We start from the raw sequence: 248544 nt of genomic DNA on the forward strand, positions 1-248544 counted from the left end.
ATACTCTTGAAAACAATACTGGTCATAAAATGGGAATGACATTGCACCAAGAGGAATAAGGTCAATAGGTTGCTATCAATAGACGTCACTTCCGGTAATAGCTCTTTTTTGAAGGCTTGTAGAATCCTGGAGGTTGTTTTGATCTCTTATTTTCTGGTTTGATGTCGTGAAAATAGTCAAATACAATAGTTTGAGGACTTATTTTGATATGTTTTGACTTAGCATCCGCTAGTTACCCCCCAGCAACCGCTTGTTTGCCCCCCAGTCAACTCCAAAAAGCAATCAGGTTCGAAGTCCACACGGCGCCATATCTCATGTGGATGAATTTTGATATTTTGGGATTAAGATCAAATTTCTGTCGGCAAACGTGGGTTCAAATCCCACCATATCGCAATAGAATTATCTACTCTTTGTCACATCATTTTGTTCTCAAAATTTTCATTAGATATTTAAAACTCTTAACATTGGTTGTCTTTTGATTTTTATCGTTTGTGTTATTTGCCATGAAATTAATATTTTAACGATGTGTTAATTAGAACTTAAATTTTATTTGATATTGCTTTAAGCATTTTGTTTGTGCAGTGATAAGACACCAGATGGAGTTAGGCAAATACATAAATCACGAGTCCTTGTGATTGGTGCACGGTTTGAAAACTGTAAAATTCAGCCAAATAAAGCTGTGACAATAAAAAAGTCGTAAAACTTTTATCTTCAAGCAAAAAAAAAAAAAAAAAAAAAAAAAAAAAATCCGAACATACTATTAACTGTTTTGAACGCAATCCATGATCAAATATCAAATTTTCTAGCTTGGGTTCTACATTGGACTTCCTGTGTCTTTACAGGAAGGAACCATAGGGTGCCCAATAATATTGTTTTAAAGAACTTCATGGGACGCCATATTTGAATTCTATAGGAAAACGAAGGCGTGCAAAAAAAAATATTTTACTGATTTTTGCTTGATTTTTTCATTTGCTTGTATTGTTTGGTACACTTCCTTGGTCTCGAAAAGAAAAGATTCGATGGATGAGATTTTTTCCAAATATTATTATTCTCTTTCGCTGTATCTCAATTGGGCTACCTGTGGAGAAAACTATACTCGTTTCAAAGCGTGGAAATCAAGAGTTTCTCCAGTCATGGATGCAGAAATGGGTTCATTTTATTTTCATCTATATTCTACTTCATGACATCTTGATTTTAACGCAGAGAGCCAACATATCAAGAATAGAAATCGCGCTACATTTTTTGCTTATTAGCATTTGATTTTATTTAAAAATACATTGTGTTTTAAGTTAACGTATTATTATATCATTCGCGGTGGATGGAAATAAAATTTACAATTTTAGCTTGTTCGGAATCTTGCCTCGTCTTCTTTGTTTTCGTACCATGGAAGGTTAAATTCGTCTTTCTAGAACACAAAACACATTAGAAAATGTTTAGCAAGCTATCAATTATCCAAGATAAAAGATGATAATGATAATGATGATGGTGATGATGATGATGATGATGACGATTCTTTGATGATAATGATGATTGTGGTGGTGAAAGATATGTAAGTCCTGTTGATATAAAAGGTTAAACCATGACAAGAAATATAATGGAAATCCTCAACCAGGCGACAAAACTGAAAAAAAAAAACATTCAAATCGCTCTGTCACTCGCTCTTATTACAGAAGAGCAAGTGACAACAGAGCTCGCTGAATTTCGAGTTGACCCTTGTAGTAAAGTAAAACACTCGTTTTTTCACACGAAAGTACGATTAATAGGAGTTGAACTGGCATTTTATTTACAATCACTGTCATTTCAAAATCATCTACCTGTCATAGTCAAAATTTCCCTTAATTTCGACATATAGCTATCGTGCTGGGCCTTGTAAAGAAAATAGATTCCCATCCATACGTCAATGACGCGGCATTGAATGTGACGAAAATAGACTAGGATTACGATGTAGACCGTTTTGATATTGCCGTACGATACACTGAGCTGGCCTATTTTAAACAGATATCATCGGCTTTTTCCAATTCATGTTAGCATTGACGTGTAATGAACTTTAATATCAAGAAAAACAACATCACTATCAAAGGCACACGATATAGTTCTTCGATTTTATCACGAAGCGGATTTCTAGCGCAACACAATCCAGTCTGATTCATCCAGACATTTGAATGCATTTTTACAAAAAACAAAACCAACATTTTATGAGATTAGTTACAAAAGGCTTTTCCGATAGTGGTGAACGGATATTAAAGACATGTTTAATTAATGCAGTACAATTCATCATATTTCCTTTAGAAAGTAAGTCAATATTGTCTGTATGGTCGCAGTACTAAATATTCATTGTCGTGAACGAATTGTGCAGAAAACCTACGTTAATAGTGCTACAAAGATAAATATTCTTTGAAAAAAAATGTCATTCACCATTCAGATTTTAATCAATCGAGGTTAGTTACTTTGAAGTTGCTTTAAACCGCACTAATTCTGAATGTCTCAGTATACTAAATGGCTGTAAATGATTTTGCTCGGAAAATCTTTCCCTTCACTGAAATAATTTAATACATTGAATTGTATGTATATTTGTAGTTTGTTGTTGAAAATTTAGGCGTCAAATCTCAGCGCACAACAAAGTTAAACATTCCTCGATATATGTAATCAAATTTACATCGAACTTACAGATTATTTAGAGTAGCAACGTATTCTGCATCATTTTAATCCTCTATGAATCCTAAAACAGTCAAATAAGAATTTGCAAGTAGAAATAGATTTTTCCCAATCAATTGAATGTATTTCCTGAATTTTATGGCGTGAGATTTACGCACTGTGTTCTCTAACTGAAAACTTGCCATCAAGTAATGAACGTTTTTTGAGCTGCTTTCCCCTTAGCATTTTCAGTGATGTACTGTAGTCCATGTGTCGACGGAGGTAGAACCTGATTTATTTAAGTTTGGTGATTTTACTATGAATACTTCTAAGCATTTTTTATTTATAGTTCTTATTCATCATGATTTTGGATTATCAAGACAGAAGGTCATGATTCGGCTTAAACTTCCAACACAAAGAATCATTTTTTCTTTCCATTTCGAAGCCGTTGTTAATTCATTACTTCCTGATTCTCGCGATGATTGCGCGCTTCTTCTACCAACAAATCAAACTAATAGAAAGCCTTGGTTCAAATATATATCAATGATTCTAGTCACTAAACCGCTTCTTTGATTAACGTAATATGTACAGTAATGATTTAAAAGACCACAATCGTACCTTCATTTGAAGTAATAAGCTTAAATCGATAAGGCGCGAACATTAAAACACATTTTGATAACGAGTCATTTTATTGGAATTTTTATATTTTTTCGTTTCAATTTATATTTTTACACCAATTGTTGATTATTGTTAATAGTAATATGATTTATTCCTGTTGTAAAGCACTGTCAGCATATGTAAATAGCGATTTAGAAGTCATTAAATTATTATTATTAACATTATTAAGAGAATTAATAGACTTTATACTGACGATACGTCCAGCAAATAAGAGAGTATTCATTATCGTTACTGATAGTGGTCGCCTAATCAGGCGGATTAGCACCTGATGGATTTGGAAAGCTCAGCTAGCATTTGATGTCAGCTAGACCGCCGACTTGACAATGCAAGAGATTAATCCTCCATCAAGATAGCAAAAATGGAAGACATTTACAGAGCTATTTAAGTAGTCACGAAGAACATTACCGGGGACGTGATAGCAGTAATGGTTGTCGGATGTAACTTCGTTGGCATGTGTGCCGTGTGGGGATATGTGGGAGCTTATCACCAGCTGTCCAGTGGCGGATCCAGGATTTTTCCAAGGGGGGTTCCGTTTCTTAAACTGTGTATAATTCTCTTTTGTTTAGTCGATGTTTGACAAAAAAATTGGCTCTAATCACCTAATTTACTATCTAGTAACGGACCAAGCTATAATAACACGACCCAACGCAAACCTACTAATATTTTTTTATTAAAATTTATATAAGACATATTCCTATTACCTAAAAGATCAAACCTTCAAGGGGGTTCCGTGGACCCCTTCGACCCCCACTGGATCCGCCACTGCTGTCTGATGTTAAACATAATTTTACGGAATTATAAAATCTCGTATCTTTATCAATAGATTCTACCATATCCTTTTACACGTGTTTTCGTGATATTCCTGGCTAATCCCTCACTGATCGCGTCACTGATCCACGATTACATTATTTCTCCATCTTATCATGAAAGGAAATTCAAGTGCGATTTTTTTAAGTAAGTCGTTAGAGGTTACCTGTCTCAGTACAGGAGCTGATTTTTTCGATTCATTTGAACAATTACATTGATCTAACTTAAATCATGGTTTAGAAAACTTTTAAAAAAAATTTTTATCCTAAAATATCATGTTCTTAGTCCGAGTTGTGACGAAACAACGGATCTAGATTTTTCGGTGGGTTTTTTTCTTCTTCTACTGTAAATTTAATTAATAAATGTTATTCAGTAAACCTTCGAACTTCTTGAAATTTGACAATCAGCTGCATGATTCATAAGTCAGTTTTGTCAATAAAAAATTGAGTGCCTTTCAGAAGCACTTTTCCTGTCGTTTGAACTGGTAAATCTTGTTCAATGTTCGTCGAAGACTCACTGAACAACAAGACGACGAAAGACTTATCCTTATGTAAATAATAACGGTTTTTCCTAAGTTTGCTGATCGGGTTCTTTTTTATTTATACTTTGATAATTTCTTTGTTTTACTTTCTATAGATAATGTAAATTTTAAATTTTTTTTCTAATTTCGTATTCAATCTTTTTTACAAGTTTTACTCAAATTTACACTCGGTAGTTTTTCCCTCTTCAAAATTAATTATGCCTTCTGTTTCTGTTATTTCCAGGCGAAGAACTTTCCCAGAGGTAGAAAAAAATACTGTTCTTTTGTTTTTACTTTCAAAAATTTATTTATTTTGATTAACAGAACACACTTATAATTTAGTACTTACGTCATTATTCCTAAACATTTCTGCGCTACTCTTCCAAGAAACATCCTGATTCTTTCCATCTAGTAACTAAAGAGACGCTGTCGTTTTCAAAAAGCATTGCGACTTATCATAGTGACTCTGTTCTTGATCATTTCGTATTTTATAACGGTAATGGAAGCTTTAAAATTGTCTATTGCGCGGTCGATTAAAAGCTGTACTTACAGTGTCTTCATCCGTTCTTTTTAAAGACGGTTTTTGAAGGAGAAAACAATCGAATGTATTTAAAATTCATTCAAAAATCATTTCTTTTAATCTAAAACTTAGAATTACTCTATTTCTTAGCCAAAAGGACGCGTGTTTTGTGTTAATCATCAAGATTATAGATATAATCGAAAACTATACTGATTCACGCGTGTGACACGAACAATGCTTGACAACGGTATTTTCGCACAGTGTGGTTCTACTTTTCGGGGTTTCCCAGGAAATTCCTTCTGTGAAGAACACTAAAGAAAGCTTTATTTCCTCTGTATCTTTACAGATCTTGGATATATTAAAAATGTAACGCTTGGAAACGCTTTCTTATGAATTTACTAATAATTTATTTGAAGGCTTTTTTCCTTTTATGGAAGTTTCTAAAAGATAACTTTCGCTTGTTTTTTTAATTGTATATTTATTTATTCATTTAATTGTTTTATTAAGAAAACGTCACTATTATCTGCATCCACATTCTGTAATTTAAGATTAGCTTTAAGAAAAAACTGATAAAAATAACAAAAAAAAATATGATGATATGAATAAATAAATGAATATACGAATGCAAAAAACCTAGTGACTAACGAAGTCCTACCTCTTAATCATTAATTCATATTTCTACGCAAGTTTCCTTTCTACTTTTATTAAATATACAAAACTCAAAGTAGTACATTGCATTTGTTTTTGTTTTGAGACCCAATATGCCCCCATATTGTCGTCAGACCATGGTTCTTTTCTTCACCAAACATTCATTTCCTGCACACCTGTTTTCAACTCGCCAAAAAGTGTTTTGAAAACATTTACCTCAAAAAATCCTTTCCAAAATTATACAAGTTTTCTTAATGCCATAAATATTTAACTATGTTTTGTACAATCTAATACGGTCAGGCTTTACCGTTATATTGATTTTTTTTGTGTGTGTCGATAGGTTTATTTAAAAAAAAGTTGTTTTGACTTCCTTGCTGAATATTTTTACGGTAAATAACGTTTGTGTCGGTCTTTCCTTTCTTTACATAAAGTAGAATGACAGCTTTCAAGAGTTCGAATAATTTAAGAATTTTACTTAGGTATTTTGCTTCGGGGTGAATGTGGTAAATAATAGAGTAGTATATTGAATTAGAAGATGTTATCTTCATTTTTATCCTTCCTAATGATTTCCTAAATTAAAATCTACAAAAGAACAATGAAATTAAGGTCTAACAAGCGAAACGTTTTTGTTATTTGTGTTGAAAATTGAGATTAACGAAAGAGTAAACAAAGAATAACGAAAATTGATGAAGACGTTGAAAATTTCTGTACCTTTAAATTTGTGTCGGAGTCTTTGTGAAATTCCCTACGCCCTGAAAACCATTGACGCCACGCTGAAACGCCGGGCGTTTCATCCGGAGTTGGTGGTCGACGCTTCATTCTCAGTGCTCCACCATGAACGCCTGCAAAGCACCAGTTCATCCCAACAACTAATGTTAGAAAAAGCCCCATATAATGGCAGTAAGTTTGAAGTTTCATTTCTGTGGAATTTGGTTCGTTGTGTTGTTGAGGAACGAGGTATTCGAATGACTGGACGCGCCGATGATTCTGTCTGAAGTTACGAGAGGTTTCAGCTACTTATATTGAACAAGGCGACCAACCGATGGGGTTGAAATTAACGGAAATCCGGCCTCTGATAGGTTTGTAATCGTTTCTTGGCCTTATCAAAGCTGATAGCTGATTGGTGGACCTGGCTTTATTATCATAGCTAATCGACTGAAAACTGCCTTAGTGCGTTATTTATTATTCCAATTCTGTTTTCTTTATTCCCTTTTTTTTATTCCTTTCATGTATACATCCAAAGCTGTAGCAATAATATATACACCACAGTTTATGCATATTTGGCTAACCAGAACAAATATCAGTAAAGGAAGTAGATCATATATTGGTGAAGTTTTTTTACAATAAAACTCTACAGAAATTTCGAGTAGTTTTTGAAATCTTTAAAAACCAAATATATCCTTTATACTTTACTCGTGTGACTTTTCAAAGATTTAGATAAAATTTTTCATTTAAACTCATTTCCGTAAAACTTGAATAGTCAGTAAGTTTGAAGTTCAAAATCGCCCAAAATGTTCTACCAGAAGTTTACTTTAATCCACAACTTGGGTGCAAAAGATTTTTCTTACATCATTGAATTAAAAATACATTTTGCTCACGGTGTTTTGCTTGTGAGCTTGTCTTTTCATTTATATATCTTTACTGAGTTATCTTCTAGTTAAACCACTTTAAAACTCGTAAATATGCCCTAAGCATCTTCCATAAAACGGAAACATCCGCGCTATAAGCAATTATTCATGGTCAAAAGCGATAAACTTTGACATATTGTCGACTTTCAAGTTTCCAAAAAATTGGTTTTCATAGCCGGGTGATTCTCACAGATCACAACAATTTCATTTTCTGATATTTTATGTCAAACCCATTCTTAAATCAAGCCGTAGTGACTACATGTTAATGGTTTTGTACCAGCAAATTATGGATGATTTTTACAGAATTACTGATAGCGTGTTTGTATTTTCTGGTTTGACCAACTCGCGATCGACACCAACTTGATGCCAGAACGAAAATGGGAAAGGTATTTTTGATTGGTACCCTTGCCTGATGTTTCTTTACGAAAAACGCTTTATAACTTCGTCCTCTTAAGATAATTATTATAATTTACCGCCCTTTTGTTCAATGAATTACGTTCTAATTTGGTGTTATTTTCATAGATTATAGAATGTTACATTATAATAAGAGGATGTCCCATGCACGTGTTTGTAAGTTTCATGAACCAAAACAATTTTATAAACCAAAATTAAAACGCCGTGGAATAAACTGGAAAAAAAAAAAAAACAATTAAAAAAAACCCAAGGTATTTTATAAAAAAGTTAATAAGTTTCTTGGCAACAAAACAATTTGTTTTTTCAGTGTGACACAAATGAACATAATGAACATTGTCTCACTAAAGAAACGCTAAAAAAGTGACTTCGTAATTAGCCATTCCTTTATCTGTTTTTATCTAAGTTGACGACGTGTTTCGCTGCAGGTGAAGGAATAGATAGCCTTTTTCTGTCTCCAGTCATATTTCTGTTCATATCTGATATTTTTATCTTATGTTATATTGTGCTTTAACATGAGTTAAATAGATTTATGTGACCTATAACTACTGGCTTAATAAATCATCACAGTCGAATTGCTCTTTATGTGTTCTTCCATTTCGGCAACAACACAAGATGGTATAATTGAGATAAGAGTGTTTTAATAAATGGTGCACAGCTGTATTAGTGAGTAGGGCAATTACCACGCTGAAATAGTACAGTGTTATTAATTCTGTACCACTGGTTGATCACAAGAAGGAGGAGTAGAAGAAGAAGGAGGAGAAGAAGAAGAAGAAGAAGAAGAAGAAGAAGAAGATGCGAAACAAGAACAAGTAGTGAATTCTTAGCTTGTACAATAAAGAAAATATAACCGTTAAAAAAGTAGATCAAGAACAAGAACCGGAAATTAAGAAGAATGAGAAGTCGAAGGTGAATTCGAAGACGACTGAAGACGAAGAAGAACAAAGGAAATGATGGGGAAGAATGAGAAAGAAGAGGAAGAAGACTAGAAAAAAGAAGAGAAGAAAAGAAGAAAAAGAAGAGAAGGACCCAAAAAGGAGGCGAAAAGAGAAAAAATAAATTAAGAAGAGAAAAGAGCCGGAAAAGAAAACAAAAACTCTTTTAATAATGCAAAACTGAAAAAACAAAACGCATAAGTTTCCCTTTTGTCCTTTTTATTTCATTCTGAAGTGAAATAAATCATCAGTCAAGCACTTATTTATAAAATACGATCTCCTTTCATAAACACTTTCAATTGATCTGTATATGTGGTGGGCTGTTGCCTTTGCCCGATAACCCTATACAAACGTATACCACGCGCGATCCTTGGTGAGACTCTTTCTCTTGAGAGTAAAAATAAATAAATATTGAAATATTGGCCCACGACACGACGAGATAGCCAAAAGTTATATTTAGAATCAACTGTACTTCAGCATTATTCAAATCAAGCTATTTTGGGGCTAGAATTCACTCCTCGACGCAATGCATTTTTGAGATGCTTTTCTACTGTTTAGCTGAACATAATTTCAACCGGGTTTAATTTAATTAATCGAAAAATAAGGAAGCTGAGGGATGAGTTTGTCTCCTCATTTTGACAAGTTTAGCCTATCACTAAAAATTCTTCAAAATTCTGTCTTCTGAAAAAAAAACTTTTGCGTAATTAGAAATGTGAAGTATTCAATATTTTTCCTGTAGACAAGGGTTTCTTTTTTCAATAAAATACAGCTGTTGTTTGGTACTATCTAATCCTATAAGAATGCTCATAAATGAATATCACCTCTCACAATGTCTATAGGAAAACACAGCAGGGGAGTAGAAAACCTATGTAATGTAAAGAGAACAAGGGCGCCGACATGTGGATAAGAAGGAGGATTTCCAAATGGGTGTCCAATATCTTGCCAATTAGACTATACGATAAATGAATCTTATGAACAAGGTACTAACTATAATATTGAGATAATATAGTTGTATTTGACAAAACATCGATCGGTTTTCAGACTGATCACTCAGATACGATTGATAACTTAAATAATTAAATAATTTGTTTATATATAAGGGGGAAAAGACTATTCGTGGACATTAAGAAAAATATTAAACAGCTTCGCTTTGAAGATAGCTAGCAAAAAACCGAAGTGGCTGGTCTTTAGGCACTTCAAAACTGACCTCTTGGCTTCTAATTGGGCAGCCAGTCACGTACCTAAAAAATTAGGAAATTAAGATAAGGGTATTGAAATGGGAAGTCAAGGACTAAATTTTGCGATTACATGAAAATAAAACCCTTAAAAATAAAAAAATTGAGTCCAATTCAAAATTGAATTAGTTGCATGAATTTCTTAAAATTAAATTGGGCGTTTCACTTTGTCTTCGTGGTTCAAAGTTAAAAGCAATGTAAAATATTTCTTTAGTTTTTTCTATTCTTCATTGTTTATAAAATGGTCCCGAAGCTTGAGAATATTTTTCAAGTTGTTAAACACGGATGCTATCAACGGGTTTGTTATACTTCAACAAGCTAAGAATCAGGTGAATCACGTCCTTGGTGAAAGATCCCGACTCTTTTTCTCATGTCAGTCATTAAGGATTTGCCCTTTGTTATATTGAGAATAAAAGTGACCTTTCTTTTGGATAATTTAATGTTTGTCTTAAAGAAAAGGCAATTTTCAAGGCGCCATATTTATTTTAACTCCAAACTGTTTTGCTTGTTTTAGTCGCTATGATCACGGGGTCATAATTCAAACATGGCGAACTCCATAACAGCTGCTTTCTTAATAATTCTCATACTCTTGCAATGGGAGCCGTTATACGGAAGGACAGAGTATCTAAGAGATAATTTTAAAAGCTCCAAGGCTTATGGAAAAAACGGGAAAATTACAAAACGTTGGGAAAAGGATCCTAGCCATAAATTAAACACAGAAAGCTGTCGCACCTGCCAAGATAGCGTCGAAAAGGTTTGGTTTTGAAAGCAATATGTTTTAGCTTGTTCAGTGTTGATTTGTGAAAAACAAATACGCAAAAACCATCTTTTCTGGGACATGAAGTGTATTTATGTCCGTTTGAATTCACGGATCAGTAATCGATAGGACCATTACGCTTAAGTTTTGGCAAATAATTGCAAAGTACTGAAGCTGAATTCAGTAAATATTGAAAGACAGTCGCTCGACCGTATTAGCTCAGCTCTACTTAAAACAAAACAAGGAAAGATGCCCGCTTCAACTCGACTGAAAACGTACTTCCGTTACCTGATCTTAGGGCCCATTTAAAGCGTCTTTAAAAATCTTATTTATCTCAACTTTTAAGAGCCTAGATAGACAACCCAAGATTCTATTAAGAGTCATAGTCCTCAAAATGGCTTATATTGAAGAATTTTTTTCTCTTTGAAAACAGGTGTTTATATAATGTTAATTCATAAGAAGACTGAACTTAAATTAAAAGAAGTAATTTCCGGGAGCATTTAGAAGTCTCATCTTTAATATAAATATGAAATGCTGAAGATTTCTTCAGTTAAATCTGATTTTTATTTATTTTTTATGTTCTAAGTTATATATATATAATTCACTGCCCCAAAGTTTTGTAATAATTACTTAAATTTAGTCATAATAGCTTGCTGAAGGAACGAATGTTGTTGTAGGAATACCACCATCTTATTCAAATGATAACCCACTGAAATGCAATTCGAACACAGACCGAAAAGCATCACTGAAAAACGTTGAAAAACTCAGCTTTTCAAAACTAGAAATCCCCATCTCGGCCATCGTGATGTAGTAGTTGATATTTCTTTCTAGCTCCATCTTGTCTCTCTCGAGCTCCCGTGACCGCGTGCCTTTAGGATTCTGAAGTGCTAGACATAGCATTCAATGAGTAATTGAAATCATACACAACTTTTCTGCTCTTACCAATTAAACGGCAAGATAACGATAGCTTCTGGCAATAGAAATTGTTTAATATACTATGCTAGCATCAGCTTTAACTAAGCCTGCGCATGCGTACAGCCAAACCTTTCTTTCGTATCGTCCGTGGGAGAAAAGTCGGTCCGGTTGCACGCAGACTACCTTTTATTAACTCTGCAAAATTTAAAGCTCCCATAAAATAAAGCTTTTTGAATCCCACCAAAGCCTTTTATCTGTCTAGCTAATTGTGAGCTAATATCAAATTCAATCTCGTACCCAGAGCCTTTATTTCTTACTGCGCATGCTCGACGAAATAAATAGGCTCTGAAAAACTCCAGTATTTCCGACCTCGTGATTGGTTCTCAAGAAAACAAAGGATGACTCCGGAAGTAAAAATTACTTCGATGCAAAATGGCGATTCCGAGCACAAAAACTTGTATGAAGAAATATCATGACAGCAGCTAGTATTTGGCGATTCAATGTTATTCATTTTGAGTAAAATAAATTGCATTATAGTTTAATTTGAATGTAAATATATTTAAGTCAAAACTCAAGAAGTTAAAGGAATACAATTCGAAAAACACCCAGATTTGTGCAAAATGTCCGTATCGTGTATGTATGCGAAACAAATTGTGCTAAAGTTATCTTTAATACTATGTAGTATATCATTGCCATTTCCCCTGTTTGTCACTAATTAGTCATTACACATTAGTGCTTATTAAAGCTGTTTAAGTTTGAAAGAAGAAGAGCGCTATTCACGTTATCTTAGATCTTAAGGCCGTCCTTAATCGGCCTATAGCACGAACATTCGACCATTAATCCATTAACTTTGGGATTTTATTAGTTCTTCCTGTCGTTATCGTTTATTATGTTGCTGCTTATTTATGAACCGACTGATGTTTGGGCATACATATATATATAATGATAAATTATCTACTTCGAGTAAATTCAGATCGATATTAACACCTTAATAGTACGTCGGGCGCACATAATCATTTGTAGTTATCAATAAAAAGTGCTGAAGATTTGATATCGCTTTTTCAGGTTGATAAATGAAGATCTCGATGACTGATACGAAGTTTTAAGGCTCATTTACACGGGCGATTCGCAGCGATTTGAAATGCGTTTTTTGCTTTAATTTCTGGTCATATCGTCAAGATTGCTAAAGGATTAACTGGTAAAGTTATCCCAACACCAAGATTACCTGGACAACAAGAAGAAACACAAGACAAAAGCTTAAATTTTCGAAAATCGCACCTCAAAACGTCGCAACAATCGCTCGTGTAAACGAGCCTTAAGGAATTGCATAACCATTATATTGGAAAATTAATTGGGGTGGGATCACTGATTAAAAAATCGTGGGAGAGGAATATTAAAGGACCTGTCAGTAGATAAAGTGCGATGAAGAACCTATAAGTACCCAACTAATTAGGCCCCGTCCTCACTATGACGGATAAGTTTGAATCCGAATTTTTATTTATTCGGTTAGGCCTACCGTCCACACTAGTCCGTGCGAATCCGGAACAATTCTTCACCGAAAACGATTTTTTTCGAATACGGTCTCCAGAGTGGAACAATTTGAAAACGCCGGCTAGCCGTATTATTGTGGACGGAAAACATTTCGTATCCGAATTTTTTCGAATACGATGGCGTCATGATTGTCATGGGAACATGGCGGGAAGGCCAAAAATTCGCTGCGGGCACAATCAGTCAGCTTTGATGCACATGCTCAGATGTGCAATGAAGCGTTTTTGCCGCCTCTGATCGGACAAGTGTGGACGCGAAACATTTTATACGTTTTCATGCAGTGTGGACGGAAATTTTTTTTTCGGTTTCGGTTTGTGAAAGTTGCGGATTCAAATTTATCCGGCATAGTGTGGACGGGTCCTTAGTGTTAAAAATGTACTAATTAGAAAACACAGCATTTTGCATTATTCAATGCTAATTAGATCTTATACTTTTTCATCCTGGGTAAACCAGGAGTGAACTGATTCTAATGCCTTATTTCACTGGTTCGATGTTTGCGCACGCAACGTGCAAAAGGATCGGAACATCTTTCGTGCACCTGTTCATAAGACTATTCTCACGACTTGATAAGATCTAGAGTTCCTCATTCCTAATTAATCACATAATCTTGCTAATGGTCCATCGTACGCGACAAGAGGAAGATCGTGAGGGGATCGTGAGCTCTAGTAAAACGTTGTCTGGATAAAGTTGGCCATATGGTAGCCAGATAATTTAGATGGCTATAGTTAGATGTCTTTATAATTAGACACTTGGGGTACGAAGAAACGGAAATCTTAGCTGAAATAGTATGTCAATGACACGTATGGCATAATTAATCGATCAATTATGAGTCAAGTTACCCCTATTTATAATTGCTATAGTTGATTGCTTAGTAATGTTAGACACATGGTCAACTTGTGAAACATTAGTCGCATATAGATGACGATGTAGATGTATGATAAAGAGCCTTGTGTATAGGATAGGGTGCTGATGGTGAGGGAATCAAGGTGACAGATGGTATATAGACTATGACGATGTAGATGTTTGATAAAGAACCTTGTGTATAGGATAGGGTGCTGATGGTGAGGGAATCAAGGTGACAGATGGTGTATAGACTATGACGATGTAGATGTATGATAAAGAACCTTGTGTATAGGATAGGGTGCTGATGGTGAGGGAATCAAGGGGTGGACTAGCGATACCTCTGAGGACTCATGTTCCATTCCTTTTCCATCCTTCCTTCGATGATTTTTCTCCAGTTTCTCCTGTCTTCGTTCCTCCGCAAAACCACTCAAAAATCCGCATTTCATCTGCCCTATGTGAGTTAGCCGTATACGCTGACTTACATCATCCCAGAGGTTGTTTTAGGGTTAAATCTGTGAATTAGCCGTACTCTGACTTAAATCAGACCAGAGGTTGTTTCTGGGTTAAATCTGTGAATTAGCCGTACTCTGACTTAAATCAGACCAGAGGTTGTTTTAGGGCTCAGGTTTCAGGGGAGTAATTTTAGCCATGCCCTGACTTAGATCAGCTCAGAAGTAAAAGTTGTTTCAAGTCATCGTTATCGATAAATTTGAAATACTGCCGAATTCCCCCCCACCAGATGCCCCCCCCCCCTTTTACCAGCATCCTTTCCTTTACTCTTAACATAAATAAATAAATTTTGACCTCCTATTTTTCATGATAGTTCCAGGAGGAAGAATGGACAAAGTTGGTGGAAAAGATCAGAAGAAAACGAGGGCTGAAAATTCAATCAACTTTGCTGTGACTGACAACTGAAACATGCAAGTCAAGTAGTTTTGAGACTCGTCCTGCTGAAGAGAGAAAAACTGAAAAATGACTCATATAGGAAAGATGTATAGTAAAAGCAAAAGCAGGGGGGCAGAAAAAAGAAAGGAAAGAAGGAAGGTAGAACACAGGTAGCCCAAGCTTGGTTTCTGTGGTGTCATGTCGGTTATAAGAAAATGTATGGGGATTCTTCAAAAATTTCAATAAAATCATTGAAACGTGAAATAAAGCCTCGAAATTTTACCCGATCATTGAGAAATAGCACTTCTTTCGCTCTGCGTTTTTGGAAAACATCCTTAAAACGGACTAAATTCGAAAAATAACCACACAAAGCAAAAGAGGTGCTATTTCTCAATGATCGGATAAAATTTCGAGGCTTTATTTCACGTTTCAATGATTTTATTGAAATTTTTGATGAATCCCCTTACATTTCCTTATAACACTACACCACAGAAACCAAGCTTGGGCTACCTGTGGGTAGGAAAGGGATTGCCTGTGGCTGCTCTGTCTACGGTCACAGTAATGCATGCAGATATCCAGTCAGTCTCACTATTCAACACTATAGTTGCATTGAAGCTAGAAAGCCCAAGCTATATTTTGCGTTTACTACAGTTTCGAGTTCTCTTTTGTTCGGCCTTAGCCTCGGTTGTGTGTTACTAATATTCAGTCATTCAATCAAATGAACCCGTGCCGGGAATATTTGACTCAACTTGAACTTTTTCATATTAATCACCTTAATAAAGTGAGAGTATTACTTATAATAAATGTGTATGTTCGCTACTTTAAATATCGTTAATTACTCATAAATGGCAATTTCTGATTTTGACTCATTTCGCACCCTGATCAAAATCCTTTAACCGTCTTCTTTCTTTCTTTCTTTCTTTCTTTCTTTCTTTCTTTCTTTCTTGTTTCACAATTTGACATGGAGGTCTGGCTCTAGCTCAGAAACCCCACCAAAGCGAGGCTATCTTCCCTTCCAAGATGGCCGCCGTGTTGGTTCAGCGAAACTACCAGACTCACCAACAAAAACCTAACAAAAACACAGAAATGACTCATTACAGACCCCAATAATAATACAGCAAAAACTACAAAATGTCCAGGCATAGAAATGTTAGAAATTATGCCTACGAAGATGGTAAGGAAGGGTACATTTTAACGAAATAATGTAGTTAGGTCTAAAACTTGTACACCTTGTGAATAGCGCTTCTCGTACAAATTTTAGTTATTTTAAGGCTCTTATCCAAATCTTTAAATCGTTTTTGATGTTTATTTATTTTCCTGGCTATTGATTTTTATGGTATTTTGGTATTTTAAGCTTTAAACTAGAATTTTTAGCTGTAATGCAAGAGTTTTTGTTTTTCTCTTTTAGCTTCATTTTCAGATTTCTCAGAGCTTTTTTCATTCAAACTTACTCGTATTTTGTATTCCTTGTTCATAGTAAACAGTTAACTGTTATCATTAGTCTGATTAAATTTTATTCATAAACGTTTTGTCATAATTTTATTTGATACATTTCTTCTGCGAAAAAGCATGTTGTGTATTTATTTTTGGACGTTATTAATTATGAATAAGATAATAACAAAGATTCGATGAATATCGTTTAGGAATAGTATTTTTCCTTGTTGTTGGTGAGAAACATTTTGTTTTACAAAAGATGATAGCAAATACATGGAAACCTTAGCAGTGACAAACAATGCATTGAACACCTAGATTCCAAGTCACGTAGTTGTCATGCTTACCCTTTAGTATCATTTTACTCTTTTTATTTCCCCCCAGAAATGTCAGAGGATGTATATGGGCATTCTGTGGAAGAGCATGATATGTGTGTGTCACCTTCTACTGGTAAGAAGAAAATGAACATGGGGGACATAAAAGAACCTGTTGAATTATTGGAATTATTTATATGGGAAGCGCTCGCCTCTCAACAATGCGACCCAGGTTCAAGACCTGCTGTGCTTGGTGTCGTATGTGAGTAGGGTTGCTTGTTGGTTCTCTCCTGTGCTTTGAAAATTTTCCGGGTTCTCTGGTTTTCCTCCCTCCACGAAAATCAGCTTCTAAATTCCAATTGAAAACACCAAACTTTTCAACAGCACATGCATGTGAAATGTCACGGAAATGCCTTGATTGACCAAATCCATTGTTTTCCCTTTTCAGACCACATGTCATTCCCTATAGTATCATTTCTTTGTTTAACAGTTATGTATGCGAAGAGACATGAATATGAATACCACTCAAAAAAAGAAATCTATTTTCAAGAGAATGACACGTTGTCTGAAATGGGCAAAATATTGTGCCCAAGTGGATTAGGTCCATTGACATCCACCAAAACCTACTTGATTCTTACCATAATTCCATACTTGCTATTGAGAACTACTACTGTAGTAATAATAAATATAAATTAAATGGATGGTATTTCCCAATTCAATTTCAGCCCAGCAGTTCATGTATAACCGTGGTAATGATAACGAACAGTCCAACCTATTCAGTAACTACATGAGTGGTAGGTTTGGAAGTGTTGAGGAAGAAGAAGAGGAAGAGCAGTTGGAGGAAGAAGATCATCTTAGTAACTCCCAAGATTATAGACGACCACAGTTAGATCCTATAAGTGAAGGTATGATGTTCTTTATTTTTTATTTTATTAATGAGGCCCCGTCCACACTATGCCGGATAAATTTGAACCTGCAACTTTCACACCGAAAAAAAAGTTTTCCGTCCACACATGAAAATGGAGAAAATTTTTCCCGTCCACACTAGTCTGATCAGAGGCGGCAAAAACGCTTCATTGCACATCTGAGCATGTGCATCGAAGCTGAAATTGAGCCTGCGGTGAATTTTTAGCCTCTCTGCCATGTTCCCATGACAATCATGATGTCATTGTATTTGAAAATTTTGGATATTTTCAAATTGTTCCACTCTGGGGACTGTATTCGAAAAAATTCATTTTCGGTGAAGAATTTTTCTGGATTCTCCCGGACTAGTGTGGACGTAGGCCAAACCAACTGAATAAAAATTTGGATTCAAATTTATCTGGCATAGTGTGGCCGGGCCTGAGATAATTTTGATTTTCATATTGAGATTTTCCAGACCAAATTATTTGTATTTTTTCCCACAGCCAAACTGTCGTCATGTCTGGATCAACTACAATCTATCTTGGGTGATGACTGCCATGAGCCAACGGCTGTAGATGCCATACTCAAATTTAACTTTGATGCCGAGAGGGCTTTGGATTATATATTTTCTAAAGGTATCACTGACAATACATACTTGACGTATATTAGCCCACCTTGATAATGTGGTTCCATACAGTATATGGATGCAATATATATACAAAACAATGACACCCTAGTCATCTTATCATAACTGTATTATACTGATCTGAGTTGGTGTCTATAATGATGCCTTTGTGAGACTCTTTTGTATTGTTTCACTGGTCTGCTATTATTGCAGGGTATGATGGAAGGTAATAATCAATATGTCATATCCATTTACTCATTTTTTATTATTACATTAATTTAATAAGTTCATTTTATTATTCGTTTGTTCATTCATTTTTTATTTCTGGCAATTGGTGATATGTGATTTTTACCAATTCTTATTATTTCATTCCCTTTTATTCATTTATTAACATTGTCATAATATTATGCTTTTGTTTATTATGATGGGATGATATTTAATCATTTCTATTATTTCATTCTTATTTGTTCATTATTTCGTTCATTCATTTGTTCCTTTGTTCGTTCATTCATGCATTTATTCACATCATCCTTATTTATTATATTTCAATTAGTATATGTAATAGGACTCCATGCTGTCCAATTAAAAAATAATTGGAAGATGAAAATTCCAAGGACTGACAAAATTGGATGAGGCCGTAGTCCGAGTCCAATTTGGCAGTCGGAGGAATTTTTCAAGTCTAATTATTTCTTGATTGGGGAGCATGAAATCCCATTACCTATTAATTATATAGCTGCCTAATTAATCCCATATCAACAAGACCTGTCCAATTAAGAAAATAATTGGACAGTTACCTATATGGGATTAATGAGAAGCTGTATAATTAAATGACATACTACCTAATGGAAGTTATTAAGTTCTTAATGGAAGTTATGCATGAAGCCCTAGGGCAATAAAGACTGAAAGAAAGTATTCCTTTTTCTTTTATTTTGAAGAAAACAAGAAAGAGAGCAGCCAGAAGAAGACACCCAAAAAACAAGGTCAGTATAATAAAGAAATCAGGTGTGTTGTTTACTGGTTTGAGACAACATGTCATTTCCTTGAGCAGGGCTTAAAATAAAGGCCAGGCATTGGACAAGGTCTGCCTAGAATTGTAACTCGTGCAGTCAAATATTTGCCTTGCTGGTCATTTTGACCAGTAACGTTGACCCAGAAATGAGGTATGACTGAGCTAAAACTAGTTCGGCCAGTCATCATGACCAGCGAAATTTGTCCAGCGACATGAGCGGCAGTTTCATTGGCAGTTTTATTGCAAGCAGAAATCGCACATGTAAAAAGTCTGAGATTTTCGGTGTAATAAAATCACTGCGAAGTTGCACTACATTTCAAGCATGTTCAAAATTGCAGCAATAAAATTGCAAGTGACTCATGTCATGCGACAAAATTGCTAGTGTAATCTAGCCTATAGAAAAGTTTTTCCTTTGGGAAGTGAAATCTCTTGTCATTCACAAAAATCACATCCATCTCCTTAAACATGGCTGCCATGAAAAATTGCAAAAGGAAAAAAAAAAAAAACCAGTTGCTCTTTTAAATGAAATACTGAAACAAAATATTAAGACCAAATATTGAACTAACAACAAAAGTCTAATTTAATGCCTTTGTTATCCTTCCTTTTCATGTTCTCTTCTCGTCATTTATTTTCTATGGCAACAATAAGGTAAGATGCTAATTTGTATAAAAAATTGTTAAAGAAAAATATAGCAACAAAGTCTGTAAACAACCAGAGAGAAGCAAAAATAGGTGGCTTGCAGCATGCTAAAACAAATTGTCAGAGTAATGAATATAACAATTGTATATCTGATGGAAGCTCTCTGCTCTCTATGCCTCTAAGTAGTATCATGATAGAGGGTAGAGAGAACTCTATTAATGAGGTAAAGGCTGCTAATACATCAAAGAATCAGTTGCCTTTTATGCCTCTTGGAAGTGTTCTGGCTGGAAGCCACCAGGCAGAAGAACAAACAGCAAAAGAAAAGCTTTTTCAGGAGTCTTGCTTTACTCTGAGCAGCCTGTGTGACAAAATTGGTTCTGGAGGTATGTCGTCCTCTACATCTTTGTCTGGCCTAGCCAAGCATCATGACGAATCTACCAGACCAAAACCTGTTGGTTTACGTGGGATTTCCCTCCAAGAATTAGCAAATCAGACGTCATCTCCTCTTACGAATAAGAGTCATTCATCTAATGAACCTGTAGATATGTTGACCTCTACATCTTTGTCTGGCCTAGCTGAGCAACATGATGAATCTGTCAGACCAAAATCTGTTGGTTTACCTGGGATTTCTCTCCAAGAATTAGCAAATCAGATGCCATTATCTACCACAAAGATGAGTCATTCATCTAATGAACCTGTAGATATGTTGACCTCTACATCTTTGTCTGGCCTAGCCAAGCAACATAATGCATCTACCAGATCAAAACCTGTTGGTTTACATGGGATTTCTCTCCAAGAATTAGCAAATCAGATGCCATTATCTACCACAAAGATGAGTCATTCATCTAATGAATCTGTAGATATGTTGACCTCTACATCTTTGTCTGGCCTAGCCAAGCTACATGACGAATCTACCAGACCAAAACCTGTTGGTTTACATGGGATTTCTCTCCAAGAATTAGCAAATCAGATGACATTATCTACCACAAAGATGAGTCATTCATCTAATGAACCTGTAGATATGTTGACCTCTACATCTTTGTCTGGCCTAGCCAAGCTACATGACAAATCTACCAGACCAAAACCTGTTGGTTTACCTGGGATTTCTCTCCAGGAATTAGCAAACCAGATGTCATCTCCTCTTACGAATATGAGTCAGTCATCGAATGAACCTAAAGACATGTTGGCTTTGACATCATTATCTAGTTTGGCCAAGCGGCATGATGAATCTACCAAAGAAAAACCAAAGGTTCAACCTGGAATTTCTCTCCAGGAATTAGCCAAGCAAAAGCCCCCTGACTACCCAAATCAAGACAGACAGTTCCCAACAACTAGTCATAACGCAATGGATGTAGATATGTCTAGTCTTGTTGGTAGGGAACCTCAGGGGAACACCAATAGAGCGCTCACATTTGATCAAAATACTCAAGGATCGACCAAAGACAGGCTCTTTACAACATCATTGTCTGGTCTTGCATCTTTGTCATTAGATTCAAACACCTCTAAGAAGAGTCTGAAAACCTCAGGAATGAACCATGGGCCATCAGGGAAGAATATCTCTGCAGCATCTGTGTCAAGTATTCTTTCAGATGGTCGCAATTCAAGGCATGGGATTGATTCCTTGGAGCAATCACTTTTGTACACAAAACAAGATAAGAAACAAGTACAAGGCTCTAGATGTGAAGAAAAGTTTAAGAAAGTTATTCCCAAGTCTATGAAGAAGAAGAGGACCCACAAAATATCCAAGAGTTCTTTGATGTTAATGCACCCAAGCTTGTTTGCTCAGACTCTATGCTATGAAACCAAAAGAAAGCACTCTATTCCAGATCATTTGAAGTCCAAGAAATTATGCACTTCAGGATACCATATTAACAGCGAAGTAACAGCTTTTCACTTTTCGTCGCCTTCACCAGATGACATCATCAAGATGAAACAACAGCAAAGATTTGGAGTTGAACAGAAAGCATAAAACATGTTTGAAATTTTTTAAATAAATTTTTCTTCCTAACATAAGGATAGCATCCAGGGGGGTGGATAAGGTGGCTGGCCATGGCCACACCCTTTGGAATTTTGTATTAACCACTGTCTGGTTTAAGAAAATAATTTTGAAGACTTTATTTTATTAAGATATTTAGAAAGTAAATGATTTGTAGAAAGTCAGAGCATTTAAGTGATGTCAGCAGTTCCTTCAGTTCAATCATTGGGAACATTATTCACTTTATTTTAGCGATTTTTGTAAGCAGTTGGACCCGGAAATACGTCATGATTTAAAATCTCTATTGTGATTGGATATTACATAATTGGATATCGGATCATTCAAAGGCAAGAGATTTTTTGTACAGCCCGAGTGTCGATCCATCCTTTTTATATTTCTATTAGTACTATTAATTGTAAGTACCATTTCATGATATAAGATGTACATATTATATGTACATGTTATAGTATGTAAATTCACAAACCAAGGCAATAAAATTGTATCTATATATGGCATAGTGTATATATAAACTTTGTGGACCATTTTGGCTTGGTCGTAGACCATTTACCATAGCCGTGCCATATTTTACAGTAGCCTTAAACTACGATTGGATTAATTGCTGGACGACAATAGGAAGCAATTTTACGGCATTCCGTACTGTGTACTTGTTGTAAGCGCCGGTACGGTGGATATGGAGGTAGAGTTGGTGTAGCGTACGGCGGAGATGGAGATAGGGATTTGGAGGGGATGGGAGGGATGGGATAGGAGAGATAGGGAGATGGGATGAGATTGGATGATTTTGAGTCACAAACCAAGGCAATAAAATTGTATCTACTTATAGCGTAGTGTATGTATAAACTTTGTGGACCATTTTGGCTTGGTCGTAGACCAATTACCATAGCCGTGCCATATTTTACTGTAACCTTAAACTACGATTGGATCAACTACTGGACAACAATAGGAAGCAATTTTACGGCATTAAGTACTGTGTACTTGTCGTAAACCCCGGTACGGCGGAGATGGAGTTAGAGATGAGAGGGGATGGGATAGAAGAGATAGGGAGATGGGATGAGATGGATGGGAAAATATTAAGATAAAATAGTGACTGATGAGTGGGATGACAGCCAAAGGTGACTCGTATCTAAATCTTATGAAAATCAGACACAGCTAGTTATGTACCGCCCGACAGCACCACAGCTCGACCACGAGTACCTGAGCAGCCAGTCACGGTAGCAGCGGCAGCCGCCAGTAATTTACCAGACTTTTTCAGCAAGAATGTAGTCTCCAGACTAAATCACAGCAGTAGTGCCAGTAGTACGAAACGTAGCCAGTCGTCTAATGTGGTGATTGGATTTTCTACTCCCGTATCACCAAAGAGTAGATCCTCTTCAAGGTATGTTGATGATGGTGATGGTGAAGGTGGTGATGGTGGTAGTGATGGCGATGGCGATGGCGATGGCGATGGCGATGGCGATGGCGATGGCGATGGCGATGGCGATGGCGATGGCGATGGCGATGGCGATGGTGATGGTGATGATAATGGTGATGATGATGGTGATGATAATATTGATGATAATGTTGATGATGATGGTGATGATAATAATGATGATGATGATGAAAATGATGATGATGATAATGATGATAATGGTGATGATGATGAGGATAATGATGATGTTGATGATAATGGTGATGATGATGATGAAAATGATGATAATGGTGATAATGATAATGATGGTGATGATAATGGTGATGATGATGATGATGATATGATGTTGATAAAACTAATTCAAATACAAAACCCAAACAAGTTGTCCAACGGAAAAGTGCTATCCATTAGATAAAGTAATATGATAAAATCCGGTGGATAGTGCTTATCCAGGCTTCGTACGAATGCGCTGTTACCAACGTTAAATGCTTTTTATTTACTGTAGTTCGCCAGATAATACGCAGACTGCATCTGAAGTTGATGCGTTTAAGTCACCCGAGCAACAAAAAGCCAAACCAGCAAAACAGGTTGGTGTCCCCAGTCCTAATCCATTTATTCAGCATTCCAATTTGAGGAAAAAACTGACTAGGTCGAGTTGGATTGCTTTAGGGACATATTTCGAAGATATCGTATTTCGACCCAGTTTTTAGTCCTCCTAATGCCTATGACCTCAGAATAGCTAATAGAGACCTTATAAGGAGATCATGACATCCTCCAGTGTCGGCACCTTGCTCCCCTCGGGACTCTTATAATCACTAATAACACCCAGGGATTAGTGAAAGTAAAAGGTTGTTTGTATTAGCAGGGCCGTGTCATAATGGTGGGGTGTCCATATTAGCAGGGCCCTGTTATAATAGCGGGGTGTCCGTATTGGGGGCAATATCCTCCATATCAGACTTGCAACTAACCCCTGCTTTTGGCCAAATTCACGTCAACTTTAAACAGTAACCAAGGGTAATAGAGAGACTCATTTATTCCTAGCTCTACCCTACCATGTACTATTCTTTTAGCAATAGTCCCGTTCACAGTTCCCTGCGCCATCTTGCAATGATAGAGACCTTTTTTTAACACCTTGAACAATTATTCACACGTGTCTATTATTGCGAGCTCACTGTTCATCTCACTTCAATGCAAAGGCACGGCTACCTTTCGAGATGGCGTAGGGAACTGTGAACGGGACTATTGTTTCGCTAACACTTCTTATTGTTTCCCAGATCGACGCACAAGCAGAATATGAAAAACGCCAGCAGGGCAAAGACTTATTAAACCTCGTAGTAATCGGTGAGTGTAGTCGTGAGTGTATCAGTTACTTTATATCAGCAGTTTTGGCAGAGTTTTACCACAGGCAGCCCAATCTCTTGTTCATCTAATCCATTGTACTCTTTATATCTTGCAGGTCATGTTGATGCTGGTAAAAGTACACTAATGGGTCATATGTTGTTCTTACTGGGTGATGTTTCTAAGAAAGCTATGCATAAGTATCCTAACCTCCAGAAAAACCTTCTTATTATCCATTCTAAATATAAAAACGCTTAATTCAAATCCAATCCAATATTGGCTTGTAAACAACTAAAATTATAATATGTCAAGGTTTCTCATCACTGCACATTTATGTTACTACTGTTTTCATTGCTATTAGCTGAACAATCTCGACCGTTAAAAGTAGGTTCCCATATACCTTTACGCACATTGTATTTGATCAATACTCACTCGCTCACCACCTAGAACGTAATGACCGACAAAATGGAGGACAATAAACACTTCTTGGTGTTTTAGTAGTAGAATATTGTAATATGATTCTTAATCAAGCCAAGATATGAAACTGAATCCAAGAAGGCTGGTAAAGCATCATTTGCATATGCCTGGGTGTTGGATGAAACAGGAGAAGAAAGGGAAAGGTAGGTTTGAACCAGTACATCATGCTTACCATGGTGATGGCTGATCATGAATGATGATAGTTGATAAAGATTCTGATGCTGATGCTGCTGATTGTGATGATGATGCTGCTGATGATGATGGTGATGATGTTGTTGCTGCTGCTGCTTATGTTGCAGATGTTACTGATGATGATGGGGATGATGATGATGTTGCTGCTGCTGATGTTGAAGATGTTACTGATGATGATGATGCTGATGATGATGATGTTTCTGTTGTACATGTTCATGATGCAGCTCCAGAAACAGCTGATGATTATGATATTTTATTCATTACTTTATGATAATGAGTCGATAATCATGTTGGTTATTCTGTTACTGCTCTTGATGGCAATAATGATGATGACTAAAAATGATAAGAATGCTTCTTTTTGCAATCAGGATGGTTGATAAAGCCATCAAAATCAGCTAAAAGAAAGTGTTTATTTGTCGTTTTTAAGGGGCATCACGATGGACGTCGGCCTAACACGGTTCGCCACCAAGTCTAAAGTCATTACTCTGATGGATGCTCCTGGACATAAGGATTTTATACCCAATATGATTACAGGCGCAGCACAGGTACTCACAATACATCCATGCCTTAACACCTGAATGGGTTTTTGGTATGAATAGAGGGAACCCATGGTGCTGACTTGCAGCAATTACAGTATATGCATGCCCTAATATTTAAATGGCTATCCATATGAATGGTTTTTAATGGAGCAACTTACGGTACTGACTTTGCAGTATGTACAAGCTACGCAGTATGCCGTAGCATTCAAATGGCTTCCTGTACGAATGCTTATTGGTATAAATGGAGAAACCTTGACCCGAGTTGCAATATGCACATTGTGTATGCCACAACAATGAAATGGCTTCCTATACGAATGCTTATTGGTATGAATGAAGAAACCTTGAACTGAATTGCAACATGCACATTGTGTATGCCACAACATTGAAATGGCTTCCCATAAGAATGTTTTTTTTTTTTTGTAGGGTGCCATACAATTTCAAAATTCCTTACATTTCCAGGGATTTGTTAAAAAGGTGTTGGTTTCCCCTTCAATATTAATCTTTTCTTTTCTGTTTCAGGCTGATGTTGCAATCCTGGTAGTAGATTCTAGTACAGGAGAGTTTGAGGCAGGTTTCGAGGCTGGGGGTCAGACCAGAGAACACGCGCTATTGGTCAGGTCTCTAGGCGTCACACAGATCGTAGTCGCTGTCAACAAACTCGACAACGTAAGATAAAACTTCAGTAATTCATTGAATCTTAAGACCTTTAAATTTTATCGCTACCTGAAACAACCTCTGGGCTGATATAAGTCAGGGCACATCTAACTCACAGATCAAATTGGAATTAAGCTTGTTAGGTTTCGTGGAGGTAAGAAAACCAGAAAACCTGGAGTAAAACTCTGGAAGCAAGGGAAAGTTTAGAACCTAGCGGTGAGAGGTGAACGCACTACCGCTACGCCTTCTCGCGAGGAAATTGAGGGTATTACTCACACCTCTCACCTCAGGAGTCTTGAGTTCGATTCCTGGACTAAGTATCTCATGTGAGTAGATGTGAGTAGAGTTTGAATGCAACTTGCACCTTGACTCCTCCACAGGCTACTCTCGGTCTTGAACAACACAGGACTCCCAAAAAGGGTAAAGTGATCCATTGATACAAAGACACCATTTGGTCTTACCGTGATTAATGTTTTGCTGTTTCAGGTGGATTGGAGCGAAGAACGATATTTATACATTGTGGGAAAGCTAAGACTGTTTCTTAAACAAGTTGGATTTAAGGTACGACCAAGTAGAGAACACTAAGATAATCTTTAAGCTTGGGCGTAATGTTTTTCCATTTCAGTCAACGTGTCATTCCCTTGAGTATTAATTCTTTGTTTAACGGTTGTGAAGAAGGGAAGGCACGTATGGATACAACTCAAACAAAGAGTCTTATTCTCAAGAGGGTGACACGTCGTCTGAAGTCGGAAAACATTATGCCTTAGCTTAAAAGATCTATTTAGATCGAATCCCCCTATTCCTCTTGGCCAATGTTTGAGGTTGGCTTTTGTTAATTTGATCAAGAGAGAAATACTAGTGACTCTAACCCCGTGGGAGAGGCTAGGGGGTGGAGGACCTCACCCCTCATCCCTCGGGGTTCTATATTCATTTCCAGTGAGCTTGAATCGCTTACCTCCCATCGCTCCCTCTCCTCTCCTCTCCTCTCTCCATTCCCCCTCGTCTCCCCCTCCACAGGAACCCACACCTCCCCCTCCCCCCAATTTCCCAATTTGGGCCGCTACGCAGGCTAGCATCCTTCGACCCAAACAACCTTCTATGAAATAGGTGTATAAATAGAAGCTTGAGGATTGGATCTAACAATGTTTTCACTTGAAGGATTCTGATGTAGGGTACGTGCCGTGCAGTGGTCTATCGGGTGAGAATCTCGTCAAGCAATGTACAGAAGACAAGCTGAAAAAATGGTACAAGGGGCCTTGTCTCTTAGACAGGATAGGTACGTGATCAAAAAAGACGTGCCAAGGGGAAAAAATTATTATTATTATTCCTAAAGGACGATTCACACGCAACATGCTTGCGCCAAGTTTTATCTGTCATTTAAGGTCGTTATTGTTCGATTTATTGTTCGACAGGTGTGAGAAAAAATGTACTGTGTAAATCATATAGTTTAAGGAAGTCTATCAGAAAAAGGGATTTTAAAATGGCTGAAAGACAGGTTTTCGTGGTTCAACTGAAAGCAAAAGAGTCAGTCACCGTGACTTCTCAGAACGCATGAGCAGGACCCGAAATACGAAAAACTTATTTTTTTGTTATGTTTTTATTGACAGACGATTTCAAACCTCCTAAACGAGACATGGATAAGCCATGGCGATTCTGTGTATCAGATGTCTATAAAGGTAAGTCACTTGTTCACAGGAAGCCCAAACTATGGGCCGCCTCTCGGCAATGCGACTCGGGTTCAATTCCCTTGTTTAGTGTCGAATCGGAGAAGAGTTACTCCTTGTTTTCTTGTGCTTCGAGGGTTTTTCTCTGAATTCTCTGGTTTTTCCTCATTCCCCCAAAAAACTTTAAAATTGCAATTCGATTTGGTGTTGCAAACATAAAATACAAGAAGACTGAGCAATTACTCAAGGAAATTAAGTCCCTCTAAACACAACTGTGCATAGGCTAATCAGTCTCATTGAAGTTTATTTGACCCCTCATATTATGTTGTTTCTAAGATCTGGAGCAGGGATAATCCAGAATCGGGCTCCCTGTGTATAGGGTAATAAGTATTCAACGCTAAAGCCTTTATTTTACGCCTTATGTTGTATTCTCTAGGACTGGGAGCAGGGATTAACCTAGCCGGGAAGATGGTAGCTGGCAGTGTTCAGAATGGCAATAGGGCGCTAGTTATGCCAGTAGGAGTAAAGGGAATGGTTAAAGGTTAGTACATTTGCAATTCACATAAATGATCATTATTATTAGAGCGCTTTCCATATTTCTGCGCCGCCAGAAATTCCAGACGCGGCGCAGAAGTATGAAAGCAAGGAATAGAAGCTCGAAAAGCGCTCACTTAATCTTCGGAAGACTACCTTTTTCATTTTATTGGGGGTGGGGGCTGAGAGATTCGTTCTAATATCTTTTTAAATGGTTGTAGTCTTCCCCTTTTCACTCATAAGTTATTTTGTCAAAAAAAGGTAGACCCCCAAAAATAGTTTTATAGTTTTTCATAGTTTTTTACCGATTACCCTCCCTTCCGAAGACCCAGCGCCCCCTCACTCTAATGAAAAAAGGACCCTCCCTTAGTCTTTACGGCTAGCAGGGAAAGTATACCCTCTAGATGAATCAATGAATACATCCCCTGTATCTCTAATAGACCTTCCCTTCTTATTCTCTTGTCCAAACACCTCGTTCCTAGACGTCAAATCAGTAACAGTCTTGTAGAACGACTTGGTATTCGTCCATTCAGACGACAACTCCATTTCGCTGAGAGTCCCACACGAGTAGGATTTTTTGAGCCCTACTCCTTCTATTTCTAGCCAGTCGTTTGAGTTTTTGTTCTCGTTGTCTTGTAGATATGAGATCCTTTTTATCGGTTGTTTTGCCGGTTTGCGATAGCTTGTTGCTATTTGATCTTTATATTTTTCGAAGAGAGCTGGTAATGTTTGCTTTATTGATAGTCCTGTTAAGATAGAAAGTCAGATGAAATGTTTATTTTGAGGTATACATTTCTGCTTGATTCTAAGGGTTTTGACGGGAAAATAACGCGGCGCTCTTATTTTTCCCTTTCGCGCCAAAAACTGCAAACTTGTCAAAAATGGATTTAACGAAATTCAAGTCTGTTCATATTTAGGTTTCTGTGCTCATAAAAAAGGTATGAGCCTGAGAAAACAGACGTACTTTCGTATAGAAGAAATGAAAGGAGAGAGGAAGCAAGAAAAGAAGGATTGAAGGAAGGAAAGGAGGGAGAAAGGGACGGAGGGGGAAAGGAAAAATCCAATAAGAAATGTTTTCTTGTTACCTGTTGTACTGGCAATGCTGCTATTCGAGGATAACGAAGTTTTGCTGTCTTTTTTCTTTGGTTTCGCCACCTTCAGTGGAACATTGACAAGGTTCTTGCATAACTCTGGAAACTTCAATCTGAAATTCAATATGTTAACTAAGCATGATCATTTCACAATTCATTTCTCTACTCAGAATAACTAATGATAAGAAAATATTCTCATCATTCTCTTTATTTTGATATTTTGTCATTGCATTTTTCATCATCATCAGCAGCAGCAGCAGCAGCATCATCAGTCATCAATCCGCATATCATCCATCTTCATCATGTATCGTAATTATAATCCTTAGCATCAAATCAGCAACATCATCAACGGCATTGCTAACAACATTTTCATTATCTCCATACCAGTCATTATCATCACCACAATTCATTATGAACGCCATTAACATCTTTATCCTCATCACTACCACCAACGTTATAATCATCACCACCACAGGAACGAATTAGGATCTTAAGCAAGACAGGAAGAGGGGATGCGTACGTCTCACATGGAGTGAATCTTGCCTAGATCTACCGTAACATTATCGTTACCACGCATCATAATGAAAGGCATACCTAAATTGTGCTGATACATCGATTCCCCTCGTTTCCACATCCGCATTTCTCCACTCGTTTACCGTCCTGAACTCTCTCCTATCTCTTATCGTGTCACTAGCCTTCCCGCTCTCGCGAAGAATTCTCTCACACCTGTCATGTCCATATTTGACAGCTAACATCATGGCTGTCTCACCGTGATCATTTACCCTGTCGACTCCAATCCCATACTTTCGCATCTCTTTGACTAGTCTAGTTACCAGTGACGTATTTCCGGCGGAAGCTGCGTAATGCAATGGTGTGTTTCCTTCACAATCAGCTTCAAAGTAATCCACTTCGCGTTCCTTTAGAATCAGCCTAACCAGCGGTAATCGCTGTTTGACGCATGCGTAATAGAATACTGTAAAGCCTTGGTCGTTTTTACACTGAACATGCGCACCAAAGTCTAGAAGGATTTGTGCATATCGAGTCGCTAGTGATTGGTTCTCAATATCACAGACTAAGTGCAGTGGAGTGCGCATGCGTGAGTCTCTTTGATTGACATTAACTCCATTGGTCGTCAATAGCTTGATCTGGCGCGTGTGTTGCTGTTGAATGGCTTGGTGAAGTAACGACATTCTTGTCTTCCCCTAGAAATCACCTTCTGAGGTCTTTCCTGCAACAAACCGAAAAAACCACAATAACAAAAGCTCTAAAATAACGCGTGGTCTGGTCGGTGGATATGAGAAATGTTGACAGTCTGTTCATTAGGTCTTGATTATTAATTTTTTCACTTATAAACGAAGGAGGAAAACGGACGCCGTTTAGTCAATGTCATTAAAGTACTTTTCGATAATTTGCTGGGGAAAAAAATACACTGTACCCCTTCTCTTGAATTTCATATCCATTTGTCTAACCATTTGTCTCAAGACAAAATTTTTTGTTTTTATATTTATTTCAATTTATTATTTACATTTTATGGCCTTCTGTTTTAAATAGTACATGTAAGACGCTTTCAAGGAACTAGTTTCTATAAGTTACTATAAGTTTCTAAAAGTTACAGTAATATTGGGAATCCTCGCTTCAAAATTTTACATTTATTTTGAATTTTTGGACTTTCCTTTCGTCTTATTTTTCCATTGTTATACTCTTGCTATCGACTGAAGATAAGATTGAACCCTCTACTCACTTTACTCGATTGGTATCGCGGTTTTTTCTCTGATTCGTGTGAGAAATAAAAAATACAATATCCTAATATATAAACTTAACTTTACTGAATTTCTAATAAAAATCCAAAATATAATAGCGTACTTAATATAACTTCTGTAATAATTATATTTATTAGATATCTGTGGGAATAGTAAGTTGATTTTTTCTTAAAGCGGTTATTAGTTTTTCACTACCAAGATATCCTCGCAAATAAATATAACTTTTTTAATCGTAGCCCAAAATTTGTCCTATAAAAATACATTATGTTTGTGATACAAGATATTATTTTTACGTCAGTTAAATAATTTTGATTTTCCTTAACATTTCTACTGTAAACAGGACTTACCTTTTCGTCTCAGGAGAGAAAAAGATGTCGTTCAGTACAAACAAACAGAATTTTACTCTCGCTTCAGTGTACCTATTTGTGGTTGTTTTCTAAAGAGAGACATAGTTTATGTACTTCATTGACACATTTTCTCGGTCATTAACTGGTCAGTCATTACAGTAGAACATAATGGTAATTAGGACAAAGCGGTTAGATGTAACACAAATAGTGAATGCGTTTTGGAGGCGCCTGACTAACAATTAAAAATTATATTTTTATAATGTTGAAAATTGAAAAAAAAAAATTATTTCTTGTTGATACTCATGTCTGTCTGTCCGTCTAGAAGGAGAGGGAAGGAGAAGAGTACTGGGGATTACAAGGGGATGTTCAAAGTAGAATTCCTGAAAGGTATCTTCTAGTTCAATTCAATAACTTTTTTTCATTTTGATTCTTTCAGCTTTGACGCTTCATGATGAGCCCAAAACCTGGGCATGCGCGGGGGATCACGTGACCTTATCTTTAGCTGGTGTGGACGCTATTCATGTTGGGTGAGAGTACTGATTTTTTTCAATCAAGCAGTCCAGAAGTCTTTGTCATGACTAAGAATGACTGGTAAATTTTGAGAGACGTGTAGAAGACACTGGAGCTTTTTTTGTGAAGGGAGTTTAAAAGAAATTTATGAATCCTAGGAAAATGTTCAAAACTGACTATTGTCGATTCAAGTGGAAATCCTGGGGGAAGGGAGTGGAGAGAAAAAAAGGATATCCTCGAACGTTGCAGGTCAAACGAATTGAGATACGGTGGTTCATTCCTTCCTTTCTCTTCCTTCCTCTTTTCATTGCTTTTTTCCTTCCTTCCTTCCTTCCTTCCTTCCTTCCTTCCTTCCTTCCGTCCTTCCTTCCTTCCGTCCTTCCTTCCTTCCTTCCGTACTTCCTTCCTTCCGTCTTTCCTTTCTTAATTCAATCTTATTATTGTTCATAGGGTAGGGAGTATCCTTTGTGATCCCTCATTCCCAGTCAAGAGTACAACCAAAATCAAAGCCCGTATCATAGTATTTAATATTGACATTCCCATAACCAGAGGGTTTATGGTAAGTAATGAAATCAATATGGTACTTTAAATTCAAATTTTATCAAATGCTGAACAACCTCTGGGCTGATCAAATTCAGGGCACAGCTAACTCACAGATTGAACCCTGAAACAACCTCTGGACTGATCTAAGTCAGGGCACAGCTAACTCACAGATTGAACCCTGAAACAACCTCTGGGCTGATCTAAGTCATGGCATGGCTAACTCACAGATTGAACCCTAAAACAACCTCTGGGCTGATCAAATTCAGGGCACAGCTAACTCACAGATTGAACCCTGAAACAACCTCTGGACTGATCTAAGTCAGGGCACAGCTAACTCACAGATTGAACCCTGAAACAACCTCTGGACTGATCTAAGTCATGGCATGGCTAACTCACAGATTGAACCCTGAAACAACCTCTGGGCTGATCTAAGTCATGGCATGGCTAACTCACAGATAGAACCCTGAAACAACCTCTGGACTGATCTAAGTCAGGGCATGGCTAACTCACAAATCGAACCTTGAAATAACCTCTGGGCTGATCTAAGTCATGGCATGGCTAACTCACAGATTGAACCCTGAAACAACCTCTGGGCTGATCTAAGTCATGGCATGGCTAACTCACAGATAGAACCCTGAAACAACCTCTGGACTGATCTAAGTCAGGGCATGGCTAACTCACAAATCGAACCTTGAAATAACCTCTGGGCTGATCTAAGTCATGGCATGGCTAACTCACAGACCAAACCCTGAAACAACCTCTGGACTGATCTAAGTCAGGGCATGGCTAACTCACAAATCGAACCTTGAAATAACCTCTGGGCTGATCTAAGTCATGGCATGGCTAACTCACAGATCAAACCCTGAAACAACCTCTGGGTTGATCTAAGTCATGGCATGGCTAACTCACAGATTGAACCCTGAAACAACCTCTGGGCTGATCTAAGTCATGGCATGGCTAACTCACAGATTGAACCCTGAAACAACCTCTGGACTGATCTAAGTCAGGGCACAGCTAACTCACAGATTGAACCCTGAAACAACCTCTGGACTGATCTAAGTCAGGGCATGGCTAACTCACAGATTGAACCCTGAAACAACCTCTGGGCTGATCTAAGTCAGGGCATGGCTAACTCACAGATAGAACCCTGAAACAACCTCTGGACTGATCTAAGTCAGGGCATGGCTAACTCACAAATCGAACCTTGAAATAACCTCTGGGCTGATCTAAGTCATGGCATGGCTAACTCACAGACCAAACCCTGAAACAACCTCTGGACTGATCTAAGTCAGGGCATGGCTAACTCACAAATCGAACCTTGAAATAACCTCTGGGCTGATCTAAGTCATGGCATGGCTAACTCACAGATCAAACCCTGAAACAACCTCTGGGTTGATCTAAGTCATGGCATGGCTAACTCACAGATCAAACCCTGAAACAACCTCTGGGCTGATCTAAGTCAGGGCATGGCTAACTCACAGATTGAACCCTGAAACAACCTCTGGGCTGATCTAAGTCATGGCATGGCTAACTCACAGATAGAACCCTGAAACAACCTCTGGGCTGATCTAAGTCAGGGCATGGCTAACTCACAAATCGAACCTTGAAATAACCTGACGAAAAGGAATTTCTTTTTAGGTATTATTCCATTACCAAACCATGAGTGAACCGGCTAGCGTCAAGAAACTTCTTGCTCTACTAAATAAGAGCACCGGAGAAGTAGTCAAACGAAAACCAAGGTATAAAACACTGTTTTATTCTCAAGAAGTTGCTTCCACAATTGATGCAACAGATTCTATATCAATGAGAAACAGCACTGTCAGATACGGATTTGACGGCATCCATTCAACCAATGATACTGCGCGATCACCGCACAGCACGTTCCGTGAGTTTTTTCACAGTCAAAACAATTGTTTTAATGAGCGGTTTCCGTGTGTAAGCGAAAAAAATCGACGTGAACCGTGACCGCTCTAAAAGACGAATTTGTATTGGATGAATTGGCTCAGCGGATGTCGTCAATTCCGTGCCGCATTCCGAAACTTACGATGCTATGATGGTGTCGCGTGACGAAACTCCCGGCGAGTTAGCGAGTTCCACTTGGCCCCTAAAAGTCCTAGCTTCGTTCCAAGCTTCTTCATTTTAAACTTGGGCAACGACAGCCTCTCACGCAGACGTCATAGGCTTGTCACACAACGCTTCTTTCGCCACGAACGATGCGTGACAACCCTAAGGATGTCTGCATAGTAGACTAGTAACTAGCACAATATACTGTCATTTAGGATTTTTTTTGTATAGATCTTAAGATGTTGTATTAATATTTCAGGTGCTTGACCAAGAATTCCAACGCGGAGGTTGAAATCCACACCAGTAGGCCTGTGTGTGTTGAATTATACAAGGATTATAAAGACCTTGGTCGATTTATGTTACGATATGGCAACGAGACGATAGCTGCTGGGGTTATTACTGCGGTGAGTATTCCCCATGTACCCTAGTACCTTGCAACGGAAATCGTGGTGCAGCCCCCCACCTTTTTCCATCTGAAACAATATACTAACTACATGTAAATAGTTAATTGCTGTACATTTACTTTTTATTTCAAATTAACGAGACCCACAATGCCCTTTGGTCTTGGAATGCACTATTCAGTATGCAATATTCAGTATTCAACCTTTTTTGAAATAGCTGTATAATAGAGGTTCGCTTTACTTTAAATATATGGGACGAGCATATTTTGATATTCATGCAGCTAAAGGGTGTCCTCTGAATAGAGGGTCCTCTTAGGTTATCCCTACACTGAAACACCTAAAGAAAACGTTTGTGGAATCATGTATGAATATTTTTTTCCTATTTTTGTATTTCCAGGTCTTGTGAATCCATCTTATACATCTGACAGCACAGTATATTGCTCTAATGGAAAACAACACACTATCAAGCAGCTGCTAAAACCAAGCTGATTTTAACATCATAAATTTGCCAACAAATTTAATAGAATAAACAGTATTAAGTCCATTATCTGTGTCAGCAGTTTATCTATTCAATATAGACCCGAAATAATCTTTATCCGAAACTAATAGCACTGAAACACTTTTTCTGGGGACCATAAAGACGTAGGAGCTGAAGTGGGTCATCTCAAGTCTCCGCCCTTCCCCTCCCCCTCCCGCTTCCTAAATCAGATAAATGGATACTCTTAAATCAGGTGAATGAAATTATTGATTTTTTCTTGACCTTTACAGCTTTGCAGAGCTTTTCTTATCATAGGAAAAGCTTCACTGATCGATCTGTGAGTAAGTCGTACCCTGACTTTAATTAGCCCTGAGGTTGTTTTAGGCAAAAAACATTGTAAAGGTCAACACCAAATTAATAATTCAAAATAAATGAAAATATATTAATATACGCTATTTCATGGGTTTCCTGTGTCGTCGCCCAGTCCTCTCTCGTCTGTGTGTTTTCATGGCGGCCATGATGCCTGTGCCAGGTGAGTCCTTTACGAATTTAACCCAAAAATTCTACCGAATTACTTTCCTTTCTAGACTAAATTTTTACCAATATTGCATAAAACGTTCATATCCTTACTGTTCATACCAAAACATTATCTACTTCTTTAACAAAACTGCGTAAGATTACTACTCAATTGTTCCGTCATGAAATTTTGCTTGAGCCAAACATTTGTCATTTGCTCGAAAAAATATTAAACCAATTTACGATTTATAAATTTGAAGGCAATAGGTGATACTTTTTTGATGCGTAGTGATTAAGTAAGTGCTATTAATTTCAGCTTTAAATCTCCAGAAATATTTAACTTAATTAATCTTAGATCAATTGTCGTGTTTAGTCTTTCAAAATATTCGTCTGAGCTTTCCCTGTAAGCAGAGCCAATTTTTATTTTGAGTCAATTTGATACGACGATAGTATATTAGGAAAAACATGTTATATTTGGAGTTGAGTGGATTACTGGAATATGAAGAGTGTTCTAATGATCACTATCTAATGATGTAGATATAATAGTCCATTTTACAGTTCTGTTCAGTGGCCACGAATAATAGTTCCAAGTCGAGGGTTGGAGTTTCCGCGCTTAGCAAAACTATACTTTTTATTGTGTGCGGCAACTCCAACCTCGGCTTGGAACTATTATTATTTCGTGGTCATTGAACCGAACTGTAAAATGACAAATTAACAGGTTACTGATAAGATTAACTAAACCTTTCTTTCTACAGAGAGTAACAATCATCTTGATGAAGGCCAAGATAATAGAAAGAAATATAAAACACTCAAGAGAAAATTAAAGTTTTTGCTTTATGTAAGTATGTGATTTATATAAAGTGTATCAAAAAAGCAACAATAAGGACTGCAGTAGCAGCAGCGACAATGATAATGACAGAACAAAAATGGGGGCAACGAAATAAGGATTAGTACGAGTGCTAGGAGTTATGGGATTAGTGTTAAAAAAATGCATAGTATCATAGTATCAAAAATCATCTTAAAAATAACAGCAGCAGCAATGACAACAGCAGCAGCAACGACAACTGCAGTATTGATGACAACATCAGCGGAATCAAAAAACAGCACTAAAATATTATTAGGTATACTATTATACCGTACTTAACTGCCTTTTGCAATCATTCAACATCCACCTCTGAAAACAAACATAAATAAGTTTGTATATGTGGGTCTAGGTAGAATTATTGGTGTGTTAATATTTAATATCATAATTTTATCTTTAGGAGCAAGAATACTTTCAAGAAAATTTACAAAGAGTTCAGAAAAAACTGTTAAGAGTTTCAAGAGACAAAAGGTGAGAAATAAGCCAATGTTAATCAAACAGTTATTGAATTCATTTTTCACATGATATTGGAAATTATCAAGACCTCAGGTATTTTATCCATCTCAGCTGTAATGGCATCTAATATTTGTTTATAATCTTTTCCAGTTTTCTTCTTGATCGACTTCTTCAATATGAGCAAGTGGACCCATCTTCTTCAGGCATGTGACAGTTGTCATCTATTTACAGTCATTCTAAATCACACAACCCTCTAGGGATTGTTTCTGTCACAACGAAGAAGGTTTTGGTGTTTTGGACGTCAATCACTAGGCATTTCCATAACTTTGTCGGAAAACAAAAAGCTATAAGGGCACGTGCCTATATGTAGAATGTCATGGAAACAGCTTGATTGACGTCCACCAAAAGCTTCTTCGTCGCAACAGAAACAATTGCTAGAGCGGCACTTGTAATTGAGAATGGCTGTAATGCACTTTGAGGCTGAGAAAGCTCTGAGAAAGTTCGTTGTTTCTTTGACCCACTGAATGTAGCTCAACTTCCTTATCATTTTATTTTAGATGAGGATGGTACAGCCTCTTCATCAGAAGCAAGTGATGAAGGATCTAAGGTATGAGACATAACAGTTCAAAGTCTTTTCCATTTAAACTGTGGTCTCCATTCAGTCACTATTTTCCACTCATGACAATCATTTCATGGCTTTTTTCTTCAGATTATGATAACCAATTCACCCAGCCAAAGTAACAAGTAGGTATTCATCACTGGACCAGCTTTTTTCATGCTTAATATCTTAGAGTCCAGCCTAGAAACTAAAAACTTTTGATCACTATATCTACGAACTTGATTAATGAAGGGAAACAGGGGTGGTGTTGTGGTAAGAACGCTCACCTTTTACCAAGGTAACCTGGGGTTGAGTTTCATCAACTCTGTGTCATATGAGAGTTGAGATATTTGTTGCTTCTCTACTGTGCTTTGCTGGATTTTTCTCTGGGTTTTCCTTTTTTTCCTCCCTCCACGAAAATCATTTTCCAAATTTTAATTATTCGATCTAACCATTGCCTTAAAAAGGCAATAATTATGGCATTGCATAATTATGAATCCAGGTATTGACTTAGTTTTGAATTTTGGGAAGCACGAGAAATTGTTTGCCTCTCGGCAAGGTGACCAGGGTTCGAGCCTCGCTGAGATAGGTGTTGTATATTGTGAGCTGATTAATGTTCGTTGATTCTCTCCTGTGCTTCAAGGTTTTTTCTCTGGGTACTCCAGTTTTCCTCCCTCCTCAAAAATCAACTACTAAATTCTAATATCATCCTAGGAGATATTCACGATAGGGCTAACCTCAATATCTCTTTTCACCCTCACTGATAAATGAGTGTTTTATTTATTTGCAGAATCAAGAAAAGTCAGTTACCCAATCATGGCATGACAGCAGATAACCTAAACCAATATTTATTTGCTGGCACCAATGTTAAAAAGGAAGGAGCTAATAAAGTGGTAAGAGAAAAAGGGCTTGATTATATTCATCATAAATATTAAGATACTTCCCACGGAAAGGATTTGTGTTCATCAATGTGACCCTGGAAATTCCATTATCCCTTTCCATGGGGGAGGTATGGGTATTTTCTGTACCTACACAATATACTGTACCCTCCTCATACCATCTCCACCCCTTCCAGCTGAGCAGTGAACGCAGCGCTGGTCCTTTTTTTGAGCTTGAAAAAACAAAGCAAACATGGCAGTAAGGACAGTGAATTTGTTTTTATCCTTGCTTTCTATATTTCTGCTTCTTGTAGGCACATATATTATATTTTAGTCAACAAAAAAAAAGAAACAGAAAGATATGCAAAAGTTGGGTTACAGTAGCCTGGTAATGAGGGTCGGCGGCAAAACAGCTAAACACGCTGTGATTGGCTGAAACAAAATTCACCACTCAGCTGGTTGGAGATACCATTAATCCCTCTCCATGGGTACTTTTTTTCTTCTGTATCTACTGGCTTAGACCTGGAAGTTTTCTGCAATAATGAACTCAAATGGTTTCTTCCATCTTTCGTTGCAGTCAACAGGAGGTCATGTATCTTCAAAGCTAGTTCCTTGTAAATTTATGAGTAATGTGAGTATTTGGTGGCTGTTATATTTATAATACCTGCAGTCTTAAAAGGCAGTACATTCTCCTTTCAACCCATCACACACTCTCAGAAATTAAATCTCTCTTGTTGGCTTTTAACTAAAATCCTCCACGGCAAGCAAAAATTTGGAAGCTTTTTGTTCCTTTCACAATTTTCTTCTTGGCAACTCTTAACCCCTATCCCCCCACCTTTTGCATCACTACCACGCCCTAATAAATACCCCCTCCCTTAAAGATGGCTATTAAAACATGTCATATTATATTGACAGGGTAAACAGTGCCAGGAATTGGTCAGTAAGAGATCCAAATCTGGTTATTGTGGTGCTCATAGGACAGTGGTCAGGTTAACTAAACGAGGTAAGATCTGATACACCATTATTGATGGTCGTTAAAAATCTGAATTATGATGTTTACCTTATGTTTAACTCAGGACATTTTGATTTCAGGATTTTAAAAAAAATCCTGAAATCAAAGTGACACAAAAATGAGTATAATGACGTGAAAATTAAGTGACCCCCATATAATAATGCATATTTGAATAAAAATTGAAAATATTTTATTTATTAATTTGATATGAAAACGTTTACACAAACTATTTCTTCTTCAATGGCGTTTTTTTTCACAATTGCAAGATTTAAGTGTCGCAAAATATGCGACCTCCAAAATCGTCCCGAAAATTTCATGTAATAAGGTTTTTATATACATTGTATTGGTTTTAGGAATGACAGGAACGGTGAAGAGGAGTAGAACAGCTTCTGGTGATTCCAGCAAAGGTGATACTTCCGTTGACAAGGTAAAGTAGCTGTAGTATAACATTACATGTATATTAAGTAGAAAAGTCCTGCTTATTAACCTCTTCCTGTAGTCATTAGGATCAAGATGTTAGGAAAGGCAACATAAGGAAAATAATATTTGCCCAACTACCCTTTCCCCCTTCTCTCTTTCTCCCCTTCCCCTCAGACCCTACCTATACACATTGGGTGCTATTTTATAAGAAGCTACTCATTTATTGTTAATTCGGATCATTAGGAAATCGCACGACCCCAAGCACAAATCAGCATCGATAGGTACGAGTGATGTTTTGAAAGTTTTCAAAATTGGACGAGCAAGCCTTTAGGCGAGTCCAATTTGTACTAACTTTCAAAACATCACAAGTATCTATCAAATCCAATCAGAATCAAGTAATTTTGTTGGGTGTATTATGAGAAACAAAAATATATTGGCTTATTATTGGATTATTGTTCTTATATTTTCTTAACTAGGCTGAACACCTTGAAAGTCTTCATCGCTTGTCAGAATCTAGTACAGCAAGCCAAGTACCACAAGCTACAGAACAATTACCACATGATGTATTCAATATGGAAGATGATGAACCAGAAAGGTACAGAAGGAAAAAAGAACTCTCTTATCCTTAATTTTCTTGGCACATGACGTTATGGCTGCCATGTTAGTTGACTAGCACAAAAGATTTGGTATTGTTTAATATATCTGTTGCTAAATTTGGCACATTCCCATTACAGGGAACCCCCAAATGTCTTAGACTAGGCTACATCTTTTTGACTTGCATCAGAAGTGTAACAATACAATTTGGATATCTCAAAGCCCCATTACTTTGAACTTCTTCTCTGGTCTCTAGGAGGTTTGACATGAACCTTTGACGTAGCGTTACTCTAATCTATATCAATAAGCATTATTGTTATTCTCCTGACCATGTCTTCTGTCCTTTTTATTCCCATGGGATGGAATACATACCAAGAATAGGAGGCTCAGGACAGTAATGAGCGAGTGTCCGTGTCACAGATAATAGTATATATTTTTATTTATATTTATTCAATCTAATGTGCGTCCTCAAGGGAAGTACCTAGCATTCACTTTTCGCATTCATTTTTCTAATATCCTACTTTTCTAATTTATACATGTACTTTATAGCTTAGATTACCCAATAGAGTCGTAAAAACAATAAATTGGGCAAGCAAAATAGTAGTGATATGTACCATTAACTATTTTTATCCAACTTCATTTCTAATGCAAAAATTTTCTCTCACACGCGCAATGCCAGTAAATACCATTTCTTACCACATTTCTTAGTCTGTTTTTTTTTCGTTTTCGAACAGTGAAAATGAAGACTCCACAGGCTCAGCCAGTTTTCAAGGCAATATTTATGAAGGAGACGATGATTTAGTTATTGATATACCAGAATAAATGAAATCCAACTGTTGAAGTGTCTCAACTTGTACATACACCAATTTTAATCTAAACAAGAATCTTTTCCTGTGTCACTAAAGAAAGAACTGAAAGCATTGTAAAGTTAAGAATTCAATGTAAAGATGCTGAAAATGCTGACTTTAAAAGCACAATTCAGAATAAAGATATTATGAATATGTTACAACAGTGCAAACACTTGTCTTGCGTGTTCTTGTTAATAAAAAAAATTGAAGATTTTTTATGATTATAAAATAGTCACTAGATGGACATGCTAGACTGTAGACCAGGTGCTTGCTCTTTTGACTGCTCCCCATGTGTTGGGCTGCCTGTGCTCACAGGAAGGAAGATAGCACAGGAAGCCCAACAAAAGCAGGGCAATGAAAGGAAGGGTCGCGTCTGGATAAGCCGCACTGTGCTGTCATGGCAATGGTCTGCTCCTAAGGGTGGGAAGTATAAGTGTTCTGTTAATCTCCCACAGCCACCATAAGCGTTGTCATGCAACATCGCTTGATGACACAAATAGCAGCTGCATAGGGGACTAGTGTTCTGTGATTGGATAAAATGTTTTTACTAGGGATCAGAGCATTCATAATTTATGGTTTGGGTGGCTGTGGGGATTTGGAGGAACAATCACTGGGGTCAATAAAAATTTTAAAATTTTATGACCATATATTTTATGATATTTAGTGCTTACTAAAAGTCATTAGTATTTAATTTAAGAGGATGGCTAACTAAAAATTAATATGTTATGTTTGAGTATGGAGCTTAGATTTTATTAGAATTCTTTTCACTTGAGAAATTGTCAAAAATTAAAAACTGCCAGGAATTGAATTCGGCAGTCTGTAAATGAGAAAAAAATTTTTTTGTAAGCCAAGAAAAGCCAAGCATCTGAAATTGAAATCTGTTAAGCAGGGAGAATTACTTGATTAGCATTTGTTTTGTTTAAGAAATTCATGAAAAATTACTCTAAAGAGGGGCATTAGTTTTTTGTGAAAATTTTGATTTCTATGGTCGTGAATAATTCCCCCCCCCCCCCCCCCCCATTGGTTCAAACTGTATTTTGATTCTCTGGAGAGACTGGGGACTAGCAAGTTGGCAGGGCAGCCGAGGCAGCCATCTTTGCTAATACGAAAGTGTGAAGACATCTTGCAAAGAATCTTATTCCATCGACGTACAGAAGTAAGTTATTCAAATAATCTTTGATTATCAGGACGTATTATTTATTTATCTGTCAGTGCTGTTACGCTGGGACGATGAAGGTAGTGGCTTTTAGCCATTTTTTGAGGCCTGATTTCAACCATCCTTTACCGGAAGTGCTTACTACAACCGGTAGGCGGGTGCCTTGTACCGATTCTTCTTCTTCTTCATACAAAATGCTTTGAATTGCGTTTTTATAATTTTTTACTTTTACTCTAGAAAATAGCAAGACCCGAGATAAATCACTTTTTTGCTAAAATTTAAGCATTTTAAAAGATGTTTTAGTCCTATTGTCAACCGATTATACCGAACTTATCAAGCTTATGCTAAACACTATATCAAAAGAAATCTTTTTCTAAGCAAGCATTTCTACTAACGCTAATTTGTCTATTTGTTGGAGAAGATGATAAGATTCAAATTCATTGGGTGAAGAGTCACTTTGTGGGAATCACTGCCAATCAAGGCATTTCCATGACAATCCATAGCAACATGCTCATGAAAACTTCGCATTTCCTAACCACGTCATCAAGAATCCCCTTGATTGACTTCCATAAAAGCCTTCTTTGCTGTAATGATAACCCCACATGTGTAATCATTCTTGGAGAAAAGAGCAAAATACCAAATTTAGTTTAAAAGATCCATTTCCCCCAAACTCCTAATGAGGCTAGAGTTTGCATTGTTTTAGTATTAGTATGTCTGACTTTGTAGCTAAACTAGTATGATAACCTTATTCCTTCATAGGTAGGACATCATGACTGACTCCAAGTACTTCACCACCACCAAGAAAGGTACATATAAGATTAAAAACATGATACAGGTTTGATGCTACTTTATTCTCTGTGGCAACCTGTCAGACCTGTTGAGCACAATATGAGGAAGAAGTGAAGGATATCAAACAAAACAACTACTGAGTATTCATTTTATTGTACACGTTAATTTGCACTAGATGAATAATTCTTAAAAAATTGGAAATGCATTTAAGGAATTGCACATGAAACTTAATACAACATGTGTATGGATAATGATGTATTTAATTCAGGGTTGTAGTTTTTTTTTTATTTTGGAAAGAAGTCTTATAAATTCGTTAAATACACAACCAATTTTAAATTCATCAGGTGAAATTTTTGAGCTCAAAGCTGAGTTGAACAGCGACAAAAAGGACAGAAAGAAGGAAGCAGTGAAGAAGGTGATTGCCAGCATGACCGTTGGGAAGGATGTCAGGTAAATCTACAGCGCAAACTTCAATGTTATATTGTTATTAACTTCTCCTTTTCAAAAGAATGAAGGTTACACACCTGACAGTAAACTGGGCAATAAACAAGGCTAGTAACTAGCAAGAGGTGACCATGGCAACCTCGCCAGTGGTGAATTATTTATAGAATTGTTTATACTTGCCATAACTAACTGCCAGAGAAGGGAGGTTGGGGTCAAAGCAAGAAACACAAGCTATTGATTGCTATAGCTATTGAGCAAACAAGTTGTTATACCACTATTATACCACTGATCAGATTTCACTCCAAGTTAACTTTGCTTATAAATAACCACATAAAATATTTTTTCTAATATCTAAAACATATTTTCATGAAATATTTATTGATTTAGCTCATTGTTCCCTGACGTTGTGAACTGCATGCAGACTGATAATCTGGAGTTAAAGAAGCTTGTGTATTTGTACTTGATGAATTATGCCAAGTCCCAGCCTGACATGGCTATTATGGCTGTCAATACGTTTGTCAAGGTAAGCCATACTTTCCCTTCAAAGTACTATTAATTAGCAATTTAGTCCTTGAGCTTGAATGGGCTATTGACTCGTAAGCCATGAAGGCAAGAGGACTGATTCCAACTAGTCGGCCAAGTATATAGATGTATACAAGTTTATAATAAAGTTGCATTCAATGTTTTGTTTTTCAAAGCCATCACTTTTTGCTATTATTAGGCTATAACTGATATCCTAGTAGTAGCTCATCCAATCAGAATGCAGCATTGATGTAGACCACTAGTTGGATTTGACTAATATTTCTTAACTTATAGGGCAAATTTTGTATGACAATGATACATGGAAAAACTCATGGTTATAAATGCTGTGCCATTATCGTGTTTCCTAACAATTTCATCTATGTTATTAATATTATTGCTTCATTAGGATTGTGAAGATCCCAATCCTCTGATCCGTGCACTAGCAGTGAGGACCATGGGATGCATCAGGGTGGACAAAATCACTGAATACCTCTGTGAACCCTTGAGAAAATGCCTGAAGGATGAAGACCCCTATGTCAGGAAGACTGCCGCAGTGTGTGTCGCTAAGCTACATGATATCAACTCACAGCTGGTAGAAGATCAGGGCTTCCTGGACTCGCTCAAGGAATTGTTGTCTGATGCCAACCCTATGGTGAGCTTGAATTTAAAATTTGAAATTTATACAAAATTTACAGAACTTTAGTACTCTGAGGTGGATGGAAAGCCTTACAGGTCTAGGACCCAATTACAGGGCTTGATAGATCAAAATATAATTTTGAAGTTGATTTTTGAGGAGGGAGGAAAACCAGAGAACTTGGAGGAAAACCCTCAAAGCACAGGAGAGAACCAACAGACAACTCTACTCACATACAACACGGAGCCTGACAGGGCTTGAAACCAGGTTGCACTGGTGAGAGGCAAGCAAACTTACCGCTATACCAATGGTGCTTCCCTGTAATTGTTTTACAGTGTAGACACTAGACAATGTAGAGTGTAGAGGTTGCACTTAACATAATATTAAACAACTTAGAGAGTCTGGAACATTTTGTGATTTGCAGGTTGTTGCCAATGCAGTGGCTGCCTTGTCAGAGATCAACGACTCTTCTCCCACTGCAGCAGCAATGATGGAAATGAACTCTCAGACTATCAACAAATTGCTGACGGCATTGAATGAATGCACAGAGTGAGTGCTTATGCATTTTGTCATGAGAATGACAGTTTGTCACATTCTTGATTATTGAAATACATGTCCACGGATGACAGGATTGAAAATCAGTACATGTATGTTATCCAAATTCAATGTTGTTATTGAGCTAGGCAGTCTGTAAGCTATCATAGAAGGCATTGGTCGGTCAGGTAGTTTTTTTATCATACTGTCGGTCACTTTTCAGTCATTCAGGGCAGACAGACAGTCAGCCACTTAGTCATCTTTAGTTAATAGGTCTGAGAGCTGTTGCATCTATCACTCAAGTCCATCATTGATTCATTCAAGCATTGATTCTTTTCGTTATTTCCATTACTTCCCTTGCAGGTGGGGTCAGATCTTTATTCTGGATTCTCTTGCCCAATACACTCCCAAAGATGAAAGAGAAGCACAAAGGTGAGTAGCCTGTTCTTGTTTCATGGTTCAGAAACCTGCTAATACAAGAACAGTACTAACTCAAGACTTAGGAATTATTATTTAGATATATGAACTCATTCTTGTATTGGTTGATCATATTTTTGTTGTCAGGAGAAGCTTCCTTTTCAGGTTTTTCATTTTGATACTTACCTGAGGTTTTAAATGTTAGTTGTTTAATTTGACAAAGTACTAATGTCCATTTCCCTTTTTATCACAAAGTGTTCAACTAAGTTATATTACTCCCATCCATTTATGCTTCATAAACCATCTCATCTCAAACTATTTCTTTTTGCTCAATTTCCTTTTTTACCAACAGCATCTGTGAGCGAGTCACTCCAAGGCTGTCCCACGCAAATGCTGCAGTTGTGCTCTCTGCTATCAAGGTAATAGGACTTGCTTTCATTATTTTATTCTAAAGTTTTGGAAACCTAAGGGGTAGGATGCACTATTACTATATTAAAATTCAGGGGTTGCCCATTAAGGAGTATGGAGCTGAGAGTTGCATAATACTTTAAAGGAATATGTATCAATACAGACTGGATTATGTTTTTTTTAGGTTTTGATGAAGTACATGGAAATGATGACACCAACTTCTGGTTTTGTGCAGAATGTGTTAAAGAAACTAGCCCCTCCCCTAGGTAAGCATGTTCAGCAGTATGTGCTTGAAAGGCTTCAGTTTTTAACTATTATTACATGTACACTGTACCCTGAGTTTGGACAGATATTAACTAAGGATAAAACTACAGTGTAGTTCTGTCTGCTTTGGTGTGTTATATAAGTCAAAATGAAACTTAAACACCATTGAAGAAATGAAAAAATGTGCCTGTGTGATGTGTGCTTCATACAGTTATAAAGCATAGGGGATCAGCAGATTTTCAATAACAAAATACTGTATCTGTTATAGTTACTCTGCTGTCCAGTGAGGCGGAAGTGCAGTATGTCGCCCTGAGGAACATCAACTTGATTGTACAGAAGAGGTGAGGGAGTGTCACTTTTAAGGGGAACTTGTGTAATTACAATACAGAAATATCACTGGCCTTCAGTAATTGGCAAAAGCTATTGTAGTGTCCCTGCAAGTTATTTTGTGCAGGAATTTTTTTTTACGCCTCATGGCTGTACAGGTTTTTTTTTGGACATAATTTGGAATTATTTCTGGCACTTTTCTTATACACGATGTTTTTCACTCTTTAAAGCTGTGCTCAATTTTTTTGGGGGTTTTACAAACATTGTAATGGTCTGTCCCTTAATCTACTACATGTACCTCAGTTACATTCCTAGAGCACCATCAGACAGAAAGACTACCTCGGGGAGGGGGGGGGGGGGGGGGGGGAGACCTTTCATGGAAAGTGAGAGAAAATTACATCAAACAGACTCTATTCACATGTGGCTTCCACAGTAAACCTGCTACCCAACACCTAAGGCTCACGGTGGTCAAAGTCAAATATTTTTTTACATTTATTTAATCATGGTTGTGCTTTACAATGTGTAGGCCTGAGATCCTGAAGAATGAGATGAAAGTGTTCTTTGTCAAGTACAATGATCCTATCTACGTCAAACTTGAGAAACTAGACATCATGATCAGGCTGGCAAGTGAAACAAATATTGCACAAGTACTTGCTGAACTGAAGGAGTGAGTATGCAACCCCATCCTTCAAATTCATTGTACAAACAATTATGGTTGATATAGCAACATTTCTATGTGTATACTCAAAGGTTCTTACAATCACGAGAGGTGGTTAGTATGAGAGAGGTGGTCACTGCTAGTGCTTCCTTATGTCCTCAGTGGTCCTTTTACGTCCCTCCAATAGTGATGATGAAGTGTGGAAAGACAGGACCACCATTCTGAACCTTTACTCAGTTACATATTAATACCCTGAATGTTGGTCCTGTTTGTGATTGAGCCCACAAGCTCCTTATAGTCTATGGGCCAGGACAAATTTTGGTACCGAATTGAGGGACAAAACCTTAATGCCTTCATGTGATAGACCTTCACAAGAGGTTTTCAAAAATATATGATAACCTTGCTGAGTGAGTTATTAACAGTCCAACCCTCTACTGTGAATGGCTCAAATATCTCTACAATAAATAAACAGAAATTTTATACTGTGTCCTGTAATGATCTGAATGATCTAAAAAGTCTAGAGTTTTCTTTCTTGCTCAACATGAGTGGAATTTCTTTCCTGTTAACAGGTATGCCACAGAAGTAGATGTGGATTTTGTGAGGAAATCTGTGCGTGCTATTGGTCGCTGTGCTATCAAAGTTGAGGTAAAAAATGTAGAAATTTCATCATTTTATATGTCATGTGTAATTGAATCTTTTTATATAAATTTAGCCTTTACCAAATTATTTTATTATAAATTGTAAATTTTACTTAATATCTCATATTATTTCTTTGTTTCACAGCCATCTGCCGAGAGATGTGTTAGCACTCTTCTAGATCTCATCCAGACTAAAGTCAACTATGTCGTCCAAGAAGCTATTGTGGTCATCAAGGTAATCCCAACAAACTCAAATCAGGATTTAGAACTCATATTTTATACCATAAATAACACTAAGATTGGTGGTGGTTTCTAGTGGTATACTATTGTGGTATATACTTTTATTTACCTTGACAATCAGCCAATCAGAAGGTAGGGTTCTTATTTTGAATGAATGTTATTTTGACAGGATATCTTCAGGAAGTATCCAAATAAATATGAGAGTATCATCTCTACTTTGTGCGAAAATCTGGACTCACTTGATGAACCTGAAGCAAGGTAAGACTTTGAAAAAAACTGGACAAATGTGGATTAACTGTTTTTATTTATTTATTTATTTTAACAATATTTATACAGGGATGTCTCATTTAATAGAACTAGTTTAAAGAGAGCTACTGTAATAGTTTTCTTAAATCCAATGACCTAAAGCCAATCTACTTGGACGCAACGTTTCCCATTTCAAATCACATGTCATTACCTTGAAAACAGAAATGTTTTGTTTGAGATTCATTCCTCTCAAGCATTACTACTGGTGAAGAAAAAATAATACTCAATGGATGGCACATGATCTGAAATAGAAAAAAAACAGTAACTAAGGTCTAGTAAACAATCAGGGCCCGGTCTTACCACAGGTGAATAGCGCTATACAACGAATGAATCCTTATCCAGTGGATAAAGTGATGCTGTTATACAATAAAGTAATCCACTGGATAAGATTTATCCATCGGATAGCGCTACCCAGGCTTCATACAACCAGGCCCAGGTTACTGACTGTATATTATAAGACCATCTTAAAGATTTACTATTTTTTCTTCTTATTCCAGGGCATCCATGATCTGGATCATTGGAGAATATGCAGAACGTATTGACAATGCTGCTGAACTACTTGAATCATTCTTGGAAGGATTCCAAGATGAAAATACCCAAGTAAGTCCCAAGGTTTTCTATGCTCAATTATTTTCTGGCTTTGCCTACAAACACCACTCCACACATACCCTCAGGACAATACTGAACACCCACCATCCTCTGTATGGAATGCTGGTGTCCATCTTGGGGCACTTCTCAGCCAGCATGTAACCCAAACAGTTTGCTGGTAAGGCCAAACAAAAAATAATTGGGGTTGGTAGGTCAGATATTTTTTGCTGATACAACATTGGGAATGAGCGTACTGGGAAGCCTTTGGTGCATTTGGGAATGAAAAAATATTAGGGTTGGCAAAAATCGGTAAGAAAATTAGGGTCGGTCGTGCAACAGGAAACACACTTATTTTTTTGTTTGGCCTAATCATGTATTTACCTGGGTGGAAAGAAACTGAAAGTAAAGTGTTTTCTAAGAACCTAAATATAAAGAAGGGTGCATTACTGCAGAAAAGTGTTGTTGCTTCTGTCAATTAAAAGCTTGTTAACTCAGACCTGTATACATTTCAAGGATTGATTGGAGTCAAATTGTGAGACGGCATGCCATGGTGGCTGGGACATCAAAGCACTCTAACACTTTTAATTCTTTTGTTCATTTCAGGTTCAACTTCAGCTGCTGACAGCCATCGTCAAACTGTTCTTGAAGAGACCCACAGACACCCAAGAACTAGTCCAACAGGTTTTGAGTCTTGCTACCCAAGATTCTGATAACCCTGATTTAAGAGACAGAGGATACATCTACTGGAGACTGCTGTCTACTGACCCTGTCGCTGCTAAGGTGAGTAGAACTGTTATTTATACACTAGTCAGAGTATCATCATCATCATCATGAGTAAAGAATCAGGGAGAAAAAATAATTCCTCCTTCATATTTAGCATTTAGGTATTAGGTATTTTCACAGTGTTTTAAGCATCCTTTTTATACATAGTATATAGTATCAATATTAGTTTTAGATCATTAGCTTCTTATTTAGATATTAGTAATTTAGAATTGTAAATATATATAGTTGTTAAATAGAATTTTTTTTTTTATTTTTTTATTTTTTTATTATGAATATATTGTAAATCCCATGAGTGTAAATCCCATGAGAAGCGCATTTGGGCATATTGGAAAATGCGCTATATAAATAAAATTGTTATTATTATTATTCCCAAATTGTGTCAGACAATAATCTAGAATCCTTTCCCAATATATCTCTTCATATTCTTTTAGGAAGTTGTGCTGGCAGAGAAACCATTGATCTCAGAAGAGACTGACCTTCTTGAGCCAACATTACTTGATGAACTGATATGCAACATCTCAACCTTGGCATCAGTCTACCACAAGCCTCCCAGTTCATTCGTAGAAGGACGCACAGCTGCTAGGAGGTTTACCCTCCCACCCCGTGCTGAACCATCTCCTGGTAAAATTCATTAATATACCTTTAGTATCCACAGGTTCAGTAAAACTTTTGTGAGGTGTTCACATGTATCTACCCCCCTCCCTCTTGCTACATCTACATCACTGTTGGGCGTTAACCACCACTGGTAGAGCTTAAAACATTTTACATTACTCTTGTATATTACCATACCATATCCTTTTACTCCGACGGAGGACTAGTGTCCAAAACGTCAGTATTTTCATCTTTTCACGGTGTATAATTTACCTTTTTATCATTACTGTTTCATTAGAAACATCGACACAGCTCACACTAGTTTTAAGCTAGTTATCTCTTTTTTTTACCATACCATATAACTATTATACATAGCTAAATATGATTGATTTTTTCTTTTATCTTCAGGTGCTGAGACAGCAGAAGCTGCTCCTGTTGCCCAAGAAGCAGCACAAGTAGCACAGCCTGCTCCTGCCCCAGCGGCAGATAGCCTGATAGGTGACTTGTTGATGGATATTGGACCTACTGCACCTGCCGTAGCACCAGTTGCTCCTGCTCCTGCTTCTGCCCCTGCAGGTTAGAAACAAACTAATACACCCTGGAGAATTGGGTCTTCCTTGCAATTCACTCCACATCACACTATCAAACAATTTGCCATCGCAATAAAATAAGGTTTTGGTGGATGTCAATCAAAGTGTTTCTCTCATTGACATTGCTAGAAAAAACTAAGTTTTCAAGAGCACATGTCTATGGACTATGTCATTGAAATGTCTAGATCAGTGTTCACCAAAACCTACTTTGTCAATTCCATGCGCAATATATGCTGAGAATGACTGTAATGAATGATAAAGATTTAAGAGTTAGCCCTTCTAGCAGTAGGGTCTGCAACCCTATTTCCATTAAAACAGACCCTTAGTATTTGTCTTATGTATGTTTGTTTATTGTTTGTAGCTGGTGGAGGAGTGATGGATTTACTGGGAGAAGATCTAAGCGGTCTTCAGGTAAGCTTTTAACACCCTTTTTTGTAATGATCACAACATGAGCAGCCTACACTGGAGAAGTGTCAGCAGACGCACAATGTTTAGCCTTTGATCGGTACCCTGAAACAACCTCTGGGATTAGCAAAGTCAGGGTACAGCTAACTCGTTGTATGTCTTTTTTTTTTTGCACAGCTTGGTGGTCCTCAACAGCAGATGGCGCAGCCACCCGCTGCTGGGGGTCTGGGTGATTTGTTCAGCTTGGCTAGTGGCCCAGGATTGGCTGGCTCCATGTACAGTGCACCTAAAGGCGTAAGCATTCAAAATGTGTAGTTCCAGAAATTATCCATACCCCCCACAGAAATGTTTTCAGGACCCCCTCCCCCCCCCCCCCCCCCCCCCCCTTCCCTAAAATTTCAATTTTCTCCTATACAAACTCTGTAACTTTGTTCTTTCTCTAACCCCCATCCCTTGGAAATTCAAAATTCTCTGAAGGGCCGGGGTATAGATAATTTCTGGAACTATGCAACATATAGAAATTTTCCAGAAAAATATCTGTGATAAGGATAATATTAAGAGTTATCAGACATTATTTCTCACTCTTATGAAAGCTGCTCTATCTTCAAAGATATTTGGATTTTAGTTTAGTAAGGACCTTTTCTAAAATTAGTTTTATAAGAGCCTCCCTTAAACATAAATAATGCCACCCTTATAATCCATCCATCCATTATAATTTAATAACTTAGTGAAATTGTATTTTGTTTTGCCGCAGGTCTGGCTTCCTGCTGCGAGAGGGAAAGGACTTGAAGTAGCAGGTACACATTGTACAAGTGCCCCTTTTCATATTCTAAATAAATAATTCTTAATGTCATGATAAAGGGAGTTGTTTCTAAGTCTCTCTAGCCAGAGGTTATATAACACACTCCACATATTGGGCCAGGAAGCTGGTTTGAGCCCTGCAGATGCCATATGTGAATTAGGTTTGTTTGATGTGTGGTTCTCTCTCTTGCCACAAGGGTTTTTCTCTGGGTTCTCCAGTTTCTTCTCTCCATAAAAAACAACATATGAGTCTAGCATTGTGTGCATATGATAGTAAATGTACTGGTAGTGAGTGTGAGTGAAAGCTGGCCCACATCAGCGTAAGCTGCCAAAATAATAAGCCTGCTCTAGCAAATAAAATATTATTATTACACTCACTACTACATTTAAATTTTTAAGCACACAACTCTAAACTCATATGTTAGTTTTTGTGGAAGGAGATAAATCAGAAAACCCATAGAAAAATCCGTATTTCTCCCTCCGTAAAAATCAGCAATAATGGTGAATAAATGGTAAATAATGGTAAACGTAGTGGTAGTATGTGTGGAGTGAACTTTAAAGAAAAGCCTCTTATGTCGAGCGATGGTTGTAAAATATATGCTAATGTTTTTTGAGAAAAATCTTCTAAGATTTGGTTCAAATGAAAATGCTAAAGGTGCAGACACACGATGCAACATTGCTGGTTTTTTTGGGTGTCACACGGTACAATGTCACATGCAACATCGCATGCACACATTGCACCATATGTCTACACCTTAAGTTTTGTTATTTAGATAGTGGTAAGAGAGTGGGTCGTATCCATCACAGTTATCTGAAACAGGTGTAATTGTCATCTAGGTACCTTCTCACGTCGCCAAGGTCAAATATACATGGATTTGGCCATTATTAATAAAGCAATGCAGGCAATGGAAGGTCTTGCCATCCAGCTAAACAAAAACAGGTTAGACAAGTTTGTGAGAATTATTCGTGTGCTTGAGGGTTTGTGCAACTCACAAGTACTTGTTTATTTTTCCATGTAGTTTTGGTCTTGCACCTGCAGCACCCCTCAACGTACCGTCACCTCTTCCACCCAACCAGGTGGCCAATACCTCGCTCCCTCTCAACACAAGTGAGTTAAGAAATGATTTGGTTATTTACAGTATTTAGCAGTACCAAGCAATCTTGGTCTTATTATTTAACTAATTTTCAATTACTGTAGTTATTTTTTTTTATTTCCCGTCCGTCCATTCATCAACCAACCATCCATCTATCCATTCACCCATCCACCCCATCAATGTATCTACTTACCTATCCATCCATCTAACGATCCAGCCATCAACCCATCAATCTAGCCATTCACCCATCCACCTCATCAATGTATCTACTTACCCATCCATCCATCCAACGATCCAGCCATCAACCCATCAATCTAGCCATTCACCCATCCAACCATCCATTTTCTCATCTAAGCATCCATTCATTTATCAACCCAGCCATCCATCCATCCATTCATTCAACCACCCATCCTCTCATCTATCCACCCACCCATCCATCCATTTTATGATTCACACTTCCAGTTTCTTCTATTGTTTTGATTGTTTTGTTTGTTTGATATTTCCTAAGCCCTCCCTTGGTTATAACATTCTTACATTTTCTTACTGCCTACTTACTTCCAGAATGATAGTAATGATAACTGTTTTGATTGGTTACTTGCAGTGGGTGGTGTTCAGCGCATGGATCCACTGACCAACATCCAGATTGCGTTAAAGAACAATATTGATGTGTTCTACTTTAGTACCATGGTGCCAGTCAATGTACTATTCATGGAGGACGGCAATATGGGTAAGACACACAGACAGTCAGTCAGTCAGTCAGTTATACAGTCACACGGACAGAATGACAAACAGTAAGTCTCACAGTAAAGACAGACAAACGGACACATGGATAGACAGACAGACAGTCAATCAGTCACACTGACAGAATAACAAACGGTCAAGAACATGAAAAGACCGACAAATAGACACATGGACAGATAGACAGACAGACGGTCAATGAGTCAAATGGACAGAATGACAAACGTAAGTCACACAGTAAAGACAGACAAACAGAGACATGGACAGATAGACAGACACGGACAGACAACCAGTTACATGGACGTTTTTCTATGGAAGTAATTGTTCTCTTATCTCACTGTTTGTCTTTGGTAGACCGTAAAGTGTTCTTGGCTACGTGGAAGGACATCCCACAAGCAAATGAGGTGCAAAACCAAATGCAGATTCCTAATCTTACATCTGGTAAATTTTTTCAAAGTTTATTTTATGTTTAAATGTTTAGATTATCGGGAAAAAACAGCTCATATTTAGTTAAGATTTATTTGTAGTTTAACTACGATTCGTGATTTGGGCGGCAGCAAAGATATGAAAGAAATGGAATGGTAAAAGAGTTGAAAAGAGAAGGGAATGGAAGAGAAAAGAGAAAGGGAAAAGAAGGGAAGATATAAAGAAATGAAAAGTAAGAGATGGAAACAGAAGACAAGTGAAAAGAAGAGAAAGGGAAAAGAAAGGAAAGGGATGTGAAGGAAAGGGAAGAAAACTATATTGAAGGAAAATGGAAAATTAAAGTAAAGACAAGGAAAGAATGAAAGAGTAGGGAAGAGGAAAAAGAAAAGACACAAGGACATCATCACTTTTTCATTGCTATAGCAGTCTCTGTACACACTGTTTACGAATAATTTACTTTACATGGAAATGGACCAAATTTGCTAGTGGCTAAGATTTACAGTAAACTCACGTTACCGCGGACACCCTCGGGACCGTCACTTCATGTCCGTAATAGCGAGCGTCCGCAATAGCGAAAATTATTTACGGTCATTTCTTTGTCAGTATGCTTTGTCAGGGATTTTTCTCCTGTACGTAATACTGTAGCAAGGTGTCCGTAATACCGAGGTGTATAAGCAAGGCGGGAGTTGACTGTATTTGATTATTTACTTTATTGACGGTAGTCTATTCCGATTAATCTGTCGCTACTCTGTCGTCTTCATCAGCGCATATGAATGAAACTAATAGTATTTTGTTGTTGTGATTGCAGACAATGCGCAGCTGAAGTTAGAATCCAACAACATCTTCACCATCGCTAAGAGGACTGTAGAAGGCCAGGACATGCTTTACCAATCACTGAAGTTTACTAACGGTATCTGGGTCATGGGGGAACTGAAGATGATTCCTGGGAACCCATTGGTTCAGGTAAGACAGGATACAACCCTGGTATTCCTTGAACGATTACATTCAAACCTGTCTTTTCAGTAACTTTACCGTACCGTTACCGTATACAGCCAAAGTCTGGATCTCCGATATGTGCTACCAGTGTTTTTTGTGTGTGTGTGTGTGTCTTTGACACAGTTTAAGATTGTTGCAGCCGGAACTTGCGGCAGGGTTAATGTCAACCCTGAAAGTCCTTGGAAAAAAGAATCATTTGTTATAAATCCTTGATTACTCCTTGGAAACCGTTTCCAATGGAAATGTAATTGCGAATTCGTTTGCAGTCCAGAAAGAAAATGTCAGTTCGATTAGCCACTACTAAGAAAAACGAACAAAATATCGGCAACATATAACTGCCTCAAATATTTGTGATACTCCTTGAAATGGGGATTTTACTCCTTAAAATCTTTTTACTTCTTATAAACATCACTGAGTATCAAATTCTGGACTCCTTGCTTTAATGGCAGCGTATTTACTTACCATTTTATCTACACTTGTTACTTGAAAAATATAAAAGACGCGTCCTCCATTCAGTGTTCCCGCAGATTTCTAGAGTGCGGTCATGTTTTTGCCTTCGCTTTTAACTACGTACTCCTTGCATTTACTGACAGCGCACTTACTTATCATCTTAGCCAAATATCAACTGAAGACGCGTCGTCCATTTTCCCGCCAATTTCGAGTATGGCCGTTTTTTTCTCGCGTCTAAAACTAGTGCCTTTTACGTGAATGCTATTATTTATGTTACATCTACCATTTTTTACCAGTTGTCGCTCAAAACCCGTGCTAAGGATGTGGTACCATGTGTCCAGGAAATGTACGAAACCATCCTGCGCAACTAGACCAAACCAACCACAAGTAAAATACTCCATACTCAGTGGGCCATATTAATAGACGTAATAGAACTAATAAGGAATAATTTTGGAAGACAATTGATTGCAGTGTAGTGATGCAATGAGTAAAAGTATAAATAAACTGATATACTAAAAGTCATTTTCTTATTCTTTTTGGTTGATTCTTTTTGTCTTTTTTGTTTGTTTGTTTGTTTTCGTTTCTGTTTTTGAGTGTGTCAATCACCGCACCAAAACTTTTGTCAAAAATCGTAAATTTTAATTTTTCCATTATATTTTGTTGGGGGGCACCTGTAGATTTGGCGGGAATTTTCGCGCCAAAACGCGTGTGCTCCCCGGTGGAGGGGGGTTGGGATGAAAAGTTCAAAAAAATTTGCAGTGGCTAAAACATGAAGTGAGCAGTTTGTCCCAAGATGTCAAAATATAATATGCAAAATGCGAAAAAAAAGAGAGATATTAATAGTAACTTGGTCAGCTTCGCTGATAACACATAAATAATCAACAACATTCACACATCCGAGCACTTAAACATTCCTTCAAAAAATAACGTAAAACGACAATAACTCAAAAATTTAGGAGTTATATTTAAGCTAAAATAATTTAAATTAAAAATAAAATAAAAATTATCTCTCGTTTCTACGCAACAGGCTGAACACAGAACTATTTTGAATATTTTTAAATATTTTGTACGGATATAATCAGTCATGTGACTTTGTTAACTCATCTGGGAAGAGCTGTGTTTTATGCGTACATCAAGTTTGAGCACATTTACTGGCATTTGTTTTAGGTAAGTACGATTAATAGAGATAGCACTAGTTATTATTGCCAGATTTACTTTCAAAATGTCTTTTCAAGCTTTTGGAGCCGTATTTTCAGCACATGCAATCAAATTTAAAACTAAGATATTAATTCATTGCTTGGTAAATAAGTTATCCTCGGATAGCGTTCATTTTCTTATATTATGTTTCAAATAAACCGCGAAGAAAAGTCATTTCCTACAGATTCAAAACGCTTTAAAAACTGCCTTAAAAGTTCCAGCATTGTTGGTAAAAAGTGTAAGGTAAAAACTTAGAAAATACACAGTTTAAATTATTCATAATGTTGAATGTCTTTTTTTTTTTTTGCCTTCTCGGATATTTCTTGTACTTATAATACCTTGCCTTGTTTTAATTCATTATTACAGTCGTTTCACTTCCTTTCTGTTTTGCTTCATTTTCACAGTAAAATTCGCTCTTTATATTGCCTCTCATTTTATTTTTCAAATTAAAAAAATAATTCACAAATTATATTTAGCAAACAAACGCGCTAATTCTATGCAAATTGAATGATTTTTCGCTATCTTGTTACAAAAGCTCACATAAATTAGAATTTCTATTGTATTTTTCACTTGCTACATGACTAATCATGTAGAAAAATAGTGTTTACTAGAAGCTTTTTAGTTTTCCAATTTACGTTTGTTATTGCACTTGTTATTATACTTGAGCGACATATTCTTATTTCTAATTTGTTTTTCTATCTAGAAACATCTACCGAGATAGTTGGAAAAACCACATAAGATTTGAACTACACAAGCTTATTATAAACTCATTCTAAACTCTTACATAATTTCATGTGTAAGCGATATCTACAGATGCCTCGATAAACATGGGGACATTAGTGTTACGAGATGCAAAAATATGGCTGACAAACTTCTGTTCGTTGCCAGACGACATCAGAGAAAAAATCGAACGAAAGCTTGGCCACGCTCCACATGAAACCAAGATTCATTGGAATAAACGGAGTTATTCAGACATTGATCTAGAAGACCCGGCAATAAGAAAACGAGAAGAAGAACTAGAAAATCCTAAATCAGATGTAAAGAAACTTCACGCCTTACAAGATAAAATTCTCGTAGTTTTGAAGTCAGTGAAGGCATTTCCCGGTGATGTAAAGGAAAAGTTTGAGACGAGATTCTCGAGTAGAGTTGATGAGCGTGAAGACCTTGAGTTCAGTAACAGCTCCGATGCTGAAGACTATGAACAAGGTTACGATATTGTCGAAGTTCACAACTTTGTCTTCGTTATCGGTGGATCCGACGAGGGTAATGGAGATCCACTTGCCACTGTCCAAGCTTACGATTGTTTTGAGAAAAAGTGGCTGAAAATTGCACCACTACCGGTGCAAACGACGGCTTGTAGTGCCGCTACGGTGACCGGTATACCTGCTATCGTAGTAGTCGGAGGCTACGGGGGATGGAAGGCTCTAAATACCGTACAGATATACGACTTTGTAACCAAGAAATGGAATGTGATACAGCATATGAGGAAAAGACGCTGGGGTAGTCTTGTCTTGGGGACGGATCACGGGGTATTTGTCGCTGGAGGATGCGACCAGGGCAGTGTGTTACGAAGCACAGAGCTGTTCAGCATCAAGCGACGAGAATGGTACCGTCTGTCTTCGATGTTAACACCCCGGTGTAATTTTGCTGGTGCCTTGTTGGGTCACAAGGTGATCGTGGCGGGTGGCGGCACGGGATTTTATTTCAACAGCGCGATAAACTCCGTTGAAATGTTCGACGGGGACGAAGGCAAATGGTCTAAATTACCTCCGATGAAACACAAGCGTTACGGCTGCTCAGCTGTGCAGAAAGATGGTTTCTTCATTGTCGTTGGAGGTTGCAATGAAATTGGAGAGGATGTCAAAGAAGTCGAGGTGTTTGATGAAAAGACAAGACAGTGGTCCAAAATGGCACCCCTCCCTAAATCAAGTTCGCTTTGTCGATCCTTGATTATTGATTCTAAGTTGGTTGTCTTTGGAGCTGATGGACTCAATGAAAATGCGTATGAATATGACTTTGAGGACAAAAGATGGCAGCCCTTTACAACGATTCCTGGAGGGAGGAATGCCTTTGCTGTAGCGAATATCGGCATCTGAGTTCAGTGCAGGCACACAGGCAGCCCAGTTGCTCAAAGCCTGATCGGGATGATCCGAGTGCAATGAATTTTTGTTATATATATGTTATATATATCTACACTCAATTGAAGAATCGTTGTCGGGTTCAGAAACATAGAACATAAAAGCTGAGACTAAAATGGCACATGGAAAATGACATAATTATATTATAATTTATTCATTTGCTTTATCCATGAAGTCGGTTTAGAATGTCAAACGCGTATTCAGAAGACCTGCGTTTGAGAGTGGATGATGCCACGGGCTGCCCGTCAAAGCATTTCATCTAATTAACGTACTTCCCATGTGCCATTTCGGTCTCAGCTTCTATGTTCTATGTTTCTGAACCCGACAACCATTCTTCAATTGAGTGTATATATATAATATACATAAAGCCAGAATATATATTATAATATATTCTGGCTTTATACAACCCAAAACTTCACCAACCAACTTGTAGATATATTATAGTGCTTTTGGTTTAGCTCTTTAGCTAGCTAACTAAATTGTTTTATATAGCTTTGCTTTTTGGCAGGTATATTTTTTAAATCATAGAAGGAAATGACAACGAAATTCGTTGAATCCAGTGTAAATGAATTCGTTTATCGAAGCAAGGTATTTAGTTTTGTAAGATGAACAAGGAACTTTCTAGAGCTGCTTGTGCGCAAGGGTGCGATGAGGTGCGGGGAATCTGGCAATGAAAGATTTTTTCCCAAGTAGAACTTTGAACGCAATCAAATTTAAGAAAAAGATCTTGATTGAACATCTTCTTTTATTATTAGGGTGTTGGGGTATTATTATCATCCATTGATCAATTTTAGCCTTGGTTAACGTAGTCGTACTGTAAAAATCAAGTTGTGAAGCGGCGTCGTATGGTAGCGCGAACCTTTTACTGCTATTTCGGAGATTTTGATTTTGAACAAGGGCTCTAGCTCTACGCAGACGTTCTTAGGGTCTGTCCTCAACAGAAACTTAGGACGTCTTCATAGGAGCCTAAGCGGCTGCTACAGCGCATCGTCAACCTTGTTATTGATGACGTCAATTGTATCATTGATGACGTCAATCGTGTCACTGATGACTAAGCAAGCATGTTCAGCTATAACAACACGACGTAACGTTAGCGAAATATTAACTGATACATACAGGAAGATTTTCCTGTCATCCTTAGGGACCGGTCATTAGTTAAGGAGGAGGGGGGAGGGGTGGGGGGTGCTGGTGGAAATCTGAAATGTGATGCTCAATTTATTTCCGTCTCCCCTTCATATTTTAGTGATCCCTCTACCTTCCCAATAAAAAAATTAATTGACAAGTGTCTAACAAAAAAGGTTGCAAGTATCTATTACACAATATTTTTATCCCCCCTTTCTTAGTGCACAAAAATGTTTGGACCCCCCCCCCCCCCCCCCCCCCTCCCTCCACATTTCCACCAGCCCCTACCTGTAAATAATGACCTGTCCCTTATGTTGGGGTTTTATACTGTATCATAGAAATTTTAAGAGATTGTTAGTGGAGAAGGTCACTAAAAATTCGTTTTTTTCTGGTAACTCACGGTATTGGTTGTGTGGTTGAAGGTATAACACTCATTTTCAAATTCCCCATAACACATCGAGGGTAAACCAGCGGAAAAACCGCGCGTTGCAAATTCATCTTAATTATAATATGTTACCAGTAAAGATTTATAAGAAAGTCAATACATTTTCTGTAACACAAAACGTCGCGATGTTCAGAACGTGGGAAATAAACTTGCAAATGAATGTGAAAATGACGACCCCAGTCCTCCACAGTGTCTTACGTGTAAGGGTCAAAGCAATGCATGCGGAAGTTAGTGGGACTTCATGGATGGAACTGGGCGGGTCAATTGAGTACATGAACATCAGAATCGGCGGACGTACACTATTTTCGAGTATTTTCAATACACTGGAGTTATAAAGACTACAGCTGGCTTATGATCAGTCGATAAGAAGCCACGAAGTGACAGTTCTGTTACCCTATAACTCAAGAATACGCTGAAACGAACAGAGGTTTCTATTGAGTTTCGTTCCTCCACTCTTGGGACGTCTACAGAGTATGTACAGTAGGACAATGAGAATACAGGATAATATGCCAGAATACAAAGCAAAACATATCAAAAATATGACATGTAGGCCTATTTCAACTAGTGGCATCTAGAATGAGTAAGTTTAAAAGTTATATTTATCAAAAAAAGCGTATGGAAAATTTATTGTAGCGGAAGACATTTTTTTTGTGCAACGTAAGCTTTATGGTTTCTTGGAAAACAGAATATAGGAAATCAATCGAACATGAATATTTGTATACTAAGAAGTTTTACATTTTTTAAAAATTCGTGTCTTGGCAAGACTTGAATTGATTTATAAATTTATAGTCAATATGACAATAATGAGTAAATACGAGTGAAATTTCACCCCATTGTCGAGTCAAAGAATACGCAATTTCTCGAGGCAAGGAAGATTTTTCAAATGTAAAATCATAGTTTCTTGTTAACTTTTATTCCTTGAAAAAGTTTTGACAAATAATAGACCTTCTTTCCCGAATACAAAATGGTTTCAAGTTGAGGTTGTATGAAATATAAAAGAATCAAGTTCAATCTCATTGAAAGCAAAACCATTGTTTTGTAGTCATATAGGAATCACCTGATATATGAATCTTGGAATTTCATTATCCATATTGCATGATACACTGATTCAGCTGATGAACACTACATAATAGGAAATAACATAAAGAAATCAAGAAAATCTACAGCAGTGTATAAACTGACTCTTTGTTTATTAGGTAAAAGTTTTGGCCTAGTTCAACCATCTCTTATCCAACAGATCAAAAAAATTCTTGACCAATACCCTGATGATGGTCAAATACTCAAGGTAATCTTCCTTCGATTTTGTCTTGTCAATGTATTTTACAAAATTATTCGAAATAATTATTGGCTGAAGGCAAAGTAAATATCGGGGAATATTTACGGAGCCGCTAGTCTTCATGCAAGTAGCAAGGTGAATATCACCCATATTCATATTTAAATATACATATATCCCAAACATTGAAAGCACAGCCAATCAGAGTGCAGGAAAGTCATTATACATTTTTTTTGCAGTATTCTCCTCAGATAAAATCATTATATATATAGTTTCATGGGATATTTTTCATGATATGCCACTCAAATTTATTGTACAACACTATATAGTAGCATTTCTTACAAATATAAAGCAAGCCCATGTCTTTATACTCTGATATAAACATGCTGGGAACAGACTGAAGAGCAAGAGAGAAATTGTACAGAAACATGGGGCTTAGCTCCATAGAATGTATTTTTCTAAACAATTGAAATGAAACCTCGAAATAGTATTTCAAAAACTAAAAATGTCCCATATTTTTAACTTGTTTGATAGGAACTGATTCAAAATGCTGAGGACGCTAGAGCAAAAAAAGTGAAATTTTTATATGACCATCATTCACATCGGACCAAATACCTTTGGCACCGTAAACTGGATAAGTTCCAGGTAAGCTGTATTTACAATTATAGTCAGGGCCTGGCTAGGTTTTGCTTATGGGGGGGGGGGGGGGGGGGGCATGTCCCATTTTACTGCCAAATCTAAAGGAATCTTGCATGAATGAATTAAACTTTGGTGCAGAAAGCAAATATTTGTGGGGGGGTTGGGGGGCATGCTCCCCTTACCTCCTCCCTACGCTAGTGGCATTGACATCATCCATCAAACAAAAGGCTCAAGATGAAAATTTTAGGAGGGTGATGACCCCCCCCCCCCCCCCCCCCCCCCCCTTGCTAGCCACTGACTACAGTCAAGTTGAATTTTTGAGAGACCCCATGCTTATTTATGGGCTAGCTATGGGGAATTTGGGTTTGCTTTTGCATCCATGATGGTGTATGTTAGAGTTTATTTGTTTGTTTGTTTGCTTGTTTTCTTGTTTGTTTGTTTTCATGCATGCATGCTTGCTTGCTTTCTTGCATGCATGCTTGCTTTCTTGCATGCATGCTTGCTTGCTTGCTAGTTAGTTTTTTTTTTTTTGATTATTCATTTATTGGTTTGTTTGTTTTTTTTAATAATTATATTATGTCCATTTAATGCAGGGTCCAGCATTATATGCCTATAACAATGCCAAGTTTACTGATAAAGACTGGGACGGCATTGGTATGTTGTGTGACAGCATCAAGGAAAAGGACCCAACGAAAGTTGGACGGTTTGGTCTTGGGTTTAAATCTGTATTCCACATGACAGGTTTGTATTCCACATTCACCAATTGATAGTTTTGACATTTTTTAATGAGGCAAGTTTAAAACTGAGACAATGCTGGCCGGCGGTCTCCCACATGGTAGCTGGTTGGGGGGCATCTGAGTGGTCTCAGGGGCTTGAAATGTGATTGCCGCTTGATTAATTTCCCCTCTTTGCTGATCATTGCGGATCAATTGCACACTAGCTAGCAAATTATTGCTGATCAAATGTGTTAAATCAGTAAAGATGTACATAATTATACATTCCTGAGATGGATTTATTGAGATTAAAACTCATCACCAATAGATAAGCTTGGGATTGGAGCCAACAAAAAGGACTGACCTCGCTAGCCCGAATCCCTCATGAAGGTAACCATGGCAACCATGCCAGAGTCTACCCCCTGGCACCCGTCACACTGACCACAGTGGAAAATACTTACATATACTATATTTATTTGTTTGAGTTATATCCATAATATACTCAAAGGAATGACGCATAGCCTCAAATGGGAAGTCATTAAGCCTATACTAAAAGTCCGTTCACTTTAACTGTTTCATTTCAGACCTTCCAAGTGTTATCAGTGGTGATAGTGTAGGAATAATTGATCCCGAGGAGAAATACTTCAGAGATAGCGATGGTAAAAGAAGATCAGGTCGAAAATGGCACTTGAGAAAAGACCGAGGAACTATGCAGAACACCTCCGATCAGTTTGCTCCTTACAAGGGAGTTCTTGGCTGCACTGATGACTCCTTTAAGCGAGGTAGCTATGAAGGGACACTCTTTCGTTTGCCTTTAAGACAAAAAGCTTCCAAGTTGTCAGATACCATTTATTCACGAGAAAGGATGACAGGATTGTTCGAGTGCTTTGAAAAAGATGCTCATTTGATTCTACTTTTCTTGATGAATCTTGAACAGATCGAAATTTATGAGAGAGAAGCACACTCTTCACAACCTAGAAAACTATTCCACGTTGGAATCTCAAACGATTGCTTGGCAGAAGTCAGGAAAGCGAGAAAAGAATTCAGTACCAAAGTACAAGAAAATGTCTCGGCTCTTTCAGGTGGTTATTTTCCTGAAGTGAAAAAGACCTACACTCTTACCATTGAAACAGTGCGCTACAACAATGGAGAAAGCAATAAGGCAGAGCACTCCTTTGTCGTTACAATGTTTTTTAGTGGATCTGGTGTGACTCAAGAGATAAAAGCTTTGATGACAGATGAATCGCTCAGCTACTTGCCATTGGTTGGTGTCGCTTTACCTCTCCAGCAGAAAATGAAGCAGGAAGACTGTAGAGAGGAAGATGTTGATGATGATGACGATGAGTATGAAATGGTAAAGAGTAGAGGAAGCAGAAAGAAGAGAAGGGAAAAAAATGGCGGGAATAAAAGGAAGAGGATGAAAACAAGTGCAAATGAGCCACAGGGCCATCTTTTCTGCTTCTTACCTTTGCCGCTAGAAAGCAAAAGCCTGACAGGTCTGCCTGTTCATGTTAATGGTTTCTTTGCCTTGAGTCAGAACCGTCGTCATCTGAAATGGCCAAGTGCTGATCAAGATGAAACAATCCAACCCTTGACAGACAAGTCATTGCTGTGGAACAAAGGGTTGTTGCAGGAGGTGCTGCCCAAGGCCTACGTTGAGCTTATTCTCCATGTCATTTCATGTTTGTCAGAAAAAAAACCACGACAAAGGTTGGCCACAAGTGATGCGTACAGTGCATGGCCAGACGTAAACAAAGTTGATGTAAAATGGAAGAGCATTCTGCAGCCATTATTTGATAAACTGTTGCAATCTAAAGTACTGCACACGGATGCTAATGGCGGAGGCTGGTGCAAAGTGGAAGAGGTTCTCCTTGACAGTCTAGAGAAAAGTGATCAGTCCATGAGGCGAATAGTGATTGACCTGCTTAACAGAACGGGCCAAAAGGTTGTCACAGCTCCAGCACATGTGAAAAAAGCCTTGCAGGAATTCCGCACTATAAATCATGTCACCCCAAAGATATTGAGAGAGAGTTTAAAGGCATATCCATCTTGCTACTCCTGTTTGAGCCACCAGGACAAGATCCTACTTTTGAAGTTTGTTCTCAGTGATTCTAACTTCACAGAACTTGAAGGTCTCGAATTGCTACCCTTATCTAACAAGACATTCGCTACATTCAGAGGACGAGGGGATTTTCCCATTTACATTGATTCCGCTGAACACCCAAAGTCACTGTTGCCAGGGTTACAGGGAAGGTTCTTGGATACAGACTTGGATGACACTGTAATAGACCAATTGAAAAACGCAGTCGATCAAGGTAATTAATGAAATTGTGAAATTATATATAATGATTATCAAAGTCATTGTACATGTATCAATTCCTATTTATAAGGTAGAGTGAAGTCACTAAACCCGTGCAATAGATGTTAGACTAATACAAGACTAATACTTGAGTTTACACCATCGCCTGTTGAAGACTAGCAGTAGCAGTCGAAACGTCGTTTTTATATATCCACGATGAATAATCTTTCCATTTTAAGACTAATACACATCGGTAGACCCTAATTTTTATTGTTTTCTTTTGTGTCTATTTGACTATTGCTTCAGTGTTGACTAGTATTTTTTATTTCACGGGGTTAAATGCCTTCAATCCATTAGTTTCAATAGTTTTTTCCTAACATTAAGAGGACTCTTAATATATTTTTCTTTGCAGGCCATACACAGTTACGTCACTTCAACAAAGAAGCTGTTAAACAACATCTCCGCCAAACACTGCCTCCTGAAAGATCCAACCAACCAACAATTGAATGGTTGAAGACCTTGTGGGAGTATTTTGGTAGACATTTTGCGCACTCGACGTCTGATTTAGAGCCATTTATCGGGCTTCCTCTTGTTCCTGTGACCCCGTTGTCAAATCAGAGCGAGGTACATCTTGCTAGAATTCAGCGACCATCCAGTCTTGTTCTTGCTTCATTCAACGATGAAAGTATTGACGAGTCAGTATGTCACGTCTTGGAGGATCTTGGCTTAACAATCTTGAAATATCTTCCAGAGTACATACGGTACTATCCTGGATTAGTTCCTACCTTCGCTAAGCCGGCAAGTCCAAGGGGGGTTCTAAGTGCTATGTGTGTTTTCATCAAAAAGCCTAAGAACAAGGAAAAGCTAATAGAAAAGTCGAAGAAGCTTCACTGTAAGCATATTAGGAGTTTTCGAAAATTCCTGTCAAACATATCACACGTGGACGCCGACATGAAGGATCTTCTTCGAGAACTACCATTGTTTGAAACATGGGTCGGCTGTAGCGAAAATCAATCTCGTTTTGTTTCACTGGAAGAGGTAAAGAACGCTGCTCCGACTGATGATGAACTGCCTCGTGTGAAGGTGTTCAATGACTTAATTGACTTGAGGAAGCCCCACAGTAGTCGTCTTTCAAGTTTACTCGGTACTTTACCCATGCAGAAAAGGGATCTCTTGGATATGATGCTAGACGATGCACTTAATGATAAGTACTCTTATGAAGAGCTCGATGAAATAGTGCAATTCATCTTCAAACGCATTGGCATGTTTAGTGAGCAAGACGCAGCGTGTCTCATAAAGAAGCTGAAACGACTACCATTTGTGGCGTGTGAAAACCAAACGAGAAAGAGACCTGAAGAACTCTTCGATCCAAATGTCAAAATCCTGAGCAAGGTCTTTTTAGATGAACGGGTATTTCCAGAGAAGGGATACTACGCTCGACCAGATGTTCTGATACATTTGAGGAAGTTGGGCCTGAAAGGAAAAGAAGGTGTAACTGCTTCTGATATTTGCAAGTGTGCTAAACTTGTAAACCAGAAGAAAAACATTGACGAAGCGAAAATAAAATCCACTGCCATCCTTAAACTCTTGGAACAGTATCCTTCCCTGCTAGAAGAAAAGGTGGAACTTGTTCCATTGAAGAATTGCTTAGATGACATTCCTTGGATTCCCGTTTTAATGAAGAGGCCAGAAGCCTATCCCTTCAATTTCCCCTTGAAAAATAACAAAAATATATATTTTGCCTGCCCGAAAGAGGTGACATCGCACGATTTTATCAACCTTGTTGGAAGCATCAAATTCCTGGTTGACACACGAGAGTTTTCAGGAGTTTCTGCTCGATTTGGATGGGATAAGCAACCAAGTCTTCAGGACGTGAAAATCCATCTTGAAAACATCATTGACGTTTTCCAGAAAAACAAAAACATGGATAATCTTGAAACTAAAAAAGCTTTCGAGAAAGTGTATTCTTACTTTCAGGGAAGACTAAGAGATGAAAGAGAGGAGATCAAACAGATGCTCTCGCCATCATTGAAGTTCATTGTTGTACAGAATAGTCTTCTTTCTACCAACCAATTGGCCTTTTCGTCCCAAGTCAGCTACCCGCCATACTTGTGTCAACTTCCGGGTTACTACAGCCAAAAGTTTTGCCAGTTAGTTAAGGCTCTTGGTGTTCGAGAATCCTTTGGGGTGCGTGATTATATCAACACGCTAAGTGAAATAAAGCGCAAGTATGGAAAGAACCCAATTACAAAGGAATTTAAACAAGTGACAGATATATTAAATTTGCTTGCAGACGCCATGGAAGAGGAGAAGGTCACAGTAGTCGAAGCGGTAAAGAAGTATGGAACTATTTTCCTCCCTGATTCGAAGGGGTTGATGAAACCATCAACAGATGTGTGTGTGAAGGACTGCTCTTGGATGCCCGATGAGAAAGGAGTCGTCTATGCAAATAAAGGTATACCCTTTAATATCTGCATCACACTTGGAGCGAAGACGAGAAGACAGGAAACACTCAGTAAGCACACATTTGGCATTCCATTTGGACAGAAAGAGAAGCTTACCAATAGGCTTAAGCGGATACTTAAGGGATATCCATGCGACGAATCAATCTTGAAGGAACTTATCCAAAACGCAGACGATGCAAAAGCAACAAAAGTCTGTTTCATTAAGGATCCTCGTAAACATCGAGATAAGAGAGTCTTTGAAGAGTGCTGGAAGCCCCTCCAAGGGCCTGCGTTGTGCGTTTACAACAACGCACCATTCACAAAGAGTGACATCGAGGGAATACAAAACCTTGGCGAAGGGAATAAAGGAGATGATCCAAACAAAACTGGTCAGTATGGTGTGGGGTTCAATGCAGTGTATCATCTGACCGACGCGCCAACATTTATTTCCCAAGGAGACGAGATTGGGGAAGTAATGTGCGTGTTTGACCCCAATCTGAAGTTCGCCCCTGGTGCAAATGAGTCAAACCCGGGAGTCATGTATAAAAAACTTCATTCACTGAGAAAAACCTTTCCTGATGTATTTCCATGCTACGATCTTGACCAATACCATCCACTAACTAATGCCACAATGTTTCGGTTCCCGCTCCGAAATGAAGACATGGCTACCACGTCCAAGATAAGTAGCAAGGCGATGACAGTCCAAAAGTTGGACTATCTGTTGAATGATTTCAAGGAAGAGCTTCTTCAGGTTCTCCTATTTGTTAACAACGTCAAGGAGATTTCCATTTGTAAAATTGACAAGAAAACTGGAAAGCTGAATGAGTCCTACCGTGTCCAGTCGTCGTTGACTTCAGGCGATGAAAAGAAGCGAAAAGATTTTGCTGCTCGTGTCAGTGAAATTGGAAAACGTTTACAGAGTGGAGAAATGTCTGTTGCAGAGATTCCTGTGCATCAAGTATCCTATGTTGTTAAGCTGGAAGACAGCAAAGGTTTAAGACAGAAATGGTTTGTTGTTCAGAAGATTGGCTTTGAACACGAAGATAAAATCCCAGGCAACATTCAAGAAGCATTTGAAAGAGGAGATCTTGGTCTGTTACCACGTGGTGGAGTGGCATCGTTGATCAGTTCTTCGGGGGGTCACCAAGATACTCAGGGAAAAGCCTTTTGTTTTCTTCCCCTTCCTTTCAAAACCGGTCTTCCAGTTCATATTAATGGACATTTTGCTCTAAACCACGAGGATCGTAGAAGCCTGTGGCGAGATGATAAAGGAGACTACAGGAGTAACTGGAATGATGCATTAATACGACAAGTGGTTGCGCCATGCTATGTAACCTTACTAGATGAGGTGAGGCAGTATATTTCTTTGTCGAGAGAAGATGATGGAAAGACATACATAAAAGGTGACAAAGACAGAGGAGAAAGTGTTCTTTCTAACTATTTAGACCTGTTTCCTATAAACGTGAGAGCTCAGGAAAGTTACTGGACAGTGCTCTGTAAGGAAGTCTACCGCCATATGAATGTAAAAGCCCTACCTCTACTACCAGCTCTTCGTCAAGAAAACAAAGGGAAAAAACCAAAAAGATACGTGGTCGAGTGGCTGCCCCCAACAGGAAAAGGCCGTACTAAAGCCTTTTTCGATAATTTTGCAGAAGCCTCACAAGACGCAAGCGAAGACATTGGGAGCAAAAGAAAAGCCGAAGAACTGCGGAAGGAAGAAGATTTGAGGGACACTCTTCTTGCTGTGGGCCTCAACCTTCTTTGTGTGCCAATGAGAGTATACAAGTGTTTCAAGAATTCCAATGTGGATGTAAATCTTGTCTCACCTTTTGAGGTTATTAGTTTCTTTCAAACTTATAGAACCTCAAACCAGTTGTATAACGTCGGAAGTCTGCCTTTGCATATTAAAGATACCCAGTTCAAGAGCAACAGTGACTTGCTTTCAGTTCTCAAGTATTGTAAACAAGACAAAACCTTTTTACAAAGACTAGAAGGTCTGCCATTGTTACTTACCGAAGACAACGTCCTTCGGGTCTACAGCCAATCAGAAAAAGTCTTCCTGAGTAAATACTACAAAGTACTTCCCCATTGCCAATCGATGTTTGTAAATCACAAGCTCTTAAATTCTGTCTTTCACTTTAATGATGAAGCTGAACATCTTCCTTCTCCGGTTTTTAAACGATTTGATGTAGCTTCCTTGGCAAGTCAACTACCAAACGAAGTGGAAAAAAGCCGGTACACAACCAAAGAGAGCTATGCTACCTGGGTTCCAGAGGACAAGATAATTCCAAACAGAAAATGGGTCAATCATACCTGGAAGTTCTTTTCAGCCCATATCGAGAAAAAAATCAAAGATAATGAAAATAACAAAAGGGGCGTTTTTCGTAACACTCTGCAGGAAGCAAGAATGGAATGGAATCAACGCCAAGATCATGTACCAGACGCAAAGAAACGTCTCGCGCAAGAAGTCTTAGAACCAGTCAAGGATTGGTGCCTTTTACCAGCAGTTTTGCCTGTTCCACATAAAGAATCCTTTCATTTTCGACACGTTTTGGCGCCTTTGAAATTGGCTGAAACTGTGATTTATCTCGAAGGTTCAGGGTATCCGTCGCTTAAAGAATCCCTCAGGAAGGTCTCTATACCAGAATTACACCATGAGGTAATCGAGGAAGAAAGCATCATGACAGCAATAAGAATTGTGGCAGACCTAGACGACCCAAAGTCAGTTTTATCAGCTCTTTTACACAAGTTTAAAACTGATTCTCAGGCATTTAAAAATTTGCAGGATAATGATTGCAGCAAAGTTTTGAGTTACTTTAGTGATCAACTATCCCTATCCCCATCCCTATCCCCAATGGACTCGATGTGTGTCGAAAGTCTAAGAAAGTTGCCACTATACGTAACCATTCATGATGACATCACCAATATCAGTGGGAAAAAGGCTTTCGTCCTCTCGCCAAGAATTCCAAAAGACGACATGGATATCTGGGAAGAAAAAGCAGGGATTGTTTTCCTCAAAGAAAATGAGACTCTAGACAAGGTATATGAATTCATTCAGTGCCACTCAAAAGAAAACGTTGACGTCTACTGCGAGGTGATCTTCGAGAAATTTGAGGAAATGAGCAAAGAAGCAAGAGTAAACCACCTGACGTTTGTCGAGGAATTACTGAGAGAGTTAGAATCCGAAAATGATGGTCATCATATAATATTTGAAATGATGAAAAAGAAAGAAAAGCTACGGAAGCTATTTAAAGCTCTCTGTAATTTGAAGTTTATTGCGGAAGAAGATGGGGCCACTTTAAAACCAGCATCTTCCTTTTATGATCCATCCAACAAAGTTTTTGCTGCAATGTTTAAAAACAACCAAGAGATGTTTCCACCAGAACCGTTTTGTGACGACAAATGGCTACCCTTTCTACGTCGGATAGGACTCATCCATAAAGTCACTGACGAGAAGTTCGTGCAGTTTGCCAAGCAAATCGAATCAGAAGCTAAAACAAGGCAAGACGATGGAACGAGAAAGAAATCGGAAGCTTTGGTAACTTACCTATTCGAATCTGAGAACATCGCAACCAGCAAACTACTGGATGATGTTAAGGAAATATGTTTCATCTTTCCTTATGTCGTCGATCTTAGTCTGCAAGGCATCCACGAGCAGTATGGCACGAGTGAAACTGGTTCACGGTGCATTTGCTTTCAAGGCTCTGTAGCCTCCAAGAACCACTCTATTACCTGGACAACTGCTAACCTCTTATCAGATTGTGCCAATCCGTTTCGTTGTGATGACTTTGATCTAACAAAGCAAAACGAAATTGCTCGACGACTGGGCATTCTTCGAAAACCATCCGTTGATATGGTTGTCAATCATTGCAAGAACATGTGCCAAATGAATCCCAGCAAAAAGTCTGACAGAAAACGAAGCGAAAAAGGTCCTCAAAAAGTTGTTGCAATAATGGAAAGTATTTACAAGTATCTGAAAAAGAACTACTCTGGCAATAAAGAAGTCATTGATTTTCTGAAGAACATCCGCTGCATCGTAGTTGAAGATGGCAATCGCTTTGTTCTTCCAAACCAAGTGGCCGTGGATATCACCTCTGAACAAGAAATCCAGCCATATCTGTACAAGATTCCTCGTGATTTGGCACCTTACGCAGAATTGTTTGAAAATCTTGGCACAACAAACTGTATCACTGCAGCACAGTATTCGATGGTACTGAAGAATATACACGATGAATGTGGCGACAAGAAGCTTCACCCTAACGAGATACGCAATGCTTTTAAAGCCACAAAAGGTTTTTTTGAAACATTTAGTAAAGTTGAAGACACTGAGATTAAACCTCTCTACCTACCAGGAGTGAAACATCATCCGTCTGACCATTCCATCAATAATATGGTATTTTTGAGACCGTCTGCAGTCATTTTGTACAATGATGCTCCACACCTCAAAGAAAGAATAAGGCAATTCAAGGAATTGATTCTTGTTAAACTCGCTGACTGTGAACTGGAAGTAAATAATGAAGACCTGCTGGTGAAGAAGCTTCCTGAATCCATTCGTCCTCTCATGCTTACGTCCGTGGTTCGTGAGGCCTTAGTGGAAGAAAACCAGGCCCTTTCTTGTTCCAGCACAGCACAAGAACTCCGGCAGGTTTTGACATCACGTGAGTTTTGTCATGGAATGATACGCCTGATCAAACATGCTGACTACAACAGTGATGTAGAGACCAAAACAGATATCCCTGCCTTGGTACAAGAAAGATTGAGATGCATTCGTGTGTGCAGCGTTCCTAACCTTCGGACGAAGCTTGTATACAATGGTAGAGCAATACCTGGGAGTGAAGCAGACGTTTCTTGCTTCGAGGAAGAAACGGTAGAAGAGGGAGAAACAGTGTGGGAGATATACATCGAAAAGGAAGCTGAACTTTCCACGTACGTTTCAGTGGTGGCTGAAATCATAGATAGAATAACAGGACATCTTCTGAAAACAATGCTGGTTCATCTTCCAATGTTGCTGTCCTCAAAACCCTACGAAATAAAGAGACTCTTGGATGGACTTAAGATTCGCGAGGACAATTCAGCGTTGAAAATTGAAGAAACGTGTCTTCCAACGCCTGGCAACTTTATTCATATTACAGACCATCACTTGCTGGTGGATGACTTCACAGTGTTCAGTCCTGGTGAGTACGTTGGTTATGAGCTTGATGATCCAAGTCTTCGAGGAGAAGATGGCACCCCAACCTACATCTATGCAATTGTCATCGAAGAAGTCATCGAGCACGGACAACCCTCAAACACAGAACCAAGCTTAAGAAAATACAGAATTGATATCGGAAAAGACAAAGAACCAATTGTTGTAGACGCAGCAGATTTGTACAAGTTCTACCGCCCGAGCCGCCAGGCAGGGGAACAGGGCAACAGTGAGTGTTTAGACATGGAACCCTTCACTGGTTCTCGAGATGAAAAGTCTGCCAATCTTGATGAAATTCGAAACGAGATCAGAAGAATTCTCCAAGAGGCTTGGAAGCAGCCTGAAGAGAAACGAAGGAAGATCATTAAGCGTTTGTACCTTAAGTGGCACCCAGATAAGAATCCTGGAAATGAAACGTTTTGCACAAGCATTTTTAAATTTATTCAAACAGAAATCGAAGTGTTAGAAAAAGGCAAAAGCAACAAAGATTTCACCAGTTCATTTTATAAGACTTGGAAGAACCGAGCTCGGAGTCATAAAAAGCAAAGGTCCTCTTTCAATACAGATGGTGAATTTCCTTGGAGGTCATACAGACGTAACCCCCAACCTGGTGAAGCAAGAAGGTGGTACAAACAAGCGGAAGCAGATCTGGAAGCAGCAAGTAATGATGTTAAATATCAAAGAACCTCGTACGAATGGGCTTGCTTTAAGTGCCATCAGGTATGAAGGGGCCTTGAATCCAGGGATTGGTTGTTTTGTATTCTAATTTCTGATTTTGTTTTTTTATTTCAAAAGCGAGGGTAAACCCGCACATTTTAGAAATTACGGTATTTTTTGAGTAGTGAATGGCCACAGATTTGTCATTGAAAACTGTTGGGTAGCATGGGTGGCGTTCGCGGCTAACGCGTCGTCTTTCACCGCTGTGAGTCCAACGGGTCGGGTCGCTGGTTCGAGCCCTGCGGTCGCCACATGTGAATTGAGTTTGTTTGATGTGTTGTTCTCTCCTATGCTACGAGGGTTTTCTCCGGGTTCTCCGGTTTCCTCCCTCCGTAAAAATCAACATGTGAGTTGAGCGTTGTGTGCAAAGAACATTTAATGTAGTGGTAGTGCGTGTGAGTGAAAAGTGTCCCCAGTTAGTGCGAAAGCGCTAGAACGACTAGACACTTACATTTAAAAAAAGTGATTCATTCAACAGTAGTACGTGTCACCCTGCTTAAATAAAGTTGATTGATTGATTGATTAGTGTCGTCTATCCATTCAGTCCGCAGAGAAAGCCTTGAAAGCAGCACAGTATTTCATAGATGCCGATAAAACCAACGTCCACGATCTGAGGAAGATAGCTCATGACCTAGACAATGATAACTTGAGCAGGTTGGCCTCAAAGCTTGAAAGTCTTGTTGGAGATTCAACACGCATGCGTTATCCAGACCGAGTACGGTATCCCAACATACCCCATGATGTATACACTAGTTCAATGGTATCAAAGGCAATAGATCTTGCATCTTCCATCGTCCTGGAGGTGGAATCAAAGTTCAACATAGCCACTGGACAGGCGAGTGACTTTTTCTACGTATTAACACTGAGCTGAAGATAGCCAATATACGGTTCAGTTGTGATAGTTAATTAACTTTATATATTTTATATTTCAGGATAACCACAAATAAAAGACTCTCACTTTCGGTGACCGTGAACGCTGGAAAAATATAATAGTTCGAAGCTGTTGTATCCTTAAAGTAGATTAGATAGTCCACTAACTTTTATTAGATTTAGTTTTTGATATATCTTTCCTTAAACAAATTTTAACCAAGTTTAAGCCTCTCAATTTGAATGACAGTCGGAAAGCTGAAAAAGTAGTTCGAAGCTGTTGTATCCTTAAAGTAGATTAGACATGTCGGTTAACTTTTAATAGATTTATTTTGTCATTTATCTTTAAAAAACACAAAGCCTTTCGGACTAACAATCGAAACGTCAATGTACTTACAAACTTTTTTACGAGCTTTAAATAAGTTTCCTTCATATTCACTTGTTATCCAGTTGAGTTATCAAAGGAATTATCAATAAGGAAAATTGTTCGCGTCCACCAATCAGAATTCAGTAAAAAATTGTTGCGTTATCAATCTCGAGCCCACGTTTTTTCTGGTCAGTATCGTGTAACAAGAGGCTATCGGTGTTGAATCTTATTGTCCGCTATTGTTCTGGTGCAACCAACAAGAGTGCAGTAAAGATTCGTTTGAGCCTGAACCTCTCCTTTCTTGAATGTAAAAACGAGCATGTGCAAATCTGACTGATACATTAACATAAGCTTTAATCAGTTTGATTTTCTCTGTCGAACTTAGAATGTCAGAAAATGTAACAGAAGAAAATTATATTTAACGATTTACTAAAAATTTTAACTAGATTTTTGAAAACAAAATATTGTATTTTCATCTTTCCAAGTAAATTACAGGTTTTATTGAAGTATACCAGTATTGTGCTCTGTCATAGACCACGTCATGACCATAGGATCAGCGGGAGTTGGCGCTTAATATTTGGACCCAAAGCGGTACGTAAGCCACCCTCCCGCCCTTATCACCCTGGGTCCTCCCAGACTACTAGTTACATTAATTCATTTCAATTATCGTACATTTCATAAGGCTGTCATTGAGCACGTGACATGTGACGTAATACTCCTTCACGTAAACATTCGTTCCACTCATTTCGATCGTTGTGCCGTTTTTAAATTAAAATTGACCACGTGATACAATACTCCTTCACGTGACCACTCTCTCTATGTCACATGTTTAAATATCTAGATCCAAAGTAATTTGCCACCCACCCGCCCTTATCGCTCTGGGTCCTCACAGACAATCAGTCCATATATAGTTTCTAATATTGTACATTTTTGTTTAAAGGTTCATTTCAGTTATTGTAAATTTGCATTAAGGAAGTCATTGACCACATGACAGGTGACGTAATCCTCCACGTGATCATTCACTTTACGTAACTCATCGTTGATTGGTCCCAGAGCGCGTCGCCACCCGCCCGCCCTTGTCACTCTGGGTCCTCAGTATTTGCTATTTTTCTGTTTGAAGTTTTTTCTCCTCTGCTTGTTTTTCCTCTGTTTGTTTTCCTGATTAGCAAAGCAGAGCAAATCAAATGTCAGTATGTTTCAGATTCTCAACCGCCCGGTCCAGTCCCACACGCAATTGATGAAGGAGTGGATCACACTGTTAAGAGAGACGTCATTCCGTTCACTGTGTTCCCGAGGATGGATTTTGGACTTACTTTCATGATTTCATTAGCCATCTTTTCAGCACACTCTATTTGCTCTTTTGTTAATGATGTCATGTCAAGTTTCGTACTAAATTAAGAAAAAAAAGATTATTAATATCTATTAGAACTAATAATGTTATGATAATCATAATCTAAATATTATCCAGAATACTTACGTATATTGGCTTAGGTCTTCTAGGAAGGTCGATTGTACATTAGGGTTTAACTTGTACATTTCTTCTGCAGACAGGATGGTTTGTTCCTAACAGAAAATTCTCAGTTATAAACTTGTTTGCACATTCAGTTCACCCATCACCACTCAAATGTTGCTGTGATACTGACAACACACCTTCAATAAGTCGTCTTCATCGTCCTTCACGAGACATTGTAGTTCGTAGGCTTTGTCATCATCCTCATTGGCTTCCCACTTCTACAAAAAAAAAACCGAATACTTGTAATCATATTTTATTTTTGCATAATTTATCTCAGAACCAGAGTTTGGCTTAAAATCGTCAATGTTTTTTTTTCTTATTTCGTTGGGCTACCTGTGGATTTGGCGGGAATGTTCGCGCCAAATCGCGTGTGCTCGCCTTTCAAACTCGCTATTCCACTGCTCAGTCCAGTCTTCCTCACCTTCAACTCTCTGCACGAAGGAATCTTGTTCGTACAGCCAGTTATGTCGCAATCCGTTTTGAAAACGTTGACTCGTGATTCTTCAACAAAAACGTACCAACATCATTAATGAATTTTCTTACAATTTCTGTGAACTCCATATAATCACCCTTAATGATCACAGTGTAATTCTCACCTTTCTCTTGTTTTTCGCTTTCCTCTTTTCGTTCTTCCATTTCTTTCTCAATGTTGGAATTTTCTTCCTGGTTTGACACGCTGTAGAGAAACAGAAATTTTATAAGTTATAAATTGAAAAGCAACTAAATTATCCTTTGGTATTGAATATGATCTTCTTATCACATGGAAATATGCCATTTATTCTATTCCCATTCCCATTGCTATTCTATTTACTCACGTTTCTGATGGTTTTGTATCTTCTAATATGGTTTCGGTTTCTTCCAATGAAAAATTACCAAACTGAAAAAAAAATACAGTCGTTGTTTTAGTCAATCAAGAAGCTTTCTTTTCTTCGCCTGACCTCAGAGCCACGCTCGTAATCATCTTGATGGGTTATGCACTAAGAATATATATTTTTGTATTATTTCTGAGCTCAGTATCGCCATCTTAAAACACATTGTACCCTGCCTGGGTAGGGAAAGTATTATTTGGTTTCCCTCCTTTTCCTAGTCTCCAGTCCCCTTGCGCCACCAAGCAGACCAGGTTACACAGATGTCGTCTATCACCGAAGATACTCACCAGTACCGTCTCGTCATTTGTGTCGTCCATGTCAAATGTGAATACCAAGCCAGGCTCTGTTAACAAAAACATGTGAGTACTCAATTGTTAGTGTACGTTTACTAATAATAATTAATTTATCAAAATAAATCCATACAAATGCCGTTAATGAATTATTATTGCATTATCAATATAAATTTATCAGTTCCTTATCAAATATTTCTTAATGATTTTATTCCTCATTATATTCGTACCTTTAGCTAGTTGTTTCTTCTCTTTGTTTCTTCTCTTTGTTTCTTGTTTGCTCGGCTGATTTCCGTTGTTCTTCTCAGGCAAGCTGGGGGGGAAAATCGCATTTTGTTCCTCATCCATTCATCATACAAACTTCCCAGTCCTAAGCAACCTCTTTTCTTATAACGCATTCTAGTGGCATCCCACATGGGTAGCTTATGATACAGCACAAAGTGTAAAACACATGTTCGCATGCGTAAACGATATGATTACTTTAGCGATATACTAAATGGTTTGATTAGAGGACTTCAATAAGCACGAGCTACTTACGTCAAAACGAATCCTGTATTTTCCATTAACTCTTTCGTTTGCTCCAAACTGAAGTCGGCAAACTGTAAGAAAAAATCTGGTTTCGAAATTCTATACAAGTAAATAAGATATAGCTTTGATAATGATGTTGAGGAAAATTTGATTTTAGTTTACCGCAATAAGTACGTCCTCACTTTCATCTTCGCTGGAAATGTCATCAGAAACCTGGGGAAAATGAAAAATAATGAAATAAGGTAAAGCCATCAAGACCTCGAGTAGAGAAAGAAATAGATAAAAGAGAATGAAGAATCAAAGAGCGAGAAAACGGCCTTAGCATACCACAAACAAACCCGTCTCATCTACATTCGCATTACGTGACTTCTCTATTTCTTCGACACAGTCCTGGAGAAATGAAATAGAAAAATAAACGAAAAACATAAAAACAATTAAAAAGAAAAAGACCCAACTGTGAAAGGAAATAATAGCGAAAAAAGTTGATCGTCTTTGACCTACCTCGAACACTTCTTCCTCACGGTCAACATCTCTATGCTCGTCACATGCATCAAACCATTCCTGGAAAATGCAATTGCAAGGGAATATAAAAAGAAGAGCCGAGAAAAAAAAAAAAAATTTCGAGAAAAAGTTCAGAATAGCGAAAAACAAGTTGATCAATTTTAATGTACCTCAAATACGTCATCCTCAAGGCTCTTATCCGATCTAAACTCGTCACATGCATCAAACCATTCCTGGAAAATGTAATGGAATAAAAACCATGTATCAAGAGACTCTTGAAAAGAAAGGAAAGCGAAGCGAACAAAATTGATTCTGAGGTACCTCAAATACGTCTTCCTCAAGGCTCACATCTACATCAAACCATTCCTGGAAAAAGTCCGAAATATAATTATCTAATGAAACTAAAAAGATATACTTCACTGGGTATAAATTTGAAAAGAAACGACTAGAGAAAAGCAAAATACTGTAGTGGAGAAAAACTCAATTTAGCTTAAGATCAACCTCACTCACGTCATTGGATTCTGCGTTTCCTTTAAAGCATACGTGTTTCTTCTCATTTTTCGCAAACCTAAAATAAGCAAATAATATGTGTGAGTTGAGTTTTGCATATTGTATGTTGTATATTGCATGCTGCATGTTGAATGTTGCGTGTTGCATGCTGCATGTAGCAGCAGGTAGGGGGACTCGCGATCGATGCCAAAGATATACGGGTTTAACTCGCGGATTTACGAAGACGGGTACAGCAGATTTATCGCAAACGGAGGTTAAAATATCTTATAAATATACGATGCACGAATGTAAGAAGTTCGTTAACGACTTTTGCATAATTTGTCTAAGACCTAAAGTTATCGTACCTAAGCCAGAACCCTTTTGGTGTTGTGGTAAAAAAATGCAAATAGAAGATGACACGTCAGCACAGTGTTACGAGTGTGGTAAGAATATTCGTAATGCCGTACCAAATGCTACCAAAGAGCAATATTACGCCAATGGAGGTCGTAAGAAAACGCCATATAAGAGAATAAAATACTTCAGGGACTGGATGAGTCATATCCAAGGTTTACATCCGATATATTTAAGCGACGAAGTAAAGAAGAAAATCATAGACCATTTAGAAGAGCCAACCCCACAAAGTCTACGGAAAACGTTGAAAAAATTAAAGCTAGGGAAATATTACAAAGCTATTCCCTATCTTTTGTCTGAAATTACCGGTAAGTCTATTCCTGAGGTTTCTGATATGACAAAAGCCGAGTGGATGTTTTGTCGGCTGAATAAGGATATTCCTTATTACCCTGACGTAATTTACGAAATATTTTACAAAATAGACCCCAACCACCCCCTGTTAGGATGGATTCCGAGGCGACAATAACATATTACGCGTAATTTATACGATGAATTTATATTACGCGTAATAATTTGCCAAATAAGGTTATGCAAATAATTCATATTGCGCGTAATAATTCGCCAAATAATTCATATTACGCGTAATAATTCACTGAATTTATATTACGCGTAATAATTCACTGAATTTATATTACGCGTAATTTCTAGACTGACGTTCGATATGTAAATAGAATCCCGTCACGATATTTACTGAGCAAGCTTTCTTTGAAGCTCTTCTTTCGCTTCTTGATAGATCTTTTTGCGAGATTCCTCGGAAAGATCTTTTACGACTGTTTTTTTATTCCTTATGTCCGTCTTTAATTTCTCGTATTTGTCTTCTTCGGCCAGAATAAGCGAGAATTCTACGTCGTCTATCTTTCTGTCACGCAAAGCCTTTGAGACAAGATCGGTAATAGTATTTACTTTAGCCCTAGATAGAGCTATTGTCGTGTCATGCTTGGATATTTTCGTGGATAGCTTTTTCATAATGCCCGTAGCAACAGCCGAAATGATACCACAAGCTGCCCCAACGCCGGCCAAAGGAACTCCAACAATTATTCCCGGTCCAGTAAGCGAAGTAGCAACGCCGGAGCCCGTTAACACAACAGATATGGATCCTGAAGTTATCGCAATCTTATGTAGCGTACTCCGGGCTCTAACGTATTTCTTCCTAACTTTTTCGTAGTGTTTTGCCTGCCCTTCCAAGTAAGCCAAGATTAAGTTCGCTTTATTCAGACGAAAGTTTTCGGCGTTTAGTTCGTTAGGTGTAGTATAGGGAACATCTGGGTACAACTTAGGTGCTGATGGTATAACATCCATTATATATACTAATGTACGACGCTTTTGGGAATGATATTGAGGAGCAGCCACATCACGACAACCGGGATTACTGGAACTGGAGGGCCTTTAGGAAGATGTTTCCGCATGCAGACCCTAGTAAGTTTGAAAGGAGACCCGATGGGATTTACTATAACGGCTCTAGGATGTACAGCAACGAGGATTTGAAACCTACGCTGGTCGATCAGATAGACAATCAACTGAAGAATTCTGGTTATATCGAACATAAGCCCGTGCAAGGTTGGTCAAAGGAATTATTGCTTGGTACCGGTACTTATCCGATACCCGCGGTTTCATTTGATAAACATCCAAGTTTGGATTTGACATTGAACATGCGGATCTCTAACAACCATTCCTTTTCGTTAAAGGTGCGAGATATCTTCAAAGACGTACCCATTAATCATACCACCGCTAAGGAATCTCATGAATGGTTAAGTGGTCCTAACATGCGTTATTGGCCGCAGCAACTAAACTTTGCGGTTTGGTGTGCCACCAGCGGCTGCGGTGTAAGTGCGAAGTTGATGAAGAATTCGATATTTATGTTTCACTTCCACTTTACCGTCCGAAGAATACTGCATGAGATGGGTGTTATTGCGCTGCCGGGAGATGCCGCGTTTTATCCAAGAGATAATAAATACAACGTTCCTGCTTACGACCGACTTTGTAAGGAGTTTGGTGTTGTAGGGAAGGATTTTAGATGCACTGTCGGTGCTAACAATGGCTTGGGGCATATTTGGGCTTATTGGGGGATTGGTGGGCACGAGCTAAGCAACAGGGAAGTTCATGCATTGAATCTACGATGGAACACTGGGTATCATAAGGAAACTCACGACAGTAGCACCTTCTTTGAACCAAATGCCAAAACCACTAAGGAAGTCAGAGACGGACCTCTGTTCAAAGACGAGGGCGGTAAGTATGCAGGGGCTAACCCGCTGATTATCAAGATTACCAACGACGAGCAAACGAAGCAATACTTTAATTTCATACCCCCAGAAGGTAAAGGACTAACCAAAGCCGGCCTTGCCCGTTTGAACCGCAGCATAGAAGCTTACGTGTATTCTATCCTTGGGGCTCAGGTAAACACCCGATCTAGCATAGTGGGGAATACGGGCGCCGCAGAAGAGACGCGAGCCGAAGCCTTGATCTTATTCGAAAGTTCGATCTTGGAGGGCGACATTAGCAAGGGCGTACAGCGTTACCAACTAGCTATACAAAATTCTAAGGCAAGGTTGGACTATGCAGTAGCCCCGGGTTGTTGGTTAATGCCTAGTAATTTATCTATAAATACTGGTTCTGTAGTAGGATACAACAACAAACTTCAACGAGCTACTAAGGATATGAAGTTTGGGGTGAACGACGTGAACTCTGACACTCTTAGGAACATTCCCCATTTCGTGGAGAAGTCAAAAAAGTCGCATGAAACGAAGCTACCCGTAGTTAAGAAACCATCAAAGAAGGCCCTGCCTGCGATACCTGAGGAATATGACCATAACTTACTAAAGGCCGGCTTAGCAGCTGCAAGCATTGGTCTGAGCTATTATATATGGCGATGAACAACCCCTACGTAGCTGGAGTAGATTGTGTCTATACGACTTACGCAGGCGAGAAAAAATACACCCAGGCATCTTGGGTTGATGTCACGGGCATGTCCGTGAATTTGAACTACTCAGGAAAGAAGTTAATCCTTTGTAGTATTTGCATTGACACGAGCAGCCATGCCAACGTGGGCTTCAGGTTCCTGGATAACAATGGCATACTGCAGCCTATGAGAAATAAGACAAACAACAGGGAGCCTGCGCATTTCTCCGTAGAGCCGCCAACGAATAGCGCCGAAAATCATTCCGTTTGGACTTTTCACCTAGTTGCCAACTGCCATGGGAAGGTAAAGCTGCAAATGCGCGTAGATGACACCGGGAGCGTTTGCATAAATAGTATAGAAAATCAGAGAGATACGGTTTATAATCACAAGACCATTAGCACTCTTACGGTAATGAGTCTATAGAAGGGAATTTATTCCCTGAAATATATGAACCCACACGCGAAGGAAGATTGGTTTCTACATTTTTTGGAGGAGAAGGACTACTTAGAACAGCATTGGCTTGACACCGGGCTGTGGGTAAAGGTTGGGGGCCTGGGATTAATAATATGTACCATTAGCATTTCGACGGGGTATTCGTGTAATGTCGGGTTTAGGATCGTTGATGAGAATGACCATCCATTACTACCCTACAGAAAAAAAGATGATAATAGGAACCCAGCCCATTTCTCGTCGGAGCCCCCTCCAAGAAGCGGAGAAGACTTAACGCCGGTAACTTTTCACATGATAGCCAATTGCCAATATGCGAAGTTACAAGTTCTCCCCAACGACGTTGCCTACCTTCGGATAAATGCCGCCCCGTCAAGAGATTCCCCAACGGATGCCACTTGGAATCACAAGCCCATTAGCACCATGAGCGTGCTGCCGCTAGTTCCGCATTATCAAGGCGGCGCGAATACTATCTTTACTTATCCCCAGTCGAGGATGCCTCGGGCGCCCGACGACGATAAGCCACCAGTAATACACAAGGATAAGATTAAGCCTTCATCTTCTTCAGAAGTACCACCCCAATAGCTACGACTAATATCCAAATGTTATTCCCCACGAACTTCAACAGTTCACCGCCGGCCCTAAGTGCCAAGGAAACAACCGAACCCAGCAGCCCAGGAAGACCGGCTGCCATCTTTTTTCCCAAGTCCGTCAGCCCATTACCTAATTTCTTCACGCCCGCGCCCGTAGCCTTAAGCGCGGACAAGATCACGCCTACTACGCTCGAAATAGCGACCGCGAATGCCAGCGGAACGCCATACTTCAAAAGGGCTCTTTTTATTTTTTCCTTGGTGGTAAGCCCCAGCTCCTTTTCCAAGTTTTCCTTTTGTGCCTGTAATTCCGCGACTCTTTCCTGGAGGGCTTCTAATTCCCTTTGTGCTGCCTCCCTTTCCTCTTCGGGACGAGTTTGGTCCGCAATTACTTCTTGCTGCCGCTCTATTTGTCCCTCCAGGTCTTCGATGGCTTGATCTCTTTGCCGGATTTGCTCCTCCTTAGTATTGATTTCAGCCATTGACCGTCGCCGTTCCACTAAAGAGCCGGCTATGGTGGTTTGTAGGTTATCGGTATCGTCTTTAATTAGATCTAACTCTTGCAGGGCGAGGTTAAGAGCCCTTTGAGTTTGATTTCTTTCGCGTCGAATTCGGGTTCTTTGGTCTACCAGCTCCCTTATTTCTTGATTTTTAAATTCGACCTCCCTCCTATGCGCGTCGGCAAGCCGTTGGTTTTGCTTCATGTATTCCTCCTCCCTTTCTTCCAACGTTTCCCGCAGCGCTTCCGTTGAGGCGCCTGAGCTTTTGGCCTCCTCCAGGTTCCTTTGTACTTTATCTCTTTCACGCAGGGCTTTATCCAACTGGTTTCTCATTTCTACCATTCTTTCGTTGCCGAACTTCTTTTCAGCATCGACAATTAGCTGAGTTTGCTTTGCGTATTCTTCCTCCCTTTCTTTTAACGTTTCTTGTAGTTCCTCGACGCGTTTTTCTAGCGCAACCTTTTCATTCAGGGTTTGCAACCTTTCTAACATGCTCCTAGTAGCCTGCTGAAAGCCTTTTAATCTTGAGACGTCGCCCCTAACGTCACCATTCTCATCAAAGAGGGGTTGTGGTTTCGTCCAGCGGTCTTTGTCAGGAAATCTTAAGTCTTGGACGCTTATGAGGACTTTGTTTCCCTTTTCCGTGAGCTTTACGTCGTCAGCATCAAAGTTGTCGTAGCGCAGCTCTAGCTCCCGCGCTGCCCACTCTACGGTTTCCCGCGCGGCTGCTTCCGGCTCGCCCATGTTTTGAAGCTCTATGTGCTCACGCGGAAACGTGTACTCGCGTGCTTTGGGATGTCTTAGGGCCTTTGCAATCCTATCCCTTAGGGAATCGTCGACTTGTTGGGTGGGAAGTAGCGGTTCTTCATCACCGTCGTTAATGTCAGCCTGACCTTCCTCAGTGGTGGGATCAAAGTCGGGGTCTGTTCCTTCTACTTCCATTATATATGATAAGCTCAAAGTTAAATCCCAACGTATTACCTAAGCAGGTTGGCGGGCTGAAAGCAGAACGCACCTTTCACCGGGTTACATTCACACCTTCTAGCGCAAAGCCAGGAGAAACCCTGTACGTGGGCGTGCCCCGCCTAACGGATAACCTAGTCTTAGTTCCTGGCACCTTGGCTTTAAGGTTTGACCTAGCGGTACAGTCAAGCCCCACAGATGAAAGGATTATCGTTAACAACGTGGGTCGCAACATTGTTTCTAAGATGCGCGTAAAGTTCGCCGGGGAATCCCTTTTGGACTTAAATAGGTACGATCTGTATACCACCTATAAGGATCTATGGTTGACAGCCTTTGACCGCGCGCAAAGGATAGAACAAGGAATTGGTAGTGTTATCCTGCGTAAGGTCCGCACACCTACGAAAACGCAACCTACTGACGGCAGCGGAGAAACCGCAGTGGCAGACGCAAAGCGAATAAAGACCGCCTATGGTAGCAAGTATGTCATACCATTAGACTTTGAAGTGATTACGAATCACGGTGTCTATTACCCAAGACAGTTATCCGAGCTACAGTTTGAAGTAACTTTAGCAGATGCTAATAACATCATTGGTGGGCTAAGCACTGCACTTACCACAACAACCCCATACTCTATTACCAACTTAGAGCTACAGTACGAAACGGTGTACAGCGAAGAGCTGGCCCGTAGCGCCGGTATGGAATATAGTGCCGGAAAGGCATTCCTTTACGACCACGTAGTGATGTATAAGACATTTAGCTTCTTGGATAAGACGGATGAGGTTATTAACCAAAGTATTAACCTCCCCCGAAGAAGTCTCACGGGGTTGATGCTGGTGTTTGCCAAACCCTACGAAGCCGGTAAGCGCGACTCCGAAGCCTTTCATAACCCCAACATTACCAACGTTGGCGTGAATATCAACGGCGTTCCAAACAAGGTTTACTCCCAGGGAATAAAGCCCGCAGACGTGTACAGGGAGGCAATGCGCAAGTTTGGCGACCAAATTAGCCCCGCAGAATTCTTTAATGATAAATATGCGCTGTGGATTGACATGCGCACCATTAACGACGAAGACCTACATGGTCAGGGTTTACGTCTAGTAAATACGCAGGACGGCATAACATTGGAGATCAAACGCACCAAGAATGCCTCCGCGGGCGACGGTGATAAAATAAACTGCTACGTCTTCGTCGTGTCTGACGCGCAACTGAGCGTAGAAATGAATCAATTGAAAAGCGTTGCCTATTGATCCATCCTAAAAAAATTAAAATATTTCTTAGATATACCATGTTACGCGTCTTCGAAAACAGCAACACCAAACTGCAATGCATAGTGCAAGGCGAAACTTTGTACTTCAAAGCAAAGGAGGTGGCTTTGGCGTTGGGCTATGAGCGCCCCAGAGATGCAATTAGAGCACACGTATCTGAGAAATACCAGAAAAAATGGGTTGATCTACAAGGGGCTGCGAATCACCGCTCCTTTACTACGCAACCAAATGCCGTGTTTATATCCGAACCTGGTTTGTACGAACTGATATTTAGCTCCAAACTACCCAAAGCTGTGGAGTTTCGTGATTGGGTCTTTGAGGAAGTCCTACCCGCGCTAAGGAAAACGGGTAAGTATGCAATAGAAAGGCGGTTTGGCGGCCCAAACAAGTTAGTATTCAAGATCGAAAATGAAGCCGACCTACACGCGAAGGTCGTCGACTACACACGTAGGTTTTACCCCGATTTCATCATAGCGCCGGGTCTTGGCGAACTTCAAGATTCAGACAGCAAGCGAATAACCTGCTGGCGAAAAGGCTACCAAGCCGGTCAACCCGACCTTTTAATCCTAAATGCGCATAAGAAATACCGCGGGTTGTGTATTGAGTTGAAAACCCCAAAAGGAAACGGCGTCTTATCCGCGAAGCAATCTAAGAAAATCTCACAGCTTGACGTAAATGGTTACCTAACGATGGTTAGCAACGATTACGACATTATCTGCCGTGCCCTGATGGATTACGCGGATGGCATTCGTATTCCCTGTAAGGGCTGTGTAAAGCGGTTTAAGTCCTACGCCACTTTGAAAACGCACCTAAAGATATTCCATAGGTATAATGAAGCTCAGCTTGACTCACTGGCGTGATCTTGTCCACGGTAAAGCATACGAAATAAAAAATTACGTCGTCTTCGAAGACATCGACCGTTTACGGTTAGTCCTCAAAGACTTAGAAGGCAAGGAATATTCCCTTTGGGCGCCGGATTGCGTGCGGTACGTAATTCAGGGTGAGGAATTCACCCACTTACGCAGCTATGGTAAGGTAAATGGCCGATGGAAGTTTGACATTGAAAGAAGAGTCACTCCATCTCCTCTTTGTAGTTAAGCGCGTCTGCTAAAGTCCGCTGCGCTTTAGGATCCGCGGAGCACCAATGCCCCACAAAGGATCCTTCGGAGAATACCCTGTCGCAATGAAGGCAGGTGTATTTTTTACGCGGTTTGGGTATCGGTGGCGTAATGCAGTCGGCAGGTAGTTCGCAAGTAATACAGTCCATATATTGAAAGGGCGATTAGGAATCCTCCTAAGAAGGCGGCTGCGTAGGCTAGCATATACCTTTAAAAGGGGTCCTTATATTTATTAATGTTTCTTCTTTTCTTATTGAGTTCTGCATACCTTCTACAAAAGGGGTCCTTATATTTATTAATGTTTCTTCTTTTCTTCTTAATAAACAATCAAAGAATATTAATAAATATAAGAGTGTGTTTTGAGACTCTTTGCGCAAACTAAGGACGCCTTTTCCTTACCTCCATGTTTTGAGCATGCCAATCATCAAAGCGATCCAAGTACTCCTTAAAACCGCGGGGATGATGCTGCGGGCACAAGCACTGCCAGATATGATCATCTCCTTTCCTTAAGCCGCCACACGCGTCACAGGGCGCACTCCAATACTCTGCGTTCTCCCAGCGCGTACCTTCGGCGCGGTCGAACTCCGTAAAGCGTTGGTCTATTTCTTTCTTACGAAGAGTTAACTTCCTTATGGTTTCCGCTGGGCAACATCTCGCAGCGATATCACCATGCTCCTCGCATACGACATCCAAATCATAATTACCACGACATCTATGTTGATGCCATGCGTCAGTTAAGAGCTCCCCGCAGCGCGCACACACATCCTTTAAACACACCCTATTTTCTTGGTGGTATTGCAACATTTGGGGCGTGCTAAAGAGCCGATTACAATCAGCACAGCGTCTTTCCTTAGACTTCAAACACACCCTTCCTTCCACGTGATATCGCAGCGCCTGTTTACTGCTAAACTGCCGGCTGCAAGTGCCACAGGTGGTGACGTTATCCACCTCTTTAAAACATACCTTTTTTTGGTGATACTGCAAAGCCTGTTTGCTACTGAACTCCCTGTCGCAATCCTTACACTTCATTATATAATAAGAATTTATTAACCCTTATAAGGGATACTTAATAAAGTCCTGCACGCTTTCCTTCGCCCAACCGGCCATCGTCAAAAGCGCACCAAACCTTTCCGCACGCTTCAGACCGCACATTTCATCGTACAATTCCTGCACGCGCTCTTTCAGCCGATCGATCTCCTCCCTTTGCATTTCTATGGTGTCTCTTTTATCTTTTGCGTCGGTGGCAATCCTTCTTACTGCGTCCACTGGGTCCATCGTATATATAATGGATCCGAACCATATTCCCTGCAATGCTCTGATAGTAGGACCCACCGGCTGCGGCAAAACGCAGTTCGTCGTGGAGCAGCTATTAGGACCCTTTAGATACCGCTTCGACTATATCGTGCTACTTTGTCCCACCTACGTGAATAACCGCACCTGGACGGGCATAGGAGTGAAAGATGACGACTTCTTCGTAGATATCTTAGACCCTAACGAGTTATCCAGCCATCTTAAGTTCTGGCATAAGCAATTCCCTAAAGATACACAGACTTTACTCATATTGGATGACATCGCCTGCGGGGACGACGTAAAAAGACGCACCTCCGAGCTCGTTAAGCTCGCTTTCAGCGGCAGACACGACAATATCAGCGTTTGGTTGCTCTCGCAGCAGCTTACCAGCGTCTCTAAGCCCTTCAGGGAAAACATAGGCTCTCTCGTAGTATTTTATACTCCAAGTAAGTCTGACCTGGAAACCATCCTTTCTGACTACGGCGGTGAGATATCCAAGGAACAGTTACACGAATACATGCGGCATTTAAAAACGCACCAACATTCCAAGATGATCTTCTCTTTGAGGTTTCCCTACACGGTTGGAATCTATGATTCCTAATGTATATGGACATTGAGCAGCTCTTAGATGAAGTCCCCACACAGTTAGATGAAAGTAACCTTAAGGAACAACTCAACATCCTTGTGTCTTCTGGGAAGTGCAAAGAAATGATAGGCAAGGAACTTACCCATGAGCAAGTTAATAAGCTGTCGGAAGAGGAAGTTAAAAAGTTCCATAAGAGATACGAGGCCGCCCTTGCAAGTAAGACCACGGACGCCGTAGCAGACTCAGCTATTCGACTTGCGACTAAATTGCTTGGACTTGCGCTGCCCATAGACGACGTGGAGCAACTGCGGAAGGACATAAGCGAGGACTATGTCATCGCCCAAGAACTTAAGATAACCTGCGGCTGGTTGTCTTTGAAGTGCGGTAAGTTAATGGCAGTCGCCTCTGCGGCTTTGCACGTGGCTCAGCACGTTGACTTGAAGGAACTTGCGGGCACCTTTGGTGCCTCTTGGAAGGACTTCAAGAAGGACAGAGAAGTCGAAAAGGTCTTCCAGGCAGCACTTGCTGAGGTACCTGATCAAGTCGCCTCAAGTACTTAGTTAAGTCATCCCTAAGTACTTGGTCAGGTCGCGCCCAGGTTATTTCCAAGTCGTCCTTAAGTACTTAGTCAAGTACTTATCAAGTCCTTCAAGTCCTTAGATATAAATGAGTGAACCAGAGTCGAAGGTAGAGCAGCCCCAAGAGGAGCAACGAATCACCAAGGCTAAATCCCCAGGCAGAGTTGCCGCGGGAAAGAAGCTCGCGGAGATGAATAGGAAGAACAAAGCCAAAAAAGAAGAAAAGGTGGAGGAAAGAGAAGAGGAATCCTTCATTAATCCTGGGTACGTCATCGGCGCGTTAGGAGTTGCTATAGCAGCAGGTAGCCTCTACTTACAATGGCGGGCAGCAAAGCCAGGGGCGAAATTGGAGCCAGCGCATTACACGCCTACGGAGCCGCCCGTGAGAAGGAGCAAAATCCCTGAAATGGAGTAATAACCTTCTCGCTTTGTAATATAATGTCAACCGCGTTATTGAAAACTGTTGAAGAAGCAGCTATTATTACTTCCATCGTTGCGGGTATTGGTTGGGTAGGTAAGAAAGTGCTCAAAGAAGACTTTACTGAAGACCCAAGCAAGAGCTTCGCTAATTTTGCTAAGATGACCGCTGCCGTAGGCGGGGCTATCATGGTAAAGGATTACCTACGGAAGGAAAAGTACCTGCCGACGACGTAAGCTTTGCTTGCGTCTAATATAAATGGCTAGTTTAATCGCAGGCGGAGTTATTGCAGCTTTAGCATTCACTGGAGCTAATTATGGTGGGCAGTATTTGGATAGATTAGTCAGAGGCGACAAAAGCGGAGATTTAGCCGCCGAAAGGAAGAGGCATGATTTAGCGCTGGAGAAATATCAAAGGGACGTGGCAGCTTGGAATGAAAAAAGACAAGCTTACAGGGATTGGTTGGATAAGAACTACCAAGACAAGATGCAGGCGGATAAGAACTTTGAAAACACAGACTACGCCTTTAAACTTTATGCGCAAGCACACCCCGCGGCATTGACGGGGTTGAGAAAGCCCCAGTTCAAGAATTACTACCAGCCTTCTAAGAAACAAAAAGATAGTGAGCTGGTCTTCGTAGGAATCGCAGGGCTGGCAGGAGGCGTAGCTTTGGCGTATCTGCTCTAACGAAGGAAACTGTGTTTCCTGAAATATATGATCGTCTTTTTGGAAAGCGACAAGAATGACTTTACCACTTATCTGAATCCCCCCATCAAAGCCCATAAGGTTAGGCTCATAAGTTGCTCTTTGTACAATTCTTGGTATAACCTGATTAGGGGCATAGTCACTGAGCATACAGGAGGATCTAACTATCAAGCCGTATTGCTGCCCGATGGACATTACACACCAATCACACTGGCCAAGGAATTAGCAAAACACGGTTATACTCTCACCACAGGATTGCCGCACGAAATGACCCTCAAACATAATATGTCAAATTATTCAATGACTTTTGGAAAGTCTGACCCATTGGGATCTTTATTATGTGCTTCAGGCAAGACGATTACCAACACAGCCATACCTGTGAAATGGAAAGTCGCATCCTCTTACGAAGTCTATTGCGATTTAGTCCATAGTTACAACAATGGAGAAAAGTCTTCTCTTATGTCCAAGTTTCTGCCCAAAGGTAATCCATTTGACTCAGAAGAATACACTCCCATTTCTTTGAGTTATGACTTGTCTAATTTGGTAGAAAGCATAAACATCACCATTAAAGTGGACGGAGAGACGGTGGATTTCAATGGACGTCAAATCAATCTCGTCCTGGAATTCATATAATGGGCCGCGTAGAGGATAAACTCAAAAGGATTTACTATGGACCCGAAGGCTATTGGAAAGGAGCGTCGGCCATCAAGAAACTCGCGACCGCGGCCAGGGTATCAGAAGAAACGGCTAAGAACTGGTTGAAAAAACAAACCCTCTGGCAGGTTTATCTTCCCGTGCCTAAGTACATTCCCAGGCCCAGCTTCACCGTAAATACCCCCAATGAAGTTCATCAGGCGGATTTGCTTTTCTTACCGCACGACAAGGTGAGAAAAAAGACCTATAGGTACGCTTTGACCGTAGTTGATGTCGCAAGCAGATATAAGGACGCCGAACCCATAACCAGCAAGGATTCTGGGGAAGTCGCAGAAGCCCTAGGTAGGATTTATAAGCGCGTCTTGAAATGGCCTAAGCTGCTGCAAGTGGATGCGGGGACAGAGTTCATGGGCGTGGTTACCAAAACCCTGAAAGACCACGACACCAAGATTAGGAGAGCCGAAGCTGAGTACCACAGGGGTCAGAGCATCGTCGAAAGATTCAATAAGACCTTGGCCGAGCGTCTCTTTGGATACCAGTATTGGAAAGAGCTGGAAGATCCCTCCAAACGCAACAGGGAATGGACTCAGAGGCTCCCCCAGGTCATCGTGGCTTTGAACAACGAGGTGGCCAGGGCTACGGGAATGAAACCCAAGGATGCCATAAAAAAGAAACACGTGGAACACAAGTCCTACGTCAGAAGTTCAAGGGCGGTCGGACTGAAGGAAAAAAAGCTACCCCGCGACATAGTGGTCAGATACCTCTATCAGCCGGGGGAACTCGAAGGTGGCAGTAAGAGAGCCACGGATCCTAACTGGTCTTTGGAAACATATGAGATTTCGAAGTCCGTCACCAAGGAAGGGCAACCCGTGTTGTATTACCTAAATGGCCCAAGTCGTGGATTTGTCATGGAAGAGCTGCTCATAGTTCCCAAAGACTCAGAGTAGCGCAGCACCGCGCGCCCGATTACACTCTAGGCATGTCAGTCTTACATTGCCTCTACAATGGCCGCGTTTATTATTTATGCGATCCACGGAGAACTGCTGATCGTCATTTGGGTCAAACCTCCATAGTAGAGGTATGTTGCATTTGGCACACCGTGCCCCTTTCTTATAGACGTCGTCCACGCATAGGTCAAACTTTATCCCCGCATAGCGGGGATCTTTGCTCTTTTCTTCGTCGTGGCGCTTGTAGCGAAGGAGCTTCTTAGCAATGTTCTCTTTGGCTACTTCTTCGGGGGTGCGGTCGTAACGCAATTGCGGACCCCAGGCTCTTTTTAACTGTTTGGCATACTCCACACGGCTTACGGCGGTGTAGATAAGGTTGCTCCAACACAGCCGCTGGTCTATGATCCATAAGGTTTCTTTTATGGTAAGCCCTTGCGCGCTGTGGACTGTCATGCAATAGCCCAAGCGCCAGTCTGGATGGGAGGTTATTTTTTCCACCTTTTCTATGGGTACCCAGGCTTTATCATGCGTTACTGCGTTCTGCAGTTGGATGTCGGTACCAGGTACCCAGACGTCTCTTTTTTGCATGCGGGTGTCGTGGGGTTTGTAAGAAACGGGCACCAAATGCGTAGGGAAGCGCTCTCGGTGTATATTTAGCAAGTCTTTCTGTATGCGAGACTGTGATGCGCGTTTGCTGCTTAGCACCAAATCCTTTGGATGCCATGTGTGAAGGAAGTCCTCGTATTTCTTCGCTCGTACCCTCTTGCGTAGTATCTTGTTTTGTTCCGCGTCACTAAGGCCCCGAAGTTCTGCTTTCAGGTTTCTTATTTGATCCTTACTGCGGTAGTCGGTGTTAATTTCTTCGGAGTGGTCTACCATTTCTTTTAACCATTTATGGGGCATCTCTCCGGTTATTGGAGGAGGCTGGCAAGGATCTCCGGCGAATATCACTTGACACTTTCCACGGAGGAATTCTACAAATTCCTGCAGGATTTCTAAAGGAACGGTGCAAATCTCATCCCAAAGTATCACCGGGGGTATGTCATGGATGGCTTCTGGTACCCACTTTTGACCATTCCAGCGGAAGAAGCTGTGGTAGGTCTGCGCGTCGTAACCCATCTCCGTTAATTCTCTTTCCAGACGGTGCGTTGGCGTTAACACCTTTATCTTTGGAAAGAGTTCCAAAACCCTGGTAGTTTTACCACTGCCTCCCGTTCCGTAAAGGTAAGAGAAGCGTTGGTAAGAGATTGGGTCCGCAACCGACGGTAGAGGCTCCCCGGTTGGTTCCACGCTACCGTAAAGATGTTCTCCATGATATTCTACACGGCCTCTCCATGCTTTTATCTCCTCATCTTTGACGCGCCATTGGCCACTTTCTGCGAGTTCATCGGCAGTGTAGAATTCCTTCATCTTCTCTAACACTTCTGGCTTTACATACAAGGAATCCGTGGCTACGCGTGGGATGTCCTCTTTGTCAAACCGTAGCAGCATTGCTAAGAGATTGATGTGCGCATATGCTAGCATGCTGGCACGCAGATGGTAATACTGTGGTCGATGGTCTTGGTAATAACACAGCGCATTCCATTTCTGTTCTTTTTGACCTTCTATGAAGTAGTCCCATTTCTCTACGGATACCATTGTTCCTTGGTCATGTGCACGTTTTATGAGGAAGCTTAGCTCACCGGCGTCTGTTATTAAGCGTCGCTGCATGTGTTTTTCGCCTTCTTTTGCGCCCTGTGTGAATTTACCTATGACCACACGCGCTGTGGGGTTGTGCTCTGGAAGCCATTGTGTAAAGGCGCTATGGCAGAGTATGGCTTCATGCGCTGTGTATTTTAAAAGCTTGCGCTCTTCGAGGAACTTCAGTAGGGGTATGGGTATCCATTCTTTCTCCTGCAGGTGCTTCCCATACCACGCGTAAATTATGGGATGTAAGTCTTTTGCTAACTCCCAGGTGGTCAGTCTGATGAACCCCGTTGCTGGGGCGTCGTAGTAACCCGGTAGTGACACCCTAAAGAATTGGGAGTCTGGATGTCCGTAACGGTCATAATACTCCTTACAATCCCCAAGGCCTTTGAAACTGGAGGGGTAACAGTGTTTCATATCCAACGACACGTACTCGTCTTCGTTGTACTCCATATTCCAAAGACCGCCGTGACCGTGTTCTACGCAAGCTTTGGAGATATCTTTGAACTCTTTTGGGGTAGGTTTCCAGCCGTTCCTTTTCTTCGCGGCTAAGAAGTCCAAGCTGCGAGAGCTGAGCACTTCGTCTGAAAAGTCCTCACCAAGGGTTTCGCAGGCGCTTTTAATGCGTTGATGTTCCACTTCTGGTCGGTATAAAGTACCATCTTGCGTCATGAATTGACATCCTTCTGAATCCATTAACCAAATAGAATTCTCATGAACTAATTCTGTCAATGGGGAATTCTTATAGACCTTTGTCTCCTTCTTTCTTGGGAACCTCAACTCCCTCCACGCGTGCGCGTTGTGTTGGTAAATGACTATGGGAGCACCTTTGCCTTCGTATTTATGCGTTCCTGGGTAAATAAAGCCGTCGGTGATATCTTTCACATGGATTCGCCTTCCTAACGTGGTTTCCAACTTCTTGATGTTTTCGATGGTTCCTCCAGTTTTACGAGTAGAATGCTCCCATTTCCTGATGGCTTCTCTTCTTTTTGGCGTAAGCTTACCACCCCGAGAGGAATCCTCGAAAAACTCCCTAACCAGCTTCCCAACGCAGTTACCAGGATGTCGCATTGGTTTAAGCTTCTTAACGTCCGGCTTCTTAATTTCGTATGCACCGTAGATGACCACGGTAACCGGGTAAGCGACCTCGTAGAAGAGCATGTCTATTCCCTCAAGTGCTCCCGGTCGTGTGTGCTTATTCAAAACGAACAGGTTCTGCTTACCAGACGCTCTGATAGGATTACGACCCTTTTCTATTATCCACTCACCGTCTAAGTACTTTACGAATGTCAACTCCAAACGGTAGTCACCGGCCGGCATTCTGTTGATTATCTTTTCAGCCATTTTGTGATTCATAGTTTTGTCTGTCTTTCCCTCCATAAATGTAGCGAAGACAAAGTCAGCGTCTGAGTTATCCATCACCTGATTTCCGAGCCTGCGCACAGTTTTGTTTTGAACGTCGTTGATGGTGGCCATGTATATCTAAGGAATATTTTAACCTCCGTTTGCGGTAAATCTGCTGTACCCGTCTTCGTAAATCCGCGAGTTAAACCCGTATATCTTTGGCATCGATCGCGAGTCCCCCTACCTGCTGCTCATGTTGCTTGTTGCATGTTGTGTGTTGCATGCTCCTGTTGCATGTTGCGTATTGCATGTTGCATGCTGCATGCTGTATGTTATATAATATGTATGTTGTTATATGCATGTATGTAGTGGTGGGGCATGTAGAGGGAACCCCTCGGAAGAGCCCCGTACGGGGAGTGATTGTTCTAAAAATATATTTGTTGAATTGTAGAGAGAAAAAAAAAGACATGATGACTTACCATTTGTAAATCAAAAACACTAGAACAAAAACCGCAGCGAAAAACCCGAGATATGCCAAGGGTAGGAAAGACGTTGCCTCAACTGAGGAGTTGTAGACCACTAACGATGTGTTGTGTACAACTGAATGAAGAAATGGAATGATTGAAAAAATGTTTCGTCATTTCTTGTCTAATATTTCCCTACCCCACCCATCATTTCTTGTTCAATACTTCCTTACCCCACCCATCATTTCTTGTTCAATAGTCCCCTACCCCACCCATCATTTCTTGTTCAATACATCCCTACCCCACCCATTTCTTGTTCAATAGTCCCCTACCCCACCCATCATTTCTTGTTCAATACTCCTCTACCCCACCCATCATTTCTTGTTCAATAATTCTCTACCACACCCGTCATTTCTTGTTCAATAGTCCCCTACCCCACCCATCATTTCTTGTTCAATACTCCCCTACCCCACCCATCATTTCTTGTTCAATACTTCCCTACCCCACCCATCATTTCTTGTCCAATACTTCCCTACCCCACCCATCATTTCTTGTTCAATATTCCCTACCCCACCCATCATTTCTTGTTCAATACTTCCCTACCCCACCCATCATTTCTTGTTCAATAGTCTCCTACCCCACCCATCATTTCTTGTTCAATACTCCTCTACCCCACCCATCATTTCTTGTTCAATAGTCCCCTACCCCACCCATCATTTCTTGTTCAATACTTCCTTACCCCACCCATCATTTCTTGTTAAATAGTCCCCTACCCCACCCATCATTTCTTGTTCAATACTTCCCTACCCCACCCATCATTTCTTGTTAAATAGTCTCCTACCCTACCCATCATTTCTTGTTCAATACTTCCCTACCCCACCCATCATTTCTTGTTTAATACTTCCCTACCCCACCCATCATTTCTTGTTCAATACTTCCCTACCCCACCCATCATTTCTTGTTCAATAGTCCCCTACCCCACCCGTCATTTCTTGTTTCATTTTGTTATACTTATACCGACCTGTGTGGTATACTTCCTCCTGTTTGAATTCGCTTATTGTAGTTTGATTGTAATGCTGTTGTATCGGTGGAGAAACTGTCAAACAAAATCTGGATTTAGTTTTTTTTTTTTTTCTTTTTTCTTTCTTTCTTTTTTTCTTTTTTCTTCGCTTATTTACTAATTTGTAGTATAAACCCTTGGTTTAATTTTATTTTCGGCTGATAAACTTCCTTCAATTCCTTCTCGCTTGTTCCTGATTCATTTTTCCATAGGCTGTGCATGCATTGCGCAGTACGTAGCAAGGATGTTTTTTATCAGTAATTTTTTTCAAAACTTCAAAAACATTACCTGCTTCTAATGCCACTTCCCTTGGAATTGCACGAGTCTCCAGCAGCTTCCGTTGCTCTGCAAAAAATTAAACCGAGTACATGTTTGCAAAGTTGCTTGTTCAGGCGTAATTAACCATATGTGAAAACGGAAATCAAAAACGCGCGAAAATCAAGTCGCGAGATTTATCGCTAGAACCACGAGACGCCCACAAGTTTTACCTGCTTGAATAAAGCTCCCATTTCTTCCTTTTGCACTACCAAAGATAAAATATTCAATACAAAATTCTATAGCGTAATAAAAAAATATTACGCCGCTAAATATCACGAGTTCGATCATTGTAATGTTATCGGTTGTGCTACCAACCTTAAACTGAAGCCATTAGTCTAATAATGCGTTTATGACGTCATATTTAGAACGCGCGCGAAAATGACGTCATGTTCGAAAATGACCAAATTTGGCTTATGCCCTTGACGTCATTACAGGGATCGAGCCAAGTTTTCAGAAGGATAGATTATTGATTTTAATCTTAAAATTAAAATCGAAATTAAAATTAAAATGAAATTAAATTTCTTAATTCTGAAATATCGATATTTTGTTTCATCAAATAAATTTTCGGAAAAAAGCGATTTGTTGGCAACCCTTCGTCTCGAGGCAGACGTTCATATCTAAATTAAATGCTATCTATCGAAAACGAGGGATCATGATTTCATCTTTATGATGATCGCTGCACACACCTACCCCCACAGGCGATAAATAGTTAGACTTGTCTCCAATAAAAACATATTCAAATGCAATCTCTATGCACTTGAACAACACAGATGAATCACAGCACAACATTTATCAGATTTTATTGGCAGTTTATATCAGTACATCATGGTAATTTTTCGATTGCACGTCATCGCTACCAAGCAACCATATTTAATCCTACAATGATGGCCGCTCTGTTTTTTATCATGGTTTTCTTGGGAACTTGCAACCCATATAACCGCCATGTTGGCTTCTACTGAACTAAAATATAACAAAAAGCGTGGATTTTCTTATAATGAGGCGTGGTATCATCTTCTCTGCCGTAACCACATGAGATGTCTATATTATACTTCTGATGCCAAGAGCCCCAGGGTCCAAAACCAAGATAGGTTAGGAAGCTTCCGAAACGATAGACAACTCCCAGTTTAACTCTGACCCTTCCAGTTCTATCATAAAAAGTAGCATTAACGCCTTCACGAGGATTGTTAAATCTGTATCTAATCCTTGGCATAAAAGTATCTTTCCATTTTTCTACACCAAGAAGAGTGTATGGCTGTGTTGGGTTCCCTGTGGTCATGACGTCGTAAAGGGAGTCAGCGCGCTGTTTTAATTCTAATTTCAACCATTTGATGTCACTGTTTGTCTTCATCTTCATGCCGAGACAGATCTTGGTCAGCGGTGTTGACCAGTATGTTGGTAGCTTTGATTCTTTGTCTTCTAGTCCCAGTCCATTTTCGGCCTTCAATGCTTGTCTGTTTGTCCAATAGAAGGAGTTGTAGTCAAACGTGTTCTGGAGTAATTAGAAAGGAAGGAAGGAAGGAAGGAAGGAAGGAAGGAAGGAAGGAAGGAAGGAAGCTTCTTTATTTTGCCACGGTAAAAACATCAGTCGATTGCCTAAAAATATTTAAAAGTAAAGATTTACGAATAAAAAGCTAGTTACTGTTTTACATGTTTGCCGTGGAGCCCTTAGTTACAACTTTTCTTACTGTACAAACTATCAATTTCCGTTTTAAATTTTCGTACTGACTTGACCTCTTTTATACTTAACGGTAGGTCATTCCACAATTTTGCCCCACTATAGCTGAATGATCGTTTTAGATATTCAGTGTGTGGCTTAGGTATTGACAGTTTATGATCATGATTTCGAAGGTTGTATTTAGTATGGTAGTCGGAGAAAAGGTTTTGTAAGTAAACTGGTGTACGTTCCTGCATCGTCTTAAACATTAGTAGGGCTTTTTGTTTTTTACGACGAACTGCAAGTGTATCCCAGTTTAATTGGTCAAGGAGATGGCTAGATCTTATGTCATAGTTAGATCTTGTGATAACTCTAGCCGCTCGATTTTGACGCTTTTGTAGTTGAACACATAGTTTATCACTTAATCCATCCCAAACTGCACTACAATAGTCCAGTTTGGGTAGAATTAAGGCTTCGTAGATTTGGATGGCACTATCGGTCGAAATAAATGGGCGAACACGTTTTAGAGCCCCTATACTTGAAGAGATTTTCTTCGAAATGTTGTTAACATGTTCTGACCAATTAAGGTTTTTATCGATAGTGACACCCAAAGATTTGGTGTGATCAACTTGTTTAACGCTAGCTCCATTAATCGCAATATTAATAGTGGAATCGCATTGCGCTGTGAACTTTTGGCGGGACCCAATAATCATAAATTCCGTTTTCGCTACATTCAAGCTTAGCTTATTTGCTAACAACCACTGATGTATATTAGTGAGTTCAGTGTTGATGCTTGGTTCCAAGTCTCCTACATTTTTACCATGAACGCTGATGCTGGTATCATCAGCAAACATTCTTGTTATGGCTTGCGCCAAACAATTTGGTAAGTCATTAATATACAGGAGAAATAAAAGTGGGCCTAAATTACTGCCTTGTGGTACACCGCAGCTCACAGTACAAGGCTCAGACAGACTTCCGTTAACACTGCACAGCTGAGAAAGCTGCAAAGCTGTATGTCACGCTGTTGTTGTCATGACTATCCAATCAGTTAATGTCTTACCTTAGATCCATTGATCTTCATGGTCAGCGTCCATCCCCCACCACCGCAGTTGGGTAACTCGTCCATGTGACAATACGTCATGGTACTTTTGATATTGTAGATTCCATTACCTTTAGATCTGCAATCAAACCAATACAATCGATAGGATCATCTGAATAACGTTGGGCTGGACGTCATTCACGTAGATCTTACCTTCCTTTATCCAACACTTCTTTGCACGATGAAAATTTTTCATCTGCAGAAAACAAAAACAAAAACAAAACAGATAAAAAACCGTACGTCGTATACCATAATAACTCGGGCTCCAAACCTTCTTTAAGGTACATGTGTTCTCATTCCGTAGGCTTATCACAAAATTTACTCGTGCAAACATTAACTTACCTTTTTCCGGCTCTGGGGCTTTCTCATGGTTAAATTGTACCTAAAAAAGTCCATTATGTTAAAATTAAGGGCGGCAATCCATGATGAGGTTTGTTGTCATGGAGCCCTGATTAATTTAGCAACCGCATTATTAATATCTTTGACATTATCAAAATCAATATCATCATCATCATCTCCATCATCAGCATCATCTTCATTATGATTGGAAAAATGTTTTTACAAAAACTGGGAACGATCACAAAAAAATATGACAAAGTTCAAAGCACAAAAAAAAAAAAAAAAAAGGAAAAAAGAAGAAGAAGAAGAAGAAGAAGAAGAAGAAGAAGAAGAAGAAGAAGAAGAAGAAGAAGAAGAAGAAGAAGACAAAGACCGGACAAAACAAACAAATGTTCAGGAAAAAGAACCAAAGTGTATAAGCGACAAAACAGTTTGTACAAAGGGTGCGGATAAACCTATCCAACGAATAAATCATTATCCAGTGGATACGTCGATGCTGTTGTCCAATAAATTTATCCACTGGATAGAATGTATCTGTGCGTCGTATAGCACTATCCACCCTTCGTACAACTCGGCCCAGCACGGCAATATACCTTGATCAGAATGATATTGTCTTGTGGTTCAGTCAAAAGACCATTTCTGCCAGCACTCTTCATCAACCAACAATCTCCTGACTTGGCGTTAAAACAAATCACCTGACATTGTTTGTTGGTCAGACATTTGTGAGCACAACCTACAGCACTTCTAGCTTTGTGTCTTGCTAGAACTTGGTCTTCCGAATCAAGACTAGTACTGGAGGTATTTACAACTGCAGCAAAGGCAAATGATCTCGAGAGGTCAGTTAGTTCCGTAGCATCTCGTGCCGAAACGACAAAAAATATACGAGCGAAAAGAGCGAAAAATATCTTGAATTTCTCCTTCGCCATTGCATTGAAAAAGAATTCGTGTGTGTTTTTGCACTGCTTTAAAATATATGTTGATAATTAGGCTTGTCGCTTTTATTAGCCAAAACTAATGAATACATGATATGAACCATATCGTCTTGCCTTTTTAAATTTCGCTTATCACCCTATCGCCATTTATCGTATACATATTAGATTAACGTTCACCCACTTTATCATCTGATTACTGTATATATGTCACGAAGCGACAAGTAGCCGGCATCAACTGTCGATCAATCCTCTAAAAACTGCAGATCTTAATCTACACAAAGCAAACTTTGATTCAAGCTGATTCAACTGTGTTGAGCAGTATGTTTGCTGGGTGTAAATATTTTTTCACGTAACACAAGGGAACTGCGAAGCGATACGTGACGTCACGAAAATGTGACTGATGATCTTTTTTGACAAACCAATCAGAAAGCATCGAAGTTGACCACAGTTCCTTAGACCCTGGCTAAACGAGGAAACATATTTCCAGAAATAGGAACAAGTTTTCTTAAGTGTTTCCAAAGGTGGCAGAACTGTCAGGGAACATCGGGAAACCTGTTTACTCAATATCGGTTAGCGCATGTACACTTTCAAGTTAGAGCTAGCGTTACTAAGTAACGAACTTTTAGAATGTTGACTTTCGTGGCTAAACGAGGAAACATTGGGAAACATTGTTTCCATGCGTCTTGGATCGAAGCATGAAATGTTTCTGCCGCACAGCAGAAACATTTTTGCGTCTTGGAAGCAAAATTTGTTGCACGCAGCAATGTTTTGCTTGTGGCTAAACTTGGAATCATCGGGGAACATGCGCGCGGTAAACATGTTTCTGGAAACTTGTTTCCTCGTTTAGCCAGGGCCTTAGAAACGTTGACTAAACAGACCACTAACGATCCGGCGATGAAGTTTGAAAAATTGTTCAAGTGATTGATTTCCTTAGTATTATTCATCTTTGGCACATTAGATTACTGACGTTTAATTCAATGTAATCATAAGCATAACCTTTATATTAATGCGTCCACACTAATGCGTTTTCTGAAACGCTCCGTTTTCGTTTCACCCGAAACGGCACCGGAAGCTTCGCTTCCAAACTAGCAATTTCATAGCGTTATTTTCAAAAAACGTAGATACGATCAGAAATGTACTGATATTTTCTTTGCTTGGATTCCAGAAGATTTAGTTAATTTCATGATACGAGGTTCTAAACCTATAAAATAATCTTTTACGCATTAAGGATCAAGATTCTTCACGGAAACTAGTTTCGTATTTATCGACCTTTTCAATCCTTAAAGAAGCAATATCAACTTCTACGCATGTGGAAAGCAGACGTGACGGTGTGAATACAAACCCAGAGATTGCGATTTTTCTGGCCTTCTGCGAAGAACGAGGGTTCTGGCATAATCCATATTTTGGCGCATGCGCAATTTTTGGAAAGTGAGATATAAACGATCAAAATAAGCAAAGTAAAAATTAAATCGAAGCCAAAATCAAAGTAAAAATCATAGTCAAAATTAAAAATCAGGGAAAATATATTCTAATATTTTTTATATTTAATATTTTAATAATTTATTCAAATTTTTGAACGCGTGCGCTGTTATACCGGAAGTTTTCCAAAAAATCCTGGTCTCAAAATGGATTATGCCAGAGCCCTCGTTCTTCACCGCAGGCCAGAAAAAACGCAGGCTCTGGGTACGAGATTGAATCCATATTTTGAGACCAGGATTTCTTGGACTTCAGGTATAACAGCGCATGCGTCAAAGACTTGTCAAAACTTTGAAAAAATATTTTCCCGATTGCTAATTTTTGCTATAATTTTACTTTGATGATTCTGATCGGTTACATCTCACTTCCCGAAAATTGCGCACGCGCCAAAATATGGATCATACCAGAGCCCTCTGGAGAGCGTCTTCAAATGAATGCGTTTTCTTTTTTCAACAGCAGTAATAGTGTTTACTGCGATACCAGTGATAGACCGCTTGAAAAATATTTTATGTACTATTAGAGAGTAGGTAAAGTGAATGAATGCTAATTTAAACCATTGTTTTTTAGGGGGAGGAGGATGGGGAAGCCTTCTCTTTCTCAATAACCGCAGACCGCCAAGCAACGTGGGCCAGGATAGGGCGAAATGTCTTTCCATTTCCGGTTTTAGTGTAAATCCCTAGAATAGATATTTTGTTGCTTGATAAGAATGAGTCATAATTTTTATATCATTTATTTTTAGTTGAATATTTTTTCAATATTGTTAATTTTGTTAGTTTAGCACTGGATTTTATCTTTTTCTTATCTCATGTTTTACTTTTTTAATATGATTGTATCACCCACCGGTGATATTAAATATTGTTCGTATTCTTCTTAATCGTCTTATTATTTATGTAAAATTTAATAGCTTACAAAGTAAGAATCAATATCATATCTCAGGATTTTCCAAAGCGTTTATCATAATTTTCCCAAGCTTATCGTTTTCTCCAGAAATCGTGACCAACTCGTACTTGCCTTTGCATAATGGGTCTCTATCAAGGATCTCCTTAACCTTTCTGTAGAACGCAACAACTTGGTAGTCTCTCTCCTCCCTGCTCAGCCCAGCGTTGGGGTCGTTAGACATTTCGCTCAGGATTTTAAGGGGCGTAGCGTACTCCATCACACAAAAGTGTTCTTCACCAGACCTTTCGTCTTTAATCCGATATACTGTATGCTCATACGTTCTCTCTCTGATCCCTCCACGATCTTTCTTCAAAGGTTCAAGATTTCCAACGTCTTCCACCAGATTCCTTGGGTCTGAGATGGTGTCCTCGACTTGACAGTTTCTTGGAAATAAAATGAAGACTTTACGATATTCTTTCCGAATTATTTGCCTAAAACGAAAAGTAAGATTGATCTGTGAATTCAATTCTGGTAAAGCAATCTTTAGATAGCCAAAATAATAGCTCCAAGCCAGGCCATCGGCGATATTCTTGTTTCGTTCTTCACTGATTTGTGAGAATTCGACTTTTGAAGGCTCGCTCAGACCAACAACATGGACGAAAGCAGGCATGAACACCACATTGATAGAAAACCAAACATATAGGCCGTGTGATGTGAAAGAAGACCATTCTAGTCCACCCAAGAAAGCATGCACCACCATTAAGAAAGCTATAGTAGTTTGAGCTATAATCGGCTTTTTATTACTGAATTTGAAAACTGCTCGAAAAGCTTTTTTCCAGCTCCCGTCGTAGCGAGAATCAACATGGCGATACTCCTCGGTGAACAGACAAAGCCTTCTGATAACTTCTCCTAGCACACGTACAAGGAATGAGGCGCCGAAAAAGAACTCATACAAATACCATGGACGGGGGTATTTGTATATTCTTTCGACGAAGAAGTTGATCAAGATGTACAGGAGAAGAACAATGATGCAAGCGTTGGTAGATCTTGATCCTCGCTGTTGATATATCGGACCAAAGCCATTGTTGATCATTCTTCGGTTTAGCATCGTTTAAAGTAAGTATACCCTGTTGAGAACTGAATAACGAAATAGCAAGGAGAACACTTGGAGAGAAAAGCGTGCTAAGCAAAAGTGAAGGGGGAATCCCCTTACGTCACCCAACAAAACACAGGTAGACAACTCATATTTTACGAGTGTTTTAAGAGTGACTGTCTGTAACCATCGAGCAAAACGTGGCAAACTTCGAAAAATCGATTTCGCTCATACTTTCAAGTTAGTTAGGGTAATGTATCCTAAGAATCGCTGTATAGTTGGTTTGATCAAATAACGCTTTATTATGGAGAAAAATGGAATTTTTCAAACACTCCCGAAAACGCCGTTCGCGACAGTAAATTTTGACTCAACTTTCGCGGCTGCTGGACACAAAATAAGCAACACTGGGAATTAAAACAACCCATATTCTTGAAGAACAATCTATTGAGTACGATATGCGTGACTTTGGGATCAATTGTACAATTTTAAGATAACAAAATAATTTTATTCGCTAGACGTGTGTTTAGAGTATCAAAAAGTAGGTCTTACAAAAATATTCATTCTGAATGTGCTTAACCTCTCAGTCGCGTGAAACTTCGCTGGTTGATTATTCAGATGTTGGTCTTTCTAGTGATGTAAAGAAATCTTTGGGCAAATGATTGTGTGTCACGCAGTATGTCTTCAAACTTTGGTCAAATTACTCATTTCTGACCTCTGGCCGCTTTCTATAACAGACAAGATACTAGTGTTTATAAGTAAAATATAAACTCAAAAACAAGCCTAAAACACTTTTATAGCCTTAAATAATGTAGCTGTTTAAGAATTCTTACCTGGCAAACTCTGAAACCTGGATTTTTATGAATGTTTTTAGACACAACATCGATCTGGTTTCTTTCATTACCGACTCGAACTTGTCAACGGCCGAGTGCCACAGGGAGCCCAACCTTTCTTGTTGTGGTGCAAAACACAGGAAACCCAGATTGATTAAAAAATCGTTTTAATTTGTTTTAATGATGATGCAAACACACACAATAAAACATTTCACAACTATTCCAGTAAAACTTGCTGAATTACATGATAATCTATAATATGAATGACTAATAAAGAGGGGGAAAACCTGCAGTAGAACCTTACTAATGGTAACAGTTCTAAATTGATTTTAAAGAAGTTGAACCGTATACACTACATGCAATTTTTCTGCTCGGCATGTCATCATAAATGATCACCGGCCTCTAAGGTTCATAATTAGTACCGAACAAATGTATGTGACAGAGGCACCCACGATTCTATTGGAGTAGATGCAGAACATGAAAATCTTTGGAAAGTTTTTACGCATCCTTCTTCGGAACAGGTGAACAGCGTGTCATCATCGGTATCGCTGTTTTCCTTGCGGGAATCTGTAGTGGTCTTTGGTTTGTATTTCCTACTTTGTCTAGGTATGATAACGCAGAAATCTGGAACCTGGTCATCAGAATACTCCATCTTCCTAAGGGTGGGTAAGGCTAGAGCTGACGATGTCTTCGTTGTTTCAAAATTTTTGCTTTGGATGCAAATTATATTCATCTTGAGTCCTACATATTTTCAAGTACTTTCACCAAAACTAATTAAACCAAGCCCCAATACTCCTCTTTATAGTTCCATTCAGTGATCACGAATAATAGTTCCTAGCCGAGGCTGGAGTTACCGCGCATGATAAACTATAGTTTTGCTATGCGCGGAAACTCCAGCCTCGGCTAGAGACTATTGTTCGTGGTCACTGAATGGAACTGTAAAATGGAGTATTAAAGAGTGACTGTCTGTAACCATCGAGCAAGGCGTAAGCCTTGACAATGATGTTATCTTCAAAAAGCGTAACATTGTGGTTTGGAGAGCATACGGCGTTGGAAAAGGAAAAAAGATACCCAACACGAAATTTGAAACAACGAAGAAATCGTCAGCTCTAGCCTTACCCACCCTTAGGAAGATGGAGTATTCTGATGACCAGGTTCCAGATTTCTGCGTTATCATACCTAGACAAAGTAGGAAATACAAACCAAAGACCACTACAGATTCCCGCAAGGAAAACAGCGATACCGATGATGACACGCTGTTCACCTGTTCCGAAGAAGGATGCGTAAAAACTTTCCAAAGATTTTCATGTTCTGCATCTACTCCAATAAAATCATGGGTGCCTCTGTCACATACATTTGTTCGGTACTAATTATGAACCTTAGAGGCCGGTGATCATTTATGATGACATGCCGAGCAGAAAAATTGCATGTAGTGTATACGGTTCAACTTCTTTAAAATCAATTTAGAACTGTTACCATTAGTAAGGTTCTACTGCAGGTTTTTCCCCTCTTTATTAGTCATTCATATTATAGATTATCATGTAATTCAGCAAGTTTTACTGGAATAGTTGTGAAATGTTTTATTGTGTGTGTTTGCATCATCATTAAAACAAATTAAAACGATTTTTTAATCAATCTGGGTTTCCTGTGTTTTGCACCACAACAAGAAAGGTTGGGCTCCCTGTGGCACTCGGCCGTTGACAAGTTCGAGTCGGTAATGAAAGAAACCAGATCGATGTTGTGTCTAAAAACATTCATAAAAATCCAGGTTTCAGAGTTTGCCAGGTAAGAATTCTTAAACAGCTACATTATTTAAGGCTATAAAAGTGTTTTAGGCTTGTTTTTGAGTTTATATTTTACTTATAAACACTAGTATCTTGTCTGTTATAGAAAGCGGCCAGAGGTCAGAAATGAGTAATTTGACCAAAGTTTGAAGACATACTGCGTGACACACAATCATTTGCCCAAAGATTTCTTTACATCACTAGAAAGACCAACATCTGAATAATCAACCAGCGAAGTTTCACGCGACTGAGAGGTTAAGCACATTCAGAATGAATATTTTTGTAAGACCTACTTTTTGATACTCTAAACACACGTCTAGCGAATAAAATTATTTTGTTATCTTAAAATTGTACAATTGATCCCAAAGTCACGCATATCGTACTCAATAGATTGTTCTTCAAGAATATGGGTTGTTTTAATTCCCAGTGTTGCTTATTTTGTGTCCAGCAGCCGCGAAAGTTGAGTCAAAATTTACTGTCGCGAACGGCGTTTTCGGGAGTGTTTGAAAAATTCCATTTTTCTCCATAATAAAGCGTTATTTGATCAAACCAACTATACAGCGATTCTTAGGATACATTACCCTAACTAACTTGAAAGTATGAGCGAAATCGATTTTTCGAAGTTTGCCACGGATTTTGAATTTTGCTTGATCGTTACAGACAGTCACTCTTAATTGGTTTTCTTGTTTTTCCTATAACATAACATAAGTTCTTAGAATGACTACAAAACAAATAGGTCTGTTATATTACTTTTTACTTTAATGATTATAATATGATTTTACGATGCAAATTTAGGCTCTATTTTTTGACAATTGACACAAGCCAAAGCCAGATGTACATGTCTAGAACAGTCGATGGCCTAAAAATTCAAAGCATCCTTTAGACTCAATAGCCAATGTGTGACAACCACAGGTCTCTATAACGAAGCAGCTACGCTTTTTCGGCTCCTCTAAAAATTCAACTGACAGTCAATGCTTATTTAGATTATTTAGTTTTTACTATTGCTAGCAGAGTTTCTAAGACCTTATTTTTCTTGTTAGATATATATCAGCTCGTCATAACATTTCTGGAGAAGTCGTATAGCATCATCACGTTTTCGCTGAGGAGAGCCAGGCCATCGGAAAGAATATCATATGACTGGTATTGCAGGATTTTTGAAAGCGTTTATAATAATTTCCCCAAGCTTATCGTTTTCTCCAGAAATCGTGACCAACTCGTACTTGCCTTTGCATAATGGGTCTCTATCAAGGATCTCCTTAACCTTTCTGTAGAACGCAACAACTTGGTAGTCTCTCTCCTCCCTGCTCAGCCCAGCGTTGGGGTCGTTAGGCATTTCGCTCAGGATTTTAAGGGGCGTAGCGTACTCTATCACACAAAAGTGCTCTTCACCAGACCTTTCGTCTTTAATCCGATATACTGTATGCTCATACGTTCTCAGTCTTATCCCTCCACGACTTTTCTTCAAAGGTTTAAGATTTCCAACGTCTTCCACCAGATTCTTTGGGTCTGAAATGTTGTCTTCGACTTGACAATTTCTTGGAAATAAAATGAAGACTTAACGATATTCTTTCGGAATCTTATATTTAAAATCTCCAGAAACATTAACCTGTGCATCCAGATTTGGTAAGACAAACTTCAAATAACCAAAATAATAGCTCCAAGCCAGGCCATCGGCGATATTCTTGTTTTGTTCTTCACTGATTTGTGAGAATTCGACTTTTGAAGGATCGCTCAGACCAACAACATGGACGAAAGCAGGCATGAACACCACATTGATAGAAAACCAAACATATACGTCGTGTAATGTGAAAGAAGACCACTCTAGTCCATCCAGGAAAGCATGTACCACCATTAAGAGAGCTATAGCGGTTAGAGCTATAATCAGCTTTTTATCACTGAATTCAAAAACTGCTCGAAAAGCTTTTTTCCAGCTCCCGTCGTAGCGAGAATCAACATGGCGATACTCCTCGGTGAACAGACAAAGCCTTCTGATAACTTCTCCTAGCACACGTACAAGGAATGAGGCGCCGAAAAAGAACTCATACAAATACCATGGACGGGGGTATTTGTATATTCTTTCGACGAAGAAGTTGATCAAGATGTACAGGAGAAGAACAATGATGCAAGCGTTGGTAGATCTTGATCCTCGTTGTTGATATATCGGACCAAAGCCATTGTTGATCATTCTTCGGTTTAGCATCGTTTAAAGTAAGTATACCCTATTGAGAACTGAATAACGAAATAGCAAGGAGAACACTTGATCGACGACACACTATACAATCGTATCAGAAACTTGGAGAAAAGCTTGCTAAGCAAAAGTGAAGGGGGAATCCCCTTAATTCACCCAACAAAACACAGGTAGACCACACACACATATTTCACGAGTGTTTGCTTTAATTCTTGTGTTTGTAGCAAAGGTATAGCTTTAGAAGGAATAACAAAACAGATGGGTCTGTTCTATCCATTTTTTAATATATATAATAATTATAATAGTTATTATTTTGTTTTCAGTTTTTTTATAGAAGCCAAAGCATCCTTTTACTGCAGTTTTACATGTTCTGTGCACTCAGACATTCTAATAGCTTGTTGTGAAATGCTTTTTTTTGCTACCATCTATCAAAACTAATTAGTCAGTACCTTTAATTTTTTTGATTGACATCGGCGAAAAAAAACATTTCCCAACAAGCCCTTGTTTTGGGGTTGCACAGAGAGTATAGGGTTAATTTAGTTTGTTTGGCCACTTTATCTTAAGATATTATTTAAAAAAACTACAAGGCCTCGGTTGAAACACATTTATTCTTTTGGTTTCAAATTCAAATTAATGATATTATACATATATATATACAACAATTGAACTTCAGGCCATCACATATTTTGGGTAAAATAATGCAGGTTAATAATTAGTCATTGCTGAGGTAGCTGTGACATTTTCAGCTCTTTTAATTTCCATGGTGATTTGTGTCAAGTCTTGAATAAATACTTGAATCTGTGGAGGAAATAAAGATTTGTTTGGTAAGATAAGTTATTCACTAGGTATGCTTAAAAACTTTCAGCAGTGTACTAACCTTTTCTAATTGTTTTTCTGTTTGTTCTATAGTACCAGTCTGGCCAAGATGTCGATTGACTAGCATAAACAAGTTATGTGTAGCCCTGGTGAAATAAGATTGATAGTATATTTCACTTTATAAAACTACCTTATACCAACGGCTAGGGCATTAATTAGGTGGGTGGGGCAGGGGCACTGGAGTACAAGAGGGCCAGGCCATTAATTCATAGCAAGAATAAAGCGAGATTGGCTGTTTTAATAAGGTTATGTAAGCAAAATGTAAACAAGGAAGATACCTGTGATGAGGAGAGAGAGATCAGCAAACATTGTGAAACATATCATGAGAGGTAGGAATATTTAAACATGGTGCTCATTGATTTCCAACCCCCCTCCCCCCATCATCAGCCCATGCAACTTAGTTCTGGCTGTCTTAACCAGAGTTCAAGTTGGACTGCAAGCTTGCTTAATTATGTACTGTAGTCTTGTAACTTATAGACTTTAACTGCTGGGGATGTTGCATTCCCTTGAGCGTTATTTTTTTATATTTTGAGATACAACATTTTGAGGTACGCATTTATCTAGGCTTTGCCAATATTGGTAACAGTACATGTATTTATAATTAAGACTTACATTTTGATTCTTCCCAAGAGTAGGGTCTTTTTTGCTGCTGTGTTCTTGATGTGTGTCCACTGGGATTCCCTTTACAATAATTAAAAACAAAAATGTGAATTTCAAACTGTATATCTGGAATATGTCATGCCTGAGCTGGGTGTCTGCTTTGTTGCAGAGAAGCTTGCAAAGTAATGGTTTCAAAACAATCAACTTACCATTTTACTGCAACACTTTGTGTATTTTCAAGTTTTGTTTGTAGATTTGCAAGCTGCAATGAATAGTCAAACCAAATTCATTATAATCACAGTTTACACATTGTTACATTCTCAGGGCTGTCAACTCTCCCGGATAAACCGGGAGTCTCCAGATTTTGGACCGTATCTCCCGGTCTCCAGATAAGAGTCTCAATTCTCCCAGATAATCGCCAAAGCTGACCATTTCTTGTGAGACTCGACTTTCACAACCATAATTAAAATTCCAATTATTTTGTGTTGTTTGTGTTATTTTACATCGCTAACAAAATCAAAACGTTCCTCATAAACTGTTCTTGCAAGCAGGCCATTGTAATATAAGCGATAATCTGATTGGTCAGAAATAAACCAATCACATCAAATGTTACAAAGCGAAAGACGTGTTTTCGCGCGCTTTTTGACGCGCTGTGACGTCATTTCCCTTCCCTATCAATTCTCCAGATTTGAATATCTTTGGAGTTGACAGCCCTGCATTCTTGATATTTGATTTCAATAACTGTATGTTGATTAATGAGATTGGGTGGGTGGGTGGGGGGGGAGGGGGGGGGGGGGAGATCCTGACATTTGATTTGAAGTATAATATTGATACAATACCAAAATTACAGTTTCCAACTGACCTGCTATATAAAATAACCTTTTAACTTTTTCAATATTGATTGATTTATATATATATAAATATGGAATTTGTACCTGATTATTGTAGCCAAGAATCTCATTATTTTTTTCCTGCAAAAAATAAAGACCTTTCAATTAGCATCAAGTTCAGCAAAGCAGTCTGCTTTTCTAGAAAGAGGCCTTATTCATCAAAATTATTCAACAAATTAATTAAAGTACTTATCAAGTTCATACCTCAGTAAATTTAACTAGTCTTGCTTTTTCTTTCTCATACTTTTCTTGGTTCTTTGTCTCTCTTTCCAATAGATCCTTTGACAAAAAAAAAACAACTTTTACAGTTACTTGCTATCATCAAAAAATTTGATGCCCAAAATTTCAAAACAGTATAAATGAATAAGGCCTAAAAAAGTACACAGTACTCTATTTGCTTATAAACTAGTACAAGAACCATGTAACACCTAAATTATAATAGGTAGGACAACATTTTTTCGTAATTTATGTCGCTCTCTATTATATATCCTGTAATGCTAGGCAGACACGTTTGATGCTTTCCTCTCACCCTCTTTTGCCACAACCACAGATTGCCAAGCAAGTCTATCTGCCCTCCCCCCTTCCCCTGATCTTGCTCTCTCCACTTACTTGATGTGTAGCTGTCAATGTGTCATATCTTGCGATAACTTCTCTTATCTCCTGGAACTAATATGATGAGAAGATAACCATGCAAAGTTATTTTAAAACCTTTATCTTACAGGTGACACAGGGAGTTTAATTGCCAAGTCTTCCAGAGAGAGGTTAATCTTTGTACATAAAACTCACTACATTATTAAAATAAATTAACTTTATTTAATGAGGGTGGCATGCATACATTACTGGTAACCCAGTAGTTTACATTATGAACCTCCTACAATTAATTAATTTGAACTAATCAGGAATTGGGACAAATACAGTCTCAGCTAGTCTAAGCAATGAGGCCTTAACTCACATATTGGACTGATTTAATTTTGTTGTCAAAGGATTTTTAATTACTAAAGGCCATGAATTGCTTAATTATTCACCTCTTCAGCATTTTCTAAGACTTTTTCTAGATACTGTTGGTAAATAATGAACTTTTCCAGCTTGTGTTGTATTTTATCTCTTTCTTTGGTCAAACTAGTGATGTCTTCTTGTAGTCTAAAAGACAATGTATTTCACGTGAGAATCTACAAATGTTATGAATACAGTCAATTCTCTTTATAGCAGACACTCTCAGGATTGTCACTTAGCGTTCGCAATGACGAGAATTAATTACAGTAATTTCTTTGTTATTATTTTTGCCTGGGATTTTGCTCCTGTCCGTAATAGGGAGGTGTCCGTAATAATATCGGTTGTCTGCAAGGTGAAAGTTAACTGCAACCTGAATCAACATCTGGGCAGATCACATTTAGTGCACGGGATGGAATGGAACCAAAGAAAATGTCAAATGTCAGGTAAATTGCTTCAACAAAATAGAAAAAGGGTTTTACCTTGCTATTTCCCTGTCCTTAGCTCGTCTCATTTCTCTTTCTTCTGCAGCCTTTTTTAAAGCTCTTGCTCTCTTAGAATCATTTTCCTTGAGGAATATAAAATAAATCAATGTCACGAATTAGAGCATATTTAGACATATGGCAAGTTAAAAAGGTTACATTAAATTATATGAATAAACTAGCTAATAATTATCAGACTAATAATTAGTCTGATCAACGATCCTGATTTGCTTCAATAAGGGGGAGGGAGGTGGTCCAAAATAGGGATCTAATTTATTGATTTGGGTGGTGATGGTGGCAGCGGTGGTGAGTTAATTTGTATATAATTCTATACATAAATGCATTACTTGGCATACTGTGAAACAGACAGTGCATTAATTTTTGAAGATACGAGGACAAATCTTGATAATCAAGAGTATTGGCACATTTGTGAGACAAAATTTGTGTCTGCCCCACCCCCACCCCCATGGGTATTTTTGAGACCAATCAAATCAATATACCTTCAAAAATTTATCAAACTTTAAAAGGGATTCTTTGAGTTGATACTCCTTTCTCTCTAGTTCCTCTCTTCTTTGCTGCAAGCTCTCCATCTTCATTTGAAATTCCTAAAATTTTGAGAAAGAAATAACAGAGTTTTTAGGCATGTTTTGATAGGAAGAAAATATTTGATAAAACAGGCGGTTTTTCACCTCTTTCTGGGCTCCTAAAGCTTGCTCAACTTCACTCATTTCTCTTCTCTTTTCGAGGAGTCTTGTAGCTGGCGTAAGATGATCATCTTCTCGCTCAGGCATTTTCCTAAAATATGGGAAAAAAATACGAGTTTGAAAGAAAGATCACGATTCAAAACAACACAGTCAAATTTTGAACCAATTTTCAGTGTCGATTTTTTGTACTTACACGAGGAGTTTGTCCTCAAAAGTGGTCCTGAAATACTCTTCGAGGTTCAACATCATCGTTTTGAATGATCTATTTCGAATAAAATATAAAAACTACAATTTTAAGAAAGGTTTTCTATTCTCTTTACGAGAAGCAAAATATCGATCAAAATGGCTGCGCTTACTGTTTCCATGGTAACAGCAAACCGCAGTTGAACGCGCACGCGCGCCCGGATCAATTTTTCCCAGAACCCTTCTTGTCTTTTACAGCCGAATGAAAAATTTGACAGTAGTTATTAGATTATGTTCAAATTTTAAATAACATAAACTTCCATCAGAATTATAGCTAGTAGTTGCAGTAGAAAAAAGCCAATATTATTATTTACCCCTCCCCCGTTTTTTTGTTAAAAATGGAGAATTTTTTAATAGCCAAAGCTTTCTCATTTTTTTGTCTTACTTTTTAACTTAAAAACTCATTTTCAGATAGTTATTCATACTAGTATTCGTAAAAAGATATAACTAGCTAAAAACTAGTGTGAGCTGCGTCGGTGTTTCTAATGAAACAGTAATGATGAAAAGGTAAATTATACACCGTGAAAAGATGAAACAACTTACTGACGTTTCGGACGCTAGTCCTTCGTCGGAGTAAAAGAGAAAGAAGTGGAGAGTGGAGAGAAGTGGTTCTTTCTCTTTTACTCCGACGAAGGACTAGCGTCCGAAACGTCAGTAAGTTGTTTCATCTTTTCACGGTGTATAATTTACCTTTTCATCATTACTAGTATTCGTACAGAATTTGAACTAAATGAAAAAAAACTGGAGTGATGAAAACGAAAGAGCAAAAACTTGTAAAGTAACCAATCTAATGGGTATCATGATTACAAAAACAGCTTAGTATCATCAGATTAATTTTAAATACTTTTAAAATGTCAGAAAAAATAGTTTGAAAGGAATAAAAGAAGGTCAATATAAATCATTTAAGAAGAGGCATTACCCATAGTGCTTTGCTGCATTACTAATACGAAATATGGCGGGCAGGAGGAGGAAGGCGCGAAGCCCTTCAAACCTTTCAAACCCTTTTTTATTCAAAACCTTACGCTAAAAACCACTGAATTTCTTATATCATGGAGGTGACAACTCTGGCTTTGTGGGTTCGTGCTGAACCGTTTGATTCTGGCGCCATTCATAGCCCATTACCCCCAAAACTAACGCTTCATGTAAGTAAAACTCTTCTTTGAGACCATAAAATGCTCGCTCACTATCAACTAAAAACTAATTTTTTTTCGTAAAATTTGCCAAAATTATACGCTGAATTATACGAAATTTAATACTTATACTGCCACTTGTACATTTGGTAATACTTTGGTTTGTTTTCCTATATGTTTGCAGGATGTTTTGTCCTGTTTTATTCAATGTTTATGTTTGGATTCATCGTTAATCGAGTTGGCAGGAAGTTTGGATGTGATTAATACAGATAACATTTTCTCTTTGTTTGACAGAATCTGCACAAATTGTGTATCTACTCAAGGAGTAAAGGCAAAGCAGGCTTTCCTAGCATCACGTAAGAATGGTTTTCAGGCTTTTAGTTGTTTAGAAATGGAAAGCACTATTAAATATTCCTTGGTATGGACCAGCTTCAGCATTTTGGACTCATTTCTAAGGGTGTAAACAAAAGCATACAATCCGAAATGACAGCTGTAAATAGTCTGCAGCCAAACTCTTGTAAGGGGATGGGGGAAGGAGGTAATGGTGGGGATGCAAAAATTCAAATACGATGGGGAAACTTCAAAACTCAGCTAAGGAATATTATATCCTAAGAATTGGGATGACATTTTCATTTAACTCAGTAGAACGATTACGATTCAAAAAAAAGTGGTTTTCCCCACTTTGTAATATTGTTCAGTATAAATGCAATGAAAGAAGGACAACTATACCTCATTTTGACGTTTATGTACCAGTCTTCCACCTATCTTCCAGAGATAGGAATATGGTGTATGTTGTTCATTTGTATTTCTTTTTAAAGCTATTCTCTGTGGAAACATGTGGCTTGTAACAAGCTGGGGATATCCAATGATCAAGCTTGGATGTGAGTACTAAATTATTACCTATATATATATATATGTGAGCTCCCACACACAATGCCTGGAATGATACTAAGTTTTGGGAAGATGACCTTCGAGATGGAAGCCAGCAGGTATCTAGCAGTGGGAAGCTAGTTCAATTTATCACCTTGGGGAGGTGGGTGGGGACGTCAAGCAGGTCTTGTGCTCAAATTTTGAACTGGTTCAATGAGAAGGCACATGAGAGTGGAAGTTGTAATCTACCTGGAATGGCAATCCTCTGGAGAAATATATCAAATGTGTGATATTTGCTGAGAATCTGTAGTACATAGATGTTTTTTTCTATAAAAAGGTGAGGTTGGGATCACTTGTGGTAACACATTTTCTACTTTTTTCTTAATTAATTTTGTAGGTATTTTGAAACATTTGACATGCTTACCCAATCAAGCTTTAAGGATTCCCGTACCTGGAAAAGACAGTATCTACACTGCAAAACCCAAGAAGAAATAGGTATTTTGTAATTAAAATTTTGATCCATGATAAATTTACTAAATGTATTCAATGAAAAGAATGACAGAACATGAGAAAAGTGTTAGGAGAAGAAATAAACGTGTGTGCATATGGCATGAGTGCAAATGTTCTACTAATCAATATATATATACACAATACAGCACAGCACAGTAAGGCCAAGGGCAAACGTCGAACTTTCCATGCACCGAACTCATTAAAAACAATGGATATCAGGTGATAATGAGGTGGCATTCTTTTATGTAATTAAGTTCAATGCGTGGAAAGTTCAACGTTTGCCCTAGGCCTTAGCAAGTTTGTTTCCATTTTGTTTATAAAATTGTAATTAGAATTGCCATTATTTTGAACCACTGATAATAAAAAAGAAAGTGTGCACGCATGCTGTGTGCTCTCATGATTCACTCTCCCCAAACCAATGAGAAATCAAAATTTATGACAAGCATTTAATAATTCTATATTTTCAGAAAATTTGAGGGACTTGATGTCAGTTGACACCTTGCAGTTCGTTCTATTCTTATTTATTCAACAAATTCATAAAATTTCCTTCAAGGCTTCTCTTGTGTCTGGAGGTGAAGAGTATCCTTTTCTGTCAGAAAAAAATATTTTTGTCATGCTATTTCTGTTCAGAATAATTTTGATGTGAAATGTGAGACATTTCAAGGTTTTTCTCACTGTTTTGTAATTTCCAACTTAATTTCAATAAATTTTATTTTACCTTATACAATCCATCCATTAATTGTTTTGTTCAGTTCACTTGTTCGTTCGGTTGTTGGTTCTCTCCTTCATTCATTCATTCATTCATTCATTCGTCTTAAATCATTTCAGGAAAACCATACTTATGCTTATAAAATCTTTCCATATTTTCTTCCTCTTTTGAACAAAACCTGTTTCTTAGTTTCTTAACTCACTTTGAAGATGGCCAACTCATTCCAGATCACCAGACTTGGATCACAAAGGATCAATTGCCATCAAGGTAAGGTGTTAAAAAAAATCTATTGACCTGAATTACTCATTTAAAATTGTTTCGTAGTAAATTCAAAATAGGTCCTAAAACTGACCTTTGAGGTACTCCATAAATAAACAAATTGCAGCAGACTCTTTACCTCAATTATTGATAAACTCTAAACTCAGTACTGTTGGAGCCAAGTTCTAGTATATATGGTGTATATGATCGTTTAAAAATTATATATTGCATTGTGTTAGTAATTGACATGCTACATGTATATGACGTCTTGTTTTATATTATTTTTCTTAGAGTCTTGATGAACATGACTATATGATGTTCATTCTTCATCATCTTAATGAAATTCTTGAACTTCTTATGGAGCCAGGTATTTCTTTAAATATTTGTGTTTCCATATTGTGTAGTTCCAGAAAATATTCATATTCCACCACGTAGGAAATCAGAAATTTCCCAGGGGTGGGGACCTTTTTAAAAATTTAATCCATGGTGGGATATGGAAATGTTCTGGAACCTTTTTAGAGTATGCATTAACAGTTAGGTCCAATATTGAGTTTTTCCTTTCTTTATATTTCAGAATCCACCATGAACTCAAACACAAGTGAATCCTGTTTGACTCTGGAAGCTGTGGATGCACTAGGATTTTTGTTTGTAGGTACAGTGGATAGCAAGTGAGTAATAAGTCTAAGAAATCTTTTTGTCCTTCTTGGTTTTCTTAGTTTGTCTGTAATTTGCTCAATATAAATATCATTAAAAGCTCGTTTTTGGGTATTTTGGTTTATCAATTTAATTCCTTGCTTGCAGAAAAGTCCAACCTCTTGAAGAGCTGGCAAGGATACAATCTGAAACAAGTAAAAGTGGCTATTCTAAAGTAAGGATTAAAAGTTTGAAACTCTGGGATTACAGCAGTGACTTTTCTTTTATCTTTTTACTTTTCTTTAGGAAAATCTTTGGGGTAGGGGGAGGGGGAAGGAATTCCTGGAATCTCCAAGATTCAAAATTTACAAAGTTAACTCAGACTTATCTTAAATTTAAAGTTGCACAGAACACCCCCCCCCCCCCTTCCTAAAAAGGTGGATAAAAAAGAAGGATTCTTTAGTCTGAGCTGGTCTGTCCTGTGCCTGGCCAAGTATTTGACATGGAAAGTGTTAAGCACTAGGATGTACTTCTGTTTGGGACATTCCTGTAGGTCGGAGTTCAAATGGTACACTACCCTTAACCCATACAATGTCAATGCTTCATGAACTAAACGTACACATTTTGTAAAAATTACTGTACAATTACCTTACTTTTCAGATCTGCAGGACATTTTCATTCCGTGATTTCCAGAGTTGGTTAAGATCTAATTTGCAGATCAATCCATTTGGAGTGTCAGTAATCCTGTCACATGGTAGTAAGCACAAAGGTAAGAATTGTATTGGATTGGGATCAAAAGTGGTCAGAAAAATCAAGTAGAGTAACAACATTTCACTTATCTCTTATTTCTGGGGTCTGTGATTCAAATCCTGGACTCAGCATTGTCAAGTCCTTGCTGGTAGGGGTTTTCTTCAGACTCTCTAGTTTTCCTAACTCCACAAAACCTAACCAGATAAATTTAAATTTAAATTCAATCTGTAAGTTAGCTATGCCATGACTTTAATCAGTCCAGAGGTTTTTAGCAGCTAAATATAATTTGATATATTTTTCATGTCAAATGAGGTTGTGACTAAAAATAAAACAAACATGAAATAAGGGTTTCTGTATTTTTTAAATTGTGTAGTTCCAGAAATCATCCATACCCACCCCACAGAGGAATTTGGAATTTCCAAAGAGTAGGGGGGTCAGAGAAAGAACAAAAATTACAGAGTTTGTATGGAAAAAAATTGGAATTTCTGGGGGGTAGGGGGGTGTCTTAAAAAAATTCCTCCGTGAGGGGGGTATGGATAATTTTTGGAACTACACATTCTTACAAAATGTTATGCTCTATTAACAGATATTTTGAGCCTCAGTGATACGTTTGATGATCACAGCATAGTAAAGCACAGAGAATCAGATAACAAGGACCCCTCACTTAAGGGAAGGATCATGAGTAACATTATCTATGCACCAAAGAAGTAAGTACACATAAAAAATCCCTCCTGTTATGCAGTTTGAATTGTGCGGAAAATGTCACAGTTGGATCATTCAAAATAGACCTTCTCAGCTAGGGTATGTGCAGGCATAATCATGTCCTCATGAATTATTAATGCATTTTATAAAAAATATATATATAACTCCTTGGCTGGGTTTCCCATCTCATATCATCTGTCATTCCCAAAAGTATCATTTATTGCGCTCAGTTGCACATGAGAAGACATATGAATATGGATACAACTCAAACAAAGAATCTTATTCTCAAGGGAATGACACATGGTCTGAAATGGGAAAACATCACACCCTAGCCAAGGAGGTCTATTATATGTTTATAAAATTTATTAATAACTCTGAGGACAAACAAAGTAAATCACTAGCGCAAAGGAGGTTTGAAAATGTGATCTTAATTAAATAAAATCTGGGAAACTTATGATTTGAATTTCTACAAGAATTATTTATAGTAGTTTGAGAAGCCACATCAAGCATGTGAAAGAGTATTTCACTCTTTATCCAATTGCCTCAAATTGTTTTTTCAGATTGTTTTTTCAACTCACTTCTCACTGTTTGGAAATCAGATGAAACACACTTTTACTCTTTGATATATAAATACTTTGAATATTTCACTCTCTTTCATGCTTGATATACAGTATTACTTCACATATTCCACACTCTTTCATGTGTTCGATATATTTCACAGCTTAAAGCTTGTCATCATGTCTCAAGTTTGTAAACAGACTGTTGCCAAGGTATAATAACATTTTTTTTATGGATTCAAAAATTCCTTTTATTTTGTTTTGTTTCCCATCCATTCTCTCATTTTTTCATGCTATATATTTTTTCATACTATTTTTTTATCCAGGCTAGCGACATCTATGCTGGCAGTGATGTCAAAATACACAGATGTCATTACTCATACATATATATCTTGTGTCCACTAAGGTATAACCAAAGAGAAAATAGTGCTATATAAGTGAATAAATTATTATTCTGGTCCCAGTTGTATGAATGGTTGATAGTGCTATCCACTAGATAAATCGGACCTTATCCAGTGGATAAATAGATGCAGTTTCCAATAAATTTATTCACTTGATAAGATTTATCCATCCGATAGTGCTATTCATCCCTCATACAACCTGGCCCAGATCATTGTGTGAAAATTATTTTACTTTACTGTAAGTGTTAATATTTTTATCCAGGTCAGTGACAGTACAAAAATGTCACAATTCTACAATAGTTCTTGGATGTGTCAAGACATTGGTCAATATTATTGCCTGTGAGAATGTGACTTTTGTCATGGTCTGTAACAGGGTGGCCATCAGGTGAGAACAGAACAAGAATGGTATTTGGGAGCTGACTGGGATGAGGGAAGGGGCAGAGGAGGGTAATAGGAAGCCACACGACCCCAAATCAGTGTTGGTAGGGTGTCGATAGAGTGTCGGTAGGTTGTTGAAAGAATATCGAAGGTTGTCAGTAGGATGGCGGCAAGTTAGTGGTAGAGATGCTGACTCCAGGAATCTAACCTGAGACTAGATATAAGAGGCAAATGCACCACCCCTACGCCACCCTAGATTTCCTTGATTAAGAGAGGGTCTCCTGTCCCTTTTAAAATCATATTTCTCATAGGCTCAGCCAACATATTTTTCACTAATAGACATCTAACTTGTTTCTTGTTTGTTGCTCCTTGCAGTGGATGTGTAAACTGTACCTTCCACTTATGTTGTCCTACCAGACCATTGATCCTGACTGGTAATGAGAACCTCACCTTGGCACCTTATCATACCTTCTATCCCAAGCTGGAGGAACATCTGAAGAGTGAATGGGGAGTGATTACGACTACTAATGAATGGAATAGACCTTTGCTGTTAGGTAAGAGACTGCCCTCTCCTTGCCTTGCAGGCTATTATTGCTGAGGTAGCTGTTGTTGATGTTGTTGATGTTGCTGCTGATGCAGTAGCTGCTGCTATTTCTGCTGCCTTTGCTGCTGGTGATGTTGCTGCTGGTGCTAATTTTGTTTTCCTTGCTGCTGATTCTGCTGCTATATCTTTGCTGCTGCTATTTCTGCTACTTTTGCTGCTGCTAATCTTGCTATTGCTACTGTTGCTGTTTCTGTTGTTGATGCTGATGATGATGCTGTTGCTATTTCTGCTGCTGTTGCTGCTCCTGATGTTGCTGTTGCAGCTGTTGTTTTTCCTGCTGCTGATTTTGTAACTATATTGTTGCTGCTATTGCTGCTGTGGATGTTGCTGCTGCTATAGCAGCAGTAGCATCAGCAGTGGATGTTGTCTCAGCTGTTGTTATTGATGTTATTGCTGTTGCTGTTGTCTTTTGTTCCTTTTAAGTTTTATACTGTTGACCATCCTGTTTTTGAGGGCGTTGTTCCAATGTGATACTTTCTTTGTCACAGGTAACGGTCATTCAGAGATTCTTGAAGTTCAGGACCCACCAGATGTATATCGTGAGCTGCCTGTACAGGAATTCTTTACCTTCAACATACCATTCAGTATGAAAGGATCTACTGAGGTAAGTGCACGTTGTCCCCCTTGTGACTTTAGCCAGGCACACAAATAGAAACAGATTTGCCTATGTCATTTTATACACCCTTGACTTCAGTATTCTCAAATCGCAAATTCACATAAATGACTCATTTTGACTTATACTCCTTAAAATTTGAAGTCATTGAAATTTGAAATGTGTAGTTCCAGAAATTATCCATACCCCCCCCCCCCCCCCCTCACCGAGGAATTTCAAATTTCCATACCCACCACAGAGGGAATTTGTTAAAGGACCCCCCTACTCCCATAAACTTCCCATATTCTTCCATTCAAACTCTGTAATTTTGTTCTTATTCTGACCCCCCTTTCCTTCAGAATTTCCTCTGTGGATGGGGTGTGGATATATTCTGAAACTTTCTTAATTATTGCTGTTAGATAATTCATAAATATATGTTCTCTATTTTGCCAGGCATCACCCATTCCTCTACCAAAAAAATATGAAGACGCTTTGCAGGAAAGGGAAAAGTAAGGGGAATTGCAAGGGATTTATACATGTTACTTTTCCTTCTATAAATAAGGTTTTCGTTTGAACCCTATTCACGTCCATGGTGTCTCCATGATGATGTGTACTGTAACCATACTGTGTTCATAATTTCTATTCTGTTTTGTTTTTCAGTGTAATTAACAACTGGTATCAAATGGTCAAGAACTTGAGTCTTAACAAACCACAAAGACAACAGTTACAAAGTGTTGTCCAAAACAGATTTCAGGTATGATGATAATAATGGTGATGATGGTGTAGAAATAATGATGTTGATGATGATGATAATGATGATAATGGTGGTGGTTGATTTCATCCAAATAGCACGACAGGAACTGTTTGTCTGTCATTGAAGTTGTCTGTTATTTAAGACTGGTAATAATTTAATGATTCACTCCTGTATTTATTATACCCAGGAGTGGTTAGCTGACAGCAACGAAGCCAGTCAACTCAATGGCCTGGTTCCATCGGCACATACAAGCAAGCATTGATGATAAACAAAGTTGCACATGACATTCTTAATCACGGTAGGGCATTTATACACAAACACTCTAAAGCAACCAGCTAAACTAAGAAGAAAGACATGAAAAAATATTACCGTTGATTGCCAGCAAAAAAATTAGTAGGTCTTCCTTTATACTCTCCTACTTTTGGAGCAATAAAAGAAATACAAAAATATAGTCATGGGCTTCCTGTGGCATATTTTAACTTGAAGTCTTCCAAGATTGTTCAGTAAAGTAAGAGTGACATTTTATAGATTTAACACTTGTAAAGTCGTAACATATTAGATGGAGGGTTCATAGACCTGGGCCCGGTTGTATGAGGGGTGAATAGCACTATCCGACTGATAAATCTTATCCAGTGGATAAATTTATTGGATAACAGCATCAACTTATCCACTGGATAAGGATTTATCCATGAGATAGCGCTATCCACCCTTTGTACAACTGGGCCCTGTAGACTTGATTTCTTGTATCTAGGGACAATTTGCATTTTGGCAGGAAAAGTTCTAGCAATCTATTCTTTCCTGCCAAAAGCCCCTTTAAAATCCAGGCAATTTTTATTCAGAATGTCCCAATCAAGTTTAAGTATCTTTGAAATAAGAAATACATTATGTGTACAAATTAACAATATTCACTAGAGAAATTTGTTATTTTTATCCAAATTCAAAACCAAGGGTTTGTAAATAAATTTAATGGTAGGACAAGCTTGACATCAAGTTTTATTTTCTTCTTATGTTTATTTTCTTTTTTCTAAGTTTCTTTTCTTTCATCCTTTTATCCTTTCTTTCCTTTAACTATGCTGTATTTACTGAACATTTATTGGTTCAGCTGTTAAACATTTAATACTTGTCAAACAGAAGAGACATCCTTGGGGTTGGTCACTCAATGTTCTTGAGATAAATGTTGCATGACAAGGTGGCAACCCTAATGTGTCTGCATAGGGGGCTAGGATTTCCTGAGGATAGGAACTTGTCTGATCTGTGAATTTATGTCCCTTGTGTTTTCTGCGTAGTGAACCTATGAACAGTCTGCACTCCTTAGGAGTTTCCTGCTAATCAAGGTAACGTTGTGCAAACTTCTACGCAACTATTCTCCCTCTGATCCTGATTTTAGCCTTGTCCTCTGAACTTACGAGGATACTTCATGCTGTTTCAACACAGATATTCTAACAAGCTCAGCAAACGTTTTTTCTACTAGTTCACAAAGTTTGATGTCTTGTGAATGACTGGAGGCCTCTGTGTCTTTGTTTTCTGAAGTTTTTACGATTTGATCATAGTTGGCGTCATCTGTGAAGCCGTGGTCTTCATGGTCAGTAGTTACATCTATATTTTCTGCTCCCAAATTTATTCCTTGGGAAAGACGCTCAAGTAGTGAGTCGTAGGATCCTGCATAGGAATAAAAAAAATGAATGGGTGATGAGTAGGTGGATGAGTAGGTGGATGAGTAGGTGGGTGGGTGGGTGGATGGATGTAGGGATGTAGGGATGAATGGATGGATGGGTGGGTGAATGGGTGGATTAATGAACAAACAAACAAAAAAATATTTCAATGCAGCAATTTCAAGAAAAACAAAATAGTTACCATATTTCGGACTTACCAATAACAAAGTTTGTGGTGACTTTAGCATGAGACGCAGCCACTTTACCAAGCTGCACCAAAAAAGATGTGGCCTCAGGATGCAGAGGAGGGAAGGCTCGACAAAATCTGACCAAGGCTGGTAAGGTGGGGATGAAAAATGATGCCCTCTTGCTACTTGGTAATGCAGCCAATAGCGATGACAGGCGACTGAGTACATACTTGGCCACACCCATGGCCTTGGGGAGGGGGTACTGGAGGCAGAGGTACGAGGCTAGTTGAATAGCAAACAGCTGGAATGAAAGAAATAGAAAATTAACTTATTCGATCTTTATAAGAAGACAGTACTAGACTGTATTTTAGGATGATACTGTATCTAAAAGCCCTGCCAAGATCTTGGCTAGCTGCAATCCTATACACCACAAGGTCAGTGCCAGTTTGTCTTTGAACTTGTCTTTTATGGGAAGCACCAGTAGCGTGCGCTGCTAATGCGCCGCCTCTCACCAATGCGACCCGGGTTTGAGTCCCGCTGAGCTCAGTGTCGTATGTGAGTAGAGTTGTTTGTTGGTTCTCTCCTGTGCTTCAAGGTTTTTTCTCTGGGTACTCCAGTTTTCCTCCCTCCTCAAAAATCAACTACTAAATTCTAATTCGATCTTTGGGCTTTCACCTAGTTTGGAGCCTTTGTGATTGTCCCACGCTGTGATACAACAGCTAAAGCTAGTAGAACTTGAAGGGTCACAAAATATTTGGATCATTTAAGTCTCCCAAACCCTGCATGCCTCCCCCTGTAGGGCCTGCCCTCGACAAAGTAGGAGTATACCAAAAGACATTTACCAAGCTTTCCAAGGACAAGGTCAGACGTGTCTTTACCTGTTTTTCTATTTGCGGTTGGTTAACAAGTTCAGGAATGAAGTCCAGACAAATGTGCATTGATGGTACTCCTGCTACTGTGACAGGTAGTAGTTTGGAGGGATAACCCTGCAAGATATCATCAACAAATGGAAAAGAATACTGAGAACTCAAGCTGGCAAAGAATATGATGGGGATTTTAAAACAACAGCATTTTTTAGAATAATATAGACCCCGTACAGCACTTTGGAATGCAGTTCAATCTGGGGGATAAAACAATTCTCAGGAGATTGGAATTCTTTTGTTTGTCCTCCAGATTGAGCTGCTTTGACGTCACATGCAAGGGGTGCATCATGGAGAGTCCATGTTATTTCTATGAGAGTGATAATATCATTTATTTATCCTGGATACATGCAAGGGATGGCACGATGTGAAGCACAACAAAATAATAGTAAGTTGTTAAATAAACCACCAAATGGTTCAGCACTGGCTGATGATAAGTGTTAGAAAGACAGGAGGGAAATACCTGAAAGTGAACAAGCTTAGCTATGGCAGGATCAGCTATGAAGATCTGATGTAAGGATGAACAAACACGACACTGGATCTCTCGAAGTAAACATGCATCCATGCTGTTCCCATCCTAGAAAATAAACATTAAACAATATAAATTTGTTATTATATAAAACAAGACATATAAATAAACAACAAAGCTGTAAACTAACCTGTTTAGCTAGTTTAACTAACTTGTTCATCAGCTTCAAAATTGTTTAGCTGTGTTTAACTTAAGTAAACCTGTTTATCTAGCTCAACTAACCTGTTTACCTGCCTTAAGTAACCTGTTTGTCTAGTTTAACCAGCCTGTTTAGCTTAAATAACTTGTTTATCTAGTTCAACCAATATTTTAAACTAATTAATCTGACTGAGCTTGCCTATCTAGTTTAACCAACCTGTTTATCCAGTTTACTAGGAAGACAAATCTCCAGTAATAGCTGTATTGCAGCACTCTCCTGTGCAGCAACTAAAGCTATCCTCAGTTCTTCTCGTTCCTGTTCCATGTTGCAGTTAGTACTGCTGTAATTACTGCTAGAGGCTCGCTTAGTGACTGGATTGGCTTGGAGATGCTGGCTGAGCATTGTACGCGAAGCAGCAAGGTATCCCCGAAGAATGCGTACTAGAATATCGAAAACTGGTGGACATCTGAAAACCGTAAATATGAAGATATTATTAGGTGCGATAAATAAGCCAAAATACATGCAGATAATTCATAAACAGATCAAGGAAAACATATAAAAGCAGTTTAATCACAAAACAGATGAAGGAAATCATCTGTTGGTTACCAAGTCAAGTGTTAACAAATTGACAATTAACGAATTGCATTGCCAATCTTGAATTTTTTATGTTCAAAAAATAATTTTAAAATACCAAAATCATTTTATTCTGTAAAATTTTATTCATTCAATTTTTATTCAATAGACTTTGTAATTTTTTGAACCTTTAAAGGTTGATTTTGTGGAGGGAGGAAAACCAAAGAACCTTCTTTCCCATATAATCACAGAGAAAAATCATCACCCCCTCCCTCCCCAATGCAAAACTAGAAAAAATTGTTGACATCTACCTGAAAATCCTCGGACTACATCTGAGTACAGTAAGAGGGTCGCGTATCAGATCTTCGTCTGTGTATGAGGACGGTCCACCATCTTGACACAAGACATTTATAGTAGCGAGCCAGAGTCTGATGAGCAGGGGAGAAAACAGAAATATAAGAATTTTTGAAATAAAAAATATAGCACAAGTTAAAATTTTCTTATATATTCTCATACACATATTTTCTTATATTATTGACCTACATGAGGCCAAACACAATGGAAGTGAATGTAAGAAGAAATGAAAGAATGATTTTTGATTCTCAATTCAGCTTGACAAATCTATAATAAATTATCCTGTTTCTTTTCTACCAGCAATACTACCTTGAGATGAACCATTTTAGAATATACCATTTCATAATGTAACGTAGCATTCCCTTGACTACGTTTTTAGTGTGTGTAATGGGAAAGGGGGTGGTGATGCATATAGTGGATATATAGTGGAAAATATAGTGAATATTACAAAAAAAGTGCCCTTCCCTGTTTTTCTTTTTTACTTCATAATTACTCACTTCCTTGGTATAACAGTACTTATTTTAGACCAGAGTTCGCAGCAGAGCATCTGTACTCGTCTAGGAACAGAGGGTAGTACTATCGAAGGTAGAGCATTCACCAGTGGGTCAGTGTAAGGGATGAGGTTACTGGGCTCAATGTTGACAAGTTTGGTTAGGATAAGCATTGCCATTGAAGGGTTCTCGTGGACTACTGATAGAGCTGTGATGAGAAAAAAAAGTCAAGATATATCAGGGCTATAATGACACTTGCAGAGTACAGGCTTTTATTGATGCTGCTGATTCTGCTGTTCTTATATAAACCTTTTCATTTTTAACAATAATGTGTGCAAACACAGTATACATTAATTTCTATTTCTGCAATTTAAACTTTCCATTTTAGTTACAATATTTTTGTATGTAACATCTAACTTTTCGTATATTTATTTCTTATCACATCATATGCCCACAAACCTGAGTGATTCACATATAGTTTTGGACATATTTGAGTACAAAATCCAGGATTTCACTTCCAGGGGGGAAGGGTACTACGTAACCCTGCCCCTCCCCTCTAAATCTGGTCATGTTAAATGACAATTATTTTGACCTTATCTCTAAAGTAGCTTGGATTCCAAACAACAAATTAAAATGGAGATGAGCAACAGGAGAGTTAAAAATCAAGAACCAGACACTCTTGAAGCCAGCATACCTTCTTTCAGCTTCAAAGGCGAACAGCGCACATTGAGCACACCTGAAACCCCCCGTTTTGCCACGCCCTGCAGGTAAGATTTATCTTGCATTTCTTCCTCGATCAACCACTCATCCACAAGACAAAGGTGTGGATAATGAGTAACGAGCAGGCGAAGAAGAGGAGCATAAAGACCTCGGAATTCTGACTGCCGTGATCTTGCTTGTAGTACGAGGTACTTGATTGGGATATGCGCTAGAAGACCTGTACTGTACGACTCTTGCTGGACCTCAGAATTGACTAGAAAAAATACGCAGTAATTAACAATTATTATTAGATGAAGCTCAGCTTGATATTTTTAATTATTACGACAGAGGCAATGTTGTTTATATGTATATTTTACAACCATCACTTCTGTGAGGTTTAAGCAACACATACTACCCTGACTAAAATCTGTGCGAATATCAAAAGTGCACGGAGCAAAGTTAAAGGTACTTATCACTTCACCATCACTTCACTTCACCATACCTAGAGCTTTCATATTGTTGAGAAGACAGTCTTGGTAGAGGAGTACATAGTATAGCATCAAGAGACGTGAAGTTAAGGAAGATTCCATGTCTTCTCCACCATCGTTTCCCATGTAGACTGATGGCCTTCTGATGAGGGAGGTGCTGTCTGTGTCTGCAGTACCCTGTACATAAAACATGGCTGAATCAGTAGAAGTGGTCTGTGATTAGGGTAAAGGGAGGGGAAAAGAAATTGGAGGATGGAAGAGAAGGGAGAAAGGGGACCCCTCCCTCATTTATGCCATAACTTCAAATAATATAATATTCATGATTTTCATGATTTTGATCAAACCTCACAATAGACACCTTGCATGTGACAGCAAAGCAGCTCAATTTGGAGGACAAAACAAGAATTTTTTAATCTCATGAGAATTGGAGACCTATTGTTATGTCCTCCAAATTGAGCTGCATTCCAACGCACTGCAAGTTTTATTTTATATTGTATTAATACGCAGTACCTTAAATATCGCCAGAATTTCAGCTTCAGTAAAACCTTGTTGAAATGCTTTACTACTTGGGTTGATGATGGAGTTGACATAGACCTCCACAAGTCCTGGCACCAGTGGGTGGAGGGGTGTGATACATGTACATAACTGTCTGTAGACCCAATTCTAAGGGAGAATTAGAAATGAATATCATTCATTGCATTATTGATTGATCCCTTAATACAGATCAGTTCTCTCATCAAACATAATTTTTGTCAAAGACGGGAAGCAGGCCTTATTAGGGAAGGAGGTTATTCATGACCTTGATCTGAATTTTACAACTGCCTATGTCCTAATTTTGGAACATATTGAGTGGCTTGTTGGGATTTACCATTAAAAGATCCTCGCTGCCGGCAAATCATTAGAGCAGTCTGTCGTTTTTCACTAATTTGTGTCTCTTGCAGCTTCAAGGCCACGTTGCATGTCGGAATTTACCCCTAACAGAGCCTTGGGGAAGAGGGTGATTAATCAACAATACAGACCTGGTGCTCATACTGATGATTATAACTTACCTTAACTGGTACATAATGCTTAGTAAAGGCTCGAGATTTAAGCAGCTGATGAATACAGTGGATAGGTAGAAATCCTGTCATGTTGCCGTTCAACTGTGGAGTGACTGGAACTGTCACAGCATGGCTGGTGATAACCTGGTAAAGATTGTAACGTCAGTTTTATTACAGGTACAATGCTTTTCTATTTCAGACCACATGTCATCTCATTCTTTTGGGAATAGCATTTTTCGTTTGAGTTGTTTCCATGATCATTTGTCTTCTCATTCACAACCATTAAACAAAGAAATGATACTCTAGGGAATAACACATGATCTGAAATTGGAAAATAATATACCCAAGGCAAAGAGGTCTTTAGATTTTACCAACCTTTTCTGGGAATAGTTCCTGCGTGAAGAGTGATTTCACTCTACTAAGTGGTCCAGCCTTTGTTTTCATCGACAAAATTGATGAGACAAGTTCAGCAATCGACTCCAGTTGGTTGCTATGGAAATGGATTGAAATCAGTAGCAGGACCTCTCCAAATGATGCGTGCACTCCACTGGCTGTTTCATAGTGTGACTCTTCCTTCGACAGCCATTTGATCAAGTGAATGGCCTTTTGCTCGTGTTCTGGTGTACTAGAAACATGATCACAAAAAAACAAGTAAACTGAAGTGCCTATTACCTTATCACTGTCATAAGCTGCTTTTTCAAGTTCTCCTGTGACCATCTCATGCAGTGACTTTGATCAGCCCAGAATTTGTTTCAAGGTTCGATCTGTGAGTTATCCATGCCCTGACTTAGATCAGCCAAGATTTTGTTTCAGGGTTCGATCTGTGAGTTATTCATGCCCTGACTTAGATCAGCCCAGAGGTTGTTTCAGGGTTCAATAAAATTGAGAGGTCAATCCTCTTACCTGATGATCTGCGGACATGCCAAAAGTGTACACAAACCAATAACAACAAATCTCACACCAGCGGCAGTAGGTGGGGCATGACAAGTGATAAGCGACAATAACACTTCCGTCTCCTCATGAGTCAACTTCATCCCAGCCAGATTCTTAAGCCCACAGTATAACCTCAGTAGTGCACTTGCATGAATTATGTCATCTTCACTGATTTCTAATGACTCAAATGTCTCAACTTCGGGGACAACTGCTAGTGGCTTTTCTTCTTCAACAATCTCAAAGTCGGTACTCATTTGCATTGCTGTCAGTACAATAAATAACAAAAATAAGTAGAATTGCTTGAAAAGAACCCTACAAAATCTTTTTTCATTTTATTATCTTTTTATCACTAAAATAATATTATTTATTTCTAACACCTCTTAGTTGCTACAGATATAAGCCTGTTCCATAAGCAGCTCTACTCATGTAGCTAATTGATGAATTAATTAGGGCAAAGGAGTGGCATAATCAACTGCCGCTCTTTTTTTATTTATAATCTTTGTTTATACCTTGACGCTCAAATCATACGATAACCCTTCTGCAATTCCTGACGATTCATTACCTTCTAAAATTTCCATTGTTTCTCTGTCCTCATGAGTTTCCCCACCACCTGTACTTTCTCCAGCACTGTCTCCTGTTACAATGACGGCATCCTTTTTCATTCTTTTGGGTATAAGAGACGAGACTTCCTTTAAGAGTTGGCTCCTTAAAGCATGTAAAATGGAGCTAGAAGACTAAAAGGAAAAAGCAAAAAAATGGATGAAAACATTAAGTATTAGTATGTTGACAAAATCTTGATCAATAACCCAATAACAAAGAAACTCATTCTCAAGAGCTGAAAAGGTAAAATAATTGTGTATTCATTTGATTACCTTTTGTCCAATCTTAACAAATTCGGCAAACCAGTTTCGTACTTTTAGATTACCTCCCAAAATTAAGCCACTCAAAAATGCTATCAGGTCACCACCACTTCTGTCATTGCTTCTTGCACCGGAGCCAAAGTCCAGCGCCAGCGCAACAGCTAAACCTGGCAAGCAACAGAGTCTTGTTGCTTCTGCCTGCATGACAAGAGCATGAGCTGGATTCATGGTACACAGTTGTCTTAAGGCTTGTGTTCTGATCATTCCTCCTAGACTACTGTCATCTTGGACTTCACCGTTTGAAATTAGTGCAAAGCAAACTGGAAAATGATCATAATAATAAGTGACCAGGGTTAAATACCACCTATACCTCACTAACCAACATAAGGTCCAGTAACTTAGTTGGTTAGAGCGTCTGACTACTGTAGCAAACGGAAGGTCACAGGTTTGAATCTTGCCTGGAGCTCTGAATTTTTTTCTGATCAAAATTTGCTTGAAGAAATGTAATAATAATAATAATAACAACTTTATTTAATGATTGTGGCACTAAATAGTGTACTACACTAATAAACTTGTGGCCCTCCCTCAATATAAAACTACTAATATTTACAAATTTAAAAATATAAAATATATGTAATAACAACTATCATTCACATCTTTGTTAAATATCCAATCACAAAAACATGTCAATAATAATTGTCATTTAATCCTGTTTTTATTATTAATAAGAAACATTACAGAAGCAAGATACTTATTTAGAAGTATACATTTGTCTTTAATGACTAATACCTTGTTCAAACTTGTCAGGAACATTAGCAACCAGTCGGCATAGCAACCAAGGACCATACTTCACCCGTAACAGTGTCTCTGCTACTTGTTCTAAGGGGAGTAGTGAGGGGAGTTCAGCTTGTGCAATGCAGATTACATCTGATACTTCCTCCAGAAATACTTCGCACTGGAAGAGCTCTGATTTCTCTGGGATAAACTCTTCTTTTAAAGATATCTGTGGAAAATACATTTATTAAGTGACTTGATATTAAATTCTGGAGGGAAACTGGAGAACCCAGAGAAAAACCCTCAAAAAAGGAGAGAAACAATCACCAACTTTACTAACATGATACTAAGCTTGAAATTCAAACCACATGTTGCATTGGTGAGAGGCAACCACTTCATCGCTATAAGTACAGAGGTGTGTGATTCTCTCTACTAACCGGAGTACAATCTCATTTTGACCAACTCCTTGCCCTCTCCTCTCTCCTCTCTCCTCTTCCCCCTCCCCCCCTCCCAACAGAAATATTATTTTGGAGTATACAAATAAAAAGTTGATACAAAATGAAAGTGTCAAAATAATATTCTATAGTTATTTCATTTTTGCTTGCACACCATGTCATGGCGGCCATGTTGGTGACATCTATCAAAGCATCTCCAACATGGCCGCCACGGCTTTTATTCCCTTGGAAATGTTATCAAACCCTCCATTTACCTTGCTCATTATGCGCAACAGTTCACTAAGAATAAGTCTTAATCTTCGAGACGGTTCGCTCCTTTCAAATTCAAGCGCCAGTTCATTTTGTAAAGACTCCACAAGCACCGAAGCTCCTCCAGCACCTCCGACTTTCCTTCGTAGTTCCTGCTCTTTCGACGCGTCTTGCTCGAGAACGCTAAAATCCACAGACAGCAGAGCGACGATAGAATTAACTACTTCTAATCCCGAGAGGATCTTCTGGATTCCCTTTCTTGCTTCGGTCCAAGAGGGACTTTGATCTACTGGGGAACAAAGCGCCATTCGAACAAGACACGGTAGTAAAGGCCGTAACTCCTTGGTGTCTAGAGCGGAAAGTTCCGTCACACTGGCTGAGCGCATGCTGTTGAATGCCCGTGCTGTTGGAATATCCTGTAACATCTGAATGTTAAGATCCATTTTTATCTTAGATATATTTAAGCTGAAGTACGATCTGTCTTGTAGACTTGAACTACATGTGTTTGTTGTTATGATGGCTTTTAGCTTATCTTTTATGTCCAATCTTTGCAAACTCCAAGCCAAATAATTTAATCACCTGAAATATTTGAGTATCCTTCAGATTAATAACGTTATTCTGGCGCTATTAGATAAAAATTTCAGAGATCTAGCTAGTAGATTTAGTTCACCATAAAACCTTCACTTCGTCCGCCATTTTGTTTTCAGTGACTTGTTTACAGTACTCCTCGAGCTTTAAGCTAAAGGAAGCCCAAACTAATCTAAAGCTAGTGAAACAAAATATAGCATTTTTTTAATGTATTACATGAATTTTTTTTTTTTCAAACATTGTGAGAGATGATAGATGTTACAAAAAAGTTTACGAAGGCTTTGATTTTTTTTTATTCAAAATGTATCATAAATCTCGCTCGGGCTTCCTTTACATCGAAGGTTGATTCAAAATGGCGGGAGAAGAAGGTTCAACTTTTGGAAGCACAGATGCCTGCCTTTCTTCACGTTTCTTACAAACCTTGAACGAAATGAGACTGCAAGGAGTATTCTGTGATGTATCACTTAAGGTAGGACAAGAGAATTTCATTGCACATCGCGTAGTTCTTGCTGCAAATTCGCCATATTTCAAAGCGATGTTCGCATCTTCTTTTACCGAAACTGAAAAGTCGGAAATCGTGTTGCGTGAAGTGGAACCCGCCGGAGTCAAGGCTATTTTAAATTATTTCTACACTGCTACTATTGAGCTAGATAGTTCAAACTTCGAAGCTATCTTCGCAACAGCAAATTTATGGCAGGTCGAATTTGTGCTTCAAGCCTGTGAACATTTTCTTGAGCAAGAGCTCTCAACCTCGAACTGTTTGGGGATTCAAATTCTAGTCAATGCTAATTTAACATTCACAGAAAGGCTACGGAAGCTTGTTGATGGATATGTTAATGCTCACTTTATGGAAATTTGCGAGGAAGAAGAAATATTAACGATTCCTAAAGAACATTTTAAATTTCTTCTTGTCAAAGATGAACTCTGCGTAAGTTTTGAGGAATTTCTCTTTGAAAGTGTGTTAAGGTGGCTCAAGCATGATGTTAATATTCGAGGTTGCTATGCAACAGAGTTAATGTCTGCAGTCCGTCTTGGGCTTCTTAGGAAAGATTTTATTCAAGAGATCCTACTTCGAGAAAAAACTATTTTAGAGAATTCAAGTTTAAATCAATTGCTCAACAGTGTCGTTAAGTTTCTCCATGGAGACCAAAGTGTTAAAATATCAGAGTACTTAACAAGGAAAAGAAAGTGCGAAGTGCTTTATGCGTTTGGGGGTTTCTCGAGTAATTCACATCGCTTACGCCCAGCAAAAGCTATAGATTCTGTCGAATTTCTCAATGTGTTGCAAGAAAAGTGGGAAAACTTTCCTGAAGCTAAACTACCTGACGCCAAGGAAACCCAATTTAAGTTGGTGGCTGGTGATGGCTATCTTTATGCTGTTGGTCACAAAATTTTCAGTTTCTGCCTCAAAAGATTGGTGTGGGAAAAGTTGTATCCAAAATCAATGGGATTCAGGCCACTGGACATTAAGAACGCTGGAGTATGCTTCAGTAATGGGTGTATTTATGTTATTGGTGGGGTGAAGGGTGCTCAGAAATTCAATCCTAGTGATTGTACCTGGTATAAGATTTCTTCGTCGAGCAACGGCTTGGTTGAAGAGCATTATCGTCCTGGTGTTTGTGCTCATGACGATGTCATCTATGTGATTGGTGGATGTGACTCTAGTTATAATGATGGTAAAGATTCAGTGGAGAGCTTTGTTGTGGAAAGTGGTGTTTGGCTGAGGAAGGCTTGTATGTGTACTGCAAGATGGGGGCTGGAAGCAATACCTTTGAAGGACAGAATATTTGCTGTTGGAGGTATGTCACCAATAATGACAAACCATATCACCATACTCTGTATGTTAGTCAAGTGTGACACACTCTTACCTCCCACTGCCACAACTCTCATTCGTACACACGTCACTAGAAGTATCAAGTCTCATTTTCATACACTGTGGTTTTTGACTAGTGTTGCTATGGGCTTCTTGATCTTTCTCTGTCCTACAATACATAACCAGTCTTACATATTTGCAAGCCTTATCATGTTAGAACATAAATTAACGTGATTACATAAAACAGGGTAAATCTCTATTTGGTCTGTAAGTATTTCATTTTTAAAAAACCCTTAAATTAGCAGGTATTTCTTTTCTAAAAGGAACATTACGAATTGGCAGCAAATCCAAAAATTGAATCCTTTAGAGTTTTGGTGTGTGTGTGCGGGATGGGGGGGAGGAGTCATGAACGAAATGTAAGCATCAGGGATTCACCTTGTTTACAATTGGTGCAGAGCACAGAAAGGAGAATGATAGTTCTATTTCACTGGCTAAATTTTTATAAAATCTTACATTCTGTCATAAGCTTTTGCAAAATCCCATGTCGTAATGGCATTTCCAATTTTCGTTGTCCTAATTTCTGGTCCCAGTTATGAACCTTGGAAAAATCTCATGTTGGCAAATCTATTTCCCACTACAAGTAACCTACCATAATTTCTAGTCCCAGTAATGAACTTTGGAGAAATCTCATGTTGACAAATCTATTTCCCACTACAAGTAACCTACCATAATTTCTGGTCCTAGTTATGAACCTTGGAGAAATCTTATTTCCAGTGTGTACAAGTGCATCAAATCCCATTTTCCAGTGCAAAAAAAACCGAAGCAAATTCCACTTCCCATTGTATTCCCATGCGACCTTGATACATAGCACTAATAAACATTGCTTTTTTTGAAGGATATAACACAGAAGAAAGATGCGCTTTAAACACAGTTGAAGTATTTACTCCATCAACTGATACCTGGCAGAATACGAGTCCGTTAACTGCTCCAAGGCGACGGTTTGGCAGTGCTGTAGTAAATGGTATGATCTATGTAGTAGGAGGCTATGAAGTAGAAAGTGTGGAATATTATGATGAGGTCAAAGAAAGGTGGGTGGTTGTTAATGGGCTTACTATTAATAGATTTGACTGTTCTTGTTGGTCTATGCAACCACCAAACTGCCTATAGCTTTAAGAAATATTAATATTATTATTAAAGACCTTGTATAAATACCACTGTAGTGTTCCTTGATTACAAATTCATTTACTCAGGGTTAGCCTAAGTTTAGCATCAGAATAGACCTCCTCGGCTCGGGTGTTATGTTGTCCCATTTCAGACCATGTGTCATTCCCTTGCATATCCTTTCTTTGTTTAACAGTTGCGTTCAGCAATAAAGAATCTCATTCTCAAGGGATTGACACATGGTCTAAAATGGGAAACATTATGCCCAAGCCGAGGAGGTCTATATTTACAAATAACGATGGCAAATCAAAGAATGCACAACGTCAATGATAGAGAATAAATGCTTTTCCCACGGACCTTATTCATCACCTGAGTATTCTTCAAAAAGTAGAGGCTAACTCGGAGGAACAGATAATTCAAAAATGGAGATTTTTGCCTGTCATCACTGCCTTGTAGTATACCGTGTTATCTATTTTGGAAAAACCTGGGATTTAAATTAGTTGGAATCTTGGAAATACTCTAAAGACAAGCAAAGAATTATTCAAGGATTTGAAAATCAGACAGGAAGTTGAATACAAGAGGTTACATCTCAGTTACCAGCTAGGGAGAGAAGGATAATTCCAGAGGTTTTTAAACTAGATTTTATTTAATTTTCAACTTTTAATCAAGGTGCATACTATGAAGACTGGTATGAATCTTATGATGCAAAGGATCATAGGGCTTATTAGGGGCCAAAAAAGGCTTCATTATCAGAATGAGGTATGACTGAGCTAAAACTAGTTTGGTTGGACATCATGACCGGTAGCAATTTATAAGCAATTTGATTGGATAGATGGAGTCCTTTATTTAAAATATGTATTTATAATACAGTGTTACTCTTTAGGCATGAGTACTGCAAAGTAACGAAGGGGGACCAGCACGTAAATCTTCCAAAATTTTATTCGGCTGAAATTTCAATAGAATAACCTTTAAGGGTCTAATAATCACTGGTGAACGTTTTTTCTTTATATTTCAATTTGAAGTAACACTAAACATACACCTAAGTACAAAATGGCGCATGGCCCAGTGTGTTACATGAAAAGGAGGCATCCAGGGCCAAATGCAAAGAAATAATATGGTGTCAATGCAAAGTATATACTTGTTCTGTCCTTCTTTCCTTCTTACATTCAGGATAGCAATAATTTTGCAGCATCAATAAGCCTGAAGTGAGATGACGTTTTACCCCCGATTCTGTACCATAATAGTTTTTAAAATTCTTTCATATTAAAATTTTTGATTCCTTAGAGAATACAGGAACAATAGTCATAATTAAAGAACAAAAGCAATGTGAAAAGGATTATGGTCTAGAGACAGGGGTAAAACGTCATCTCGCTTAAGGCTTATTCATAAGAAAACACTGTAAATTTATAAATTTGGCCCTGGATGCTCATTTTCAACCGGCCGTGTGCCATTTTGGATTTAGGTGTATTGCTCCATTAACATTTTTTTGTAAAAAACTTCATGATTTACTTTATTCTATTAAGCCCAAAGGTCCACTAAGGGACTTAATGTTCATAACTTGTGGTTAGAGTCATTTTATGGTATCTTTTCTTCAATACTGAGTATAAAACTAGTGGATATTTTGGTCACAAAATACAAAGAAATGTGTTGAGCGTATGACATCACAGACACCTATAAAATTTCGCAAAAATATAATACTTCCCATCCAAAAATCAGGGGAAAACTTTAACCAGTGATCATTAGACCTTTAAGGGTTATTCCAGTAAATGTTTCAGCTGAATTATAATTTGGACGATTTACATGTTAGTCCCCCTTGAATATTCATATGTAATTAATTATTATTGATTAAATGAAGTGAAGATAGTTTCAAAACATGTCCAATTCTTTTTAGAATAATCTTAATTCATGCTCTTAATGATTTTCATTGGAAAATCAGTTCTGTGAAAATTTTGTAAAAAAAAGATAATTTGGCAGCGAAAATGATCCTCATTTCTCATTTTCTTTGAAATTTTAATGTTTTAGCTCAAGGACCTAAGGCTTTGTCTTTAGACTGTGATTTATAACAGCCACAGTATAAAGCCAATCTGATTGGTTAATTGGCATCGAAAAATCAATGGTGCACGCTGACGTTATTGATCGTGCTATGGCTATGGTTATGCTAATGACTATGCCTCGTGCGACTCTTTCGTGCGCCCAAAAGTTGATTGAAGCACACTAATCAATGACCAATCCTTTATTTTAGCTTTAAATATTACTAGAAACTTTATTAAATTAAATTAAATTATTGGTTTACTTAATAGCAAAATGCTTGTGGAAGTTAATGCTGGGATCAATAAAGTAGAGTGTAATATTATCCTATAGCCCACTTCCAAGATAAGATTAATGAATAGAGTAGGGTATGATGTTGCCCAATAGCTCACTTCCTAGATATGATAATAGCTCGTTATGCACAAAGATTTCAATGTGATACTTTGCACATAATTTTCATTGATTCTTGACAAGAAAAGAAAAGAAAATTAATTAACTTAGCAAGCAAAAGTATAATTCAGAAGTGAGCGATTTCCAGGGTAGTGTTTTTTCTTTTGAATATTGTTCTACTACAGCCGATGGTCTTCTACTCTCCTTGTTAAATCCAGCATCTCCTGTGCAACTTCATCTATGTCGGCATAATAGCTACTGCTGCTTGCGCTCACAGATTCCAGATCGTCATTCCCATTGCTCATCTTATCTCTTCCATTTGTGATGTTAAATGGCTGATATCTGTTTGACTGTTGTATGTTTACTCGATGGTCACTCACTGTGGAGCTTATATTACTGCCATACCCATTGGTATTTTGTAGAAAAGGTCTTCCATTTCTTTGACGACTGCTACTCTCGTTGTCACTGTCAACTGGGATTACTACTTCCTTTTCACCCCAGCCATTCTTCGCCGGGGGATAGTCATTTTGGTGATCGCCATTTTGTACTGTTACAGTTTTCCATCCGTTCACTTTTGAAATCACACTTTCTTGCTCGCTGTTTTCTATTTTGCCACTGGAACCACCACTAGAGGTTCTACTCACTTTTCGCAACTGCTGCCGAACTTCCTCAAGTTGACTGGGAGAAGTAGTTGGCCCCTTCTGTTCCTCTTGATACTGCAAGTCAAATAGACCTCCGCCATCTTTCCTGTGCCTTAACTTCTGCTTCTGGTGCTGAAGCAGCACCTCGGGTTCAGCTTTCAGTTTTTCTGCAGCATTGTAGTGTAACGTCCCTGCTTTTTCTACATGTTTTTTCACTACTTCTTCATTCTTGTGTACGGCCATTCCTACTATTAGTGCTGAATTCTGTGACTGATCTGTTATGGAAGTCTTTTTTTTGATTTCTCCATCTGTTGATAAGATTTACAAGCACGAATTAATATTTTAGGCAAAAAAGTTACAGAAATTATAATTTGTTTCTGGAAAATATTTTGGAAAAATATTTCCCAGAAGCATCGCTACTCAGAATCCAAACTGTCCAATGCTAGACCCATTTTTCCCATATTTTTAAGGCATGAAATATATAACCATCCTCCAAAAGGGAATGTATTTGCAATATGAGAGGTATTGTCGTAATAGTTTCATTGCTAGCCGTTGGCTACTAAGTGCAGCCCTGTGGCTCGTAAAGACACTGGATGTTCTAAGATGCAGGTTAGACTACAAAATGATAGTGACATTTTTTGTGAAGTGCTGAAACCTGAATTGCAAACTAAAAGGTTAATCAGTAACAATATTTCATTATTAAATTGCATTCCCTGCATTCCAATTCCATTATTAGACAAGGGTGGCTATAAAGTACTACCCGTGACAAAAAGACAAGATATATCTGCACTTGCCTTGGTCTTGTAAATACACCTAATTGAAAAAACGTAGTCGGGTTTGAGAAGGTCATATCATCGAAGTTAAGACGGAAAAGTATTTTGGGTACTCCGAAATGTGTATTATATTTGCACATAGACATGTAAAAATGCACAGTAAAGCAAAGTCGGTCGACCTAGATTAACAACATGCCAAAGCCATGATGCATAAAATGTGCACAACAACATGTTCAAGTACATGATTGTATGAATTAGATATAGGATAAATAAGCTGAGTGAAAAATTCTGGAATATATTAGCCATTGCAAGGTTGAGAAAAATCTGGGTCAAGTTGGTATTGCAGTGCATCTCAAGACTGTTTTAGGCTGCGTTCATAATGTATGGCAGGGGAGGGGGGGGGTTGCAGGTGAAATTTAGGGAGGATTGGAAAAAATTTTATAGTAAAATGGGGGGTTTGAAAAAAATTTTCAGACAATGGGGGGGATGCAAAATTAAGAAGAAGCTACAAGAGATTGCCTGGGGGGATTTCAAGGGGGGGTCTTAGGAATTTTTTTTTGTCATTTAAAGATTTCACCTGCCCCCCCTCCCCCTGCCATACATTATTAACGCAGCCTCAGGGGAAAACATAGATGCCATCTTGAAATATGTCCCCTAAACAGTCCCACAATACACTACAATGCCAACTTTACCTAGTTTTCCCTCAACCTCAGAATGGCTAATAAGAACTTCAGTAGGTGATATGATTGCATGCAGTACAATTAACTAGTGCATAAGTGCAATGCAAGCTTTAATCACCATGCATGTAACCTGTTAAGGCCCAGTTTTATATGAAAAATATTTTAAGTGAAATGTTGCAACACTCAATTGTACAGTTCCATTCAGTGACCACAAATAATAGTTCCAAGTTGAGGTTGGAGTTGCCGCACATAGTAAAAAGTATAGTTTTGCTATGCACTACTCGACTTGCAACTATTATTCGTGGTCACTAAGTGGAATTGTAAAATAGAGTATTGGGGCAAAGAATATTATCATTAGAATTAGAATCTTTGGCTTTATATAATATTGGTTAGAGGCAAGGCACCCATTACTTATACTAACAATATTCTTGATCTCGAAGTTTTCCCACATGCACTTACCTAGTACATTTACTTTAATTTGCTGACTTTACATGCTAGTGTCATAACCATGGTCCTTGGAACCCCTTCCAGCAGGCAATACTGCTACTATGTGATAAATATCTATTAAGCATTTATTTGTTAATGATTAGTAACACTTAGTTTTAACGGATAGAACTTACTGTTAGTTTTTTCAATGACTTTGCGGGTGTACTTTTTCCATAGAAGGGTGCCGCGGTTAATGTTCTTTTCTCCTGTGTCGATAGGGAGGGCGTCAATTTCTTGCAAGGAAATGCTGACGGTTGAAAGAACTACGTCCATTTCATTTCCACTGGTTGCTAGTAATGTTCCATCAGGAGAAATGCCAAGAGCTTGGACCTGAAATTATATAGATTGTAATCAGTGATTGCTTTAGGCTTTTGGGATAAGGAAAAACACTTTTTTCATTGCTATGCTCTGATTGAGACAAAATTTTTAACATGCTGATCAATTGGCAGTAAACTACCAGCAATCAAATGATCATTCCCTGGTACCTAATGCCTAATTGTATCTCTTGATAGTCTTACTGGTAGACAAAGAAATCATACACAAGAGAATAACATAATTATACAGCTATTTCAAAAAAAGGTTGGAGTTGCAGACTGTGATAGATGATAAGCAATAGGCCATTCCAAGATCCAAGAATAGCTGCAATGACAGGTGTTTTTTAGTTGTTCTTGTCAATAACACAGAGGTTATTAGAGTAAATGGTTCAAACCCAGGTGTTGGAGTTTGTTGTGAAATGTGGTTGAGGTCCAGGTCGAGGTTAGAGTTTCGTGCTTAGCAAAATTATAATTTTTATTATGTGCGGCAACTGTATCATTAAACAGAACTGTAAAATGGAGTATTGCCAATCACTAATCATCCAATACTGCTCGCCCGTTCAACCTTATTTTGAAACAGCTTTATCTGAAATGGGAAAGCAGTTGATTTAGGGTCTAGACAGTCAATTTACCTCTTCACCATTTTCATTCACTTTGTAAGACAGAAGCTGCTTGCTTTGTTTTCTGAATGGATGCCATACATTACAAGTATGACTGCCAACTGAAAACAACAGTGGGACAGTGCTGTCGTCGATGACAGGATAAAACTTGACAACATTGGCAGAATCATCGTATGCTTTAATCTTTGTTAGAGCTGTGCCGCTTCTTGGTTCCCAGAGAGCAAGCTTAAAATTAAGGTAATAATTGATAAGAGTCCATAACAATATTAGACCAAATATCATGTTGACATACATACAGTACTCCGTTTTACAGTTCCATTCATTGACCACAAATAATAGCTCCAAGTTGAGGCTAGAGTTTCTGTGCATCATTGGCAATTTATATCATGCAAGTCAACTCCAGCCTTGGCTTGCCAACTATTATTTGTGGTCAATGAACGGTACTGTAAAATGGAGTATTGGAAATGCTAAAATAAACTACTATTGTGGTAGTTTAGGTAGGAAACATCATAAGGGTTCATCATAAGAGTCAACTCATTCATAGTTCTACGGCGCATGCGTCTGCAATCAAACAAAACAGCGGTCATTATCACATAGCGTTAAATATAATATTTCAGTGCCCCCTCAAAGATTTTCAGCTTCCGCCGCCCCTGGGGTTAGAGTATATTGTCTATACAACCTAATTTCCATTTCGGCCCTTAAACCCCCTCCCCCCTTACTGAAAAATACATTTCTTTCATCCCTTCAGAGGTTGTTCATTGTTGCTTAAAAGCTCTAACAATGTTTAAGGTCCACTTATACAGTTCAATGAATAAAAATTTGGGTCGAATGACATCGCTGTTTAATGTTCCCTTAAGTTTTGCATGATTGCTTCCTAACAGAACTGCCTATTGTCAAAAACACTTATTTATAGATTACTCTTTGTCTTCATTCTTTAGAGACCAGCCATAGCATATATTGTTTATGAATTGTCAATAAAAAGCACTTAGGTTTGTGCCTAGAAGTTATTAAGTCCTTGACTTTCGTTGTTACATTTTTGATTAACATTATATTGTCGTATTAGGTATTTTGTTTAACTATGGTAGAAGACAAGGATATTATCTTTAAATAATTATCGTACTGATATTGTCAAGACGTCATGAAAATAAAACGCAAATAATATTTTTGATGTACGTATACTTTTGTCTGTGAACTGTGAATATAATACAGTTTCGTCATTACTGAAATATTTTTCCTCTGTGATAATTCTCTTCAAATTTAATCATTTACCAACATAACTTTATTGCTAATAAGTAATTATGGTGATTTTGACGGGAATAAAAAACTGAGTTTTAGAAACAATAAAAGATGCCAAATAGTCTGACAGATTGACAGAATGACACCTAAAAGCACTTATTGACTTGGAAAATAAATTACAGCGCCCATCAACATGCAATCCGCTGTTGCATTGATCCATAAAATTGGATGATAAAACGCATCATATTTCTTTGCGTGTCCAAAACTTTACTTCAAAAGGCCTGGGTTTTTGGCGTCAGTCGATTGAAAAAATTACTAAAAAATGTATGGGCAAACAAAACACGAAAAATTTTCGTGCCGCGGCTCAAGATTCTTATAACGACGTTTTTGATATCCAACTTTTCAAAGCAATTTTTTTGTTACTCGGAACTTGCGGGACGAGTTTTAAGACAACTAAATTGTAGCGTATGCCAAACTTTGTGAAACTTTTGTTGTCGAGATTGTCCCCATTAAATGGCAGGCAAGGAATGGGACTTTATTTAAGAACTCACTGATAATTACCGATAAATAAATAAAAAAGCGTGGAAATTTTACCAAGTGAGAAACTTCAAAGCTATAACAAATAGAAGAAATTTAGGTTTCTAATTTTTTTTAAATCGTAATTAAAAATCTGTGCGCACTACATCAGAGTAGAAGGAAAATTGGAAATGGAAACATAGAAATGTTTGTACTTGGTGGAATTATTGGGAAAAAATGGGGATTAAATGGGGGCTTATTTTTATAGTTACCTTTCCATCGGCGGAACTGGATCCAACGTAATTTCCCTTGGAACTCCACGAACAACTTTTGACTCGATCTTCATGACCACCCACCAGTGACATTACTACTGAATTGCTTCTCATATCCCAGAGTTTTAGCCCACCATCTTCTGACCCAGAACACAGTGTATCGCTCGATGCAGACTTTTCTGGATTGAACGAACATGCCCATACACCTGTAGTATGTCCTGTAAGGGTGCTTACGGTTTTTTCAGTCTCGATATCAACGACGCAAATCAATTTGTCCCATGATGTGGACGCAAGAAGACAGCCACCAGGAGAGAAAGAAGTACTAAGGACCCAGTTGGAATGGTTCTGGAATGACTTTACCATACTACCTTTCGAATGATTCCAAAGCGCTACTGTGTGATCGGCTGAACCTGTCGTAAAGAGACCATTTATGGAAAAATCTGGCTGAAACGATACGCAAGTTACAGGCTGTCTGTGATAACTTATAGTTTGGGATGGTTCCAATGTACTCAAATCCCAGATGATGGCTGTCTTATCCCACGAACCAGAGGCTAGGAAGAGGCCATCGGGACTGAACTCGACACACGATACCTGCCACTTATGAGCTGGGAGTTTGGTTTGCTTTTGAATGTTTACACTCATCTTTTAACTCAGACGAACAGGAGTTATTTTAAAGCTTCGAGAACTTCCTGTGAAAAAAAAACAAACACGAAAAATTTGATGACAAATTTAGTTCATTTTTTTGGAGGAAAAACGATGTTAACTTGAGTTGAAGAAAATAGAAATGTGATACTTACCTGAAGAAATTCAAACTTCACGTTTCCATCTTATGTAATTCAATTAAATATTTTCTCGAAGCTCCGTCGTCTTCCCGTTATGTTAATATTTATCGTAACTTTAAAAACTTCAAAAGTAATTCCTTAAGAAGTAACTTAGGACGCGAGCAAACAAATGAAAGTCGACGAGAGCCCTTCAATGAATTCCTGAACAAAATAAATCTGTACTTCTCGGCGGTGAAGACAGTTAGTATCTGACGATAAGCGTCTTTAAGAAAGAAGTTACTAACATTAATTTGAAAATCTTTGACAATCTATTGATATGCACATTTTTTAATCATGGTTATTCATGCCTATATTTGTTATAATTAAGCGATTGGTTTAAAGTGATCACGTGACTGGGAGTATGGACCGGCTGGTGTAATTAAATTATTTCAGTCCAATGAATAAACGAGTGGGCGATGATTGAATGAAAAATCTAGAATGCTGCCAAAACATAACTGAAAACCATTCTTTGGACAAATTTTAGAAAAAAGGTGCAAAACAGTCAATGAATTTCCTTGCTTGAAAATTATTTTTTACTATTTTTCCAGATTTTTTAAAATATTTTTTGATATATCCTTGAATTTTCTGAATTTTGTTTGTGTTAGCAACGTAAAGTTTGTATATGTATATGAGATTTTTGTTAACCTATTGGAGCTGAAGAATGAGGAAAAGAGCAAATTTTGGAAAGTCAGCAAATAAGCCTCAGTATTTTGTTAATCTATTGGAGCTGAAGAATGAGGAAGAGAGCAAATTTTGGAAGCACAATCAACATATCAAAGTTTATTCAACATTTATTATATACATTTGTACCTTAATTACATTTGTATCTTAAGAGTTTTACCACCTACATTTACAGTAAATAGCATGAAGGTTGTCGAAACGTAAATCCCATCAAACAGTCCTTTTCAGGATTACATACACCAAGATTATCATAATGCTTCGATAAACATGAAGTAAAAAGTTGATATATTCGTTATGCAAAACCTTTGTCTGTGTGGTGGTTGATCTGACACCTTTATATGTACCTAGTTTTCAAAAGAAATATAAATGGATGATTTAACAAGGGCAATTTGCCCTTCAGTCAAAGGTGGTAACAAGATTCATTCATCTGATCAATGCTGACCAATTTCAGTCATCACAATCACAGTAGGCATTTGTGTTGCCAACTCAGGCAGTTACTTTATTCTGGCTGTGTTATTAAAAAAACCATCACTTAGCATGTGTCGGATGTGAGTTGATAAGCTGACCACAATAGACCCTTTTTGAGTTCCAAATTACTGCTGTGTTCCTTGATAACAGACTCATTTACTCAGGCTTAGCCTCATATCAATGTCTAAATATTCGTAAATACCAACGATAAGGTAAAGAATGCACAACTTCATGAACAATACAAACACTTTGAAACTTGACAGACCTTGACTGGAACACGTAAATATTCTTCACAAAATTGAGGCTAAGCCTGAGTAAATGAGTCTAATCAAGAAACACAGCAGTAATATGGAACTCGAAAAGGGTCTATTGTGTTGTGTTCATAACTTCTTTGGTCCCTGGCAGTCATAACAAAATGAACACCCACAGAGAACTGACCATTTCCTGCCTTAGTAATAATAAATTTGTTGTTTTGAAATTTTGTTAGCCTGCATATCGACACAGAGTTTCTTCTCTTCCTCCTTCACCTCATTCTCCTCTGTGCTGATACACAGGCTATTATATTGATGGTTTTCACGGTAGCCATGTTGGAGGAACTTAACAAAAGAATTGTAAATGAATTCTTTTGTTATATCCTCCAACATGGCCACCGTGTCTTTTGTTAATTAATTCTCTTGGGAATGGTTGAAAACCATCAATTATTGTTAACTATGTAAGATAATACAGAGCAAAAGAACACTATAAGATCATACTATATACAAAACAAATGAGGACTCTCTCCTAAAAGGACAAGAACAGTATTGCCTTTCTTTATCAACTTTGTGAATATCCTAAGAGGAAAACAAGATCATAAACATTTAGTTGAAGAGTCCTCATTTGCTGTTTTGGGCTGTTATAAGATGTTGTGTCTAACAATTCAAAGTGTTCACTTGTATTACAGGAATGAAAAACCTATGTCATCAGTGTCATTTGTAGTATGCAATAACAATATTGTGTAGTACCCACCCCACAGAGGAATTTTGAATTTCCGAAGAGTAGGGGGGTCAGTGAAAGAACAAAAATTACAGAGTTTGTATGGAAGAAAATTGGAATTTCGGGGGGTGTCTTAAAAAAATTCCTCCGTGAGGGGGGTATGGATAATTTTTGGAACTAAACATTCATCAAAAATCTTTGGAAATGAAAAGCAACTTGTGTGTCCTGGAACACTTTCGATGAAATTCAATTCAGCCACCAAATGAAGTCCCAGGAAAATCTAGAATTTGATACACTGAGGAGACATAAGAGTCATGACTTTCAATAAAAAGGGTTTAATGATATCATAGTGTAAAGATGTTTTGTATAGTATATTTAAAAAAGGGGAAAACAACGAGTTGTAAAGGAAGGGTCCAGACCCCCTGGATCTGTCCTTGGATTGCAGCCATGTTGGTGGTATTAAGATGGAATCTTTTGATAATGCCCACCAGCATGGCTATGATGCCATGAATTAAGAACTGTGAGTGTTCTTTATCTTGCTCATGAAAGATTACTAAGGAGTGATGCCTGGCAAGCATTCCCTAAGTGGCTTAAATCACAAAGACATGACAGCCATGTTGGTGATACTACGATGTAAGTTAATTAGGAGTCTCTTGTTGTTAATGAGCACCAACATGGCTGTGATGCCATTAATAAACAACTGTTTTCTTTATCTTGCTCATGACAACTCTGATGAATCATTACTCAAGGTTCCATTTTGACTATTCCTATCAACCAGGCGAGATCATTTAGACAGTGGTCCACCAGATCTGGCTCTTCTTCCACTACATGTAGCTGCGTCATATATACTGAGCCAGCTGTTTTTGCCACAAAAATAAATTCACATTCTTCATGCTGTCTTTTACGAAATACTGATTCATGTTTCGATCAGTGTGTTCATTAAGCTTCATATTTTACACCTTCCAAGATTACTAAGCTTTAGCTTAGTGTAAATCCCATCTAGAGGCTAATAGACCAATCATTCTCATAAGCCCGGGTCATAAGTCATAATCCATCCTTCAGTCATTGAGCTAAAAACTTTCTCCCCTTTGCTCTTCTTCTCGCTAGAACCTTCCTACCATTCCTGGTCCTCAGTCTTTCCAAGAAACCATGTTTTCTTTTTCTCTGTAATGTCTTTGGTTGGTATTCCATTCCAAATCTCACAAACCTACATGACTGGAGCAATGGAAAACGTGAGCTACCAGTCAAATTTGCGGCCGAATTTACCACAAACGAAAGGTTTCCCAAGGTAGAAACACCAAAACCTCTAAGGGCATTTACTCCTCTTGTGATCCAGCTCATTAAGTTAACCTTTTTCTACCCCAATTACGAGAAATAAATAAATATTCTATCAACTTCTTATTGGCAACTTGAACTTAGGGAAAGAACTGCACACGTGAAAACCTGGGAAAGAATCATACGACCGTATTGAGTTATGGGAAATCACTTCCGTGGGGGGAGGTATAAGAAATAAAATTGTCCTTAAAAAATCCTATCGCATAAAGAAAAACTATCTTCCAGAAATAAAAAGATGAGAAGTAGAATGATAGAAACAATATTTTAAAGCTATATAAAGGATATTGAAATATTGGTTTAATATTCTGCGAGGTCGTGACATTAGAAGTATTAACCCCTCCCCTCACAGGTTATTTTTGTCGTTCAAATTCGCGCCATGTTTTGAAAGAAGCCGGATTCAAGAGTCTCGTCTTTCGAAAAATCAGTCAAAATTATCGCAAAAATGCCAAGAAGGACAACCAGAATAACACCAAAAGTACGCCGAAGAGTAAAAAGAGTTTTTAAGTCACCGGAAAGTTTGAACAAAAGTCGGAAAGAAAGGTTTTCTACTGAGGAAAGCGAGACGAATAAAAGACAGACGACAGCTCGCAGAACGGGAAGAACTGCTTCAAAACGGAAGGCAGAATCTCCTGAAAAAGATACTCCTTCATCTCGTTATTCAAGCAGCTCTTCTGTTGATAATGAGTCGCAAGAGGAAAGCGTGCAAGTCCCAAAGAAGAAACGGTACGCGCAAGAAGCCAAAACAAAACGAACCAAGAGTATAAAGGTAACGTAGACATGGAAATTTGTTATTTTGCAAATTTTCGTCAAGTAAAAAAATATTATTTTTATCTATATAGAAGTCAGTTGAAAATAGAAAAGCGGATATCAAAATCATAAATCAAGAAAAAACAGGTACATAGTTTTTGATTAAATAGATACTGCCTAGCAGCCTACCCACATACCAGCTTACAAATCATAATAACATACCCACCCACCTTCCTACATGCTTGTACCTACCCACCTAAGTGTCCTAACTAAACAGGCAACCAGCTGACAAATCTAATTACATGCCAGCCCACATTCCTCCATGCCTATATAACCACCCATCTAACTGACAGCCAACAAGATTACAAACCTACTATTTTTATTCTGTGTAGGAAGGACTAGGGAATCAAGGACAACTAAATGTCCCAGGAAGGAGAGACAAACGACTGAAAGAATAAGAGATCTGATCGTCACCAAAAAAGTATATTCCAAATGGAAGCCACTTGGTACCTCAACAAAGAATTATATCAAGCAAGTTATAGCTGACACATTACCGTAAGTTGATTAGAATGAATATTTCATAACCATCACTATACCCATAAGGGACTCTTCAATGAGGTTCACTCTTTATGCACTACCACTGCATTCGCAACACTCCACTCTCATGTTGCTTTTTCAAAACCGGACAAACTGACCAGCATAACAGTGAGAGCGCTCGCTTCTCATTAATGCAGTTTTGGTTTGAGTCCCGTTAGGATTGGTGTCATATGTGAGTAGAGTTGCTTGTTCATTCTCGACACCTGTGCTTTGAGAGTTTCTTCCGGGTTCTCTGGTTTTCCTCCCTCCACAAAGATCAACTCCTAGGTTCCAATTTGATCGTGGAACCACAGCTTCAGGTTTGTTAGCCACTGACTATTATAAGACAGTGTTACCCTTGTAAAACCAAAGACCTTTATTTTTAATTGAATTGCTCATGGCAAGAGGGTAAACAGCACATCAAACAAACTAAAATCAAGTGTCACACATTTCAGTTGAGAATCTAACCGACAACCTAGCTCAGAATTGAATGTCCCAGTGTTGAGAGTTGAGCACTCTCGCAAACACACAACCCATTTAGCCTAGGTGTATGCTTCATAAATTGAAGCAAAGCACCTCATTGTGTTTCTAGTTTGTTCCTCACTTTATGTGTGTATTCTTCATGACATTCTAATAGAAAGATTATTGGCAATATTCCAAGTGAGAAAAGTAAAGAGGAAGTCCAGCACTGTTTAAACCATCTGGAAAACAGGTACTGCAGAAATATTTGCTATTCAGGCATGGGTCTAAGGAGGGTAGAATGACCACCCCTCCCCCCCCCCCCCCCCCCCCCCCCCCCCAGGGTACTGCAGAAATATTTGCTATTCAGGCAAGGGCCTAATGAGGGTAGAGCAACTGACCCCACCCCCTGGATAAAAGGTACTGCAGAAATATTTTCTGTTCATAGAGCGACCACCCCCAAAGTTTCACTAAATGACAACATCCAATGACATGATAATAATAATAATAATTAATTATTATGCATTGCAATTATATTTTTGAATGTGCCATTCATATTTGGGTTGTGTTATGGAAGCCAATAAATTAATACTTAACAAGCTCTAACCTTGTTAACTCAAGTAAAGTAATTTTTGGGATACATCAAAATAGTTCAAATCTGAATTGTCTGTTATACCAAACTTTAGTCATCTTTTATATATTTCCTCTTACAGAGTTCTTGTTAAGATGAACAAAATTAGAGGACCAAGCCAACAACCAGATTACAGCACAATAGAACAAGAATCTGTAAGAATATTCTCTTTTATTAATGCAGTTAATTAATAATTACTGTTCAGCCAAATTGGAACCAACTGTCAATCAGCTATTTTATTTTTACAATAACTTACAAATCTCTCAGCTATGTCTCGTGGACCCACACTACTTTGACAATGTGATGACGCAATTTATCATCAATAAGAGGACAGATACATAAAAAACAGATGTCTATTTGTTAACGTGATCAACCCACACTGTATGGTAAAGTGAGTTGGTCACGAATCATAGTTTTGTCAATCATTATTTAAGAGATAAATGATTGTTACTATTTTTATATACTTAGATAAATAACAGAAATTGCATCACATAAGCGGCACCCTCAAATAAACGCCATCCCTGAATTAACTCCACATATGGCACCCAAAAAATTTAATAAGCAGTGTCACTGGCGCTTAAATGAGTAAATGCAGTATTAATTGACATTGCTACTTTCTAAATTTTAGTTGTTTTCATTTTATAGAAAAAGGTTGAGAAATCACTGACTTCAGTTAATAGTCAATTGTCAATGATAGAAGATGAGCTACAAGAACAAAGAAGGTGTGTGGTCAAGAAAATTTTATGGGTTTATGCAAACTTGTAACATAACAACTTCAATTTTGCCTTATAGATTACTTGAAAGTGAAGAAGAAAAATTGAAAACAATCACCTCCCAACTCACTAAAGAAACCAATGCAAATGATCAGGTGAGATATCAAAAATAATTTTTGGATATCTTAAAATTGACATCATTCTTTCAAATTTTATGGATACCCTAAAACAACCCCTGGGCTGATCAAAACCACACAGATTGAATTGGAATTTAGAAAGACCTATAAATTTAGAAAAAAATCTTGAATCAAGGGATAAGTCTTGTCCAGGAATAAGTCCAGGAATCAAAACCGAGACCCCAGAGGTGAGGCAATATTGCACTACTGCTGCATTGACCCTGGATTCTGCAGTTGCCAATCAGGGACCAGGAAAGCAGGGGGGGCTTTTGGAGTTGGGTGTGGGAGGGTGAGGGTAATAATGCAATAACTGCTATGGCACAGAAAATCACATTTCCAAGGGCCTCAATTTTAGATTGTTCAGGGTGTGGAGGCATTACCTTTGCAGATTTTCCCCTGCACCACCCAGATTATCTCCCCCCCCCCCCCCCCCCCCCCCCCAAAAAAAAAGCTCTGCGGTCTGTCATTACCATGTGCTTTAGTTTGGAGACTTGCTAAAAATGTAACTAGTATAAAATCATACTAACCTCTTTCTCACATCTTTCAATTTTTTGTAGCCACTTCATCCCTTATTAGAGAAAACATTTGCAACCAGCCTTAATCTCCCCATGATAAGTAAAGAAGCAATAAACTTACCTATACCCAAGGTACTGTATGTTTTATCTCTGTTTTATCTCCAAGATTTATTGTAGGGAGATTGGTACTTGGGTTGTCAGCTCCCCCACTCGAGAAAAAATAGGGTGGGGTCTTACCTATTTATCACTGGTTTTTAGCTAGTTATCTCTACTTATCACTGGATGACAGGTGCATAGGTTACCAAAATATAGTCTCCTCCCCCACTGGAAGATAAGTATCGGATAACAGGGAAGAAAAGATAAACAACTAGGCTATAATATTATGACAACTACAAAAACCACAACATTTCTTTCTTATATTATGTCTACTAGATTCCAGCTGAGTTAGAAAAAGGAGCCCAAAGGTTGGGCAAGACATTATCAAAGCTAAGTAATAACATGAATAATATTGGTCTCACGCAATGGCTTGAATCTGTGTCTCAACTACAAGCATCACTAAACCAAACATGATCTCAAAAATAGAAATAAGCTCATTATTAAGACAAAGACAAATGGGGTTATGTACATGCTTTGGGAAGATCAAGTCAACGGCATTGATGTTCATTTCTGTACCATATATGTACATCTCTTCGTGCTTGGAATTAAGCTATGTGTTGTTACCCTAGCTTTTAATAAACTTCAATAAACTTCTTTTTTTTTTTTTTTTTTTTTTTTTTTTTTTTTTTTTTTTTTTGTCAAGAAAGAATTTTATTGAGAGTTTGAGTATATTATATTATTTTCATAGTTAGTTGAAATAATTTAGCAGGGTATTTACAAAAGTTTTCGTTACAAAAATTCTAGATGTTTATTTACATAAAGTCAAAGTAAGTCAAATATTATATAGATGGCATCACTAAATGATGATGACTAGATTAAGGTGAAATAACACAGTCTGGACCACTATATCCATCCATGCAAACACATGCCCCAGTATAACAAGAACCATGCGTCAAACTACAATTCTGACAAGCTGGAACATCTTCTACCTTGACTCCAAACCTCAAATCAATATCATTAGCATAGTTAAACCAAATTACATTTGCGACATCAGGATTTGCTGTCATGTACCCTTGAATGTCCTGTATGTCGGAGCCAACCGCTACCTGTGATGTCACGCTGTGATCAATTCTTGAGAAGACCAGAGGTCTTGTGTAGAGAACCCGCAAAGAATTGTACTTCATTTTTTTCTGTTTTTGTTCGTTTGTGGCAAATTCTGTTAATTTGTCAGCAACCACTTTTTCAGGTGTCCCCTGGAAATTTTTCTCAGGGAACAAAAGTAAGGGGTGTGAGGGGGTGGGGTAGGGATCATTTGCTGCAGGTCCTGTGGAGTAAAAGAAAACAATGTATAAGTGTTCAGTCAGTCTGTGACGAAGAGCCCATTACCACCGATTTCATTGCTACACACCCAGGACAAACAGCTGTGCCTCTTGCTTCACTTCTGGGCCTACCTCAAACTGAGCCACAATTCAAGGGGAGCCGTACAGTAATTTACAGCTTCAAAAGAAGGTATTACTCATCTTTGATAGTACAATATTGAACATTAATTGTGTTTGAAATTATGACCATGACTTGAACATTGCTTGTTTTAGTCCTACCACTCTTTATGGTGCTCCGTGGTCCACTTACTAGTTTCACAATTAGCTCCGGAATGCCCATTTGTACACTGACAAGTCCCATCAATGCCGCAGGTACCAAAATAACAAGTCCTTGCACAAGAAATTGGCTGACATCCCCCTACCGGACAATCCACTCGGATGGAAAAGTCCATCATCCACTGCGTCCAGGATGTGTAGAAGATTCCTTTTGAAGCACCAACATCTTGGTTGTCGAACATCCAGAGATGGATGTTGGAAATGTTGGATAATTTGTTAGGGGAGGATGACCAGGTGTTACCAGTCAGACAGCAAGCTGCAAAAAGAGAGAAGATTTTGAGTTTTTCATCCTGGTAGGAAAACCAGAGAACCCTGAGAAAACCCCTTGAAGCAAGAGAGAGACCCAACAACCACTAGACTACTCATTAGATGAGAAGTCAAGGAATTGAACCTGCGATCACAGAGGTGAGATGCAGGTGCATTACTGCTATGCCACCCTTCAGGAGTGAGGAAACCCAGAGAACCTGTAGAAAAAACCTTGAAGCAAGAGAGAGACAACAAGCACTACTCATGAGATGCAAAGTCAAGGAATAAGAATCTGGGACCACATAGGTGAGAGGTAGGTGTACTACTGCTATGCAGCCCTTGAGAAGTGAGGAAAACCAGAGAACCTGGAAAACAAATCCCTCAATTCCATAAAAAAACTAACCATCTTTACTCACATGTGAGTCAGTTTAGGAATTGACCCTGAAACCCCACCCTTGATTTCCTTGGGTGTGGATTGGGTGATATCTCTTAAAATTGTTCTGCATCGGCCACTGCCAATGCAACATTGCTGATAAGGCTTGGTACCCACTAGTGACATAAGGGTCATAATCATAAACATAACCTGCCTTAAATACCAATATATTCATAACACTCTTACGATTATGATTATGATCATGATCCTTATGTCACTAGTGGCTAGCAAGTCTAACAGAATTTTAGCAAGCTACAGATTACCATAAAATACAATACGATAACTTTATTTCAAGCAGGAAACAAAAGGTTATTGTATTGTAATTCATAGCTCCCTGTTGCTCCTACTGTTGTCTTTAGTATCTGTGTACTGTCTTATTGAAAATAAAACCTTCATTATTATATACCATATTATGTACCTTTAAAGGAAACATTTGCATCTGGCATAAAGAGCATGGACCTAAACAGAAACTGCCGCTCTTGATTAGCCACTGTCCTACCCCAGACACGAAACTCTCCTGGCCGAAGGCGATGAAAGTAACCACTGGAGGTATCATTATTGAAATACAAGTCTGAGAATAAAATGGCTGGAAATTCCTGCGAAGGTTGCGGTGGATCTGAAATTGAAAGTTGGAGTACTGGTAAGTAATTTCTGTGATACTTTGTATGAAACTCATTTTCTTACTTCGGTTTTTGATATCATGCGAACTCGAACATTTCAGCAGCTGGTTGTGAAATCCTTTTTTTAACTGTCGCCAGTCAAGAACATAAAAGGCACCGACTGATTATTTTTGATTGACGGCAGCAAAAAACCAAATTTCAGTGCGCAGCTTGTAACTAACAGGTTTGCAGAATGCGAATACCGCAGTAATTATGTAAATTACATTTACTGGAGTAAATACATGTATGCAGATTATTATTATTCAATTATTCAATTTATTGAACAATATAAAAAAAATAACAGATATATTAACTGATAGGCCCCAAGCCAGAGGCTTATGGGCATTACAGGATACATTCACTGCTACATATAGCCCAAAGGAGTGTAAAACTTACCATATACTGCTACAGCACGTCTACTCCTGTGTGAGGACTCTGGTTCATAATCAGAATATTCATAGGCCTCAAAACCCTAGCACAAAAATGGTTACTAAATTGAAATGTGTTATTGGGAAAATGGAGTGAAGTGGGTGCTACGATACATGTAGTATGCCTCATCAAGCATTATAACTGTTCAAAAAAATTCGACAAAATAAATGAGTATATAAATCTACTTTTTCTCACATTTAACGTAACGTCTTGACCGATTTCTCATAATATAGTTACAAACTCTAATTCGACAAGGGCAGGATAGGATTTTTTTAATTTTTGAAGGAAATCCGAAATCGCATTTGAAGACTTTGTATTTAGTTCGATCGACTTTGTAACTAATCCTGGTCAAAAGCTTGCAGGACATGAAGGCTTGCAAAGATTACAAGGATTTTGATGCTGTTCGGAGATCAAAAACTTCTAAAAATCATTTTGCTTGAAAGTCAACTCACCAATGAATAGCCAAGAACGGCGAAGAAAAATAAGGAGAAAAGGTATTTCTTGTGTTTGAGAATGTGTCTCATGGCTGATCAAAGAATGATGTTTTTAATTTGGCAACCGGGGAACGCTCATTTGCATATATATATTAGTGTAAAACAATGATTGACGTCATTGTAACTATGGAACCCCGCAAACGTCAAATTGCTTCCCAAAGTTCGTCCATTGCAAATTTAAAAGGAGAAATCCGGGTTCATAAAAAAAACATTCTGAAAAAATTTCAGAATATTTTCAAAAACATGTCAGTACATATTAACATTTACCCCTACAGAAACAGAGCTTGGGCTTCCTGTGTCGTAAAGCGTACGCTGATGTGTTACTAGGGCTAAACCAATGGGAGAAATACTTTAGACTTTCTAAAGGGCTCCCTTTAATATTTTATTATTTTTGTTGTGGACGACTTTTGGCAAGCTTAGAGACGAGTAAAACCTAAAATAATAGCTTTTTTTTTTTTTTTTTAAGATCGACAGATGTTAATTGTACTATCTATAGTAAAGTATGCATAGTTATTTCATTAAGTCTAAAAGTAACATCTACGAAACCTAACGTAGAGGTTGCTATCAAAGTACGGAAGCCCTGGAGGGACGTTCGTACTTCGCAATTAACACTTCTTATTTCACATATGGTAAGGAACAGTGAAAATTATTTCATTTTATAAAATAACTGTTATGAATGTCGCGTTCTGATTGGTTTGGAGCGCGTGCTTTATGAGAGCACATTGCATGAGCGCGGACTTTCCGTTGCGTCATTCCTATCTATTATTGTAATTTGTATTTTATAAAAGAAATAAAAAACTTGCTTGCTGTGCTGTGTGCAGTCATAAAGCACTTGGGGATTGGCAGAACACTCGAGAAGTGTGGAGAAGTGTCTCCTAACACTTCTCTCGTGTTCTGCCAACCCCCGCGTGCTTTATGACAGCACACAGCACGCGCGCGCGCTTTCTATTTCTTCAATAGGAATATCCTTGATTTAAATAGTTAACAATCAAGTCTTTGATAACCTTGGAGATGAGAAAAAGTGTACCGTGGCAACACTTGTGTCTCTGCGGTGCCAACAACGTATACAACAAAAATGATAAAGAGCCACCTGATCACGACCTAAAAAAAACAGAAAGAAAGAAAATAAAACAAAAAAGTTTAGTCGTACATATCTAGTAAATGGACCTAGCAAAAATAGACTTACCATATTGGTGGGTTGCAAGCATTCCCAAGAAAGTTAAAAGACAAAAGCATTGCGGCCATTGTGGTGCAGTTAACAATGGATGCTAATGAGAAATCTTTTGTTAAATGGCACCAACATGGCCGCGATGACGTAACGTGCAATCGAAGAATCTGTTGGTTTTCTAGCTTCTTGTCTGATTTTCTGACATACACACTAACTCCGAAGTAAATTTTGATAACTGAAATTTTAAGTGTGAATTATGAAGTGTGAAATGTGAAGCGTGAAGAATGAAGTGTGAAGCTAAATCACTTAAATATGTGAAATAAGAAGTGAAGTGCGAAGTATGAATGTCCCTCCAGGCCTTTTGTAATCAAGCAAAGCTCTTTTCTTTCTTTTTTTTTTTTTTGTTATTTGGTTTCAAGGGTTTTAATAATATTGACAAGACATCAAGGCTGTCTTAAAATCAAAATCAATAGATAATTTTCGAAGTAGCTTTCTTTTAATTTTCCTTTCCCTTTATCACTCGTACCACGCATTAGGCGCTTCACTGAGCTGCTCTCTGACAAAATATTGCGATTTGTGCTACGTCTTGAAGCTTGACAGTATTCTCTCTCTTTTCTTCGTTAATGGGGAGCTTATTGCAGTACTTGAGCCCAGTCAGGTACCTCCGCCTCTGATTTTTGCGTCTTACAGCTTGACAGTATTCTTAATATCATTCAACAAACGATTATTTACAATTTTCAAAGTCTTTGTTCGATATCGGTGTTTACTTGAACAAGACGCAAATATGACGCAGATGTAGCAAGTCTTTTCTTAACGGATATGCAACACAGCATAAGACGCAGCTTTAGTTCGTAGGTACTGTACCGCTAGAATTCGCACTTGTTCCTTCCCCCGTTCCAATAGGTGTCACATAGGTAGGTCTTCTTATGTGGCTTCTGTTAGTCCCATTGGGATAAGCCCCTGCACGACGATTGTTTCTCTGCGTTGTCCTGCTGCCGTTAGATAAGTTTGAAGCTGGCCCGACTTGTACGAATGGTCCATTTGAGAGAATGTTACCCAGGATCGCTCGGTACGTCCTTGACTTTGCGAGAAATATAAACGGGCCTTGGATGACGTAACTTTTCGACGTCATCTCCAATACCAGCGTTAAGAATGTAGGGAGAAAATGGTGTCCAACAATCGTTGTAAAGAAGCCAAATAAGAGATGTGGAAGAATGAAAATGAACAAGGAGAAGACGAGTGTGTTGTTAAGCTTGTTGGATCTAATTTGGCCGTGAAGCACGGACGCGTTGGACGTGTGTGGAGAAGGGCCTGAGATGAGCCTGACGACAAAACAAATAAATAATAATAATAATAATAATAATAATAATAATAATAATAATACATTTCTCACTAAGAAAAAAAAAACAATCGTATTTTATATCTATGTATATATATATATATACGACGTATAGTTTTTCTCATCAAATATCCTACAATAAAAATATATCTATTTATAATAATGATAATAATTAAAAACTTTATTTCAAGTACTAAAAGAATAATTGCTAAATAAATTTCAAGATTAAAATGAGCGCATATAAATATCGGTCTTATATTTACATACACATATAAAAAAGCAAATCGATAAAGCCTATTTTATAAAAAAATAGGTTACGCGTGCGGTAGCGTTATCGAGGGAGAAGTCCACGTTTTGAGTGTCATGCAAGTGTTCTTCTAATAGCTCGTGATCCTCTCAGGCGGAGCAGTGCAGAATAATAATAATAGTAATATTCTTTTATTAGGAACATTCTAAAAATACTCTTACTGAATAAGTAATGGACTATTACGTCATACACCTTGATTTATTATCGACCAAATCAGAAGATTTATACCTGCGTGTGAAGGCATGTGTTGCCAGGCTCAAAAACAGCGCACAGATCCATAAAATAACAAGCAGAATCCAATAAATTTTTGCGCTCCCTTTTCCCAACCATGACAGCTGACATATTACTCGGTCCTCGAAAACTACGAAGTCTTCCATCGACCATGATGGAGGAATTCCCAGAAGAAGGCCACAAATCCATGAGAAAAACACTCCCGCGGCAGTGAACGTGATTCGTCGCGGTACGTAGAACGAAGATGACGTAACATGATAAGCAGTCATAAAGTAGGAATGTCCCAACATCATGACTGATGTGAGGGCGTAAACTGTCATCCCCGAAACTTCCAGTCCCACGGAAAGTCTACACATAGTGACGAATTTTGACCTCTCGAGTTCGTTCCTTTTTGAAACGTTCACTAGAGAGAGCGTGCTTCCGACAACCGACAGTAGTAAAGCTGCAGTGCTCATATTGACGTGATATACTGTCACTGGTCGCCGTTTGAATAGAGGCTTGGAGAAGATTAACAATGCAACTAAGTGTCCAACCAAACCAATGAATATCATGACCACCATGGTGTACATGAAGAACATATCCGACCCTCCGCTGTCTGTCACAACAAGACTCTTATTTAAATTTGTCGCATTCATCTTTCAGCTAAAGAAAGAAAAGAAAACGAAACTTTTTAATAACGATGACATATTTGAGCATTTTCATGTCCGCTACAGTCAGTTTGCATTTCTTTCTGACATAAACAACGCCTCCCAGGGGGAAGAATGGTGGAGATATAATTTTATACTTGATATTCGCCGTAAAATTCTAAAGTTTTTCCTACCAATCAGCATCGATGATTTTCGCGCGCTTTCCATGGAAAACGCGCCGTGCTTTTCGCTCACCAATCGATATTGCATCGTAAGAAGTCACCGAATACCTTGCAATTCTTGCAATTCCATTCTATTTTATACTACGAATATTCTTTTACAGATCATCAGTCAAGCACTGAATAATGATTGTTTGACAATAATAATAATGATACTTCGTAAACTAAGTAAAACTCCTGCATTCCCGAGAGAAATATAAGATTTTTTACCTTGTCAAAAGATCATTTCAGCATTCAGTATTGACTGAAGACAGCTCTTTGCTAACCAGTTTAGTGTTGAAAGTCGATATTCCTTTCTATCGTTAAGTACAAAGGATTTTCTTCAGCATCCGCACCACGCATTAATTTGAACGTCAAACTTACCTATAAAAAAGGAGTTTAAAATCAACACCGCACTTTTTTATCAATCAAGCAAATTAGTCTCATTTTTTCAAAAGTAGTTGATAGTTTTTATATAGATCGCTAAATCCAAACAACCCGAACGCTTTTTTTTTTTTTTTTTTTTTTTTTCAGTTTTATGTTTCAGTGCGTTCAGTTTTATAAAAACAGTTATAAAATGTGTCGTTTTTCCTATTTGTATTGTATTGTAATATAGATACAATTTTGAAATATATATTACAGCCTGAAGGGAGACGTTAAAGCATCCCCTCAAGAGATCTTAATCTTTAATCTTCTTTCTTTCCTATTATTTCCGACACTTTAAATTGATTTTGTGCACTTTACATTGATTACTTCATATCTTAACGTGACGAAGAACACGTTAAAGGAGAAATGATCTGCGAAAGTTTCTGTCTCGATTTTATCTAAATTGGGCTCCCTTTGGTTTTTTGCTAATAAACCCTGCAGAAGTGTTGTCTACAGAATAATGTACAAACAGTGTTTTAAAAATGAGTGCATTTTCTGATAATAGTTGTTAGGTGAGCGGAAAGCCTCAAAATCTAAGAAATGGGTGTCTACAAAATGTAAAAGATTTCGTCTTTAATTTATAGAACTAGTGTATCTGTTTGCTCGTGCAAACCAGAACACTTTGCAAAACGTGGAAAACAAATCTTTAGCTTAAGTGCTCCGTTTGATTTCAAAACTTTCAATTTTCAAGACTAAAGACTCGCTATTCTTGTTGACAACTTTTGTTAGGAACTGTACGATTGCTCTTGCAAACCAGAACAGACTTTCAAAGATATGCTTATGTTCACACCACTTCACACATTTCCACGTTTTCGGCTGGACAAACAACAGTTCTAGTCGAAAATAAAAGACAGGAAAACTCATCCGCCGTGAGTTTTACCGAATATCTCTTAGAAATAGTTATATTTCGTTTTGACAAGATATAATAGAAAATTATTGGAAATTTGACAAAATGCATTGCGCGCCTAGATTCTAATTCACCTGGTCTTTCGTAATGAATATATCTTACTTTTTTCCTTACATAATCGGTATAGAGGCTTTGCACCATCACGTGATGGCAGCCATGACACGAGGCACGAACATTTGAATCTGGTTTAATCTAATTTACATGAGAAATAATTCAGTTTCCCAGGGGAAAAAGCTATTGTTGTGCCTCCTGTCATGGCTGCCCTCTATATAGCAACACTTTCAATTAGCGACTCATTTGTTTATATATTTGTTCGTGACTTGAATAATCCTTTCACCTCACCACCATAAATATAAAGACTCGCACTAAAATAACAAAAACAAACTGTACAGGCTTCAGAATCAGAAGAAAGTTTTCTCCACTCTCCGATGAGTGATATATTTTTGCTTTATTTGAAGAAAACGTTTTACTTTAGTGGAAGATAGTGTCAGAAGCGAAAAGGAAAGGAAAAAGAGCTACGAAGTATATAATTACCGTCAATTTGTATTGGATTTGTGCATCAAATCTCGCAGAAGCCGAGGTAACTACTCGGTACTATTTGTATTATTTATTTATTTATTATTATTCTTTCCTATTATTATATATTATTATTAACCTTTGCCTAGTTCTCATACATCCCGAAAATATTACTTAAATTTCACTACTTTCGAGCATCTTTTTTATTTCTTCTTCTTTTCTTTTTTTCTTTTTTCTTTTTTCTTTTTTTTTTTGATAAAGCACTTCAACAAAAGGTGTGTTTCAAATTTTAATGCGTCGTGATTGGGAAAACAGAACGTGCACAAAAATTTGCAAGAAAATCAACGAATTTTTGGTATCGGGCACCGGACACAGTTCACAGTAATTCAATAGAAACATTCAATAAGACCCCAAGTTATACAATAGAACTAATAATCTAACAAAGAATGGGTACATGCAGAAATACACTTACGTCATTTGTTTCACTAATGGTTGAATTCAAGGGTTCCTGAGGACAATTAATACAATAGTGCTAGACTAGAGAAAATGAACTAAGGAGAAGGAATCTCTGGTATTCATGCTTGTAACCATCATAAACACCGTTTGATGCTATTTTTAGAATCACATTTGTCATCGTTTGTTTTATCGCACGCGCAAAATGCACGCGCTCTACGCTGTTTGCTCACATTGTCTTGAAAAATAAATGAAAACATGAGCAAACAGGGTAGAACGCGCGCAGTATGCGCGTGCAGAAAAACAAACGATCAAATGATTGATTCTAAAAATAGCATCAAAGTGTGCTCATGATGGGCGTTCATTTATCTTGTGCTAGACTATCAACGATTTTTTTTAGAACTCGAACTTACAGAAATGGTACACAGCGTGAATGCAAGTAAAAGAATATTTGGCATTTTCCATCCATCGGTTCACTGGTCAAACACTAAGCATTCAGTCGAGGTTGCATGGTTCAAATTTCAATAATCCCATGAAATTACCTTGCAGCCTTGACCAATGCTTTGTGTTTGACCAGTAAACCGATGGATGAAAAATGCCGAATAATAGATCTGGAGTACTTGCTAGACTTTGATACCATAGTATGTAAGCAAACCTTATCCCTTGCAACTCACGCGTGCACCGGAAATCTCCAAATGCCGCGAGAAACAAAAGCGGTGGCTTACTTTGAATGAGTTTGTGCTTGACCGCCAGGTCGTTGTTATCATCTATTAAAATCTGTCATTACATTCAACAAATAAGTATCTCATTGAAAGGAAACGGCAAGATTGAAATGTTACCTCTCTTGTGCGTTTTATGAATAAAGTCCATGTAAAAGTTAATAGCCTAAAGAAAAAGTTTCGGCAACAACAGAGCTATGGACTTCCGTTGTCGTGCGCGCAAAACGTGCTTGATTTTATAGACAAGAGAATTAACCGAATGGAACTCATACATTGTATTGTATATCCTCCGGGGTAGGGTACTCCATATTCTATATTCTCTGTTGGGATCCCTGTATTAAATTTTATGGCAGAGAAGAACTAGGAACGAGAGAGAAGGAGGAGGAGGAGTTGGGACGAGGGAGGGAGAGAAAAAGCGAGAGGAGTAGCATCTCCTCTTCTTTCTCACTCCACCTTCCCCCTTCGTCTCTTTGCCCTCGCCACAGGAAGCCCAAGGAGCAAAAAGAGCCAAGGAGATGCCTGCGGGGGAGGCCATTTATTGTATTGTCACAGGAAGCCCAATTTAGTTGTTGATTTGTAGATATACTTTCCTATCTACATATCAACAACATAATAGATACCATAGGGGAATTTTATAGGAAAACGAAGGCGCGCGCGGAAAAAAAATGTTCTAGTGCATTTTTTTATTGATTTTTTTACTCTTTCGCATTACAGAGGACATTATCTTGACCTCGAATTTAAAAAATAATTAATTATTTAATTTTTCCGATTTTATTTCTACCAATCACTTTAATCTAAATTGGGCTCCCTGTGGTATTGTATAGACCTTTGTATTAGACCTTTTAATGACATGTTCCTTGTGGGGTCAGAGATTAACTTCCTGCTTTGTTTGATAGGTTGTTTCACTTGGAAATAAATTAGATCATCTGACGACCGACACTGGTTATTTTCTTAACGAAAACTTTGGAATAAGAGAGAAGATATTCAAGTCCTGTTTCAGTAAGTATTATACTAAAATAACCTATTTATTCGCATTTATAGTGCCAAAGGAAATATAAGACAGAGCCGTAACCAGGGGTGTTGCAATGTGGGTGCACATACAATGGAAATAAAGCCAAAATAAAAAAACAATTTTTTTAAGCCCTCATGGATGCGCGGTCAATCCAACAAAAGTCCTACCATTGGCAGAAGGAAAAATATTAGGAATGATTAGGGATGAGCTAGAGGCGGGATGCGCTGCGCACCCAATGCAACCCTCTCGGTTTCGTGCCTGTAAAGCGTTAACCCCATCGAGAACTTGATCAATTAAAACAGAGAATTAAAAATATATACTAATCTACCCGCTGGTGAGATAAGAGATAAAAGATTCCGTTGCTGACTTTCGGCCCTATAAAACCTTCCTGTTTACCAGAAATTGATAACTACTTTCCTATTGTAGAAAAAAATCGATATATTTAAATGATACGTTCTAAAAAAAACTCTTCATTATTTTTATTATCAGTGCTTCAAACTGTCCGCATGCAGTCAAATAGTCAAATAGCCCGCCCACTCTCGGGGCATCGGACAACAGGGCATGCGCACATAATCATTTCACTAGAAATTCAAACATACGAGTAGGACAAAACGATTAAGAGAAGTTTTTTTGCGATTATGATCTCTATTGCCAATAGAAAAGTATATAATTCTTAAAGTATTCATAGCTAAAGATATTTGAAATAAGTTTTTAAAATTAAGTCGTAAATTTATTTAAGATTTTGTGACCCCAAAGCTGCATTTCCTAGACTATTTCCATAAGTCGGTGTTTTCGCTCTTTTCAACAAAGGAGCGAAAACTACGAGTTATGGAATCGGTCTATGCATTTCCTAGCCGATTTTGTGATTTTTTTCTTTTGCTTATACACAGGGGGCAGAAGGTCGCCACTTATCTTATATTTTTTACGAAAAGTTCTTGTTGCTCCGCCATGTTATTTTTGTATTATTTACCGTAAGATACCGCGCTCTGTGCCTTACCTTAGTTTGGACTGTTGCTTGACGGCCACGATAGAAGAAAAATTGATATTACGTACAGCGGTATTTGACGGGCTCAAGCTTACTCATATTATGCACAGCGGTAAATAATATAAACAAGATGGCGGAGCGACAAGACATTTTCGTAAATAAGATAAGTGTCTGCCCCCTGTACTTATACTGAAGTTTCATACTCGGTATTCAAGAAAAGAAACGAAAAATTACTGAATTCTTATCACTAGTAATGTATGCTAAGTCCTTCAGTCCGACCTTTGGGCTTCATTTTAATAAGAAAATCCACCACAAATGTAATTTGTTTCGCTCTCTAATTGGTCTAGAGTCGTAATAAATAGGAGGACATACCAACAGATTAAGAATCGCTCGCGTACGGAGCCAGCTTGCTCTAGAAAACGTTTTTCTCTTAAAGGGGCACTTGGATGAAAACGCCCCGGTTCTTGAAAATCCGAATAATTGAAGTACTTGAGGATAATATGTTGAATTTAAAAAGAAATGTATGGCGCGACGTTTAGTGTTGCCGGATTAGTTGACGTCACATACATACCCAGGCCCCAGACTAGAACCGCGGTTTTCGGTTTAAATTTAATACTTTCAAAAATTCACTATAATTCAGGCTTTTGTCCAATTGCAATATATATATATATATATCACAGTGTTTATTTAAAATTCAAGATCTTTTGATAGCCAATGCGAAAAATTTGGGTTCAGTTGCGCTTTAAAAATTGGCACATAGAGTCGTAACTTGTAAATACACTTAACTTACTTAATTTAACAAAGCTAGTAGATTTCCCAGACTTTCTATTTGCTCAGCACCAAGGTTATGCCTTCCACTTCAAGCAGTGGAAATAATTTTTACTGATTCGGTCTGGGCGCTATTAAATGTCGCATGGTTAAACATTATATTTTTTTATTGAATTTAGCCAAAACAGTCTGGGTTCAGCCTGGATCGGGTTTTGCTGGTTTCGCATAATGATGACTCCGAGATCCTGTGCGGGCAGTTCAGAGGGAGCTTTTGTTGATTTTGATATTTCTGTTGTCATTGTTCTTCGAGCTTATCTTATTCTATTAATAATTGATCGATACTCGTAAGAGGATGGGACTTTTGGATCACAGGTAGATATAAGGAGGTTGTTTTGACTTCAAAATGTTGAAAATAGCACATTACCCAAATTCAAAATCGACGAATCAAGTCCAAAACACTCAAATAAAGTGAAGCAAAATTAGTTTCTCAAAAGTTGTCTCACATCTTCGTTGGCGCACTCGCCTCTCACTTCTCACGTCTCTGGTTTGATTCCTGGGCTTGTTAATAAATGTGGGCAGAGACTGTCGTTTTAAATTTTCATGTTGTTTCTGGGTTTGATCTGAAAATTAAAGGTGATTGAAGGAACAAGTGCGGAACAAATTTGTATTTGAACATCAAAAGACCTCTTTAGCTTTGACGTGATGATTCCCCATTTCAGACCACGTGTCATTCCCTAGAGAATAAATTCTTTGTTTGATTTGTATGGCATATTCATGCGTCTTTTCGTGCGCAACCGTTAAACAAAGAAATGATACTCTAGGTAATAACACGCGCTCTGAAATGATAAAACATTAAGCCCGAGGTACCGTAAAGAGGCAAAACTAACAGACTTGATATAAAAAGAGTGTCTAACAAAGCAAGCGCTACCTTGCCAAAACTTCCTGCCAAACTATTTGGACTTGACTACTATCATAAATAAAAAAACGACTTCCATCAATCCCCCGCCCCCAACTCTTCGCCCGCGCAAGCACTTTCTTCCTCGACATCGTGCACCAACCTTAATCAAGACAATATTTCCCTCAAGGATCTTTGCTATTATCGTTGTCGGAGGTACAAAATCTTAAAATACTACAAATGCTTTTTTACTCAAACGTTACCATTTCTCATCGTTCGTCTTCTGGTTCATTCTTCCATGCTTGTAGTTTTGTCATCTACCCCTATCGCCACTAATCTAACCTAGGAAGAAAAGCGAATGTTTATTAATATGCAGTATTGTTTGTTCATTTTTGGCTAAGAGATTTTTTAAAAGCAAATTGTACAGCTTGCAATTGATTACAAATTAGTCTAGTATGAATGACGTGGAAGATCAGATACATCAGATATTTTCTTCCGCTTACCCTGAAAAAAAGCGGAAAACGCGAATGTTTTAATTATCGTTAAGTATCCTGTTGTTTAGTTTTGGCTAAAAGATGTTAAACCCAATTACAGCTTGATTACAAATAAGTGAAGTATAAATAACATGGAAGATCAGACACATACATATCAGATACTTTCAAGGAGGGAAACGCGAATGTTTTATTGTCTTACAAGATAAATAATAAGATATATATTAGGTATCTAATAAATTTTTAGCTTTTGTTAGCGCATTTAGATTTTTAAATGCGCTGTCAAAGCGACTATATATTATATTATTGTATTCAGTTCGTTTATTTTTTGGCTAAAAGATTTTAAACCAATTACAGCTTGATTACAATTTAGTCAAGTATAAATAACGTGGAAGAGCCAATCTTAAGTAGACTTCAGGCCGGAAGACGGTATATAAGAAGTCACTCACTAAGTAAGTAAGAACTCATAATAAAAAGTGATTTCAATCGTAAACTTCCGTACACAAATTCTTTCTTTTTGTGTTCAGACGTGATATATTGGAGTGGTCGTGCAGCAACGTGATTTAGTGTGTAACTTATCCGTGTTTGTGACGCGTGATCAGAACATAATAGCCTGCTGGTAAGTACGTATGAAAATCTATAGACAGGAAAAATTTAGTAATTTTCTTAAGATAAAAAGGATTTCTACTTCAGCTAGTATTGTTTTAATCAACGATGAGAAGTGAAATATATCCCAGTAAAACAACCCTCTAACACTAATCAATTGGGGGATGCAAAGATCTCTAAACTCCTCCTACGCAGCTTGAACTGCTTACCCAATACCTTTCAATACTATCCCCTTCACAGTTCCCTGCGCCATCTTGAAAGGTAACCGTGCCTTTGCATCGAAGCGAGACGAACGGTGAGCTTGCAATGATAGAGACATGTGAATAATTGTCTAAGGTGTTAAAAAAGGTCTCTATCATTGCAAGCTCACCGTTCGTCTAGCTTTGATGCAAAGCCACGGTTACCCTTCCAAGATGGCGCAGGGAACTGTGAAGGCGACTATTACAGGTAGTTCGTAAGAAAATGTCATTTTAAGAAATTCTTTATCTTTGATCCGCTTCTATGTTCATTACGCAAGAGTTAATAACCGAGAACGAAGGCAATAAGCCATATACATCCCGAGGGTCGCAGGCCGAGGGATGTATAGGCTTATTGCCGACGTTCGAGGTAATTAAGTATTTTATTTATCAATTGAGGTTTTCTATCAAATGTTTATGTATTTGAATTGTTCGTTATAAATGCGCATTTATAATGAGGGTTTTAACAAAAATAAACCCTTGTGAATAACAAAGAAAACCATGTCAATTGAGAAATAACGATATATATATATATACCTTCGGACCTGCCTGCCTAACTTATACCTATAACCTACATATCTAAACTACCTAACTTACTATAACCCATCTACCCGGCTACCATAACGTATACTTATCCACCTACCAACTCAACCATAGATACAAAACTATAGTCATCAGATTGTATTTAATAATCCTTCAAATTTTATCGAACCCTGCATAAAACAATCTATGGGCTGATCTAAGTCAGAGCATGGCTAACTCACAGATCGAACCCTAAAACAATCTCTGGGCTGATCTAAGTAAGGACAAGCTAACTCACAGATAAAACCTTGAAACAACCTCTGGGCTGATCTAAGTCAGGGCACGGCTAATTCACAGATAAAATCTTGGAACAACCTCTGGGCTGATCTAAGTCAGGGCGCGGCTAATTCACAGATCAAACCCTGAAACTCTGGTCTTACCTTGGAACTTACCTTGTAAAGTTTTGAGGAGGGACGAAACCCAGAGAAAACCCCTCGAATCATGTCAAACCCTTGAGATCTAACGAACTCTACTCACATGTAATCCCAAGTCCAGACATCGAGTCCTACACCACAGAGGTGAGAGGTGAGGGTACAACCACTACACCACCCTTGATTCCCAAAATATTTATCAATTGTCCACTAAGTAGAGACCACTTACTTTTGTGCACGGAAACATCCTTTCGGAGTTTCCCCATTTGACTGGACATAGCAGATAAAAAACACCATTGACACTTTTAATCTTTAGCTGCGAAAAATCAAAGAGTCCGAGCATGATCCTTGAGGCACGCCACTCATAAATACTATGTGAAATTAGTTTAGTTTACTGGAGTTAGTTTATCCGAAAAATCAAAGGGTCCGAGCATGATCCAGAGGCACGCCACTAATTAATACTATGTAAAATTGGTTTAGTTTACTTGAGTTAGTTTATCCGAAAAATCAAAGTGTCCGAGCATGATCCAGAGGCACGCCACTAATTAATACTATGTAAAATTGGTTTAGTTTACTTGAGTTACTTTATCCGAAAAATCAAAGGTTCCGAAAATGATCCTTGAGGCACGCCACCAATTAATACTATGTGAAATTGGTTTAGTTTACTGGAGTTAGTTTATCCGAAATTGACGGAAGCGTGTAGGTGATTAAGAGAGATGGATCTCGACATTCATTGATAGCTATTTCCTCGTCCAAAGGTGTAGCCAAAGGTGATATAGCCAAAAAGGCCATTTCGAATTCCAAGAATAGCTGGAATGACTTGTGTTTCTCATTCTTTACTTCAAGAATAATAATTAACAATTATTCGTCGAAGACGAAGTGAATATCGGGGAATATTTACCGAGACGCCAGTCTTCGAGCGGCGAGGTGAATATTCTCCGATATTCACTGAGGCTGAGGCAAATAATTGTTTTAGTATAACTACACAGGTGATTCTTTTAAAAAAAGAAAAAAGAAGAAGATAAAAGACATTTTTTCCCGGTAACAGCAACAAAGCGGCTGGCCGCCATTTTGGATTGTCGCTGGAGGTGATTATCGTCTGATAGTGTGAGTTTCTCGACCAATCAGCGGGCGAGATTTTCGATAATAACCTGCGTATCTTTACTAATAATAAATAAGCTTTATTTCTATAGCACGCAAATACAAAAGTTCTAAGGCGCTTTACAATGTAAATGAAAAAATAAAACAAATGCATAATAATTAAAAACTGACAATTTTTAAAACTAATAATAAATTCAATAAAATAAAATAATGATTACTAATATCAATAAAAAATATACCAATGTTTGATACATCCTTAATTAAGTAATACATAACATTCCTATAACTAAGTTAGACTATGATAGAAAAAAATATGAACACGGAGATTTTAGTGTTGAGATATCCAGTGTTGTTCGTAGTAGAAACGGCATCGATTATTCGGGTTTAGATGCATGCCCATAATTCCGTTGTCGTCCTGGAATAACTTATTGCATGTCTTTTCCCTACCGCCTTTGGCAACCTTTTTTGACTACAGGTATACGCCTACTTCAATAAATGTTATCAACGCCAAAGGCGATAGGTCATTTTGACATAGAAATGGATTCGTTGAATACAAGAACATTGAATCAGTCTCAACCCTAAGGTCCATCTTCTTGACGAGAATAAGAAGCAGAAACACGAGTCATTCTAGTTATTCTCGGATCTTGAAATGACCTATCTCCTTTCGTTTTTCGCCTGTAGTGCCTATTGTCTAATTGCCTTTGGCGATGACAGCGTTTTTTAAAATAGGTGTATACTATTATACTTCAATGCATTAAAAGACCGTTTTCTCAAGGTTTGCGTGCGCATTCAAATTTAAGGAACTTGACGGGCCACGATACCAGAAATGTTTTTCGATAAGAATTCATAAAATCGGTTGTTCTCCTCTTTAAATATAAAACTGGCTTCTCAATTTTACTGAATTTGTGTTTTTCAGTTCTCTAGCCCGACAAGTTGGTTGCGCACGCAACCTTGAGAAAATGGTCTGATTCTTCGCGGTCCTTTTCTTGATAGACCTCTTTACCTTGTCCGTAATGTTTCCCCATTTCAGACCATGTGTCATTCTCTTGAGAATATTTTTTGTTTGAGTTGTATCCGTATTTATTTGTCTCCATGCATAACCGTTAAACAAAGAAATGATACTCTAGGGAATGACACGTGGTCTGGAATGGGAAAAAATTACGCCCTGAGGTGTATTGAGCTTCGTTCTCTACCGCTATATTTTCAATCAATCAACTACCTGATATTTTTGTCAAGACCTGTTCAAGACATTCATTATTCTCCTAAAAAATACTCAAAAACACTGAATGTTTACATCTAAACACGATGAAAAATCGAGTAAATGAATACTAAATATCTCAGCAATAACCTGTTTTTTTGGCAAGAATAATATGAAATACCAGTCATTCCAGCTATTCTTGGATCTATGAATGACTTATTAACTGCCCTTTGCCACGTCAATCGTTTAAGAAATAGCTGTATAGAATATCATCAAAGGAACTCATTTTCAAAGTGGTCCAAATTGATGTATTTTTTCAAATTTGCCAGTATTCATTATTCATTCCTTGGGCTTCGGATGCAATAACTCATTTTTCCAAAGCATTTATATTACTTTGTCGATCTTCAATATCATTTTTTCATATTTTGTTTCCCTGCACTTACGAGAAGTCGGCTCATTTATGCCCGTATTATATTCCTTATTATTACCTCCTTTATAGCTTTGATAACTGTAGGAGAATGAACAAATAGGCCATTTGCAGCAATTGATCACGTGTCAATTTGCCCCATAGCAACAAGCCCGTGGTGGGCAAGCTAACCACGCATTCCTTGACAACAATAAGACTTTGAGTGGCGAAGCTTAGCGGTACCAAGACTATACTGACTGTTTTTAACCTTTGTTCTGTCTGGTTTGACCCGATATTCCGTATAAAGTTGAAAGAAGTGTTTTTTTATCGTTGGCGATAATTTTTATCATAAAGATTGGCCGCAAAAGAGAGTTTTTTGTCTTTATTCTGGTCGCCGTGGACAGAAGACGCGTGTGCAAATGGCGGAATTCTCAGGTATGTTTATGACTCATTCAAACCCCGATTTAACATCAAAATTTCTCTTCAATTGTCAAGATTCTTTTGAAATGAATGTAGATATACCTACAGATCCTCTTATACTAATAAAAACTCATATTTGCTAGCATTTGAGGCCTGATTTTCGTTTTAAAACTCGAGGTGTGATATCTTCGCCGACTGCTGGCGGCAACAATTTATAGACTGTTTTTGTGCTTAAAATGCTTCTCGAATTTAATTTATCTTCGAATTTAATGATTCCAGATGAATTGACTGATATATCGAGACTTCCTGAGCTTACATTTGGAGATGTGGAGGAATATGCGCGAAAGGAGTCCGGCTGTTCAAGCACCACGAAGGCCTACAAATTTTGTGCCGAACCAGGCTATTTGCATAATATTAAAGGTAAGATATTTTTAAACTTTGTATGATGATTTTCATATGTTTCTAAGACATGTGTATGTTTACAACTTTTAATTTAATTCATATCTTGTGATATTCATTCTAGTGCGCTATTCGCAAGAGAAAGCTAAACTGAATTCAAGATGTTATCGATCGATGAAGAAAAGCGAGCCTCCACACACTCTTGAAGCTGACATAAATTTGGCATCCAAGTCAATAAAGGGCCGTTGTTCGTGTGTAGCTGGTGTTGGGGGGTTCTGTCACCATGTTGTTGGATTACTGTTTTACATGGCACATTGTAAGACACTTGGTTACAAGGCCATACCAGATGAGTTGACCTGCACCAGCATTCCCCAAAGGTGGAGTGTGCCAAGAGAAAGAAAAATTGCCAACAAGCCTGTACAAGATCTTATGGTCAAAAAGCCCAGGCAAGGTGCAGACTATTCGAAGTTCATAAAGAGCACCCTTTATTCGCCAGCAGAAGCTTACCCTATAATGCCAAATGAACAACTAAGTGGACTTGAGCCACAGCCACTGATGGCAACAATAGCCTATGATAACAATACTTTACCATCTATTGCCATGGTAGCAAGTAAATTTGGGAAAGTCCCTAAAGGGTCAGTACTGTCTTATCAGCAAAAACTGTCCAATGAATATGTCATAAATGACTATTTTAGTCCACAATTTCCAGCATTACCACTGGAGAATTCACAAGAAAGGATTACAAATAACTACCTCATCTGTTTACCTGAGCAGAAACTTGGAGGCCTTAACTCTATCAGTGTGACACTGGACCAAGCTGTTGAGATAGAACACAAGACAGTCAGCAAGTCAGCTATGGTATTCTCTGCGCGAAAAGAGAATCACTGCAAGCAAATTTGGGCTAGTGGCTAAAAGGCAATCTGGTTTCGAAAATCTAGTGAAACAACTCAACCCTACGAAGAGAGTGGTTACAGCTGATATGCAACGTGGAATCGATATGGAGCCAAAAGCAGTAGAGATATATGCAAATGTTGCAAAGGAAGGAAAAGTGAATATATATCCTTCTGGATTAATTATCAACCCTTTCTGCCCTTGGCTTGGCGCTTCACCAGATCGCAAAGTATACGACTTTGATGCTGAGGATGCAGGCCTTTTGCCCTTTGGACTCCTTGAGGTGAAAGTTCCCAAGGAGGGTACTAGAGACTTCAGCACAGTATTTTACATAGAAAAAGGACTTGATGGCCAACTTATGCTCAAAAGAAACCACCAGTACTATCACCAAGTTCAGTGTCAAATGGCTTTGACTGGATTAGATTGGTGTGACTTTTTTAGCTACATTAATGACTCTGTATATCATTGTGAAAGGATTTTATTTGATCAAGACTTTTTTGAACAAAGTAAAGACAAGGTTGACAGTTTTTATTTCAATTATTATTTAAGATAATAGTAACAATTTTGTAAAATACTTGATTTCTTCACAGGCTAAGTAAAACCATTAATGTCACAAATGTTTTGGTTTATTAAAAGTTATGCATTAAAGTTAATTGTCAACTGAGTGAGAACTAGCTGTACTTTTTGTATTTTTAATAAGTGGGCCTTGAAAATTAGTTAATAAACAAATGACAGTATATATTTGTGGGACAGTACCCAACATGTTCAGTGGTACAGCTGAATCAAAAATGTGATACTCTTTTATACGCCTTATAGCTCTTTCAACATGAATTCTTAATTTGGCAATGGTTTTTGTTTCTTTTACATATTTGACAGAAAACTGACTCTGGCTTTGCAGAAATGGGGGAATGTTGTTTTTTGCACCCTTTGCTTCAACCAAATCGTCGATGTCAAATCCTTTGTCTGCCATGACAACATCTTTTTCTAATAGATCTAGCACTCCACTGCATCTAGTGATTTCTTTATCGGAAACCCCCCCAGTATAGAGTGAGGAAACAAAAGTAATAGCACCATGTGGAGAAATACCAACAAGGCCCTTTAAAGTGGTGTTGCTCTTATATGAGGAGTACAACTGTGATTGCAAAAGCAATGATGATGGTGTTTGCACATATATCTCAGTACAATCAAGTATAACCCTAGTTTTAGGATATAGCTCTTTAAAAACCTGGGGCATATGTAAATCGATCATTTCCCTTGAGGGCCATATCGGTTGGGTACCCAGTACAAAATACAAATAATTCGCCCATGTTGTAACTTTTCTACTAACTGATGAAATGCTGATATTGAATCTGTGCGCTAAATCCTGAGCAAACAAACCTAGTCGTATTCTTACTACAAACAGAAAAAATTCATCAATCAAAAGTAAGTTTCTTGCAGAAGGCCTGCTTTGCTGGGAGCTTATAGAATAAACATAGCTCATGTGTTGTGCTGTAGGTTCAATAAACCTAAAGAAATTACATAAATGTTGATACGAAAGAAAACCTGTATAAAACTTAATGTCATCATTATCATTTGAAAATCTCTCAGTACCAAACTTATATAATTTAAGAAATTCAACTTGTGCTCTAAGCTCTTCTATTTCTTTCTGAGCATCTTTGTAAGCTTCCCTCAGTGTTTCTAGTTCCCCAGGCTCATCAACTTCTTCAGTGTAAGGGCCAGCAGAAGATTCTGAAGGGGACATTGCTTGATGGTAAGTTTCCTCATCATCACTTTCATCAGTCTGTGTGCCACTGTAAAATAAACAAAGTTTTACTTTTGGTTTTTATAACGATGAACGCATGATAACTTGTTTTTGCATTTAGTTCCCCCCTTCCTATAGCAGGGGTACACTAAGACCACGTACCTATCAACATGTCGTATTATTTTTCTTCTTTGTTTTATGGGACCTCTCCATTCAAAAACAGAAGGAACAACACCAGACTTAAGGTTTCTTTTTCTTTTAGCACTTAGAGGGCGGTAATCACTTTCAATAAAGTGCCTCGAGCAAACTCTTGTGTTACCTGTAATCTACAAAACAAAAACACTGTATTATTAAGATTATTTCGTATACCGTCTCCACTATTTACTGTAAATATTTTACCTTAAAAGAGGTCCCTTCGTCTCTTCTGATCTTTGAGATCCACTCTGCCTTTAATGATGTGTCTTTTGGAAATCGATGGAAGGAAAGCTCTTGGTTGTAGCGAGAATCGCCGGTACACTTTGGGACACAACAATGTTGACGAGAGAGTGTAAGCTTCGTAGTAAGCTTCGTTGCATCTTCATGTCCACTATCTATACCATTAACATGAGATGTAAGCTCAGGAAGTCTCGATATATCAGTCAATTCATCTGGAATCATTAAATTCGAAGATAAATTAAATTCGAGAAGCATTTTAAGCACAAAAACAGTCTATAAATTGTTGCCGCCAGCAGTCGGCGAAGATATCACACCTCGAGTTTTAAAACGAAAATCAGGCCTCAAATGCTAGCAAATATGAGTTTTTATTAGTATAAGAGGATCTGTAGGTATATCTACATTCATTTCAAAAGAATCTTGACAATTGAAGAGAAATTTTGATGTTAAATCGGGGTTTGAATGAGTCATAGACATACCTGAGAATTCCGCCATTTGCACACGCGTCTTCTGTCCACGGCGACCAGAATAAAGACAAAAAACTCTCTTTTGCGGCCAATCTTTATGATAAAAATTATCGCCAACGATAAAAAAACACTTCTTTCAACTTTATACGGAATATCGGGTCAAACCAGACAGAACAAAGGTTAAAAACAGTCAGTATAGTCTTGGTATCGCTAAGCTTCGCCACTCAAAGTCTTATTGTTGTCAAGGAATGCGTGGTTAGCTTGCCCACCACGGGCTTGTTGCTATGGGGCAAATTGACACGTGATCAATTGCTGCAAATGGCCTATTGCGTCCGGAAAACAGGAGCTCCGTTAAAATGCAAAGGAAGTTATCTAATGGTATTAGAAATTCAATCGTCATCAATTGTCTCTGCAGGTGCTCGCCTCGAGCCTCGCCGTGCTCAGTGTCGTATGTGAGTAGAGTTGTTTGTTGGTTCTCTCCTGTGTAGTATGTGAGTAGAGTTGTTTGTTGGTTCTCTCCTATACTTCGAGGGTTTTCCGAGTTCTCCGATTTTCCTCCCTCCGCAAAAATCAACTTCTAAATTCCAATTGGAATCCAGTGGAAGAAGAGTCACTCTGTGGAATTCGCTATGAATCCTATTATCTATTAGTTATTTTTTGAGGTATTAACGGTGGCCGGCATATCAAACATTGAGTGCCGTATTTCCCTGTGTCTGTTGTCTGCGAGGGCAGACCCACGAGTTAGCATCGTCACCGTATCCTTCTCGATTTTCCAAAGTTTTTCTTTTTTTGCTTGTCTTTTTTTCTTTTCTTCTTCAAAAATTCGTTATAAAACGACGGCCTTTTTGTTTGCCGCTTTTCCGCACAATCCAAATATGGAATCGATCATACCATATATGGAGTGAGCTTTCTCTACTGGAACTTCGACACTAACATATACTGAGTAAAGCTTGATATGAGTATCTTATTCATGTATATACGTAGTTTACAGTATAACAAACTTTTACTGTTCGAAAATCCTCCCAGAAAGAGTTTTTCCACATTAATCAAGTTTGACTTAAGTTTGATTCCTTTGTTTTCACTCTATGTCGTGATTGGTTCATTTTCCTCAAATGGTCCCGGTTAGCGTGTCCGCAAAATAAGGCTGGCCGGGCAGCAAACTACTACAGCAAACACGTTTCTGGGAGAGCAATGATTGAGAGAAACACGTGAGCTACTGATTTCGTAAGATATTTCAGATTCGTTACGACACTACATGACGGAACGATGAATAGATAAAACTCGCCAAGTGCTGGTGACTGCTTTTGATCTAGTATATATCGTGGCTCACTGACCCAGTACGGGAGATGGATGCTCCTAGTAATGAGCTCCTGATCTAGGAATATGCTGGCTTACAGACACAGTATAATAAGTGCGCATGCGCAGCAGAGCTTTTTTAACCCCAAAAAATCGGCAATTCTTGGTTTTTAGGTGCTTTAGAGCTATCTTCCAATGAATAAGAAAAAATAGAATAGAGGAATGAAAGAAGAAGAATAGAACAGATAAAAAGAGAAAAACGAAAGAAAAAAGCTTGGATTCGCTGCACGTTTAAATAAGTTTTACCTTTTTTACTTCTACACGTTAGATTTTTAGGACGTTCACCATCTTCCAGAACACATCAAGACCAACCAAAGCAGATCAAAATGATCGATCATCATAAGCGAGTCATGATAATGAATCTTAACAAACTCTATTGACGCCAACGCCCAACTTTTTTAAGCAAGTCCAACAACAATCCGGCACCCAGATGTGGATTCAGCCTCAAAAAACAAACGGCTTAATTGTTGATCGTCTTCAGTTTTTCCGCTCTTACCGTGAAATACACGTGTGTACGTGTCAGTGTGTGTACCACGTGCCTTACTTAAAGTTTCATGATAAAAGGAGGGTCTTATCCATAATTGTGTCTGGAATAATGACCTTTTGAAACATTCTCACTAATTGAAACTTGGACTGAAATTGAAAGTAAATTCCACCTTAGTGCGTAACGGGCACTGCTAAACAGCGAAACACCGAAACGAAACACCGGAACGAAACACCGGAACGAAACACCGGAACGAAACACCGGAACGAAACACCGGAACGAAACCCAACAATTTCGGATCCCGGCCTAAAAAGGCACATCTCTAATCCCTAAAAAAAAACCGAAAAGTTTTGTACATGATCCAACTACCTTTTTAGACAATGAAACTCGGATCTCCGAGCCCAAAATTAGCTAAAATGTGATCCCTGAGCCCCAAAATAACGCCGATCATTGAACCCATATACCTCGTTTTACTTACTAATCTGATACAGTACTACAATAAGCATTTTTTTCTTTACCATTGTACAGAGTCGCTATAGGTAATGGTAACTTGCGAAAACAACCTTAAGCTTTCCATCTTCTTGTCTATCATTATTTAAAACACTAATAATCACCACCTGCAGTTTAGGAAACGATATTTTATGACAGATTCCTTTATTTGGTTTGTCAAGAGCTGGGCTTCCTGTGCTTTTGTTTGAATAAACATGGCGTCGCCCCTCACTTTAGCTTTTTTCACAATTTTTTTGGTGTAGACACTAGAGACAGAAGCAGTTAAGACTAATGCTTGTTTTATTACCATTAGAACCATTGGAATCCTTCAAATTCGAGAAATAATTGCATTGATAGCCAGCGAAAAGACATGGTTAATAAAAGGCAATAAACGATCGATACGGATCACAGATCATAAAGCACGGGCATAAAGGTAAGCTTTATCGCTTTTATAACATTGTACTATCGTGTTTTTTTATTTTTTTTATTTTTTATTGCATGATGTTTGTAATATCACGAATTTGTCTCTGTTTCGTTCCGGTGTTTCGTTCCGGTGTTTCGTTCCGGTGTTTCGCTGTTTAGCAGTGCCCGTGCGTAACTGTGCAAAATGTTTCATACCTTTTCGGTTATGTTGAGTAATATTACTCTCGAGGTATAATCTTTCGCGAGTCTTACTTTATTAAAATAAATAATACTATTTCCTTTTCTTATTGTTCTCGAAGCATAAGGAACCGAAGCTCAAGAGAATATTACGCCGTATGTTTAATGGAAAAAATAGATTTAAAAAGGAGTAGGGAATATATATATATATTCAATAATTTTTTTTTGAAAGCGGTGTGTGTATATATATATATACACTCAATTGAAGTATCTTTGTCGGGTTCAGAAATATAGAACATAAAAGGTGAGACCGAAAAGACACATGGGAAATGACATAATTATATTATAATTTATGCAGTCGGTTTAGAATGCCAAACGCGTATTCAGAAGACTTGCGTTTGAGAGCCGTTTGGCTTCGCATTTTTAACAAATACGTCTTCAAGTCAATGACTGTTAATTGGAAAATAGGGACATTTCTTATCTCATATCTATCAAACGTATTGATGAGAGTATGTGGACCGCGTGGCACTAATGAAATAGTAGAAGATAATATAGGTAAGTTACAACTTACCTATATTATCTTCTATCAAACGTATTCTTGTTTTCCTGTTTTAGTAGCTTCAGCACAACGTTAACAACCTCAATGGTTTTAAAAACAGTGGATGATGCCACGGGTCGGCGGTCACAGCATGCATCTAGTTAAAGTACTTCCCATGTGCCATTTCGGTCTCAGCTTCTATGTTCTATGTTTCTGAACCCGACGTCGATTCTTCAATTGAGTGTATATAAATATTTCAGCACTAGAATATAAACTTCTTATCTTCAAGCCAGTGTGTAATTTTCTGTTTACTATATAAGCACGTTCACAAACAAAAACTTGCTGAAAACATTGGAAAAGACGTCATCGATATCTTCACAGTGAAGGATACGGAAAGAATATCGCTGAGGGCTCGGATGTAGTCCGATGTCTTCATAATAATTAGTTATATCTAACGACATATTTTTCTCACTGTTCCATTGATGATCCTAAATTGAAGTCGAGAAGGCTCAGCAGGACGTCTTGACTGCCTGCCGATACTATAAGTAGGTTCACAAATTTTTTTAAAGCCAAACTGTAATGTGACAATAGGCTTTTTGCAACAAAAAGTCACGTGCTGATATATGACTTTGATAAAGAATCAATTCAGCTCAAGGTCACTTGGGGAAGGCTCTGCTATATGGTAAACAAACTTTCGACAGCTTCGTATCTTGAAATCCAAAGTATCTTATAAAGGAAAAAAGTATTGTCGAAAACTAAGGTTTTGGATACGACACTGATAAGTAATCCATCAAAAAAAATCTTTAAATAAAGGAAGTCCTTTTTTTTTTGTCATCCAGTAACAATCACGTTACCTTGCGAGCAGAGTCTCCTTTTAACTCCTTCTCTCGCCCGTAGAGGAGTTAAAAGGAGACTCTGCTCGCAGGGTACAATCACGTGTGATCCATTGCAAAAAGCCTATTTTAGATAAACGTGATTGAAATCCATGCATATGGAGTAGTCTACACGTGTTCTGGGAATTCTTCTTCAGAGAAGCCAAAAAAAGCCATGTTCAACTTCCTGTTGATAAAATTAGTATTATTTGTTCGTGTGTGTTGTTGTTTTTCATTTGTTTTATTTATTTATTTATTTGTTTGTTTATTTATTTATTTATTTTTCTATTTATTTATTCATTTGTTAATTTATTTTATTATTGTTATTTTTTATATCGATTGTGTTGTTAAATATTTTAGTCCGACAAGATTGATATGAGGATTCGTTTTTGCCGCTTGCATTAGCGATATCTTTTTCTGATTCATATTCATCATCCAAGTTTTTCACTGCAGTTTTTGTTTTTATTTGAGAGAAAATCTAGTAGAGAAGGAACGATCGAGTAGAGTCGCAAACCGTATGTTAATATTAGCACTTACTTGTACTAAATAGCACTGATTAAACAATAGAAAATAATTACACTTTAAAAAATTAAACTTGGTAAAGTTTACCGCTCAAGTGTTGGCACTCTAGTAATCCTCTGTAAGACATATGAGAAGAGTCAAGATTTAGATATATACGTCATTGTTAAAAACTTTATGTAGAAAATAATTGCTGGTGTCGAGTATTTAGATCGAGTTTTTATATGAGGTATCACGTTAAATTTCTTTTAGGTCAGGGCTAGTATTAGTAACTAACATAGGCACCTTTTAATGCTATTTTTTGGAATAATTCATTTGGTCGCTTGTTTTTCTGTTTCTGTACGCGTTGCTCTACTGTGTTTGTTCACAACGTCATTTTCTTGCAGCATTTTTCTCATTTCGACTCAACCCTGAAATGATTGCGGTGTAGGTCGAAAGCTCGGCAAAATAAATGTATAAGAACAGCAAAAGGTCGAAGTAGCAGATAGCAAATTGAAAGAACGATTGCTTATTCAACCTCCTGTTATTTAACGCTTCTTTTTTTTTTTTTTTTTTTTTTTTTTTTTACATTTATCGAACGAGCTTTCGACCTACAACTGTCATCTTCAGGGCTGAAAAGCAAGAAAACATGAGGTGAAAACCATATTCAACATTCTATATAGTTAGCACGAATTTAGTCGAAACTGTTTGACTCCAGCAGCAGCTGTCTAGCATTACGAACTTCAAAACAAAGCAAGAACTGGAATTAATCAGTGGCATTTACACTCTCAGAGTGGCTTTGAATTGTTTAATCACCGACTATATTCAGTTATCTAGATCTTGATTTCAACCGGCGGAGGAAAATCAGTGTACTAACGTCCGTCGGATTATATTGAGGCGAGAATTCGAAAGCCCTTATAAAATTAATGACATTGGCCTTTACTATTCATTAATATTTCTTTTCGCTGCCGAGATATTCAGTAAAGAAAATTCCAATGATGACGTCATCACATGGGCCCGCCATCTTGGAAATTTGTTTGTTTTATCATATTCAACCAGCGGTCTATGAAGCCTAAAAACTTTATGTTTGGAAAGAGTAGGTCGAAATGAATTCCAAGCCTGCCTAACTACAAAAAATAATGAGCCGACGAAAAATGTTATTACAGAAAATACATCTTTAAAAAATCTGTAATTTAACTTTCGAGCCCCAAAGACTCTAAAAGTTTAGTCGGCACGCTACAGCTTTGCACATGTCTCCGGTTTCTGCTGTTTTTGTCTGCTAAAAAGGTATTTACGCCAACCACCTGCCGTGTTCACTTAATTGTTTTTCAATTCCCTAACACTCAAGATCCTTCTGTATACATCTGATCAGTTCGGCAGCCAAAAATAAACAACTACTTTTTACCAAACTCTTTCGCACTCGGTGGAACGAAATTATAAAACAATCTTTCTATATAATAAAAGACAGAATAATATGTATAGCTCTTTCTGAAACAGAAAGATTAAAATAAAGCAAAAAGGTAAAGTACCTATATTTAACGTTGGTAGTTCCTTCAGTTGAAATTCAACTGCTATCGATGGAAGCCGACGGTGCGCACTTTACCCCCCTCTATCAATCAGTGCTCTGTTTTAAAAGTATTCAAAGCTGAAGCTACGCGGATTAGAGAGAAGTAGAAACAGACCTGGAGATCCTAAGAATCGAACCTTGGACCTCTATGGAACCAACCGAGCTATGCCAGCTTTTAATTTCAGTTTTTAATATACACATATTTTCATTTTTTATGTTATACTTAATATCTACTGGTAATATAAACATGACCCTCTAAACAAGCAAAACATATAAACTTATTTCAATAAAGTTAGTCACCTGAAAAGCTATAAAGCTGAGGCCGACAAGGATTATGGGTAGATTCATTTTACACGTCCAACCGCTTGATAACTGTTGATGGACTTGCGAATCTTCTACCGGTTACAGTCTCACCTCTTCTGAGCATCATCGAGTTGCAGTTTGTATTAAAAAAGCTTTGTATATTTATGCTTTTTTGATATGAAAAGTTTCCCATGATGCTCAGTGATCTCAGCTTTCTAGGTTTTTGGTGACTAACTTTATTGAAATAAGTGTATAGAATAAAGATCAACAAGGTGGCAGAAACTGGTCAGCAGAGCCACTATATATACGCATGGGCAAGAATTTTCAAGCTAATGATTTAATATCGCCGGTAAAATAGAACCAACATCAGTCGTGATTTCCCTGCTACAAGAACCTGATAAGTTCCAGCTCATGCACTACCATTACTGATTATTTCTTTGATATTTTCTCTTGTCCCTAAGTGCAAATCCAATCCAAGGTATGTGAAGATCACTTAAAGCGGGGTCATTTTTTTTCACCCTTTTTTTTTCTTCGTTAGTCGTTTTTCAACTATGCATTATTTTTTTTAAATCAAATTTTAGTTCGTTCTAGAAAGGGCCTAAATGAAAATTACTCTGTCTATAATTCTTGTTACACTAACAAAGTGCGTAGTTTTTTTTATTTTCTTATTTTTCCCCCACTCATTTTTTATATTTTTCGCTGATTAAGAAACTTAAAAAAAAGACTTTTCATTTATAAATTTATCTATAGCTATAATTAATTTGCGTGCCGTCAGCTTTATCTTAAACTAGTTAATGATTTCGTATTTTAATGTTGAACTGCGCTTACTTTATTAAAACATTTCCAAACAACCACCAAAAACAATTCAAAATTTATTAAATCCTGAATTGCGAAACAACATCTGGAATGAATTTCAATGTACGTGCGCTTAATGATTTCGTTTATAAAAGTGCCAAAAACTACTTACTTCACCGGATCATAAACACAATATACGAGTACTAGTAGCCTCGCAGACATCTCCTTGGCTCTTTTCGCTCCTTTGGCTTCCTGCCATAAAATTTAACACACTTATATATATGACACATATGTCTTCGTAGCTTCCTCATAAAAAACGCTGACACAACTGAACATGTGGCTTCCGTATCACACTCAATAAATACAAAAGAATTTATATTTGACCTTAAAGTTTAGACTTCTTTATCGTAATAATTTAACAAAAACCCCTCTAAAGCCGTAAAGTGTGTCATGACTTTTTCACTTTTTTTCCATTTTTTCTTGTGCAATAACTACATATTATTTTTATCAAGAACAAAATAGTCGTCTTCTAGAAGATTCAGATCCCATCCACGCGTTTTCCGGGTGATTTTGAAAACGGTAAATAAAAAGATTTAAAAAAACGATTCGATCCGCTGCGAACGAACAAGAATCATTTCGAAAACGAAAATGTAAAAAAGTTTCTTTTCAAAAACATACTTGTGTACGAGGCACCAGAATCAATCATTCTTTGTCCTTGAAGGTCCAGTGTGCACGTTCAAGGGCCGATGACGTAGGAATTGTCACTTAATGTTGCAAAAGGAAGACTATTCGAAACAGAATTAATTGAATTTTTACAAATTCCAACTTCTAAGTTTTGATTCATATTTTACGAAATTTGAATATTGTTCATCTTATTGTACTAACGACCTCTTTCTAAAGCGCAAAGAGTAATAATTACAAATTTTTATTTAGGGTAACAGGTTTGTTGTGGCTGTAATTATTTTAACTTGTTTTTTGTTGTTGCTGTTCAAATGAAACCTTTCTTTATCCAGGGTGTGACTTAGGCACTGTTATCCGATCTGCAATGGCTTTTTTCTTCAAAATTAATTATATTTTGCAAACAAATATATTTTTTATCCTTAATTTTAATTAGAAGCAAAAGCAAAATACGCAAACGAAGAGAACATATAAATAGGAACTCATAAAATGTGAATAGGCGAGCAATGCCCACGAAGACACCGGATACAATCAACCAAATGATACTTTAAGTTCTATAGTCGTCTTGCGCTTAATTGTTTTACAGGCTTAGTCAGCGATTCCCAGGGAAGCTATAAAAACTATTTTCTTTGTCTCGATCAACGTCAGCAATTTAACTCATATATTCCATGAGCAATAGTCGACCGTCGATAGGTCATAAAAATTGTTTTTCAGTGCTCAGTTGAACTCTCAGGAAAAAAAACAGCTCATTTATTAGTGATTTACTGAGCTATTACAGATAATGTTCTAGTTTACTATCATGTCTTACGAAGCGCACCAAGTTGCTCCCAAAACCTGGGGGGAATCTTCATATCCTGATCGAGGAAGCGATAGACTATACGCTTTTCGGGTTCATTTCTGGCAATTAAACTCCACCAATTAGCAGCCAGCTAAGCTCTATTAAGCCCCTCCCCTCTCTCTCTCTAATAAGGCTCTTTAGAGGAAGAAATTGATTACCCCCCCCACTTCTCTCTTAAGCCTCCTCCCCTACAAACACACACACACAAGTGAATTAAAATTTTGAAAATAACTTTAACGCTGCACACAATACAATTAAAATCTCTATATACGAGACCATTAATACTCTCGATATTACTTTTCACCCTCCCCCCCCCCCCCCCGGCGATTAGAACTTAATAGAGGATTTAACGTATAAATTTTTTGAGAAAGAAATAATGATTTGATAATAAAATGCTGATATTGAAACTGAGATCGGTATGTTTCTCATGTTATTTCTCAATTGACACGGTTTTCTTTGTTATTCACGAGGCTTTATTTTTGTTATAACCCTCGTTATAAATGCGAGGTCAATATACAGTCAATGTCATTCGTTGTCCACCGAAAAAAGACATTTACACATTTAGACTAAAAGTGTGTTTCCTCGAAGGTTCTCGCATAAAACAAATGCTGAAATACCATTCTCCATCTTAAGTCCTCACTAAATGGTCGGGGCATTCTGGATTTTCGATTCACGAGTTGAATTTTACATTTAAAGTTCAGGCTCACTTTAGTCTAAATGTGTAAATGTCTTTTTTCGGTGGACAACGAATGACATTGACTGTATAGTTAGTTATTAACCCGGTTAATAACTATGTATAGACCTCGCATTTATAATGAGCAACATTTGATAGAAAACCTTCTCAATAGACCCTTTCACGGTTTCCGACGCCATATTGTTTGGGAGCAAAATTACTAAGGAGCGTAGGGGAAAGAGATGTTTTTTCAATGTTTTGTGACGTTTTTGAGCCGATCGAGTCATTCTTGTCGAGGCAAGATTTTTCTTACTGTCAAATTGAACCAGTATGATGGAGTCTTACTGCGGGCCAAACTCGCAAACCCCAAAGCCTCCGTCTCTCTATGCACCAGTGTTATGCTGGCTCCATCGGCTCAAAAACAGCACACAAAATATTGAACAGAGGATTCTCCATCTACAGGAAAAGTTTGGTCTCGAAAATTTACCTCAGAAAGGAAATATAACGAAAAACGTATCTCTTTCCCCTACGCTACTTAGTAATTTTGCCCCCCAAGCAATATGGTGTCGGAAACCGTGAACGGGTCTATTGATAAATAAAATACTTAATTACCTCGAACGTCAGAAATAAGCCTATACATGGCCTGCGGCCCTCGGGATGTATATGGCCTATTGCCTCCGTTCTCGGTGATTAACTCTTACTTAGTTCAAGGCCGCTAGCCAAGAACTCGATAATCGAGATATCGTTGGCGCTGGCATAAATCTTCCACCTTCGTATGCATTTTGCTTTACTTTCGCTAAGTCACAGTAGCGAATGGACGTGCTACCGATCCTCTCGTACGATAAGACGGGAAACGATAAGAGAAAGTCTATCATACGGCAGAGTCTAAGATTTCCGTCAGTTCTAAGACAAAGTGTGGCTGAAGTTTGTAAGTGTGTAGAATCAGCAAAGCAAGCCGTGAGAAACTTTTTCATATACATATACTTGTTTTATTTACCTTTTTCTTATAATTAGCTATCTTTCTCTGGACCGAACACATCGAATCGTCAGAAAAATAAAGATTGTCGCGATATAGAACTGAATTATCTCAATGCTTGACTTGCATTTGCATGCCTTGCGATACGTTAGCTTATCACAGTTGCTTCTATCTTAAAATCATATAGATATACGTCACGGTTGATTTTTCAAAACGCATTCCACATGGAAAGGAGTGACCATGCGTACTTACTCAACAATGAGACAGGCAACATACTAGGTCTGCTGGTCATAGAAAGGGGTTAATCATCTACGGTCTAGGTGCCGACTAACCTCTCCCTTAGTCTTCCGCCGATCTTCCTGATCAGGCTGTAATTCCTCCCAGGGATAGCGGTGTTGGGGTCGAAATCTCTGGAATAGCCGTAAATGCTTTGCGCTGCCATACGACGCTTCAGCATTCGGGTCTGGGAGTATGGGCTCCGATTATTTTTTTATTCAAACAAGAATGCATTTCCCAAAATTTCGTAAAGGATAAGGAATTAAAAAGGAAAATAATCCTAACCTAGTGAGATAATTAATGAATTTTTAACACCTTAAGAGATCATTGAACCCTAGTTAAATATTCTCTAGACTATTCAAGTTCACAGGAAGAAGAAAAATCCAGGAATTACAGCGCCTTTCATAATTACGCGACCTCGAAAAATTTGGCGCCAGCCCAAAACACTGTATTGGCTTCCATCAATCAAACTCACGATAACAACCGAAATCAAACCGAGCGAACTGATATCAATGCAAAACTAAGTGATTTTAGTAGTCTAAACTCTGGAACCATATTTTTTGCTATAATCTTTCAAAAACTCGCGATAACAACCGAATGCAAAACGAGCGAATTGATATCGAATTGATATCAATGCAAAGCTAAGTGATTTTTAGTAATCTAAACTCTGGGTCAATTTTTCGCTTATCTTTCAAAATGAAAACAAGTGCTTAAGCTAACAGCCGGTGGGAAAATCTCATCGACCCAGCAAATGCTGTCTTGACTTTTTTCACACTTATAATTTATAAGTGTCGGTAGAGCAATAAACTAACAAATGCGGCGCGTAGGTGGACCTACTTCCTATAATTGTTCCGGTTGAATTATTCACTGTTTTTCGATGTCTTAAAAACGGCTTTTTTAGTGTGCTGATTGATTAACTATCCTTATAACGACAAAAGAGTGAGACGTGGAGAAAGTGTTTTAGTTAAGTACTCCCTTGGTGGTGTACATCTAGCGATCGTAAACAGCTTAAAGAAATATTTGTGCTTTTGCGTTTTTTGGCTAAAATACGAAAAATCACATTTCTAACTCATTATTCCAACCTAAAAGGCAACAAAATTGTTCGACATTGAATATATTCAGGTATTTTTTTCATACGAACTACATCCTGGACGTCACCGGTCAACTGAATTTTCCTTTTTCGTTCACTTTCACACTCAAGTAAGCGGGTTTTTTTTCGTTTTTTTTTTCCAGCAGGATAAACCATGACTACTAGCGACGAACCTATGAGTAAAGGCTCGTACGTTGTATACGGAACAGTCATGTTCTTTATCCTTTGTCTCGGTATGGCGGGAAACCTTCTGACCATCCCAGTACTTTTACATCGAGACCATCGTCGGAAGAGCATCACTCCACTGATGTTGAACGTGTGCGTTGTGGATATAATCTTGTGCACGGTTGGATACAGGTACACTCTCGTATTCCCTCCTTCTCCGTCTCTTGCAACTCGTTCTGTTCAGTTCAGCTCTGTTCTATGTTATTCTGTCCTGGCTTTGGGGATTCTCAATTTTTTGTCAGATCGTCTGAGATCGTCATTGATGTCGGATGGACGAAGGGATGGATACGTAAATAACCATGAATAATCTCTATTTTACCACTCACAGCGTGGCTGTCTCCTACAACTTGGCAGGAAAAGAAATGAACAGAGAAGATAACTTACGGTGTGGATGGCTGGCCTTTATTAACTGCTTCACTGGAATCGTCGCCATCATAACACTCAGCGTAATGAGTTTCATCTCATACCTCGGGATTACTCAGGTTAGCACCGCAGAATCAAGTCGAATCCCCAAAAAAACAATGATGATCATCATTGGCTCTATCTGGCTGTTTTCGTTTGCCATTTGTAAGTATACTTTCGTTCTAAATGCTTATTCTTCTTTCTAGTAGTCCCTTTGCTTGTCCCTTTCCGTACCTTTGCATCGAAGCGACACGAACGGGACGAGCTTGCAATGATAGAGACATGTGAATTATTGTCCAAGGTGTTAAAAATTGTCTCTATCATTGCAAGCTCACCGTTCGTCTCGCTTCGATGCAAAGGCACGGCTTCCTTTCAAGATGGCGCAGGGAACTGTGAAGGGAACTATTTTTGATTATTCTTTTTGACAACTCGGTTTTGAAAGCGTTCATTTTGTGTTATTTTGTAGCTGTGCCACCGGCCTTTGGATGGAGTTCGTTTGTGCCTTTTGAGAATGGCATCAGTTGTCACCCCGACTGGGTGTCTCAAGACACCTCTGACCAGGCTTATATTGCTCTACTTGTGACTGGTGGTTTCTTTCTACCTCTCATAACCCTCGTGTACTGCTACTCTAAGACTTACAGGTTAGTTGAAGTTATTATTCGTGTCACCACAATATGTCATTCTTAAAAAATGTCTTAAAATGAGGTGAGATGTGACGTGACGTGACGCGAGGTGAGATTTGAAGTGACGTGACGTGAGATGTAACGTGACGTGACGTGAGCTGTTGTGAGGTGAGATGTGGTGAGGTGAGGCGAGTTGAGATTAGGTGAGGTGAGGTGAGATGTAAGGCTAGGTAAGAGGTGAGGCAAGACAAAACAACGCGAGGTGAGATGAGATGACGTGGGATGGGGCGGGGTGAGGTAAGATACGTAAGGTAGGTGAGGTGAGGTGAGGTAAGGTAAAGTGAGGTAAGGTAAAGTAAGGTAAGGTAGGTGAGGTAAGGTAAGGTGAGGTAAGGTAAGATAAGGTAAGGTAAAGTAAGGTAGGGTAAGGTAAAGTAAGGTAAGGTGAGGTAAGGTAAGTGAGGTAAGGTAAGGTAAAGTAAGGTAAGCCGGTAAGGTAAGGTAGGTGAGGTAAGGTAAGGTTAGGTGAGATGAGTTGAGAACCGTAAAGTAGTTGTCCTTCTATGACGTATCAATCAATCATGAGAAATTTTTCTTCATCTTCAAGATACATAAAAGGCAACACGTTTCCAGTTTCTGGCTCTAATGAAGCTGTCCTCACCCGCCAAATGGAAACCCAGAAAAGAATGATCCGCATGACGGTGGTGGCTGTCATCCTCTTCTTCATCAGCTGGTCTCCCTACTGCATCGTCAGTCTCATGGCTACAGCCTACGGCAGACCCATCCTGAAAGGTGGTATTTCCCTCGTTCCTGAACTCATGGCAAAAGCATCGGTCGTGTACAACCCTCTGGTTTACACCTTCATGAACACCAAATTCAGAGTGACCTTGAAGAATGTGCTCAGATTGAACTACAACGCCGTCAACCCGACTAGCAGCGATGAGATTTGTGATGCTTCGGTGACAGATGTTGGACCGCAAACGGAAAGCGGCGTCGTCAAAGTGGACAAGTTTTCAAGGTAAAATTTGCAGTAATGATTCCGCAGTCAAACGGTTCGATGTTTAATGCCCAAATCTAAAGACCCTTCGTTTAACCCGGTATTGTTAAGCTTGAAAGAAACAGTTAAGAACGTCAGTAAAACTTTGACAACATGACTTATGTCCAGACTAATGTGTGTCACTTATACTTTCCTTTCTAATGCTTTTTTAATTTTTTCTTCTTCTTCTTTTTCCTTCTAGATAATCCTAAAAACTTGCTTACCTCAAAACATTCAAACTTTATATCTTCTGCCGTGGTAGAAAGGCGAGCATCTTTAAACCGCGAACTGAATCTCGTAAAGATTTTCAGTTTTTTAGTTAAAAGTCGAAAAATTTTCAGTGTTTAATAGAAAAACGAGTTGAATTAGTCTTCTCGTAAATGTAAAGCATAAATATGTCTGAAAAACGAGCCAGCTGTTAAATATTGGTGAAAGCGCCAGCTTGCCTCGTGCTTTCCGCTATAAAAATCTGCCTATGGTTTCAAAATGAAAAATCTTGAAGGTTAAGAAAAAATATCTATTAATCAATTACCCAAAGCCTAAGGTTCGTTTACATTGAATGCATAACTTTTTTAATGTTTGTACTACTATGCTTGTACCTGAAAACCCTCGACCAATTTTCGTGTTGGATACGAAGCAGCCATATTTGTTTTATTCAATGGGTTGGCGCATGCGCATATACACCACGCTTTTCAGCCCTGTTGATTTGCCATTTATCCTAATTAGAAAACTTTGTAGTGGGTTTCCTGTGTTGGTACTAGATCCTTTAATTGGCTTCATGTTTTCTATAGCTCGGATTTAAGCTTGATATCCAAAAAGCAATATACAATCAATACAAGTGTTCGCTTTACCGGTGTACGCGGGCCGGAAAGTATATAATGGATCAGTTGGAAAATATCTATTCAACACACGACATTTAGGAGTCGTTTTAAGCCGTGTTTGAAATTGATAATTCTTTTCATTCTCTCCAGCTTCGAAATCTTCAATATAAAAAAGTATTAAAAACCGCTTGATGCAATAGCGTAATCTACAATCAGTCTCCTACGAAGTCGCTATTAGTTTCGTCACGCAACGCTCACTCCCCAAAGTAACGGTTGTGTTTGGGTAAAGCACCCGCTACTTAATGGAGTGAGCATCTCGTGGCGACACTAATAGCGGCTTCCTATGAGACTATCTAAAAATCTAATGATATAATATATCGTTCTCATTTCATGCTAAAACGTTTAAACCAATAACATCAAAACGTGACCCTAACTAAGAAATGAAGATTGTCAAGTTTTTTGTTTTTTTTTTGTTTTTTTTTTTGTTGTTTTTTTTTTTGTTGTTGTTGTTGTTGTTGTTTTGTTTTGTTTTGTTTTGGTTTTTTTTTTTTTTTTAATCTTTTCATGTCTAATAGTCGAATAAAAACAAGATAAAACAATTATTGTCTAATATTCATGTGTTATGGTGGAAATAAAATCTCTCATATCAGCCATAATGCGGCAAGTTTTTTGTCGAACAATAAGACCCAAAATGGCCGCTTCTAATTTACACATTTTTAAGATAAAATGCTTTAAGAGGAATAAAACATGTCAATGGAAAAAAGATAACATGAATAAGAATTATGTGAAGAACTTGGGTCAAAAACGTGATTTTCTTTAAGAAACAAGACTGGTCCGTAAAGATCAGCAAAATCTAAAACTGATATCTGTAAATTAATCCCTTAAACCGTGATAACCTTTAACAAAAAAACAAACTCCGTAATAACTTTTAAAAAAAGAATGCCACACGGCATGGAAACCTCTCCTGCTCTCTCACTTTTGGGCTTTTTTGGGGTAAAAATGATACACTGATGAAATTTGAAGAAGTTTAAATATATTAGTTACCTGCCTGATGTGGTACACCTTCTCGTGCGACCGTTGGCCTCACCGATTATGCAATTGTTACGAATGATTACGCAATTTATTACATCCATTTTGAAATCACAAGCAAATCCTGCAATCTGATTGGTTCCCTGCAGCAGTGATTTCAGCATAAATCGCACGATTTTGAGCTCTAAATTGCACGATTTTGCACATCAACTGATATGAACCAATCACAAGAGAGACATGTCATTTTCTAGCCAATTATATCAAGGAATCCATCTGAGTGTTGGGCTCAACGCTTCTTGCGAAAAAAAAGAGCCACGACTCAAGAAAAATTTTCTGAAGAACGATTTTACCGTCAAAAGTCGTAAAAAAAAGACTGAAAAAGCCATAAAAAGGACTTAAAAAGACCAACTGATCACTTAAAATTGTCAAAGCATCTTTGTAAAGTAACTGCTTAAGTAAGTTGAAGATATTACAGCGAAAAGCAGTGGGGAAAATGCAATCGGCATCTTTTGAATGTGACTTCTTGGCGATTGATCGTGGAAAGTGGTTTCATTTCAATCTGTAAAGCATAACAACACATCGACGAAAATAGTCATTAAAAGAAATTTTTCTTAAGAAGAAGATTTTTGCTGAGCTACGTGACTTCTTAAGGACAACCGAAGGACTAAACAACCTTTGATTTTTGCTGTTTTGTCGGCACAAGTGTGATCTTAACATGTTGAACAGAAATCGTAAAATACAAGCAGTGAGCATTGTCTGTATGGACAACAGCCGGTTCATTACAACCCTTTTGGGCAGGATTGTTTTGCTGTTTAATGTAAGTAAACGATTCTTAATACATGTAATGCCTTTTGGTCCTATATAAATTCATTTTAGTTTTGGATTAAAAGTGTTGGTTTTCAAAATGAGAATCATTGCTCGATCAGTATAAACAAGTTTTCTTGACAGCATATTTGAATCGACTGCTTGTAGATTGTAAGTCATATCGGTTTAACTGGAAAAAACGTCTTTTTCAAAAAAGATTTCAAAATGGATATAATAAAGTGGTAATTGAACTTCGTGTCGTGCAATTTTGGTCTGAAATCAAACTTGCAATTACAAATCGCACTCCCGCTACGCGGTCGTGCGATTTTGTAATCGCGCGTTTGATTTCAGACCAAATTGCACTCCACTCAGTTCAATTACCATTATGAATAGAGGCTGCAATGTAGTTTCAAAGGATCGTTTCAATTTGAACCTTGCATCCTTGGATGCTTCGTGTTTGACTAGTGATGGATGAAAAGTCGTTATACTGTAAGAGTGAAGATCCGAGAACACTTTTTTTTGTGACTTTTTCAAAATGCATGCGTACTTTGAATAATGTAAGTCATCACTTGAGCCAATCGATTGAAAATAAGATTTGTTTTGAACACTCGGTGTATTTGAACTCAATGATTCATTCCTCTTAGAGGGTTTGAAAAGTTCAGGAAATACGCTCTGGAAAAACCCCGAAGTGTTCGCGGTTCAAGGGTCCTCACTGTAAAGATAGGAAGGAAAAAAAGTCAAACAAAAGGGCGCAATGTTATTCAAATTACGCAGAGAAAACGATAAGTAAAAAAAGGAGGAACTTACAGTAATGCCAAAGAAAACAACTTGAAGTTCTACTAAGTTTAGATTTTTTTAAATCTGTTTTTAAAGCAGACCTATTCTTTTTATATGTTATCGCAAAAATTTAGTTAATTTAACTCGTGGAAAGTTGATTGACTGAAATTACTTAGTACTCGGAGTTGTTGATTGAGTTTTTGTAGTTTGAACGATTTGTGATTCATAAGTGAATGGAAATGCTGAATTTCGGTATTATCCTAAATAATTCCCCCTCCCCCCCCCCCCCCCCCCCCTCCTTTTTTTAAATTCCTTTTTTAACTTAATTCTCGAAAATAATGTTTAAGGTAGATGTTCTGAGAAAATTACTTCCAAGCTTTCAAGTTGCCTTTCGAGTGGTGCACTTGGTTTCCATGATTCCGCCATTTTTCTTTCGAAACATTATCATGTTGGTAATATTCAAACTTTACTCGTGCTACTCGGGACATCCCCTTTTTATGTTCTTTATAGGCCATTTGCAACAAACAGTCACGTGCTTATATATCACTTTGCTAACAAATCGAATAAGGCAAAGGTCCCTTGGGGAAGGCTCTGCTGGATGGCAAACAAACTTTAAAATGCTTCGTATCTTGAAATCGAAAATATCTTACAATCGAAAAAAAGTATTTTTAAAAATGTCTATATGAAATTAGTAATCCAGCAAAAGTTATTTAAATAAGGAATTCCGATCTTTTTTGGCTATCTAGTTACAGTCATGCATGTGATTACGTCCTGCAAATTGTGGCCTATTTCAGTAAATTCTGTGTAAAAAAAAAGAAGCTTTCTTAGGAAGTTTTCTAATTACTTTTTGCTTAAGCAGTCAGCCAACTTAATGAGTAAATACCTAACTATAACCGGCTACTTATCAGAACTCCTACTTAACAACCTTACTTACTCACTCACTCACAAATTTAATTACTTACTTACCTTTGACTTGCTTTCGGCATTAGATTAAGATGCTTGGTCATTTGCTTTTAATGTTCCGTTAATTTCCTTTGCTATCTTTTTCTTTTCTTCTTCCTTCTTTCTTTCTCTCTCTCTCTCTCTCTTTCTCTCTCTCTTTCTTGATATTATCAATTTTTCATTACTTTTCTTCTATGAAAAAGGGAAGACATGAATTTTAACTCTCGTGCTTCAGTCGCTCAAATATTTATCTAAAAACGTGCCAACGTCATCAACTGCCTGATATTAAAACAAAACGTAAACATTCATTAAGAAAATGGGAGTTTATGATCTTCAATTCAATCAAACAAGCGATTTCTAGAGTTACTCTCAACATGCATTATCTGGAACATCTGCATTAAGATCAACTTCACTCCGGACGGATTGCTTAAGTGTTTAAACAATTTAAGTGAACTTGAGAAATGAAGCCTTTACCGGCAGTATCACGTAGTAAAATTTTAGGAAAATCTCTTAAATGAATATCCGGGTGGTTTTACAAAACCTTTTTTTCTTCTTTCTACTTTTGTTACCGTGTGGCATGAAAATCTGACGACTCCATTTTGATTATTTCCATTTTCTTCTTATAAATAAACTAATCGAGAAATTTATCTTCAAAATTGTTTTATGTTTTATCTGCAAGTCGTTAAACCACAAAACTAGTTAATTAAATTTTCTATTCGTGAAAGAATCCACAAAAACACTTGAATTAACCCATTCAAACGAAAGATCTTCAAATTGTATCATCAGAAGATATCTTCACACATCTTCGAAAAACAGAAAGAACGAAACGTGATCGCTTGTGGACTACACAAAAAAGTGAGTGAATTTATTACGCAAAAACGTAAATATTTGTTTCAATTTAGTATCCCTTATCTACTTATTTTCTGTTTTGTCGTGAATTTTTTTTAAAAAGTAGCGGCAGTATTAAACATAATTACACAAAACAGTTTGTTTTTCACTGTTTGTTTTAAATATTGCATTCGTTATCTAGATTTTTTATGTCGTTATACATAACTCTTTTTTTAAACTTTTCGGATGTTTTTAAAGATTTTATTCCTCTTAAGTGGACTAGCGTTCCTTACTGAAGTGAATGCTCTCTCCCTTGTCAAACTTTTGGCACGAAATATCGCATGCTAGATAATTCCCAACATTCCTGGTTAACTCACGTACAATTTTAAAACTTTCAATAAAAAGAAAACATCAAATACAAAGAAATAAAATTACGAAGAAAGACTCGATTGTTTGTTACCCTGTTTTTTTTTATGGCTTACTTAATAAACGTCCAGAAAAGAACGCTCCAAGAAAGACAAAATACATCAAAACCATGATTGTCTAAGTACAATTTCAAAACTTTCAATAAAAAGAAAACATCAAATACAAAGAAATAAAATTACGAAGAAAGACTCGATTGTTTGTTACCCTGTTTTTTTTTTATGGCTTACTTAATAAACGTCCAGAAAAGAACGCTCCAAGAAAGACAAAATACATCAAAACCATGATTGTCTAAGTACAATTTCAAAACTTTCAATAAAAAGAAAACATCAAATACAAAGAAATAAAATTACGAAGAAAGACTCGATTGTTTATTACCCTGTTTTTTATGGCTTACTTAATAAACGTCCAGAAAAGAACGCTCCAAGAAAGACAAAATACATCAAAACCATGATTGTCTAAGTCATCACGAAAAGTATCTGATTTTTTTACCTGCAATTCAGTTCCTGTCTCGTTTTTTAATCGCTCATTTAAAATATTCATAAAAGAACATGTCAAAAGACAAAATGCATCAAAATGATGATTGTCTAAGTTCAAGGATACTGAATATCTGATTGTTTACCTGAAATCTCCTGTCTTTCTTTATTTATCACTCATTTAAAACGTTCAGAAAAGAACGCTTCAAAAGATACAAAATGACAATTGGCCGGGAGCTCTTATCTAAGTTCAAGGATCATTGAATATTGCCTAACACGTTCTTTCAAGATTATGCTATTTTTGTCGTCGTTTATTCAAAACATTTAATAGCGCGAGTTGACGTGGCACAAAAAGACAGGTTTTTTTTTTTCTTCATCTGCACAGCTGCATAATCCTTACCTTTTGTTTTTGGGATTCATTAGAGACTTTTTTCCTCTCCAGCTTCGCGAAAATCAACTTCTGAATGAGTCAAATTTAATCCGGCGTCGGCAACTTAAACATGAGCTTCTTGCCCGAGAGAACAATTTTTCCTGCCAGCGGAGCTCATTTATTTTGACGAAAAAAAATTTAGTATTTCCAGTAGGTTTTTAACAACAACATGAACTATAGGCCAAGCAAATATTAGAAAAAAATTCATTACTATATCAAAAAGTAATTAAAGTGTTTTATCTTCTTTTCGGTTATTTTGCTTGTTTAATTAGTTTTTGTGTTTGTTTTGCGCTGCGATTCGTTCACTCTTTCCGGGTTTCTTTATTTATGGGTTTGTTGATTTTCGTTTGTTTCTTTAATTATCCTTCCATCCATCCTTCTTTCCATCCATCCATCCATCCATCCATCCATCCACCCACCCACCCACCCAACCACCCAACCAACCACCCACCCATCCATCCATCCTTCCTTCCTTCCTTCAATCTATCAAGCAATCTATCCATCCATTTATTTAGTTATTTATTTGTTTGTTTGTTTGTTTAATTCATTAATTTATTCATTTATTTATCTATTTATTTATTCATTTATTTATTCTTTTATTTATTCATGATTCGTTTGTTCAGCAAGTCTGTTTTCCCGCCGTTGTAGAGCGTATCCGTTTTCCAAGAGGTCTTGCGCATGCGCGTCACCAATATCCACATCTTTACGTCATGTTGAAAGACACTGTAATAAGGTCTTATGCTGAAATTATGATGTATATATAGTAATCCCAACAGTAAATGGTCGAGAAATGCATCGGAACACTCATATCCGGGATAATATCGTAAAAAAAGATTATTCGAAAGTTAATCCACATTAAAATAAAGTGAAGTTTATGTCAAAATTTCGTAATAAAGACGATATCTTGTCGTGTTTTTTATTAGTTTATCGAGATCACAGCAGGACAACACTGAATCCTCAACCTAAAATTTCACCCAGTTTAATAGGTAAGTATATTTCCTCATATGTGCAATTTGGAATTAAACATTTTATGGCCCCGGAAAAAAATGCAATTAATCAGAATTTCTTGAAGAAAAATTAATGTTAACTAAGCTTACCTTTATTCTCTGTAACTATGTTCAAGTTTCTTTCATTTTGATAACATTGCTCCTTAAAACATTTTCTTTTTCTTGATTTTTCTGATGATATTGCTGGGGTTTTTTTTCCTAAGTAATATTTGACTATTTTTCTTTTCGCTCCCCGAAATATTGAATATTTTTTATTTTATGTTTAGTTGTTCGAGCTCGTGCGAGATGAGCCAGCGCCTACGTTGCTTGAAACGCAAAACGAAACCGTTATAGACTGAATTAAAATTTTTTACTTATTTGTTTCTAAATATTACTTGGGGAAAAAGCCGTTCTTACGGTTTCCCTTTCTTTTTATGTGCGTAGCTCACTTCACTGTTCAAAACTCGCGGAATTTTCCTGGCAAATGGAAAACTCAGTATGGCGTTTTAACGGCCTAGCACCATCGTTTTCTCGTTTGCTGAACTTCAGACAGCGTTTTAGAAGCTTTGGTTCTTTCGTGTTTTTTCTCTGACTGATAAAGAAAAGCTGAAAAATTCCACGTTTTAAAAAGACTTTATTTTTTATATGTTAAAAATTCACTAAATCGTCAACACTTGATATAAAACAGATTAAGATGATTTTTTTTTCAATAATGAGCAATAATTGCAAAAGGCGCCAAAACTAGACTTTCGTATGAGTTTTGATTCCAATTTTCGTTTTGGGTTAACACTCAAAACCTTTATTAAACAGTTAGAAACTGATGTACCATGATAAAATGCCTGTTTGAAGCGGTATTTTCAATTGTACAAAGATGTTTTGTTGCATTTGTGTTAGAATGTTGCTTTGTCAGGCTTTTTCATAGAAAATATATGGGAAATGAGCAAATGAAGCCCTAAACCTCATTTTCGATTCAAATTTTTGCTTTGGGTTAACACTTTGATCCCACTTTCATCCGTCATCTCTACTTCCAAACAACTTTCTGAATAACGAACTTAAATATCATAATATTGAAAAGCTTGTCTGCCGGTAATCGAAGCGATCAGAGAAGGAGGATATTTATACAGACAAATCGGAAAGTTTATGAAAACAAATTGATCCGCTTAGAATGAATAATCAAAAACTAAGACTGAAGACGTGGCATGCCATTAAATGGACTCCTCTAAAGTTACCTTGAATGCCAAGCTAACGTGGAAGTACAAAAATACCTGACAAACTCCATCGAGAAAAAGTGGAATTTCTTTTGAGTTTTTCACGTTAGCTGTCGCATCCAAGATAATTTTGAGAAGGGTCCATGTGTAATGCCCGGCGCTATGCACATTTGTCACTGCATGGCCATGGAAGCATTGCGCAGGATAAAACTAGAGAAGCCGTATTTCACTGCAAAATTCCATACTGAAAACTAAGCGATTTGGAAAAGAAGTTTATGACGTAAATAAACCAGAATTTAAATTATTTGATAAGAGATGATAGACTAACATATCGCAAGATGGCGTAGAAGTGATTTTCATCTCAGTGAGACGACGAAGAAATGATGCGATTTGTAAGCAAGATTGTGATTGCAAAATATGTTGATTAAATTGAAATTAAAAAAGTATAAGAAAAAGGATAACACAGTAAGAAAAAAAAGGTTCGTAGAAAAAAATACGCTGAAAGTTTTACTCGCTTTTATTTTAATAAGACTATCTTTTTTTCTTTTTTTTTTTTTTTTCTTCAAAAATTAATCAGAGAACTAGGAAAAATACGGAGGTTGGAATACCTGTGTGGTTTGTAGTCCGAGTCCAGCAGTGATCAGCGATAGTGTTAACTTATTAGCGATGCTATAACGTGTTCTAAGAATCTAAACATTCAATAATTTGACATCGAAAACATATGACTTGGAAGGTTAAAAAGAAGGACGCATGCTTACAAGGTGTGGGGGAGGGGGGGGGTGCTTAGATTTGGAAAGACAAGAGACTAGTATAGGAAAAAGTGTCGGGGGGGGGGGGGGGGGGGCTAAGATTGGAAAATATAAAAGACTAATATGGGAAAAGAGAAAAAAAAATTTATAGCCACCAGTTCCCGTATCCGCGGTCCCTGGTTTATGATGCTCAGTGTTTTGACGTGAGTAATTCTTAAAAGAAAATTATCTCAATAGATTTCTTCCTTAACGGATTTAAAAATGCCATTAGACTTTGGTCGACTTTTTCTCTTACTATTCATTCCGTTCTAAACTTATAAGACTTCTTCTTTTGACACTTTCTGTATATGTATATACGTGTTACTTCCTACTCTAGAAAGTGCTTACGTCCATTAAGATGTTTTACGTCTTTGGCGATTTAATTCCAGGTTTTCTCAATATGGCGTAGAAATTGGTAACAGCTTTATGGATATCCTTAAATGCCATTCAAAAATGAGACCGATTGTCTCGTGAATCTGTCAGGTTAAACATTCAGTTCTTGGTCGATACATTCAGTTCTTGGTCGATACATTAAATATTTATTAATGAACCGATAGGCTAATTGCTTTTAACTTCTCGCTCGTGGTGTTAAATTTACATTACGATAAAGTTCATTTTCGCGGAAGAAAGTACAAATATTTTGATTGAGAAAAATTATTTTTTAGATGCCTCCTATGGCGTGGTATACTTTCGGGTTTATAAAATTTATCGGAAAGGCTCAAAAACCGCCTGGATGTTGAAATGCTTATGGCATAATAATATAAAATATTACAGAGAATATCAAATTTCAGAAGATTAGTTAGTAAGTAAAACAGGATAAATAGCAAACGTAACCAAGATATTAGTGCCTGCGGCTAAGTGCCAAGGATGTTCAAAATATATAAATATAACATATTGGAGAAATTAAAACAGTTTGGGGTCGAGGGACGGAAATTTCATTAAAGGTATAAAATTATTTAAAATATGCAGTTTTATTAAGATCTCTTTGTAACTGTTTTGTTGTTTGTTTTGTTTTTTTTGTTTTGTTTTGTTTTGTTTTGTTTTTTCTTTTTTTTTCTTTTTTTTTTTTTTTTTTTTTTTTGTAAATTGTCCTGTAATAAAATAAATTATTTTTAAAAAAAGAGATCTCTTTAAAAAAAATCTGTGAGCTTATCTAAGTCAGGAAACGGCTAACCGCTAACAGATGGAATTGGAATTTAGGTTGTTGGTTTTCGTGGAGGGAGGAAAACCAGAGATCACGGAGAGAGGCGAGGCCCATTCCCAATCAAACCTTTGTGAAAATTAAAGTAAAACTCACACTTTTCAACTTAAGATTTCGTTCAATTTTTGTGAAATAGTGGCAGCGGTTTTTACTCTCGTTCCATCCCCCTAAGGTCGGAGAAGTAAAAGGCTGCTAAAGAGACCCCTCCTTAGATACATACCAAAGAGCGTAGGATGTTTCTTCTCATAGCTCTACTTTCACATTATTTTGTTGACATGTAGAATCCTTTTCACGTCCTGATAACAAAATCTTATCGACAAAAAATCCTACACGTTTGATTCTAAGTTATATTTCAAGAAAATAGCGTGGAAAAGGACAGATAGAACATATTATCGATCGACATTGCGCAAGATGATTTTTACGCCGCCCCTTAACAATTATTTAGAGCCAATCAGCAATTAAAGATGCCGAAATTAACCAATCAGAGATTCATTAAGGGAAAACATTTAAGTGCGGTACATTCGTTTCGTCGATGAAGTTTCTTATGAATTTGAAATAGGAATCAATAACTCTATATGTTTATTGCAGAAAAATATTCAACTTATGAAAAAGGCAAACACCTCGGGTTAAACCTTCCAATCTTAATTGAACATTCCCTAAATGAGATCACTAATAATTCGATCGTTTTACACCTAATTTTAATCAAGTTGAGGTGAGTTAAAGAGGAAAAATAATTTGCAGCAATTTTCTAAAAGAAATTTGAACAAAAAATTTTTAATGATCGTCGTTTTTTTAACACTAATAATGTTGACGTAAAAGATGAATATATAAACGCTGACGTTGTCAAAGAAAACGGTTTGAAAAATCCTTATCGAAATGCATCGTAATACGCGGATTGTTTCAGGTATATATTAAATTTAAAAATTATTTCTTACTTCGACGTCTGTTTTCGTGATTGTACCTGATAGGTAAAAACTGACAACACTGGTTAACTTTCCTTTTTTTTTTTTTTTTTTTGTTTGTTTGTTTGTTTTTGTTTGTTTTTTTGTTTTTTGTTGTTTTGTTTTTGTTTGTTTTTTTGTTTTTTTTGTTTGTTTTGTTTTTTTCTTTTGTTCTTTAGTGTTTTTTTTTTCTTTTTCATTTATATTTACAACGTATAAACTGTGAGCTTCTTTTTATTCTCAGGCTAAACCATGACGATAAGCGACGACGATCGCTTGAGCAAGAGCTCGTACGTTGCTTATGGAACAGTCATGTTCTTTATTCTTTGTCTCGGTATGACGGGAAACCTTTTGACCATCCCGGTACTTTTACATCGAGACCATCGTCGTAAGAAAATAACTCCTCTGATGCTGAATATGTGTATAGTGGATATAATCCTGTGTGCTGTTGGCTACAGGTACGCTCTCGTATTCTCTCCTTCTCCGTCTCTTGCAATTTGTTCTGTTCAGTTCAGTTCTGCTCTACTCTCGTGCCTCTTTGCTTCTCTCCTTTCTTCTAGCATTTTCCTTTGATTTTTGTTTCGTTTCCCTTATAGCGTTTCAATAACTTACAACCTGTCTGGAACAAAAATGAGCTCCGAAGACCGCTTTCGCTGTAGCTGGATTGCTTTCATCAACTGCTTCGTCGGAATCGTTGTCATAGCAACACTGACCGTAATGAGCGTGGTTTCGTACTCGGGCGTCACCACTATGAGAGTGAGGAATACAGAGTCAGGTTTTTCCAAAAAGAATTTTTTTATTGTTGCCTGTACTTGGATATTTTCACTCGTTTTGTGTAAGTAGCTGTGTTCATTTGGATATATGCCAGCTGATCTGAGAAATGTTAGCCAATCAGAATCGAGAAGAAAAATTGCAAACCTGAGGTGTCACTTTTTCTCTTGAAATTTTGAAAATTAAAAGCATTCCTAATAAGCACTTGGTAACAATAACACAATAATGAATGAGTTTTATATATTTTTATTGCAATCACAAGCATGTTTTTATTTTCTGATGGTTAATTTTTGACGGCTTCACGACGCCTCACTTTTGCAGTGACTTCATTGCGACGTCACTAAATCAGATCAGCTGGATATTTAAGGAATATAAAACGCGTGCGCATGTCTCTGAACTGTGATATAAACACGCCGGACACACCAGGGGAAAACGTTTGCGCATGCGTACACTTCAGCGAGTTTTCTAAGAATTTTGAAGAGTTTGAGCGAGAAAATAAATGTTTGTTTTCTCCATGTAAACAAAAAAGTTCGAGAGTATACTTTTGTCAGACCAAGATACTATTAACAAACACAATATGAAAGAATTAGTCTTAAGTTTCAAGCATGTACAATAAGTTTTGGCATTTTGTGAAGTCCAATTTATCAGGCATGTTTGAAAGTCAAAATTACTTATGTTTTGACTAATTTGCATACGGATTCAGAGCATGCGCAGACGTTTTTCACTCGTAGAAGCCCCATGGTTCAGCGCGCGTTCTTCGGTTACTAATTTTGCGCGCAACCTCGGAAAGGCCGGCCAAAGACTAGCATTATATTTCCTACTTTCTTTCTGATATTTTCGTTCCCTAATTCTATGTTGTAGCCATCCCACCGGCCTTTGGATGGAATTCATTTGTGCCGTTTGAGAATGGCATCAGTTGTCACCCCGACTGGGGGTCTCAAGATCCCGCAGACCAGGCTTATATTATATTTCTCGTCATTTTTGGATTTTTTTTGCCACTGACCATCTTGTCTTACTCTTATTTCATGACCTACAGGTAAGTTCAGAAATTTTTTATGTGGTTATCTAAAAAAATTAAAATTTGAACTCCATCTCCGTCAATCTGGATTTCCGCACCTTCGGTCTGAATCTGGATCCGGATTTTGATTTCGCTCTGGATCTGGATTCCACTATCGATCTGAATCTTAATCCGGATTTCGATTTCGCTCTGGATCTGGATTTCACCTTCGATCTGAATCTTAATCCGGATTTCGATTTCGCTCTGGATCTTGATTCCACTATCGGTCTGAATCTTAATCCGGATTTCGATTTCGCTCTGGATCTGGATTCCACTATCGATCTGAATCTTAATCCGGATTTCGATTTCGATTTTGGATCTGGATTTCACTTTCTATCTCAATCTGGATTTAGGACTCGCTTTCGATCTGGGATCTGGATCTGGATTTTGATCTCGAATGATTTCGATGTAGATTTTGAGCTAGATTTAGACAATAATATCGGTAACATTTACCATATTTTTTCAAGTTTCATCAAGAAAAACGCATTCCAACAACCTAGTGCTTCCAACAGCGCTCACATCCGCCGAATGGAAAGCCAGAAAAGAATGATCCGCATGACGGTGATGGCTGTCATCCTGTTCTTTATCAGCTGGTCTCCCTACTGCATCGTCAGTCTCATGGCTACAGCCTACGGCAGACCCATCCTGAAAGGTGGTTTGTCCCTCGTTCCTGAACTCATGGCAAAAGCATCAGTCGTGTACAACCCTCTGGTTTACACCTTCATGAACACCAAATTCAGAGTGACCTTGAAGAATGTGCTGAGACTAAACTACAACGCCGTCAACCCAACTAGTACCGAAGAGATTGTCCAAGATGCGTCAATCACTGGAGACGGCACCTCTGGACCAGATCTGCGGGCACTTAATGTTCAAAATCTCGGTGATAATCGCAATTGAAATTTTACGGAGCTTTTAATTTGTGGCATATTTTTGTTTCAACTCAACTGATACGCATTAAAAGATGGAATAAATCAAAAATTAAGATCTATGACTTATCCTTCACTTCAAGAAAGTAGAAATAATACCACTTTGAAGAAAACTGCAGAAAATATCTTTGCAGAACTCGAATAATGTCACGCTTAAAAGCTCCATGGCTAATGGGATGGTAGCTTTGATTCATCTATAAATCTAGCGTCTGCAGTGCGTCAGGACGTCGAGACGTCAGGAGCCTGTAAAGACTCCGCGCTGATCGCGCATAAAAAAAACTTGCGTGCTTTAATAGTCAACCTTTTGGGCCATGCCATCCAGGCCATGCATTGATATCATCAATGCTCAAAAGTAAGTAGACGCTAGAGCAGATAACAAATGGATGCAGTGAGACTGTATTCGTTTGTCATGCCTTTATCTACAAACATTCTTTTTTGCATATCGTGACATACAAGGGTGTCAAGTCAGTTTGGTTTTCCTTACAAAGATGTAAATAAAGAGGCATAAATACTTCCTCCTCCCTTAGAAAAAAGCCTTGAAATGCTCGATACTCGATATATGTAGTGACTATTACTAATGATAATTTATTATTTATATTGCGCATGTTTTATAGGGAGATGCGCAAACACTTTGTTTAGCATACATGCAAACAGGCAATAGAGGTTTTGCACCATGACGTGACGGCAGCCACGTTAGATGGCAGGAACAATACAGTCGCTTTACATGGGAAAAAATTCAATTCACAAGAGCAAAGGGATTTTATTGGTCAAGTCCTGTAATATGACAATAGGCTTTTTGCAACAAACGCTCACGTGCTGATATATCACTTTGATAACGAATCAATTCAGCTCAAGGTCCCTTGGGGAAGGCTCTGCTGGATGGTAAACAAACTTTAAAAAGCTTCGTACCATGAAATCCAAAGTATCTTATAAGAGAAAAAAAAGTATTGTTGAAAAGGTTTTGGTCACGACATTAGCATTCCAGCAATAAATAAATAAAGTCCAATTTTTTGCCATCCAGTAACAATCACGTGTCAATCTATTGCAAAAAGCCTATTAATAGACCTCATTACCTCGGACGTAATGCTTTCCTATTTTAGACCTCGGTGTAATTTCATAGAGTATCATTTCTTTGCTTAACAGTTGTGCTTGAGAAGATCCAGATATATGGATACAACTCAAACAAAGAATCTTATTCTAAAGGAATGACACGTGGTCGGAAAATGGCGACAAAAGCCATGTTAGAGATATTTAGTGGAGCATGCGCAGTAAGAATTACAGAGAGTTGAACTGAGATTACCGCAGACCGTTTCTTCCTTACGGCGCTATTGCATGTATTTGATTATTATTTATTATTATTATTATTAAAGTACACTCAACAAAATTACTCGACTCTGATTGGTCGAGAGGAGTACAATTATAGCGTTAATTGTAATTGTTACCGAATTAAGTCGCTATGGAAACACAGCCAAAACAATGTCAACAGCGGCAAAAAAAAAGCTGTAAAAACTAATAAGAACTAATCTTTTTTATGCATTTCAGTTGCGCGATGGACTGAAAATCGGCAGCCAAATAGACAAAGATGAACGGCGTCGCTTCGCATTTTTTACTGAAATTTTGTTGAGTGAACTATCAACAAAAAATCGCACAATCTTCTCGTACAATTTGGAATTAATAGACACTCGTAATGTTTTGAAAGTTCTTTAATTGCACTCGCCTTTAAATTGTACTCGAGATCGTGCGATTTCCTATACTAATTAATTATTTAATAGCTTATTTTTTAATCTTACTTATTCAAAATAAAAAAGTAAAAGTAATGGGAATCACGTGAAATCTTTATTAAATTTACAAACTCACAATAATCCATAAAGCTGCAGTTCTCTTTTTATGATCAGATTTTTTCTCTGTTTTCTAAGCGACATTCCTCCATCGAAAAACATTTCTTTTTCCATTTCCTCACAAATGGCAAGCCTACGTCGATTGAAAATTATTGGTCTTGGGAAGATAAGAAAATTTCCGTCGTTTTCGTTTGTGAAGCGCTCGGCTCTGCCACGTTTTTCTTTATCGGTATTTTTTTTATTCATCGCTTTGCGTTCACATACCTCGAATGTTGTCCTTCTGTCCTTGCTCTCTTTTCGTCTGGAAAAGAAACTGACTGGCAGACACAAAAAAGATAATCCTTTTTGCGGTCTCTCATAATCACCGCTAGTTTCTCTTGTGTTGTCGTTATCTTTCTCCTTTTCTTCTTTAAACTTTGTTTGTGCTTCTCGACAAACTACTTCATCCATTTTCGTATACTGTGGTGCATTAATCTTCAAGATATTTTCAGTAAAAATTATTTGCTCGATATACCTGAATAGTTAACACTTTTTTGTGTGTGTGTGTGTGAAACTTGGGCAAAATTAAACTGGTTCTTGGCCTCGTACCTGTTACGCCAAACACTAGTTCTTGAGAGCCAGTAGATACTTATGATGTAAAGAAGCGAGTTCTGTGCATGCTCGAAACAACAACCGTTTCCAATCTCGTATACCCAGAGCCTTTATTTCTTACTGCGCATGCTCGACAAAAAAATAATTAAATGGCGAACGTGCATAACTGAAAACCCTCGAAGATTTCATGGCAGCGAAAACGAACTTATTCCTTTTAAGGAATTTCGGAAGGTTATGACTTAGTTAAAGGTTTAGCTAGTTAATTAGCTCCTCATTAGTCGGCAAGGGACTACAAGACATCAGTGACGTTAGTAACGGTGTGATTGCGGCATGTGATGTGGCTCAACTTCGATTTCAGAACCCCCTTCCCCCGTTTGAGATGATATGGAAAAGACGGCGAAATCTTGATAAAAAGTGATAGTGACGCTTATATCACGTCGTATGAATGTACCTTGCCATCTTTGTACAAGTATTTCTGCACTGTGCGGAGTGAACGTAGCGCTAGACCATATTGGAATGAAAGAGAAAAACAAAGACGGGTGAAAAAAATACGTATTGCATGCTCCTTGATTATCCCATTCCCTTCTAATTAGATTCCGTTGTTTGTGATATCTCGATCTCTTCACCCAAAAAAACACGTTAAATTCCATTTCGATCTACTGCTGTGAGTATAGTCTCGTGGCCAGATTTAGATCCGGTCCAGAGGTTGTTTTAGTGTTTTCGATCTGTGATACCGTGCCCTGAATTCTTCCGTTAGTGCCGAGGTTTTTTCTTAAACTCGGCTAATCAGCTAGTCATTAGGCTAGAAAAGGGCGTCGTCTTTGACCGTTCCGACACTAAAGAGTAACCCTGAATTTAATTATCGTATTATTTTCCCCGTGATCCAATTATCTAGCTTGTTTGTCCAATTGTTTTAAAATGGTCTTAAACTAAAAAAAAGAACAAACAAACAAGTAAGAATTTGCAATTCCAAGAAATTAATAACTATTAAAGTACTTTTAATTTACTCTGTAAAAAATTCATTTTCTTGGACTCTTGTAGCGGAGACTAATTCACATGGCGATTCAATTACACACGGACGGCACCGTGTAGTATTTTATGGAGGCCAAACTTTACAGGTGTAAGCAGAACGTTCATTAGAGCAGCTATAACTAAGTACTGATGCAAATAAGTATAGGAAATCGCACGATCTCGAGTACAATTCGGAATTTATAGGTACGAGAGATGTTTTGAAAGTTTTCAAAATTGGACGCCCCTTTATTAGGCGAGGGCCAATTTGAGAAATTTCAAAACATCACGAGTATCTATAAATTCAGAATTCTACAAGAACATCGTGCGATTTGTTTTTATGATACACTCAACAAAATTGAGGAATTTAATTGGGACTCCTCTTGTCCAATCAGAATGGATTTCTCTGTTTCTTCGTCTTTCTCTGTGCAGTCCTGCTTCTGTAGTAAATTTTCGACAGACTCACAGTTGGAAGTTTGATTTCCACGCTTTCGTCTTCGTGAAAAAGAATTCGGCAACATTGGAAAACAAAACAAGTTTCGGACAAAACTCCGTTTCCTAACCCTCATATCAGCCACCTTTACAAAGGAATTTCTTTCTTGTTTATCCTCCTCCGTATCACTTCGTAATCTCAAAAAAATTTCATTTGCCATTTTCGCCAGGTTTTTTTCGTCTTGTTTCCCTTTTTCTCTCATGCGTTTGTCTGCTTTCTTTTGTTTCTTTTTCTAACAGGTCTCGTGTTAGTATGTTCAGTGCCACACGTTCTGACAAGTTGTCTCAAGTGTACCACACGGTTGACTTACTGCCAATCACACAGATCTAAGAGCCTGATGATCAAGCGCGACAATCAATCTTAACACTGAAGGAAAACAAACTCCAGCACAGTTTTTATTCTCAATCCTTAGTAAAGTAATTTCCCATAAGACAGTTGTAGTTATGAAAGCCTCGCCACGCCCAAACAAAGTAGGTCCGAAAAATAACAACAACAACAACAACAACAACAACAACAACAACAACATCAATGAAACAAATGAATGGGCAGACAAAAGACAAAAGTTCAAGATAAACAATAGTAAAGGTAAATAATAAACTATATCGAGGTCATTTACCGTCCAGGAGGTCCAGATATGGAAAAACTGTTCCCGAGGGTTGTTTTGTTTTTGTTTACCGCCCGCTCCAACAGCCAATCAGTTCAATCAGAACGCACGATTTCTTTTAGGATACCACGGACTAGAGAAAAAAAACATTGGAAAAAAGCCGGATAAAAAAAAAAAAAAACGAAGTCCATGGACTTCTGTTAAAATGTAGCTAGTGAAATGCAATGAATCGAAATAAATAAATAAAACGAACGCACGGACGGACGAACAACAACAATAACAACCAAGGAAGCAGCTAAGACCTCTAAATGACCTATTATTTTTGGTCTTACATTACGTCCCACCAGCTACTCAAATTAAAATCATCTAAATAATCATCAAGCATCTAAATTACTTGGCTAGTTTGAAATAGATATATATTTGTATATAAAAATGTCATTGGAATGAAAAATGGCGATTCAAAATCTCTATGCCCCTACGTAAGGGTACCTCTGGGCTGATCTAAGTCAGGAAACTGCGAAAGCCACAGATCGAGCCCTGAAACAACCTCTGGGCTGATCTAAGTCAGGGCGCGGCTAACTCACAGAACCCTGAAACAACCTCTAGGCTGATCTATAAGTCAGGGCATTTGTAACTCACAGATCGACACAATCTTAATCACACACCTTAGTATGAGTAATATTAGTGGTAGAAGTATAGTTACAAAAAGGCTCAAATAATCCAGTGTCGAAAGTCAAAGAAAACAATAATTAATGAGCGCGCAAAGGCACTTGGGATACTAGTAGGTCCTCCTCTGCCCTCGAATCAAAATAAAACAAACTCCTGCTATGTGTTCTACGTGGTGGCCTGCAGTACAAGAGAGTGTTCTTTACTTCATACTTAGCCCGGCTCCTTCTAGTGGGAATTGTTAGCACTAAAAACGCGGTGTGTAAAAGAGTTGATGCATTTGGGGATTTCATTTTGAATTTGACCACATCCACTTTTCAATTATTTCATTTTTCGCTTTCCTCTTTATGATATTTAGGAAAACACAGCTTACAATGGAGCGGAATATGAATACACTAATAAAACTCGATAAATACCCTAAAACGCGGAAAAACATAGAGAAAACGGTTTCGATTTTTTGACGGCTGGAAACTGAAATAAATTTGACTAACAAAGGAATCGAAATAACCAATCAAAGTCAAGGACCACGCTAAACCAGCCAATCAGATGAGAGATGCCGAAGTGATCTTCCACGGTATCGCGACTGGTGTGTGATCTATGTTCGCTGTTCGCGCCATTTTGAATTAGCCCAATAATAACTCCTCAAGCCTTCACTTTTAAATACTATAGTCTTATTTTTTTACTCAAATTATGACCATGGAGTCTGAGGCTGGCTATTTATCAGAACTTTTAGCCGAGAAAGATAGTTTAGACCCGTCTTTTGTTCACTGTATGAGGCTTTTAACGCGAGGTAAGTGTTGAGGCAAACTGCATTCCTCCACCAGTACAAACATCAAACTTTTCTGGTGACCTTCTTTATTTATTAATATGAGCCAATTCTTGAGCATAGATTCATTCTTGAATGCTCTAAGATAGAAATAAAACCTCCTTTAGGCTATACTTGAGAAGATTTTATTTGAAAATGTGGGATTGATCAGCAGTGCAGGAAGGTGAAAAGATCAAAAACGCGAGAAGACGAGATCCTTCGAGCGTTGCTTGACTCGATCGGTATGCAAAACCACTGTTCACAAACTTTAACCAACATTCCTTAAACTAATCGAAACGCTTACTTTACGCTGTCTTCTCGGCGTCGTTTGAAATGGTTAATTGCCTTGAAATCATATTCTAGCATTTTTGCCCGAAGACTCGGTCACCACTTCTGTAGTCACAACAGATTTCGGTACCGTTTTTTGAACATAAAAATTATGTTCTAATCTACTTTATGTCAATGAAAATTGATAAAGCACTTCTCGTTATGAGTTATTTGGTGTCTTTTTTAAACATTTTTATTCTATGATCGCCATAATGGTTTTGCTTTGTGTATATAGGGGACGCCATCTTTGATTTTCTTTCCTCTCTGTTCAACTATTGTTGAAGTTCTAATTTCTTTATCTAGTAGAATTATACTCTAGAGCCTTTTGTAAACGCTAAAAATCTGGTCTTTAACTTCATATTTTCTTTTTCGTAAGAATGAAAATCAAAATTCTTCAAAAGTAATACCCATAATTTAAAAATCATTGGAAATCGTGTTTAAATCTTTCACGAAAATGAAAATTTTCACTCTACAAGATTTAAGAGCTTAATTTACTCCCAGGTACGATTAACCTAGTGAGGTTTTGTCTGATCTGGCTGTATTTTTGTGGGATTGTTTTTAATACCCTAGTCATTGTTTTGATTCTAATGTATGAAAAACCCTTAATTAGTTATCAATAATAAATAAGTCGTACGTGGATTATGGGCAATAGATGTATGGTATATATAATGTTATACCACATTTTCTAGGTAAGGTGGCTCTATTGTCATTGGCATTTTGTGGTATATTTTTTATATTTTTACGAAAATTTCATTTATTTTTCCTTTCAAAATCAATAATGTAAGCACTTGCATTTACTCATAATGGTTAATTTGACGACACAAAGCATAAAGAGAGTGTTTGTCTAGCCAAAAAATTTAATAATTCAAACTTCAAATTTTATCAAGGCCTTGAAACAGCTGCAATCTAGGTAAGAGCATGGCTAACTCACAGATTGATTCCTCAAACAACCTCTGGGCTGATCTTAGTCAGGGCACAGCTAACTCCAGATCAACCATTAAACGAAATAATACTATTATGATAACGTATAACTTTTCACATAACCTTATGTATGCTTCTTGATTGATATTCACTGAACTGTATGTTTCCCTCCAGAAATAAACAGAATGCAGGGTGGGGGGTCACCTCCAGTTGTTTCTCCTCGAAGCAAAGAAGACGAAAATATTAATGGTACACCATCAAATGAAGGAAGTGAGGGTAATCTACAAGATGCAGTCATTCCGAGACTGCATCCAGAGCCAAGAGAACTCAGAGAACCCAGAGAACCTAGAGAACCTAGACATTATCGAAGAGCACACCCACCAGAAGAAAATAAACTCTACCAGCCAGTAAAATTATCTGAGAAAGTCTTTATCCCCACTAAAGAACATCCTAAGGTATGGACAATGAGTTCATTAGATATTTATACTGTTATTAGATATTTTTAAGGCGATAACACATGGTGCAACATTGAGCGCAACATTGCAGGCAATGTTGCTGAAGTAGGATAGTTTTCTACTTCAGCAACATTGCAACAAATTGTGTCGTGTGTCATGGCTTGCAATATAAATGGCATGCATGCACGCAATGTTGCACCGTGTGTCCGTAGCTTTACTGTCATTGTTAAACTTTCTTTTGTTATAAATCTTTTCATGAAGCTTTACAGTGTTATATTGGAGTAATAGTTAATGTGTGCAGTCATAAAACACGCAGGGGCTGGCAGAACACGAGAGAAGTGTTTGGAAAAGCACGACACGTAGCGGAGTGCCTTCTCGACACTTCTCGAATGTTCTGCCAATCCCCAAGTGCTCCACACAGAGCAACAGCAAGATTTTTATTTCTTTTATGAAATACAAATTAAAATAGCCATCATTTTAGATACGAAATAAAAACAGTTTCAACAAAGGGACCTGAGTTTATTGCTTTACGAGGTAGATAGTGGTAAACTTGCTATTTCTCCTCAGAGACCTGTTGAAATGCTCGATACTGGGTGCTCGTAATGTATTGCTTAGCATACATACAAACAGATAACATTTTATTTCTTTGATTTGACTTTTCTCTTTAGAGATATTTGAGTACAAAATCCAGGATTTTCCTTTCAGAGGTAGTGGGTATTGGGCATGACCCCACCCACCCCTCCCCTATGAATCGGGTCCCATAAGACGACAATTGTTTTCACCTTATCTTTTATTTTTCTACGATTGGTTAATCTTTTTTCTAATATTCTTGTATTCAGTTTAACTTTGTCGGTAAGCTACTGGGTCCACGAGGGAACACATTCAAAAGGCTACAAAACAGTACAGGAACAAAGATGTCTATTTTAGGGAAAGGTTCAATGAGAGATAAAGAAAAGGTAAGTTATCTATGTATTTAGATATGCCTTATGTCCTTGATTAAACCTTTACTGTGGCTTGGATAACCAAATGAAATTGTGCTCCCAGTATCCAGTCAAGATGCTCGAGAGTCAAGTCGCCCGGAGTCGTGGTCAAGTCACCTGCAATGTTTGGTCAAGTCGCCCGGAGTTTTTTACTTAAGGAATCGTCAAACCAGTAACACATATATAACTTACTTAGCAGTATTAAAGCTTTGTTAAACATTTGTAAGGCATTTTAGATTAGTTTTTGGCAATTATTAACCATTATGACGTACGACCCCAACCATACATTGCGGGCGACTTGACCACAACTCCGGGCGACTTGACTGTTATTCGTGCTCCCTATTTCCTATGAGTTGTTCCCTACTCCCTTAGAAATTAGTCTGGCCATGATAATAATATTTGGTGCATACTTTTTTGTACTTGGTAGGAAGAAGAGCTAAAGGCAACAGGAGATGCAAAGTATAATCATCTTTCTGAAGATTTGCATGTTCTTATCGAAGTAGAAGCTCCACCAGGCCAAGCACATGCTCGTTTGGGTATCGCAATAGAAGAAATTAAAAAATTCCTTATTCCTGTAAGTATTTAATCAAAAACATTAACTTTTTATAAGCATCTACTCACAAGTCCTGAGAGTGCATCCAGTTTTCATGTTAAAAATGAAGTGGACTACTTGGACGAAGCTGCAGCCATTATGAGTTGTCAAAGGTACAGTAATGGCATTGATTGGCTTTAACAGTTCACAGTAATATCAGGAGCTGAATGAGAAATGGCCAGTTCCAAAACTAAGCAAATTTCTGAAAGATGTTGAGACCATCATTTTCATCATCACCTTCTTTTTTTTTTTCATCCCATAGGCCACCCTTAATGCCTTGCAATTCAAGATGGCAGCCACATGGTTAAAGTAGTTCATTACTTTATTATTATGTTGTTTTTTTATTGCCTTTCTAGGAAACAAATGATGAAATTCACCAGGAACAAATGCGAGAGATGGCCATACTTAATTCCATGGATGACCCTCCCCCAACCAGTCAAGCTGGAACCCAACCAGCACCTGCACCCACAGCTGGTAGAGGACGTGCCCGTCCAAGAGTGGCGCAAGCTCCAATAACTCATCAAGTCCCAGCAAGAGGAATTATAACAAGACAGGGCCATCCTTTGGCATTACGAAGGGTACAGCAGGGACCTATGTCAGTAACAGTCAGATCAGCAGCTGGTTTGCCGTCATCACCAACTATGGCACATCCTGCTCCCAGAGGACAGGCACAACCTGGGGTGGATCCCTATGGCGTAAGTAGTATCATATTGCTTTACTTTAAGCAAACCTATCTGTATAGTTTTAGGCCCCGCCCACACATATCTGAAAATTTTTGTATCCACAAAAATTTTTTTGCGGATACGAAAATGTTTGCGTCCACACCAAGCGTATTCCAATCATTTTCACCGTCCACACGTGTCTGTTTTCTTAGAATTTGCGGATACTGTCACAAAAATTTGAGGACACATGTGGACGCAACCCGTATCCGAAAAAAAAATTGCGGATACAAAAATTTCCAGATAAATGTGGAAAAGGCCTTAGTCTCTTATGAAAACATTATGCAAGCTGGTTTTATCTTACTCATGATGTGGATAGGATTCAAGCCACAAACACCCACCCACACTATCTAGTTCTAGTTTATTGACCAAAGTAGATTATAATTGGTATATCTAATCATTCATTGGTTGGGCTTGCTAATGTTCTGACACCATGATACATGCTTATAGTGCATGCATTAATAATATTTAAGGTAAAATGGTAGGATACCATAAACCTATGAAAGTTAGCCCAGGCTTATACATGTATTAGACCAAGGTACCTTTTTGTCAGGCTAATTTTTGAGAGGGCTTATATTCTGAAGGGTGGCTCATTTTTGAGAGGGCTTATATTCTGAAGGGTGGCTCATTTTTGAGAGGGCTTATATTGAGGGGATTTAAATTCCCTAACAATGCTATCGACCAAAACAAAAAAGGCTAAAAATTACATTTAAAAAATCTAATTGCTTTTTATGCTACTCAAACAAATATTTTTCAGTGTTTATTTAACAAACTTAAAATGAAAGATAAAATGTTCACAAGAAAATAAAAAAGCACAAATTTGGAACACAAAAAATAAACCAAATTATCTAAAAGATTTTATATTCACACGATGATCTTACTCTAATAAATAACTATAAATCCATAATCATAAGATTTTTTTTTTATCATTCTTTATGAAATATTTTATAAAAAATCATATAACATTGTTTATTCCTCTATAATTTCTAGAAAAGAAATAACCCAATAAATAGAACTAGAAAACAGTCTTTTAACCTTCAAGTTTTAAATTTATGAAACTAAAGAATAAATATGAATGATTGTTTTATATCAATTTATGCAGGGTATGCATGCTCTTCTTGTTCAAAATGAACCACCTCAAGCTGAGCATGTACAGTCATTGCGTGTGCACGTAAGTTTTATTTAGAGCATTTTAAATGTTTCAAATACCTAACTTGATAATACAGGGCTATACCCCTTGATTGCTAAATGTTTAACTTAAATTATCCTCATAAAGGATTTACCATTTCAGTGGTAAAGGAAGAGTTTATTAGTTCTCATTTTTAACACGGTCATACCAATATTTCATTGGTATAAAACCGTTGAATGCCGCTCCAAACATTATACCTTGATGATAGGTGCTTAGCCCAAAAGCTCTGTAATTAAATTCATAATCTTAAGGTTGTTGAAGCAGTTCATTTATAATAGTGATACCAAAATACAAAGAAATGCTCAAATATCTTATCGTTCATTTTTTAACTTGGTTTATCTTAAGCAACCTTTAGCTGCATCATATTTCATGATTCTCAAAAATGTTGAACATTTTGAAATGAAAGAAAGAATGAACTTTAAAAATACTAGTAAACTACACTTTAAAGTTCTGCAGGCTGATTTAGCCAGTTGATTTTTCCTAACAACTGTTGCATGCAGTATGCTGATGATATGAATTGTTATGCATGAATCGAATGCTTGAATATTACACATGAGTAACAACAAATTCCATGTAAAAATATTTTTACATAAACACATAACTTAAAGCACAGTCACTGTTGGATATAAAATTAGTTTTAAAAACACTTCAGTTCACAGCACAGGTATTTAATATTCCATTTTTAACACTAATGTTTGCACAAGAGCTAACACTTTTGGTTTTTACATCCTCTGAAGAGAAAGAATGAATATCTGTCAAGTATTTATAGTGTTAAAGTGCTAAATAATCTAATTCAAAGTCAAACCTTAGACCTTCTCACTCAATCTAGGTTGAAGTGGTTAATAAACCCCTCTCAGAAGTACTTGGATGTGTAGCTTTGATAGAAAAATATAAGATATGGCACAAATTCCGTTGAGAAAATTTTTGTATGTGCATTGTTCTTAATTAAACTTGTGCATACGAAAAGGTGTTCATTTTTGACATGTATTCTTCTGCAATTCAATAGGAAACCTATGATCCTGCTTATGGATATGAAGCAGCATATACCGAACCTGAGTAAGTACCATGCAGACATGATCACTATATATCTATTTCAAGTTATATTTTATGACCATAGTTATTTCTGTGAGTGGATCAAATACAGTCTATCAAATGAATCATTCCCATGTAGCTTTCTGTGGTTCCCATAACACTGGTGACATAGTTTGCATACACTGCTACGCTGCTGTGTATTTCACACCTTGGGTTGCAGGGTCAAGTCCAAACTAAGCCACATATTCTCACCTTGGGTTGTGGTTTCAAGTCACAACTGAGCCACGTGTGTGTAAGTTGATGCGTTGCTCTTTACTCCCATTGTACTCCCGTTTACCTCCGTAAAAAATCATACATATATGGAGTGAACCTCACAGAAGAGCTCCTTACAGGGGATCATGGTTGTAAGATAATTTATTTTTTGCCACCTGTTGCAACTTTTGTCTTGATAGCACTCACTCAACTTTTTGCCATAAAACCAGTGGTATTTTGTAGATGCATTAGATATATCTGTTGTATTCAATACATTTTCTATTAGGGAAGTCACATATTATGATTATGGTAGAGGGGTAGCTCCAGCAGAAATCTATGAGACCGCATATCCAGGTAAGCGCATTTTACACTATAAATTAGACTTAAAACAATGCCACTAGAGGCTAAATATATAATTCTATGAAATGTCAGACTGTCCTAACACAGTCAATAATCTATTACTATAAAGTTATTAAATGAAAATTCTATTTGATCGTTCTATATTCATTTAAAGTTTATCTAGTGAATCAGAATGAACCAACTTTTCCATTTTTTAAACTAAATTAAATCCATTTTTTGCTTAATGAACACATTATTTACCTTTTTACCCTCTAAAAGAATAATTTGATCCTACATGTAATGACCTTAAAACCATAAAGGTTCACGAGGAGAATAATATTCTGTTTATTGTTAGAATACGAAAGCTTGAATTCGTAATGGGAAATAAAGAGTTCCGCTAATTTTCTTCCCTTTTGCATTAACTTCCGTTAAACGAAAGATTTTTGTGAACTAAAATTTGGTCTTAACTCCTGTTGCTTAAATCATAATTTCCAAAGGAGTACTATAAGTAATTCTCAGGTAAAACTAAGCTCAATAAATCTGTAAACTTCCTTATTTTAGCACCAGCTCGTCTTCCTGCAAGTATGGCTGCCAACTACAAGACGACACGGTCCTCAAAGAAACTAATTCGTGAAGCTACATACCCCTACTAAGCTTTGATCTTTTACCATCTAAATTCCGAATTGAGATCTCTTTTGGCTGGATTTTTGATGCCAATTTTGTATGTGATGGTCAGATATTTTTTCATATAATAATCAATACTGACCAACTACGTTTTGTTAAACTTCAATGATATTGTGTGTGAATGTGTGATATTCTTACGACATGTATTCAGCGAATACAAACTCCAAACTCTATAGTGATAGCTAAAGTTAAGATGCAAAATGCCTTCTGTGTAGTAAACCGATAAATTAGTTTAAACCCTGGTGCCATGATCTTTTTCCCCGCTAAGAATAAATCTATGCAAACTAAATCACCATAAACTAAAAATCTTTCCCTTAATAAACTCTAAATTATATGAATAATGTTGAAATAATCTTAAAGTTAAAAGATTTAAAAATAAATTTCTCATAGACTAGACTAGACAAAATCTTGAATTCATTAAACCATCATTCCTTTATTCATCTAATTTTGTGGTATAAGTTTTTGAGTTTTTCTCATTCCTGTGAGAAGGTATTTTTTAGGATGAAAATTTTTCACTGGATTTTTCTGTAAAATTCCAACCAAGGAGGGGAGTTAGTCATTCAAAGATCATTAAAAAAATTAAAATTAAACTCTATTAACTGCTTCAAACTTAAACAGTCTTAAAATCCAAGAAATGTTTTGAAATGTTACGTAACATTTTGCTTGAAATAAAGATCTAAATGAATAAAATATGTGTATTGAGTCATGTATAATAACTAAACTTTGATTGATAGTATTGCTCATAATATTCTGATTAAATGTTTAATAGAAGCCAAATATTAAAACCACCAACACTCTTTATTCATTTCTTAGATTATTAGATTAAAAACACTAAAGAATGCTTTGAAACTTAAACATTTATTCTCCCAATTCTTTGTCCTTAGCCTCTCTAAACTTCTCTTCTTCAGAAAAAACTTTTTTTTTAACATTTGATAAACATTCCTTTTTGAAAATATTTTTTCAAATTACCTTGTTTTGTTATAAATTCAATTAAAAACTAAACTTGAATAATAAGTTTTACACACAACAGAAGGCATCCCATAAAATACAACCTATACCTACAGGTATTTTCTTTTTAAAAAAGCAATATTATTGAAACAAGCTGCTAGTTTTGTATGTTTGTAAATATGCTCTAAAAGATATTTTTGAACATTTTCACACACAAAAAAGAGCAAAAACAACAACAAAAATAGTAGAAAAAAGGATTTTTGCTCATAAGAGTATTTTTGTATCCAAAGCATTTATATTTCTACATAATGCTTTAAGATGATGAAATATCAATAATTTTGATAACTTTTTCTTTATATTTTGATATTCTTGCTATTGTCTATGTATCCATTTTTTAAATTTTGTTATATGACCAGTTTGTCTAATAAAATATTCTTTTCTGGATATATTTAGTTATATTCAATTTTTAAAATTAAGGGGTCTCAATTTAAAGTAATATTCTAAGTTTTAGAATTTACTCTGCAATTAATAAAAGGAATAACATTTCTTATTAACAAACTCACTGGATTCAACATTCTAAGTTTCACATTCTCAAACCTTTGACATCTTTGTAATATTTGTAATCTATTAAAATAGTTGGCTATGGTTGGTTGAATTTGTTCTGTTTGAGACTACATAGCAGTTGTATAAATTCAGCCAATCAGATAGGGGTGTAGCGAGGACCTAGGAGCTGGGGGGGCACTGACCCCCCAAAAAAGTTACTCCTCCCCCCATAAAACAAATAAAAAAATAAACACACAAACAAAAAAGAAACAAATTCATATTCATATAAACTGATTTATACAGCGCACTTTCCTAAGTTGCAATAATTTATTTTACTCTTTCTTTTTGGTTTAATATGTTTTGTTTTTGTTTTTTGTTTTTTTTCAAAAAGTTGTTTAAAAATTTGGGGGGGCACATGCACCCCGGTGCCCCCCCTCACTACGCTACTGCAATCAGAAGTACTCCATGTGAGTACTGGGAGTATGGGAGGGAATGATTTACAAATATTCGTCATGAGATTGTAAACCTTTATGATATAACTTCATGTAGCTAGCTGTAATAATATCTTTAAAATCTTGACTAAAGCATTTGACCGTCTACCTCTGTTTTCTGGTATTCTGCTTAATTTGCTAATAGACCCTATTCGAGTTCCAAATTACCACTGTGTTTCTTGATTACAGACTCATTTGCTCAGGCTAAGCCTTGAATCAGTCTCTAATTACTCCCAAATACCAACGGTAAAGTAAAGAATGCACAAGTTAAACAATACAAACACTTTGAAACTTGACGGACCTTGACTGGAACACGTGGATATTCTACACAAAATAGAGGCTAAGCCTGAGTAAATGAGTCTGTAATCAAGAAACACAGCGGTAATTTGGAACTCAAAAAGGGTCTGTTCAGTTTGAGTCTACTATATTAAACTCTTGACGTACGTAAGTTACCTATCAATAAGTGGATATCTCAAAAAAATGTAAATTATAATCAAGCTAAATTTGAGAAACCCTGTAAAGCCATCAAGCAGCCTTTCATCAGACTAAACCACGACTAAAGCTATCAAGACGAGAAAGTTACTTCTGTCAATCAAATGAACCTAAACTGGAATCCACTAACCGAATGTTGACAAGGATGGATATGTGACAGACAGACTGTCTTGTAACAGGTAATAGAATGTATCTTCTAACTGAAGGGCAAATAAAAAACAATTAAAGCAAGTTCTGCTACAGTGACATCAAGCAAAATTAACTGTCCTTGGCATAAAAATGATAATTGAAAGATTATAGAAACCTTTATTCACTAGATGCTTTCATGTGATATTGTGTTTTGGTATCATTTCAAGCCTTAAGTTATAAAAATTTAAAATGAAAAAAAAAAGGAATTAAAGAAATAATACTCAAGGGAATAACGCATAAAATATTGGAAAATCCCCCCCACAAAAAGAAACAACTTTTAACTGAAACTTTAAGATCCCTTTTTATTTTTGATAGCAACAAAAAATGGAAAATACTTAATTCTGATCTTTCATTAATTTTTAAATTTTGTTGTATATTTGAATCTCCAAGGACATTTGATTTCTTTTGTCATTGAAGCAAAGCTGTAATATCTTAAATCAGACTGTTCAATTCTTAGTAAGCTTTTTAGCCATTTTAATTCATAAACAGTCAGATATATAACAGTCACAATAACTACTTCATAGCATAGTAACAATATAACTGGTCCTCTGCTATAGTTTAGTCAGTCTGTACTTTGTAGTTTGATGAACGTCTTAATAGTTCATTATTAGCCCTGTAGAAAAGAGTGTAGCATGTTTATGCATACATCAAGACCCTTTGTGATTGGACGACTTGGTCATGTGAGTAGATGTGCTAAAATAAACGCTAAAAATGAAAAGAGCACCTCAATATTAGTAAGAAAACAAAGTTTATAGAAATGGCATAAAAATAAAAAAATTCATAAGAAATCGTATGGAAAAATGTAGGATTGCAAATTTATCCTAGCCACGTAAAACATTGTATGCTCAAGTATTTTTTGCCCTCAGATACTTGTGGATGTTCAGTTTGTGCCTCTTTAATGCAACAATACAAAACGTTTTTGACAAATAAGTGGTCTTGAAAATGAATTAAACTACAAGTACAGGCTGCAGACTTCGCAGCTAGTGTAAGTTTTTGTTTTCCATAACTCATTAGTCACATCTAATACTTTGAAGTTTTAAATGGTTATTGATTGTATTTAAAGTAAACACTTTTATTTACATTAACAGTAAAGTGTATAAAGGTATTAAGTGGTTTAGTGTGCACTCCAAATATAATATACTCATTATTAATTCACAGTTAGGTCACGGTTGTAACTGATCCCACCTGCACATGCCTAGATACTACAGTTTTCCTTTGGCCATGAAATTTCTAGCAACTTCTTGCAAGCTCAGAAATTGTAGTTTTAGCCTAAAAATCTCAACATTTTATTATTGTCAAAATTAAAATTTTATTATTTCAGTTATTTCAGCTGTCCTTGGATCTTGGAATAATGCACCAGGGTTCTCATTAACTTTTGAAATAATAGGAAATGGTAGTTTAAGCTGGATAATTTTTATCAGTTACCAAAGCATTCATCATTGATTGCAATATAATGAGCTTTGTAATTGTTAAAGCACCAGTTTTAAAACTTGAAAAACTACTTTTAAAGATTCCATGGCCAAAGGAAAATTGCAGTATGATGCAGTATACTCATCTTAGTAAAGTTACTAGTCTAATGAAGGGTAAACAATAAACTAACAGCATTCATGATAAAGTATGTAATAGTGTCAATTCCACATTGTTTGAAAACTTAATTATCTACATCGTTGACTAACAGTGTCCTCTAATAAACCTTAGTAACTTGGCTATGATATGTTTCCATTTTGGGCCATGTGTCATTCCCTTGAGAGCATTACTTGTTTATCAGCAACACTTGAAAGATAAATGCATAGATGGTAGACCCCTTGCAGTAGGTTGGAATGCAGCACAATTTGGAGGACATAGCAATGTCTCCATATTCTCAGGAGATTGAAATTCTTTTGTTTTTTCCTCCAAATTGAGCTGCTTTGACGCCACATACAAGGGCTCTATTGATGCACATTGCACAAAGATTTCTATTTCCTAGAGAATGATTGACTCGTGGTTCAAAGTGGAAAAAAATATCCAAGTTTAAAAGGTTAATTGTTGGTAAAACCTCCAGTAAAAGCCCCATCTATAATGGACACAGTATTGTATGTCTGTCGTTGTGCTCCCCCCCCCCCCCCCCCCCCCAAAAAAACCTGTCTAAAGCTGTGACATGAAATGTTTATACTGCTGTTAAATTCATGAAAATTAACATGTAAATCACCCATTCACTAGTGAGATTATCTCGGCAATAATTACTACAAATAAGACATGCCTTTTTAAAGTTTCCCTTAATACTTTTCGTTTAATGATTTGTAAAGCTTGCTTTCTGGTTTTCCACACTATGATCAGTTATTGCACAGAGCACTCTTTTAAAACAAACGACTGTTTTGTGTTTCTGTGTTTATTTGATTTTAAAAATTGTCTCGTTTTACAGCATTTAAGCGAAGAAAAGCTACTTGAGAATTACATCTGGCTGGTAAAGTAGAATGGGGAATCCAGGTCCTTTTGTTATAAGGTACTTATTATTACTATCACTATGTTCACTATAGAGCATTTTCACTCACATGACAAAGCAGCCATATTGGTTACCAAACGATAGAAACTTTCTGCACAGTTTTTGCATAAAAATTCAATTCCCAGAGGATAGAAAATGTATTGTTTTGGTACACCAACATGGCTGCTGTGACGTCACTGGAAAACACTATACAACATCAGACTTAAATGTCATATTGATTTCTTACTGAAAGATGTAAAACCAAAATACCAAGAGAAAAGCCTTTGTGGAAAGAGAGTGATCAACACATCAAAAAAAACTCAATTGTGTTGGATTGTGTTACGGTCACCAAGAAGTTTGGACATTGTTCCCTGATTTCCGTACAAATGTACTGACTTTAAATGAACTATTTACTTGGTTTGTTTAGTTAGTTCTCTAAATACAAGTAAAATATCATTTTTCTAAATTGATTGAAGCTTTTCTAACTGCTGTTAAGAGAGCTAACTAAAGAAATCTATCTTAATTTTCTCTTTCAACTCAGGTGAATTTGTATGGGAATCCAAGAACGATGTCCAAACTTTTTGGTGACCATAACTCAATCCAACAAAGTGTTTACGACGTGACAGCTATTGCCGAAAAGGTGAATTCTAATATGCACTTACGTGAATCAAAACAATAACCCAGGCTTTAACTACACAGCAGTAAGAGAAAATGCCATAACAGAACATGCAACTATTAATAAAGGATCAGAAGGCATGTTCATCTCCCTGATTAGTAGGGTACTTTTGCCCAGCTAGAAGACTGAGATATTAATAAAGTTATTATGATTGTTAATAATTTGATGAATTATTTGTGTTCTTTTACTCACAGGTATTAAACCGTTGCTGAAAATTCCTGGCCCCTTGGTTCTAATCATTTTAGATTGATTAATTTTATTTATTTATAATACATTTTTGACAACATCTGGAAGGCTGTCAAGCTCACAGAAACATGGAGAGAGCATAACCTGTTCAAAAATTATTACTCAAATTGTAGAGTGCTTTTAGTCTCACTGTTGAATAGGTGACGTCAACTAAATTAGATAAGTTATTTACTATTTTAGCTGACCTCACATAAATTTGAAACTACAAGTAAACAGCTACTGAGATCAGGGGGAGAAACGATGATACAAATGAATGTCTATTCACTCATCCTCTGGTAAAACAACCCCCCGGATTAGTATGACCTTTAAGGTGACGTCAACTAAATAGTTATCTAAGTTAGATAAATTTATCTAACTATTCAACAGTGAGACTAAAAGCACTCTATTTTTGCTTATTGACTGTAAACAATTTCAGGGCTAAAATTTCTCGTCAATGGACAATGTCCAGATAAAATCATACTCATCCTTCCAAACACCTCTTAGGCCAGTTCTCTTGACTGGTCACAGGTTGATTATGCCAATACGGCTAGTCATCATGACCAGCCATTAAGCAGCCATTATTTTTATCCTTGACTTTATCAACAGCAAAAATTCCATCTTAAATCGTATTATATTTTATGCGAAGACAATCTTCCATCAAACAAAAACTGTTTTATATGATGTACATACATGTTGTATATTAGTTTCAAAAATAAATCTTTGCTAACTGTTCATGTTTTAGCAAATACCATGTATATTTTATTGCATATTTTCAAAAATAAAAGAAAGAATTATTTAACATGCAGTTCGCTAGTTGCAATCAATTTTCTTCGGACTCATAACAGGTATATTTTTTAGCAAAAAATCTTGAATATCAAAAGTGGAATTCTGCATAATATAAGCTGTTGAATTTCACACCTAAGTAGCTAATACATGTTGCAACCTATTGTTTACTATTGTTTGCAAGCCAAAGTGGTTATTACTTTATATCATCTAACAGTAACAGATAAAAAGGTAAATTATACACCCTGAAAAGACATTTCGGAGTAAGTTTTTTCATGAAGGACTAGCATCTGAAACGTCAGTGAGTTTTTTCATCTTTTCATGGATGTGTATAATTTACCTTTTTTATCATTACTGTTTCATTAGAAACACCGATGCAGCCCGCACTAGTATTTAGCTAGTTATCTCTTCTTTATATCATCTGCCTTGAGTAAAATCTGCTCTGGACTCTGAAGATGACTTCCCCTCAGGTTGTTGAAACGTCATTCACCACCAACGAACAGTCTTTCTCAAGACTACACTCACCCAGACGACCACATTTCACAACAGACTAAAATCTGCATCTTGTTATACCAGAAAAATCTTAGTTATACACCCTCAGATAAGGTTATCCTGAAACAAACCAGAAGTTACATAGGCTCAGTTCAAACGTCGAACTTCACATTTTCTGGGCCCAGGACAATATGTTATCCCATTTCAGATTTCATGTCATTCCCTAGAGTATCATTTAGGTACAGTTAAACGGTTGTGCATACCGAAGACACATGAATATGGATACAACTCAAACAGAGAATATTATCTATCCTCAAAATAATGATGTGACATGAAATAGGAAAACAAGAGGCTCCAGCTTAACAGGTAAGCACTAAAAATCCAAGTTATTCAACTCAAGGCATGGTCTGATCACCTAAACCTGACCTCTGATCAGCATGAATTAATTATTGAAATTAACTGATGATGTTAGTATGCATGCTAAATTTAAAACTCACCCATTCTTTTCTGGAATATCACCATAGCACATAGTAACGGGATCATACAGTTCTTGTTTCTTGCTTTCTTCAGTTGCTACGAATTCTCCTCGAACTATTTTCTCATTTTCCTTTAAATGTCAACGAAGAAAATTCAACATAAGCTTATAACTATTATAAGAATACAAATTAGCTTCGCCCCAGGATATTTGTACCATCAAGAAAGCTTTGTTTTGACTCTTTGGAAGTAAAGGAATTAGTTAGATGTACTAAAATTGATATTTTTACGAAGAAATAGAGATTGGAAAGAGTTTAATGAAACGATACTGAAGACAATAGCTATACACCACTTAGAGAAAATTATACATAAAGTCCAGACGCTTAGATAACTTAGGTCTAATGTAAATATTATGTAAAATCCTACCTCACATTCCTTATCCGTTCTCCAACGATAAACATCGTACATAACTCCTTCAATAAACGTGATGAAATCATTAGGTTTTTGCACCCAATACACTCTATCCATCGATATCCTCAAGGTAGAAGCAAGACGCTTCTTAAAGTTTATTATTTCAGCTGAGTGTAGACTGCTTAACCACACTGGCTCTTCACTTTGGTAAATAACGCCGAATAGATTTTTTCTTGGGAGCTTTTGATCTTCCATAAAGTCTTCTAGTGGTATTTCTCTCCGATTTCTGGTTCCTTCCAATTTTAGGGTTTCATAATCGGTGACAAAGAAGAAACCTTCGTGTTCGTTTGAACGCCAGTTGAATTTATTCCCAAGTGTCACGAATTGTAGTTCATGGACAGTCACTGGAAGATGGTCTAAAGCACTAGGCATTAAACTTGGGACACTGATCGTCGGTCTACTAGTACAGAAAATAGGATGATTAACGACTGTTTCTAAGAGATTCTGGCAGAGCTTCAAAGGACCATCTTTCTTTCCCAAGAAGAGTAGTTTAGGATCAAACATTCTTGTATAACCAACGGTCTCCATGTTGTTATAAGTTTGAATGCTCGATTCGTTCATAAATTCTTCGATTGCAGCTCCGATTAAACTTGAAGGAATCAGTGTAGCCATCTGTAGAAACAAAGAGATGAATCAATGTCAGATTGATCGCTAGAAATCGAATTTAGGCGGGAAGACCGGCACAAAATTTGAGCCATTTTGAATGTTTACCTCGCGTGTTTTGCATCAAATCACTTGAGCTATGCTGCGCTTCATCAAGTTCTTTTGTCAAAAGTTTCTAGAAAAACAACATCGAAAAACAGACGCTACAATCAACTCCAATAGCACGCCAAAACAAAAATGAATGACAGAACAATTGTACTCCCTAAAACCAAAACATGCAAACAGATTCTGAAAACTAACGAGTCAAAGCACAGGAAGCCCAACTTGGACAATTTGTGTGAAAATGACCCAAAATCGATCAAAACCATGGTCTATAGTCCATGCTTTTTGGTCAAAAACACCCATTTTTCAAGTTTCATAACTTATTCATGTTTTTTCAAAAGGTGTGAAAATAACCCAAAATCGGTCAAAACCATGGGCTATAGTCCATGCTTTTTGGCCAAAAACACCCATTTTTCAAGTTTCACAAATATCTCATCTTTTTTCAGAAGGTGTGAAAATGACCCAAAATCGGTCAAAACCATGGGCTATAGTCCATGCTTTTTCGCCAAAAACACCCACTTTTCAAGTGTGATGAATAAATCATGTTTTTTCAAAAGGTATGTAAAAAACCCAAAATCGGTCAAAACCATGGTCTATAGTCCATGCTTTTTGGCCAAAAACACTCATTTTTCAAGTTTCACAAATAATTCATGTTTTTTCAAAAGGTGTGAGAATTACCCAAAATCGATCAAAACCATGGGCTATAGTCCATGCTTTTTGGCCAAAAACACCCATTTTTCAAGTTTCACAAATATCTGATCTTTTTTCAAAAGGTGTGAAAATGACCCAAAATCGATCAAAACCATGGGCTATAGTCAATGCTTTTTTGGCCAAAAACACCCACTTTTCTAGTGTGATGAATAAATCATGTTTTTTAAAAAGGTGTGAAAATGACCAAAAATCGGTCAAAACCATGGGCTATAGTCCATGCTTTTTTGGCCAAAAACACCCACTTTTCAAGTTTCATAAATAATTCATGTTTTTTCAAAACGTGTGAAAATGACCCAAAATCGATCAAAACCATGGGCTATAGTCCATGCTTTTTGGCCAAAACATCCCACTTTTCAAGTGTGATGAATAAATCATGTTTTTTCAAAACGTGTCAAAATGACCCAAAATCGGTCAAAACCATGGGCTATAGTCCATGCTTTTTGGCCAAAAACACACATTTTTCAAGTTTCACAAATAATTCATGTTTTTTAAAAAGGTGTGAGAATTACCCAAAATCGATCAAAACCATGGGCTATAGTCCATGCTTTTTGGCCAAAAACACCCATTTTTCAAGTTTCATAACTTATTCATGTTTTTTAAAAAGGTGTGAAAATAACCCAAAATCGGTCAAAACCATGGGCTATAGTCCATGCTTTTTGGCCAAAAACACCCATTTTTCAAGTTTCACAAATATCTGATCTTTTTTCAGAAGGTGTGAAAATGACCCAAAATCGGTCAAAACCATGGGCTATAGTCCATGCTTTTTCGCCAAAAACACCCACTTTTCAAGTGTGATGAATAAATCATGTTTTTTCAAAAGGTATGTAAAAAACCCAAAATCGGTCAAAACCATGGTCTATAGTCCATGCTTTTTGGCCAAAAACACTCATTTTTCAAGTTTCACAAATAATTCATGTTTTTTCAAAAGGTGTGAGAATTACCCAAAATCGATCAAAACCATGGGCTATAGTCCATGCTTTTTGGCCAAAAACACCCATTTTTCAAGTTTCACAAATATCTGATCTTTTTTCAAAAGGTGTGAAAATGACCCAAAATCGATCAAAACCATGGGCTATAGTCAATGCTTTTTTGGCCAAAAACACCCACTTTTCTAGTGTGATGAATAAATCATGTTTTTTAAAAAGGTGTGAAAATGACCAAAAATCGGTCAAAACCATGGGCTATAGTCCATGCTTTTTTGGCCAAAAACACCCACTTTTCAAGTTTCATAAATAATTCATGTTTTTTCAAAACGTGTGAAAATGACCCAAAATCGATCAAAACCATGGGCTATAGTCCATGCTTTTTGGCCAAAACATCCCACTTTTCAAGTGCGATGAATAAATCATGTTTTTTCAAAACGTGTGAAAATGACCCAAAATCGGTCAAAACCATGGGCTATAGTCAATGCTTTTTTGGCCAAAAACACCCACTTTTCTAGTGTGATGAATAAATCATGTTTTTTAAAAAGGTGTGAAAATGACCAAAAATCGGTCAAAACCATGGGCTATAGTCCATGCTTTTTTGGCCAAAAACACCCACTTTTCAAGTTTCATAAATAATTCATGTTTTTTCAAAACGTGTGAAAATGACCCAAAATCGATCAAAACCATGGGCTATAGTCCATGCTTTTTGGCCAAAACATCCCACTTTTCAAGTGTGATGAATAAATCATGTTTTTTCAAAACGTGTGAAAATGACCCAAAATCGGTCAAAACCATGGGCTATAGTCCATGCTTTTTGGCCAAAAACACACATTTTTCAAGTTTCACAAATAATTCATGTTTTTTAAAAAGGTGTGAAAATTACCCAAAATCGATCAAAACCATGGGCTATAGTCCATGCTTTTTGGCCAAAAACACCCATTTTTCAAGTTTCATAACTTATTCATGTTTTTTAAAAAGGTGTGAAAATGACCCAAAATCGGTCAAAACCATGGGCTATAGTCCATGCTTTTTGGCCAAAAACACCCATTTTTCAAGTTTCACCAATATCTGATCTTTTTTCAAAAGGTGTGAAAATGACCCAAAATCGGTCAAAACCATGGGCTATAGTCCATGCTTTTTTGGCAAAAAACACCCACTTTTCAAGTGTGATGAATAAATCATGTTTTTTCAAAAGGTCTGTAAAAAACCCAAAATCGGTCAAAACCATGGTCTATAGTCCATGCTTTTTGGCCAAAAACACTCATTTTTCAAGTTTCACAAATAATTCATGTTTTTTCAAAAGGTGTGAGAATTACCCAAAATCGATCAAAACCATGGGCTATAGTCCATGCTTTTGGCCAAAAACACCCATTTTTCAAGTTTCACAAATAATCTGATCTTTTTCAAAAGGTGTGAAAATGACCCAAAATCGATCAAAACCATGGGCTATAGTCAATGCTTTTTTGGACAAAAACACCCACTTTTCTAGTGTGATGAATAAATCATGTTTCTTAAAAAGGTGTGAAAATGACCCAAAAATCGGTCAAAACCATGGGCTATAGTCCATGCTTTTTTGGCCAAAAACACCCACTTTTCAAGTTTCATAAATAATTCATGTTTTTTCAAAACGTGTGAAAATGACCCAAAATCGATCAAAACCATGGGCTATAGTCCATGCTTTTTGGCCAAAACATCCTACTTTTTCAAGTGTGATGAATAAATCATGTTTTTTCAAAAGGTGTGAAAATGACCCAAAATCGGTCAAAACCATGGGCTATAGTCCATGCTTTTTGGCCAAAAACACCCATTTTTCAAGTTTCACAAATAATTCATGTTTTTTAAAAAGGTGTGAGAATTACCCAAAATCGATCAAAACCATGGGCTATAGTCCATGCTTTTTGGCCAAAAACACCCATTTTTCAAGTTTCATAAGTAATTCATGTTTTTCAAAAGGTGTGAAAATGACCGAAAATCGGTCAAAACCATGGGCTATAGTCCATGCTTTTTGGCCAAAAACACCCATTTTTCAAGTGTGATGAATATCTCATCTTTTTTCAAAAGGTGTGAAAATGACCCAAAATCGATCAAAACCATGGGCTATAGTCCATGCTTTTTGGCCAAAAACACCCATTTTTCAAGTTTCATAATAATTCATGTTTTTTCAAAAGGTGTGAAAATGACCCAAAATCGATCAAAACCATGGGCTATAGTCCATGCTTTTTGGCCAAAAACACCCATTTTTCAAGTTTCATAATAATTCATGTTTTTTCAAAAGGTGTGAAAATGACCCAAAATCGATCAAAACCATGGGCTATAGTCCATGCTTTTTGGCCAAAAACACCCATTTTTCAAGTTTCATAAATAATTCATGTTTTTTTCAAAAGGTGTGAAAATGACCCAAAATCGATCAAAACCATGGGCTATAGTCCATGCTTTTTGGCCAAAAACACCCATTTTTCAAGTTTCATAAGTAATTCATGTTTTTTCAAAAGGTGTGAAAATGACCCAAAATCGATCAAAACCATGGGCTATAGTCCATGCTTTTTGGCCAAAAACACCCATTTTTCAAGTTTCATAATAATTCATGTTTTTTCAAAAGGTGTGAAAATGACCCAAAAATCGATCAAAACCATGGGCTATAGTCCATGCTTTTTGGCCAAAAACACCCATTTTTCAAGTTCATAAATAATTCATGTTTTTCAAAAGGTGTGAAAATGACCCAAAATCGATCAAAACCATGGGCTATAGTCCATGCTTTTTGGCCAAAAACACCCATTTTTCAAGTTTCATAAATAATTCATGTTTTTTCAAAAGGTGTGAAAATGACCCAAAATCGATCAAAACCATGGGCTATAGTCAATGCTTTTTTGGTCAAAATATCCCACTTTTCAAGTTTCACAATTATCTGATGTTTTTCAAAACGTGTAAAAATGACCCAAAGTCGGTCAAAACCATGGGCTATAGTCCATGCTTTTTGGCCAAAAACACCCATTTTTAACTTTCATAAATAATTCATGTTTTTTCAAAAGGTGTGAAAATGACCCAAAATCGATCAAACCATGGGCTATAGTCCATGCTTTTTGGCCAAAAACACCCATTTTTCAAGTTTCAAAAATAATTCATGTTTTTTCAAAAGGTGTGAAAATGACCCAAAATCGATCAAAACCATGGGCTATAGTCAATGCGTTTTGGCCAAAAACACCCATTTTTCAAGTTTCACAATTATCTGATCTTTTTCAAAACGTGTGAAAATGACCCAAAGTCGGTCAAAACCATGGGCTATAGTCCATGCTTTTTGGCCAAAAACACCCATTTTTTAACATTCATAAATAATTCATGTTTTTTCAAAAGGTGTGAAAATGACCCAAAATCGATCAAAACCATGGGCTATAGTCCATGCTTTTTGGCCAAAAACACCCATTTTTCAAGTTTCAAAAATAAATCATGTTTTTTTCAAAAGGTGTGAAAATGACCCAAAATCGGTCAAAACCATGGGCTATAGTCCATGTTTTTGGCCAAAAACACCCACTTTTCAAGTTTCACAAATAATTCATGTTTTTTAAAAAGGTGTGAGAATTACCCAAAATCCATCAAAACCATGGGCTATAGTCCATGCTTTTTTGCCAAAAACACTCATTTTTCAAGTTTCATAAGTAATTCATGTTTTTTCAAAAGGTGTGAAAATGACCCAAAATCGGTCAAAACCATGGGCTATAGTCCATGCTTTTTGGCCAAAAACACCCATTTTTCAAGTTTCTAAATAATCTGATCTTTTTTCAAAAGGTGTGAAAATGACCCAAACTCGATCAAAACCATGGACTATAGTCCATGCTTTTTGGCCAAAAACACCCATTTTTCAAGTTTCACAAATAATTCATGTTTTTTAAAAAGGTGTGAGAATTACCCAAAATCCATCAAAACCATGTGCTATAGTCCATGCTTTTTGGCCAAAAACACCCATTTTTCAAGTTTGATAAGTAATTCATGTTTTTTCAAAAGGTGTGAAAATGACCCAAAATCGGTCAAAACCATGGGCTATAGTCCATGCTTTTTGGCCAAAAACACCCATTTTTCAAGTGTGATGAATATCTGATCTTTTTCAAAAGGTGTGAAAATGACCCAAAATCGGTCAAAACCATGGGCTATAGTCCATGCTTTTTGGCCAAAAACACCCATTTTTCAAGTTTCATAATAATTCATGTTTTTTCAAAAGGTGTGAAAATGACCCAAAATCGGTCAAAACCATGGGCTATAGTCCATGCTTTTTGGCCAAAAACACCCATTTTTCAAGTTTCATAATAATTCATGTTTTTTCAAAAGGTGTGAAAATGACCCAAAATCGATCAAAACCATGGGCTATAGTCCATGCTTTTTGGCCAAAAACACCCATTTTTCAAGTTTCATAAATAATTCATGTTTTTTTCAAAAGGTGTGAAAATGACCCAAAATCGATCAAAACCATGGGCTATAGTCCATGCTTTTTGGCCAAAAACACCCATTTTTCAAGTTTCATAAATAATTCATGTTTTTTCAAAAGGTGTGAAAATGACCCAAAATCGATCAAAACCATGGGCTATAGTCCATGCTTTTTGGCCAAAACACCCATTTTTCAAGTTTCATAAATAATTCATGTTTTTTCAAAAGGTGTGAAAATGACCCAAGTCGGTTCAAAACATGGGCTATAAGTCCATGCTTTTTGGCCAAAAAAACCCATTTTTTCACTTTCTAAAATAATTCATGTTTTTTCAAAAGGCGTGAAAATGACCCAAATCGATCAAAACCATGGGCTATAGTCCATGCTTTTTGTCACAAAACACACCATTTTTCAAGTTTCCCAAAAATAAATCATGTTTTTTCAAAAACGTGTGAAAAAATGAACCCAAATCGAATCAAAACCATGGGCTATAGTTCCATGCTTTTTTTGGCCACCAAAACACCCATTTTTCAAGTTTCACATCGTGTCACAATCGATGGGCTTAAGTCATGCTTTTCTTGGCCAAAACATACATTTTCAAGTTCATAAAGAATTAAGTTTTTTTTAAAAAGGTGTGAAACTGATTCAAAAACATGTTAGTATTATGCTTTTTTAAAAGAAAGTCGGATCGGTTCAATAACCATGGGCTATAGGTCCAGGCTTTTTGGCCAAAAACCCATTTCAATTTAAAAATCTTTTTCAAAGGTGTGAAATGACCCAAAAATCCGTCAAAACCATTGTGAACTAATAGTCATGCTTTTTGGCCAAAACACCCATTTTTCAAGTTTGATAAGTAATTCATGTTTTTTCAAAAGGTGTGAAATGACCCAAAATCGACCAAAACCATAGGCTATAGTCCATGTTTTTTGGCAAAAAACACCCATTTTTCAAGTTTCACAAATAAATCATGTTTTATCAAAAGGTGTGAAAATGATCCAAAATCGGTCAAAACCATGGGCTATAGTCCATTGCTTTTTGGCCAATACATCCATTTTTCAAGTTTCACAAATATCTCGATGTTTTTTTTCAAAAGGTGTGAAAATGACCCAAATCGGTCAAAACCATGGGCTATAGTCATGCTTTTTGGCCAAAAACACGTATTTTTCAATTGTGATGAATATCTGATCTTTTTTCAAAAGGTGTGAAAATGACCAAAAATCCATCAAAACCATGGGCTATAGTCCATGCTTTTTGGCCAAAAACACCCATTTTTCAAGTTTCATGACTAATTCATGTTTTTTCAAAAGAAGTGAAAATGACCCAAAATTGATCAAAACCATGGGCTATAGTCCATGCTTTTTGGACAAAACGACCCATTTTTCAAGTTTCACAAATAATTCATGTTTTTTAAAAAGGTGTGAGAATTACCCAAAATCGATCAAAACCATGGGCTATAGTCAATGCTTTTTTGGTCAAAATATCCCACTTTTCAAGTTTCACAATTATCTGATCTTTTTCAAAACGTGTGAAAATGACCCAAAGTCGGTCAAAACCATGGGCTATAGTCCATGCTTTTTGGCCAAAAACACCCATTTTTTTACTTTCATAAATAATTGATGTTTTTTAAAAAGGTGTGAAAATGACCCAAAATCGATCAAAACCATGGGCTATAGTCCATACTTTTTGGCCAAAAACACCCATTTTTCAAGTTTCAAAAATAAATCATGTTTTTTCAAAACGTGTGAAAAAGACCCAAAATCGGTCAAAACCATGGGCTATATTCGATGCTTTTTGACCAAAAACACCCATTTTTCAAGTTTCACAAATAATTCATGTTTTTTCAAAAGGTGTGAGAATTACCCAAAATCCATCAAAACCATGTGCTATAGTCCATGCTTTCTGGCCAAAAACACCCATTTTTCAAGTTTCATAAGTAATTCATGTTTTTTCAAAAGGTGTGAAAATGACCCAAAATCGATCAAAACCATGGGCTATAGTCCATGCTATTTGGCAGAAAACACCCATTTTTCAAGTTTCAAAAATGAATCATGTTTTTTCAAAACGTGTAAAAATGACCCAAAATCGATCAAAACCATGGGCTATAGTCAATGCTTTTTGGCCAAAAACACCCATTTTTCAAGTTTCACAATTATCTGATCTTTTTCAAAACGTGTGAAAATGACCCAAAGTCGGTCAAAACCATGGGCTATAGTCAATGCTTTTTGGCCAAGAACACCCATTTTTTAACATTCATAAATAATTCATGTTTTTTCAAAAGGTGTGAAAATGACCCAAAATCGATCAAAACCATGGGCTATAGTCAATGCTTTTTGGCCAAAAACACCCATTTTTCAAGTTTCAAAAATAAATCATGTTTTTTCAAAACGTGTGAAAATGACCCAAAATCGGTCAAAACCATGGGCTATAGTCCATGCTTTTTGGCCAAAAACACCCATTTTTCAAGTTTCACAAATAATTCATGTTTTTTAAAAAGGTGTGAGAATTACCCAAAATCCATCAAAACCATGTGCTATAGTCCATGCTTTTTGGCCAAAAACACCCATTTTTCAAGTTTCATAAGTAATTCATGTTTTTTCAAAAGGGGTGAAAATGACCCAAAATCGATCAAAACCATGGGCTATAGTCCATGCTTTTTGGCCAAAAACACCCATTTTTCAATATTCAAAAATAAATCATGTTTTTTTAAAAGGTGTGAAAATGACCCAAAATCGGTCAAAACCATGGGCCAGAGTCCATGCTTTTTGGCCAAAAACCCTCATTTTTTAACTTTCATAAATAATTCATGTTTTTTCAAAAGGTGTGAAAATGACCCAAAATCGATCAAAACCATGGGCTATAGTCCATGCTTTTTGTCCAAAAACACCCATTTTTCAAGTTTCAAAAATAAATCATGTTTTTTCAAAACGTGTGAAAAAGACCCAAAATCGGTCAAAACCATGGGCTATATTCGATGCTTTTTGACCAAAAACACCCATTTTTCAAGTTTCACAAATAATTCATGTTTTTTAAAAAGGTGTGAGAATTACCCAAAATCCATCAAAACCATGTGCTATAGTCCATGCTTTTTGGCCAAAAACACCCATTTTTCAAGTTTGATAAGTAATTCATGTTTTTTCAAAAGGTGTGAAAATGACCCAAAATCGATCAAAACCATGGACTATAGTCCATGCTTTTTGGCCAAAAACACCCATTTTTCAAGTTTCAAAAATAAATCATGTTTTTTCAAAAGGTATGAAAATGACCCAAAATCGGTCAAAACCATGGGCTATAGTCCATGCTTTTTTGGCCAAATACATCCATTTTTCAAGTTTCACAAATATCTGATGTTTTTTCAAAAGGTGTGAAAATGACCCAAAATCGGTCAAAACCATGGGCTATAGTCCATGCTTTTTGGCCAAAAACACGTATTTTTCAAGTGTGATGAATATCTGATCTTTTTTCAAAAGGTGTGAAAATGACTAAAAATCCATCAAAACCATGGGCTATAGTCCATGCTTTTTGGCCAAAAACACCCATTTTTCAAGTTTCATGACTAATTCATGTTTTTTCAAAAGAAGTGAAAATGACCCAAAATTGATCAAAACCATGGGCTATAGTCCATGCTTTTTGGACAAAACGACCCATTTTTCAAGTTTCACAAATAATTCATGTTTTTTAAAAAGGTGTGAAAATTACCCAAAATCGATCAAAACCATGGGCTATAGTCAATGCTTTTTTGGTCAAAATATCCCACTTTTCAAGTTTCACAATTATCTGATCTTTTTCAAAACGTGTGAAAATGACCCAAAGTCGGTCAAAACCATGGGCTATAGTTCATGCTTTTTGGCCAAAAACACCCATTTTTTTACTTTCATAAATAATTGATGTTTTTTCAAATGGTGTGAAAATGACCCAAAATCGATCAAAACCATGGGCTATAGTCCATGCTTTTTGGCCAAAAACACCCATTTTTCAAGTTTCAAAAATAAATCTTGTTTTTTCAAAACGTGTGAAAAAGACCCAAAATCGGTCAAAACCATGGGCTATATTCGATGCTTTTTGACCAAAAACACCCATTTTTCAAGTTTCACAAATAATTCATGTTTTTTCAAAAGGTGTGAGAATTACCCAAAATCCATCAAAACCATGTGCTATAGTCCATGCTTTTTGGCCAAAAACACCCATTTTTCAAGTTTCATAAGTAATTCATGTTTTTTCAAAAGGTGTGAAAATGACCCAAAATCGATCAAAACCATGGGCTATAGTCCATGCTTTTTGGCAAAAAACACCCATTTTTCAAGTTTCAAAAATAAATCATGTTTTTTCAAAACGTGTAAAAATGACCCAAAATCGATCAAAACCATGGGCTATAGTCAATGCTTTTTGGCCAAAAACACCCATTTTTCAAGTTTCACAATTATCTGATCTTTTTCAAAACGTGTGAAAATGACCCAAAGTCGGTCAAAACCATGGGCTATAGTCAATGCTTTTTGGCCAAAAACACCCATTTTTTAACATTCATAAATAATTCATGTTTTTTCAAAAGGTGTGAAAATGACCCAAAATCGATCAAAACCATGGGCTATAGTCCATGCTTTTTGGCCAAAAACACCCATTTTTCAAGTTTCAAAAATAAATCATGTTTTTTCAAAACGTGTGAAAATGACCCAAAATCGGTCAAAACCATGGGCTATAGTCCATGCTTTTTGGCCAAAAACACCCATTTTTCAAGTTTCACAAATAATTCATGTTTTTTAAAAAGGTGTGAGAATTACCCAAAATCCATCAAAACCATGTGCTATAGTCCATGCTTTTTGGCCAAAAACACCCATTTTTCAAGTTTCATAAGTAATTCATGTTTTTTCAAAAGGTGTGAAAATGACCCAAAATCGGTCAAAACCATGGGCTATAGTCCATGCTTTTTGGCCAAAAACACCCATTTTTCAAGTGTGATGAATATCTGATCTTTTTTCAAAAGGTGTGAAAATGACCCAAAATCCATCAAAACCATGGGCTATAGTCCATGCTATTTGGCCAAAAACACTCATTTTTCAAGTTTCATGACTAATTCATGTTTTTTCAAAAGGTGTGAAAATGATCCAAAATCGATCAAAACCATGGGCTGTAGTCCATGCTTTTTGGCCAAAACCACCCATTTTTCAAGTTTCACAAATAATTCATGTTTTTTAAAAAGGTGTGAAAATTACCCAAAATCGATCAAAACCATGGGCTATAGTCAATGCTTTTTTGGTCAAAATATCCCACTTTTCAAGTTTCACAATTATCTGATGTTTTTCAAAACGTGTGAAAATGACCCAAAGTCGGTCAAAATCCTGGGCTATAGTCCATGCTTTTTGGCCAAAAACACCCATTTTTTTACTTTCATAAATAATTCATGTTTTTTAAAAAGGTGTGAAAATGACCCAAAATCGATCAAAACCATGGGCTATAGTCCATGCTTTTTGGCCAAAAACACCCATTTTTCAAGTTTCAAAAATAAATCATGTTTTTTCAAAACGTGTGAAAAAGACCCAAAATCGGTAGAAACCATGGACTATAGTCCATGCTTTTTTGGCCAAAAACACCCACTTTTCAAGTTCCATAAGTAATTCATGTTTTTTCAAAACGTGTGAAAATGACCCAAAATCGGTCAAAGCCATGGGCTATAGTATATGCTTTTTGGCCAAAAACACCCATTTTTCAAGTGTGATGAATATGTGATCTTTTTTCAAAAGGTGTGAAAATGAGCCAAAATCGATCAAAACCATGGGCTATAGTCCATGCTTTTTGGCCAAAAACACCCATTTTTCAAGTTTCATGACTAATTCATGTTTTTTCAAAAGGTGTGAAAATGACCCAAAATCGATCAAAACCATGGGCTATAGTTCATGCTTTTTGGCCAAAACCACCCATTGTTCAAGTTTCATAAATAATTCATGTTTTTTCAAAAGGTTTGAAAATGACCAAAAATCGATCAAAACCATGGGCTATAGTCAATGCTTTTTTGGTCAAAATATCCCACTTTTCAAGTTTCACAATTATCTGATATTTTTCAAAACGTGAAAAAATGACCCAAAGTCGGTCAAAACCATGGGCTATAGTCCATGCTTTTTGGCCAAAAACACCCATTTTTTAAATTTCATAAATAATTCATGTTTTTTCAAAAGGTGTGAAAATGACCCAAAATCGATCAAAACCATGGGCTATAGTCCATGCTTTTTGGCCAAAAACACCCATTTTTCAAGGTTTATAAATAATTCATATTTTTTCAAAAGGTGTGAAAATGACCCAAAATCGATCAAAACCATGGGCTATAGTCCATGTTTTTGGCCAAAAACACCCATTTTTCAAGTTTCAAAAATAAATCATGTTTTTTCAAAACGTGTGAAAAAGACCCAAAATCGGTCAAAACCATGGGCTATAGTCCATGTTTTTAGCCAAAAACACCCATTTTTCAAGTTTCACAAATAATTCATGTTTTTTAAAAACGTGTGAGAATTACCCAAAATCCATCAAAACCATGTGCTATAGTCAATGCTTTTTGGCCAAAAACACCCATTTTTCAAGTTTCATAAGTAATTCATGTTTTTTCAAAAGGTGTGAAAATGACCCAAAATCGGTCAAAACCATGGGCTATAGTCCATGCTTTTTGGCCAAAAACACCCATTTTTCAAGTGTGATGAATATCTGATCTTTTTTCAAAAGGTGTGAAAATGACCCAAAATCGGTCAAAACCATGGACTATAGTCCATTCTTTTTTGGCCAAAAACACCCACTTTTCAAGTTCCATAAGTAATTCATGTTTTTTCAAAACGTGTGAAAATGACCCAAAATCGGTCAAAGCCATGGGCTATAGTGTATGCTTTTTGGCCAAAAACACCCATTTTTCAAGTTTCATAAGTAATTCATGTTTTTTCAAAAGGTGTGAAAATGACCCAAAATCGGTCAAAACCATGGGCTATAGTACATGCTTTTTGGCCAAAAACACCCATTTTTCAAGTGTGATGAATATCTGATCTTTTTTCAAAAGGTGTGAAAATGACCCAAAATCGATCAAAACCATGGGCTATAGTCCATGCTTCTTGGCCAAAAACACCCATTTTTCAAGTTTCATGACTAATTCATGTTTTTTCAAAAGGTGTGAAAATGACCCAAAATCGATCAAAACCATGGGCTATAGTCCATGCTTTTTGGCCAAAACCACCCATTTTTAAAGTTTCATAAATAATTCATGTTTTTTCAAAAGGTTTGAAAATGACCCAAAATCGATCAAAACCATGGGCTATAGTCAATGGTTTTTTGGTCAAAATATCCCACTTTTCAAGTTTCACAATTATCTGATAATTTTCAAAGCGTGTGAAAATGACCCAAGGTCGGTAAAACCATGGGCTATAGTCCATGAAGAAATTGCCGAGTTGGCCTCCCTTGTAAATAACAACTCAACAAAGGTAGCTGTCTCAAGTATCATCCAGAGAAGCGACGACGAATCGCTAAACAGAAAGGCAAAGGAAGCCAACACCATCATCGAACAGCTTTGCGAAAGGAACAACTGGAACTATATAGAACATTCCAACATCCAGCCTGACGAACATCTAAACCGGAGCGGGCTCCATCTAAATAGATCAGGAACTAAACAGTTTGCAACCAATTTTATTAATTTTTTAAAGAAGACATAGGAACTAACTGTCATGGAGCCCATAGAGAAAGGGAACAAGGGTAAGTCACGTAATTTAGACAAAATATTTGGTCGTGGTTTAACAATGGCTTCCTTAAATATTAATAGCTTAGTTGCGCACATTGATGAATTACGGGTGTTTCTCGCCGCATCTCCTGAAATTGATATCCTGGCAATCAATGAAACAAAATTAGACTCTACCATTATGGATTCTGAGTTACATATAGAGGGTTTCGATATTGTCAGAAAAGATCGATCTCAGAATGGTAGAAACGGAGGAGGCGTATGTATTTACATGAGAAACAACCTGAGTTATCAAAGACGCGACGACTTTGATGATGGGATCTTAGAACTCATCACTATAGAAATCTTTAAGCCACGATCAAAATCATTCTTAGTTAGTACTTGGTATCGCCCTCCCAACTCACCCCTCGAGTTATTTACGACATTTGAAAAGCTCATAGATAGCATTGATAAGACAAATCTCGATTATTATTTGTTAGGTGATATAAATTGCGATCTCTTAGAACTAACGAGAACGAACCTAGCTTCATCTAATTTAATTGATATTTTGGATATCTATGGGCTTTATCAGCTATTAAATGAGCCAACACGTGTAACGCATAACACCAAATCATTAATTGACTTATGTGTGACAAACACTCCCGACAAAATTAGTAAGTCAGGTGTGTATCATCTTGGCATCAGTGATCACTCTTTAGTATTCATGACGAGAAAAATTCATTACGAGCCGTCAAAGGCTCGCAAAATTGAGGTACGTAACTTCAGAAATTTCGATCAAGACAAATTTTTGAGTGATCTCAAACAACTGCCATGGTCAGACATCAAGTCTTACGATGATCCGAATGATATGTGGATTCGCTGGAAAACCTTGCTAACCAAGTGTATTGATTCCCACCTGCCTGTTCGCCACAAGCGTGTGGGAAGGAAAAACTCACCATGGATCACAACGGAGCTAATACAGAAAATGCGGTCACGTGACCAATTGAAAAGGAAAGCAATTTCCACTGACAGTGACTTATTTTGGAAAAAATACAAAGAATCGAGAAACAGGATTAATAACGAAATTAGATTAGCGAAGAAAAAATACTTTACGGAAAATTTAGCACTAAATAAATCTGATCCTCGGAAAACATGGCACCTCCTTAATGATCTAAGTGCTCGAAAGGCTAGCAAATTTTCCGGCGTTTCCGAAATTAAAGTTGCCAATAAATCAGTAACCTCACCAAGTGAGATGGCCGAGATTTTCAATGAACATTTCACAAGTATAGGCCAGACTCTAGCCAATAAATTACCTCCATCTGACATTAAATTTGAATCATTTCTGAAACCTACAACTGGTAAAACTTTCGCTATCCAACCTCCAAGTGAGCAAACTGTTTGCGACTTGTTAGGAAGTATAAAGGAAAAGAAAGCTGCAGGCTTAGATAACATACCCAACAAATTGCTAAAAATGTCCGCCTCTATAGTGGGACCATCTCTCACTGTGATTTTTCGACAATCTATTAAAATGGGCATTTTTCCTAGGGAGTGGAAAATAGCGAAAGTAACGCCTATATTTAAAAAAGGGGAGAAAACTGACCTAAACAATTATCGCCCAATCTCGGTCATTCCCACTGCTTCAAAGATATTTGAGAAGATCGTTTATGATCAACTATACGATTATTTGAATGAAAACCAGTTATTGACGGAATGCCAGTCAGGCTTTCGCTCCCTGCACAGCACTGTCACCGCGTTGCTCGAAGCAACGAACGAATGGTCAGTTAATATAGACAAGGGACTACTTAACGGAGTAATCTTCATAGACCTCCAAAAAGCCTTCGACACCATAGATCATGAAATTCTTTTGTCCAAACTATCGAATTATGGTGTAGATGAAGGCTCACTCAAGTGGTTCCGTTCTTATTTACTGACGAGGTCTCAGCTGTGCAGTGTTAACGGAAGTCTGTCTGAGCCTTGTACTGTGAGCTGCGGTGTACCACAAGGCAGTAATTTAGGCCCACTTTTATTTCTCCTGTATATTAATGACTTACCAAATTGTTTGGCGCAAGCCATAACAAGAATGTTTGCTGATGATACCAGCATCAGCGTTCATGGTAAAAATGTAGGAGACTTGGAACCAAGCATCAACACTGAACTCACTAATATACATCAGTGGTTGTTAGCAAATAAGCTAAGCTTGAATGTAGCGAAAACGGAATTTATGATTATTGGGTCCCGCCAAAAGTTCACAGCGCAATGCGATTCCACTATTAATATTGCGATTAATGGAGCTAGCGTTAAACAAGTTGATCACACCAAATCTTTGGGTGTCACTATCGATAAAAACCTTAATTGGTCAGAACATGTTAACAACATTTCGAAGAAAATCTCTTCAAGTATAGGGGCTCTAAAACGTGTTCGCCCATTTATTTCGACCGATAGTGCCATCCAAATCTACGAAGCCTTAATTCTACCCAAACTGGACTATTGTAGTGCAGTTTGGGATGGATTAAGTGATAAACTATGTGTTCAACTACAAAAGCGTCAAAATCGAGCGGCTAGAGTTATCACAAGATCTAACTATGACATAAGATCTAGCCATCTCCTTGACCAATTAAACTGGGATACACTTGCAGTTCGTCGTAAAAAACAAAAAGCCCTACTAATGTTTAAGACGATGCAGGGACGTACACCAGTTTACTTACAAAACCTTTTCTCCGACTACCATACTAAATACAACCTTCGAAATCATGATCATAAACTGTCAATACCTAAGCCACACACTGAATATCTAAAACGATCATTCAGCTATAGTGGGGCAAAATTGTGGAATGACCTACCGTTAAATATAAAAGAGGTCAAGTCAGTACGAAAATTTAAAACGGAAATTGATAGTTTGTACAGTAAGAAAAGTTGTAACTAAGGGCTCCACGGCAAACATGTAAAACAGTAACTAGCTTTTTAATCGTAAATCTTTACTTTTAAATATTTTTAGGCAATCGACTGATGTTTTTACCGTGGCAAAATAAAGAAGCTTCCTTCCTTCCTTCCTTCCTTCCTTCCTTCCATGCTGTTTGGCCAAAAACACCCATTTTTTAACTTTCATAAATAATTCATGTTTTTTCAAAAGGTGTGAAAATGACCCAAAATCGATTAAAACCATGGGCTATAGTCCATGCTTTTTGGCCAAAAACACCCATTTTTCAAGTTTCAAAAATAAATCATGTTTTTTCAAAAGGTGTGAAAATGACCCAAAATCGGTCAAAACCATGGGCTATAGTCCATGCTTTTTGGCCAAAAACACTCATTTTTTAACTTTCATAAATAATTCATGTTTTTTCAAAAGGTGTGAAAATGACCCAAAATCGATCAAAACCATGGGCTATAGTCCATGCTTTTTGTCCAAAAACACCCATTTTTCAAGTTTCAAAAATAAATCATGTTTTTTCAAAACATGTGAAAAAGACCCAAAATCGGTGAAAACCATGGGCTATATTCCATGCTTTTTGACCAAAAACACCCATTTTTCAAGTTTCACAAATAATTCATGTTTTTTCAAAAGGTGTGAAAATGACCCAAAATCGGTCAAAACCATGGGCTATAGTCCATGCTTTTTGGCCAAAAACACCCATTTTTCAAGTGTGATGAATATCTCATCTTTTTTTTCAAAAGGTGTGAAAATGACCCAAAATCGATCAAAACCATGGGCTATACTCCATGCTTTTGGTCCAAAAACACCCATTTTTAAAGTTTAAAAAATAATTCATATTTTTTCAAAACGTGTGAAAATGACCCAAAATCGATCAAAACCATGGGCTATTGTCTATGCTTTTTGTCCAAAAACACCCATTTTTCAAGTTTCATAAATAATTCATGTTTTTTAGAAAGGTGTGAAAATGACCCAAAATCGATCAAAACCATGGGCTATAGTCCATGCTTTTTTGGTCAAAATATCCCACTTTTCAAGTTTCACAATTATCTGATCTTTTTCAAAACGTGTGAAAATGACCCAAAGTCGGTCAAAACCATGGGCTATAGTCCATGCTTTTTGGCCAAAAACAACCATTTTTTAACTTTCATAAATAATTCATGTTTTTTCAAAAGGTGTGAAAATGACCCAAAATCAGTTAAAACCATGGGCTATAGTCCATGCTTTTTGGCCAAAAACACCCATTTTTCAAGTTTCACAAATAACTGATGTTTTTTTCAAAACGTGTGAAAATGACCCAAAATCGGTCAAAACCATGGGCTATATTCCATGCTTTTTGGCCAAAACCACCCATTTTTCAAGTTTCATATGTAATTGATGTTTTTTCAAAAGGTGTGAAAATGACCCAAAATCGGTCAAAACCATGAGCTATAGTCGATGCTTTTTGGCAATAAACACGCATTTTTCAAGTTTCACAAATAATTCATGTTTTTTCAAAAGGTGTGAGAATTAACCAAAATCCATCAAAACCATGGGCTATACTCCATGCTTTTTTGGCCAAAAACACCCACTTTTCAAGTTTCATAAGTAATTCATGTTTTTTCAAAAGGTTTGAAAATGACCGAAAATCGGTCAAAACCATGGGCTATAGTCCATGCTTTTTGACCAAAAACACCCATTTTTCAAGTGTGATGAATATCTGATCTTTTTTAAAAAGGTGTGAAAATGACCCAAAATCGATCAAAACCATGGGCTATACTCCATGCTTTTAGGCCAAAAACACGTATTTTTTAAGTGTGATGAATATCTGATCTTTTTTCAAAAGTTGTGAAAATGACCCAAAATCGGTCAAAACCATGAGCTATAGTCCATGCTTTTTGGCCAAAAACACGTATTTTTCAAGTGTGATGAATATCTGATCTTTTTACCAAAAGGTGTGAAAATGACCCAAAATCGATCAAAACCATGGACTATAGTCCATGCTTTTTGGCCAAAAACACCCATTTTTCAAGTTTCAAAAATAAATCATGTTTTTTCAAAAGGTATGAAAATGACCCAAAATCGGTCAAAACCATGGGCTATAGTTCATGCTTTTTTGGCCAAATACATCCATTTTTCAAGTTTCACAAATATCTGATGTTTTTTCAAAACGTGTGAAAATGACCCAAAATCGATCAAAACCATGGGCTATAGTCCATGCCTTTTTTGCCAAAACCACCCATTTTTCAAGT

At 37.5% G+C, this 248544-nt stretch overlaps 22 protein-coding genes and 3 long non-coding RNA genes across 34 annotated transcripts; 14 read left to right on the top strand and 11 right to left on the bottom strand.

The window, feature by feature from the left end:
- Positions 1–1138: 1138 nt before the first annotated feature.
- LOC116292624 (uncharacterized) lies at positions 1139–6816 on the bottom strand. Its single transcript, XR_004196686.2, has 2 exons — positions 6519–6816; positions 1139–1405 (listed from the first exon to the last, which is right to left on the bottom strand). It is a non-coding gene; the product is annotated as an uncharacterized LOC116292624 (long non-coding RNA).
- Positions 6817–10528: 3712 nt separating this feature from the next.
- LOC148910069 (uncharacterized) lies at positions 10529–15790 on the top strand. The gene is made up of 2 exons (XR_016120265.1): positions 10529–10770; positions 14903–15790. It is a non-coding gene; the product is annotated as an uncharacterized LOC148910069 (long non-coding RNA).
- A 172-nt stretch (positions 15791–15962) lies between these two features.
- LOC116292633 (HBS1-like protein) lies at positions 15963–35944 on the top strand. Of its 2 annotated transcripts, XM_089032533.1 has the most exons (21): positions 15966–16138; positions 16780–16845; positions 17435–17614; positions 18116–18247; positions 19173–19217; positions 23022–23253; positions 23792–23873; positions 24561–24627; positions 24743–24824; positions 25161–25244; positions 25721–25838; positions 26352–26498; positions 26973–27047; positions 27645–27762; positions 28094–28162; positions 28587–28691; positions 32319–32409; positions 32843–32951; positions 34574–34674; positions 35259–35403; positions 35798–35944. In XM_089032533.1, the coding sequence occupies exons 1-21, from the start codon at positions 16096–16098 to the stop codon at positions 35804–35806; spliced, it is 2100 nt and encodes a 699-aa protein (XP_088888659.1). In that variant the 5' UTR covers positions 15966–16095; the 3' UTR covers positions 35807–35944. The 2 variants fall into 2 exon arrangements, with proteins under 2 accessions (XP_088888658.1, XP_088888659.1); XM_089032532.1 differs by lacking the exons at positions 23022–23253; positions 23792–23873; positions 24561–24627; ... (11 more) ...; positions 35259–35403; positions 35798–35944 and adding an exon at positions 19900–22375 and having other exon boundaries at positions 15963–16138.
- Positions 35945–36381: 437 nt separating this feature from the next.
- LOC116292625 (uncharacterized) lies at positions 36382–42232 on the top strand. The gene is made up of 12 exons (XM_031699971.1): positions 36382–36410; positions 37150–37232; positions 37657–37727; positions 37863–37915; positions 38270–38319; positions 38422–38456; positions 39101–39203; positions 39766–39819; positions 40104–40191; positions 40554–40627; positions 41097–41215; positions 41949–42232. The coding sequence occupies exons 1-12, from the start codon at positions 36386–36388 to the stop codon at positions 42034–42036; spliced, it is 843 nt and encodes a 280-aa protein (XP_031555831.1). The 5' UTR covers positions 36382–36385; the 3' UTR covers positions 42037–42232.
- An 888-nt stretch (positions 42233–43120) lies between these two features.
- Positions 43121–57383, top strand: LOC116292641 (AP-1 complex subunit beta-1). Its single transcript, XM_031699991.1, has 27 exons — positions 43121–43218; positions 43978–44024; positions 44352–44457; positions 44839–44974; positions 45380–45625; positions 46032–46156; positions 46505–46573; positions 46911–46977; positions 47151–47232; positions 47499–47571; positions 48084–48224; positions 48785–48860; positions 48999–49088; positions 49263–49351; positions 49897–49999; positions 50591–50767; positions 51202–51391; positions 51770–51937; positions 52313–52362; positions 52534–52650; positions 53111–53153; positions 53995–54097; positions 54177–54265; positions 54853–54978; positions 55344–55430; positions 56224–56378; positions 57158–57383. The coding sequence occupies exons 2-27, from the start codon at positions 43988–43990 to the stop codon at positions 57230–57232; spliced, it is 2820 nt and encodes a 939-aa protein (XP_031555851.1). The 5' UTR covers positions 43121–43218; positions 43978–43987; the 3' UTR covers positions 57233–57383.
- A 571-nt stretch (positions 57384–57954) lies between these two features.
- LOC116292649 (uncharacterized) lies at positions 57955–60932 on the top strand. The gene is made up of 2 exons (XM_031700000.2): positions 57955–58028; positions 58762–60932. Exon 2 carries the CDS (start codon positions 58886–58888, stop codon positions 60152–60154), a length of 1269 nt encoding a protein of 422 aa, XP_031555860.2. The 5' UTR covers positions 57955–58028; positions 58762–58885; the 3' UTR covers positions 60155–60932.
- A 1052-nt stretch (positions 60933–61984) lies between these two features.
- LOC116292648 (sacsin-like) lies at positions 61985–76776 on the top strand. The gene is made up of 8 exons (XM_031699999.2): positions 61985–62343; positions 62960–63048; positions 63571–63681; positions 64269–64416; positions 64973–66703; positions 67100–75036; positions 75578–75868; positions 75966–76776. The coding sequence occupies exons 1-8, from the start codon at positions 62340–62342 to the stop codon at positions 75978–75980; spliced, it is 10326 nt and encodes a 3441-aa protein (XP_031555859.2). The 5' UTR covers positions 61985–62339; the 3' UTR covers positions 75981–76776.
- Positions 76715–80604, bottom strand: LOC116292647 (uncharacterized). The gene is made up of 16 exons (XM_031699998.2): positions 80479–80604; positions 80290–80334; positions 80139–80201; positions 79969–80028; positions 79795–79857; positions 79630–79680; positions 79477–79538; positions 79170–79252; positions 78937–78992; positions 78596–78657; positions 78377–78456; positions 78202–78281; positions 77918–77998; positions 77745–77830; positions 77581–77656; positions 76715–77425 (listed from the first exon to the last, which is right to left on the bottom strand). Exons 1-16 carry the CDS (start codon positions 80602–80604, stop codon positions 77360–77362), a joined length of 1140 nt encoding a protein of 379 aa, XP_031555858.2. The 3' UTR covers positions 76715–77359.
- Positions 80605–99481: 18877 nt separating this feature from the next.
- On the bottom strand, positions 99482–103589 carry LOC116292650 (putative skeletal organic matrix protein 5). 2 transcript variants are annotated; one of them, XM_089032999.1, is made up of 5 exons: positions 102383–103589; positions 101793–101832; positions 101604–101646; positions 101412–101529; positions 99482–100186 (listed from the first exon to the last, which is right to left on the bottom strand). In XM_089032999.1, the coding sequence occupies exons 1-5, from the start codon at positions 102713–102715 to the stop codon at positions 99650–99652; spliced, it is 1071 nt and encodes a 356-aa protein (XP_088889125.1). In that variant the 5' UTR covers positions 102716–103589; the 3' UTR covers positions 99482–99649. The 2 variants fall into 2 exon arrangements, with proteins under 2 accessions (XP_088889125.1, XP_088889126.1); XM_089033000.1 differs by having other exon boundaries at positions 100150–100290.
- A 1321-nt stretch (positions 103590–104910) lies between these two features.
- LOC116292638 (stimulator of interferon genes protein) lies at positions 104911–106349 on the bottom strand. Its single transcript, XM_089033394.1, has one exon. The coding sequence runs from the start codon at positions 106182–106184 to the stop codon at positions 105123–105125; it is 1062 nt and encodes a 353-aa protein (XP_088889520.1). The 5' UTR covers positions 106185–106349; the 3' UTR covers positions 104911–105122.
- A 3171-nt stretch (positions 106350–109520) lies between these two features.
- LOC116292639 (coiled-coil domain-containing protein 42 homolog) lies at positions 109521–115858 on the bottom strand. The gene is made up of 12 exons (XM_031699989.2): positions 115707–115858; positions 115499–115604; positions 115310–115414; positions 114810–114895; positions 114363–114477; positions 113947–114003; positions 113542–113616; positions 113383–113418; positions 112657–112709; positions 112460–112528; positions 111849–111933; positions 109521–111769 (listed from the first exon to the last, which is right to left on the bottom strand). Exons 1-12 carry the CDS (start codon positions 115760–115762, stop codon positions 111677–111679), a joined length of 936 nt encoding a protein of 311 aa, XP_031555849.1. The 5' UTR covers positions 115763–115858; the 3' UTR covers positions 109521–111676.
- LOC116292640 (uncharacterized) lies at positions 110851–112565 on the top strand. Its single transcript, XR_004196692.2, has 2 exons — positions 110851–110991; positions 111881–112565. It is a non-coding gene; the product is annotated as an uncharacterized LOC116292640 (long non-coding RNA).
- Positions 115859–116687: 829 nt separating the features above from the next.
- LOC116292635 (TBCC domain-containing protein 1) lies at positions 116688–125582 on the top strand. The gene is made up of 19 exons (XM_031699986.2): positions 116688–116898; positions 117181–117242; positions 117705–117767; positions 118154–118251; positions 118734–118845; positions 119185–119242; positions 119525–119600; positions 119808–119901; positions 120035–120101; positions 120527–120635; positions 121203–121323; positions 122040–122088; positions 122202–122281; positions 122539–122661; positions 123030–123208; positions 123747–123862; positions 124304–124359; positions 124511–124604; positions 124792–125582. The coding sequence occupies exons 1-19, from the start codon at positions 116806–116808 to the stop codon at positions 124864–124866; spliced, it is 1725 nt and encodes a 574-aa protein (XP_031555846.1). The 5' UTR covers positions 116688–116805; the 3' UTR covers positions 124867–125582.
- Positions 125574–135644, bottom strand: LOC116292634 (integrator complex subunit 2). Its single transcript, XM_031699985.2, has 17 exons — positions 134954–135644; positions 134260–134473; positions 133483–133790; positions 133173–133344; positions 132581–132872; positions 132053–132302; positions 131687–131821; positions 131148–131300; positions 130652–130814; positions 130145–130423; positions 129457–129658; positions 128917–129033; positions 128249–128498; positions 127828–127941; positions 127323–127430; positions 126475–126745; positions 125574–126263 (listed from the first exon to the last, which is right to left on the bottom strand). The coding sequence occupies exons 1-17, from the start codon at positions 135389–135391 to the stop codon at positions 126007–126009; spliced, it is 3723 nt and encodes a 1240-aa protein (XP_031555845.1). The 5' UTR covers positions 135392–135644; the 3' UTR covers positions 125574–126006.
- A 242-nt stretch (positions 135645–135886) lies between these two features.
- LOC116292628 (kelch-like protein 18) lies at positions 135887–138560 on the top strand. 2 transcript variants are annotated; one of them, XR_004196688.1, is made up of 2 exons: positions 135887–136005; positions 138245–138379. XR_004196688.1 is itself a non-coding variant. In XM_031699974.2 (2 exons), exons 1-2 carry the CDS (start codon positions 136072–136074, stop codon positions 138514–138516), a joined length of 1536 nt encoding a protein of 511 aa, XP_031555834.2. In that variant the 5' UTR covers positions 136021–136071; the 3' UTR covers positions 138517–138560. The 2 variants fall into 2 exon arrangements, 1 of the variants encoding a protein (XP_031555834.2); XM_031699974.2 differs by lacking the exon at positions 135887–136005 and adding an exon at positions 136021–137335 and having other exon boundaries at positions 138245–138560.
- A 575-nt stretch (positions 138561–139135) lies between these two features.
- Positions 139136–147561, bottom strand: LOC116292637 (uncharacterized). The gene is made up of 5 exons (XM_031699987.2): positions 147264–147561; positions 146467–147155; positions 144455–144667; positions 143643–143838; positions 139136–141877 (listed from the first exon to the last, which is right to left on the bottom strand). The coding sequence occupies exons 2-5, from the start codon at positions 147106–147108 to the stop codon at positions 141108–141110; spliced, it is 1821 nt and encodes a 606-aa protein (XP_031555847.2). The 5' UTR covers positions 147109–147155; positions 147264–147561; the 3' UTR covers positions 139136–141107.
- Positions 147562–151113: 3552 nt separating this feature from the next.
- On the top strand, positions 151114–155310 carry LOC116292630 (uncharacterized). The gene is made up of 9 exons (XM_089032373.1): positions 151114–151509; positions 151583–151637; positions 151883–152045; positions 152704–152778; positions 153239–153311; positions 153802–153878; positions 153949–154024; positions 154603–154692; positions 154993–155310. Exons 1-9 carry the CDS (start codon positions 151186–151188, stop codon positions 155128–155130), a joined length of 1071 nt encoding a protein of 356 aa, XP_088888499.1. The 5' UTR covers positions 151114–151185; the 3' UTR covers positions 155131–155310.
- LOC116292643 (uncharacterized) lies at positions 154958–158660 on the bottom strand. Its single transcript, XM_031699995.2, has 5 exons — positions 158531–158660; positions 158046–158121; positions 157409–157606; positions 156286–156567; positions 154958–155980 (listed from the first exon to the last, which is right to left on the bottom strand). Exons 1-5 carry the CDS (start codon positions 158600–158602, stop codon positions 155532–155534), a joined length of 1077 nt encoding a protein of 358 aa, XP_031555855.2. The 5' UTR covers positions 158603–158660; the 3' UTR covers positions 154958–155531.
- LOC116292645 (melanopsin) lies at positions 157492–194605 on the top strand. 2 transcript variants are annotated; one of them, XM_031699997.2, is made up of 8 exons: positions 157492–157630; positions 166379–166481; positions 170161–170252; positions 190660–190873; positions 191070–191308; positions 191610–191784; positions 192374–192784; positions 193005–194605. In XM_031699997.2, the coding sequence occupies exons 4-8, from the start codon at positions 190671–190673 to the stop codon at positions 193006–193008; spliced, it is 1032 nt and encodes a 343-aa protein (XP_031555857.2). In that variant the 5' UTR covers positions 157492–157630; positions 166379–166481; positions 170161–170252; positions 190660–190670; the 3' UTR covers positions 193009–194605. The 2 variants fall into 2 exon arrangements, with proteins under 2 accessions (XP_031555857.2, XP_088888501.1); XM_089032375.1 differs by lacking the exon at positions 193005–194605 and having other exon boundaries at positions 192374–192788.
- On the bottom strand, positions 160178–194706 carry LOC116292642 (uncharacterized). Of its 2 annotated transcripts, none has more exons than XM_031699993.2 (5): positions 194668–194706; positions 169406–169484; positions 162749–162845; positions 161615–162259; positions 160178–161062 (listed from the first exon to the last, which is right to left on the bottom strand). In XM_031699993.2, the coding sequence occupies exons 4-5, from the start codon at positions 162250–162252 to the stop codon at positions 160585–160587; spliced, it is 1116 nt and encodes a 371-aa protein (XP_031555853.2). In that variant the 5' UTR covers positions 162253–162259; positions 162749–162845; positions 169406–169484; positions 194668–194706; the 3' UTR covers positions 160178–160584. The 2 variants fall into 2 exon arrangements, with proteins under 2 accessions (XP_031555853.2, XP_031555852.2); XM_031699992.2 differs by having other exon boundaries at positions 162693–162845.
- LOC116295589 (uncharacterized) lies at positions 174360–175945 on the top strand. Its single transcript, XM_089032376.1, has 3 exons — positions 174360–174568; positions 174833–174973; positions 175077–175945. The coding sequence occupies exons 1-3, from the start codon at positions 174553–174555 to the stop codon at positions 175862–175864; spliced, it is 945 nt and encodes a 314-aa protein (XP_088888502.1). The 5' UTR covers positions 174360–174552; the 3' UTR covers positions 175865–175945.
- Positions 176434–178793, bottom strand: LOC148910070 (uncharacterized). Its single transcript, XM_089032372.1, has 4 exons — positions 178496–178793; positions 177984–178231; positions 177747–177910; positions 176434–177633 (listed from the first exon to the last, which is right to left on the bottom strand). The coding sequence occupies exons 1-4, from the start codon at positions 178509–178511 to the stop codon at positions 176493–176495; spliced, it is 1569 nt and encodes a 522-aa protein (XP_088888498.1). The 5' UTR covers positions 178512–178793; the 3' UTR covers positions 176434–176492.
- Positions 194707–198003: 3297 nt separating the features above from the next.
- On the top strand, positions 198004–208996 carry LOC116292644 (melanopsin). Its single transcript, XM_031699996.2, has 6 exons — positions 198004–198030; positions 200256–200318; positions 204701–204914; positions 205053–205291; positions 206089–206263; positions 206752–208996. Exons 3-6 carry the CDS (start codon positions 204709–204711, stop codon positions 207179–207181), a joined length of 1050 nt encoding a protein of 349 aa, XP_031555856.2. The 5' UTR covers positions 198004–198030; positions 200256–200318; positions 204701–204708; the 3' UTR covers positions 207182–208996.
- A 3989-nt stretch (positions 208997–212985) lies between these two features.
- Positions 212986–227535, top strand: LOC116292631 (KH domain-containing, RNA-binding, signal transduction-associated protein 2). 5 transcript variants are annotated; one of them, XR_016120183.1, is made up of 10 exons: positions 212986–213200; positions 214638–214918; positions 215758–215874; positions 216326–216472; positions 216847–217185; positions 218312–218380; positions 219405–219454; positions 219969–220036; positions 225770–226469; positions 226700–227535. XR_016120183.1 is itself a non-coding variant. In XM_031699976.2 (9 exons), the coding sequence occupies exons 1-9, from the start codon at positions 213101–213103 to the stop codon at positions 220672–220674; spliced, it is 1263 nt and encodes a 420-aa protein (XP_031555836.1). In that variant the 5' UTR covers positions 212986–213100; the 3' UTR covers positions 220675–222097. The 5 variants fall into 5 exon arrangements, 2 of the variants coding, with proteins under 2 accessions (XP_031555836.1, XP_031555840.1); XR_004196689.2 differs by having other exon boundaries at positions 225770–225850; XR_004196691.2 differs by lacking the exon at positions 218312–218380 and having other exon boundaries at positions 225770–225850.
- LOC116292632 (uncharacterized) lies at positions 227461–229837 on the bottom strand. The gene is made up of 4 exons (XM_031699981.2): positions 229662–229837; positions 228906–229562; positions 228503–228612; positions 227461–228125 (listed from the first exon to the last, which is right to left on the bottom strand). Exons 2-4 carry the CDS (start codon positions 229560–229562, stop codon positions 228101–228103), a joined length of 792 nt encoding a protein of 263 aa, XP_031555841.1. The 5' UTR covers positions 229662–229837; the 3' UTR covers positions 227461–228100.
- Between the last annotated feature and the right edge of the window lie 18707 nt (positions 229838–248544).

Source organism: Actinia tenebrosa, unplaced genomic scaffold, assembly GCF_029948245.1.
Source record: "Actinia tenebrosa isolate PJP-AT-01 unplaced genomic scaffold, QUT_ActTen_1.0 PGA_scaffold1__47_contigs__length_23844297, whole genome shotgun sequence".
NCBI lineage: Eukaryota > Metazoa > Cnidaria > Anthozoa > Actiniaria > Actiniidae > Actinia > Actinia tenebrosa.

Excerpts from the sequence above, each read along its gene's own strand:
- LOC116292637 (XM_031699987.2), bottom strand. The coding sequence starts at position 147,108 with ATGAGTGTAAACATTCAAAAGCAAACCAAACTCCCAGCTCATAAGTGG. Across the intron at positions 143,839-144,454 it reads TGAATGAAAATGGTGAAGAG|GTCCAAGCTCTTGGCATTTC; the intron begins GTAAATTGACTG and ends ATATAATTTCAG. Across the intron at positions 141,878-143,642 it reads AGTCATTGAAAAAACTAACA|ATGGAGAAATCAAAAAAAAG; the intron begins GTAAGTTCTATC and ends TCTTATCAACAG.
- LOC116292645 (XM_031699997.2), top strand. The coding sequence starts at position 190,671 with ATGACTACTAGCGACGAACCTATGAGTAAAGGCTCGTACGTTGTATAC. Across the intron at positions 190,874-191,069 it reads TTGTGCACGGTTGGATACAG|CGTGGCTGTCTCCTACAACT; the intron begins GTACACTCTCGT and ends TACCACTCACAG. Across the intron at positions 191,309-191,609 it reads GCTGTTTTCGTTTGCCATTT|CTGTGCCACCGGCCTTTGGA; the intron begins GTAAGTATACTT and ends GTTATTTTGTAG.
- LOC116292641 (XM_031699991.1), top strand. The coding sequence starts at position 43,988 with ATGACTGACTCCAAGTACTTCACCACCACCAAGAAAG. Across the intron at positions 45,626-46,031 it reads TGTCTGATGCCAACCCTATG|GTTGTTGCCAATGCAGTGGC; the intron begins GTGAGCTTGAAT and ends TGTGATTTGCAG. Across the intron at positions 52,651-53,110 it reads TGTACAGTGCACCTAAAGGC|GTCTGGCTTCCTGCTGCGAG; the intron begins GTAAGCATTCAA and ends GTTTTGCCGCAG.
- LOC116292628 (XM_031699974.2), top strand. The coding sequence starts at position 136,072 with ATGTTCGCATCTTCTTTTACCGAAACTGAAAAGTCGGAAATCGTGTTG. Across the intron at positions 137,336-138,244 it reads CAGAATATTTGCTGTTGGAG|GATATAACACAGAAGAAAGA; the intron begins GTATGTCACCAA and ends CTTTTTTTGAAG.
- LOC116292650 (XM_089032999.1), bottom strand. The coding sequence starts at position 102,715 with ATGGCGAAGGAGAAATTCAAGATATTTTTCGCTCTTTTCGCTCGTATA. Across the intron at positions 101,647-101,792 it reads AGCCCCAGAGCCGGAAAAAG|ATGAAAAATTTTCATCGTGC; the intron begins GTAAGTTAATGT and ends TGTTTTCTGCAG. Across the intron at positions 100,187-101,411 it reads TGAAGATCAATGGATCTAAG|AACACGTTTGACTACAACTC; the intron begins GTAAGACATTAA and ends TAATTACTCCAG.
- LOC116292649 (XM_031700000.2), top strand. The coding sequence starts at position 58,886 with ATGGGGACATTAGTGTTACGAGATGCAAAAATATGGCTGACAAACTTC.
- LOC116292648 (XM_031699999.2), top strand. Across the intron at positions 63,682-64,268 it reads GTAAACTGGATAAGTTCCAG|GGTCCAGCATTATATGCCTA; the intron begins GTAAGCTGTATT and ends CATTTAATGCAG. Across the intron at positions 75,037-75,577 it reads CTTGCTTTAAGTGCCATCAG|TCCGCAGAGAAAGCCTTGAA; the intron begins GTATGAAGGGGC and ends CTATCCATTCAG.
- LOC116292634 (XM_031699985.2), bottom strand. The coding sequence starts at position 135,391 with ATGGATCTTAACATTCAGATGTTACAGGATATTCCAACAGCACGGGCA. Across the intron at positions 132,303-132,580 it reads GCATGTCCGCAGATCATCAG|TACACCAGAACACGAGCAAA; the intron begins GTAAGAGGATTG and ends TCATGTTTCTAG. Across the intron at positions 130,815-131,147 it reads AAATTCTGGCGATATTTAAG|GGTACTGCAGACACAGACAG; the intron begins GTACTGCGTATT and ends TTTTATGTACAG.
- LOC116292644 (XM_031699996.2), top strand. The coding sequence starts at position 204,709 with ATGACGATAAGCGACGACGATCGCTTGAGCAAGAGCTCGTACGTTGCT. Across the intron at positions 204,915-205,052 it reads CTGTGTGCTGTTGGCTACAG|CGTTTCAATAACTTACAACC; the intron begins GTACGCTCTCGT and ends TTTCCCTTATAG. Across the intron at positions 205,292-206,088 it reads GATATTTTCACTCGTTTTGT|CCATCCCACCGGCCTTTGGA; the intron begins GTAAGTAGCTGT and ends TCTATGTTGTAG.
- LOC116292642 (XM_031699993.2), bottom strand. The coding sequence starts at position 162,252 with ATGAATGCGACAAATTTAAATAAGAGTCTTGTTGTGACAGACAGCGGA. Across the intron at positions 161,063-161,614 it reads ACACATGCCTTCACACGCAG|GCTCATCTCAGGCCCTTCTC; the intron begins GTATAAATCTTC and ends TTTTGTCGTCAG.
- LOC116292643 (XM_031699995.2), bottom strand. The coding sequence starts at position 158,602 with ATGAGACACATTCTCAAACACAAGAAATACCTTTTCTCCTTATTTTTC. Across the intron at positions 158,122-158,530 it reads CCGTTCTTGGCTATTCATTG|GGTTTTGAGGCCTATGAATA; the intron begins GTGAGTTGACTT and ends TTTTTGTGCTAG. Across the intron at positions 156,568-157,408 it reads TGCAAATGTTTCCTTTAAAG|CTTGCTGTCTGACTGGTAAC; the intron begins GTACATAATATG and ends CTCTTTTTGCAG.
- LOC116292631 (XM_031699976.2), top strand. The coding sequence starts at position 213,101 with ATGACCATGGAGTCTGAGGCTGGCTATTTATCAGAACTTTTAGCCGAG. Across the intron at positions 218,381-219,404 it reads TACAGTCATTGCGTGTGCAC|GAAACCTATGATCCTGCTTA; the intron begins GTAAGTTTTATT and ends GCAATTCAATAG. Across the intron at positions 220,037-220,582 it reads CTATGAGACCGCATATCCAG|CACCAGCTCGTCTTCCTGCA; the intron begins GTAAGCGCATTT and ends TCCTTATTTTAG.
- LOC116292633 (XM_089032532.1), top strand. The coding sequence starts at position 16,096 with ATGTCCAGGCATAGAAATGTTAGAAATTATGCCTACGAAGATG. Across the intron at positions 18,248-19,172 it reads GGATTATATATTTTCTAAAG|AAAACAAGAAAGAGAGCAGC; the intron begins GTATCACTGACA and ends TTTATTTTGAAG. Across the intron at positions 19,218-19,899 it reads GAAGACACCCAAAAAACAAG|ATGCTAATTTGTATAAAAAA; the intron begins GTCAGTATAATA and ends CAATAAGGTAAG.
- LOC116292625 (XM_031699971.1), top strand. The coding sequence starts at position 36,386 with ATGGCGGCCATGATGCCTGTGCCAG. Across the intron at positions 37,916-38,269 it reads AGTGGACCCATCTTCTTCAG|ATGAGGATGGTACAGCCTCT; the intron begins GCATGTGACAGT and ends ATTTTATTTTAG. Across the intron at positions 38,320-38,421 it reads CAAGTGATGAAGGATCTAAG|ATTATGATAACCAATTCACC; the intron begins GTATGAGACATA and ends TTTTTTCTTCAG.
- LOC116292635 (XM_031699986.2), top strand. The coding sequence starts at position 116,806 with ATGGAGGTGACAACTCTGGCTTTGTGGGTTCGTGCTGAACCGTTTGAT. Across the intron at positions 122,662-123,029 it reads TGTAACAGGGTGGCCATCAG|TGGATGTGTAAACTGTACCT; the intron begins GTGAGAACAGAA and ends TGCTCCTTGCAG. Across the intron at positions 124,360-124,510 it reads GCTTTGCAGGAAAGGGAAAA|TGTAATTAACAACTGGTATC; the intron begins GTAAGGGGAATT and ends TTTGTTTTTCAG.
- LOC116295589 (XM_089032376.1), top strand. Across the intron at positions 174,974-175,076 it reads CTATTTGCATAATATTAAAG|TGCGCTATTCGCAAGAGAAA; the intron begins GTAAGATATTTT and ends TATTCATTCTAG.
- LOC148910070 (XM_089032372.1), bottom strand. Across the intron at positions 177,911-177,983 it reads ACGAAGGGACCTCTTTTAAG|ATTACAGGTAACACAAGAGT; the intron begins GTAAAATATTTA and ends TTTGTTTTGTAG. Across the intron at positions 177,634-177,746 it reads ATAATACGACATGTTGATAG|TGGCACACAGACTGATGAAA; the intron begins GTACGTGGTCTT and ends TTTATTTTACAG.
- LOC116292639 (XM_031699989.2), bottom strand. The coding sequence starts at position 115,762 with ATGATGTTGAACCTCGAAGAGTATTTCAGGACCACTTTTGAGGACAAA. Across the intron at positions 114,478-114,809 it reads AAGGACAGGGAAATAGCAAG|ACTACAAGAAGACATCACTA; the intron begins GTAAAACCCTTT and ends ATTGTCTTTTAG. Across the intron at positions 114,004-114,362 it reads TCTTAGAAAATGCTGAAGAG|TTCCAGGAGATAAGAGAAGT; the intron begins GTGAATAATTAA and ends TCATCATATTAG.
- LOC116292638 (XM_089033394.1), bottom strand. The coding sequence starts at position 106,184 with ATGCTAAACCGAAGAATGATCAACAATGGCTTTGGTCCGATATATCAA.
- LOC116292630 (XM_089032373.1), top strand. The coding sequence starts at position 151,186 with ATGCCAAGAAGGACAACCAGAATAACACCAAAAGTACGCCGAAGAGTA. Across the intron at positions 152,046-152,703 it reads GTTATAGCTGACACATTACC|AAAGATTATTGGCAATATTC; the intron begins GTAAGTTGATTA and ends ACATTCTAATAG. Across the intron at positions 152,779-153,238 it reads TTAAACCATCTGGAAAACAG|AGTTCTTGTTAAGATGAACA; the intron begins GTACTGCAGAAA and ends TTCCTCTTACAG.
- LOC116292632 (XM_031699981.2), bottom strand. The coding sequence starts at position 229,562 with ATGGCTACACTGATTCCTTCAAGTTTAATCGGAGCTGCAATCGAAGAA. Across the intron at positions 228,613-228,905 it reads GAACGGATAAGGAATGTGAG|GAAAATGAGAAAATAGTTCG; the intron begins GTAGGATTTTAC and ends TGACATTTAAAG. Across the intron at positions 228,126-228,502 it reads GATATTCCAGAAAAGAATGG|GATAACCTTATCTGAGGGTG; the intron begins GTGAGTTTTAAA and ends GGTTTGTTTCAG.
- LOC116292647 (XM_031699998.2), bottom strand. The coding sequence starts at position 80,604 with ATGCAGCATGCAATATACAACATACAATATGCAAAACTCAACTCACAC. Across the intron at positions 79,681-79,794 it reads ATGAGACGGGTTTGTTTGTG|GTTTCTGATGACATTTCCAG; the intron begins GTATGCTAAGGC and ends CATTTTCCCCAG. Across the intron at positions 78,282-78,376 it reads AAGCGAAAAACAAGAGAAAG|AATCACGAGTCAACGTTTTC; the intron begins GTGAGAATTACA and ends TTTTTGTTGAAG.